Genomic DNA, 244,748 nt, shown 5'->3' on the forward strand with positions numbered 1-244,748 from the left:
TTACTGGGACTTGCTCCTTCCTTCCCTGCAACCAGGAGCTTCCACAGCCTGGATGAGAATATGCCTGGCCTTTCTCAGGAAAAAGATGGCCTTAGACTAATGTGTGAACTTTGTTTAGGAGAGATGGGAAAACAAAGAGCATGATGGAATCCATGACATCTGCAACTTCGCTATCCCCATTTCAGTAGAGTTGCTGTACAGACTTTTTAATGTTCTATATGAGTTAACCTGTCTCTTAAGTCCATTTTCTTCCCCTTTCACCTGCAGAACTTAATCTCTTGTATGACATCAGCTTTTAATAGAACTTATTTTATTCCAGCACAATTTTTGCAGCTTCTCTTTTATAGCCAGAATTAGAAATGAAATTACCTGGAAAGCAATATTCTGGCTACTCCAGAGAGAAACCAGGGTTTGAGCTATGCTTATGAGCAGAAAAATATAAATGTAACTTAAACAGGAAGTGAAAGACCCTCTGCTAACTTTTCCTCTTCAGATAGAAACAAAAAGCTAGTGCGTTTTAAAGTTTCAGCCTTCTCTGAATGTTTTCATCTAATGTTTTGGCCAAGTCAAGTGTTGAGTTTATATATAAATAGGGACAATGAATCATTACAATTCTGCTAGACAAAGTAAAGACTGCAGAAAGCCACGGATTATTGATTTTTTTGTGTGTTTGAGAAAAGGATATTATAATCTGAGCTTTAAATTGGAAAGCAGATAGTAGGTTTCTCTTTCTTTATAAACAAGCAATTGTCAGCCAAAATATTAAGGGATGTTTCAGGGGGATTTCTAGGGGTTTCTGGCAATAAGCTTAAAATTCTTAAATTTATTAAGGAGCTCAATGGTTGCAGAGATTTAGTAAGCACGATCCAAGGTTTCACTGAAAGGATAAGGTGATCTCTTTGTCAGATGTTTGATTCAGAGACTTTAGAAAATCCACAATGACAGGGGTTCAGAGTTCTGTAACTATACCTTTTCCACATGTAAGTACCAGTTTAAGGAAGTTTAATTCCTCTCCTTTACTCAAAAAAAAAAAAAAAGAAAAAAAAAAAGAAATTTACAGGTTTATCAGTGTTTTAGAAATGTTAACAGAAGCTCTCTGGATTTTCAGAAGTGTACAGATAATTAGACTAGTAGATTATCAAGGCTGATGTTAAATTCTGGTAGGATTTAGTTGTGCTTATGTAGTTTAGCTTTGATATAGTAGACTTAGTTTGTTCAGCTTTCTACCACAGCTAATATTCAGAAGGTTTCTGAAATGCACTGAAACCCGCAGTAGATCGTGTTTTGTTATTACACGGCTGACAGGAAATGTCCTGTTCTGTTACATTTATACTGAATTGCTACGAAACCTAAACAAATCAATCTCTTTCATCTTAAGTATATGCTTGTGAGACTAGGCAAGTGTATTATATGCCCCCCCCCCCAGCTGATAGCCAATAGTCCTTTCAGCATAATAGTTATAGGCTCCAGGGCTGCTAATGGTTGCTGTCTCTCATCATTTTTTCCCATTTTTTTCCCCATGAGATAAATGAGAGGGAAATGCTTGACATGACATGCTTACAGACATGAATCCTGACATGAGGTCTGTTTTGATCTTGGTTTTTTTTCCAAATTTGTAGCATTCATAGTTGTGGACTACCTGAATCTGGGAGACCTAAAGAAGGTTTCTACATTTTAAACTTTCCCTTATAACTACCCAAAGTGAGGTCTCAGATTGGGGGGGGGGGGGGGGGGGTTGAAAGCTCCTGACTCTAGCTTGGGCTGGCAGATGATCTAGTCAATCAATTGCTGGGCAGAAGTGCTCAGGTAGTTTAGCAGTAACTTCAGTTGATGGACCCCCCTGCCTATTAATTTCCTCTCTCAGTGAGTGTCTCTTGCTGCTTCTGAGCAATCAACACTGCTAAGCCTGACCATCTAGACCAAGAACGAGTTGGCCTGCTGGAAAAGGATTTGAGCAGAAGCATAGATCCCCATCCTTCACCATGGTGCTGGACACATTAGCATGGCCCTTCAATCCCACCTGGGACAGGCCAGCTTTTGTAATAGCCATTGATCATGTTTGTGACTCCTGACAAGCCTGTAAAGCGACTGCATTGGAAACAAATAGGCCCTTGCTGGTTCTTTCAGCTGAGATCAGTGCTGACTGTAATGCCAAAAACTACAGCATGACCGACAGCTGCTTTTCCTCTCGTTCCCCACACCATACCAATATTGCTTTCACTCCCCTTCCCTTTATTCTACTGTTTTGTCATCAACTGGGAAATAGCTTTATGATTCTGTATAATGAGGATGAGGAAGTGGTTTTCCCATGGTAAACACCATCCACATACTTTGTAAAGGTCAGCTTATACGGGGCTCCATTGCAGTGATCAAGAAAAATGGTGAGATAACAAAAGTCAACACAAAAACATTTTTTCCCTTTCCTCCCTTCTGTGCTTGATTCCCCCTTCAGGCTTGCTCAGCCTAAAATTAAACCCACAACTCTGTTTCCATGCAACCACTGCCACCACCTTCATACCAAGATGTGATATCAGGTTATGTCTCAGTTAAGCCACAGAATGTGCCACAGTAATCCCAAGGTTTTAACAAAGTGAAATGGGCTAGCAAATACTGGCACCTTAAAACAGTTATGTAGTTTAGTGGTCTTGAAGGGTCTTTTTTGGCTATTGAATTGTTCTCTGAAAACTGTAAGAATAAGCAAACACAAATTTTTCTGATTGGAAGATTGAGCAAGAACATGAAATCTGAGCAGTAAATTAAATATGCTTAGTTATCTTCTATGTATTAACACAGTGAACTCTGAGTCCTCCTCCTCCTGGGAGAAGCTTCAAGGACTCTACAGTGCTTTTTTTTTTTTTTTTTAATCTGTCTGCTGATCAGAATGGAGCAGTGATGGAACAGGTAAAGCTGAATAAAAATGGAAAAATCTTCCCACGAGAACACTTTTTTTCTCTTCTAGTGATCTCTGAAGCTGCTTATCAGTTATACTTTGTTACTCTTGGAAAGACGTAACGATAATTCAGGGAAGGAGGAATAGTTTATTGATTCTTTTTACCTTCTACGCATATGCTGCTAGCCACATCCTTTCTCAAAGCTCTGCCAGAAACAGTGTTGACTGCACTTCTGTGCTGCTATAAGATATTTGAGAATTTTCCAATACTGCTGGAATGTCCAGGTTTTCCAAAGATACAGTTCCTTGCCAAGAAAGCTGGATTTTTCTTTGTAAGTGTTTTTTTGCACATGTAGTAGGGTAAGATATTCTTTGTCTTGGCCTCTGTCCCTAGTCCAGCTCTGTAGAGTTATAAAGTCTTAAAAAGCACACTTATAAAAGTATTTAATGTTTCTAGCTGTCTGCGTTTGTCTTTCATTACTTTTTCTTGTAGAAATAGCGATACTTTCCTGTATCGACTTCCCTATGTTGCCATTGTATTCCCAATAACTTTCACTAGAAATAGAGCTATAGAAATAATCTTCCTATTGTAAAATTAGGTAGTGGTGATGCTCTGATAGTGTAATGTTGTATTTTGGGAATATCAACTCCTACAGTCTCATCAAAAGAAGATTGGTCTTATTATTCTAGGAAATGTGCAAAGTATAGCTTGTGTAGGTATTGTATGAGATGAGGTCACCAACATCAGTATTGTGAAAGTTCACTGACATATATGCAAAGGACTGGAGGTACAGAAGAGTATTACCCCCATTTAAGGCCCCTTGCAATATTAGCCAACAATATAGCTGGGGTTTTCTCTCTTTCTCATCATTTTCTTTCAGCTTCTCTTTCAACATCTAAGGAAGGTGCCTTGTATGTGCCTTCTCCTTTCTGTCACGTTTTGGGGGCTATGAGTGGTCCCATTCTCCTCTTGAGAGCCCTTTATTTCTCCTTCCTGGAGAGTCCATGCAGCCCTCATTCCTGGATATCACATTCTCCCAAAGCTGGAGGCTGCATGCCTGTTCCCTTTCTTCCTCTTCCCTTATTCATAATCTTTCTGGGAGAGAAGTCATTAAAAATACTTCTGTTAGGAGGAGAGACAGAGCTGAAAAGTGAGTATTGGTAGGCAGGAAATTGCTAATGGATGTCATCAGCTGGTTCTTTGTTTAATAGATAATTAGAGTGAAGGTTGCAGCAGTTGGACAGAAAATCCAAGAAGGAAGGATGAAGCTCGTTTCCCTCTTCTGGTTCTCCCATTGCTTACCCCTAAACCACTAGGGTTCTCTCTGAATGCTTTGGCCCAATAGGCTATCAAAAAGTCAGCCCACTGCAGAGAGAAAAATGCCATCACGTTGAGCCTAACGTGCTGTTTTGTTTTGTTCTCCTGGTCACTGAAAAGCTCTAGTCACTGTTGCCCCAGACATAGGCTATGGAAATTAAACTGCAGCAGGGCATGAAATAAATTAGGATGGGCATTTGTTCTGGGGTAGGTAGCAATGCAGGGGATCTAGGGTATTTTAGCAATTGTGTAAATTGGTGGGAGGAAGAGCATTTTAAGCTATTAGTGTTTAAAAAATTAAAGCTTCCTAAAGTAAGTGCATCTAGGAATCTCAACAAATTGAGATAGCCATTTCATTCTTTGTTTCTTAGAATATTGAGATCTTAACAATAGCTTTAAAAGTTGGAATCCTAGGATGCTTATTATTTCAGGTATGTTGCAAGCTAAAGATACGGTGTCTTTACTGATCAAAAGTTAGTAGATGACAGTAGACACTTCTGTAAGCAGTCTGCAAACACTCTCTTTCTGGGGGGAAATCTCAGGTGCTTGAAAGATTATGAAAAATACTTAAGTTCATTCAGTTCCGTGGCAAATCTAGATGAAAATGTAGTTGCTAATGGTGTAGCCAGCATCAGGCAGTAGGAAATTGCTGGGCTACCTAGAATAGATTAATTTATTGCTATGGATAAATTAGTCCCTTTTTTTCTAAATGGAGAGCAGAAGCGGGATTTAGGTACACAATCATAGATGCCAAGTGCTATTTTAGATGTGCTAGGCCAGCTGCCTGGCCTCCAACTGTGGCTCCGAAAAGACACACATCTCATATAGCTCCTGTGTCACATCCGCCAGCCTTTTACAGGCTTCTCAGATACCCTGGGGCATCTAAAATAGCACCAGACACCTCTATTTATACAACTAAGCCTGCTAAGGAGTTAATTGTGCAAACTGGAATTAGCTTAAAATCTGAAGTCCTAATTATACAGCATAGTCATTTAGCATTCAGAGTTGGGTTTCCTTCTGCTCTGTCTCAGGAGAGAAGAGGAATGGTTGACATTCGCCTCCTCGCTCTTTATTCAGCGCACTCTGTGCCACCTGCCAGTCTAGCTCTCAAAGGCATGATATCCTTCAGCATGCAAATACAATGCAAAAATAGGAAATATTATATGCTTCACTATAGAATTTTTATGCCGGTGTTTTGGGGGTTTTTTTGGTTTTGTTTTTCCTGCTGGTAGCGCAAGTTCCAAAGCATGCAAAGGACACTGTTATTGCAGCTTTTGGTCTTGCTTAGGACAGACTTCTAACCTCCTGGGTAACTTCCAGATGAGAAGGCTAGTATGATGCATGGAAAGGAGTTGCCTTCCCACTGCCTCTTTTTTCTTCATTCTTAAGCTAACAGGAACGGGAAGGGTAGGCAGTCTTTCTTCAAGAATATGGACTTCACGAGCTGGTTCACAGGCAAATGAAAATAAATTAACTAATTGCAAGATCTAATAGAACTGAGCAAGAGATATTTTTTTTGTCTTGGAAAGAAGAGCCAGAATTGTGGTAAAAATAAATAAATAAAATATTGGATTAGATTCATTGATATGTTTTGTTTTGACATTGGTCTTTTAAATAAAAGCTTGATATCTTTTGTTTCGGATAGCATATTTTCACAAAAAGAACCTGTGTTTAATCTGTAAAACCAAACCAAACTCCCCTGGTGTAACTATGCAGCGATGACAGCTATTTGTGGACAGGTAATACGGGAAATTTATACCAGATCTCCCCTGCCTCTGAACTTCCGCAACCTTTTGTCTCAAATCTCAGAATTCCCCTGTTTATCCCCTGACTTTGTTATGGTTAGCTGAAGATTTATTTTCGTATACTAGTCCTTTAAAAGAGATGGATACTTTTTTGCCTCTGTAATCCCTATACCAGTCACAGTTATTACAATTTTGAAAAAAAAAAAAAAAAACAGTTTCAATTAGAAAAATGTTAAAACAAACATTTCAGCAGTTTTAGTAAAAATGCATATTTTCCAAATGTGTTTATTCAGATCTGGTTTTTCCTACAAAAAGCCTGAGCTTTGATGATTGGGCACTTTCCGATGAGAAGCATTTCTGTAGATTTCTTAGCAGATTTGCTTTGTATTAAGGGAGCTAATTTATTTTCCTATGCAATAGGATAATATAATGCAAAACAATCACCTCTCATCAATCACATTTGATTCAAATTTTATAAAAGAGTAGCATTAGCATATGATAGTCATTTGTTTGGCAAAATACTGTAGTTCTTTACATATCCACTAAGTATATATGAAATAAAAAAAATAGCAATTAATTGAATGCAAATGTAAAGCAATCACAGCATATTGCAAATTATAATCCCAGTTTACCTGTAAGGTTCCCTCCTGCTCTGAGAACTGGAATGACTATGTGAATTGACCTAAAAACACAAGTGAAACATCTGAATGAAGTTAAGCTGTGTCCAATTTCACCCCAAGCATACTGTGCAAGTAAACTTGCAGTGAAATTTGAATCCAGTTCTGGACCAGCAGAAAAACTTCTACTGATTCCAGTGGTCCCTGGATCATTGATTTCACTACAAGGGGTTATTTGCAGGTTTTCTCATGCTGCTGTGGCGGGATTGGGTAAACAAATATGGGCCAAAAGCTCAAAAACAACCATCTGGGTGTGAGTAACAAGATTTGGAAATGACAGAATTAGGGTTGACAGTTATCTTTATTGTAAGAGTTTCTATGGCTTTTCTATTTGATTGGTCTGAAACGTGTATGTAAATACAAACTAAAATCAGGAAATAAAATCTGCAAAAAGATTTTGTCCAAGTCCAGAGTTCTCATCTCAATAAACAATGGCCATATCCTAATCTGTGACAGCTTAAACAAAAATAATATGTAGGCTTTTATCAGTAAGTCACTTGGTATGTTCATATTGCTTATGAAAATAAACACGAATGCTTCTTTCCTCTCCTATGCTAGTATATGTGGCAATATTTCAATACCTAATGTCTGAAGATTGCAAAGGGTATATCCTTCCACTAATTAACAAAGGCTCTGGTGGAGCTTTGTCACAGTTTCTTATTGCTGTAGACTCTGTGTAAAAATAAATAAAATGAAAAGTGCATTGCACCAGCTTTAAAATATTGTGATTACAGAGAAAGGTTGTCAAAAGCAAAAGGAAATATAAATATGGTGAGGTGTTTTTTTTTTAATGCACTGTTAATCTATCTCTGCTCTTCCTGAAGTCAGTGTCTCCCATATCAGTACTACTTGTTGAAACTCTTAAAAATATCAGCTTAATAACTGAAGAGTGCAGTCTCCATCTCAGGGAATACTACCTGATGTATTCCCTGTGTTGCAAAAAACCTGACCCTCTTGGCGATGTGGCACACTTTATTTGCCTTAATTTCCTATCCTATATCACCAAATATTGTTAAAATTAAAAGGTGAGTTCTACGGCTGGCAACTTCAAAATCACTGCAATCTACTTTTTAACCTCCTGATTCCAGTCCCAGTGTCTGGATTCAGTTAACTGAGGGATGTATCTGCCTTTGCTACCCTCAGAACACATGTCATACTGAATGTTTGTTAATGGCAGGCGGACACAATAGGATTTAAACGTACTGAAGAGTAAAGTAATAGAATTTACTCTGCGTTCTGTGCAATGTTAAAATAGAGACCGCTCCGTTAGCACTAAAACAGCTTCCTTGTTTCTTAGGAGACAGGCCAGCTGACTCATGCGAAGGGCACCACACGCATAACGCTGGGCCCTTCTTTGAGAATTGCTCTTGAACAAACGTCATGAATCTGCTTTGCTGAAGGTCTGACCTTCCCAAAGGTGCAAGGGTGAAACTGTGCATGTGCATGTGTTTAACTGTGGTGCTGCTTCCCTGAGGTGGGTCTGCTATAAGGGACCGCGTGAGTAGTGAAGGTAGCTTCGACCTGCAGGCACATGCTCCAAAAGCAGAAAAGCAATTTAGAAACAATTCATCAACACTTTTTTTTAATTAGAAGCACAATTTTGAGATGTTTGGTTGTTCTAGTGAAATACAGAAGGTTGTTACTAGACAAAGCACAGGAAGCACTGTCAGTGAAGGATGGCATTTGTGGCTGAAAGGCTGAGCAGTGTGGGCTTAAAAATATTGGCTGATCTGTAGCAAGGCGTCTCCCTGAGTTTAGCATAAATTATTTTGGCTAGCACAAAGAGAAGATCCCTTCACAGTCTTGGCACATTCTAGAGCTATTTGTGCATCATGACAAAATGCGTGATGTCTATGCTCTTTCCAGAGAAATTTAATTGGGGGAGGGGGCTTTTCTGAATATGTCTTGTATTTCCCCTTAATTAAATTCATTTGCAGGGTTCTCTGTGTATGTAGGAGCTCATCCAGAACTGTAAGACAGTCTCCAACACCTTGCTAATTCAAAGAAACATACGCACTTCAGCATATGTCTCCATAGATCTGATAACCTCCTCGCTGCTGCCATGAGGTTCAGGGTGGAGGAGATGTAGACAGTGTTGGCATTGTATTGCAACCTTTCCAGTCATGTTATAACTTGACCTGAAGGAAGATAGCGATCAGCTCCTTTATGGCAAGCCATCTGGAGGATGGCTACGCTCCCTTCTACCCCCGCGTCAAAGAGAGGAGAGTGGAGGAAACCACATGGTCACGGTTGGAATGAGCTAGAAATAGAGATGGACCCAAGCGAAGGCCGTGGGCCCAAATATGGGAAGCCCAGAAATAGACCGGGATGCAGCTATATTTCATGCGTTGGACCTGTCTCTACTTGCTACTCATATTTTTCACTTGTGCTAGATAAATTGGAAAGCTCCATTGGCTGAGCTGACAGCATCTCAGCATGTTACGGCAAAGCAGTAACAGCAAAACAGTTACAGCAAAGCATTGCAGAAAAATTACTTTTCCTTTTTGTCTAGGGATGAAGTAGGATTTTTCTTCTTCTAAACAGAAGACTGGTATGTATGTGGAAGCATGTTGAGGTGAGGAAGGCAGGAGGAGCAAGCAGAAGGTGGGGAGGAGGGTATAAATGAACTAAATTACTAATCCCTGGGAATTTTTTAGTGCCTTAGTGAAACTGCTGCTATGCTTGATTGGAAGCCATTCTGTTTTTTATCATTTGAGCCACATTAAAGTATCTCTTTATATGGGATTCCCTGCTTACAAAATACATATGTTAATACTTTAAAATTTCACTTTTATTAAGTAGCTAATATTACTTCAGTGTTGCAATTTTTCACTATATTTAGTAGGGATTATGCTTAACAAATTCAAACACTGATTTAATGTTGTTCCACCTTAGGTAAGGTTGTTAGGAGTGTACATAGGCAATTAAGGTTAACAACTATAGTAAATATTTGAAATGGTAACAAGTAGCAGTGTTTAAACATAGGGTGCTATATCAAAATTTAAGCTGAAATTTTTTACAAGAAGCCCCACAAGAAGCCTGGGTCTTGGGCTCTAGAAGTATGATTTGCTCACCGTTTGGGAAATTCAGTAGTGAATATCAGTATGAGGTTCTTTTAGGCCCTAGTTACCCCAAGGTTTTTATCTTGTCCATCTTGCTGAAGTTCACAACACCACAGTCTTGTATCTCTTTCAGTCTCCCAGTCACCACACCTTACAGTTGCCTCCTGTACACTGTCCTCCAAGTACATCTGACTAAATCTGCTGCCATACTGCAGCTTTTGTATACTGGGCAGGAAGGAGTTGTATCAAAATTCTAAAGTATGTGGTAGGGAAGGACAATGAAGAGATTGGGTGTCTGCCTACAGTGCCGCTGGTGCTTGGATTAAGTCTCATACTCAGATTGGCTGTGTTTGTGCTGTGGAATTTCTGAGCGACCTGGGATGGTCATCAGACACATCCATCCTTGACTATGTCAGGTGAATGCAGATGTTTTATTAAAAGAGTGATCTCTCTCAATTTAGTCCATGAAGCATTTTAGGTGGGGCCTTAGAAGTCTCTTCGGATAAACGCACATTTTAAATACATGAAGAGAAATCTGAACCTTGCTTTCTATGTGCTTTGTGGAAGAGTGGATGAGAACTAGTGTCTGATGAAAGGCTAGGAGAGCCATGTTGTATCCAAACTGGAGGAACCTACAAGCAGTTCAAGAAAAAGGACTTTATAAATGGGCTTGAAACACTTTTGGTGGGAAGACAAGCTCCCCACACAAAGTCCACAACCACTTAAAACCACTGCTGTAACCCTAAGGCTACTTGGTAGATGTTGGTTAATAAGGTTATGTTATTGCAAACTAGTCAGTCAAGCTCTTTAATTCCAATCTGCCTCTATCCAGCACAGTTCTGGAGAAAGTCTTTTAGTGCAAGTGCTGAGGAGGGACCCAGGCCTGCTGCTGCTGGTTTAAAGCAGTGTATGGATAACTGTCACATTCCTCTGCAGTCAGCCTAAGCCTATGAATCCATTTTCCTAGCTTTTTCTCCATCCAGAACTAGGATGAGGGGATGGCTACAAAGTGTAAGCCTTTAAGGAAACAGTCACTTATTTCAGTTAATAAAATACCAGTAATGTTTTTCAGCCTTGTATTTGTTGGTTTTGAATTATGAGTAGGTTAAAAATGTCAATATCAGTGAGACATTATTCTTCTTCAGTGTTTTATGGTTTAATCTAAATACAGGATACACATAGTCATAGTTCTGATCGGTATCCCTCTCTGGAGAGTTATCAGTCCTCTTTGGTAGGTCCGAATCCAATAAGATCTATTTTGCTACCTGCAAAGAAATGCAATACTAATTTTGCATAGACAGCAGTCAACTCTAAGCTAACTGTTTCCATGCAGGACAGGGATGATAGAGTTGTAGCAGCAGTCACAGGAAGTGACTGCTCAGTGACAATCAAAAAGCAAATTGACTGTCATAAGTTATTAGGAAACCAATAGAGACCAAAACAGCTCTCTATAAATTCATTGTGTCCTCACATCTTTAATACTAAAAGTAGTTCTGATTTTCCACCTCTCTATTTTGACAAGGATGTAGTATTCCTAGAAAAGATACAGGGAATGGGAAATGGTGATCAGCAGTATGATATGACTTCCATACAGGAGCATTGGGCTCAAGATGAACAAAAAGGTTGCACAAAAGCGGACTTTAAAGAAAAGCAAATGGAATCAAGTATGCAGGCTTTACTCCTGGAGTACCACTGCTGCTTTTTCAATAGTTTATAAAATGCCTTGATCTATATGCAGTTTTCTTTGTACATGCCTGTTATCATTTCCTCTAAAACCTTCTTTGTGATGGTTTCGGGTAGGCAAGAGCAATCCACAGTTTTCCTGTGTTGCTGGTATGTCTTCTAACCTGACACATCTCTCAGCCCAGATGACCTTCTAGAGTAACCCCACTGTCAAACTAGTTGTTCTCCTGTCACCCCTGAAATGGTGTTATCTTTTCTTCCTCTTTCTTCAGTGTTTCCTGTGCATCTTTCCTCTGACAGTCCTTTTCAAACTTTGTCACCTCACTTCACCTGGAGAATTTCAGAAGTGGATATAAAAAATTGGAAATAGTTCTTCCAACTATAACCAGTCTTCTTAGTTTATCAGCTGTTGGCTGTTATCTAATAGTAACTCAGAAATGCATAAGCCATATATAAATTTTACAAATCATTGTGGACCTGTATGAGTCACATTAGGTTAGCAGTTTTAGATCTGAGCAGAAGAACTGTGATATTTTTTCCTGCTACTTACAGGTCAAAGGACCTTAACCTGTGGTTACAATTTGTGCAGAGCTGCTTTTAAACTGTTGTGAATTTATTCTAGAAAGATTTTAGTGAAGTCCACTTCCACCCCAATCTATACATCAAGGTCTTTTTTTTTTTTACCCTGTAAAAGATTTAAGGATATTTGTGTTTTTCTGTTTCCAACATTTGTAATAGATTTGTTTTTGTTTTATATGGACCTATTTAGAAAGATGTCTGATTTCCTTCTGTTGTGCTCTAAAAATTACAGAAGTCTGGTTTTAGTTTCCTCATACTGCATCTCTATTAGAGAAATATTCTTTTCTAGACAGTTAACCTTTACTATCGCTTTTCTGACTGAATCATCAGCAATTATTTTGTCCCCGAGGAGTGTTTTTGTGGCTTCCCAGAGATTTATGGGTATCCATCCTGATGGTAACATATTCACAGAAAGGGTTTTATTTCTGCTTCTTTAAAATACTTAAGGTGTGTATCACCTATGAACCCCATGAGCTGGTATATGAGCTCGTCACTGTCTGCAGTTGTAAGTAGGGTGGTGTGGTTCACGAGAAAATGAAGGATGGCTTTTCAGTTTACTATTATTCTGTGGATCCTTTTTGGTAATTAGAAAGAAGCTGTTTTCAAGTATGTTCTGCATACAGATGAAAAACTGTTGTAATTCTTCCTTTTGGCTCTTGTGTCAGTATGACTTACTTCTTTCATGAAATTAAGCATCTATGAGCCCTATCTTGCGACTCCTTGGGGAACAACAACTCTGTGATGGAGCTGGGGGTGTAATTATAATCCTTTGTTTAGATGGGTTTTGAATTCTCATTCTGGTTTGTGAACCAGCTAGTTATAGGCATATAAAATTTGTGGGCTTTTTGTCAAGATGTATATCCCATAGTTAAGGGACAATAACTCTGGATCATAAGAGTATTTCATCCAGCTGAGTTAGAGAAGAATGGGACTTGCTGACATAAAAGTAGCACTCCCCTGTTTTCTGCCCTTAGATCCAGTGCAGAAAAAAGAGAGGAAAATAAGTGTTTCAGCTGAAGAGCTCTGGTAGATCTCGCTGTTGAGGTTTAAGATGTTACCTAGCTTTCTGTCCACTCTCATTGCCAGAGGTTACCAGCCCAATATCACAGCCTGCAAGGGAACCTGCACCTTTATCCATGATTTTTCAGAGCAAATTTCAATATTTTGTCTTAAACCAGTGAGTATGCACTAAGATACCAGGCTCTGAATAGGAGCAGCTGGTTCATTTCTGCTGACCAGAAGGGCTAGGCAGGCAGCTAGGACTCGTGCTACCTTCAGCTATTACAGGAAGATTTACCAGACCTCCCATGTCAGAGCTGTGTGCGTCATCCAGCTTCTTCCTGTGTTTCTCATACACACCCATAGCCTTGCAACCATGAAGAAATAGAGCAATATTGAAAAAGGATAGAAATGAAAAACCAAGGTTAAACACTTAGCAAAAGTTTAAGTTCTATCTAAAGACTTGGCAAAAATTCAGGAAATCTGTTTGAGCTAAGCAAGTTCACGTATTTCTAGTTGTGGTGCTTGTTGACTGTTCAATTTAAAAAAAAGCAACTTACTGCATTTTAAGGACAGTTTATCTTAACAGGGAGCAGAATTTGGCCCATTTGTGAGGTTTTGTTAATGTCAGTAGGTTATATAAGCAGAGCTGAAAGCGGAACATCGTACTTACGCAGCCATTAGGCACCGTAAGGATAAATATGCCACGTTATCTATTACTGGATGATGAGATAAAACCTGTGGTCATTTCAGGTCATTTGCTTTTGGTGGTGTTACTGTAGTTCTCTAAATGTGGTGAATGTGCTAGTTCTCAGCTTGTGGTAAACTGTTCTTTGGGTCTGTAACTTCTTCATAAACCTATGCAGTGACTTTCCTCCTTCACCCTTCCCAAAAGCAATAGGTACATATTTTGACATGCAGTGAGGAACCTGAGTCCCATTGGCTTTTAGTGAGGCTTAGTCACTTGAATGTCTAAGTCAATTATGAAATAAAATTTGGGATCCTGGTTCCTCAGCTGCTCATGGACATGTTTAGCTTAAAAAGCTTTATTTTTCAGGACTGTAAGTATTCAGTATCAGTTGAGGTTTTTGTAATCCTGGTGTGAATGTATATAAAATAATTCAAATACATTTTTAAATGAAGCCAAAAGCATACTTGAATAAAATTCAAGAGCCTGACCCAAAACCCAATGTAATTTCATTCATTTTGGAGGGTTTGGGGTCAGGACTCAAATAATACTGTCTGGTTTTGCTAGTTTCAAGAAATGTCATCTTGAAAACTGATGCATATTGAACATTCAAATGCTGTATGGTAACTTTCCTTCAGTATTTTCCTTTTTGTGGCATTAATATTTGTGACTTCAAAACCCAAATTTATTATAACATGTATAAAACAACCTGAGAGTAGATCAGTTTGAAAACAGCTTTACCTGATTATCAAGCTACATAGTTCTCAGGCTGAGGTAATTAAAATCAAATTTCACAGTTCATATATGGAAAAACATAGATATGATAAAGCAAAATAACCCATCTAACATTAATGAAGATAGATTAATGGCTAGGTAGATTATACGATAGAATTTTCAGAAACGTGGTTATATAACTTTTGTGCAGTTTCTCATCTCTTCCAACCCATTTGTTTAACAGTCTGCTTAAATTTAATAACAGACCCAAAATAGGCCATGTACGAATGTGCACTGCCATAAATAAGATAAACAACATAGCCACAAATTTATAACATCTTTAAGGGAACAACTGCCTTTTTTTGTCACATGTCTTTCTGGCACAGAGTGAGACTTCAGTCCATGGCTGGGTACCCTGGGCCCAACTTTGATATATAGAAAAATAACAGAAATTTGGGATAACCAGATAGTGAGGTGATATAGTAACTAAGATAGTCAAAATCTTCAGATTACAAATTTTAATTTATTATTTTTTACAAAATTTGAGTAGGGGGTGTCAGTTACCATAGAAATATTAGGATTTGCATTGAAGATTGTCAGCATGATTCGGTGGTGTCACCAAATGAAAATGCAAAACAAAAATAAAAAACAGTAATTGAATTCAGAGGCATCTTTACTCAATATTTTATTACTTTTCATTAAATGTTGTAATGGAATAGTGAGAGTAAATGGTTGGAATTCCCCATTGGTTTCAACAGTAAAATAAAACCGGGAATGAACAAAAATGAAACTCTTTCACCTTGGTTCTCTGAAATTGCTAGGATTTCTGCTGTTTCCAGTCTGCATGGCTAGTCTTAGCACATCTGCAACGTGTTATGTATAAAAACACAGAGCAAATTTGTTCCTAAAATATTATAAAGTAACAACACCTAATAAAGTAATAGTTTTAAGTACTAGGAAAACAACTGGTTTTAATGTTTAATGCAACATATTTTATGTAGTCTTGTTATTACTATTTACTTGACCTTCTTTCAGTCTGGTTCATCATGTATTTTTAAAAGCTTTTAACAAGATGTATACAATACTGACTATCTGCCCACTGTTTACACAAATAGCATACCCAGGAATAGACTACAAACTCTCTTTAACAGCACTGAAAATGTATATGTAGCAGAAGCAAGTTATGATTTAAATAGCTCTTAAGACCCTTACTGAAACCATGCTCTGCATACAAATTTAATCTCAATGCTAAAAGGAACATTTTACAAAACTCTAGTGCAACGTCGTTTCTACACACTGTTCCAAGTTGTTATTTCTCAAACTTGCTCAGCTAGTTGTCTCACTTGAGGTAATACTTCCATAAAGAGGGTCACTTGGGACTTTGAATGTCTTAGGTGACATAGTGCCACTATCCAGGAGCAGTGCAGAAAATAATTATGGGTAATGTTTTTTGTACTGCACCTTCCACCTACCATTCAACAGCAGCAAGCTGTATGAAACATGTGCAGGCTGCATCTGGACTATGAGCCAGGAGTTCCCCTTTTTCCATCCTAGAAGAAGGGCTAAGCAATGTAGCTGACAGGAACTACTAAATGTTTGTAACTGAGAATACAAAGAGCTTTTTAAAATAGCTGTAAAACATCCTGCCAGAAGCTTACAAAAGTGACCCTAATTCTGGAAGGACATTTAAACATGGAGTTAATATTGCAGCATAAATACTGAAGTTGTGCTTCAGTACTTTTGATGGAATCCTCTATTTATTTTTAAAAGAACTCTTCGTATTTTGATATGTTGTATTTGCTTTTCATTTATGACATGGTCCCTAAAGCAGCTCTGAGAGGATGGATAGTATTAAAGTACATTGGCCCAGCAAAGGAATGCTCATTTAAGTAGGATCGGGGCACGCTGTACTTTGTAGAGAGAGATTTCAATGGTCGAGCGGCTTTGACCCGCATAGTGAGCAGCGCACAGTGCTAACAACCCTCTTCTGGGATTGTGTCTTTTGGAGTCTGGCCCTTTGCCATGAAACCATGGGTTTCCTTGATAATGTACAAAAATAGTTAAAGAATCTGATAAATTGAGAGGGGATTATGAAACTTGCTGAGACCACCTATAGATGATGAAAAACTTGTAATGGAGGCAGGAAGTTGCCTGGAAGATAAATGCTGCTGCGTCAGGAAGATATGCTCTGGAGGAGCAGTGCAAAGAAAGTGTGGTGTCTCTCTGCCAAACATTTATAGGGGTAACTGTTCTGGTGGCCATAAATAGCTAGGAAACAACATGCGTACGAAAGGAATGCTTTCGGGCTTGTTACAGAGTACTTCTTGTGGTGCTTCTCCCCGTGCCCCCATCCCTTTGGTACTGAAAAAGCCCCATTTATGATAATGAAGTCACTCAGATGAGTGCCAGTTGATCACAAATTTAAGTATCTGGCTACCTTTAAACTGACAAAATGCATGTTTATGTAGTTTGTTAAGCAGGGAGGGACATAAGAGCACGCTTAATGTTAAATATGTAAATCCAGATGAGGTCTCCTGTGGTTGTTAAGGGATGACTTCAGGTGAGAGAAGCTTTGCCGATGCTTTTCTAGGTGCCTCCCACACACTTGAAACAGCATCTTAAGAATGTAGAACTGATATATTAGACCCTGTGAGGTGAAACTAGCCGCAACTTGTGATCTTGCTGGGTACTGCCTGCCTCACAGGGAACCTGGGTGACTGAGGGAAACCGCAAGCACTGGCATCCGGGCTCCAAAGAGCCCCAGCTGTCTCCGAGCGAGGGAGAAATGGCGTGCTTGCAAATCCACCCCAGGGAATTTTAGTCACAATTTATCATAACAGCAGCTAAAGGCCTTGGATCAGGTGCACGTCAGGAGCAGATGGGACAGCCCTGCCAGAGGATGGTCCAGCAGGATGGTGGTCGGCCAGGTGGACAATGGAAGCTCCAGCTCTGCAGGACCTCCTGCACCAGGGAGGCTCTGGGAGCACCTACACTTGGCCGCTCATTTGTTCATCCAAAGCAGGGCAATGGAAGGACCACATTAAATAAGGGTTATTGATTTAATGGCCAAGTGCTGTGGCCAGGCAGGGTGCTCTCCCAATTTGGAGCAGCTGATAGCTGGCAGGAGTAGAGCCTAAGACAGGACAGCTGCACAGCGCAGAAAGGTCCCCCTGGGCCTGGGATAAAGGAAATGATGGTCCCTGCAGTAATTTTACTGGAGATTAATGAATTGTATATTTAGAAACAGGCAGCCAAGAAAGAGACAAGTTTCTTCTTATAAGAAACTAAATTAAATTGTCAGAATAATGATACTGTACCAAAAAGGAAAAAACATCCATTGTCTCTCTCTCTCTACTGCATATATCCCAAAGATTATCTCTGTCTGTGAGAGAGAACTTATATTACTGCTTTATATTGGAAAGGTCCACCCCAAAGTTATGAGATCTTAAAATGTGATCTGTGTGATGAAACTGTGAGATTTACATTTATTTACTGTAAATGGGAAAACAATGTGAAGGGGATATAATAAAATACAAATATCTGAGAAGGGACAATTACGGGGAAGAAATCATTTCACTCTAGGGCGCAAGGATAAAAATGCATAGCAATGGCCAAATGACTATGACATTACATTTAGCACATTGGACTGTGACCCAGCAGATTTGGCTCAGTCCTTTCCTCTGCTACATATTTCTGCATGACCTTCGGTAAATCACTTTGGCCCAGATCCTTAAGATAACGCTTATATGGACATTTGCCTCCCACTGAAATCCACTCCTAGCTGAACAGAAATTTGATATGCACTTGGGGTTAATTTTCTGTGGGACTCACTTCCTGCTAAACAGAAGATGATACTACTACAGACCCTCCGTTACCTCAGCTATAAACCTTTGGTGCACAGCTCTCTCGTGCAGTGTGTCCCCATGAAGGGCCTGAACTAACAGGGGTCCACAGCCAGCCAGAACCTCCTACCACTGTTTTAGGATTGAAAACATTTTGCAGTGTTGTTACACAGCCTTTTCCTTCCATCGCCTTAATGCATTTTTTCATCTCAGCACCCTCACATGGCATCAGAATTGCCCCATGGAGGAAATTCTTCTGCCATGCAACTTAACCACATAATGTATGCCAAATACAAATCTTGTTAGCCTGTTGTTAGCAGCTTTAGCATTTCAAGTATCTATTTCAATTCTAAGAAAATATCCCATCTACATTTCAATAGTTCAGTGCCTTGGCTATTGCTATAATTTCCTCAATTGAATTTGCTATTTGTGCTGAATGGATTCCTCGTATCTCTACACTTCAGTATCAAATAAACAGGGTGATACATGCTTTATTCTTTTTAGTACCTACAGTTACGACATACATCTGTCACTACACACCAAAAAAAGCATAGCCGCTTTACGACTGGAAAAATTCCCTTAGCAGACTTGCTGGAATGTTTGTTGATTCATGAAGAAAGGGCCATGTTTTCCCCAGGCACGAATCAAGCTGGCCACCAGTAAAGTGGTTTCAACTTATACCAGCTGAGCAGCTATTCTAAAAATCATGAATCTGAGGAACAAAATCATTCTTATGGCAACACTGCATGAGAGAAAAAATTAAGTACCCGGCTCAGCTGGCCTCCTTCGAGCATATTGTCTTGAAAATACTTTCACCACCCAGAAGAAGCAGTTTTAAAAATAAAATAGTACTGATGCCAGGCTGAGACCTTTAAAAACTCACTGCTCAGGGCAGTTGTAAGAGGAGGAAGATTTCAATAAAAAGCAAAAAAACCCCAACCCTAAGCTCTTGAATAAGCAGTGAGATGCACCATTGTCGAGAAAGATGTATAGCTAGTAGCAAAGAAAGGAGGACAAGGAATACATTTCCCTGTATGTCATCTGTTTGCAATCTCTCTTCACTGCAGTGTTATGTACTTAACCCACCCAGCAGCTCCACCGCTATCCATGACCAGGTTCCGGAGAGCAACCTTGCTCTGCCCATAATATATATGCCATAATATAATATGTGCCTGCACAGGGCTGAGGGACTGTATGCATGGGGTGCCCCAGGTATTCTTGGAAATTCTGGTTGAAAAATTGGCTAAACAGACTACAGACACTGATGCAGGTCTCCAATAAATGCCATGTCTTCTGATTGTTCATAGCCTCATCAACCCTGTCAGCTCTAGATGTATTTTCTTGTGTCAGTACTAAAATACAAAAACTGGAGTATGTTTTGGAACCAAACTCAAAGACTCAGAATACCTTCCGTAACTTTGAAGCTTCCCTGAAGGCCAGTGAATTTTGCCATCAGGAAGTGCTTTTGAAAATTTGATACAACCCGTTTGCCAGATCTCATATGCCAATGTCTGAGTTTGCAAGTGCTAAATATCTAAAAACACTGCTATTGTTGCAGGATTGGACTGAAAATAAAGGACAAAGCCAGAGACAGTCTTAAGGAGAGCTGAGATTTGCAGGCAAATCAATGTCTAATCAATGTCAAATATGCCATTAATTTCTATAGCCAACGTCACTATATTTTACTTTCACTGTAAAGGTCTCATACAACCCCCCCCATCTACATAAAGTCATGGGAATATCTTTGTGATAACAGCGGTTTTGGATAAAGGAGATCAAACCAGAGCATTCCAGCATTTACCTGTACCTAAGTTCCTTGCTTAACAATCATTCAAAAATATATATGCTGAAATCATTTAGATATATTAGCAGCAGCTGCTCATTTTTGTGACGTTAAATTAATTTCTATATTGCAATCTTAATATGACAAGAAATGTAAAAGAACTAATCATAGGCTGTAGGTGCAATATATTGGTGGTAGTAATGTAGAACAGCAAAGATAAATGTAATAGTCTTAAAATGAGATTATGAAATATAATAATAGGTTTTCAGTGCATGATCATAAAATAGGAACAAAACTATCATGTAAATGAAATTAGTATATTTGAACGGTTACATGAACTTGTAAGTGGGTGATATAAGTAAAGAGTCTTTATTTTAATCATCCCTATATCTTAGGTAGGATGACGCTGACTGTAATCAGCTTCTTTGGGAGCCTGTTTCAGTACTAAGAATTTTTTTGATAACATGAGAAGTACTACAATAATATTCCTGAAGAAAGGATAACAGCTAATTATAATAGCTCTTTTGAAACTCAAGGGGATCAAAAAATCATGGAATTATATCCTGCAAAAAATGCAAGCTTTGGAAAAACAAAACAGTATTCTGGACTGAGGGAAGAGGTGTCAAAAATAGATTTTTTTCTTCAAGTGAAGGGATTCCCAGAAACATTAATTTCAGTTCATGAGCTGCTTACCTTTCACCAGGGCATTTGTTTTCAAATGTTTAGGGTTTTTTTTTTCCTAGTTGCAAAATTAAAATTCTCCCATTGAGACCTTCAGGCTTGCACAAAGAGCATTTGTAGGAGGAGAGTAAAAGGTGGACAATGCCTAACCAGCTCTAATTTGGTATACCTATTTACATCTGTGTTTTACTAATAACTATAGATTTAGAAAATAACACTGTAATGAGATATAATTTATTACAAGCATATCTACATGGAGAGTTCTGTTGAAGGATCATGGCTTCTTTGAGTGATCATATATGAATTTAAGAGAAAGTAAGCTGTGAAAAGCAACTTTTAATTTACTTTTTTCCCCTCACCCTTATTTAAGAAAGGCCAGAAAAAACATCTGTCGAATGCTGAAAAAAAAAAATCGCTGTAGCTGTTGTAAAGGCTATCCTATCTCTTACAAAATCCAAAGGAATAGAGTCTAACATAAAAGCAGGATATTAGTCTTGTTTTTCTTCTGTTAAGTTGCATCATTCTTTGTATGAATTTTGTAAAAGATCCAGGCTTTGACTGGTAGCTTTGTTTTTGGATAGGATGGCTGCTGCTTAGCACAAGAATAGTTAATTCACACCCAATTTAACTACCTCCCTAACATGTAACAGCTTTTCTTTTAGGAGTCTGTAAATGTTGACTTCACCAAAAATACCAAGACAGGTTTTCCTTCAGAAAGGGATCTTATACTTAAAAGCAACAGAAGCAGTGAATTATTAAACAGTGTATCTGACAATGAAATAGTTTTAAATACATGATGGGGACAAAAGAGGCCTGTAGTCTCATCACCTGCAACCCAAATCTCAGCATTTGTCATTATGTTACTTCTTATCCAAGGATGAGTGGATGTTAGGTACAGATACAAATGTGTTTTGGTTGTTGGGAGTTACAAATCGAGGCTACCACAGGTTGTTTGCTTGTTTTGAAAGAACAGGTGAAGAGGAATTCTACTAGCCTAAGACATCCTAGGGTAGTCTAATTTTTTTAGAGGATGAGTCTTGGAAAAATAAATTCTTTCAAGGTACCAGTAGGCAGATATCAAAAATCATCAGTTGCTTTGGGAAAGTGATAGCACAGACTTAAAAGTAATATGAAAAGTAACACTATAAAAACAATATGAAAAACCAGCCTTGTGTTCTGGTCTCTTTCTAATTGAAAAATACCCACAACAAAACGATGACATCAGTATCAATAAAGTGCAGAGTATCACACAAAGTAAATTGTAAGGACCAAGCCAAAAGATGAGAGAGCTCTTCTTTTTCCAAAGTTGATCCCTCCCAAAATAAGCACACACTTGCATTCTCTCCCTTGCAGCAGACAAGGAATAACATTTCCTAGAAGATGACAAGCTAGGAATCTCATTGTGGGTTTTTTTTCAGTAAAGTGACACAAACACACAGTTTATCCCAACCAAGCACCTATCACTTCAAACAAATAAACAAACACCCCCAAGGAACTGAGCAATCCCACAGTCCATCCACTGCCTAACAAAGCACTGTACCAAGCCATGGCTTGAATGCCATAAACACAGCTGGCTACAGTTAGCTTGGGAGCAGATGCTGCAGCTGCAAGATAATTTTCCACAGCTTGGCATGAGGGTGTTAAATTGTTACTGAAAGGCAGAAAAGGGTTGGTAAAGTACTGCAGGATGAGGGAAATGTAGGAATACATGTATTTAATTAGTATTTAGCATGATAGGGGATAGCATGTTAAACACCATCTAGCCTACCCATACCATACCAAACCAGCATTTAAAGCAATTTAATTGTCACCTGTCTGCAGTGCAGCAAGCATCTCCTTTCTTTCTTTTGTTCATAAATGCATACAGCCTTTTACAAAGTCAATATATTACTGCAGCTAGGATGGCTGTTTGGCTCATTTTGGAGACATTCAGCAGTAATCAGACTTACAGTGCTTTTGATAAATATACCTCTGTTAACCCTCAGAAGGAAAAAAAGAATTCCTAGTTGCTTAGAAAACAGAGACTGATTCATCAAACTCAATTCATTTGAGTGATAAATACTCATCTAGGAATTTACACCTGACAGCTACTGTCAGTGTAAGCAGATCTAGCACCCTGGTTTTTCCTCTGCCCTTGACTTTCCTTGGCATAGTTGGGAACTACGAATAGTAAACTGCTGTGGATATAGTTTGCTCCATGCTGAGGTGAGGAGCCCTTTGGAGAATGTCTTTATAGTGAATCCTGTATCTTGCAGCAAGAAACCTAACGCAACAGGACATCGCTTAGACAGTAGCTTTTAACCAAAACAACGATGAGATTTGGGCATTTTAAAATCCCTAAAGCAAAGTTCATCAGATCAGAAACATGAACTTTGAGTCTGATTATCATAAGCCGTGCCTTCTTTTTCCTATTTCTTCTCTTTTTGAATTATCTTTTTTTGCAGGCATATCTGTATGGTGAGATTCACAAGTGGATCAAGACTTGTGTGTAAAAGAAACCTCTTAGACCTTACGGCTCAGTCTGTTTTCTTAAGATGTTTCATTTGATACTGTTTTGCTGAATTAGAAATTCCCCTTGAGTAGCTGTGTTTATCAGGCTGAAGTAAAAGGAGATTTTGCCCTACCCATAGGTAGCTCTCCAAACTGAGTGCAAAGCTTATGGAAATCAAGGGGTTCCCTTTCCGCTGGTTTCAATGGGCTGTGACTTTCCCTCTCAGGGTGTGTGTTTAATGAACACCATTAGCATTTATATGTATCAAGAGAAGCTATGCCTCTCAAGCTTTCTGCAATTCCAGTATGTTAAATGACAGAATAAGCAGTATCCTTCTTAACAGTTTTTTTCCCTAAATTCATTCTTCTGACCTAATACAGATTTTTCTGTATGATGGCTATTTTATGGAGGACTACACTTAAATGGAGAATAAACTACCTAATGGATAGAAAGTCAAGTTTGACTTAAGAAGTGCACATTCTAATTCCTAGTTCTGGTGTTGTCTGCAAAATAGCTGGGTAAATAACTTCATCTCGCCAGGCACCCATTCTCCTGTCTGTAAAATGGAGACGTTTATGTTCTTCCTCTGCAGGGCGTGCTGAGACACCGGTGTGGGCACAGTGAACTTTGCTCACATGCACTAGGCCTTATTATCTAGTTAATATTGTATATCAGCAGTATGGTTAAATAATAACCTTATTTACATTACTCATATTCACTACCACTAAATCCTTCCATCTTTTTTCTGTTCTTTTCTTGGTGCTTTGTATTTGCAGGCACAGTGACTTTGTTGAAGGGGTGAGAGGTGATGTCCCAATAGCAACTGTTCAGGTATAGTTTAAAAGCCTTGCGTCATCTTTGACTAGTACCCTTCAAAAAGCTCCTCTGTGTCTATATGACAATGTCTATCCATCTGTCTTAGTTAAGAAGTCACTTGGGACAAACAGGCATGTCTTTTGCTTATACTTTGCTGGACTGAACAAAGTTTGAGAGCTCAATAAATATTACAGGACCATCAGCAAGGCACATTTAGGAGATTTTTTTTGACAGATCTGTATCTCATTTATGCCCTGGGTCTGTATCAGCGAGCTGAAAAGACTACAACAGACAGGTAACTTCCTGAAACTATGACTGAACTTGACATTTCTTTATTTCATCATGAAATCCTGTTAAAAGAAAGGACAAGAAGCCAAGCACTACAGCTGAGTGCTTGCTCCAGTCAGTACCTGGAAAAGTACCTTGGGCTTAGTGTACGTAGGAGCTATGAATGGCTTCACCTCGTTGTCCTGATGATAAATACTTTCTCTCCCTCCATGCAGTCCCCAAGGTGGTTTGTGTCAGCAGAATAAGCCTAGTTACTTAACCCAATAAATCACCATTATCTTTACAGTGGAACAGTAGCTGGTACCTTGCTCCTCTCTGGCCAGTTCAGTGTAGGGAGCAATTTTCTTCATGCTGGATGGGACCAGTGCACTGTGATAACCAGAAACATGAACTGCAGTTTCACCAGGTATCGTGCATCATGTTTTCCTCTTCTAATTCAGCAGCCCACATCTCTCATCACTGGAGGATCCTTGGGGGTCGTTGCCAGGATTGAAAGCAGGCTACCAACATTGTAACGGAGTAAATAGCACTCAACAAATTAATGAGCTGAATCTTGCATTTTTTTGCTCACTTTTCTGTTTTCAGGTCATAGAAATTTGCGTATTACTTCAATGAATAACTATTTGCAGTTCATAAATCAAAAAGACATTCCTTAACTACAGCTCATAACAAATTATAACTGCTTTTTAACTGAAATGTTCAATGGCATTTGATGGAAAGTTTTTTACCATTTTTCATTTTCCTACACATTTGTCACTTTGTGTGACAAATATAATTTTTCCTAGTTTGGGTTTTAATTTTCTTTATTTCCCCTGTTTTCTATACTTACTTTCTATACTTTTCTTGGTTAGTCTTGGCAAAAAAACATGTACAAATTATTCTTTTTTGGATATGACTTTTAAAAAATCAGTAAGTTTCATGGAAGAAATGATGAAACCCCAGATTAGCTAGAGCTCTGAGACCATGAACAACAGAAATTTTGAAATGGAGAAAACACAGACTGAAAGGGATGGGAAAAAAAAGACTTTGTGAACAGATATCCTCCTTTGCTCACTGTGTCCTGTCAAGTCAGGTCCTTTCCTCCTATCTTGCTCTCAGTCCATCAGCTTTCTGTGGCTTCCTAGACTGCAACAAACTTCTCATCTTGCCCCAATGACCCCCATGGGAATCCTCTTATGCTCTACATCACCTCCATGTCCTGGTCTCCTCACTGCTCTTCCAGCCTCAGCCCTGCCTGAGGGCAAAGCTCTGCACAATGGGTTGCTCTCCACAGAGAGGCCATCTCTCTTCCCTTTTCTCACCTCTCCCACCCCAGAGGGGTCCATCTGGCCCAGGATACAGCAGCCAGGACAAAGGCAGCTGGCAGCTTTCCTCACTGAGGTCCAGCCGTGCTCACAGAAGATAACATACGGTGTGTGTTAAGCTGCAATGACAGAGCCCACCACTCTTGCAGACGCTGGTTTGCCATTCAGGACCTGTCCTGTCCCTAACCACAAGACTAACCACACTTCTCATTGCAAGGCTCCATCCCACAGACTATAGCAAAGTCCACTCTCATGCAACCCTTTTTGTTTCCTTCAAAAAGAACCCTTTATTGAGAGATGATAATTAACACTTCTATGGGATCTGCTTCTAGGAGGAGTGTATTGTTTTGTAGTAGATCTCTCGCAACAGTTTTGGTGCAACACTAGAAGATAATCGCACAGTGTTCCTGTCACTGAAATGCTATTGCAGTGACCAATTCATGTTGACAAAAATATGAATTTACACCCATGCAATACTAAATGTCTAGGTTATATAGCAAATTAAACTAAAACCAAACTGTACTAAACCATAGCCAGTAGAACAAGGGAAATGAGGTGTTCGGAGGGAGCACAAGAGATAGTGGTTAGCAAATCAAAACAGGGGAGGTTCTGGCTGGCTATGCAGAAAAAGATTTTCACTGCGAAGATAATTATGCATTTAAACAGGTGCCCGGAGAGGGTCTGGGATCTTCATTCTTGGAGGTTTTCAAGACTGCGCTGGGCATGGCCCTGAGCAACCAGGTTTGATGACTTCCCAATGTCCCTTCCAAGCTGGATGATTCTCTGACTCCTTACACATCCTCTAGTAAACCAGGCCACATGGGTCAGGTAGTTTCTAGAATACCATGGAAAGGAAAGATAATGCTTTGGGAAGCTGAAATAGAAGATAAAAGTCTAGGAAACCTCACATATGGGAAAGGGACAAAAGAAGATGACAGGAGGGAGACAGAAGGGAGAACATGAGAGATTAAGTTCATCTTATCATTTAGTTTATTGTCTTGGTCATTTTTTTACATGATATTTTAGTGAAAAAGATTTTCTAAGTAATGTAGATATGCATTCTGTTATGACATTATTAGATTTTATAAATGCTTTGTTTTCCTTGTAGTTATAGTTTTCTTCCATATTTCAATTGTTACTCAAAATAAAGGAAAGTGAAAAGACTTGCCACATATATTATAGAGAGAATGATGGATTTAATTTCAATGAGAAGCTGCTTTTGTGTTGTAAGGGGAAGTGAGAAAATACTTCAGTCCAGTGACTTTGAAATTCCTTCACAACTTCAGGAAAGTTTTCAAAGTTTTCAACTAATTTATGGCCTGACTCCAAACCATCAGAGTTGCTGGGAGTCTTTCCATTGACTTTAAGGTACTCTGAGTCAGGATCTTGGGCCCCAAGACTGCAGCTCAGTTGTACCAGCATTGTGTGGTGGTTAATTGAATGGAGATGCTCAAATATACAGCAAGCCACCTGCAAGCTCCCAGGACAGCAACAAAGGTCTTAATATTCCAAAAGAAATAATATTTTCAGTGCCCAGCTTTCTCAAATGAACTCTTTAACAGTTGTCCCAGATATGGGAGGTATTTTGTCCCTCAAAGTGCTAGGTTTTGCTTCAGTCCAATGCTCACACACACACTCTATATATATGTAATTCTCAAGACTTTTATTTTATTTTGATCAAGGAGTCATGTATATCAGAAAGGGTAGAGAAGCAGAGGAAATGCTTCATTTAGGCTCTGTTATCCAGTATGTGTTACAAGGATACAGATTTTCCTCCACTATATAAAGACCTCATACCTAATATGAAAGAAAGTAGTCCCACTGAAATAAGTGAAACTAACTGCAGTGAGTAAATTTACATATGTCCAAAAAGTTTTTGCAAGAGGAGGGTTTTACAAGCCTCACTTGTCCTGTGGATTCACTCAGGCATTCACTTAAATGCTGTTCTGGAAACTCGAAAACAGTAAAGATGACATGAACCACTTGATCACTAGGAAGGTTTAAATATGGATCCCTGATTTTGAACTGTCCTCTATCCTTTCACATAGCGAAAAGATTCATTAAAATAAAACTAAGCTGTCACAAAAACTTTCAGTATGCTGCTCTGGCTTACACCAGAAACCAGAGAGCCTTGCCATTCAATGGCAGTGCGATATACAGCAGAATACAGGATTGATCACCTCTCTTAGCCGGGTATTTATGAGTATGCCTCCCTTCAAATCCATGAGTTGGACCGTCTCACAAACAAAACTAGATCTGCAAGATACATTAATAGCCACTGAGTATGTATGATCTTCTTGATAAAGTTCTATGTTCTTCATCATCATTACAGAAACCTGAATGGCTCGCATGAAGAACAGAATATATCCCCCTTTCTGCTATTTTCCTTTCCACATCTCCACATATACTATTATTTCTTCTTGATTACAAATGCCATTATTTTTACTGGAAAATACAGTCAGATTGCATTAATCATGGTCACTGCATATGCAAGATTGCCTTCCCATTTGCATATTAATAATTTTGCTAAGAAATAAGCCATTAGAGCCAACTCTAAATGAAAACATTTCAAATTTATAGGCAACATATTTTTCATTTCACTGATTCTGTGCAGTACTGCTTAGCGTGCACTGTTGGTAAACAAGGTATTGCCAGGAATAGCCTCACTGCTAACTCCCTCTGATCGCCCTCCTCCCGCCAGGAACACTGAACCAATGTAGTGAGTTAATTACCTCTTGACTGCAGACTGTTGTTTTGAACAGAAACTTTGGACTTGTCAACATTTTCCTGATTTTGTTTTCCAGCAACTGTTTTCCAGTAATTGTCAGTGACAGAGCTTAAGAAGCAAGCACACTTCACTGCTGAGCTTCCTAAAGAAGTAAATAAGTATGCAGTCCTTTTGATTTAAGTTCAGTCTGTCAAGGGGAAATATAAGCTGGAAGCCACAAAATGTTATGCAATGAGACAAAATGAGACAACTTATAACTGAAACATAAGTGGATTGAATAGTACTTAAAGCACAATTATACTCTGAGATGCAACTTTGGGAAAGGTCACCATCTGACTGAAGAGGTCTGCTATTCATCCTCATTCAGAGTCTTGTTCTGATTTAGACCAAACTTATGTGTATTTGTGTTGCTTTTACTATATCTTTTGTTCCTAACAGATAGAATTAAAGGAATACACTCCTTGTTTTAATTTGAACACATTTACTCTGCTAAAAATTGATAGAGAGTATAGCTGGCTAAGCAGCCTCAGTTATATACATATAAATTATTACAACTGAAGTAACATGAAAGCCCTGATCAAATCTGTATGGCTCTGAGAGAGAGGTATAGTTTTTATCCCATTATCAGCAGAAATACTGACTGAGTCTCACACCCATTCTGCTCTCAGCTATAGACAGGTCTTCATGCACTATTCAAGAAAATTAAAATGAAAGCAAAGGCACTGCAAGCAGCACAGTCAGTACTGCAAGCAGTGCTGCAGATTTCATTGCTGTTTGAGCCAGCAGAGAAATATCCAGCTCACACTTGTCCTCGAGCAGAGGAGCTAAATCATATGCCTGTTAAAACTGTGAGTACACAGTAGTTCCACTGAAATAGGTAGTTACTCACATTTCTATAACTAGATATATCCATAAGTATCTTCTAGAACTGGAATTTGAGTCTCAGTGAAGATAAAATTCATAGTACGGGTGAGTGGATGAGGTGCATATGTGTGTGGTGTATATTTTTGTATGTATAAGGCAGAGGCAGATGGATAATCATTATTTACAAACTGAGCACAATCACTTTGGAAGTCCTTTAAAAGTGAGGAACTGTGGACCTTCCAGCATGTTTGATCCTCATGATGTGTTCAAACTCTTATCTTCAATACAAATCACTATACTGTTATTTACATGCTTTTTAGTTACTTCAGAAAATTGCAAATCAAAAGTATTTAGCTGACTGTATACCTATACTTCAGTGAGCAAGAACCACCCTGGACTGTTTTCAGTAGTTGCTTTTGTCTGTCCTTGTAACACTTGCTCCAGATGTTCAGCTTATGTAGATCAGCAATGCCTTCTGCTGGACTTGGTTCATGCAGGTGAACTATTTGACTTATTTATCTAATAATAAACTAGTTGCCCCCTGTGGCACCAAAGAAAAATATCAGATGTGTCATCCTATGTTCCTAGTGCATTTGTGATGCCCGAGGGCATCTGAGACATCCATGTGGCAGCTGAGACAGGATCTGCAGGAGACCTGTGCTCTTCTAGTGGGGCAGGTGGTTGCCAGGGAGGATGCGCAAGGGCATTTCATGGGCACTGAAGACATGCATGTGGGCGACTGGGTTGAAGCTCCTGTATATGGATAATTTCAGTGTTAGACTGAATGAAGAGGAATACTCTCTAGTTCTCTTAACATGGTCTTCAACATAGGCTATCTATGCTTAGTCTCATCCTGCTTTGGACAGAGTTAATTGACATTGCTGAATCTGTCCAAGCAGATATACTTCAGTATGTCTTTTGAATTTAAATATCATCTCCTATTAGACCATTCGAAAATAGCTGATATCCCTGAACCCAAATAAAACTACAAGGTAAAATCTTGATCCTGTTGAATGTGCTAAACACACTGATAAAGCTCCCGCTGACATTAGCAGAGTAAAGTTTCGATTCATTGTTAGAATTTTTTGAAAGTACTTAAACCCAGTATGTGCAGGCCTCTAAATATCATTTTTAACCAACAACCCAACACAGATGTGTTGGCTAAACCTTAATTTAGATGTAACAGATTCATCTTGAGGAGTAGCTAAGGCAACCAACTAATTACAAATGCCAAGAGGCTGAATTAAACTTTACTTCCCAGAGATTCTCAAATGATTTCAGAATCTGAAGTACCAGCTAGCTAGGTAAATGTTTCATAAATAGTAGACATCTCTCATCACAGCCACTCAGCACATTTTTAACTTGGCATCAATATTTTTAACAATAATAATATAATAACTGCGGATTGTTTCACAGTAATTTCTATCTAAAATGTTCAGAGGACTCTAGTCAGGGATAGAAAGTGCTAAAGCATTGTTCTGATTTCTCAAAATACAAATAAATGAAGAGAAGTTGGGCTGAGATAATTGAGCCCTACTGTATAGAATTTGTTTTATTCTTTTCAAGAGGCAGTTTCAATCTGGCATGTATATGTGTGATACATTCTCTAGCTCTCTAGTCTTTTGAGTAGTATCAGTCTCCCGGTATTAAACCTTTTTTCTGTATCAGCTTCATAAAAGCTTTAATTATTATACCATCTTTGCTACAGTATGAAATTGAGTCTGGGAGTCTAGGAAGGAGCATCTGAGGTAGCTGAACCTGCCTTTCCACCCTCCAGAGCGGTATGGTAATGAGATAGGGGTGGGCAGTAACCGGCCCGTGCTAAGTGCTGGGCTATCGGGCCCTCACTCTCCAGGGAGCAGGAATGTCCTAGGCATCATCTCCGAGGGCACCTGGAGCTTCTGTTCAGAGATACCCTTAACACAGCAGCATTGCGATCTGCCAGCGCTCCCAGCCGTGCTCATCCCTCCCTCCCATCTGTTCCCATAGCTGCCAAATCTCAGATACAACACAGCGGCAAGCACTCTTACTGCCTTTTGCTGCACCATTAACGCAGCAGGGTGCACCTAGAGGGTATGAGTCATCACACAGCACATTTTGGCAGCAGCTCTTGAAGTCACAGTCATGCAGGCGAGGTACTCCCAGGGCAAATACAGGTGATACTACCTCTGGTAGCTGGAGAGTCTCCTTTTTCGTTCACGGTGGTTCTGGCAAAGGCTTTTGCTGTTACAGAGCCAGCCCTCCGTGGAAGGGCCCTTCAAGGGGACGATGTGGGGAGCTTTCCCCAGCAGTGTAGGCAGAGTTAATGTTGCCTGCAGGGAATTGCCAGAGTGCTTTAGGACTTCAGGTTTTGAATTGGCAAGCCATGGTAGTCCTCAGCCAGCCCGTTCTTCCCTCCCCTCATCCTTGTTCCACCCTTCCTCTTCTTCCTCAAGTCTATTACTTGTATCTCTCTGACATTGCCTCTATTTCATCCTTGTGTATTAGCTTTATTGGAAACAGTGACACCGCAGATTGCCTGAGCTCTCTGCAGGTGTAGAGCAGTTTGGAAATTCGATCTTTTGAGAGCGCTCTTACCTGGGCACAGTCCCACACAAATGGGGTGATACATGTATAGGACTGAGGTGATGCGTGCCCAGATGCTTGAACTGCACTGCAGAGAGATGCCCATAGTCATATGGGATACAGCATCAATGCTGGTACTGGCACGACAGGGTTATAAATCAAGCATGATGTAATCACGTGACTCAGATCAGTATTCAGGCTTGCTAAACTTGCAATCCCAGCTTAGAATAAGTTTATAGCAGCAAACACTGAAGTCCTAGCAAATAAATCACTAGTTGTATGCCCAACTTTCCCACTTCATTTCCTCCCCCTTTTTAAATAAAAGAAGGGGAGACAGGAGAAAGGAAATAGTTGAATTTCCACCCTCCAAATGAAAGACTACCTTGCAGCATGTGCCACCTTCCTTAACAGTAACTACATTAACCATGAGTAGGCTAAAGCTTCCCATTTATTTCTCAGCATAACAACACATGGTTACACAAACCGTTACACTGGTGACTCATCCAATTCGTAAACAGATATAACTTTCACCACCTTTTCCTTGCTTCTTTTGCAGACAGTTCCCACTACCATTCTTCCAGTTTAATTGTTGCTTTAACTGTCGGCCAGATCAGTGACAGAATCTGGGTTGAAAAAGAAAAGTTAGCACAATCACGGGTTTATTTGGCTCTGTTTCATGCTAAGGATCACCTAATCCCTTCTCTGTGCTTAGGTCCATCCACATAGGTTTATTCTGTCTTACTGGCAAATCTCCTACTTGCTCAAGTTGTGTGATCTTCTCCATGGACTTCTCTGTTTCTGCCCTTGAACATGCTCAGCTCTGCAGCATCCTTAGTTTTTCTCAAGATCCTGCATGGCTACATGATAAGATTCAGACCATTCTACCTCCAAAGTCCATGCAACACAAGGCAATTGTAGCTATTGTGATAGGTAATAATTTGTTACATCAACTCGTGAAGTGATTTTATCATGAAACTAGGCGCTAAGTACCGGCTATCACCACAATGATTGTACTGAGTCAGCAGAGCGATATTGTATTGTGAAATGTATGCGCGTGACCTGAAGGGCACCACGCACAACGCAGAGGAAGACGCCAGCTTTCATCCCGACCCCCCCCAGCAACAGCCGGCGCAACCACAGAAGTTACAGGCATATAAGGGGACTGTGAGCGGGGGATTGCGCGCGCCGTTGGTGGAGCAGGAGACTCCCCGGCCACCCAGCGCTGTTTTGCTTACTTGTGACTTGCTCAATTATTTTATTAAATTGGAGTTTATGCAACCCGGCCCGAGTGGTTGTCAATTTGTCGCGTTTACCTATAACAATTTGGTGCCGTGACTCGGATGCAGGCTTCCCTGGTTTCGGGACTCTGACTCAGGGGAGGCGCCCCATCCCGTCTTCGGATGGCCCCTGAGTGGGTAGTTCCCCTACCAGAACCTGTATTTCCGAACCCTAAATCAGGACAAGTAAGCAAAAGAACTGCAGTATCCCATAAACTTTGTGCACGAAGATCCGAACGAAGACTCAGGATTGAGTAAAGTATTGGTAAGTGGTTCCGTTCGGTTGGGGTGGGATCCCCGGAGCACGTCTAAGTGAGACGTCCCCAAGGGACGAAGCGAGAGCGGACCCTACAGTAGTGCGGTTCCCATTGTCCGCGAGGGCGTGGGCCACGACCTAGGGGAGCGATTGAGCGTGTGTGTGTGTGCTCCGGAAGATGGGACAGAAAAAGAGCAAGTCTTCTGATCCCATAGAGGGCTTTACAGTCGATAGCCCTTTAGGATTAATGATTAAGTATTGGAACGATTGGCCCTCCCGAAAAGGCAAAAGTCGAGAGAAAATGGTACATTACTGCATGCAAGTATGGGGTGGGAAGCAGATTAGAAGAGACCCCCTTTATTGGCCAATATACGGGTCTTTTGAAAATTGGATATGTCAGGCCCCAAATATATATGTGAATTCAAAGGAGCCCTTTAGTTTAGAAGAAAGTGAGTATGCTAGTTTATGAATAAGACCAGATACTCGGACCATGATATTTACCCTGAAAGAGAAGGGTTCGAGGAAGAAAAGCAAAATATTGGAGGAACTTCCCGTTTCTCCTCCCCCCTATATTCCCTCAGCTCCAGCTCAAAACCCAATACCAGCCCCTCCTCATAGCCCCCCCCCCAACGACCCCGGACTGGGATCTAGACCCTCCTAGTTCCCCAGAAGAAACCCGAAGGGTCACGAGGAGTCAAACGAGGGGAGGTGGGCGACCTGATCAGCTGTACCCCTTGCGAGAATTCCCCATGGGAGGACCGCAACCAGGGATGGGTTTTGTGTCCGTGCCCCTGAGTTCAGGGGATGTACGGGATTTTAAGAAGGAAATGGGGAATTTATTAGAAGACCCTTTAGGGGTGGCTGAAAAACTAGATCAGTTTTTGGGTCCTAGCCTTTATACATGGGAGGAATTACAATCCATCTTAAGCATATTATTTACAGTGGAAGAAAGGGAAATGATCCGTAGGGCTGGGATGCGGATTTGGGATCAACAGCACCAACAAGGTCCCACAGCAGATATCAAATGGCCCACCCAACGGCCGGACGGGGACAATCAGAATGCTGAGCATCAGACACATATGTCCGATCTAGGAACCATAATAGTTCAGGGAATCAGGGAATCTGTTCCCAGGGGGCAAAATATTAATAAGGCCTTCATGGAACAACAAAAAAGGGATGAGACACCAACAGAATGGCTTGAGAGACTTAGGAAAAACCTGCAACTTTATTCCAGGGTAGACCCCAGTACCCCTGTGGGACAGGCTCTATTGAAAACACAGTTTGTAGCAAAGGCCTTTCCAGATATCAGAAGGAAGTTAGAGAAGTTAGATGATTGGCAAGATAGAGGACTGGACGAATTGCTGAGGGAAGCTCAGAAAGTGCATGTGCGAAGGGAAGAGGAAACTCATCGGCGGCAGGCAAAGATTCTGGTGGCAGCAGTCCGAGAAGGACAGAGAGGGATCCAGGCGCAACCTCCTAGGCCGTATAACGGACCTAAAAGAAAGCCACCTCACCAAGAAAGACAACCCAGAGAAGTCGTGATGAGGGACTTGAGGCAGGTTGAGTGTTTTTATTGCCAGAAGAAAGGGCATCTGAAGAGGAATTGCAGGAAGCGAATGCAGGATGAGCAAATGTTCCAAGAAGATTGGGGGAGTCAGGGGCTCTATCTGCTGGGGACTCATAAAGGAACCGAGCCCTTGATAAAATTGAAATTGGGTCCCCAGCGACAAGAATTAGAATTCCTTGTGGATTCTGGGGCAGAAAGATCTACTGTCCAAACGGTACCCTGGGGGTGTAAACCATCCCCAGAGAAACTACAAGTGATAGGAGCTAAAGGAGAACCCTTTAAGGTCCCAGTAATTAAAAATGTGAAAATAGAATCAGACTCTCGATTAAGTGTGGGATCCTTTTTATTAGTTCCCGAAGCTGAACATAATTTACTGGGCCGAGATATGATGGTTAGTTAATAGAATCAGGGCCCCTAGACAAAACTTGGTCGGCCCAGGCTTGTGAATTGTATGCGGTTTTTAGAGCCTTAGAAATTTTAAAAGGCAAAATAGGGACTATATACACCGACTCTAAATACGCTTATGGAGTAGTACATACATTTGGGAAAATATGGGAAGAAAGAGGACTGATTAATTCGCAAGGGAAGAATTTAGTGCACGAAAAATTAATTAGAAAAACTTTAGAAGCTCTGAGGGGACCTCGGAGAATCGCGGTAGTACACGTTAGGGGCCATCAAAAGGGCACATCTTACCACATAAGGGGAAATAATCTAGCAGATGAAGAGGCAAGAAAGGCAGCTTTACACCTATTGTCTGAAGGAAAGGAGGGCCAAGACAAGCTAGATACCAGGATGAGTTTTACTAAACAGGAAACAGATAAATTACGACAGATAGGAGCCCTAGAAAAAGAAGGTAAATGGGTGTTGCCCGATGATAGAGAAATTGTATCCAAAGGCGTGGCTTGGAGAATCATGAAAGAATTCCACCGACAGACTCATTGGGGAGTGCAAGCATTAGTAGACCAGTTTGGAACCAAGTATATGTGCATTGGAATATATGACATCATAGCAAAAAGACTAGTGGGAGAATGTTTGACCTGTCAGAAGGTTAACAAGCAGCACCTCAGAGAAAAAGTCCCAGGGGGACGATCAATAGCCAAGAGGCCATTTGAGAAAATACAGGTTGACTTTACAGAACTCCCAAAAGTGGGCAGGTATAAACACCTATTAGTTATAGTAGATCATTTAACTTACTTTGTAGAAGCCTTTCCCATAGCCCGAGCAACTGCGAAATCGGTAGCTAAGATATTGTTAGAAAATATTATACCCCGGTATGGGAATGTAGTAGTCATAGACTCAGACAGGGGACCACATTTCACATCCAAAGTCATTAAAGAAACATTAGATCCTTTAGGAATCAAGTGGGAGTATCACACTCCTTGGCATCCTCAAAGTTCAGGACAGGTAGAGAGGATGAATGGGGAAATAAAAAAAAAACAGTTAACGAAGCTAATGATGGAAACCCAGATGAATTGGATTAAGTGTCTACCTTTAGCTTTGTTGAATATACGAACTCAGCCCAGAACTGACACAGGAGTCTCCCCTTTTGAAATGTTATATGGGATGCCATATGATTTAGAAATACCAAAAGAACATCCTAAAGCAGAAGAGATTATTACAGAAATATATTACAGAGCTTATAAAGAGAAGACAAGAATTGATAAAGAAAGGACTAATAGTACAGAGACCTCCACTAGATGTAGCCATTCACCGAGTTAACCCTGGAGACAAGGTTTTAATTAAAACCTGCAAAGACTGGTCCTTGACTCCCCACTGGGAGGGACCTTTTCTTGTCTTGCTTACCACAGACACTGCTATTCGCACCGCAGAGCGAGGATGGACACATGCCAGCAGAATTAAAGGGCCGATCTCAGAATCATCGTGGGAAGCCTTTGGAAACCCGGACAATTTAAAAGTAACCTTTAAGAAGAAACCTAGAAACCTCGATAAGTAAGACCACATTTTGTAAAACCTCACATTGTATTTGTTATCCCTTTGTGTGTTATAAATATAGGATTTGTAAAGAGAAGTAGTGGACTCATTGGTAGCACGGGTACCTCCCTAGCGGCAGTTGTCGCCTTTGTTATGGCAAATTGACCCATTTGACATTAAAAAGGGATCTCAAGAAAAGATCGGTGGAATGGTGGGAAGCTTTTGCTAAAGGGGTACAACCAGAGAAAGGTTGTACCTACGCCAACCACCCCGATCACATAAGGCCAAAATTGAAAACACCAATTGTAGGTGGACCATGCCGTATGTTGAGTGTCACTCTGGAGAACTGGGAAGCCTTTAAAAATCCAAAAAGCTCATACAGGAGGTTCCCCTGAAGAATACAGCTGCTGTCGAGAAGACGGTACACCCTGCTGCTCTGAGCAAAAGAGTAGGCAGAGGAGACAGAGACGTATGGAAACTGTGGGGATCGAGGCCGACAAGCCACCTCCTAAGCAGGGATACCCAAAATTGTAAGGCCCAGACTCTTTAAAGTCCCAGAGACACTTGGCATCACGGATCGCCCCTCCAAGGCATTAAGGGTTCGTAAAATATCTGTTAGCCCAGCCACGGGTCCACTACTCCTCTGGAAGATGATTGTGCTAGGCTTATTAGGAAGACGAATCAAAGGGGGAACATAATATACACCAACCCTTTAAGTGGTCATTAATAAGGTGGGAGGATCAAACAGTGATCCAAGTACGAAGTGTACCCGGGAGTCCTACATTCACAGCTACTTTATGTGAGTTGGTGCCTATTGAACCATGTCTAGATCATATGGGGTTTTACTTTTGTCCTAGTTCTAATCCTGGGCAAGGATACTGTAAACTCTTATTATTGTGCTTATTGGGGATGTGAAACTATAGCCTCTGATTGGACTCCAGGAGCAGGATCAGATAAGTTTTTATCAGTAAAATGGGGGCCTTCTGGGTGTATCCCCCCTAAAGAGGATTTCCAGCTGGGGTATCGGGGAAGTCCCCACTATACCCCCCTGGGAACTTGTAAATATTTAATGATAAATATCACCCATCCGGAAGATCCAGGATGGTTCTTGGGAAAGACCTGGGGAGTCTGGTACTGGGAGACCGGGACCGATAGGGGTGGATTAATTTTCATAAAGAAAGAAAGTGTGCGACCTACTCCTCAAGCAATAGGGCCGAATTTAGTTGTTAAGGGAGTAGAATCAAGAATCCAACCAACGGGTGCGATCATGAATTCGATAAGTATTCCTATGAATCACCCCACCTCGAAAGATACTGTTGTAATCTCAGAAAGTAAAGCCACAGAGAGGATAGACAATCCTCTGTGGAAGGTTGTGCAAGCAACCTACAAAGTATTAAATGCTACAACCCCTAGTATAACTACCCATTGCTGGTTATGCTACGACATAAGACCCCCTTTTTATGAAGCAATAGGAGTAAATATGACATATACCTTAAGCAATGATCCAGCTTCACAGTGTCAATGGGAAGATAAGAAGAAGGGATTGACTATGGAGCAAGTTACAGAAATAGGAATGTGTATTGGCAAAGTGCCAAAATCAAAGAAAAAGCTGTGTGGATCTATATCATTGCAAAACCACATCCCTAAAAATGGATGGGCTATTCCCACCAAAGGAACTAGATGGATATGCTCAAAAAACAGCCTGACTCCTTGTGTCTCCTTAAGGGTGCTTAATGAGTCCCGAGAATATTGTATACAAGTAGAAGTAGTCCCCAGGATCTTATACCATCCGGAAAAAGTGATGTACGATCATTGGGACACCCCTCATCCGGTCCGAGTAAAGAGGGAACCAATCACCGCGATTACTATAGCCACCTTACTGGGCCTCGGGGCAGTGGGAGCGGGAACCGGAATTTCCTCCTTAGTGATACAACAGCAGAGCCTTAGCACCCTACGGGCGGCTGTGGACGAGGACTTAGAACGAATAGAAAAATCCATCACCGCCTTAGAAAAGTCGTTAACATCACTATCAGAAGTGGTGTTACAGAACAGAAGAGGGATGGACCTTTTATTTTTACAACAGGGAGGATTGTGTGCAGCCCTAGGAGAAGAATGTTGCTTTTATGCAGATCATACAGGAGTTGTCAGGGATACTATGGCGAAACTGAGAGAAGGCCTTGAAAGACGTAAAAAGGAAAGAGAAGCCCAGCAAGGGTGGTATGAATCATGGTTCAGTCATTCTCCCTGGCTAACAACCCTATTGTCTACAATCGCGGGTCCATTGGCTTTATTAGTACTTGTGTTGACCTTTGGACCGTGTATAGTAAATAGAATAATTAACTTAGCTAAAAGCAGACTCGAAGCTGCCCACCTACTGTTGATAAGTCAATATGAACAACTAAATGAAGATGAGAGTAAGCATAACCCTATGCTCCTCCTGGCACAGGAGGCTGTTGTTCGATTTGATGAACAAATTAAAAAGGACCAAAACAAAAAGGGGGGATTGTGATAGGTAATAATTTGTTACATCAACTCGTGAAGTGATTTTATCATGAAACTAGGCGCTAAGTACCGGCTATCACCACAATGATTGTACTGAGTCAGCAGAGCGATATTATTGTGAAATAATTTGTATTGTGAAATGTATGCGCGTGACCTGAAGGGCACCACGCACAACGCAGAGGAAGACGCCAGCTTTCATCCTGACCCCCCCCAGCAACAGCCGGCGCAACCACAGAAGTTACAGGCATATAAGGGGACTGTGAGCGGGGGATTGCGCACGCCGTTGGTGGAGCAGGAGACTCCCCGGCCGCCCAGCACTGTTTTGCTTACTTGTGACTTGCTCAATTATTTTATTAAATTGGAGTTTATGCAACCCGGCCCGAGTGGTTGTCAATTTGTCGCGTTTACCTATAACACTACCAAGTCAAATTCCTCAGTGCTGGAGAAAAACTTGCTGTGTAGTCAGTTGACATCTTTTCTGAAGAAGCACCCTAGAGAATGTGATTTTCTCAGTGTTGAGTTTGTTGTACTTAATGAGTTTGGGCTAAAACTCTGGCTAGGCGTTTAGATGTTTCATAGCAAAGGCATCCAACATGACAAAAAAATTGTCAGTTCAGTGCTAGTCTGTATAAAGCTGCATAGTTGTAAAGTAGAATATTGTGGGAGAATGGTTAAGTGAAAAGGGGCATGATCTCTTAGAAGTGAGCAATCCTGTCTTCACAATAGAGGGAGGATCCCGCGGCTATGCGAACTGTCCTTGAGCATTCCTAGACCATTACAGAAGGGGAAGACAAGTACTGGTAAACAAGTAAAGGAGGGGGCTGACAAGCCCCTCCACGTGAACAGCAACTTTGCACCAATCATGTATTCGCTTTAGGTGCGTGAACAGAGACTGTAAACCAATCATACAGCTATTGCTAGCGCATGCTTATTGCTTGTCTATATATACTCTGTGTAAGCTCTAATAAAAGGAGAACGATCATACTCACATTGAGACTCATCGTTACTCCGGGTCCGTCTCCCGCTCCGACAGAATATGAATATAAAATGCTGCCAATACACTGCTATTATAGCTGTGGCTTTGTGTAGCTGGAAGAGACTGGTACAGGGAACAGAGTTATCTCTCTGACCAGCCAAGTGACAGAGCTTACTCCTGCCTCTCCCTCAGCAGGACTGCCCAGCTCCCTGCCTGTTCAGAAGTGTGTACTCAGAAGATATATACCTTTGTAATCCCCTATGTGGACATCCTCATTCTGCTGGAAGAATGCTTTTTCTTTTTTATTTTTATTTTTCAAATTTTTGTCACCATCACACTGTGTTCATGCTTGTGAGTCTATTATGTGTGCATACCATATCATTACATATAATGACAGCAGTGTAATTATAATGATGTAACAGAAAACATTTGCTGTGTAGACAAGTGCTTAATAGCACCCTGAATGCTGTGAGTTCCCCCACTCCATCTCCTCCACAAGCATGTCTGGGCCTTTTTTTGAGAGACAAAAGCCATGTCTTATCAGTCCTATTCACCCTTCCCCAAAGGCAAGCAATTAGCATCTCCTATTATAAGCATAACTAAATCAGACATTTAATTTAATTCAGAAATTTACCAACATAAAAATAATTCTAGCAAGATGGAGACTACTTTGTTCATCTCCATTATGAGATATGAATCTTTTGGATCATTCTTTTTATTTCAATTAAACACTGCGTGTTTTCTATAAACACCTGTGAGCCATGCTGGGCTCCAGAAGTTTGTGCAGCTATTACATTGCATACTTTCACATTGCCTTAGCCCCATTCATAAATGGAAGAGGCTACATATATATTAGTGACATGGCAGAGTTTAACAGTTATCAATCACAGCAGTCGCAGCCCCTCTGACTCTCTAAAGAGAGTTAACAGCTCTCGTTAGCAGCTGGTGGACTCTTACTGCAGTACTCATATTATCTAACAGAGGATTTTATGGCTATATTTAGTTTAATTGAAGAATGTCCTAGAAAAAGACTAATGAAAAGTTTCATTGTCAAAATACTAGTTCATATACTGACAAAATTTTAAAAAGGAGAGGGGGGAAAATTTTAACTGAAAACAGAACCAGAAATTATATCTGTCAGTAAAGAGTTTCTAGCATTTGTTGATATGTAGCTTGCCATCTAGTCACTGATTGATATGAACCATGAGTGGGTCTTTTTCTCCTAGTCATTTTGAAACTAAAAGCCAAAAATGCTCTTGCTCCCACTGGATAAGCATTTATTTATTTCAGTTATCCCACTGAAGTAAAGTGAATTCCTCATGGAGGCAACTTGTTTACGGTATTGTACCAAATCTGACTTTTAGATGAAAAAAATCGTTATTCTGCACCGTACCTGTGAAAGCAGCGTTCTCATGGAAAAACTGGCAGAAAACAGCACGTGGTTTTGCTGGTAGGAAGTCATTTCAGCCTTTCATTACCAGGTTCCATGATGGTGTGCTTCAGAGTATCATAAGGTAATTCAGGTAGAAGGGACCTCAGGAAGTCTCTAGTCAAACCTGCTGCTCAAAGCAGGGTCAGCTGTGTTGTGAGACTAGGTTGCTCAGGGTTTCATCCTGTCACATCTTGAAAATCTCCAGGGATGGAGATTGCACCTCTCTGGGCAGCCTGTTCCACTGCTTGGTAGTCCTCATCATGGAAAAGTTTCTCCTTTCACCCAGTCTGAACCCCTCTTGTTTAAATTTATGCCCATCACCTCTTGTGATGCATCGCTGTAAGGAGCGTGGCTCCATTTTCTCAGTAACCTCCTTGATGGCTTTAGGTCCCCCTGAAGCCATCTCTTCCCGAGACTGAAGGAGCCCTGTTCCCTCAGCCTCTCCTCACAGGAGAAGTGCTCCGACTCCAGCCATTCTGGGGGCCCCTATGCTGAACTTCCTCCAGTTCAGTGATGTCTTTCAGGTCTCAGGATACACCCCTGTGGTACTCCACTTTTTAGCAGTCTCCAGATAATGTGTGACCCATTAACCACTTGAGTTTCATTGCATGACTGTCTTTACATGGTATTCCTTCATATCTCCTGCTTGGGTAAGCCTACTCTGTATTCACAGGAAGACTGGATGCAGCTATCTGGGGCATTTCTTCATAGCATATTGAGGTGTCAGGCAGAGACAAAGCCAACCTGTGTGTTGGAAGCTGAATTAACATGGTACCCTGCCCATGTTCGTTAGCCCTGCTGAGAAGTATCATGTTAATGTAGCTATATTGCTTCTGATAGTAGAGCTAACTTAGGCATCCTGCACAGCACTGCATAGCACTGATGTGTAGGCATGCTCTAACTCATTTTCTAAAGCTGGCATCTGTGAAGAGGAATTCCCAAAAGATGCTAATGGAAGGTTGACTGAGCCAGGTGTGCTGAACAGGGTTTCTTCTCTATAACAAGTACCATACTTAATGCTATGGGTAAAAATATGTTACTGGACCTGTGAAGAAACATGCATTTGGGTGGGGAAGGATGGGCACAGGCTGATCTTTGCGGAACCTCCAAAGGTTTTGGTACTTTTTATAGCTTCACAAAGTCTGAATGCTTCTATGGATGGATGTCTATAAGACTTTCAGGCCTTTTTGATACTCTGTCATTGTTACTTTCACCTTTTTTGTTTGTTTTCCCTGAGCTGAGGCTAATTTTCCTGCATTTTGTAGGCTTTCTGAGCAACACACACTACTTGCTTCGGTAATAGCCAGGATTTAGCTCATGAACCCAATATATCTTAGGGAGGCTGTGTTAGCTGCCACAGAGTTTGTGCTGCAGGATCAGTTACATTGTCCTGCCGTTGTCAACTCATTTACGAACCTCATGAATACAGTTGCAGGCCCAGCGGATGTTGTACTGTTCCTGTTTCATATAAGGAGGCAGTTTTTTCCCCTGCTGATCTGACTTTGCAGGGAATGGATGAGAGCACAATGAAAACTGTTTGGACACTTAGTGATTGCAGAGACTGCTGGCTTGAGAATCGTGCTGAGAAAACGTCACATATCCTAATCCTTGAATCTCAGGCACCCACAGTGTAGCAACAAAGAAAGGAAGCACCACAGCTTTAGGTCTGGCTCCAGTGAGCTATGGATTGCCGTTAACAGTCTCATTGCTATGGGAGCTGTATTGCTTTATCTGTCTGCTTCCCTTTCCCAGTAGCACTAGGTAGCTTAACACCTCAGTCCTTCTTAAAGTCATTTCACAGGTACCAACATGCTATTCTTTCAGACTGTCTAAATGATTAATGTACCTAGTCTAACACAGAGAAATCCTGCTTACTTGTATTTACATTCATGTGTATTAAGCTTTAAAGGTTGTTGCTTCTACTTCTGAATTTAGGAAGAGCTTTTGGGCTCAAAAGCTCATCTACTTTTTTGTACCTCCATGAGTGCTGGAGGTTTTGATAGAGTGGAGTCCGTTTAACCTCACCTGAAACCAACTTTTCTTTGGCTCTGTGATATTATGTATTGCTTTTCCCTCACACCTTAAGGAAAAAAAAAAAAAAAAAGAACTGCTCTTTTAAGTGTTACTAGAGCTATTTTTACTACCAAAATCTAGAAAATGACTCTTTTAAGAATTTTTGTCATTATGTACTGAAATAGCTGTTCTGTCTTTACTGAAAAGGGCTAAGATATTTGAAACTGAAAAATTGTTGCCATTATCTGTGTGCCATCAGTGGGTCATGTACTTACCTCACACTGAAGCTTGACATCACTGATAGCTCTTATAGTAAATATATCTGCTAGCACATACACATACAGTGTTTACCAAAATATAACAAATAACCATAAACTATATGCATATGATCTTATACCAGGATACAATGTTTTTTCTTTGAAATCTTGAGGCATCTGAGAAGCAATTTTTCTGTGCTTCATTGGTATTCAGAGTCCCCATTTATCCTTTTTGATATCACTGAAGATATTATTTCAGATTACTTTTAGAGATGTCTTTGATGGAGTGATTTAGTATGGGCTTGTACACTTTGATGTTAGGGTATTCCCAACTCTGTGCTGGCCTTTACTGTACTTCAGAAGTTAACACTGTGTGGAAAAAAGCACCAGAATTTGTGCAAAAAATAATCGTATTCTCCATGCATCTTTGGCTTTCCACTGGTTGTTAAGCAGATGTCAATAAAATATGTTGTTTCAGGATGAGACAAAATTTCTAAGATTTAGCTTACCCAAAGATACACGCTGTATATCATCTGCTTACTGAAGGCTATCTAGATTCCCAAAAGAAGAGGGAAGAGATGGGGTTCAGTGGCATCTCTGTAGAGGCTATATGGATCAGCTGCCTTTAAAATCTTGAAGTGGTAAGAATCCTGTTATTCAGAATGCTTATCTAGCTACCTAAATATCAATACAAGCCCAATGCCTAGGTACAAATAACTTTATGTCTCTAGAGTGTTCTTTTATGCATTCTCAACTGGCAGTTAAATTATCCATGTATCTGTTTTGTGTTACTAGAGCAAAGCAAAACAGGGGATCGCGGAGATCAGAACGTGGACATAAATGGGCAAAATTCACACTTCTTGAAGGTTAATTGACTTCAGCTGAAGATTCACCAAGAATTAAATTAGTCCAATAAATGCAAGAATTTTTCTCATTCGTTTTACTGACCATGTCCCAGCTTTGCATCACAAGAGTTGGCTGTGAAGTTATCTTCCAGAAAGTACCCATAATATAAGGCTTCAGGCAGTTAAACTCTCTATTTCACCAAGCCTGTGCTCACAAAATAGGGAGCGTAAGTGTGAGAGTGGGTGGTAGGAAATGTTCAGGATGAGCTGTCAGGAACTTGGTATGAGCGAGCTGCCTTCATGTCCCTGAATTTTGCCTGGCCACAGGCAGCTTTATAGAAGCTGCAGTATGACACCAACCTTTGACAATTGGCAGTGGTCCTCAAGGGAGCAAGCTGAGCATAATGAGAGCAAGTACAGCAGTTTATTCTCTTCTTTTCCAACCTGCCCCTTACAGTGGAAGATAGTATTATATGGAAAACCTGTATATACTAAGATGATTAGTATAAAAAGATGATTAGGGGACTGGAGCATCTCTCTTATGAGGAAAGACTGAGAGAGCTGGGCCTGTTTAGCCTGGAGAAGAGAAGGCTAAGAGGAGATCTTATTAATGTGTACAAGTATCTGAAGGGAGGGTGTCAAGAGGATGGAGCCAGACTCTTTTCAGTGGTGCCCAGCAGTAGGACAAGAGGCAATGGGCACAAACTGAAACACAGACAATTCCATCTGAACATGAGGAGAAACTTCTTCACTGTGAAGATGAGAGAGCACTGGAACAGGTTGCCCAGAGAGGTTGTGGAGTCTCCTTCTCTGGAGATATTCAAAACATGCCTGGACACGATCCTGTGCAACGTACTCTAGGTGACCCTGCTTGAGCAGGGGTGTTGGACTAGATGATCTTCAGAGGTCCCTTCCAACATCAACCATTCTGTGATTCTGTGATTCTGCAATATAGGTCTTCTGGGGAATTATATAGGTCTTCTAGAAAATCTATGCTGGTGCAACCAGTCTCTGCCCCTTTTAAGGAATAGGTGGGGAGCATAGTCTGCCTCTAATTGTCCACGTGAAATCTCATTCTCAGGAGAGGACATTAGTACACACACAAATCACAAGTCTTCCTAATGGACAGCGGGCTTTTCACAGAACTGTCAGCAACACAAACTACTCTGCATACATTTCAGATGAGAAATGCAAACCATTAGATTAAATAACACTAAGCAAAGGCAAAGATGGATCATTTTAAAGTCATATGAATTGTTCTATAAATGTCTGTTATCCTCAGCAAGGCTTTTATGTCAATACAAAATGCCATACAGTGTAGCAGTGTTTGTTTCATTCTGTAAAGGCCAATTCTCAAGGCAGGACAAATGACAGATGAGCAGATCATTGTAGCCAAATATTTGCCAAAAGGAAAATCAATCTTTTTTGTTTCCTTTCCTTTTTTTTTCCTTGCCTGCAATACTTCACTTCGATACTAAGCAGAAGCCTGAAGTCATGTCCCTTTTTCCTGTCTCCATATTCAGACAGTGGTACCTGCTGCAATAGGTCAGACTCCTCAACTGTTCTAGAAAGTCTTGTTGATTTGTTTGGTCAATAACACAGGCGATAATAATCACTCCCCAAAACACTATTTTTGTACCATTATCAAAAGGTGAATCATAGAAATTATCCTGTCCCCAACTTTCCCTCAGAGGGAGAGTTTCTTCCTCAGAAAGAGCACTTCTTATCCCTTTGGCTTCTCCATCTGCTCTCTCACATAAAGCAGGATGTGATCCCAGATGCCTTCCTGCCAAATGGAAGGCTGGAGGCTGCACTGAGTTGGCTGTATTGCAAAGGGGAAGATGATTTAGGAAGTCTTCTTTTCTTTCTTTTTTTAGTGGTGTTGTAAGCCTTTTGCAGAAAGCAAAGCGTGATTTGTTTCGGCCTAAGCTCTCTGCTGTACGTATAACAAAGGTCTGGATGGTGGGTGACACCATGAAAAGAGAGAGAGCCCTCTTGCTAGCACACCAACTCATGTCACCAGAGCATGGAGTCCCAACCTGAAGCAAACTCACTAGGTTTGGCAAGTGCAAAGGGCAACGCTTGAGCCTTTATGTTGTTACTGTCTTTACAGCACAAAAACAGCCTAGCTCTCAGGATTAAGGCAACTGTTATGATCACCAGAAACTGGAAAAAGCATAGTTTTGTCCAGTTTCTGTGATTCTTGGAAAGGTAAGCTTACTTTCCTGTCTTGTTTAAAAGCTATCCAGTCCTATCTCAGAGGTTAACCTCACTGTCATTTTATTTGCGACATCTAAAGAATCTGTCGTTCTAAATTTCTTTTGGGAAGGAGGACAAGGACAGAGATGTGCTTGCCAGATGCAGATTAATTCAAGATATTAACAGTGCATCCAACCCATTTATAATGAAATGGCTTAATATTAATCCCATCATTACTAGTATAATTCTCTAAGAGAAGAGACAGTAAAAAATAGCAATGTTCCAGAGTGTGGAAGTGAATCTTATGAGCAGTGATAACCTTTAAAACTAGTGAAATTTAATTAGAAAGCTGCTGCTAATGCAAAACTAGCTGCAGAACCTGTGTATCTCTGTATGAGCTGAACATGGGTGGCAAATCCACTTGAGGCAAAATCGCCTCCATTGACATCTCTTTGGAAAAGTCTGTCTGGACACTTCCAGTGTTCCTTTGGATAGGGTTTTCTCATGTTTGAGTACTGGTGAACCTTCAGCAAGATGCCCCTTCCAGAAATACGTATAGAGGAGAAATACATATAAAGGAAGAGAGCATCCTCTGTGGTCCCTCTGTTTGGAAGGCCCTGAATGTTGTTAAGACTCAACTAGAATGAACTCTCTCACATGCAGGTCTGGGTATTATCTCTTGTTATCCCACCCAGATATGCAATATTTTGAAAAAGAAAGAGTGATAGCTTTTGACAAGGTATACTGAAAAATATCAACACACAATAAAGCATGTTTGTTAGGATGTAGCTCATTTGGGGAGGAATACAACATACATAGTAAAGGAAAGTCAGTTCAATACCAGATGGTCCTAATCTCAATAGGTGAATTAAGACCTGGATAGGTTGTATAGCAAAGCCAAGCTATATTTTTATTACTTTGAAGCATTCAGATCATGTAATGCATTCTTTTAGTATTTCAATATCAAGTTAAGTGTGAACTGAATTCCAGTTTTGCCACTTTGATGTCATATTTACATTTCTCAGTCATGACTGATGGAAAAGCTTCCCTTCCTCCCAGATCTGTGTCACATGATTCCATTCACTCCAAAAGGGAACACTGTGGGCTCTGAGACTGACTTCCCCTGTGGGTGTGTTGCAGAGAGGGAAGAGACTTTCTTAACAACTGTTACTTTGGTTTGATGGATCAGCCTTGCTTAACCTTTTGGTCACAGTGTCTTCTTCTGCAGGAGGAGATAATATTGATCCACTTAACTCTTAGTGGAGAGACATGGATTCAGATTAATTAACCAGTACCTGCCATGTGTATGGGACACAGGGAGTTCTGCATGCCTGCTAAGTTTTATTGCACTTATTTTTCTTACAGCCTCTCTTAATGCTATGTTCTAAAATAATCCATTGTCTTTAAATTGACTCAGAGCAATGAATAGCCATTGTGGTTCTTGTCACTACTGCTCTCGTTCTGGTTTTTTTTGAAGTATGGTTTTCAAATGTAAAAATGTGTCAGACATTAGAAATGATTACATTTTGTTATGTTTTGCATTTTGGAAAAGTTGCACAACATGAAAAAATGTAAATAACTGTAGAGATTAGTTGTTATTCTGATACAGGTTGACCAGGTAGCTGGGTAAGGTCATGATTTTTCGTCTGTATGATGATGCATCACTAAGTTAGCCACAAAACCAAAAATGATCACTTGGAGAGTATATTAGCATCTATTTCTCTCACCTCCTTTCCTTGCAGGAACTATGTCCAAATTAAGACATTCTAGAAAAAAAATAGGCTACCATAACCTCCCTTAGACGTCTTTTCTCATATCTCATCTGATCTGCAGCATTCAGATATGTTTATCCAGAAATATAATTGCCATTCAAATGAGGATGAGGAAAGGTTGTTTGTTCTTTAACCTCCCAATAGTGGCATTCATAAAATCCTTTTGCCTTTCAGCTGAAGGGAATCTCAAAAGGGCTGCATAAATTATCAGTATGGTAGGCAGGGATTGCTTCCTCCTGCTGCTAAAGCACATATGATTCTGTGGGAAGAAGGAGTAGCAAAGCATGACAGAAAAAGCAGCACCATGGAGCAGATTAGGACCATGGTGTAAGCCATGCCTGACTGAAAACATAGCAGTAGTGTTGATAGATTTACCTACCTGTAGATGTTAAAATCCTGCTGTGTTTTGTTTTTTGGGGTTTTTTTGCAAGCAGTTTAATTGCTTTAACAATGCCCTGTTCCATATTAAAATAATCATTCTCAAGACCATTGGTAATTGCCCTTATCTGTTTTGGTTCAGTAATTATTTATTACTGCAGTAAGAGGAGCGGGCTTGATTTTGTTAGACTTTATATACCCCATTGCAAGGCCCTGTCCCTACACCAGGAAGTCTACAAAAGCATTTTATTTCTTTTACACTAATGTCTCTTCACCACAGCTCTGACAACATATGAAAAGTAGGATATTGCTTTATGACTTTCGATTATTAAATTACCACAGCTTTGCAAATTTCTGGTTGCGACTGTGTTTGTGCTCTTAACATGTCTGAACTGAGAAGTAAAATTGGCTTAAAGGAGCTTTGAACTCATATTAGTTAGCATGTCGAAGGCTAGGAATTATCATGGCACCCAGCTGATGTGTGGTAACATAAATTCCATTAATTTCATTACTTTGGATTATACGACCATAGGCTTACACTTGTCTTAGCACAGTTTTCATGCTGGTGTAACTACTGCAGCTAAGGAGGGATTTTGTTTATGGTTATACTAATACAAACCTTAGTATGGATCTATTCAAATACTGACAATGCTTCTTCCTTTGCCCTATAGTAATAGTAATAATGAAATGAACATTTTCGTGTCCATGTAGCCGTGCTATAGGATGGATTTGCTTTATCTATCAGACTTTGTAGTGAAAGCAATTCAGTATGTGAACAAACACTTTAAATAGGTGCAGAAGAACTATGGCTGCAGAAGTAATGCTTTCTGAAGCAGAAGTTTAAGTGGCCATTGAAACTGAAATAGCTTGTTGGACCAGAGAGACCCTGAAGCTCTTCATAGGGGAGATCAGTGTGGTGCTGCCCGTTTCCCTGAGCAGGAAGTCAAGGCAGGGTCGAGTGGGGCTGATACCGAAGACAGTTGACAAACTAGTGACAAGGCTGGGGAGAAAATCTGGTCTCCCAAATCCCAGACTGATGCTCTTCACAATTTCTCACCATAGATCTTTGTGAAATCTATTTTTTGACTGTTTTTGTGGGCTTGAGGTCTCTGAAAATGGAGAGTGGTTACTATTCAGTTCTGTTCGGTGTTTACCCTCACACATATCTGTTATCACACATATCTGTAACATTGACATAACAAGTTGTGCAACTTTTCTATCTCCTAACAGTCTTCCTGACAGTTGAGGCTTGATTTTTTGTTTTCCATCTCTTTGCTGCGGAGCAAGGTGCTTTGTGGGGCAATTAGTTTTTATGAGGTCTGTAATTCTCTTTAGACTGATGAATCCCACAGAACAACCATTCACTTTAACAAATGGTATTACATTAACCACATCCATGCATAATATGTGCATAATATGGCAAAGCCAGCTTCATCCCTAGTTTCATACTCTCACCAGCTTTGACAGTTGCCGTCCCAGCAGTAAATCCTTTATTTGTATTCTGCAGCTGAAAGTGTCCAGAAACACACTCTTTGAGAGGTTCAGAAAGGGTTGCAAATACTTACCTCTGTAGGTAGGACCACAATCTCAACTTCTGCAGCAGAGCCTCTGAAATCTCTGTTCGCCTTTTTGAAAGGTTTTAGTCTCTCTGTAAGTTACTTTATTAATAATGCATAATTTAATTTTTCTATAAATGACTTAAAAGAAATAAAAATTTAAACACTGCATTAAAGTGTGACGTGTGAAGTGAAAGCTGCTCAGAGGAAATTCATTAAGACTCCCAGTTCATTTTCTACTTTTCCCTGGTGCCTCCATTTTGTATCCCTGATCGTACTTAATACTGATCAAACTTTGATTAGATTTTGTCATTGCAAACAGCGACAGGTACCATTGTCACCAGTGGCAGCAGCTGTGCACATGAGCAGAAGAAAACAAAACTCTGTCTTAACTTCTTCCACCTAAGCTTGGTGCTAGGAAATAGGTGGTCTTGTACATATCGCCCTGATCCACAGTACATCTTGCTCTTTCCAGGCCAGTGGGCATCTTTTGCAGGAACATTCAGCCTCACCAAACTGCCTGAGCACTTTTTTGTCTTTGCTCGTGATGCTAAATGACCTGGGATTCAATTCCCTGCTATCACAGCTGCAGTGCACTACAGGCATATCACTTTGAATGGTTTGTATGCCATAGCTCGAGAGCCCCTGACATAGAGCAAGATGAAGACAGAGGTGAAAGCCGCTTCAGAGACTGTACTGGTTCCTGGGTTTATTTTGCAAGAACTGGGCCTCGTGACTGTTGAGAGCAACATAAAAGAGCTTCTTCCACAGTAAAGCAGAGCCTGCTGTGTGAGGAGTCTGCCAAACTTACCAGTTTGGCCTGGCAGACCAAACACCTTCATTTGTGGGAGAGTAACATCATACGCTAGTACAGGTGGTATGAGCTTTTTTCCCTGTCTTGCCCATATGATGCAGTTCATACCCAAAGGGCATCATCTGCAGTGAGAATGAGTATTTTGCGTACATCTGAAATTGAGTCCTGAGTATTTCTGCTGAGTTAGAAAGGCCTAGAGAAAGTTCACTGTTTTCCTTAGTGTCATCTTTGGTTTCATTTTAATGGCATATGTTTGGGTTTCTTTCTTATAATTCAGTGTGATGTTGTATAATCCCTGAACTTCATCCTTTTACTCCCTTCCACCAAATATATAAAAAAATAGTTTTCCAGCTCCTAATCCTTTCAAAGCCTGAGAAGGGGTCTTCAGTCCTATGTCTTAGTAGGAGCTGATATTTAATTACATGCCTGCTAATCTGATTAGCAGAGGTGAAGAAGACTATTTAAAGATGTTTGGAGTATTTTTCATGAAGATCAACTGGTATAGACTGCAAACCATGTTGCAATAAAAAGCTGTACAAGGTGTACTTGGCAGCCATGGCGCACTCTCAGTGTGGTTGATGCTGACGAACAAAAGAGTTTCCTGTGTGCCACCTGCCAGCAAACTCATTAACACATATGCATCTTGTCTTCCTCCAGGAATATTTCTAGAAAAGTTACTTCTCACAAACATTCAATCTTTCCTTCAAAGAAAGAGATGTTCAGTGCTAGTGCCCTGCAGGTGACAGGTTTTTGTGCTGTATTTGTAACAAATGTATTGAAGATCCATCTGGTATAGCACAATGAAGGTGGCAGAGGGCTTCATGTTCTTTGATCCCATAACGACCTCATAGCAATTCACCAACTCACTGAATACTTGGGGTTGGAATGGGCCTCTGGAGGTCAACTAGTCCAACCCCCCTGCTCAGATCAGGGTCAACTACAGCAGGTTGTCTAGGACTGTGTCCAGCTGAGTTTCAGATATCTCCAAAGTTGGAGACTCTACAACTTCTCTGGGCAACCTGCTCCAATATTCAGTTGCCCTCAGAGTAAAAAAAGTTTTTTCTTAGGTTTAAACAGAATTTCTTGTATTTCAGTTTGTGCCCAGTATTGCCTCTTGTCCCCAGTCACCCCCAGTCAGGTATTTATACACATTGATAAGATCCCCTCTGAGCCTGCTCTTCTCCACACTGATCAGTCCCAGCTCTCTCAGCCTCTCCTTGTACGAGAAATGCTGTGGTCCCTTAATCATCCTTGCGGCTCTTCACTGGATTAAATCCCATATGTCCATGTCTCTCTTGTGCTAGGGAGCCCAGAACTGGAGCCAGCACTCCAGATGTGGCCTCACTAGTGCTGAGCAGAGGGTCACCTCGATCTTCTGGCAATGCTCTTTCTAATGCAGCCCAGGAGTCTGTTGGCCGCCTTTGCCACAAGGGCACATTGGTGGCTCATGTCCAACTTGTTGTTCACCAGGATCCCTAGGTCCTTTTCTGAAAAATGGCTTTCCAGGCACTTGGCCGCCAACCTGAACTGATGCATGGGGTTCTTCCTCCCCAGGTGCAGGACTTTGCATTTCCCTTTGTTGAACCTCATCACAGTCCTGTCTGCCCATTTCTCCAGCCTGTTGAGGTCCCTCTGAATGGCAATGAAACCATCTGGTGTAACAGCTACTCCTCCCAGTTGTGTATCATCTGCGAACTTGCTGAGGGTGCACTCTGCCCCATTATCCAGGTCATTAGTTAAACAATGTTGGCCCTATTATTGATCCCTGGAGTACACCACTAGTAACTGGACTCTGACTGCACTTTGTGCTGCTGATCACAATCCTTTCAGCCTGGCAGTTCAGCCAGCTTTCAGTCCACCTCATTGTCCATTTCTCTAGCCTGTACTTCATCAGTTTGTCTATGAGGATGTTATGGGAGACAGTGTCAAAAGCCTTGCTAAAGTCAAGATAAACAGTGCTCACTGCTCTCCCCTCATCCACCAAGGCAGACATGTCATTGTAGAAGGCTGTCAGGTTGGTCAAGCATGATTTCCCCTTCATACTCCCCCTTTCAATGTGAGCTGAAGAAGAACAGTTTATAGCATAGAGTTTGTGGTCAGCACAGACCAGCTGTTTTGATTATAGAAAATGTTCCAGATAGTTCTACAGATAACACAGTACAATTGAAAGCAAAGCTCATGCTTTAAAATATGTAATATAGCAGTTTTCTTGCTACTGGAACTTTTCTGTAAATGGGACAAGATGTTTTAAAATTGCAGTGGTACAATGTTCTCTATTACTTGTAGGTATAGTCAAATCTCAAACTGTAACACTGTGTTTATTGAGCTATGAGGAGACTGAGGAGCAGCTCATGGAAAGGTTGCTGAATTCAGACAAGTTTCCACCCCTAGATTTAATTTGGAAGTTGAGAAAATTTTAAATTCAAAGCAAAACGCAGCTGAACCTACAAAACTTTACATGATTTCCAATGAAACCGTGCAATTCCAGTGAGCTTATTCTGATCTCTTTCCCAAGCTATAATGTGGCTTCATGCTCATAAAATTCAGCCCAGTTTTGCTGAAAATTTTATGAACGTCATTCAACCTGGAAACTAACTCAATCTTCAGGCAGATAACATAATACCTAGATAGACAGTATGTGGGTGGGAAGATGGATATATGGCAATGGCACAGTTTTTCATATCTGTTTGAATTATATTTTAGAAAACAAGAATGTTAATAATAGCTGAAAAACTAACTTCAAAATCAGTTTTGTTCAACATAGGTTGGGTTGAGTATTTGCAGTCCAAAGCTTACGGGATTTTCTGTCTTTGATACCACTGCCTAGAAACAAAAAGTGAATATTCAAACTGCATATACAGAGGAAACTGCTTCCTGGCACTCCCACATATTCACTCACTCTTCTTCAGTGACTAAAATAACTGAAACTCCCACAAGAGAAATTATACATTTTTGGTCAATTTATTTCTGATTGATGATGAAACCTCGCTGTCAAAGATGGTGAAAAAAATCCAAAGATTTTTACCAGGCAAATAAAAAGCATAAAACTAAGAAATTGAATGCTGTGGGAGTTCTGTCAACCTGTTATTTGTCGGGAATAACTCCAGGTAGGCATGGTATTTCCAGTTTATGCCTTATTTCCCCTATCATAGTTGGTGATCTTTCAAATGGCTCTTTATTGATGTTTAGTGACTAGATTGATCCTAGTTAAGGGCTATATATTTTTCTCTCTCTCCCCCTATTCATGACGATAAGGACAGCGATAGTGCAAGTGCACTTGCCCAACTCCAACATGAGATAATTCTATTTCTCTCCTTCCTGTCCCCTGGTGTGTTTAAATTGCTATGCTCATGCCCTAAATTGCTGGATAGCATTGCTTTATGTTGTTGCAGGCAGTGACTGTGAAGTGAGAGCTGTTCGACCGCTAGGTAGCTGCCATGTAATCTCCGTAGTGGTCACTGTGAACAATAGTTGACATATTTGGGTAGAGCTCAGCGGGTGAAAAGGGCCATCGTTATGCATACTCAACCACTGAGTTAAATATAAGCTCACTGTGTAAATACACACTCTCCATACGGCATTTTCATGTGCCAGGTTATTTTCTTTCATTGGTGTGTCACTGGTACTGTTAAAAATCAGTTAATGTGTATAAAGTATATAAAATCCTTTATGCAATGAAATAATTTTCAAAATTATTTTCATTGTGGTTAGGGCAGTTTTTCTCCCTAAAATCATTTTTTGAACAGTATAACAATAAAATGTACATAATGAGTCAAATTCATGAAGTTAATTAAATTGTACCAAGATAAAACTTGACTCAATAGACAAAAAAAGCAGTTGCAGTAAAAAGATATTATTCTTGTTGCAACAGCTGACTGGAAAGTCTAAAGACAAGAGCTCTGTAATGTTTTTAACAATTGAATTTTGAATTGCAGAAAAGAATGTGGCTATGTTTGACTGCTATAAAGCAAGCAAGTTGGTTTTTTGAGGTGTATTATCAAATTCTTTCCACAGTTGATATGTAAAGTATATTAAAACTTCTACATCCTGAATGCAAGAGAACTGTAGCTTCCCAGTTAAGGGGAATTCCTGAAGGAAGAACAGTTCTTTGTCAGGGATTTTTTTTAAACCACAAAAACATAGAGTTCTAACATATTAAAATTCACTTCCAAGTTTTCCTTCACTGCATTATCATGCAAAGTTTTGGCTTTCAGAATTCTTAAGGGACAATATTGCAAGACCAGGAGAAGTGTTTTTTCTTTCTTATAAAAGATTTGGCACTGTTTGTTTGGGGGTTTTTTGTTTGCTTGTTTGTTTGTTTGTTTGTTTTGCCTATTTTAACAAGTTGTTTTGTTGTGGTAGGGGAAAAGGTAGAAATTCATAAATAATTCAGTTGTATGTGTTTACACAAAACCTTAAGAGAAATGAATCAGAATTTAGGACCTACCCAAACATTTCCATCACTGCTTCCACCTACACATTTCAGGGCAAAATAAATGTGCCAATCAAGTGCTGCAGGCACTTGGTATAAAAGACACAGATCTGCTGGTTTCTATCATCAGAAGCGCTCCCAAACGAGGGTATGCCTGCAACCTGCCTTTCCTCACCAGCTAAGGAAGTGAAAAGCTACTTTGAGCTTCTTTATTCCCTCTTTTTGTGCCAGCTGCCTTCATCTTCAGAGAATAATGGCGCAAGTGAGTGGAGCCCGAGCTCCCTGCAGAGCTCAGCGAGCTGGAAGGAATTAGTTGGGCCTGGGCTTGGAAACAGGTTACTTTCCCTGCGAAGCAAGAGAAGGGAAGCGCAAGAGGGAACTGTAATTGCTGCTCAACTCTGGAACAACCTGGTACCATTTTTAAGGAGAGAATGTAAATTTTATGGTCTCCTCATTTTCTTCATTCACTCTCAGTATGCCGGGACACTTTAATTCAAACTACTGCAAAACTAAGTGTGGTTTCAAATGAAGGCCCAAGGTAATATATAGCCCGTGAAACAAAATGGTTTCGTGGATGGGTGTACAGTTCAGATTAAGAAAGAGCTTTTCACACCTGAAAGGCATTTCAGATTCAAATATGAATGGAGAATGAACAAAAAAACCGTTTTGAAGCAATGCCCTATGTGGATGCTCTCGTTCCTTATCAAGTGTATGCATTTTGATATTGATTAATCCTTCTCAAAAGTAGATTATGTTTTCAGGGAAAGAATGAGGGTGTCCAGAAAAGGAACTAGATAAGGAACAGTTCTATGGCTTAAATCTTGATGCAGATGGGCACATATACAATTTTATTGCACTCCCTTCTGGAGGGCTATCTGTGCTGTCTTTTCCATTTCTGAATCAGGCAGCAGCGTGCACCCAGCGCACAAAAGAGTTAATTGCCAACATCATCCCTGGGAAGTTGCTTAGCAACGTCGCAGGGCCGGGCATCGCGCAGCCACCGGCCACTTCGGCTGCCATTCGATGCCCGTGGTCCAGCACCTGCTGCGCGCAGTGTGGGCGGAAGCTCTCTGCAAGCTCATCACGCTTCCTCTAAATCCTGTAGGTTAATTAATCTCACCTAAAATAATTGTTTTCTGATTTTCTTCCAGTTACTTGATAATTATTCCACGTGTAAAGATTGTCTGTACACTAAAAAAACAATTATTCGGTTAATATCCGTTCATCTTAGATATTTAAAACTGTAAATCTTGCTTGAGATGAACAGACTGGTTTTTATGATTTTAAAGTCTTAGTTGTAATAAATGAACATAAGTATTGACATCATGTAAATTCTAAAAGCAGGATAAAATCTATCCAGTAACTGCAATAACTATGGCTTACAGAATTGAGCCTGACATTTTCCAATAAATTGCCAGTTATTTTTTAACCTGGCTTTCTAAGCAAAAACAAGGTTTACCTGGGCACTTGCAACCTTTGGGTAAATCAGTGAGTACAGAAACCATTAGAAACACAGGACTGGGTACTCTGTCGCCCCAATTAGACTGCGGATCAAAGCTGTAGGTTGGATCACCTCCTGAAGACACTAGTCTGTGTGCACTGTGGATGTTGCCCTTTGCTTAGAGGGTTGAAGTCCTGAATCCCCCAGAGAGAGCAGCCAAATTCCTAATCAGTAATTAATTTGTTATATCCATTCTCAAAACAAGTCATTCTGCAAGTGCCGGAGGTAAGAAAAACTGCATTTTTATGGGTCAGTGTCTTGCAGTGATGATGAAGTCTGACTGAAGACAGTGTCATTTAGGAGGTCTGTTTCTTTTGTGACTTCTTTGATGTCAAAAGAGGTAAAATTCACATTGCAGCTTTTCCCCTTTGCCAAGGTACTTGTATTGTCTTGCTCCTTTTGCCTGCCAGCACCTACGAAATTTGTAGGAACTTAATTAGCAGTCAGGTTTGGCTGAAGCGGGATCATACAGAAGTTACTGGTGGAGAGATACATGCACAAGCACACAAAGACTGTAAGTAAATGTGTCTTTTCCTTAGAGAACCAGTCTAATATCTAAGTGACCAGATAGGAGCCATTCTCTAATAGCTTCCCTGTCTATTAGATGTACACTGATTTCAGCCAGAGGAAGGCAACACGGATGCATAGAATTGCATCCAAATTCAAATACCTTGTTAAAATGGCTTGTTGCTTTGTTTTTTTCTAGTAAATATTTTGTATAAATATTCATAATCCTCATGCTCTATGATTAGACAAGTGCAGTTATGACGCCGTGTTAGCTCGCAAGTTCAGCAGTATCAAACCTTTTAAAACAGTGATTCTTCAACTTTTTGAATTTTTGAATTCTTAAAAAATTCCAGGGGCAGTGCAGGCATCTGCAGAGTAAATTTATGTTTACTGACAGTATATTTCCTTCTCTTCATTGCCTTTTCTAGATTTTTAGAAATAGTTTGTGGTACCATAGCCATTTGCAGGCCACAGGTAGAAATGGCCACTCTAAATTCACGCTTGTGTTCATTTGATTGTATTGTATTTATATTCAGCCACATCTTAAAACTCAGCTAAAGTCTGAACAAAATTCTGTAATATTTTGGTAGAAACTTTTTTGTGTCTTTTCATTTTCAAGGAAATTTGTCCTGCCTGGGTCTGAATCGGTTAGTGTATGGACTCTTGTGGGAGGCGTAACTGCAACATCTCTGGAAATCAGATCAAAAGAGAGAAAGATAAGAGGAAAATATTTCCAGGATCAATCGCATTTTAATAATGGTTATAGCAGAGTATAAAATTGGCTGGCATAGTGTACAATGACAAGGTATTAGACTGTAATTTTGGTCTTACTTAATTAATGGAAATTTTACCACTGACTTCAATGGAGCTAGGATTTCTGTCTTTCTGAATATTTGTTTTTATATTTACCAAACACTAGAATATTCTCAGAAATCCAGCATCCTCCTGTCTCGCTGGTACTGCTGTTCTTCCTCTCTCTTTCTGCAAGGGTTTTCTGAAGTCCAATACAACATTTCTTTCCAGTGAGCTAACCTTTATTTCATTTCTTAACTTTATGGAAAACTCCATGCATCCCATCACCACTCACATACTAATTACTCACTTTTTTTTCCTTCTGAATAGACAAGAGATACATTGTTCTTTTCATGTTAGGTTGTCAAGTCTGGAGTAGCCCTAAGGTCATCCAAGGCACAGTAAGGAGCAGCAGTGGCTCTCTGCCTGGGCTGACAGCTAAAGGCTTGTCTCTGTTTGCCTTTTGTAAGAACATCAGCCTCTCTGGTGCAGAAGTGCTTAGTTCAGGGGACTGGGAATGAGACAAGGAGTCTTTTCCAGAAATGTGCTGGAAGGGGGCTCATGAGAACATCTTGCTACAATTCCACTTTCACAAGTGAGAAATTTCTTTGCCTCAAACAGAGATCTTTCCCTTTCCAGGTATCATTTAATCATGACTGTGAAAGAGGACTTATCCCTGGGGCTCATAAAAATGTTTTGCCTTCTGACATACATTACATTGTGCAAAAAGGCAGGACATGTGACGTATAAAAATTCCCAGGGAAAGGAATCCAATAGCATATTTCCCAGGAGCGTTCACATTCCTGGTTCCCTAGGTAAAGTCTCCCATCAATCATTTCTAATGTCACAAATTGATCCCTGAAGTACACCATCGAAACACTGAGTATTTTCACCCATAAAATGTTTGCTGATTTGTGGCGTTTTCTTCCTTGATTAAGGCAGGGTGATGACTTTTTTATTATTAAATAATTTTTTATTATTAAAGGGAACAAATGAGGAAATCACTACTACCACAGTCCTGCTCTCATCAAATAAATGAATCCCTTGTGTACTGATTGACTGCTGATGGCATACTGAGCATCAAGCTAAATATAGAGAAGATAGAGGGTGAACTCCTGGTCCCGCTGGAACCAATGTTAAAACTTCTATCGACTTCAGAGGTATAAAACATTAAGATTTCATTTGGATCTCTGCTCAGGGATTTTGTATCTTAGAGTCTAGCAGGCATGGCACTGAGAAATGTACGCTTGAAGTTAAGTTCCCAAGTGCACATTTAGGCCCTGAAATAAATGGACTAATTTTTGAAAGCATTGAGCACTTACCAGCTCCTGCTGATGAGACCATTCCAATGAATAGTCACTGCAGCTCATTCTCACATACACAGACAAGGGATTATTTAGCCCAAGTGAGCACTATTCACTTTTTTTTCTTGTCGCGTCTGTCAAACACATTAAAAAAAAATCTTTGAGTAAAAAAGTAACAAAAAAACTCATCTTACCAAAAATAAAAGTTGTAGGACTCACCTTTTCTCTTTGCTATTTTCTTCCCCATATGCTCAGGTATGAAATAAAATGACAATTAGCGACTCAGCTGCAGAATTACAAGCAAACGAGAATCAATGGTCTGTTCCCCACAGCACGGTCTAGATCTTCCACCAGGAACCCAACAAAAAACCTGACTCTGGAGCATGACTTTAACATACAGATGAGAAAAGGTATTCAGTATTGTATTGATTCTTTTTCTTTCTGTGCACTATAAGGAAACATTCTGATGATCAAAATTCATGTTTTTTAAGTGTCCTTCAGAGGCTAAGATGATCTTTGCTGCTAGAATACTGAATATGAGTTTTCCACAGGTATATACAAAAAGTCATTGGGGGGGATGGGGAGATGTCATACATATGTATAAGAAATAAGTAAATCAAGACAAAAAAGGATCAATGGAAGACATTAAATCCTTTTAAAAGAAGGGTTTGTTTATAATACAATGATCATAGGTCGATAAAGGAAACTTTCAAGTAAGCCTCTCACTTGATCCTTTGTAGTTTTTGCAAATAGACAAGCTCAGATCTGTCCCATAAAATTGAACTCAGATTGATTTGAATCTCCTGTTCTTTGAAAAGTGACTGTCACCTACAGTGTGCATGTGAGTGAGTGAGTGTGAGTGTGTGTGTGTGAGTGTGTGTGTGTGTGAGTTTATTTAATAATGCCTAACCTGCTGTTTAAACTGTTGCAAAAGTGGCTTAACTGAAGTCTCGTTTTAAGTCTACTTAAGTGAACCGGTGCAGTCTCCTGTAGACATATTTAAATCAATTTATAGCTGCCATATAAAATTCCACCCTTTGAATTAAGCTAAATCAACATAAGCCAGTTGTAAATCAATTTAACTATGTCCACATGTGGATTTGCTTCATGTTTAATGAAACTGATTTAAAGAAACAGTCCTAGTGAAACCACTGCCACTTTCTTTTGCAGGCAAAGCCTATATTATGTTGATTTATTTGGAACTAGATCTCTCCTGGCATATGTATTGAATAGCCAGCATAACTCTTCAGCTGCACTGTTGAATATCAACCTGAATTCTTGGTCTTGTTATGGATTTGGTTAATAAATTTTCTTGCATGAAATCAAGTTTCTCCCTCAGTGAGATTTTTCTTCCCAAATGTGCTGGGGTTTTCTGTGAGTAATCTGATTAATTTAATCCAAACAGCATTTCACCCTATGTTTTTGTCCTGCTAGAAGTAACATGGGATCCTCACATCAGCTGTTACAATCTTAATGCAATAGTCTAGCTTTACAGTTGATTTATGGACATACAAACAAGGAAAATTTTAAATTCAATCAGAACAAATGGTCATGAATTGTCTAGCCAGGATGTTCTCATAGGGTTTCCATTGTATCTAGGAAATTTATGCTTCCATGAATTTATGGCTTCAACTGACAGCAGTCTTTAGGTTGGTCCTGATTAAATAACAATATTAGTTCTAGGATTGTAGCTCCAACTATTTGTACTTTTGGAAATTGTTGAAAAAGATTAATTCATCTCCATGGCATATGTTTATCCTTTAGTGAACTGAGTTTTGTTTTCCTGTCTAGAAGTCATAATACATTTTTTATATATGCAATTCATTTTGGAAAACACCTTTAAAAAGCTGTAAGAAAGAAAAATCTCAGACCTGGGTGGGTATCCTAATGTCTTCTTTGAAAGTCACAGATTTACATCTGTGAGAGACATATTTAAAAAAAAAACAAACCCTGTGGGCACCTCTTATCTTGTCTAAGTTGGGGTGGGTTTTTTTCAGCTATGTCATTGATTCTAATAAAAACTATTACCACTCTCTACAGACTTTACCCGGCTGGTAGCTTTAGACAGTTGCAGCTACAGTAACCCTGCTGCTGCTGTTAACACTCATCATTGTCACACCTGCTGCATAGCAGCCAGTCAGAAATTCAGTAGGAGCACGGGGACACTAAACTATAGAAAAATTAGTAGTGCTGTGGCCTTTCACAGTCAGCTGATCTGAAGTGATTTATAAATCTAATAGCAGTCCATGTTGTATGTGCTCACTAGCTATTTCTCTACTGTACTGGTGTACAATGGTAGATTTCTTATGTCACAGTGTCAGATCTTAATGAATCTTGTCTGTAGAATAGAGTGTATTATTTTCCGGTTTTCCCAAAATAAGTTCATGAGCCTTCTTAGTAGCATACCTGGCATTTTTGTCTGTGATAGTTTTATCTTTGTTTTCTCCAACTGTAGTTTTTGGTGAGTACTCCAAGTGGAACTTCAGTAATAACACAGACCTGGAAAGGAGAAAATCTGTGGCAGGGACAGGACATGAGCCAGACCCTCAACTTGTGCTGGAGATATACTGAGTGCTAGCTATGTCTGTCAGCTGGTGCCCTCTCAGGGCTGTGATTCCGAGTCTAATGTGAGCGTAACAGTCTCAGCGTAACGCTAACACAAGCATCCCAATGCTTTGAGATTTTAGGAGGAAATTCAGAAAACTGTCCTGGATTTGCCATGAGTACTTTCTGAAAACCTACTTCGATAAAGATAACTTCAGTAAAAATATCCAAAAGAACATACTGAAAGATGTGACCAACAGAATAATGAAGATGTAGAGTTACTGACTCAACGTTTCATTACCAGAAATGGAAGTTCTCCATCGAGTTTGCTGTCTTGCACTACGTGAGCTAAGACAGCAACTGAAAGCGGTAGATGGTTAACCTCTACATAGACCAGTCCTAGAGGACACTTTGCCAGTGGATTGCACAAGACTGCTGGCATCAGTAAATTAAGGACATTTAGAATGCCATAGACTCTGGTGATAAACCCTCCTGTTCAGCTACCTCCATATTTGACCTGCTCCTGCCCCATCCTTTCCTACCTGTCTCTGGTCTAGTCCCAACTTTCCCCAACCCTTGTTCCTGGTCCCAAATCTACATTTTATATGTATCAGCCTGGTCTCTCAGATCTAAAATCCTCCTATCCTGCCTCCCTCTGCCATCCTCCCAGGGTTCTAGTGCCAGATTTTCCTCTTCCCTCCTGGCAGGCTACAGTCACTGTCTCCTTGCTCCTTCCTCCACCTCTTCCTTGAGTCTTATTCCCTCAGGACTCAAGCTTCTAACATTGTTTAACTCGCAAACTGCAGGTCTATGAGATAGTGGTGAATGGTCTAGAAAATCATTTCATTTTCAAATAAAGTATGTTTTCAATTCAGATGGTGGCCCATGAGGAATTCAGATGGTTGAGAGGTTTTGCTGGTCAGAAGGCTGAGGAACTGCTGTTCTAAAAGACATTTCCATGGTTAGTTTGACAAAACACTTTTTCTTGCTACGTATGTGACTTTAAATATGTAGAAAGATTTTTTTCAATCTCAGATTTATAATCCTTTGGGTTGGCAAAATCTCCTATGAATTCCTTCACTGTGCACTTTGGCCTGACTTCATCTCTCATCCAAAGTGTCAACTCTGTTTCTGTTCCACAGACTCATCTATTTTTATATCAAGGGCTTTGTGTGTTATCCTCGCTGTTGTGCGGGCCATCACACTCTCTCAGCTTTCCCCTCGTTCCCTCGCACAGCTTCCAGACTCCTCTGTGTTTCCAAAAACTTCTGTCCTCTGTGATTTTGTTTTCAAGCTCTCAGCTTCTCCTCTCAGTTCTTACTTACTCCAGAGCTGTTGTCTTTAGACTCAGGCCTCTACCTGGCACTAATCCCACTGCTTCCAGGCACATTTATCTTCTCCCTGCCTTCTCTTTCCCTTTTTAAACTCTTCTTTCTCTTGCTACTGTCAGATATGACTCTGTCCTTGTGTAGGGCCAGGAGACCTGCTCCTGCAGAAGCCAGGCTGTGCCTGCCTCTCTCCTTGTTCCGGCACCAGTCTTTGCCCTGTTGTGTGTTTATGCTGCTGTTCGCTGGTCACCGTCACGTTCAGCAGAAGCAAAGTGCTTCCTGGCAACGGCAGTGCAAAAAGAGACACCACTGATTTTAAAAAGACAAACAAGGTCTATCGCTCTGCCTTTGGAGAGACTGTATTCTAACCTACTTGGGGGGACCTTTGTAAATGTTTTTTTTGCTACAAAACCAGAAAACAAAGGTAGTGCACAGTGCCGTATATTTTGGTCTGTGTTCCCAAATCCTGCAGGCTTCACAGGATCTCGGCAAGAACTATGCAATTATGCAATTTTACAACATGTCAAAGCTGAAGACAATACAAGACCAGACAATATGGCACAGACATAACACATTAGAGCAAGTGTTAGAGTTATAAAATAAAAGGAGACATGCATAATAGGGGAAGGAGTGAATCGAGGGCAGCAGTCTCACTGGCTCTTCAACAATTGTATCTGGCTGCATGCTCCAAGTGGGTCTGAATTTGTCTCCTTGTGCTTGAGGGTGACAAGCTCGCCTGTCTTTGGCTGCTCCTTCAAAATGGCCAAATACCCTTGTGCTATTCTGGGCACAGGCTTATTTCTTTGTTTTCTGTAAACTCGTGCACTCAGCGCAGGCATGATCTTTGCAGCCGTTAAAAATCAAAGGCATTGTGGTGTGATTTAATACATTTCAGCAAATAAATATAGTGAATGTGATTTTTAGCAGAAGTTTGGCTCCTGAAGGCCATTTTAAGTCTTGGGTCTCTCTCTTCCTTCAGCTGCCTGACTGCTGGACGGTCCCAGGCAGCATTTACCCGTGTCCTAATTTTCTTTATCACAGCCCTAGCAGGGATTAGAGAAAAAGTTCTTATGTCCAGCTCAAACTAGTGACTGATACAGTTGATATTTATATTTTTGGATGAAGCAGTCTGCAAGCCATAAAAAAAATCTCTTATAATTGCACGGTACAGTCTGCCACTGGGACCCTTTTTAAGGGCTGTGACCTGTTTTCATAACGAACTTGAGGCTAGTGGAGTTCTTCATTAACAAAGTGCAGGGGAGGGAGATGGTGGGGCATTCTGGGAGCTGTGACAGTCCAGGAGTATCTGATCTAGTTTCTTAATTTTTATTTATTATCTTAATTATCAACGCACTAGTGAGGGCAACAATTCAGAACACTGTTTAACATTAGGAAAGGCAGAAGATCCTTACCACTTTGCCTCCAATAATTTGGATTTCTTTAAATGCGACATGAAGGCACTAACCAGAATCACACAGGAGACCTGTATAAATGCTATTAATTTTGGTTTAATAAGTTAGGAGGGTATATACAGAGAAGCAACAGAAGATATAGAGGTATTTATGTAGAATACTCATTTTTGTACTTAAATTCTTTCTGCAGTAGCTCAGGGAGAAATGATGTTCCCTGTTCCCTGTTCACCTCACTGGGGGAACTCGGGGTTTAAATAAGGCTTCTCAAGCTAGTTAAAATTTCTTGGCAGTTTATTACCTTGGTCCTTAATTGCATTCATTTCCCTGTGGAGATTCCTGAGACAGAGATTCTCCATTACATGGCTTCTGGGAGATTTCCAACAATTCACATTTTTCACAATTAATTTCAGATTCAAATATTGATTCATTTTTGGAATGAACTGATAATAGGACTGAATTTCTGATTCGGAGCACTGGATATATGTACCAAGGGGTATTATCAGCACATACTATTAATTTATGCCCTATTGGATGACTCAGTAATGTCTGCTGTGTAGATGAACCCACCAAGTTATGTCTTCAAAATCAAATCGAAAAGAATAACATGATGATGCCTTAATGACTCAGAAGATAATAGAGGTGTCAGAGGCTCTTTACCTCATGATGTGAGAAGCTGGTGAGGATACAGGGTCTGAACGCTGGAACTAACACAGGCTCAAATCCAAAAGTTTGTAGATGATAGAAGATAAACCTCATTTTCTCCAAGTAAGCCTAAAATAGCACATTGAGATCTCTGTATTTCATGCTATGGTACGAATAAGTTGTCAATGGCTGTCAGAGTTTTTAACAAATCCAGCTTGATTTGGATGCAAAACAGAGCCCAAAAGCATTTTCAAGCTCATTGCTAGAACTTTATTCTGTCTTTATCAGCTTTTAAACAGTCTTCTGACAGCGCTGTTAAAAAGAGATATCAGTCTGAGGTTAAAACATAGCATGGCCTCCCTGGTTTAGTCATGGAGCACAGTATTAGGACTTTCCCCACTGTCACTCTCCAAAAATGATTCATTAAATGGTCCAAGTACCTTTTGAGAAAAAAGTTCAAGGAATGGCGTGTGGATCTCTGTGACAAAGTCCTCCAAGGCACAGGCTTTCCCCACTTTCAAATTCTTCACATCCTGCTCTGTCATAGGGCGATAAAAGTTTCTGGGCTGGGCTGCCATAGCTCTTGGCAATTTTTGAATAAATAGCCCCAAAGTACCCGAGTGCTTACACCCAACTGGTCCCAGTGCTCTGAGAACTGAAAGATTCTTTCATTTCATCGGAAAGCTTTGGACGATATTAATAATCTACCATTTCTTATTATAAAAGACTACTGTTCTACACAAAAAGGCTACTTAAAGTAATCAGAACTTTCATCAGGCCTTAATCAGCTGAAAAATGCCTGCTTTTTCAACTAATTCCTGGAAATAATGCCTATGTCTATAAAGGAGAAATTCAGCCTGACCTGAGCATACTTTTTGGAATTCTTATTGCTATTTGTCAGAGATTGCTACCTATTTGGAAATAGAACCTACAATGTCAGTTAAATCAAAGTCTTTTTTTTTCTCTCAAGATCTCTTAAGATTTTTCCATAATAATAATTTGACTTTTCAATAGGGCATATCCAGTAGTAGATGTGCTGCAGGTTGAGGGTGTTTTTCTTCTTTATTTTCCACAAGCAAGTTCATTTTCCTCCATAAACTTTTTGAAATATGCATCTGTACAATCCCTTATGTGTCTATTGCTTGGATCTGTAAATGTTCAGAGCGTTACAGATGCACAATCAGAGAAAACAGTTGTAGAGATACGGGAGTCAGCAAGAAAATTAACAAGCCCTTGCAAATCAGCAAGAAATCTGCACAAGCAGAGAACCCAGATAATAGTGAAAGTATGAACAGTCTCCACCTATCGGAGATATAAACTGCCAGATATCACTTAGCTGTATGTCTTCAAAATGTAATTCCAGCACTGTTGTAGTTTTGGTTGGCTTATGATGAAAAAACAGCACTTGGCATCTCAAGCAAGCTAACCAACCTGTTTATTTGAGGTGGAGGCTGGTATGGGACACTCTGAGAAGATGTGACATGCTGGTCAGGGGGGTTGCCAACACTTAGTAGCTTCTCAGATGACTGTATTTCTCGTATGGCAGGATAGCAAGCACTTTGTAGGGACATGGAAAATGGAAACTTGATAAATTTAGTATGTTTTAACTGATGTCAAAATATTCCCGTGTATTATTGTTTCATTTTAATACATTTGCCAAATACAGCACATGAGTATTTGTATGGAGGCTAGGGCTTGAACTGAGACATTTGACACTGTAGTAGCTCTGTCTCCTTCTCTTCACAAAGGGACTTTACATGCAAAGATCATTTTCTTTCCTATATTAAAGACAGATAGAAATGAGTGAAGAAAAAAAAAGCCTATTGTCACAAATTGTAATCGTTTGTACTAAGGAACATACCAACCACTCTAAAGCAGCCAGTAACTCTTCCATACTCATTTCATACACCAGGTTGTTATATTCAGGGCCTGAGCTTTTGAGGAGCTCTGGCTAGAAAATAGGAGCAGGGAAGCTAAGACACTGGGTGAGAGGGGATGGGACGAGGGGGAAAGAGAGTGGACCTGTGGAAGAGAGGGGACTGGTGGCAGCACAGGGTAAACAGCTGAGAGGAACAAAATCCAAGCAGAGGTAAGGAAAGAAAGATGTAAAGAAAAGCTCTAGATCGATAGAAATCACTATAGTCTGACACTCAGAAGCTTTTATTACCTTTATTTCCTTTCAGCTGTCACATCAATGCATCGTACAGGTTATTTACATCATATCATCTCATTTTGCAAGAGCAGCTTCTTTCATGCTTTCAGCACATGGAGTAGCAAGCCACTGTGGACTCTGAGAAACCAGGCACAGAGGGGTTTTCTGTAGATGCTGCTTTTAAAAAGTGGAGTTAGTGCTTTCCTGCAGGGAAACCATCTCTTTGGCATACCTCAGTGCTGAGATAACATTGTACTATCTGCAAACAAATTGTCTGTATTGATCTGTCCAGTTAGATGTGTCTGCCAACATGTCATTAATTCCCTGGCATAGCTAAAGGAGACAAAGACACCTCATATAACTGATACACAATTTAAATGCATTCTTCCTACAGGTATTTCATTCCCCTGAGAGCCTTGTGGAATTAGATATTCCTTTTACCTCCTTCCTGGGCCATTTCACATTCAACCATTTAGTAAAACTTGCTATACCTATTCCAGGAGATAATAATGTATGTGCTTGGAGCTGAAACAGTAATCAGCCATGTTAGTCACAGCCACTGGATAAGTTTTTATAGATAAGTAGATTAGACAACTGTAACAACAAGAAAGAACTTGGCGTGAAACAAAAAAATTACTACAAATATTTTAACCTTTTTCCAGCTTCTGAAAAGGATGCACTTTCTCAACAACCTTGAACTAAAGCTGGGCTGATGATCTCCCCTACTTAGCATACTTGCTTGAAAAGCCTGATCTCTCTTCTTTCCTGCCTTTTGCCTAAATCTTGAAAAATTATTGTTTTAATACACTGTGTTCTCCGAAAGGGTTTCTTTTTTTAATCACAGGCTAGCTGCATTCTTTGTTTTTCTTTTAAGGGGAGTTTGAAAAATGTACCAATCAATTCCTGAGGTTTAGCATTCATTGGTGTTTTAGAAGCCAGTAACCTATCAAAACTAAATGCATTTTTATCCAACAGGGTAAAAACTTCTTCAAGGAGGAGGAGGGCATAGTTTCAGAGATGGCTTTTCTCTGTCCACTCAGGAACTCTTACAACTGCAGAATAACCTCCTTTGAAGTTCCCCCATTTAGATTTGACATGAGATATCTCTGAATGTTTCTCTTCAGCTGACTAAAAAGCTCTTGTTCTTGGTCCATCACCGCAATTCTCCCTTGACTTTACTCTTCCATGGTATTAGTGTTTACAAGACCTTTAACTTCTTTTGTGTTTTAACTACTTTTTCCAGCTGGGCAGAAGGGGAGGAAAAGGAGGCACTGTTGTTCATATCTTTCAGTCACTTGTGAGCTTGCAACAAATAGTTACTTACCTTTCAGAGATTTTGAAGGCGGGAAGGATTGCCAAGGGTTCCTCCTGTTGAATGGAAAGGAATATGGTACAGAAAACACCACACAGTCAAAAGAAACAAAGGAAAGTCTTATTATAATATGTAGTTAAGCAATGGAATTCCTTGCCCCAGGAAGCTGTAGGTGCCAAAAGCTTGCATAGTTTCAAGAGCACATTCGGCAGCTAATTATGAGAGAAATATAACTGAATGTTGTTAACTACAAAGATATCATCACTTCTGGTTCAGGACACCCCTGAACCACAAACTGTTAGAAAATGGAAGAATATTGCTGGAAAACGTCACACTGTGTTTGCTCCAATACTTATAGTCCTCCATTGACAGCTATTTCTGTCTACTGCTGGACACAGGAGACCGGCAGAGTCTTTGGTCTAACCCAGTATTGGAGTTCTTATGCCCTTGAGCAAGTAACCTTCTTAACCAAAGTGGTGGTCATATTTATTTTTGTCTTGGATTCTTTTCTGGGATGGAAGGTCAGAGGTCAAAATGGGACATAAAGGATGAGGGATAGAAGTTCTTCTGCAAGTTTTTTTTTTTTTCTTAGCAGAACGTCAAATATCAAAAGTGTTTGGGTTCTTTAAACTCAGCAAGTTTTCCCATTTCATCTTGCCTTTTTTCCCTATCTAATCTAAACTTACTTAACTACCTAGAGAGTCCTAGAGAATTCTTTTCACCTAACTTCAAGTATCCAGCTAAAGAATCTGTATTTGGATTAAGGTCACCATAGTGTCCTTCTGCAGTCAATGAAGAATGGTAGGCACCTCTAGTGGGTGATTCATATCGTAGGTGGGCTGAATCTCCCTTAGGAAGCATGAATTAACTGTGTAGGAAGCCTAACATGGCCTTGTTTCTAATTTAAGCACATCAGCTAAGTGTCTAACTTATCAAGGCTTCAAGATAGCTAGGAACAGAACTTATCATCCTCATACGTACATTTTAGAAATTTATTATATGCTTGTGAAGCAAAAAGACATTGACTCTTTCAAACTTCTAATCATAGACACCATGTTGCAACTGTTGTGACATGAATATAAAATCAAAATACACAATAAACAAAAATAAGAGCAGCTGCTTGGAATCCTCCATTTCCAGATAGTTTTCATATACAGACAAAGAACATTATCAGGAAAAAACAGAACAAGCTTAATAAGCAGGATACTTAATAAGCATTCTTTAATATCACATGAAATTAACATTTTTTAACTATACAGTCAACAACACAGGTTCTGCTGTAGTATGTGCCTAATCCTTCATTTTCTAAGTACAAGAAAAATGACCCATGAGGATTTTATTTGCCATACTATTGTTATATCTGTTTGTATTGGAATTCCTTTCTAATTTAGTAATCAAGCTAATTTTGTACACAATAAAATGTTGTCATGATAACTTAATTTTTCATTTTCCTAGGAAAGAAGAAGCAGATGCATAAATGAGTTTCCCATATGCAATTTAACAAAATCTTTGGGAATGTGTTTCTTAAAATGAACACTTACCAGTTTTTATTTGTAATACAGACACACGCAGTTACCGTAGCCTTCTTTTTATAAGCATATAAGAAATTACAATATTGCTTCAACCCCAAGCAGCAAACTCTAGAAACCATTACTATGAATTTTACTTTTTTTTTCCTGCAAGAAAGTCAGCAGATGAATAAGAGCAGTTTTGTGTTCTCAGTTTTTGGTAATATCCACACAAACCCCATATTTGCTAATAACATCCATTTAGTATGAGGTTTAAATGCTATTTCTCAAAATTTTACCAATTCAATTTTCACTGTATGAAGGGATGATTCATAAATACTTTGTGTACTGTTTTCATACGTTGTTTGTCTAAAAGTAATTTTCTTCAGTGGGGCTTTTAAATTTCGTTTGTCTGGCATGCTCAAGGATTGTCATTTTGAAGATGAGAAGACTCCTATTTGAGTATCCTCAGATTTATACAGAGGCTCATCTGGCTATTTCTCTTGAGATTGTCACAAAGCACTAGTTGGCACTTGTCTTCGTGTAAGTGTTAGTGGTCATGCTATAGCATTTATCTGGAAGACCATGTGAGGGTCCACTCCAGGCCGTCCATGGTAAACGTTTCAATGTGCACTAGAGACTTTTTGTCCCAGGAATAACCTCAGTCATGAAATGGGGCACAGTCTCAGTTTACCAGTGCACCCCACCACAAGACCAGTAGATCTCAACCTTGATTGTTCATTGCATAAGTTGATGTACATCAATGCAGTAGTATAAAGAGATACCTGAACTAATACTGAGCAAGCTGTGTCTGTTCTAAGAAGCAATACAGTTTCATCAGCCTGACACTTCTCTTGGGCTCTTTACCAGCTTACCTGTAGATAGCTGAGGCATGTCTACATGGTGTTGTGTGCTATGACTCCAAGTTATCAAAAGAAAAGTCCCCTGCCAATGAGTCATAAAGGCTGTGATTGCCTCAGAGCTGTTCACGGACCTTTCTTCCTGGCAGTCAGAAATCTATGTCCTGATCATGAAGCTGGGACAGCAAGAATGAACAAATTCTTTTATTCATTAAATCACAATGGGAGCTTAGGGATCAAGAAACGTTTGGCCAATTGTCAGTATGGCCAGGATATGGACATACTATCAGGCTAGTAGTGTGATATCCTGAAAAATAACCAGAAGTGCCTGGTACCTTGATGTCTCATACAAAAAACGAAAGTTCTGTCATTTTCCAGCTCTTCCACCATTCTCAACAACTTGGTGTTCTCCAAAGGTCTTCCATCCCAGCATTGACTCAGCCTGACCCAGCTTTTGCTGAAACACCTGAGAGCAGCTCAGCCACAGTCCTGGAATAATGTCACTTCCTCTGAGCATGACTTGGAATTGTGTGTGAACACCAAGAGACGAACAAGTTCTTGTATAGCTCCTAAAAAGAAGACTCATGTGCAAAGACGAATCATAGACCATAAAAATAAGGCTTCAAAAGACCTCAGGATGTCATTTAGTCTATCACTCTCCCAAGAAAGAATCAACTGTATCCACATCATTCAAAACAAATGGGAGTACAAACTGTTCTGAAAAAGTTCCAGTGATGGTTTCAAGCATACAACCTGTCTTTAAAGCCTTAACTACATTAAGAAAACTTTCTTTAAAAATCTCTTACCATTGCTAACACAGATTCAAAACCAGTGATTATTGCAATGTCGTGAATCAAGCACCGATGAGCTGCTGGCTCTTCTAGCATCTTCCTTAAAACGCTTTTCCTATAAAGGCAGACCAATGTTCATTCATATCAGTGGACTGAGAGTTTTATACTTGAGTAACTTTTATGTTTTAGAATAATCAAAATCAGGTATTTCAACAGAAGCTGAATAGGATATTTAAAGTATAACCCCTTCAATAGCCCTGTCTCTCTTTTCCGAGAACAACCAGCTGTCCTTCTTTCACTCCCTGGCTATTCTAAAGCGACCATCTCACCCACTTCCTTCTCCTCTTTAGAAACTTAAGTGCTCTGTTGCAATCAAATAGAGAAACTTCCCATGGGAAGGTAACCAGTCTTTGCTAGAGTAATGGGATGTGAAAGCTTCTTCCTGTCCATTTGCTTAAGATGCTACTGGCCTTTAATACCCTATTAGTAAGAAATTTACCACAGAGTATTTAAAGAAGCTGTAAACAAAGTTGGTCTGTGCTGCCAAATATTAATGATCTTTAAAGGGACAGTTGTTGGTCTGGTTTCTAGACTAGATTCTGCCCCCAGATCTCAAACTGATTATCACTCCAGTAATGTAAGGACAAATACATAAGAAGTGAAACATTACCTAGCATAACAGTATCTGCTTTTTTGAAACAGCTTTTCAACATGAGCAAAACTCTCTGTGTGACTCTGTATGTGATTTGGCTTAGCTCAAATTATTAACAGATGATAACAAATAAAACAAAGACAGTAAAAGTTAGTTTGCTTGAGAAAGAGCTAAGCAAATTCTAATATAAATTTAGTTATATACAATCCAGACTCTCAGCAACAATCGCAGAATTTCATCTTTTGGGGGTCCTTGGATTCAGACTCCAAAGAGCATTATCTTCCTAGATTATTTTTTGTTAAATAAAATGAATAGTAAGAATTTAGCTAAATCTTCTTTCCTTCATTTGGAGTCTTTATTTTTTGTCCTGTTTTTCTTTTGTTTCATAAATAGCTGGATTACATTTAGCAAATAAACATCCATAAAGACAACTATATCTGTTTTATTTGCATGCTAGTTAGAGGAAAAATAGCTATCCTTTCCCCCTTTCATATTTCCTGGTAATTTCTTTTTTATTTTTAATCCTCTTTTTTCCCTTTGTGTCCTTCTTACTGGAAATTTAATTGCAAATAAATATTTGAAATTTCCCACAGAACATAATATTCCTAATAGGAAAAGAAAGGAACTTTCTGTTATGATAAATGTCTTCCAAAGCTCTTTCTTTTTATGAGCATATGAACACAGAATCTTTCATCAGCATATTAAAACTCAAATCCTCATATGCCTCTAAGCCTGTCATTATTTATAAAAATATTGAGGCCTTACATATGTTGTGGCTGTACACTCCTGTTTTCATTTGCAGTCATAATCACTTCAGGTACTGCAGATACCCGCAGTGCTTAGACTATGAGCTCTTTGAGAGAGTGCTATTTTATTTGGTCTGTGATTGTGCTGTGCCTACCACAGTCTTATCTGGATCTATGGCTTAGACTCAAAGACAATATACTAATACACATAACAAATAATAATGAGGAAACCACTCAGTCCACCCGAGACTGAAGACTCTTGCCCTGTTCTGCACCAGTAGCTGAGTGGTTAGTATCACACTCATGGAGACAGAGATGATCCTTGGCCACATTTGGAGCTTGGCAAATAATGAAATAATAAGTGTGGCTTGTCTTTTCTTTCCAGCAAGGATTGTCTTGTAGTTGTAACACACCACAGTGGGCCTCAAGAGATGCTGGTTCAGTTTCTAATCTCCTCTACAGATTTCCTGCAAAACTTGAGAAAAATCATTTTCTCTGTCTGTGCCTCAGCACTAAACTCCTAAAAAGCAGATTATGGTGCTTTCTTCTACGCTGATCTTTTTAAGCCCTTGTATTATGAATGCTTCTAAGGAAGGAGATTAACTGTGTGTGCTCACAGTCTAACCCAGTGGGAGTCCAATATTGGTGGGGCTGTACCCATTGGGCTAACCCAATGGGAGTCCTATATTGGTGGGCAATATTGATGGGACTCTACTTAGTACAAATTATGAAAGTCAGTGATCATCCACCAATCAAATGACATAATTCAAGGTTAGATATACACTCAGTGTTTTACAAATAGATCAAAATGAGGCATATTTCTTTCCAATGAATGATCTTAGAAAATTATGACGTATAGTCTCTGGAATGGAGTGACTCTAGACCCATATATTTTACTAACGATTTGTTTACCAAAAATCCACATGTTCAATAGTCACAATTCTTTGCTGATTTGGCTGATAGCTTAAAAATGGAAAAAGTATTGGAAGAATAAAAATGTTGCAATTCGATGTTTTCAAACAAGATGTTTCCATTTTTGCTTTCAGAATTATTTTAAAGTTGCTAACATTCAATTAAAAAAAAGTATTAAAGGATGAAAGATAACACTTCAGTTCTGGTCAGCCAAAATATTTAGTAATTCTGAATAATTTCTTTCACAATCTGTGTTATTAAAAAAGAAATTATTTTGAGTTCAGCCAGTAAAAATGTAATGTAGCAGACACTCAGCTGGTCTGACTTAAAACAGGCAATTAGCAGTGAAGTTGGCATATGTTGTTGGTTGGACTATCTGGCTGGTTGGATATTCTTGGATTTTCTTTTAAGCTAAACTATTAAGAAATTGCCTCTACAGATTTCCAGAGCTTTATTGCCACGAATGTAAGAGCAATTGCCAAGAATAGAATCATCTTTCTCAACTAAACAAGAGTGTCTCAAAATGTATAAAGAGCTGTGCTATTGTCCATACATACAATTCAACTTTTTTTTCAGTATTCATCAGATCTGAAAAGATCTACTTAATGTCAAGGATGAACTGGTATATTATTTAATATGGTGTCATGGTCCTTATAAAAGACAACCTGGTAATAACATGATATTGCAATTTATTTTAGTATTCCACTCTAGAGTACTAGCTTTTCTGTTTCTGACTCACTAATCATATTTGACATGCCTAGTGCATCAAATAATGCTGCCATTCAAGCAAAATAAAAGTCTTGGTTAACTTTGACCAAATAACAAGCTCCTTCTATTGCCAAAATGCGGCCCCACACATTTTAATGAGCTCTCATTCATCTTAGTGGCAGAAGACATTACTGAACACAAGTCAGCAGGAATTACGGAAATGTTGTGTAAACTCCATGGTCAAGGACAATACCGCATGGTCAGGGAGATGACTCTGCCAGTGCATCCTTTTGGTGTCTGATCACCTGGGCAACCACAAAGGCTTCCTTGGCTATTTCTTAAAGTAATGGCCTCCTCTGCACTCTGTTAGGGGCACCAGTGAGAACAGCCAGAGATAGTCTCTCAGCGCAAATCATCCAGTTTCTGCCAAAGGCTGAGATAACGTGCACATAACACTTTACACAAATGAAAGGGAATAAAGATACTCATATTATTCTGTCTCTGCAACTGAGAGAAATGTTCAATTCCTTCAGACTGAAGCATCACCAACCTAGCCTAACTTCTTCCTCTTTCTTCTCTCTAACTGTTCTTCTACATGGAGCATTAAAAATGCAAAGTTGTTTAAATACTCCATGCTCACCTTGTGCCTCAAAAAAACCTGCATGCTTTCCCCTCTCTCCTTCTTAACTCACACTGAGGTTTGTGTCTGCCTGTCAGTGCAATGTGCATTGTGCGTAGAGCACTACGCTCTTACTACAGTCTCAGGTGGAAATAGTAAGCTGACATTCTGGCAAAGCATTTTTTCAAAAAACACTTTGTCTTCTGAAGGAAGGAATTGGACATCTTAGCAGCTTTTTGTCCACAGACCAGTCGGGGTGTGCTATAAGCTTGAATTTAAAATGAACAATGCATACACTCTTGAGGAAGAAAAAGTGCTAACACCAGACATGATTATTTCTTGAATTCACAGCTCAGTTTTCATTGTGATTCCAATTTAAGCTACTTCAGGAGCAAAAAGAATGAGATCAGGAGCTAGATTTGCCTGTAGATGAAGTATCTGGGGTGAGTTACTCCCAGAGGTAAACCATCATACTCACTGGACTATGACTTACCAAAGTAATGCTTTTGTATAGCCCAAAGGTCCCCCTGTTAACTCTACATTAGTAATTGTATCTTTCCAAATGAAAATAGTATTTTAGTTGTTGCTGCTCCAAAATAGCTTTATGTATGTGTCTACTATAAAAAAGTAAGAAATTCACCTTAAAAATACATCTGTTAATAAACAATAGAAGCTTCCTTTGGTCTGGTAGCATTGGAAATGTAGTTGGGAGACTTATATTGAGGGGCAAATAGGGGCATCATTTAGGGGAGACAAAGAAAGAAAAAAATCGTGTTAATAGGACAATATAATATATCACAGCAACGCCAAAATTAAAACATCTATCATTAATTAGCCTGAAAGTAACACTTAAAATACTGATTTCAATCTATGAATGCAGTAAGACAGTAGGAGAATGGGGCATCCTGCTGGTGAAATAACATTTGTCAGGAAATTGAAGACACTTGGAATCTTCTTTGGCTTCATGATCCATGCACTGCCATGCCATATTGCTTAAGTAAGGCCAGTTAATTATGAGTTGCCATGTGGTATGTGCTGCATGCATCGACTTTGTTGAAAGTAAAATCCTTGATTCACTTTTATCTCTAGCTCTTCTCTTTCTGCATCATTGTCAAGTTTCAAAGAACATTTAACCTAACTTAGCATTTAGTATTCTACTGTTTTACAGTGCAGCACAATGCTATTTAATTAATAGGGCAGTCTATCACACAAACAATGTAAAATGCTGTGATCTTTAAAAACCAGTATGCACAAGCCCATTTGACAGCAACATAAATGTTGCCTGCAGAACATACGCCTGGTGCTTGCAGTCTCTGTAGCTAGTGTGCTATAGCTGTGAACGGGTGGGAACAGCCTATTTGCCTATTCAGCAAATGACCCACGCAAAGCGTTTGTGACCTGATACCGTAGGGCCAGCATTTCTGATCCTTCTCCATTTCAACTGAGGCCAATGGGAAAAGCTGGAGCTCAGAATTTCTGAAAATCAGACTCTGCAAACCCTACATCCTGCAACCGTTCAAACCAGTGTCAGTCTTCCCGTGGATTTCAGTGGAAGGAGCACAATCTTTTGGATCTGAAATAGAAAGTCCTTTTTCAAAGACACTAGATGAAAGCAATGAATCTATGGTGATTTATATCACCTGAAGACATGGAGCTAGGCACCTTAGGAAAAAAGTCTGGATTCTCCGTGCACTTGCCTCCTAGGTGATTATTTACAGTTATACAGATCAACCATAAAGCACCTAATTTGGCAGCGTTCTACCAGCTTATTTAAGAAAAAAATATGGAGCCTCTTGTTTACCAAAGGAATAGAGGGACGATACAGAGATGGAGAGAAATCAAGAGGTCTTCTTCTAATCTCATTTATGCTGGTGTATGTCATAAGTAGCTTCACAGAAACCAGTGAGATAAACTGATAGTAACAAAGGATGAAGGAGGTTCACAGAGCAGAGAAGGCTAGCTAGTTAGTTCAGGATCTTTGCATGCCCTCTGTTTCATGGTGTACTTCTGTATGAAAATGGTCTGTGGCTTCAGATGGTTTCACAGTCCAGCCATGTCACAGGCAATGCCACCATCATCACTAATCTCAGCAAGTGACAAAGGTCCTGAGTTCATACCAGCTCTATGCTTCTACAACTGACTTCCATGAAAGAGAACCCTATTGACAGACACAAATTGTTACACTACTGCTGTATTACCTTAAGAATTGTTTCTACTACCAACATCTAAAAAGCATATTCTGGCTTCCAAAAGAAATAAAAAGCATATTCTGGCTTCCAAAAGAAATAATAACCTGCAAGCAGCAAATATAAGTTGTTTTGAAATGATGATCATAATGCTGAACAGAAAGCTAAGACCATTAGTCTTATTTCTATAACACAACGTTCCATTATGATCAGGGGACCATGTTTTTCTCTCTCTTTTTTTTTTTTTTTTTTTTGTATCTGCACAGCCACACAGACTTCTCCAACTTCAGCCCAGGGTAGTGAAAATCAAACGTGGCCTTTATTCCTTTCCAGGAAAAGTTAACAGTGTCCCTGAAAGTGGGAATATACTTCAGCTTCTCCCTGGGAGGAACTTGGGAAGAAGTTTTTCTCCCAGGGGGAAATTACCAGTTTTGCCTTTATCAATGGCGTGTGTGTTTGTTCTGCTGTGTGTTAGGTTTTTTTAATTCCTCTTGTGCTGTTTCCATGAGGCTAGTTAGCATACTGGAGGAAATACATTACATTCTGGGGTTCAGGGATTTAGATGACACCATCATGGTGTTCATGGCCATGTGCTGACATGTTTCATATTTATGGTACAGGTACTTTCTTGTTTGTTTTGGTGTACAATGGACCACAGTGAGCTTGCTCCTGATTTTGAACTCAGTAAGCTGAGAGAGGAGGACACAGCCAGAAAAATTGGAAAGGATGTAATTTCATTATAGGACCTTCTTTTTTAATTCATTTAATCATTTGAATTGCATAGGTGTCAGACAAGGTGGTACTGAATGTCTAGTCAATGAGAGTTTTCTCTGTGCATTGAAGTTCTTGCACAATATTCAGATGGTTCTTTCAAAAGCTGTGATTAAAGTTTCCTGAGAAAGTACATTAAATGTACTGTTCCTTCCTTCTTCCTCCCTTACAGATATCAGAGCTAGTTAAAAGCTGCCTGCTAGAGGACAGCTAGAATAAACGTTCATAGTAACTGAAAACAATAGGAAGATATAGATGCATATATACATAAAATTCCAAAGGAAATGACTATTTTTAATAAATATTTTTTACAGTATTTGCAATTCAAATGTATGGATGTGAGAGTGCTAGAAAGCCCTAAAATGAAAATGACTGGAAAGTAACTATTTTTATTGCAAGCAGAAAGAAATGTACAAGGTAATCAAACAGCATATACAATGAAGAGTAAATTAGATTTCTGAAACTCTTCCTGGTTTTAGTTGCTCCCACGCGGCACTTGCAACACAAGCAAGGCAACTTGTTTATTTTATAAATAGCAGGCCAGATCCTCACATCCTCCTCATTGCCCTCCTGCTACCCTAGTGTCATAGGTGATGGCAAGCTGCTTTAACAGCTGTCTTCCCAGCTAGCTTGTGAAGGGACATCAGTGCCCTTCAGCTGCATCCAGTGTAGAGGGTGAGCTAGAGGAAAGAGGGGAGTTGGTCACAGCCGGAGTCTGTGCTGGGCAAGCAGCAAAGTCAGACACAGCCAGCTGCATGTGAAAGACAATCATCTCTGGACTGCTTTGAGCTGTCGCAGGGATTTGAAATATAATATATATGAAGAAAGCAGAGATCTAGCCCACCTGACATGTTAAGACATAATTCCATTCCGTTACAAATTATACTATATACTATAGATACTCTCACTTTTTAATAATACCTGACTACATATCAGAGAGATTATAAATATTGTCAGAAAGCAGAACAATATACCTCAATAGCAATATATATGCAAATTGATCACAATGAACTGATTGCCTGGGAGCCAGTTTACCTAATGGCTAGCATTTCTCACTATTTTTCAGCATTTTTCACTATTTTTCAGCATTTTTACATTTTCAATTTATTTTTGACTCTGTAATATCAAGGAAAGTAGGCAGTGACTCATGTAATCTCACATCCCCTCCTGCCTCTCCCTCATTTCCCTGGGTGATCCTGAACAAGTTACTTCATTAATTTTAGTTGGATGCTGTCATGAGAAAAGGCTTGTAGGGCTGGGCTGCAAGTCTGCAGTCATTCAATCCTTGTTCGGGCAAATTCCTGTTAATTCTAATGGGAATTTTCTCTGTATCAAAGCTGCAAGATTTGCCTCAACTGCATGTGTTTAAAAGGCTGCAACAGTTGGATATTGTTTCTGATCCTGTGACAATTTATTAGAGTCTGTCATTACTGCTTATCTTCTTGTCTGCCACTTGAACATATTCAAAAAGGCTATTCCTCAGTCCTCACTGGCTGATTCCAGTCATGGCAGACACTGCCAGGTGAATATGCGTTTCTTTTAGCAGCTCTTCCTAATCCATTCAGACTCAGGGCAAGTCTTGGCAATGCAGGAAAAAGTACAAAATAATGTGCATTTTTTCCCCCACTGTTGTGCAGCAAAAATGAACAGATAGACACTGTTTCCCAGAAAAGCTTACATTCTTGTTCCCATCTCTAACTGGGCTGTGAACAGCCCAAAAGAGACTCAGGAGAAGGCCAGGCTGGCTTCAATTGAGGGAGAAATCTAGCCAAAAGTGATTCTTCACGAGAGGAGACCAGAATCAGTATAAATAGTGCTTATAAGGCGCTTAAGAGTATTGCAAACAAATAGAATGTGGAAATCTATTAATTAGAATGTGAAAGTGTCTGATTTCCATAGCTTTGTAGGGAGAATATTGCTATTATAATTAAAGCAGTAACAGACACTGATTAAACAAAATCCTTTTAAATGCGTAGAAGAGTACTATAAAAACATGTGAAGAGTCAGAAAAAAATATTGGAACTGCGTAAGATAAAGATGAAAAATAAAAACCAGCATTATGTTCTACTTGAATTCTCTGCAGTTCCTCTCACATCCGGTTCTGGTCTTTACTAGACTGGAACAAGCACTTGACATGTGGGAGGGATGAGGGGGAAGTATTTGTGAATGTTTGCCTTGAAAACTGAGAAATAGCTCTGAAAATATTTGTGACTTCTTTTTATTTGCTTATTTGTACATTTTTCTTTGCAAGTGTTTTTGCCTCAAGAGGGTGTCAGGAATTTCAATGTGTATGACCAGTCGTGTTGGTAGCATTCCCTGGCTATCTTGAAAAAGCTTTAGTATGAGAGTCAATGCAACAGGATTCAGAAACCCTGACATGTGAACACCACCGTGCCTTTGGGTAACAACCAACCATGGTCACTGCCACCCTGATTAGCATTTAAGACATCCAGCCCTCTAACTCTGCACACACATTGTACAGGAGCCCTTAGACCCCTGTAGTAAACTGCTTTCTGTTGCAGCCCTTACTCTTCCTTGAGCATTTTCTCCTGGGTCGCTTCTCTTCCTCATTCTTTGATTCTCCCTGTATTTCTACATTTCCTCCCTTTTCTTCTGCAACTCCTTCTTATCTGCTTCTCTTTTGAGGCTCTGCCACTCATTATCCTTCCAACCTCTATTGTCCACTAGCCCCAAAGCCTGACTTACTTCCCATTTCCCCTTTCCCTGAGCTCCTCAGTCTCTCTCTTGCCCCACCACATACTGCCCCAATGCCCAGGTTGCTCTCCCTGTGCAATGACACAATGCAATGGACATTACTCGGTGAGCTGGGCAACCTGAGCATGACTGAACACTGACTGACATGTTTTCTAGAAAAATATAGAGTTTCTTCTGTGAGAAGGAAAGAGAAACATTTTAGCTAAGATAAAGCAAAACAGTCCTCTATTCCTAGGACAAATAAGGAAAAATGAGCTTAGAGTTTTGACATCTAATTGCTCATAATTACTACTTATAGACATTGATATCATCTAACATATTTCATCCTGAAAAAATCCTATCAGTCAGTGCTCACAGAGCAACATGGATACACAGCCAGCATTGAGCAAAGGACAGTAAAACCACAACATCTATTAGGTCTGTGCTGAACAGAAAAGGACCTTAGTTTTTAGAAGATTCACTCATAATCCCTTTCTATAGGAAGGCACACAGAGGAGTATTTATCTAGCTCAGACAGAAGTGGCCGAGCTTCAACCTATGCTTCCAGAAAGAGCAAGAATTTTAAACATATTCAGACAGGTCACTTCTACTTGCTTTCTCAATGGATTTTACTCTCAGCACATCAGTGAAAATGGTTTCTTCTACCTTCTGTCAGTGAAGTGTAGTGTCTTAATGTAAGTAAGTCTCCCACAAAAAGATTCCTTTTTTTTTCCCCCTCAAGATAAATACAGTGCCCCAAGAATGGGAAGTCAAGGGACTGAAGTACAAGGTAACTGATTTGTTTCTTTTCACTAACAAAAAGATATCTGGTAAAAATAAGCAAGAAAGGAGGCAGCAGCATGAAACAAGCAAATTTGTATTGAATTTGCACTTCAAAGTGAAGATAACATTTTCTAGTACATCTGTGATCCAGATCCTCAAGGATATGTAGATGCTTCACTCCGATGCCTAAATAATTATAAGGATATGGGCCCAGATGACTGAGAAGGACACCTAAAAGGCTGTCCTCCAAATTATTTGTGGTAGGTTCATTTGTTCATTTTTGCAAAGGTTTTTGAGGACTGAAAATACTGAAGAGAGTATAAATACAGCGCTTAACAGAAAAATGAAAACATTGTATGAGCTCCTGAGAATTTCTAGGAAATACCTGGACTCTGGTGAAAGTACTGGTGCAGTTTGGCTCATTTGCTCTTCACACATATTTCTATGAATGGTTACAGTAAGTTAACTGTAGAAGGGATGATGCAGAGGTACCATGAGGGAGAACAGTTCCTTCACAGCTAAGGTAATCATCCCAGTTTCCCTTCTGGGCTGGAGAAAAATTTTACCATGGGGTTAAAGCAATCTCTGTATCCTTTTGCAGTTTGTTGGTAAGAAGTCCTAACCAGGAGGATGCAATACTGTTCCTGATTTAATCAGTTATTATTGCACAAGGGATTTGTATTATGAGTCACTCCCATTAATAGTAAAGACAGATATTTGTTGTATGCTAATCCTAGCCCAGGGATGGCAATCTAAACCCTCTGAACATGGAATATTGTGCAAGAGAAACCTATTTACATGATGGTTTTATTATTTATTTTTTCTGTGTGTCTGCTTTGCACTGATAGATGCCATGGAGATTGAATATAAAGGAAAACATAAGTGATTCTGCAAAATATGCTTCAGTCTTTGGGTTTAACTCATATTAAAAGCTCCTTGACCCAGCTTTTTTCAGTTTATTACCATATAATAGAAAAACCCCTTTGCTGGCATAGCTCAGTGCTATACTGCATGTTTCTCATTCAAATACATTTTTTTTCCCCTGAATACCAATTTCAAGGAATATTTCCAGTGAAATGCTAAGAAATCAAAAATGTAAATCTTTATTATAGCAGAAAAAGTAAGGAGATTGAACAGCTTGGCCTTTTCTGTTGAGCAGTAGGTATTGACACTCTCGATGTTTTAGGTTCTCTCTGTAATAACAGGGATTAGTATGATGTGCCTACAAAGAGACTATGTGAATGAACTACACAGGAGATTAGGGGAAAATCTCATTTTGCACACCCATCAAAATAAAACCTTTTCGAACTCAAAGAAAAACAGCCCTTCTTTTCTCTCTCATTGGATGAGATTCTTAAATGTAGTAGAGCATGACTAAAAGAAACAGGCAAACCCAAAGCTAACCTATATAACCCAACAAAATTCTAAATAATCTATCCTGCAGAAGTCATTTACACCAGCTAAGAAATACGGACATGCTGTCAGCCTCATCTGTCTGTAGTCCCTCTCACTTGTACCATACCTGTCTAACACCCTCCAAACCCCATAAAGTGAGCAGGCAGCCAGGGGGTTAGCTGGAGAAGAGCTCCTACCACATCGTAGCAAGCAAAGTACAACAATGCAAATTCTTTCTCACTCGGAGAATCTTAAAATACTTTACAAACAATATGTCCCCCAGCACATCTGGGAGACCAGATATTTTTGTGTTTGTGTTATGGATAGCTAAGCTAAAATGTAGTCTGCTTGCCAAGGGTACCCAGAGAAGCGGAGACAAGGCCTGGAAAAGAACAATTCCTGAGCTTGTGCAGTAACCACAAGAAAACCCACCCTATTTGCTATACTCCCTGCTTTGGTGTAGTATTTCCTAGTAAAATATAGTCATCATACATCTATGTAGCTCTTTCTTTGTCAAAGATCTCAGACTCCTTTAAAATTTTTAAAAGATATAGTTCAGCAATAACAATTCCAATGCTTAAGTGCAGCCATATTTGGAATGAAATGTAGCCACTGTTTAGCAGTTGAACTCTGTATAATAATTTCTGACAGGAAGTGAACAGTGACAAAACTAAGCTTCTGGAAAAACTATTAGTTGATACACATTGTCCAATCATTTAAACTGTAAATTGTGTGGGATATATAACTTGTCCCAGCTTTCTTTTCTCTTCACACTTCCCCCAGCTTCTTTTTTTGCATAACTCTACTTACATTGTAATTGTTCTACATCACTTTTTTTTCTCTTTCTTATTAAGGATTCCACATCCCAGTCGAAATACTGTATCTTTCTGCATCTCTTTTTTTTTTCAGAACTGGATAGTTTGGCTGACTCCTGTGGCCACAAAGACCTACTTGGATTTTGTAGAGCCAACCCCTTTTTCTTTCTTCCCAGCTCCTCTCTCTTCTCTTCATTAACACAGGCAAAGTTATGAAGTCCCATCCAATTCTGACTCCTTTGGAGCCTCTAACTTCTCTGCACCTGGAAGCTCATGGGCCATAGACAGAGGTTTCAGAAGGGTGGGTTATCTTTGAAAAATGTATGGCCTTACAGAAAACTATAAAGATACCTTTGCTCCTAATGTCAGATAGGAATGATGTTCCAGCTCTCTAGCACAGATCTATTATCTTTTCTGAATCAACGGAAATCACACATTTTCTTCTAGGCAATCAGTAGAAGGAGAAAGAGCAAAAAGTATCTAAAAGATCAAGGAGTTACAGCTAGGCTGGGTATAGCCTCACATAGCTACTGAGGCATAATCAACCCATTGAGTAAGATTTCCATGACGAGTATTAACAGGTTTTAAATGTCAAGTGTTGTAGCCTAACCCACTATCTACACAAAGATGTAACCAATCTTTTTTTATTTGCTTACACAAAAATAGTTACCCTCCTGCCTCTTCTCCCTTCTGAACAGCAGCTGGCTGGGGTGCATGCGAGTGGGAGAGAGGTGCTGCAGCCTGACTTGCTTAGTAATCGAAGGGAGGAGAGAGCATCCTGAATTCACAGTAGGTGGCTCTGGGGGTGGAAGAGTGAATGTCCTTCCCTCCTTTATAACAAGATTCATGCCAACCCCACATATTCATGTGTATTCTGAGGTGGATTTATCAGCACAAGCGCTTAAAACGAGTTAGCATCACAGGAACATCCACAGGTATAATGTAGCTACCCATTCGGTGTCCTTAGATGGGGGCATGAAAGTAGAACTGTGTATTTGTGTACATGTGCATATGTATGCAGAGGTAAAACACGCAGCTATATGTGCTTGTATTACTATCATTACCTGTTTTTTTTTTAACCTATATTATTTTCCCCTAAATGCTAGCATTTCTTTTTCTTTGTTTTTTTGTTTGTTTTTTTTTTCCCCAGGGGAAAGGGGAGACCCAAGCTAATTAAAAAACTAACAAAACATTTCTGCTGTAACTATTCCTTTCCAAAGTCATGGCTCCAGTAATGTCTACAGTAATATATGCCAGAGTTGTTGGTTCTCATCCACTTTTTAGATATCATGGTTTCTTCTTGCAAATGATATATATGTATGTAATGTATGCATGTATATGTAGATATATAGCCTGGCCAGCAAGCGTAAGACCTGTCCCTTACTCATTTCCTTGACATTTGGTTTTGAAAACCTTCTTTGGCAACCTTTCAGGACCATGTGGTAGCCAGAGCTATGTCCAAACCACCTGAGTTTGGACTTCGCTGTTCATAGTCAGCACTTTGATTGTTAATTCACTGCAGATGTCAGCGCTGCTAGTCTGGTAGGGTCTAATGTCTTGGATGTACCTGGTTAGCATGCGAGTCTCTCACAAAAAAGTTTCATGGAAGTTCCCCCTAGATAGTATTTAAAGATGAGTTATGAAAAATAGCTTAAACAATACTTGAAAACTCTCCCTTTTCCAAATACTGTGTGGAAACAGTGCGCGTTTCATAATAGTCCAATGAAAAGTACTTAAAATACTAGCAAAGGTGAATCAGCTATTTCAGAAAAGAACTGATACTGGCACATGCTGTTCTTCTGCATTCATAACGCATTATTAGGATTTTATAAGGTGGCGTAGGAAAAAAACTGTTAACAGTTATATAGTGGGTGAAAAAGCTCAGAATTCCTAGGCTTGAACAGTACAGAGTTGTTGGCTTTGGCAAACTATAATCTGTAGTGATGAAAATCTAAGAATTTTGGGGTGAGTCCCACCAATGCTTACACATACGCTTATCTTCCATGCAAATCATTACAAGATTTGGCCACCGACATGTCTGCTTCAGCACCAAGTTCTCTACTGTAAAGCCTAAGGTGTGATCTTGCCCTTATTGAAGTCAGCAGGACTTTTCACCTGAGCAGTTATTCATGTGGGCCTGCAGAACTGGCCCATAAGTGGTTAAAATAGTAATTTAGCTACTCAGATGCTGTGAACTTTAAACTAGTGCTTTGTTCTAAATTTAGGGAAAAAAAGGCATGAAAAATATTTGAGTAGTGCCTCTATGCTATTTCTTATTTACTGTGGTATCAGCGCAAGGTCCAAATGAGGTTCACATTCAAGGCTTCTTTATCCCACAAATGAGCAAGCAATCCCTGCCTGGATTCTAACCATCTTTTGTATTTTTTATGGAATTTAAAATTTGGAAACCTTGAAGTAGTATAGGTTTAACTGGGAGCACTGTCATCTAACTCAGGAGACCTTATCTTAATACCAGTTCCACCACTGGTTTAGGCGGGGTGATTGATAAATCACTCACTTCTCTTGCCTCCTGTTCAGTGTTACTCTCCATACCAAAGTACATACTTTAAGTCTACACAGTGATAGAAGTAGTGATTTAAAACAGCATTTACTACATGGGAGTTTAATTTGGTGCTAGAGGAGGAAGACCTGTACTTTTTAACAAATAGAATGTCTGTTCTAACTACCTAAAATATGAGATCGGTTTAATTTAATATTTACTGCAGAAGAGCCATACATCATCAAGAAGACAATGATGAGGCTGTTGGGACACAAGCATTTGGTTGCTGCATCTGGCATTAGCATGGGATAGCAGAACCACTGATCAGGATTTAATTCTCATTTCCTGTCCTAATTTGCATCTCCTATTACTTTTTGTAGCATTTCAGCCTGTATGTTTAAGATCTGACCAAAAAGCCCATCAAAGGCTCAGACCAGTAAAAGTCCAGCATCCCTTTCTCTCCTCCAAAAAGCCTGGAACAAAAATATACACCTTCCCTGCTGCTCTTTCCCCTTACACATACACACACTCAAAATGTCTGTTCCTCAGGAAATAGACTTGAGTAATATAGATTAATCTGTGATTTATTTAAAGGAGACTCTGGCCATAGCTTTTCCTTTGGTCACCCACAATAATGAAACGGATGAGAATGAGAGTATCACTCTAGTTAAAGTAATAAGCACTCTAATTAAAAAAATAAAGCCCAGAAAAACAGAGTGGCTGAAGCCCCAGTACCTCACAAGAATGGTTTTAAATCTTTGTATCCAGTTGAGGAGAGCTTCCTTGACACCATCTCCTTACAAAAGGAAACATGGAAAAAACAGGAAATGGAGTGTCTCATCGCGCTTCTCCCTTCACCTTTTAGGTTTAGTTTAGTTGAGGAATCAGCGATAGCATGGAATTGTAAGGAAAACAAAGTGGATGAACTGGTGGTCCACCTTTTCTGTGCTTTGTAATTATTTTATGAAAAAATAACAGCAGCCCACCTAGTCCTAAGGAGTTTTATTAGGTGTCTGTAAAAGAATTAGTCCCAGTGGGACAGTATAGCCTAGTTTTATATGACTGTGTAATGAGAGATCCTACAGTAAGAAATTGGCACAAGCTGAGAGGGGACCTTGATTTCTGTTTGAAACCATCCAGCATTTACAGCTTTTAAACAACTGACTAAATTTGCTAGCGTGAAGAAAGTTAGAGTTTATATTCTTGCCTGATATGGGAAATACATCTGCAATCACTCCTTTCCATGTGCAACAACTGTGCAAAAAGTATATTTCACCTGCTTGAATATTCTGTAGCCAAAGCATGTACTTTCACACAAGACCATCACTTGAAACATGTTAGGGAGAGAGACTGGGGTTAAGAAATCATACTTCACTTCCTCCACATCATAATTATAGGGAAACAGTTTAGAACATGTAGATTATGTTATCAAGCAGCCTAATTTAAACATAACTCTATCCCCAAAAGTAAATAATGTACATGTGGTGGGCATGAGTCATCACTTTTGCAACTGTCTGTGGAGCTCCCTGCTTTGCACAGTTTATTCATTAAAATATAAATTAAAAATAGTTTTTATTACAATTTGAATTTACATGAGAAAGATCATTTACAGACATTGGTTTAAGGCAGTCCTTTGCTCTGAGAGGTCATGACAGACTGTAAAGACTATGGAGCTGTGGGGTAAGGAAAGGAGGCAGGTAGGAGGAAGCCTTAGCTATTTTTGGAAAAGTGAGCCCATAAATTACTGTACATCTTCCTCATCAGCATCTTCCTAAGGTTGCTTTAGGCTTTCTCTTAGAGAGGTAGCTTCTGCCATTGTGAGCAGCAAAGGCATATTATGTGTGTAGATGTGCTTTAAAATCACCTCTTGGTATGGAGCCACGAGAGCTCACATTGCTGTGCATGTGCATCTGTCGAGTCCCATCTTAAAAAATCAGGCTTTGAGCACTGTAAGATGTCCACTTACTCCAGTGCCTAAACTCCTGCTGAACAAAGTAGGGACAGTATTGTCAGACTATTATTCAGACCCTGCCTAACCTCAGCTATTTTAATTTGTAGCAAAACGTAGGAATCAAACTATTATACTGTTACTAAGCAGAGACTCCGGCTTGCCAGCAGTGGTACCAGGCTATTACTTGCGTCACTCTGCTCCTAGGAGATGCTATTCCAGTGCCTTCACATATCCTCGTAGCAAACTCTATTTGCACTTGCCATGGTGCGTAGCAGCTCTGATTGATGCTCGGTTGTACCCTATACAAACACACACGTCCTTTACCATAGTAACCACGTCTTCGACAGCAATGCGTTTCACTCCTGCTGGGAGGTACACATAAGTATAGAGGACAGGCCCGCCAGCGGGCTAGTCCTGGCCTTCCTGACCCCAGTCCTGCCCGGGTGCACTCAGCCCAGCCAGAATACCCAGCAGCTCTTTTATAATGTATTTTCTTAAGGAATCGGAGGAAGTGGAGATTTGGTGAAGCCTACTGGAGTTAAAACTGAAGCTATCCAAATCCCTGAACAAGCCACCAACCAACCACAGTGAAAACGCACGAGATAAACGCACTCCGGTCAGGAGGGACGCTGGAAAAACGTAACGTCCGGGATTTATCGCAGCGATTAAAACCTCCTCGGGGAGGACTGCTTCTTAAAAGGTTGCTAAATGCTCCCAGAGTAATTTAAAATCGCCGAATCACTATTTATAACATGATGCTCTTAAAACTGAAATTACACTTAATCCCAGAAGCCTTCATAAAGAGCTGGGGGGGGGGGGAGGGTCAGCGCGGGGCGGCCGTTACCCCGCGCACCGGCCGTTACGCGGCGCCGCGCTCCCTCAGCCCCAGTGCGGGCGGCGCACCTCGGCGCCGAGCTCCCCTCCCCGCGGGCTCGCTGCTCGCCGGCAGCGTGGCGGACCGTCACCAGCCGGGCGGTAAGGCGCCCCGCTCCGCTGAGGCTGGCCCGCCGCAGGGACGGTTTAGCGCCCCTGCCGGCGAGCGGGCTGCCTCTCTGCCCTGAGGTGCCGGCGCGCACCTCGGAGCCCCGCGCTGAGGACGGAGCCTGGGGGCGCCCCTGGGGAAGGAGCCCCAGAAGCGGAGCGACCGCACTCTCGCCTCCTGTGTGCCCCCGAGAGGGGCCGAGCCGCCCGCTCGCTAGTGGCGAACACCAACAATTTCACGGAGGGACGCTGCCCACGGGCACGGCGAGCAGCACCGCACGCCTGCCCCAGCGCGGGGCCGCACCTGACCTGCTAATCCCTCCCCCGTCCCCCAGCGCGCTGCCTCCCGCAGGAGGGCAGCCGCGGGGAGCCGCAGAGGCGCCGTGGCGGCCCGGCTGCTCGGCGGGGTCGCTGGTGGCCGAGCGAGAGGGGCTGTCCGCTCGGCTGCGCAGGCGGAGGACACGGGGTGCGCCCCGCGGCCCCGCTAGGCTTTACCTCCCTCGGCGATGCCGCGGCGGCTGCCGACGCTGCCTCCCCTCCCGCCCCTGGAGGACGCCACCGGGCTTTCCTAAGGTGAGTGACCACCTCCGGCGGGGCAGGGCTCCGTGCAGCGCTGCCCGCACCCCCGGCAATACCGCTAGCGCGGCACTGACCCACATTTCCCCAGGTGACCCGTCCGCTCCGTGTTCCGCCACTCCCAGCCCCACAGGGAAAGGAGAAGAAGGGGTGCCGCTCCGAGCAGGGAAGTTTGCGTGCGGGACAGCAGAGCCAGCACCCGAGTTGGGAGTGGCGGAGCGCCTGTTTCTGCGCTACATCTGTTATATAGGGGACGTGCGTGGGAGGAGGGAGGCACCTGGAGAGCCGGCCCCAGGTGGAGGGAGAGCATCTGGTTGGAGCAGAGGCTGGGCGAGGCGGAGGGGGGAAGCAAAAGGGGGGGGGGGGAAAGCAGGCGGAGGGAGGAGGGGATGGGGGGGGCTGTGGAGGAAGGTGGTGACTCCTGAACACCGGCGTTTCGCCCTGAGGATCGTGCGCTGATCGGTGCCTTGTCCACGTCTCGGGAGCGCCGGGCGCTCTCCTCGCGGCCCTGCCGAGGCTGGCGGTGCCCGGCCGTCCCGGGGCTACCAGCGCTGCCTTTGCGCTGGGGCAGCCCTCTCCAGCGACGCGGTGCTAGCCGCGGGTCTCCCTTTGCGGCTCCGTGGAGCGACTGTTGGAAAAAGTGGCTGTGCCCTGAGAGACACTTAGCGTAAGGTTAGTCTTTTGGGGGAGCGGGGGAGGAAGGGTGAGGATCGCTCTTGTCTGTTAGCGACTCCTGGGCGCTCCCTGCTAAGAGGAGACCTGCGGGCGCCGTGCCCCGGTTCGCGGCAGCATTGCTGCGGCGTCGGGGCTCGGGCAGCGGGGCTGGCACGGGCATTGGCCCGGGCTCGGCCGGGCTGGGCAGCCGCCTCCCTTCCCCTGCAGCGCGCCGGCAGCTCGCGTTCAGGAAACTTTGTGTGCCTCCCCGTGTGAAAGGCAGCCAGCACGGTATGTAAACAGTGCAGCTCAGGCACCCGATGGAGAGCACTAACTGCGGGATGGCTATTTTGTTTGTTTGCCCATTATCTGGACTGCTGGCACTAGGTTTATTATGTGTGCGTTTGCGCTGTGAATCGATATTTATTTACAGGGCTCGGGTATTAATCACTCATGTCTCAGAAAGCTCATTAGTGGTGACCTGTTTCCATGACAACAAGACCCCTCTGAGTCTTCGGGATTATCTGTTTGCCCGATTTCTTTCTTCTTTTTCTATTCACGAAGAGAAATGTATCTGTGCTGGTGTCATGTTTTGCCAACAAGAAGAACAAGCAAACAAAACCTGAGTGATCCGGTGGTCCCTATCCAGTGTTCCTCTATCGCCTAGCTATTTTGCCTGCTGTAATTATTGATACACGGATGGGACTAAGCAGAAGTATGAGAGTTGTACAAGATTTCTTAATGCTTGTTTTACAAGATTATTTCTTTTAGCCATAAAGCTCAGACTAAAATGTGATTTGGGTTGTCACTTGTTCAAAGTACTCCTTAGACATGATCATACCGAACAATGCAATGTTTGTCAGCTTTTTGTTCGTGTATCATTTAGGAGTATGGAAAACTGTACCTTTGCGAGGCTTTATGTTTCAGGGAATCAGGAGTGACTTATTGGGTAACTTTGTCACCTTCTTGTGGTGTGACCTTGGCAGGGATCTTAACTTCTCTATATCCCGTTGTGTCTCAACAAAAGAAAATGCTGCCCACTCACACCTGTGAAGTGCTCTGAGCTAATCAAGCAAAACACCATTTCGAAGTAAAATGGACCACTGTTAAAACTGAATATATTGTTTTCTGTAACTAGTGGTAAACAGTCTATGTTAATAGAGAAGAGGGACATATAATGTAAAATTCCCTTTTAACTTTGGTCTTTACTTAATATAGCACAGTTGTGCTTGCTCTTCAAATTATGTGCACAGATATCACCTAGCTGAAATCAATGTTCTAATCCCATTCATATTAATTAACCATCACTGCTTTCCTGGGTTAGCTTCATCAGATTCAGATAAAAATATGACTCTAGCAGTTTTAAATTTATAGGAATGAGAAATAACATACATCCAGCAAGATACAATAGGAGAGAAAGAAAGGGCTGTAAAACTGAATGATGGTTTTGATTGCTTGCCTTAGCATTGCAACCTGAGAGGGACTTAAACACTTTTCTTTGGGAGAGAGAGAGTAAGCAAATGCTCATACACTTTTAACTTGGCTATATGTCAAGTTAAACAGCTGAAGCTATGTACTCTACCATTTTCATAGCTTGTCAGGAAACACTTTAATATTTGGTGTTCTGTACAGAAATACAGAAAGGGAATGTTTAATAAATGTTTTAGAATGTACAGTTAAGAACCAAAATACTGCCTTATGTTCAGTTATAACTCTTAGGTGACAATAGTAGTAAGTCTTCATAGTAGGGAAATTTAAGTAAGAAGTGTACGTATTTTTGTTGTTGTTTTTGAAAAGCTCTCTTTATATGAATAAACTACTTCTATAATAAAATAAGAATGTCTTTCATACCCTGAGGAAGAGTCTATCCCCAGCTCAGTTCAGCAAAGTGCTAAAACATATGCCTTGTTCCAAATGCATTAGTGCTTTCTAATATCAGTAGGCAACTCGCGCTTCAAGCATTTACTTAAATTTTCTGAAGAATCAAGGCCCATGACCTTGATTTTTATACTCTATTCCTTTCAGCAGCTTAGCAGTAAGACACCTGCCTCTAAAATATTTCTTGAGAATTGATGACCGTCTGACCATTACCAGCCCTGGTGAAGTATGACAATCCCATAAAGAGAAAGAAAGGAAAAGAAATGATATCTTAGTCAGCATCTCATCTCCTTTAGATGTCATTGAATTATATTTCCATACTGAGCCATTAATTTTTTACTACTCTATTGCTGCATAGTCACTACATGTAGAGAGAAGATGAGTTTGATTTTATTTTGCTCTATACATTCTCAGCAAAGTTCAGCACTCTTTTTTTTTTTCCTCTCCCTCCCTAGCAATAGCAAGAAGAACAGATATTCCAGTTCAGTTTTCAGACTCCAGTTCAAAGTTCACTATTGTCATGAGAGAATAGTTTGTGGGGGAGTTTTGAGAGCAAGGCAGCAAGAAAAATAATTCATAAAGGCTGTATTAATTTATGCTTAATTCTCAGAAGGATGATCACTTAAGATTGTAGGAAGACATCTGAGTGTATGAGCTGTCATTGATAAAGTTGTTCTGTTTCAGTGAGGAAAAAGCATATAGATGTGAAGGCTAAATCCACAGGATGATATTGATTTACATAATATTTTACCCTGTGTTATACCAAAGCTCCTTGGATATAATGTACACCTTCATAAACAAAAATGCTTCTAATGCTTCTACACAAGCTACCAACTATTTAAGCTTTGCTGGCATGTGGAAATAAACTTAACCGTTGGTTTGTTTTTTTTTTTTCTGGTGTTGGAAGTCCCTCAACTGATTTGATGAGTAAGGTACTGGATTGGTATTTAGTGGAGGTGGCTGAGCACCTTTGTAATTAACCTGCTTTGGACAAGTCACTTTACCCCTCTTTTTCATCTCTTCCCTATTCATCCTCCATCTGTCTTGTTTATTTGAAGAGTAGGATCTTCAGTGTAGAGTCTTGTTTGGTGCCCATGTTGTACTCAGAGAAATCTCTGTTGGAGCAGCAAAATATTACTGCAGTGCAACAACAAGGAATGGTAGTCAACTTTTTTCCTGAATCAGTCACTGTGGTCTTTGCATGATCACTAGTCATTGTCTGAGAGGCACTAAGATTGTTACAGATCAGTGTGGTTCCTTCACTGTGTTTGTAGGTTGGGAAAAAGGGAGATGAGTTTCCAAGAACCCTTTTTGAGCTTATAAAACACCCAGCTTCATTTGACAGGAGTGAATAAAGACATTAGGAAGGTATGAGAGCTGTTTCTGTATATTCCAGTTGGGGGCTTAATTATGCTCTTGATGAAAGTGTAAACATTTTTACAACAGTTTAAGTATGATGTATTTGGTGGTAAATCCAGCTATGTTCTTTTGTTTGGTCTTACTTTTCAAAACCGCTGTATTGGAGAATACAGATGCTTTCTGATAAACTAAGGCTTTTAGACTGAGGCAGGGTTGTTTTCCGTGAAAGGTTTACAGCTGAAAAACTGACTTTTAAGGTGATCTCTCTTCTGCTATAAGTTTTATATGTCTTTCATCAGAATTTAGCTGCTGAAATAATATAAAGCAAAGAATGTATTTTAACATCTTGATAGAAGGTAAAGTAAAGCTCTGATGCTTTGGTCATTTCATTCCTCTAAAAGATAAGATCTCTTACATATGGAGAACTAGAAAAGTTTTTCCATCCTTTTATTGATTTGCTGTATTTTTAAGGAGGTCTATATAATGATTTCAAAATGACTTAGCCTTTTAAGGGCCAAATTTGAAACAACCCAAATAAATCTGGTTTTTGTTTTTCTTTTTTAATAATGTGCTCTGGAGGAAAAAATGTCTAAAATGTCTAAAGTTACACACTTGCCAGCTGACATGCACAAACCCACCAGTTGCTATGGAAGTTTTGGACCTGGGTTCCTTTTCTACTTGGAAAAAAGATGAAAAGAGAGATCAACTTGATTTTGTTACTCTCAAATCTCTTTATTGTTCAAACCAATAATAAACAAAGTTCAGAAGTTATAGGGCTCAGCCAGCCAATTACTACATCACTGCAATATAATCTATAGGAAATCTGAAGGGCACAATATTTTTTTTCCTCAAAGTTGCACTGAATACAGCCTGGCCTTTTACATGAAGGTATAGAATGCATGCAAGTTTCTATGGACCTCAAAATTCAGGCAAAAATAATGGTACTTAATGAAAATAGACACTACAGAAGTCATCCAGAAACTGGTGAACTGGGTAGTAATAGTTTGTGGTGTTACTAGAGTCACCAGAAACCTGGTAAGAGCAGAAGTCAAATAACATGTTAGAGTAGATGAGATCTGAGGGTGAGCACACCAGAGTGCCTTATTGCTTCAGAAACGCCAAACAAAAGGATTGGTTTCAGAGGCCCCGAAAACAAAGACAGAGCTGTGTGCTGGCCTCTGTAGGTTCTGCGGCAGGAAGGCATCGTTATCTCTGTTGCTTCCTTAGCCTCAGTTGTAGAGAGTTTATCTGCTGGTGATTGGCAATATGTCTGTGATGTAATTCTCATTCTAGGAAGCTGGGTATTGGCCAGAGATAGATCCAAAAACATGTGGTAAACAGTTTAACTTTGCCATATTGTATCTTTGCTCCAACATCTATTATCCTGTAGCCTTCAGAAGGTCCTGCTTTCAGGAGAATCCTTTAAAAGCTAAGAAAAGCAAAGTGCAACCTTTGGAACAGTTCAAACAGTGGAGGAAATAAGTATGTATTTATAATTCCAGGGAAAATGTAGGCGAATTTATTTCCTAGCAGTTCATACAGCAGAAGCTAGATTATTTGCTAGCAATTCATACAGTAGAAAGTAGACTTTTTGCTTTGATTTGTAGCCCAGAGGCACATACACGCTGCTCGCCCTGAGGAATCTTAACAGTCCAAGCGTAAACAAGAAGAAGGAACAAACCCCCCAAAGTCAATACAGAGCTAGCAAAACAGATAGCACATTCCTTGTTTACAGCTAGTACCCTTTGTCAATATATAATGCCTACAAAGAGGAGCCATTGTGTAGTTATGTGAATTCAGGTGGCGTCTCAACGTTTTGATGCTGATGCAGTATCTGAACTGCCTGTTATCTTCAGCTGGCATAATATAATGTTGCTTTTGTGGTAGGACTGATCTGCCTAGGCGTTTTCACTTGCAAGAGGCACGCTAGTGGTGGGTCTGCCTGGCTGCCTGTGTAGCGTGGAAACCAAGATGCTGATTTGCGGTGTTGTCTGGTGTAAGCCAGCGAGAGACCTAGCGTCTGCGTGTGTAGTAAGCAAGCTGTTGCTGGAGCTGCTTCTCCATTTGAGTCCCTTGATTTGTGGGCTGACCGTTTCACACTGGTGAAGCTTAGCAGGCCCACCCAACTTTGTCACTTTCTGCTGGCATGCCTGATGTTGCAGACAGGGAGCCTGTGTCTGCTCTATTTGGAGTCAAGGTCAGAATTCTCGCCAATTTCCATAGGAACAAGATGTGTTCCTAAACATACTTCAGTAGCTAGAAAGAAGCTTCCTAATAAAGAACCAGATGACAGCATTACACAAAACATCAAGCGTTGTTTTAGGCCTCAAACCTCCCAGCAGTAACACACTTGTAGATGAAGCACTGCAAACAAAAATCCCAGGGCATTCCTGGCAGGACTGTGGAGGATTATGAGCTCTTTCTGCTGTGAGAAACAACTGAGGCTTGATCATGTTACTGATAAAATCGTATTTATTCTAATGACACTAGATCAGGCCCTTAGAATTCCATTCCTGACACAATCTAGAGGCAGTGAAGTGTGACATGGTGGATGTTATACAAAGGATTTACTACATCAAGCAGAAAAGGTAGAGTGATTTCAATTTACTTGAAGAAGCAAAAAGCCCTTTCCCATACTGATATGGAGACTATTGGAAGTTACCGGGGAAAACTTTGAATTGCAAACTGCTACTTGGAGTTGTGATACTTTAGAATGACTTTTTTTTAACCCAAACAATTGATTTTCCTTTTGATATTGGGGTTTCTTTTGGTGTTTTGGTTTGGTTTGGTTTTTTGCTCCTTCTTAAAAATCTCGCCCTCGGTGGTCACCTCACTGATGTCCCTAGGCTGTGTTTAACAAAGCAACTTCTTCAGTTTGTTTCCTAATGCATGTAGCTGATGTGCTTTCCTGTCATGTCACTTCTCAGAATTAGGTAGTTGATATTTTATCATTCAAAAACATAAGCAAAAATCTACAGAGAGAAACTTTTTTTCCGCAGAGGTGTTTTGTGTCCACCACAGACATTTCATCTTGAGTGGCAAATGTAAATGTTCAATACACACTCAAACCCAAAGTACTGGCATTGTCTTGCACAGTTAGGGTTGGATTTTTTTTGTTGTCTTGGGTTTTTTTGAGTATAGCCATGGCACACAACTTGGGCAAAAAGCTGCCAGAATAGACCAAACAAAAATCATTCATATGAAATTTCTTAAAACACAGAACTTTAATACAAAGCTGTTTGCCTGGTTTACTAGAGAGCTATAAAAGATACCATAGGCAGAAGTGGTGTTAGCCCAGACAATGAGACTTTTATGGTCATGGAGAACTTGCACTATTCAAAGATAAGGAAAAGTCAGGCATTTGTGAATAGAAACTGAACAACATCTTTACAGGACTGTCTTCATTGATAACTTTGTGGAAAAAGTGGTAAGATCTTCATTCTGCTAAATATAATAGTCAGTTGCACCAGGAGTTAAATTCCCCTTTTACATATATGAGTCTAGGAGCCCTGACTTTAATACAACACTAGTGGCATAACTTGTTTTTTTGGAAGAGTTGCTCACAGACAGATTTGGCTAGAATTGAAAAGACATAAGAGAAATCAATCTGTGGCTGTTTCCAGTATTGGAGCCATGTTTATAGAGTAAGTTCAATATAATCATGCTTGTTATCCCTTTTGATTGTGTGATGTTTAAGAGTAATTCATTGTGATACTTCAGCATTTCCCCGATTAAGATATTGATGATTTTTCATATTCAGAAATACCATTGGCAGGGATTTAGAAGCCTGGATTCTGGCCAGAAAATAAACAATCACTGAAGCCAACTATGCAAGGAGATTCTGTACATACAAGTCAAACTTAATTATTACTTTGTGTTGCAGACTCTCTGCTGTGTTTGGGCTGATCTATGAATTCCCTTATGAAGTAACTCAGTAGCCATGTAGCCAGCCACAGAAGGATCATTCTAGTGCAGGGACATTAGCAAGTGCAATGGTTGCTGAGCTGCATCCTGTCCTACAGCCTTGTGGCAGATGGAGAGGGATCTTTGAGTTCAGTGCTCTTCTGCTTCTAACCTGTAATTTGGGACAGCCTTTTTTAAGTTGCTGTACTGCTAGAAAAGCAGCAGAGCATACAGATCATTATGCTGTGAGCATCTTCACTGCAGACAAGGATCAGGCCAGTCACTCTTCTTCCCATTTCTGTTTCCTCCTTCTTTTATTTGTACGTGAACCTTATTGTTCAGCTCTGACTAGTGTCAGTCAGGAGCAGCTCCCCTGAAACTCTAGAGGGGTATAATTTGCATAAGAAACTAGCCCATGTCATATGTTGCTAATGTCATTTACTCAGTCTCACACATAGAACTGTATTTAAAAATAAAAGCCCATCTTGCAGCACAGAAACAACTCATCTTTATTTCAGAGTGGAAGAACACAAATGAGAAGTTATCATTCAATAGAGCTCAAACTTTTTTTTTTTAAATATGAAATAACGGTGTTCAAGACATGGATCCTACGTTTAGAAGTCCGTGGACAAAATCCCGTTTATTTGAATAGAAGCAGGGTTAAGCCCTACGTGTCTAAGGGATGCTATTGTGAAAGCAATCTCTTGCTGAGTCCCCTCGGCAGGAATCAGAACGCACTCCTGGTCAGTAATCTAAATATAACAATGAGGAATTCATGAGGAAGGGAATTGGCAGTAATACTTCTTTTAGCCTTTCTACCCTTTATCATTAGCTTCCCACACTTTTGGGTCATTCTCAGCAGAGTCCTATTCAGTCCATTAATTGTCTTTGTTAGACTGTCTGCATGTTCCTTCTTATAGTAACATATTCATAGCAAGGAGAAAGTTCTATCCATCATTAGCCATTTAAACCCTAAGGCCATAGACTGAAGCCTACTTACTTTTTTTTTTCCCTTGAATCTATTATATAAGAGAAATTAGTATGTACCCATTTGTGCATGCATGGCATACATGCACAGCTTTCATTAATACAAATGTGCATAATGTGCACTCATTTTATAGTTTTATAATTGCTCTAACCTCTCAGTGATAGCATGAGGGGTGCAGCAAGGTTACTGCTTATGAGAAATTTTCATCCAGAATTTATGCAAACCTTAGCTTTATATATATATATATAATATATATATATATATTCCACCTAGGCCCTCCCTAAATCTTTTGAGTTTGGACTGCAGTGGAAGATTGGCAGTCACATGAACATGAGTCCATATGATTGAGAACTGTCAGTGAAGAACAAAATTTATTACTTCACCTATTGAATATGAGTAACAGCTTTGTAAACTCATTGCAGTCATGGAAGTGAAATGTGGAATAAGCACCTTCACAAGAGTTCACTGAGTTTTAAATGTTAAATAGATTATTTTTCTCCTTTTCTTTATCTATCTCTGAAGTATGAAATTTAGTCTAGTAGTCTTAAACCACTGTTTATTTATAATCCACCCTTAAAACATCATGCAAGAGCCCCAATGGTGTGGGCATGCTTTTCAGACTGTATCTGTCTTGCAGTAAACCCTAGTCAGAACTCTTAGTGCTAGGTGCTTTTAAATGCAAGAAAAGAGGAGCAATATTCTCAAGAAAGTCAACACCTTTCTTTCAGGCTGTGTTTATATCGGTGTCTCATGATTTTTAAGCTTTGCAAAAAGGCTGCCCATTTTTAACGTTCTGTACAATATTTATATTTATCTACAACAACCAATTAAAGCAGTATATAACATAAATTATGTCAATGAAAATGTTGTGCTTTCTCACTCTTTGTGATCAAAGTGGATGCCTCTTTCCTTTAGCTTCTGAACTTGCTGCTCTTTTCTGTTTCATCTAACCTTTCAGTCATGTGCCCCTCTCTAGGTTGGCATAGGCAGGCACACAGTGGAGAGTAATACTCTCCACTCTTGTCATTTGTTTCAATTACCAAAGGCAGATCTAGATGTATTCTGCAATGTACTGATGGCTTGGGCTGGGCAAAGGATGTTTGGGTGTCTAGAAGCTACCTACAAACTTACCCAATTTGCCTGACTTCTGGCTCAAAAATATTTATTTTGCCTTCTTTGGATCTAGCCTTGGAAGTAGTAGTAGGAACAGTGGCAGAGGTTTTGTTTCATGTAATGCTGATCAGAACAGGGAAAATCCTCCTGTCCTATTAGTCCCTATTTCCTTTGCTTTTCCTCTTTGTTTGGTATGAAATAATGTTCTGGTATCTCAGTTTCAGCAGTAAAACCAAATGTTAATCCCATTTCAACACGAATATGTCTTTTCTTAATTTTTCCATCTCAGCTGCCAAAACAATCAGTTGGTTTGCACAGCCTTATTGGAGAACTTGTATGTGACACAGAATGCCCCCTGAAAAGAACACAGGTTTCCCTGTGAATTGAGATTTTGAGCACATAATACTATCAGTCTGTTTCCAAAATCATCATCACAACAAGTCCTGTTTTCTGTGAGGGGGGTATTCTCTTTTTGCACTAGAGCAGTTTCTATGATTGAACAGCCAGAGAGGCTTACAGTTTGTGAAGAATTCGGAATTTAGGAAACCCACTAAAAAGAGCAAAGCTTATTCTAAGGAAATAATTTACCCATGTTCTGTTCTTGGTTGGGTGGAGGGGACAGTTAAGACATGGTCTTTAAGTAACTTGGTAACTTAAATTTTTATACCCATACTGGCTATGCTTATCATAGAATCCCAAGCTTCCTGTTATGCAGATGCAGAAAAAGAACTGTTAATATTAAATGTAAAAATATTTTTTGATAAATACATGTTGGGTTATATGGTGGCATTATCTCACATGTAGTTTCTACATCCGTGCTGGATACAGTCCATCAGTATCAGGGTTTCCTTTTTTTAAAGGGGGGAAGAAGATGTCATAGATGTCATCTGAATTAAATTGCCTAGCTATTAGCAACAAAGCAGACCTAATAAAGCAAGCCATCTGTTGTGTGGCTTGCTACTGCTAACAAATGTAATGATATAACAAATATGGAGCCTGAATTTTGAAAACACTAAGTGATAATGGATGTAATAGAAATTCATTGAGGTGGCAGTCTCAGGCCTTTGCACCTTCCCCCATTAAAGGAATCCAGATTTTTGAAGTAAGAATGAGCAGAAGTGTCAGTGTTTAACAATATATAAACAAATATACACCCAAGCAATACTGAAGCTCATTCCATCACAACAGTGAAGGATCTCTGAAAATGTAATGGTTTGAGTAATTAGCAGTAGATCTCCCCCATCAAAAGAATGAAATTATGTCTGAAAATGTATTTCTTGAAGCCAGAAGTGGTAAAGTCCCACTTAGGTTTTTTTCTAAGTTTACATTTACTTAACACACACAACCCAACAAAACAAACGAAAAAACCCCCGCTAACCTGAGCGTGTCTTCCTTCTGTAGGGTCTGTTTTCTTGGCAGCGTGCTCTCTGACTTTTTGGTCAAAACTGAAGATCACCAGGACATGAACCCTTTCTTGTTGTTCACCATATAAAGCGTATTGCAAGAGAAAGCAGAACCCTCAAGCCATGCAAAAGATCAGCAGGGCACAAATGAGGCACTAATATGTAAGATTAGGCTGCGACCAACAAAAGACCCCAGGGGAGATCTTTTTTTCTGTCCCCTTATGACTAACAAAAGGGACCAGCTAAGTAACTCAATAACTGCATGAGTCTGATTTCTCTGAAGACCTTATTCTACAGTGGCCCACATCTAAGCAGAGTGCAGGATGACTGCTTTGCAAAGAGTCTGCTGAAGTTTTTGCCTGCTGTATGCCCTGAGCAGACTCCAGAGCAATTTTAAGTTGAACTACAACTACACAGTAGTTGTCCGTATACAGTAATAGCTGTGCATCAATACGGTGGCTTTGTCCTTTAACAGGAGTTTACTTTCAAGATATGTAAGTTTGTTTGAAAAGTTCTCTTGCCTGTTCTGATTCTGAGTTGTGACTTCATAATATTCTGTGGTCATAGAGGAACCAAGGCTTGGTCAGCTCTTCAGTAAGACATAGTGAAGGGTAGGTTATAAGTATCAAATTGTGAAGTTTTGGTTCCTGTATCTGAACATTAGAACTTGAGTCTGTGCTAGTTTCTATTTGCCCAGAAGCAGACTTTCAGGCAGCATGGAGAAGGGCATCTTGCATCAGATAGTTTCAGAAAACTATGATCCCTGGGGGCATCAAAAGGTGACTTTGAACTGATGATCTGTTGTTGTAGAATAATGTTTTTTCTATACAGGCATCCTGCAGGGGCTTGGGGGGCAGGACAAGGAGACTGGAATTTTTCTAGGTTCTTTTGGATTGGGCAGATGGTACAGAAGAGGGATATAAGAATAGATGTTTTGGGTCAGATTAAACATCCGTCTAGTTCAGTGTCGTGTCTCTGATGCTGGTTGGGGTAGATACCCTATGGTATAAGTATAGGGCAAACATACTTCCCTAGATATACCCTCCCAGCTTTTGGTCATCTGTATCATGCGTGTTTTCTGAGTTAGAAGTCATAGCTTTGTGTTTAAGAGCTTTTGATGGATTTTTTTTTTTTTAAATCCATGAAATTTGATTGTTTTTAGAATACAAGTAAGCTTTTGTCATTAACAAAATCCAGTTAAACTGCAGGCTATGTGGAAAAAATACCTCATCTTGTTTGTTTTAAAACTGCTGTCTGATAATACTGTTTGGCCTGTAATTCTTGTATTATGAGAAGCAGTGAATGATTGTTGCCTAGTCAGTTTGTCAATGCCACTTATAGATTCTGTCAGACCTTTATCAGATCTCTTCCCAGCTGAATCTTCCTGGTCCATTTAATTGCTTTAATACAGAAAACAGCCTATGCCTTTTACTATCCTTCTCATCCTCCCATGTTCCCTTTTCAGCTCTACTATATCTACTTTTAAGAAAGGGAGACCCAGAAGAGTATTATCCAAGATGGAGAAGAACTATAAATTTATACCATGACACAATGAATTTTTCCTGGCTTGTTCTTTTTCCCCAGTAGCTTGTAAAATTCTATCTGCTTTTTGATTGCTACAGAGTACTGAACCACTATTTGCATAAATTATTTATTATAGCTTTAAGATCTCTTTTCTAAGACGCAGTAGCTATGTCAGAGCCTGCCACTGTGCATGCAGAGCTAGTGTGGGGAGGGGGGGTTCCTCCATGCATTACATGGCAAATGCAGTTCATGTTGGTAAATGCAATTTTATCCCCCAGTTGCTCAGTATCATGAGTGAGGGATTCTACTTCACTGATGTCTGGGGGAGTGCAAGCGTTCTGCCAAGCCATGGATGCTTTGAAGAGCGAGTCAGCTCAAAATAAGGGAAGGTCTCAGGCTTGCTATAGTTGCTATATAGTGTTATGGAGCTGGAATTCCTAAGTTCTGTAAAATAAATTCAGTCAAGAAATTCTCCTGCTGAGCCTTTGTTTCTTGCCCTTCTGCCACAGTCTTTGAAGGGCTTAATGGGCAAGACCTGAGAAGCAAAGGAGGTTATGGAGGAGTAGTGACAGCAGGAATATGGGAGGTCTGCCTCACTAGTTTCGGGATCAAGGGCAGCAGCAGGAAGAGGAGGACACAATCCCAGGACATAAGTTGATGAGAGGGAGATGAAAAGAGACCTAGAGACACAAAGACAAGGACAAAGGTTGGATTCTAGATAGGAATTTGTTAGCTTAGAAACACAGCATATTGATAGCATGGTGACAGTACAGCCAGGTGCTTGCTTGATTGATGGCAGACACATCCAAGGAATCTGTGAACTATGGCCCTAGTGGTTCTTTACATACTAATTTTCTCTCAACTGGGAGCAGTGAAGTGGTTCTCCATCATGGCTTTATGCTATGTTTCTTGTAGAGATTAAATTTTCTGAGACAGAAGTGGTATTTGGTTTTTGCTCACTATGCAGTGTTTTGATCAGTAGTAGGAATTGGACTTCTTAATGTTGAAAGAAAGGACCTCCCAAATGATTGAAATACCACGTACTTATTCAGACTGTCTTAAAACTGACTATGTCTCCTTGGGGGTGCAGTACTTGGGTTTCATGTGCAAGGGAATCTTAAGATGTGGCTCCTCACAAAATAAATGCTAACAAGAAAAACCTTTTTTAAGGTTGGCAGATCTCATTCTATTAAATCATAAGGTTTTGCCTGTGTGGAGAATAAGCACCTCTTCAGTTGGTCACCAGATATTTGGGGTTCTCCCCCCCCACCACCATGTCTTTGCTTTGGCTAGGTCATAGGCTGTTGTTACTCCTTCAGGAAAGCAAAATTCAGTTACTGGTGTTGCAAATGAACTTGGTTCAGTGTGTATTCACATAGTGTGTGCCGAACCAGAATACTTAAGGAGGCTACTAACTGGCTTGTTTCTATATGAGTTTGTCTCAAGGAGAAAGAACAATCATTGAACCTCATCAACAGCAAACAATATCATTTCAGGTCAGATATGGAAGAAAGAAGAAAATGAAGTGATGTTTATAGTAGTCCTTTGTTCTGGCATCCTTGCTGGTAATAGATTTTAGCTCAGCAAGGTCACTTGAACACTTTGAGGTAACTTCATTTCCAAGTATGATATTTCCTTTCTGGGAATTCACTTTTTTTTTTTGAGGGGGGGGGGGAGGGGGCTTTGCTTTAGTCTGTCAATTCTAATTCTTTCCAGAGCTGCTTAGACCCTCTAGCCATGTTCTTTTGCTATTTCTTTTAGATTAGAGCATCAACATTGTCTATTTGTCTATGTTAACCTTTTGTATCATCAAAAAAAAAAAATCTATGATTTTCCTTTAATTACTTTCTTTGCTGTGTCTAAAGGAAAGTAATCTACAGAAAAGTTCCCTTATGGGGGGGGGTATCAAAAAGGTGTAAAGGTGCTCTGCTTTTCTAAGAGCTTTAGGCGTAACCTTACGCTGCCTGAAGTATAGGAAATATTTGGAACAATCTGTTTCTTCATCTTTTCTTTTTTTTTCCCCCTTGTCTTTTTATATATTTAATTGCTTCTTTTTGGCCATTGCCTAAGTTTCACCTTCTTTTATACTGTAGAGGCATTCACTCTTCGGTTTTCCATCTGTTATTCTGTTAACCATATGACAAGAGACTCCTCTTGTAGCCTGCATCTTAAGGTACAGACTGTGGAATGCTTGAACCCTTTAAATTCTGCTCTGTGCCTTCCTCTGTCGCATTAACAATTGTCCTTGGATTCTTCAGTAACAGTTTTGGATACACAGGAATGGGTCATTTAGTGAGTATATGCTTTTAACCAGACCAAGTGCTGAACATGGTTAAACCCAGTGATGGGTAATTCCTTCTCCACTGTATATTGTTACCAGTTGTAACTTTCTCAGTTTATGTACTTAAGGAATTTGTTCTATATTCTCCCACTGTGAAAATGAAGTACTCTTGGACCTCAATTTAACCTATTTCCATGACATTTTTCTTTCAGTGTTGATAGCATTATTTGGCTAACCACGTCAATTTTTACATGTGCCAAATTTAAAAGTAATAAATGGCCCATTTGCTTTCAGGCTGATATTCGTGTTTATCTTCTGCTAAAACCTAGTCCATAACTCTTTGATAGAATGCTTCTGAATTAATTGTTACTGTCCTCATTTTCATTCATGTTATGCAAGCCCTGGTGCTTAATCACTCTACAAAGTGGCCTAAATCCCTGCAGTCAATGCGTTGTTTTTTCATATGGCAGGAAGTTATCTTGCTATCAGTTTTCTTAGGTCCATGGGCACCTTTCTGTGTCCTACTTTGCTTGCTTGTATCAGCTTGGGTTCTTCGCAATTTCTGTAGTGGCTATCCACCATAAACTTGGATTTGCTTCACTTGATAAATCCTCATTTCTTTGCAAAAGTTCAAGTTTAAGTTTTCCAGTGTTTTTTCTCTGTTTATTATTGTTGCAGATTCTAGTTACAGCCTGATTTTTAGTCAGTGCAGTATTCCTCACTTATGGCTAACTATGGAACATCCTTACAGATCTCTGCTGGATTTGACTACAAATATTTAAAAGACAATTAACTACTGTCAGAAATAAATTTTCTTCAAACTGTCTTACACTTTGCTAGTACTTAGTGCTAGCAGATAGCGTGGTATTTGTTAAATGTATTTATGTATAATGGAATTCTCTCTATCTGTCATCATTCAGTGGAGTCAACAGTGCAGTTCTTATTTTCCGAACAGAGATGTTCATATTGATCCGAACCCTCAAAGTGATTCCTTCTCCACTGAAATGAGTATGATAGACCTGTAGGCTGCAGAAAGCTTTAAAGACAGGCAGGATGAATCCCAGCAGTGTTTAAATATCTGCCAGGGGAATTTCTGCTTAGGGACTTAGGGACTCCTAACTTACCCCTCTTCTACTAGAGGCAATGAATGCCTTCCCCCCCCCCCCCCCCCCCCCCAGGAATACCATTCTGTCCTTGAATTTAGAAATGAGGCATGGGGCATAGCAGTCCCTTCCACAAGAGCTACAGTCATGGAAATTTGGACATTCGCAGGGTCGTATCTAGAGATGGGAAGCAAGAGCAGTGATCACAGCCAGTCCATCCATAATCATGGCCAGTGGTCAGTCCCTCCTTCAGATCATGTTAGCTTACCCAGTAAGCTTGCTTCCAGTATCCCTCTCTTCTTAATCTCTAACTGGATAAGAAGTACTCAGTCCATCCTTTTGATGAAAAGTATCCTGGAAAAGCAAAACAAGCTGAGATTAGAGGGCTCTAGCACATAGAAAACCCAAGCCTTGCATATCCATTACTGCCTGGCAGTTGCAGGGCTGACTTTTCAATGACCCTTTGTAGGTATGTGCAACATTGTATTGCTAGTTAATCTAATAAGTAATATTTTGTTTGTTGCTTTTAAGTGTCTTAAATTTTACATCTTGTTGATGTTGATTGGTAATGGTAATTATTATTCTATTTCTTTGGAGATGGGAGACTGGGGTAATGGGCCGTGAGTGAAAATCATATAAAAGTGCATGTTGCATGATACTGATTAAGCAGATGTGGGCTAAAGTAAAGCAGATGCTAGCAAAGTCATTTGGAGAGGAGATACCAGGCAACAAAACTGTCAGCATTTCAAGTGCTGATGAGTTGTTCTTTTTAGGGAGTTTGTATAGTGACGTAAAATATTGCTTAATGGTGAGGTATATTATGAAGATGATTATGGAAATGTATTTCTGTTGTTATCACTTATGTCCTGCTTCAGCTGCATTAATTATTATAAACATTGAAACAGGCTTTGAGTTTTCATTCTGCAAAACTGCTCTTAGAAGAGTTTTCTTCCTTAAATACCCTTTGAAACTAACTGTTACAGTGTTCAAAAAATACTTTCCCTGTACCTGGTAGTTCAGTTATCAGTAGTAATTGCTAACCTTATTAACTATGCTAACATATTAACTGTGTACATTTTCCTTCACATCTGATAGGAATGTACTTTCCTTTCCTGAAAATAGATACTTACACAGTTGGAATCTAGCCTGAGTATATTTTGCCTTGTATGTGCAGCATCATTTTCATCCTGTATCTTGTTGATGAGAGATTTTCTCTACAGTCGGTTCATCTTTTCACTCCTCATTTTTTTAATATCATCTCTCACATCACTGTCTTTTTTCTACTTGTGTAGTGCAACTTTGTTTCAGCATAATTAATAGGTGATACTATTGAAAAACAGTAAGAAGGCTTTTGGAGTAGATTTTAAAACATTTTTAATTGGTTTGAAAAATGTAGTTTCTTACATTTAGTGGTTTAAGACAATGTACCATGGTTCCTAGCTTAATTCAGACAGATTCCAAAAGCTCGAGCTATTAAGCGGGAACATCATCTTGAACTCACCAATATTTAAATTTTTTATTAGGCTGAATATGTACTATGCATTTAATAATGTAAATCATTTCCTTGCTGATCATTCAAGATTCAGGACTGCTCAGTGTTGTGACTGTCTCCTGTTTTGCTGAGCCTGCCCTGTACCCCTCTCAAAATATAGAAAAAGACCAGATTCTGGAAGAGGTTACTCTGGTGGTACATGACTAATCTCATGAGGTTCTATGAAAAAAACAATGTCCCTTATATCAAATCATGCAGGACAGTACGTCTCCTGCTTTGGCCATTGACAGGAAGTAGCTGGAGTATTGCTCCTGGGCACCTGTACAGCATTTTCAGTGCAGGTGTGGCCCTGCTCAGAAGGGAAGTATGAGTTCCCTGCATTATGGCTTGCTCAAAGCAGTAGTATTTAAGAAAAATGGGTAACTTCGGTTTGGAATCATTTTAGTACAAACAACTGAGGACAAATACTAAAGCAGACAAACCTGAAATGCCATTGCCGTTCCATTGTGATGTATATGTGACAAACTTTTAGAGGCAAGTTTTCGGTAAGTAACTTAAAAAAATGTTGCCTAACTTTTGGCATTCTTTCCTGCTCTTGTGTGTTGCTTAGATTAAGCATTTTGACTTTGTCCAGTGTAGAGTCCTCGTCAGTGACCAAAGGACTAGCATGAAGTCCAAAGGGTGAAAGTTGAGCTGCTACACAAAGATGAGAACTTTTTTTGTTTAGGCAATATGAATAATACATGTCAGATTTTAAAAGCCTTCAGAGATACTTTAGAAAAAAGAACATCAAGATCCAAGAACATTCCTTTTCCCGTAAGGTGAATGCCTGAAAATACATCGTGCTAAAATGCTACAAAGATCTTCCAAATAACAGGAAGAAAAATCACTTTCACATCACCCACTTGTTCTCCATATGTAAAATCTCCTAGTATTTGCACGGAAATGGTGCTACTTATAATTAATGGCTGAACCAATTTTATCTTTAAAACAACTTATTCTTAAAAGGCGAGACATCAAAAAGGTCCAAATCCTTTAAGGGAAGTAGGATCTTTGATTTTTTTTTTTTTTTTTATCCAACTGTTATTTACTCTGCAAATCTTGAATGAAGAAGATTGCATTGATATTCTGATATTGCAATACTGTGACAGAACTGTACTTACACAGGGGGAGAGGAGGTGTACTTACAATGACTTGCCAACTGTTTTAGTGGCTATATATTTCTGTTATGCTTGATTTTTATATTAGAGACCTAAGTTTTCAATTGGTTGTGGAGTGCTGAAGCAGCTGGACAAATTTTTAGCCTCTGCTTAGCTAAAAAAATAGATACAGAGTACCACCTGAGGCTGTTAGCACAGTCTGCAGGCAGTACCTTAAATATTTGGAAATTATCTGTACACACACTTTCAAATTGAATCAAGTTTGAAACAGTGGAGAAAATATTAATGTGTTTGCACAAGCAGTCATTATGTGTTGTAATGCTGCTGATTTTCCTGATGAAAAACAGCCTTCCTTAATTATCCAATTATCTTTTTACAGTAAGGAAGTTTCTGAAGGAGTGAACTATTCATTTTTCGACTTATATTTTGGGTAGGTGTACAGTAAGTCCATTGACTCAATGCTATGAGAAAATAAACATGTTTATCTTCCTATGAGCAAACAATATGAATGATGTATTTGCATGACAACAACAGGAATTATACAGAAAATACAAAGAGTTTTTGTTTTCAAGAATAAATTGTATTAAAAGCAAACAAGCTTGCAGGCTGGCTTTTAGTAGTAGAAATAGGTAACAAATATATGATGTGTGATATAAATACTTAAGGTTCATGATTTTTTTCTTACATACAGTGAACTTTTCCAGAATATTTTTCATGCTCCAGCTACAAAAGCAGATTGAAATATGATGCAAAGTGGATAAAAGTAGCAAGCTAATTAGGTGCTGTGTTGTAGTGTTGACAGGTTGATGGATCTATTATAGTGGAAATGCCTTTGCTGTAATGCCCACTATGTAACTGCTTGTAATGAAACCAAATGACTTTTGGGCTTAAAAAAAAAAAAAAAAAAACCTTAAATACACAGACACACTTGCAAACTTTCCTTTGTCTACCCTCTGCTCATGCTTTGCCAGGCACTTCCCTGCATGCTGGAAGAGCAGCCTTTGTAGCCAGGAGACATGTTGCAGGGGGCAATGATGTTCAAGGATTGTGTGGTTTCATGTAACATGCATCTCACAGCTGGCTCTCTATTCTGTTTTTCTGCTGCTTCATGAACATATTGCTTTCTTGCTATTTAGTAGCTTAATTATACAAGGAGAGGCCTGACTGTGGAGAAATCATAGTTAATTGGGATGCTTTTCCTTTTTATAAGACAGAAATTTTCACTGCTTTTCATGGTGATACAGATGTTTGCTCTACGTGAGTAGTTTCAGATATCCACTAACATGCTAGTATGCTGAATAATAATAATTCAGTTGGCTCTTGTTTTCCTCCACCTGTAAGACAAACAGAACTTGAACACTTGCCTCAGGTTAACTGACAACACTTTCGGTCACTGATATACTCCAAAACCTTGTGCATGTTCTTCTGCAGGAGTTCTGCCTTTTTAATAGTAATGCTGCTTTTGGAAGAAACAGGCTGATCGCTTTGTTCCCATGAACAGTTTAAAAATGTCTGTGGCAGTCATACCAACATGACCACCAATTTTTAAATACGACTTTAATTACAAATGCAGTCTTAGCCCTTTGTATGGGTATTCTTCTGGACTAGTTGTATCTAATGCTGCAGTTGAGACAGTGCTTTAACAGCTTTGTTTCAAGAGGATTGAGCTGATATCCCTACAAGTATCATCTTTAATGCATCTATTTGTTTTGTATTGCAAACATTTAGCAGTCAATCAGAGATCTGTAGTTTAGAAGTCTATATATTGTGATCACATATGTTGCTGCTTTGGCTCTTCTCATTGCCTGTTGGGTTATAAACATTAATAGTCATATTTCTCTTCATTCCCAGCCAATTTTCCTTTCTGCTTACTTTAACAAACAGTGCCTTCTGGATTTCTTTGACTTTTTTCATCCACTTTAAGATCCAAAGTATTTTTCTACTAGATAACCAAATAGACTTAATCTTTCATATGCATCAGTGATTCTTTTTGCAACTTTTATTTTTGTTAATTATCAAATGACTGTGCCCTACAAAGAAGCAAACTGATGTTTAAGTTCTGATTGCTACCTCTTGACTTTCCTGAAAAAGAGATTACTACTACTTCAGATGAACTTGGGTCTTGTCTCTGAGCATATTTTGCAGGAGCTTTCATTTGAAGAGGCCCTTTGTGACAAGGTTTATGAGATTGGAAGGCAGTTACAGTGCAAATGCCTAGCCTGATTATGAACCTTTCTGTGAAGGATTAAGTGGAACTTGGTGCCCACATTGTTGCAATTTCAAGCTGCAAGCCTGATTAACTGAGAAATGTTTTCCTAAGAGTGATATTTTTAAAATAAATTCTTCTTTAACCAATGTGGTACTTAAGGTTGGTTTTCTTTTCAGGCTGAAAGAGTTTTCTGATTTGTATAAGTTACAATGGCATTCTCAATTGTTATAAAATACCTAGCAATATGAGGGAGATAAGTGCATGACCTTGGAAATTCATCTATATAAAATCACCTTCAGAAGCCACTATGCTTAGAGTTTATAAGCAAGATGAAATTGCAGTTTTACCCCTTTTCTTTGGCATTTTCAGTCTACGATTAGTTTAAAGACAGTAGTGGAAAAAAGGATACAAGCTAAAATTATCCAGAGGGACTAAATAACTCCTAGCTAGAAGTGTATCAGGTAAAAATAACAGGACCTCCTATAAACTGACTTTTTGCTATTCACTGGATGGTGTTCCTAATTGATGGCGTTTCTGAACTACTTGTGACTCTGTAGATATATCTTCTTGAAGAAAAAACAATTTTTTAAGCTAGGTAAATATCAGTCTAATCTAAAATATTTTGAAACTACTTCTTTCCTTTTTCAGATTACTTGATGTTTCAATGCACTTTGATTTTTCTGAATGCATCTTTGAGATAAATACTATGGTCCAAGTCTTATTAAAAACAAGTTCTAGCTTCCTAGTCGGGGGCTCTGAGTTTCCCCTGTGTTTCTCATGTGACAAGTGACACACAACTTGCACCAAAGAGAACACTGAAAACATTGAAACTGTTTACTGGGAGGCGAGTTACAAAAGGGCATATAAAATAACATACAGCAAAGGGAGCCCAGCCTTTTTGTAATGCAAGATAAGAGAATGTTCAACTGATCAAATACCATGAACTATTTATTTACAACTAATCAATAGATGTCATCAAGATAAACGGTATCTATGTGGATAAGAGCTTCAGAGAAGGTCAGACACTTTTAGAAACAATGAAATACTTCACTGTGACAATAATTAGAGTTTTCAGGAGTAAACTTTTTCTTGGAGACATTGAGAGTCTCTAAATTAAAGGGTAAGGAAGAAGTTTACCTCTAAGACAAACTATTCAGCTGATGTCCACTCTTGAATGTCTAAAGTCTTTTTGGAAAAAGGAAAACTGGATTTGACCTATGACTGGTATGACAGCCAAATTTTCTGCGGGAATTTCACTGTAGCTTCTTATTCTTGGCTACTGAAACACTTCTAGATTTTTTTTTTTTTTTTTTACTGTTAAAAACAAAAATTTTCGTTTTGTGTTCTTGTATTAAAACTCCTGTCACTGCATTCAATGAAATGAAGTTGATGTAGAAGGAGATTTCTGAGTTAGTGGCCATACGAAATTATTAAAGCATATTGTATGGGGACCAGAGCTAAATTAAATAGGTTTAAAGAGAAATGGTTTGCCCTATCAAGGAAAAAAAAAAAAGTTAACTCAATATTTTATTTGACCCAGAAAAGCATTTCTCTTGCTCTATAAATTAAAGAGAAATAAAATAAGCATTTTGATATTTCCAGAACAAAATCTTTGGGATTTTGTTGTTGTTCTTAAATATCTAAATTTAAAATGTGGAACACTTCTTATTTAAAAAAAGTAATCATTTTTACCTGACTTTATGAATGTGTCTTGTTATAAAGCTTAATTTTTGGTGCATGAAATATAGACAGTTTTCATTTACACTGTAAACAAGTAGGGAATCAGCCTTTTTTTCTAAAGAAGGCTTCTTGTTCTTAAGAACTTGTGTAGATTTTTGAGTTAAATTACAAACAAAAGAAATCTAGACAACTGGCTTAAAAGAATAGAGCTGAACTTAACTATCTGGATTATTTCACACAGCTGCCATTCTGACAGTGCTACCAGCCTGGCTGGTAAGCAGAAAAACATCATGATTAAAGTCCTGGCAGTTGTAGCGATCTATACCACTACCTGGAAGAAAAAAATTAAACTAGTTCTAGTGACTGGTTTAATGTTTCACTTCTGCTATGTTTAACTCTGTCGTGAATACACATTGCTCTCATATATCCCACTTTAAGATCAGGGCAACAGGATTAATAATTTCTTAATGTGAAGAAGAGGCAGAAAAAAATCAGAATCCACATAGATGGAATAAGGAATTATTCTGGCTTTTGAGAACCATGCAAACCATTTTATAGGCAACCGATTTCCTGCAATCAGTGGGATTTGAGCGCTTAGAATTTTTTCAGCATTTTGGCCCTTTAGTCTTCCGATTTCTATTGAGGACAGTTTCCACTTTTCCATGGATTTTAGTGTAGGATTGATAAGACCCAAAATAAGAGTAAAATATTTTATCTTCAGGTGGAAGACTTTGGATTCCCTGAGCCTTCTTGGGAAGATTGTCTTCATTTGATATACTTTGCTATAACTATAAAACTACCTTATTAAAGCAAAAATTCTTGACAGCATATTTAAAAGTTTTTCCCTTATGGTGACAATTAAAACCTGCAGTAGCTACAGCAGTCGGTGCACTGACTGTTCAAACCCCCTTGGAAAAGGCTGAAAAGGGTAAGGATAACCAGGAAAGGACAGACTAATATATGGGCTTTGCTCAAATTTCACAAACAAGAGCAATGTGTTGGCTAGAAAAGATCATTCATTACTGAACTTAGATGACAGAGAGGTAGAACAGATTTTGCAGAGGCAACCAGAATGCAGAATAAAATTAAAGAAAAGAACTGGAAGGGTTCTTCAGAAGTCATCTAGTCATTTCCATTGCCATCATTTTGGCTGGGGGAATTAAAGAATGATTTAAGCAGCTGAAGGGGGTAGAAGGTGAGAGGGATAGGACAGGAGTAGGCAAGAGGGGAGAAGTTAACCTCCACTCTGGCTCCTATTTCTCTACCTGGGAGACCCCATTTTACATGACACTGTTACTCTATCTCATCCCCTCCTCTGCCTCTTAAAATATGACCCATCTCTTTGGAGTTTTCCAGTGATATCCCTCTGAGTTGACATTCCAGCTAAAATTAGGAAGGCAGATTTCATTCCTTTTTTCTGAATCTCAGACCTCTTTATAAAAGTGCAGTACTTTTTCCTTTCCATTTGGGGAAGGTTCTGGAACCTGTAGCCGGAGTGAGTTAATCCTGAATAAAAAGCCCACTGCTCTTCACAGACCTCATTAGATGAATCTAATAAACTTGATTTTTAAGGGTTGCATAATTCAGTATATTTTGGGTGTAATCTGCTGTCCCAAGATACAATTGATTGTCTGGGGTATATGACTTCATACATATTGATAAATGTATTATGTAGTGGGCATAAAGAACATTATGGTTAATGAAAAGAAAAGCACTGCAGAATGAGCATCTGTGACGCTGCCAAAAGGATTATATTTTTATTAGACAAGAGTGACAGTAGATATCATGTTTTGGAACAGACTTTGAAAAACCATTGAGAAATTAGGGTTGAAGTAATATTCTGCGTATACAATTTGTATGCACACACTCAGCTTTAGGAGCTGTAGCACTAGCTTATTTTGTCATTTGCTAGGTTTTATGTTCTGTTCTCTCTCTGTGTTCCCTGTTCAAGCAAAATAGCTAAAACTGTCTTTATTGTAGGATAATCAAATTGTCAGTTAAAAATGAAACTAGTTACATTTGTTCTAAAGTGCCCAAAAGAATGGTTCGTTAGGACCACTTTAGGAGAACCAAGAGTAAGGCTCTGTGCTGGTACGAGATTCTTCACCTAGATGTTGATGAGGTAATGCGTATGATGTATGATTACAGAGAGGAAATGAAGTTATTCAGCCAAAATTTCCAGAAACAAAGCATCTCACTTTTCAAATCATTCCTGTAATTTAAAACTCTAAACTCTTATTTGGCTTCTTTAAGGTGTCTAAATTGTGTCCTGTTTGTCACTGTCTCTGAATTTGGAGGTTAAGTGTGGATCTCCTAAGATATCTAACTATAATAAAAAATATGAACTTGTTTTGTGTGAGGATGGTTTAAACTGATACTGGCATCTTTTCATCAGTCTTTCAACAAATTGTGGATATTTAATTATACCTAGGTTAAATCACTCTCCTTAAGTTCTTTGGGTCAGGGGCTTTGTAGAGTATCCCGAAGATGCAATGGCCATCATCTAGTTCACATCAAAAGGTCATGAGTTAGACTTTTAACTCTCACTTTCCCCCTTTACTAGTGCAGAAAGCATCACTGTGGCTTATAATGATTTCAAAATTGAGCTTTATTAAGTAGGGTAAGCAGAACTATATAACTGTGCTCTTTCATCTGTAAATTATACAAAAATTATTATTTAAATATCAAAATGAGTTTATATCCTCATAGGAAGTATGTGTACTTTATTTTATTCCCTCTTCCCCCCCCCCCTTTTTTTTAACCTGCTTGGTTTTCACAGCAGCATGATACTTTCAGTCAGTGTTTCCTGTTTAGGGCATCAGATCTAGAAACTTGGTATGTAGTTCCTAAATCTGATATATTCTTCCTTTATGGCCCTAACTGCTCTGTGCATCAGTTTCTCATCTTTAAAGCAGAAATAGTACCACCTCTCTGGGTTTTTTTTGTTTGTTTGGTTGGTTTTTTGGCTCTAAAGTATCTGGGAGAAGAAACAGACTACATGGCTGCAATACAGCTTGTCAGTAATATCTTTGCTGCGTGACATATAATGAATGCCGTACTTATCAATTTTAAATAATTCATACATAAGGAAGTAGATATGTTCTATGTATGACATTGTACATACTGGTCTACAAGATAAAGAGGAAATAAATATGCCACTTCAAAAGAGACCATTTCAGAAAGTTTTATCAAATGAAACTACTGGCTACTGCAACCTGAAGACAAGTAGTAGTTTTGTTACTACAGATGTGAATGGCTGATGCAAAATCTGATCCTATTGACTTCAAGGCAAAACTCCCACTAACTTCAATAAAGCCAGCATTTCACCCTGAAACTTAATTATAAGTTACCTAAGGAGCTAATCAAAACACCATGATAAAGTTACTTTGCACAATATGCAGAAATAAATGCCCCTCTCCGTGTGGAGGAAACTTACGTAGCATAAAGCAATTGAGACGAATAAAATACATGGTTGGGTCATGTTTATTTTATGCATGACTCAGTGCCCTTTCCATCTGCAAGTCATAAGGTGCTTACAGTCAGTGCATGCTAATGTGAGCAGGGTTTAGAAGGATGATAAAACTGGAAATAAAATACTGTCTTAAAAAACAATGGGTAAATGTTATTTTTAGAAACATTTTGTTTCCCAGCAGAGAGCACAATTGTCAGCTCATGGCACCCTCATCCACTGTTGCAGGGGCAATTCCTCAGTCAGTTGCTTTGTAGTCATGAGCCTGTGTTCTTAGGGTGACTTACTGTTGATCGGGGTAGGCGATGTTGGTTTTATGGTATACAGTGTGAGCCCATCCGATTCCTACCAGAGACTTGCACTTGTACCAAGCAAAGGTGAAATTGTGGCCCCACTGTAGTTGATAACAAAACTTGATTTCAGTACTGATGTAACTTTGCACCCAGCTGAATCCAATGGGACTTGATTCCATAATTAAAACTAAGTATATTCATCTGTCTTCATACTGGCACTTAGTGCAGTAATATTCTTGGGGCATTTAATTTTTGTGTTTAAGTTTCATTGTGTTTAAAAATGCAAAACTAGTCCCTGACAGTTCTGGAGGTTTTCACAAAGTAAACTGTTTTAATAGATAGGCACAGAAAAGTGTACATTATAGGTCACATGTAATCGATGCTAGCTTTGCACTGGAATAAGCCAGAAGAGCATGCCAGAACCTGTTTCAGGCATCAGCTGAGCTGCAGTCCCTCCCCAGCCTATATATGAGGCTTCAGTACCTCTTTCCAGCATCTCTTCCATACAAATTGATCTTTCTGTATTACTGTAACTATAGACACATGAATGGCAAGTAATTCAGGTAGAAGCCCTTAGGTATGTGGCTCTGTGGGGCATGGTACAACATTGACATCTGTGTCTGATGACTAGGATCCACAGATAAGGCTGTAGTACTTGAACACCAAGGAGTGCACTGTGTATGTAGTGTATACATGCCCACTGAACATACACAAATGCTGTACAAAGGAAGTCACTTCTTTGATTGTGGCTTCAATCTGCAGTTAACACTTGTTGTAGATCCTTGTATTTTTGCCCATCTCCTAAGGTTTCAATGGAGGGGATCAGTGCAGGATCCATGTGGGATCAAGAAACAGCATCTTCATGGAATTCTGTGCAAGTCTTTTTAAGTAGCTGCTGCCACACCTACTTCTGTGCACAGCAAAAAATCTGCAGAAACCCCAAGCTATACATAAGTACTTCTTGCATCCTCTAAAACAAAGGATGTGAAACAAAGGTTGAGGCCTGTGATGTCACCAGCAGCAACACAGCTTTGTTTTACCTGGTCTTTTATTTCCAAAAATGCACACTCTGAGATGGGGAGCAGGCGGAGGGGGAAAGAGATAAAATTGTTAAAAGCTGCTCTTCTGTTGCTCTGCTTCCCTTTTTTCCTCCTGCTTGGCAACCTCCACACCTGCTGTTCTGACTACTAAAAATTGTCCTTTCTTTTGTCCTGAGCATGTTTCTGCCTCAGAGGAGAGGATAAAGGATTCACTAGCATCTTCTTCTTGTTCTTCTGCCTTGTAACTTTCAAAATCAAGTTCTTGTTAACAATTCAATGTCCTTGGGGTTCCAAAATTTAGTTTTTCAATTAGAACAGCTATGACCTAGTTCAGTTGCAGTGGTACAGGCTCTTAAAGCTCTTAAAACTAGCTTTTTAAAGTATTCCTTAAATGTATGGCAGTCAAAAAGTCCATTGCCTGCTGCAGTGTAAAGCTGGCACAGTTTATCAGGAATGAAGCAAAAGAACAGGTGAAAGGAAGCTCCTCCACTCTTCTGCCATGCAGTTTTCTTCTCTCCAACATTTGTTGATTCAAGGCTCCCACACGATCCCTTTTCCTTAGCTGGTGCAGTGACAGCTCCCTATGCTGTCTCAGTCAGCTTGAAAAACTGCTTTCATGTGTGATGTTACCGAGAGGAATATATGGAACACTTGAATATACCATCACCACTATCTTAAGGAAAAAGGCCAATTCTTTCTCACTCAGTTCTGACGAGTATTTTCCATCATTTTAATTAATGAAAAGGGTGAGCAAGTCTTGACTGAAATGTTTCCTAGAATTCAAAGTTATTTGACTCCAAGGGAAGACTAATGGCCAGGTTCAGACTTCAGAAGTGGAAAAGGCTTGCCCTTTGAATGAATTCTTACAAAAGCTACCCCCTCCCAAAACCAACATACACATACACACCCCAATAGATTAAGTGCAGAATTTTGACAGTTCACACCAGGCAACCAGCTGGGCTATTTTATTTCTCAAAGCCATATTCCTGCCAGCACTAAGGGTGTACCAACACTACCATGTAGTATAGAGATAGCCAAGCTGGTTCTAAATGAACCAGCTTAAATACTGGAAGCCACCCACCCTTCTCCATAGTGTAGACAAGCCTGCACAGAGCTCTGTGCTAGCACAGCTAGGATGCTTTCAGTTCCCACGTTAGAACTGGCTCAGATACTGCCCTAGCCTGCAGCGTACTGTTGAGATGTTTTCCTTAGGAGGGCTGGAATAATACTGGCAAAATGCTTGTAATGCAGACCCATCTATGCCAGATAAACTATACATTGCATTGGCATAGTAAAACAATACTCGCAAGAAAAAAAGTATTTTTGCTAGTTTAACCGCAACTGGCAGTTTCTTCTAGTGCTGTAATGTTAGTGAGGAGTTGCACCCTTTCCTGACTGAGCTAACTGTGCCAGCAATATTAGGTAGTTTTCCCATTATGAGGCATTCTTTTCTTAAAATGTGTTAAATAACACAATAACATCTTTGAGCAGGAACACCACTTTCCACTTTGACAGCCTTTTGGAAAGCACTAGGTACAGCACTGCTGTAAGATATGGATGGCATGCTTAAGGTGATAACTTTGTAGGGGTTGGTGCTTGGTAGTTAACCAAAGCTTAAATATGACTTGCTGCCCATACAGGGGTTTGTATACATAAATAAGTAATACATACTCACAGAACAAAAAAGCTGGGTTTTGTTCCCTTCCTCCCCCCTACAGTGAAGGGAAAGTCTGATGTATGTGTGTAACTGTGCTTGCAAATGTAGTGGCATTAACTGTTTGTTTAAATAAAGTTAAATACATGATTCCAGGATCTAGGCAAAACCTAAAAGACTCTCTCTCTTTTCATCTTTGACTCAAGATTTCTATGCTTCTTAGTATTTTTTTTTTTTAATTGGACTGTAAAGAAATGGAACAGTGTTCATATTTGTAAAAGCAAGCATCCTTTTTACGGTTGGTGGAAGGAATGAAAAGTTTCTCTGAGAATTTTGAATCCCTTTGAATCTTGCATATCTAAATTGAGCCTTTTTGCTGGGTCCGCTTTAACTTTTGCTCAGTTTATTCCCCACATTTTTTCAGCATTGAGCATAATGATTTTTAAAATTTTTGTACAAACCCAGATTAACAGAAAATTAGAAACAAATCTGTTTAGATACACATAATGATTAAAAATGCTCAAGAACATCAAGCAAAGTAAATCTTAGATGTCAACACGTTTTTCACAGAAAGCTTTATTTTTTGGAAGGAAAATACACTAGCCAGCTTCACTGTCATGTGTACATATACATGCTCTCAGGCTCCAGAGCAATGCAGTAATATACAGATTGGCAATATTTGTCTTATGACTATTAGACTTGAGAGGTTTTAACATGTCTGCAATACAACCTGTAGTCTTACCTTCATAACTTTTTTTTAATTCTCAATAACCTCATTAAAATTACATTAAATACTGTTCCTGCTAAACTAGTGGAATTCATATTATTAATTTGAGAGTTGGAATAGTGTAATATTTTAAATTAAAATATATTTGCTCTGGATCTGTACTGAACGTAGTTCAAAACACAAGCTTAAGCTTCCCTAGGGAAGAGCTTTGCATTTTTTTAAAAGCTGAAATGATATCTTGATTAACAGTAGAGATTTATAAACATTTTCAAATGAATCCTGTCCTGCTGTCAAGCTCCTTTAGAAACTTACTACAAAACTGCAAGTGTTTCTATATCACACCTGCCTCATGGGACACCAAGAGGGTCATTCAGGACTTCAGAGTCAAAATTGTGTTGTTTTAGATCACTTCATTCCATGAATAGGCCAGACTTAACTGTTCTGTCTTATTGTATTTATTTATTTATTTATTCAGTTAATGAAGCAGTCAGAATAGCCAGTCATGAGAGTTGAAACTAGCAGCTGGTTGCACAAAATCACTCAGCAGCTTTGTCTGATTCTATAATCTAGATATATATCTGAGCTGAGGTTTGTCTTCAGAAGACTGGTTTAGTTCATTAAAAATAAGGATTTTGGATGACCATAATAAGTCTTTGTTAGCTACCTGTGCTTATGCTGATGTAGTACACATAAATGAGAATGTACACATAATTCAGTCTTTCAAAAAAACTGAGTGCAGTTCAGAGCATTAAGAGGGGTTGCAGCTGTTGGCTGCAGAAGGAATTTTGCTTTCAAGAAGTAAAAAAGTTGCCAGTAACTTGTAGCTGATGTTAATTATTGACATCAGTAAATCATCACAATAACCATTTTGATATTACTTTTATACAGCTGACCATCTCCAAAAAGTAATTTAGGTATTTTTTCCCAAAATGAGATCTAATATTTACAGTGAAGGGACAGTTATAGGACAGACAAAAATCCTAAATTTTCTGACTTTCATCAGTAATAAATGCAATAAAACATACTTATCCTACTAAATATAAATATGTAATGAATTGCAACAAGAAATTAATCACCTAAACTTTGTCTGGAATGCTGCAATACTTATGTTATAGTAATATCTGTAGTATTGCTTTTGAGACAGTGAGGAATTGGGTTGCTAATACAGATTCATGCTAATTTAGCGAAGTTTCTCATCAGTTTAATTTTGTGATGGGAAGGTCTGAACATACCAGTGATTCTCTAAAATTAGTTATACTCTTGTATCAACGAATCTTTGACTTCTAGATCAGTCTTCTGTGCAATATACTGTGCAGTCAGGGTAGGCACTGTTAAAATCCTTTTCCAATTTGCATGCTCATGATATGTGCCTCAGGCTGTGTTGGTGTAGGATGGGTTACAATGGTTGACTAAACATATCGGTGAAAATGAAAGGGGTAAAAGAGAAGATAAATGAGTGACTTTTGTGGAGTAGTTGACAGTTGTAGCATGTATAAGTTTCTTGGCCTTATCTTATTAATAACAGCTATCACCTGCATGAAGTTTACAACACAGTCTCCAGGCTACCCTTAATTAATAGCTTGTTTTTAGGACCCCTGTCTGTTGTCCTTTCATGGCTATTTGGAGAACAGGAGGACAGTGTTTGAAATAACGCAAACTAGTTCATATTTTCAATTTTAAAATTTATTTAAAATTATAAAAATAAAAATTATAAAAATATGAAAAAATAAATTTATAATAAATTATTAAAAGAGGAGGAAGAGTTTTGTAACTAATGTAATCTAAATTTGTTCATCTTTAGCAATACTGAAAAAATAACTGCATGCATTTCCCTCAGTTGTGTAGAGACTTGCACATGCTTAACTTCAAGCATATGCACTAAGATGTTTTTGGGGAAGAGACACTGAACAACTTTAATGCTGCCCTCTATTCTAAAGGGTTTTCTACCAGTAATTCCTTTGCATAGGTCTGTTTTAATCATTTCAAATAAGACAACTGTTAACTTAAAACTAGGATCTGTTTTTCATAAACATTTCTTTTGAGGTTATTGTAGTGTGAAACCACGTTTTCTTAGTAATCAGGTTTCCCTTCATGCCAGTTATGTTGCTGCCTTTGTTATAAGACTCTGATTTTATTGCAGTAGCATACATTAACTCATACTAGATGCATTTTTCAGCCTGTTTTAATATGTGAGAGAGAACAGAGCTGGACTACAAGTTAGGTTCAGATCACAGCCTCCTGTTTTCCACCTAATTTTAAGCAGCTTTCTCAAACACTGTGTCTGCCTTGGCCACGTTACTCAGCCCCTTACCGATGGCACACTCCAACCTGTTGTCATCTGTTGGCTTCAAGTGAGAAAACAGGTTGAGAGGAGGCCATTTCCCTGCTCGTGATGCTCCCTCTCCAAGCAGTGTATGGGGGGAGCAAAGCTCCAAGCACATGTCTGAGGCTAGTAAGGGTGTGCCCAGGAGGAGAGTGGAGAATAAGAAGGGGTTATGGAGATCAGAGCCTTTTTAGGTATTGTTTAATCATGGCTATGGAAAATGACTTCCATGCCTCAAGAGAACACAGGAGGAAGTGGAGGGAAGCCTATCACTACAACTGCCACCCTGGCATGATTTCCCAGAGCCAGGACACTGGCACTTGCTGAGATTTGAAGGCCTGCAGGAGATGAGTGTGAAAAGAGAGAGACATCTTTAGTTATGTCACATGCAGTGGAACATTTTTACCTGTATAGTTATGTCTGTGTGTAGGTGTACCTGTCTCAGTATAACAGTGGCACACCAACATACCTTTTAATTAACATTATGAGAATTAGTGGAAGCTGTATGGCTCTTTGCACCTTTGCAGTGTTATAATTTTATTTACCTTGGAAGAATTGGTAGCTATTAGGATATTTATTAGGACCTTCTGGGCACTAACAAAATACAGAATTATATCACAACCTTTCCAAAAATTATGGAGCCAGAAGTAAGAGGAGGTATAGAAAATATATTCTTAAAGGAAGGATTATAAGACCTGGAAGTTGTTAGTCTAAGAAAAGACTGAGTGAAGATATGACAGCACTTTCTGTATGTATTAATTAAGGCTGATAGAGAGGTGTAACTGATGTATCTGCAGGCAAATGGTTCTCCAGCTCTATTGAGGATATGATGGGCTTGAATCGTAGCAAGGGAACTACAAGTTAGACATGAGATTAGAGAAACACTGGAAGTGGATTGCTCAAGGAGGCTGAAAAAAACTCTCCAGTGATGGAGGTTCTGAGAACTTCTTCTAAGAATGGTTTAGATGTACTTAATTCTGTGATAGAAAGGTGGATTAAATGACTTCTTGAATCCTTACTGGCCTATTCTTTTATTCTATGCAGAGAACTAACTTGAGAGAGAGTGCTGATGTATTTAATAAATTCTCTTGCTAGCACCTTTTGTTCTTTCTAATAACAAAAAATGCAAAATGTGTAATGTCTCTGAAACATCTGTCTTCTAAACATAGCTTTTCTTTTTCTTTGAAGTAAGGGAAAAATTATTTCTACATAAAATCTCCTTGCCACATGAAATGGCAGCTTTTCTTTCCAGTGATTCACTGATTCCCTTCTAGAAAACAGCTAGATAAAACCATAAGGGTAACCAAAGTAGTGTACATAGCAGCAAAGAAAGAGCTAAAATGTCACAGGGTGTGACTAAAAAGGAAAATATGGCGTAGTGATCTGATGCATAGATTTGATCATTGCACCTAGAGTACATGGTGAGGAGGGAGGTTAAAGGCAAACAAGTTCAGCTTCTGTAGTGGTGGTGAGGTTAGAAGCTACAGCACAACCAAAGACTTGGTCAGTAGAAACAAAAAGCTACCCACCTGTTGTAGCTCACTTTGATGTCTGTTCTCCCTGATTACAATATCACAGCAGCATTCTTTTGAATTTTGTTCTCTTTAAATAATTCATCATCACATCTTCTGATAGGGAAAGCAGTATTCCTAACGTAAGCCTTATTCCATGACGAGATAGCAAAGCACTTTGAAAAAAGCTGAGTAAGGACCATTATTTCCATTTCACATTAGAGATGTTGAAACAAAGCAAAAAAAAAAAAATCCTCTCATGCTGTGATTCCTCAACTATTTTTTTAGCCTAATTTATGATGACATAGTTGCACAGATACTTGTGATTGCTAGCAGAGGGAGAAGGTGTTGTGAGGCTAGAAATAGGCAGTCAAGGGATATGGAAGAGGATTCTCCTTCCCACCACAGAGACTGCAAATGAGGAATTGGTGCCTTAGACCACCCATCTAATCATTGATTTAAAGAAAGGAAGAAAACCTAGTCTCTTAGCTTCCAGGCCCTTCATCTTCTCCACTGGATTTGTCATACTTTGTTCAAATTTTATTAAAAAAAAAAAAAAAGAAAAAGAAACACTTTCCTCTTTCCTTCAAATATTATTCTCTAATTTTCAAGCCCCCAGTCAGTTTTGATTAATACTAACCATAACAAATTATTCAGCTATGTCACTGCTAAATACCATGTTCCTATCTCGTTTCCATTTTGTTGGCCTAACATTAGGAAATATTTTGTGTGATTTAAGCACTTTCTTTTACCGTGCCACCTGTTCTCCTGCCTGTCAGTTCCACCTGGCTGATTCAGTTCTAAATAGCTCAGAGACCTCCTCAGTGACGATGCGCTAACTATGACAGTGTTAACTGGACAACAGCATGCTTAAAAAAAGAAAATATAAGTCAAGTAGTGAATGGTTAGAGTTGTGTCTCTCTCTTCCTATGAATGATCATATTCTGTTTAATGATCACTGAATCAGTAGTTATAAAAGTTATAAGAGCATCTCCATATCATCACAAATATATATATGTGTATATATATCTACACACACATATATGTTTCCTGGCTCTGATCTTGCAAGCTGGCACATAATAAAACACAAGCATCACAAGACTTGGATTAAAATGCCAAGTTCATTGTTGCCATTTCTATTGAACCTAATTGAATAAATCTTTCCTTCCCCTCCCTGAAAAGCTTCTAGATTTCTACATACAGTAGTGATTAAAAAATTACCAGTAAGACTCTACTTTCAAAAACAGGCATCTTATTTCCAGTCTGATTCAGTCTTTCGTGATTGATACGCTATATTGTTTTCTCACTGTGCTTGTTGCCTGGTCAAATTGCATGCTACTAAGTAAAATATTTTACAAAAATCTACCATGCTAATATCTTATTAAACAACCTTCATCAACAACAATATCAAGAGAGATGAAATTTACTTTCTGTAGGCCCACAATGATATGCATCAATTATATTATTCTCCTTAATTATTTATTAATTGGGTTCTATATTAACCGTTCCATTAATGTTCTCTAGATCCATTTCAGGCTCACAAGCCTGTAATTACCTGGATTATCCCATTTACTGCTAAAAATGTCATTAGTTTTCTTCAAGTGCTCTGAAAGCTGCCATAGTTTCACCCCAAAAATAACTGAAAAAAGAATATATATGCTCCTCAAACAGCTCTTCTAAAATAACTGGATACAAATTACTCAGATTTGCAGATTTAAAATTATGAATGTTAATATCAGCTCATTAATGTCCTGCTAAATTATTCTTGAAATGGAAATATTTAAGTCTCAGCTATACCAAACATCTGTCTCTTCCCAGATGCACAACAGAAGTGCTTATTGATCGGTTCTCTTTTTCATGAACTATTACTGAATCTAACATTTTCCTGCAGTAACGGATCACTATCAGAATTTCTACAGCTTCAGTTTACCCAGGGGAAAAAAAAATCTTACTCATTTTATTCGAAACAATATTGGCAATACTTAGCTCTTTTTATCTTTTTGCTTTCTTGATTGAACTTGTAAATTCTTAACCTCTTGCTTATATTCAGTAGCATTCTTTTTTTTCCTTTTTATGAAACTTTAACTTTGAATCTGCTTGATATTTTAATTACAGAATCACAGAATCACAGAATCGCTGAGGTTGGAAGGGACCTCTGGAGATCATCTAGTCCAACCCCCCTGCTCAAGCAGGGTCACCTAGAGCACATTGCACAGGATTGCATCCAGGCGCGTGATATTAAAGTGATATTCCTTCTGAAAAAAGAGTGGCTTCTTTTGATGCTTAGTGAAATATTCCTAATGTATTCCTAGTTAGCATTCATAGTTTTCTGTACAATTATTTTTTCTTCCAAGTGTTGTGGTATCTAATTGTTTTCCCCTTAAAGGAACTGACTTACTTTAGACCTACAAATATTATAGTGGTTTGGATTTCACTCGTGTTTGCAGATAACAAATGTAATTTATCATAATTTCTTGTACAAAAGTTACCACTAATTTTTAGCTTTGTGATCATCTTGTCTTCATCCGCTAAGATGATTTGTTGCAGAATCTGCTTGTGCTGGACGCAGTATTTCTTGTTAGTGAGCAATCTGTTGTCTATAAAAGTTTTGTAGGTAGCTTTATGTCTTCCCTCCCATGCCCACATATGTTACTCAGAATTTAGTTATTCATGATAATGCTGATTTTTCTTTTCCCTCTTTGTTACATACAGGTGCAATTGTCTTGGGGTTTTAATTTGATTCAGTAGCCTGTAGTAGACACCAATTAGTAAACTACTTTGTAGTTATCTATTATAGCACTGATTTTAGAGCATTTGGCATCATATTGCTCTTGAGCTGTCAGTGTCTTAGAAACAAGCAATATAATTTTTGATATAAATTGCCATTTTTCTTTAATTTTTCTATGTTGCTCCTTTATAAACACCTTAAATTGTTGTCGTTGTTGTTTTTAACAATCCAAGAATGTGACTCACCCCCGGCAGCCTTCAGTGTACCAGCTAGGTGGAATTTCTTCTCCCAAATGAGCAATTCCAGGCTTTCTGGTTTATAGCCCAAGCTCCCAGGATTGCTGTGCAGGCCATTGAAGTACCTCTTTATTATCCTCTGCTGTCAATGTGAGTTCAGGATGCTGAAGAGCTTATACGTCCATTGTTAGTCTGTGTAGCAATGACAGCAGGACAGGGTACTAAGACATTGCTATTGATGCTGATGGTAATGTTTGTATTGGGACAGAACCACTGCTACGCTTACAGAGCATGCAGCTGGTGAAGTTGAATCAATGTGCATATAGAAACATTCTGAATCTCCCAGCTGTGGGGCTGTTCTGCAAAAAACTAGGATAGCCTTTGTATGACTACTGCCAGCCAAACTGCGAGGAAGCCAGACGAGGAAGCAGACAGGGGAAGCAGATGGCAACATATAAGTATGCATCACATCTCACCCTCATTTCCAGGAACACAAGAAATAACAATAATCCCATGAAATGCTTCAATTATAATGAAAAAAAATTTTTTTGAGATATTTCCAACCAGCTTAGTTGCTCGACCCGCTTTCTGAACGACTGCACCCTCTAATGGGGTAAAACAGAGTGACTTTCAAAGCAGACTTTATTTTTATTTTGTTTGTATTCTTCCAGTTCTTACAGGCATAATACAGCAGCCCATTCATGTTAACAATAAAACAAGCATGCTTTTGCTGAGTTTAGATTACAGGGGAAGTGTGAATATCAAAGAACTTCATATGATTCATCTCTACTCATTGTTAATGAAAGGTGTGTAAATAGTTGTTTACATTCATGGTGAAATAAAAAGGAATTTTAACAAAATCCTTGAAAGGAGAATTTATTTCACTTATAAAATCCAGTCCAGAAGAAAAGTATGTTTTTTTTCTTGTTTTATGAAGTAGTTTCAGCTTACCAAAGCTTTTTGTGGAAGCAAAACTTTGAACAAATGAAGGTGAGATGAAACAGACACTTAACCATGATGTCGTGTCTTGTCCAACAGGTAATTCTCTAATGGACCAATGAAAGCCAACGATGACAAGTTGTGGTCAACAGTCCTTGAATGTGCTGATGGTTCTGCTTTCATTACTCTTGTCAGCAGGTAACTTTTATGCCAAAAATTTATCTTTCAGTGATGCGTGTCACAGGGAAAAAGTAGTTCCAATTTAATCCTGGATTACTTCAAAACTAACAAGATCAAATGGATTGTTCATTGAGTAATGAATAAATAAATAAATCAGCTACGCATTTAGTAATTGGAAGCTGGAATTTGAAATGCAATTCAAAATTCAGTTTAAGAAGGCAAAGTAATGGGACACTGACAAGGACACTGTTTTGATGCTTTAGCTTTTCAGCTCATCGTTTAAAAAAAAAAAATAAATGTCTGCATCACTATACAATCCAACCATTTTGCTAAATGACCATGTATTGAAAACAGAGCAAAAGACTGTCTATTGAAAACAGACCAAGTAGGGTTCCAAATGTATATTTTTATGCATGCACACAGGAGTATGTGAGCATGCGAAGGACTGAACTTGGAACTTCAACTGTTCTTGTAATAAGTACATGTCAGAGGTGATGTAAGTTATCTTACATATATGTAAAGAAAAATGCATGACATCGTGTTACACAGATAGTATGTCATTTTCCTGATCAGTATTATTCTATGTAAATGTACAATTTTACCTGAAGAATTCACTGGACCAGGGAGTGCGCCCGGGGTTTTCCCACTAGATGTTTGCTAGATCTGCCCTGGGTGTTTCCTATTAGTGCACAGAAAGGATTTGTGCAGAAATCTGTCAGTTGTTACACTGAGAATTAATGGAGCCCTATGATTATTAGTTGCATTCTTTTCTTCAAGAGATGTCTATGACATTAAGGTTTTCTGTAATGATGGGATAATTTTATTTTTAAAAAATTAAAAGGATCTCAGTCCAAATAATTTGGTGCTAGGAATTTTAAACTTCTAGCACAACCTCTTCTACCCTCCATTCTTGAGGTGTTTTTAATTCAAAGAGATTTTGTTTTATCCACCATTACTCCTTATTCATATCCCCAAACACTACTTAAAACTTTAACGAGCATTATATATCTTCATGCTCCAGTAACAATTGTTACTGTACTGTGTCTGCGTTATCCTTATAACACTCAGTATTATATCCTCATCCATTAGTTCAGTGTGCATTTTGTTGCCTGCAGTCTTGTTACTCATTTGCAAGCATTCTAGTTGATTTTTACTATCGACAGTTCATTTTCTAGCTGTAATTGACACAGTCCTCCTGTTAGTAAAATTATAATATTAGCAATTGACCACTGCTCTGCCTAATCTTAAAAGGTTCTCTTGCTTTACAGTCCTTCCACTGATATCCCTATGTATGGCGCTGCATCCCTAGTTATGTAACTACCCTTCTTCTGTGTACTAGAATCAGGGATAGGGGTTATAGCAGCCTCTTCGTCAGAAAGCTGTTTTCCTGGTACATAAATGAAGCCAATTATTCAAGAAGAATTCGGTGCACGTAATCCAGGAATCAAACAGCACAAAACTTTTCCAGCAGCTCCAGTCTTTCTGTTCATTTTTATTATGTTTTCAAACCCTTACCATTCTTTTCAGGGAACTTCTAGTAGAGATCTCCTGAGATTCCACTTCTGCAAGCATTTTCCTCAAGATAATATAATTGTCTATGTTCCAATTGAATGGGACACTAGTATTACACTGTGTGTGCAAACAGAAGTAGTCAGCCACTGGTATATATACACTTACTCTCTCAAACCCAAGCATACAGCAACTGTTCTGACTTGTTTTTCTCTTAGGAGAAGAAATACGCTGCCTCTGAAGTACAACTTCTTTATTTGAGACTAATTACATAGAGTTTTTACATAGTTTGTCTATAAATGCCAGAAACTTGTCTTTGTAAATATGTGCCTTATCTTCTCACTGATCTTCAGTTATTAGTATTCTATTATCTGACATTCATTACTAGCATGTAGCGTGCAGGCTTAATCTGGAATGATCAAAAGTCTTTATGCCAGCCTAACTCTGCTCCTTGGGGAGTTTCATTACTGACATCTGTAGGCGTGGGTTTAGACCCTTGCTAACTTATACCCACATTTTTACAAGACTTGAATGAAATTTATTATATATTATTTTGGAGGCAGCACAAATATAAAATACTTGTCCAAGATGCATCAGCTTCCAAAAAGGAAAACTATTGGCTTTATGCAGTGAGAATGGCAGAACTAAAGGATGCTGCTCTTTTTTAAATGATACAAACATCATTTTTAAACTGAGCTGAAATGAAAACCTAATGGCAAGACTCTTTTTGACTTCACTAGATTTACAGACTTCTATCTGTAAGATCATGCCTCACTTTCAAGTTCTTGATCTACTAAGATGTGCAGACTTAAATTTTTAAAAACTTTATGTATGGTTGAAAACTGCACTTAACTGGAAGCATAACTATCATTAGCTCCACAAGGCACAGTGAAAGTTAGGACACAAGTAACAGACAAGTTCCCAGAGCAGCAGTTTTCAGGGCCTGGTTTTCATTGCATCAGTGGCAGCAGCAGCAGAGCAAAGGTGTGCGTTCGGACACCAAGCTGGTGGCTCAAAACGAGGATAAAGTTTGGCAGCTTTAGCTGTGTGTCTAGGAAGGAGATGTAATTGCCCAAAATGAGCAAAATTCTCTCATGGTAGGGAGAAACAACTCTGAAAAGGAAGGCCTGGGTTCAGAGTGGGTAGGCTGTGGCTCTATTAAAAAAAGGGTGAAATCAGATTGAGAATACAGAAACTCTTTAGGCTGATTTTATTTTAATGTGAAAACATCAAGAGCACAAGGCCACACAGTTTTAGGATATGTGGACACACTAATTGTACTGACAGCACAGCGAATGAGTAATAAAGGAAGGAGCAGCACGCAGTCATGCTAGAAGAATATCAGTCTGTCCATTTTAACTCTTAAATATATACTTTGCAATAATGCTGATATTTAAGTTCCCTTAATGGGTTGAAACACATTTATAAAATCAGTGATGGCAGAAAGACTCGTATTAGCATGCAAAATTTTACAGATTATTTGCACGTTACAGTAATTTTCCTTTGGAGTAGAAAATGAATGTTCATATAGCAGAATTATCAGAGGATCTCAAATGATTGGGTTGTGCCAAGTAAAATGTATACATGTGAATATTTCTATGAATACATATAGAAAGCTTATAATGACCAGCCACCTCTGAAAACTTTTGGACTTTACAAACTTGGTAGCTCAATTAAAAATATAATCAGTATTACACAGATCTAACTAGAAGCAGATAGGAAAGTAACATCAGAGTTTAATGTACACTGTCTGTTTATTTTTCAGGTAGAGTAGATAAATCTTAAGATGAGCTGAAATCAGTCATTTGAAGCATGACAGGCTTCTCTAGAAATGTGTATGAACACCTTCTCAGTAATACATTTCAAAGATAGTGTGAGAATTTACACAGGCAATTCCACTTCAAAAACATCTGCTATCTTTGCAACAGGCAAATTAGAGCCTTTCAGTCACACTACTTTTATCTAAAGAATTTCTGTAGCAATAAGGCTTTCTAATATTCAGATTGGCTTCATACACATGCAAGATTGAAGTGTGCTTATTTTCAGAAAATATACCTAGTGAAAAAATGTGCTCTGTTTACTAGATCTCTGATTCCCAGAACAAACACAGGCAGCAAGTAAAATTAGACAGATTACAATAAATCGATTTTTTTTTCACTGACTGGCAAATTCTGACCAAAATTCAAACATCATGGTATACATTTTCTTGTGTATGTATTTTAATCACTGACACACATTTTAATATTTAAGTCTTTGCTTAGCAATACATCTTTATTACAGACTTAATTCATGCTCTGACCTGACATTATCTTCCATTCTCCCTCTCTTCTGTAGCCACCCTTCCCCCAGCTTTCACCCCAAACAAGTTTGACTTTAATTTTGCTTTTAAAATGGGCAAAGGATCTGTGTAGGGCTGTAGACTAGGAATATGGGCTGGTAAGAAAACCATTTTGCAGTGAGGAGTAAGCTAAACCCCTCGAGATCCTATAGCCCTCCAGTGCATTCTCACAGTTCGCAACATGCTCAAGAAAGAGCAATTTCTCTCTCTGAGTGCTGGGCCAGAATAATGTCAGAAACATGGAAATATTCATTAGTTTATGAAACATAAAGAACTAGTTTTGATTCTCACAACATGAGCTAGATACATATACAAGTCAGGTATAGCTTGGCAGGGCTGCTGTTCTTTTGGTGTTCTCTAATCTGGGTGTAATTCACCTAAGCTAAGTTTGTAGTAGACATATGAAAAATGATGGGGTTTTTTACTATCCTATTCACAAAGCTTTTTCCCTTAAAAGGTCCCAAACTTGAAACCCCATCTATACTAGATTACTATACTAAATTACTGTTATGTAAATGATAGTAGTAATGTTAGTTTTTAAAGGAAAAGTAAGTTAACATATCTTCAGCCATAAAAGCCATTAGACCTGCATTTTGAAAAAAAGTTGATGATTCCACTGATAACGCATGAAAAACAAAATCTGTGTTGCATGCCAGGGCTTTGCACATAACAAAGAAGACGGGGAAACTCTGATTCTTAGAATAGCTAATATAACCAAAGTACAGATATTCCAAGTAAGAAGGAGCAGGTCAAAATCACTAAAAAATGACAACTGCCAAATTGATCAGTTTAGACCTGTTATATTTTCTTTACAGATACAGCAGATGTAGTACATACTTTAATCCACAAAAATCACTGCTGCAACATCTTATTCTGATAAGAGATTTGTAATTTCAAAAAACATTATCCTTCTGGATAGGGAGAACACTGCACAAGACAGAGGAAAACAAAACCCGGAAACTGAAAGACAGGCATGTTTCAGGATATAACCCATAAAGGAGAAAAGTGGAAAGAAATTTTCCTTACTAGAGGGTTTATTGGACAACTTTTCCACTGTATAGCACGGTTGTGTCTTCCTTTGAAGCATCTGAAACTGGCCATTTTCACAGAAGGATTAGATGGATACTCTACTGCTAGATAGTGTTAATAAAAATACCATGGATAAACATCACCACTGAAGCGCAGTGTGAAGGTTGTCACCTCACTTGTATTTATTAGGTCCAATAATATAACTTAAAAGCCAGCTTCTTGATCTTGAAGAAACTTACAGTAGAACATTAGGCAGGTGTTACCTTGACCCGTCAATTTGTATGACTGTACAAATTGAGGTCAATTTACTATATTTGTTGACATCAGGCATAGACTCACCTTTTTCCTAGTAATGATGACTAGTGGGACTATGCGTACTGTTTAAGATAAGCATGTAATGCATCCTTGTAAACTGGCAGCAAACATTTGCGAAACACTTGGGGCCTTTAAGTGCTTAACCACGTGCATCTAAATGCCATTTGACTTGCCCTCGAACTTCCACGTGTGGACAGGACCTGAAAGCTGGAGGCCAGGCAGAACAGGTTGGGGAATCCCAGCTGGCACTGGAGTCCTGTATTTAAGCAACTGAATCAAGCTCCTGTTCTTGTTAGAAGTCAGATACCTATCTCTAATAGCTCTACTTGGTTTAGGAATTTCTCCCGTGCCAGGTTTTGCATTCCCTATTTGTTTTAGGTCAGCTTCTCAAAATACAATAGATACATAGATAAAACTAAAATTTTCAGAACTTGGGACCTTAATTCTGATCCCCCTTAATCCTAATTGCTATGTTAATTAGGAGCGATGTAGGAAATTACTTTTTCAAATAAATACATACTTGTGTAATTATCTGCTTTGTGGATTTTGTGCCACAATTTCAACATGCACTTTTATTGCAAAACTTAGGGGGTCCCAATTCTGAAAACCTAAGTCTAAAGAAAGAAGATTTCATTACCAGTTATAGAATCCTGAGATTTGAACACAGATTTTTTCCTAGGCAGAGCAAGAACAGTTATGTAATTAGTTTTCTGAAAATCTATGTTCCTTTGGAAGTAGAATTTTTATAGCACTTTAGTTCCTGACTCAATTCATCTACAAAGGGATTTTGTCCTCTGTTAAAGCAGTGATGACAGGTATATGTACATGTGTGTGTCTTTTCTGAAAAAACACTGATATGAACAACAGTTGCATTATCATATCACTCCTTAGCCAAGATTACTTTCTCCTCTGGTATACTGTGCTTTCCTGATACTAGATGCTGGTTCATCTATAATTTTAGGAACAGAGCTGAGGTATGGGAAAGGAGCATAGCTGCCACAGGATCTATAATCCACAGAAATAGAGGCAGGTAGTAACAGGAGCTTCTAGAGGGTGATTTGGATTGTTGTGTAGTGATTGGCACACAACAATCAGCCTCGAGTCTGCATTTGGAGGATATATATGGAGAGCATTTAATTTTTTTCAGGAAAACTGATAGTGAAATCAATGTGACATACTCCTGGAAAAAATGTTTTGAAAGATGCAATAACATGAGAATTAAATAAAGAAGAAAAGCAGGAATGCTCAAGAATAGCTGTGTTTCTGTTAGTTCTAGATACTTGCAAATTCAGAGTTATTCAGATCTGGTATACTGTTTTGTACTTTTTATTTCTAGCACAGTGATCCTTATCAAAGAATGACGTTTACAATGGAGCAGATATTTTTGACACAATAAGAGTGACTATAAATCATGTACTGCCAAACTTTTACTGCAGTTTTTATATAGGCTTTTAGCTATAATGAAGCAATTCCAGGAAGATCTAATATGAACATTGTTTGGTCTTTGTGAGTATCTATATATTTAAACCAGCAGTGCAAAACTGTTTCCCTAAATATTTTTGTGTTCCTTGGCATGGAGGATATTTCTTCTCTTCCTTTAAAAAAGTAATAATAATCAGAAACACAATAATAGTAAAAGTAAAAATATTGCAAAACGCTAGATATTTTAAGCTTTTAGTGCTAAATATTATTATGTCGAAATCCTGAAGTATCTTATTAGTGTTTTCCAGAAATCAAAGAGCAATTGTTTAAGCTTAATCAAAGAAAAATTACAGTTCACAACATACAGATAACACAAGTGACTCACTAAGCCAATATCATTCTTTGTTTTACAGCATTGTGTGCACATTTTCGGGTCTGCGAGCCATATACGGACTACAAAGGTCGCTACCACTTTGGTTTTCACTGCCCACGTCTTTCTGACAATAAATCTTACATCTTTTGCTGTCACCATAACAACACAGTATTTAAATATTGCTGCAATGAGACAGAATTTCAGACTGTTATGCAGATGAACCTAACAGGGAACGCAGATGGATATATGCATAAGTAAGTAAATGAGTTTTAAAGTACTCTTCACTGAACTGTTTTTGATCTAATAACATAGTCTGACATGTTCTTAATGATGGAAGCAATTAGAATAATTGTACATACATAGAAACATTGCCAAAAGGTTTTTGCTGTTACAGAACTTTTCTAAAGGACAGGATATTTTACCTTTGCTTTTATTGCTTTGATACCCCCTATAGACATTGCTAGGAGAGCATAGATGTAAAAGTTATATTAAAATTTCTCTCCCTCAACCCAAACTAATCCGAACTATGTTGAAATGTGTATCAGTCAAAATACACCCCAAAACTGTCAGTAGGGGAGAGAGGGAGGGCGTTGATATTGTCCATACCAACCTAAATGTTTTGCATGGCTACTGCTATTTTGAATCTCTGCACATTTTGCATATAAATCTCTTGTAATCACTGACCTTGGGGAATAGGACATACTTGCTTATATACCCAGGTTGTATGGTCTCCTTGCCTGCTACTTGAGATACTTTGCTATGTATGTATATCTTCCGTGCAATTCTGGGGCCTGTCCTCAAAGATAAATATCAGTAGCTTTTTTTCCAAAGAGCTAATAAGTAGCAAGTAGATCTTCATTACTGTTTACATATTTATGATGACAAAATCTCCCCTTGTGATATGTGTCCTTTTTACTGTTTGATGTTCTGGCCACACTAATCCACTGTAATTTCTCTGGTGGAGAGGACAACTTTCACCTGGTGTAAACCCCCAGGGTCCATTTCTGATCTCTCTGTTCTCCCCTGCCATTTTATTCCAGTATCCAGGCACTCCAGGGCAAGGAAAGGACAGATTAAAGACAACTGGAATTCCAGTCTATTCATTTCTGGCTACTACAGGGTTTTTGGTGCTTTCTTCTGCCGTGCAAAAGTCAGTTGGAGTTTTGTCATTCTTTTCTATGGAAGCAGATGTGAGGCAGCTAGGAGACTATAGTGCTGGAATACTAATGTCAGCTATTTTAAGTCACAGTGTGGAGCCGCGTCCAGCAACAGCCAGCTCACAGTTAGCTGTTGTCTTCCTTAACAATCTTCTCTCTTACAGCTCTGCCTAGAAAAGCTTGAGTCTTGTGTAGATAAAGAAGTTGCATGCTGTAACTTCTTCTACAGTTGCAGAAGTGACAATCACTCAGTTAAATTGGTATGAAGAAGCTTTTATGCTATGTAGTGTAAAAGAAAGATAAAAATAGACTCTACCCATATAAGATACCTTTAAATCGAGTTGATTCTACACTGTCTTGTTACAGCACGCTCAGCTATGCACTTGAGGTCAAATTTCCTGCCTTGGCCTTGTGGTGCCTTTGGGAACATCACGGGAACTTACCATATGGAACACTGGGGAGATGCTTCAGGTCCAACAGGCCCATTAAAGGCCATCCATTTTTTCCCACTCTTTGTGCACTCTGGACATTCCGGAAATTGGTAGCACTCTCATCTGGGGCTACCCAGCTCTGCCAAAGCATATCCCTCAAGGTAACCTGGCAGAGTCTATACCACTGCCTCATAATATGCCCCAATGCAAGATATGCTCTATATACATTCTGTAGTAAAAGTAGGACGTGCTTTCCCATTGTTCACTGGGATGACCATGCTGCCACAACAGCAATTAGGTGCCTGGCTGAAGGGAGGTCCACACAGTACTCTCAGTACAGAAGGGTTATGCACATTGTCACAAACGGAGGCAGAAACTGCTTCACACTCAGAATCAGAAAAAAGAGAGTCCCAAGAATGGACTAGTGTGGCAGTAGCCCCCACACTTTTCCCACTCTTTGGTTTGTACACGAGAAGTTTGCTTTGTTTCTTCCCTTCTTGGTCCCTGTGTCAGAGTCCAGTACTCTCTGACCACGTTCTTTTAGATATTCCACACGTGGAGAGTGCAATGTTTAATATAAAAGTTTACTTTGAAGATATTTGATGTTACATGGGCTTTTGATTTAGCAGAGTGATCCAGCAATATACTGAAATCACAATACAAGTGTATACTTATACAGTTCAATCACAATACCAATGTGATTGCCATTACCTGTCTCCATAATATGCTCACCATCACAACGCTGGGCGTCCCCAATCTCTGGGAAGGAATAGGTGGGTAGAAGCCAGCTCAAGCCCATTGCTCTCTTCAAAATTCCTTTGTTAGTTGTTCAGGTTTTATACTCCTATGTTGGGCTGAGCCACGTATACACTTCCCCCATGCTGATCTGGCTAATTCAGGGAAACATTCACATTATTTTGATAAACTCAGGAAGAAATATTTACATCTGGTCCAGTTAACAGCTCTGGCTGCTTATCTAAAACAAAGGCCACCCTCCAGTCCCCTTTGTGTTGAGATAAAGTCGGTTCTTTGTGCAACAGCAAGGATTAATGAGCCGCATCCTACCCTGTTCCTGGACTTCATGGGGCACCTTGCCCTCTGAGTCTTCTCCCACTGTAGGGGTTATTGGTCGGTCACACCCTGTAAACCCTGCACCAGCACTACCAGGCAACCAAGTCTGCCTAACTAGCCAAGCTGTCTAAAGGCAGCTTTATCACAGAGTTTGGGATGTTAACTGGCCAATCATAGTACTGCCAAGTAGAAAGCCAGTGCCTCATGCTTTTCTAATATCTCAGCAGCTACTCAATGTGGCCATGGCCAGAAGTTACTAAGGTTGGCCACGCTGCCCGCCTTTCACCAACACCCTGAAATGGCCAGGGCAATCAGCCACTTCCCAAAACAGACATGCACAGAGGAACAGGTATGGTCTTTGACTGTGAAATACACCCTGGGATGTACAACCTTTCTCTGCCTCCAACCTCCCCTGTGTGCATGCCCACACACACAGAAATAAATGTACCTTGCCATGTGAAACTGCAGGATAGCTGTCATAGCCAAAAGGCCTTTACGTAGTGCATGGCATGAACAGGTCTGGAGCAGCCTGAAGGAACTGTGGGAATCTAAAGTGTGGATGCAGACTGACTGCTTCAGCACATGGTGATTCAGTAGGTGGATCTGCTTGCAGTAGCAGGGCATAGGGAATACATGGTGTTTTTGGCAATAAAAATAGCTTATATATCAGTCTCACTATGAAAGACAAAAGTGAGTCTGTCTTTGAGTGATGTAGTTATAGTGATACAACAAATATGCAGAGAAAAGGCCTTGGATTTAGTAAGAAATCCAACACTATTTTTTATGAGACCCTCAGATTTTAGCTTTTTATGATAGCTTTGCAGGCTGTTGTCGGGGGCTCAGTTCATGGCTTGGCTACTCTCATTATGGCACAAACTTCTTATGTGTTCAGTGTATGTTGGATTATTTGGACAATTAGCAAATGCAGTCCTGTCTCCACACAAGTTCAAACTGCATTAGTCAGAGGCTGTGTTTACTTGTGTCTTTTGATATGAGGTTTTAAACGACATCTCACCACTTAGTATGGACAGAGGAAAGTGTAAATTATACTCTCAGCTGTTGTGTGTGAACAGTTTCAGAGGGAAAGGAGATAATTTGGTATTCTCTGGACTATGCTATCTTCTTTTAGTGAACATATATAGGCCCTAGTTGTAAGCATTATTTTAGTTTTAGCATTTTTTTTTTCTTTAAAGTACCTCATTCAGTTTTGGTGGGGAAAGATCTCTATATTCTTTGTGGGTAAGATTCACCTCTTGGTTGAGAACAGCTCACAGACTATATACCACATGCGTCTTCCATCCAGAATTTCTTTGTGAGCATTAGCTACACGCTGATCTTTTGCCAAGGTAGGTGAAAACATGCTAAATACAGGAAAATGCTTTTGGAGGTGCAGCTTAGAGAGGTGCAGGATTGGAACTAGTATTCCCTTCTTGTAACTTCCTGAAACATCAGTTTTTGATAAATCGGTCAGGGTCAGGAAAATGAAGAGAAGCTAACTTCCAGCATAAAACTCTACCAGTATAGTGAGAGAGAGGGAGAGAGCTCTCCTCACCCTGAGATTGGTAAGAGATTTCCCAGGAATTTCAGCAGACTTTGGAGAGGCAGGAAGAAGTGAAGCCTAGATGCCTGCACAAAGACTGTGGTAATAAGCATCTTATTTAACACACTGACTTTATTTAACGCATATTATTATTTAACTTTATTTGGATTCTAATATGTCCAGGGTTCACTTTATAGTAACATCTCCAGTGTCCTTTATGAAACAAAGTCAGCTATTTATTTAGATCTAATTTCACACACCACTGAAAAAAAGATTCTGATGAAACATTTTGCATTGTACCTGTGGTGAATGATTTAGGATGTGGGAATAGCAATGAACTGAAGAAAAAGATTATAGCTTTAATGGAAGAGTGATTCAATGTTGTTATCTGGTTTATTTTTCCCCCTAGCTATTCTTATGATCATCAGAACACATTTCTTGTTTTGTTGTACAGCTGAGGGAAAAAATTAATGAAGTGACTTGTAACTTCTTTGTCATGGCGTAGCTGAAAGAGCACATTTATCTTCTGCAGTTGCATAATATATCTATAGCCAGATTTATTTACATTTTTTCCATTACCATAACTAAAGATTCCTGTGTTTTGGTAAGTGCGGATACTGGACTGTATCTATCTATCTATATAAGATATATCTATATATATATCTATCTTTGTGATCAAGCAGATAAATCAGTTTACAATGTTTGTGAATGTGAACAGTTCATGTAGTAATAAATATAGAAATACTAGTGATGTCTAACAGCCAAGAAAAGTTCTGCCATCCAACGTATATTTGCCTGAAACTGTGTCTAATAAGTTTTTTTTTTTTAAACAGTATTCACTTGAATCTACTATTTACACTCTCTCAGATTTTCTATTATGCATGTTCTGATGGGTTTCAGCAATAATTCTGTGTTAGGAGTCCTTAATCTGATACTGGGACAGCATTATGGCAGCCTGTAATGCATCCATTTTTTTTCCTTATCTCTTATTCTAGATTTTCAGGGTTGAATGGCTTTTGCACACCACACTACAACTTTGCAGTGAAAGCAATGTGAGAACAGAATAGCACTATCTTCTCCATGTACAGCATGTCCCCTGCAGAACTGGCATTTGTTTGAATATCTCCCAGAAAGTCTTCTCTATAAGAAAGGGAAAAAAAAATCTATTAAATCCACTAGCGTCTGTCCCCAAAAGATATAATTTAACTGGGAAGCGCTCTTAGGTATACAATGATGGTTTCTCCAGGAAAAACGTTAGGTTAGACAGAGGCCTTTACATAATTAAAAAAAAAAAAATCACAGATAAAGTTTATATGTAAAAACTGTATAGGGCTCCTCAGCAATACAAGTACCAAGGTATTTGCTAGGCATGAGACTGCGCATTTGCTTGGGACATCTGATGTGTGTTACTATAGCAAGTAGCAGCAATATTTAAGGAGAATAGGGAAAGAAGCAGCTTCCATGACCATCTGCCTACATATAAACTCTGCAGCTGTAGAATTCTGTTCACAAGTGTTTTGATTTGTTTTTTTAAACCCAGATTCCCAAATGAATTATTTTCTATTCATGTACAACACACAAAAATCAACAAATCCTTCTAAAAAATAGCCTAGGCCAAACCTGCTTGTTGTCTGTCTCAAAAAGTTGATGAAATAGATGGAAGGAATTACATGGGTAAGAATAATAATAAAAGAAACTGTCTATTTTCATTTGTGTGTAGGGTCGACAGAGAAATCTAAGTAGGATTCTGTAAATGGAATAGGATGAGATGGGTAAGAAAAATATTTCCTGTTCTCAAAGGGCCCAATTCAAGGCTCCCTGAAGTCGGAGCAAATCCTTCCATTTACACAAGTGCACTTTGTAGCAAGTCTATAGCATATCTACACCATATTGCTACCAAAGCCAAAGTATCTTAAAATAATGGTGTTTTCTGGCAGGTAATAAGCTAATGAACTTTTCTAAGAGGTCCATGAATTATCCTGTTTTACACAGAGGCTAAAAGGAAATTGTCATGTAATGTTTACCCCAGATTTAGCTTTTGTGTTTGTGTGCCAGCAGGAGCAGAGGACTTTGAAGGTAGTTTCTTACACTGCTAAAAGTTATGTTGAACCTAAACAGAAACCTCCAAAATGATAGATTAGGAGGGTGGGAGAGTTATGAAGAGAGAGCAAGTTTTCCAGTTGGGGATGCGGAGAGAAGATGCAACCACATCAAAACAGCTTTTCATACTTGATTCTCTCCATGAAGGACTAAACCCCAGAAATTTGAATCTCAATAGATTTGGAGTCTATTCATGCTTTATTTTTAGCTGAAATGAAACTTCTGTGCAAAAGTATGGGAGAATCAGGCAGTGAGATGAAACACTTACAATTAAATCATTCAGCTAAATGACCTGAGAGCAAGTCCTAGGTTTTTGGATTCCTACTTCTTTGCCAGGTCCTACTGTCATTCAGTGTTCATTTTCTACTTAAGGTATTTTCTTAATTTATAGGGAAGTTTTAATTTTTAATATTATTAGTAACCATCAGCAAAATTAGTATTTTGTACCATGTTAATAGTTTGAGTAACAAAATAGATCAAAGTATGGAATTTTTCTCTGTGTACAAAACATACCATTTATTAATTTTGCTTGTGATTTTTCACAAGGCCCTTTTGATATTGCTGTTGTCCCACTGTCTGTTAATTAAAATAGAGCAATCTTTCATCTTTGTACTTGTAAGAAACAGATGTTATTTAGAAGGAGCAGATGGAGAACTCACATATGGCATGATTAATAAATTGTTGCTTTAAATTGGAACACTCAAAATAGCTCTAATTTTCACTTTGCAAAATTTTGATGGGTAAAACTAAATGCCTAAAATACAAACAAATTCTTCTGAGGTAACTGTCAGAAATGTTCCTGGCTCTCAAATTGTTGCCAAAACAAAAATAATATGATTTCTGATATTTCCATTCTCACTATGGATCAAATACAGCTCACCTATTCTTAAAATGGATCCTATTGGCATTGGTGATGAAGATGAACAGGATTTGTCACAGTGGATTTCTTCCCAAGTTCTCTGGTCCTCACTGCCCTGTTATTTACATTAGGAACAGATAAAGAATTTACTCCAAATAAGAATAAATTCAGTGAAAATCCAGAGTAACACTACAGAGAAGCCTGGTGCAACCTGGTTATGTTATACTTCTGAGTGCCAGGGCTGCAAAGATTTTAATGCATTACCAAGATCTACTCACTGTTGCGGGAAGTTAGGCACACGTGTGCCTAACTATACCTGAGTCAAGTCCCTTTAGGTAAGGGTTTTCAGAAGTACTATACTTTGTCTGTCTACTTCCAATCCTCCTGGAAATTTACTGAAAGTTCTTGAAAATTTAGGCTTGCATAATCCTAAAGTTACACAGGAAGGACCCGTTAGCAGGTCAGATATTCCTCTCGTTACTCCCAGTCGTTTGCCATGGAACTTTCATTTAAGTTGATGGAGTCGTGTCTGTGCAGTGAAAGGAGATTCACAGGAGAGGAGAATCAGTCTCATTAAGTGTTGACAGGCAGTAACACAGAAATTAAATTTCTGATTTCTTATCTGATTTCTTGTTTTAAATCCTGATTTTTTTTAACTGTAAGTGAAAGAGTTGTACAAAACGTCAAACTGAACTGAAGAGTCGAGGTAAAGTCTTGAAAAGTTTTAGGTCTGAAAAGGTTTGGGACATATTTTTAAATTGCCAAAATATCTTTCTGGCTTGCATCTATAATATGTGATCTCAACCTTTCTTCTCTCAAAGCCCTTCAATGTTGATCATGTTCTGATAAAATACAATTCCCTCAAAGCTTCTTCAAATGTCTGTTAAAAAGAGCATGGCTGACTATGTGTTCAGTTTTATTTATGTAAGTTCAGGTTCACACAGATGGGGGATGCCCACCTATTAATTGGTATCATCTTTCCCCTAGACTATTTTCCTAATGACATTGTTGTTACTATCCCGTCTTCTTGTTTTTCTTTTTATAGTCTCTGCTACACATATTTCCATATAAGCTCTTAGGCCTAGATTAGCCTTCCTCTCTGTATACCTAACAACTTCATTCTTGCACTTTTCTTTCCTTCTCTGTTCTGGCCTCCTCTTTCCCACTCATGCAGTTTCCAGTTCAAAATACATTTACACCTGACAGTCATTTTTATTTTAATTATATTGTGTCCCCAGCAGAGCTGTAGCATTTTTTCCCTTTTTGGTCTCCAAATTCTTGACCCCTTATTCCTTTTCTCACCCTTTTTTTCCCCCCGTCTTTTAATATTTTTAGTCACCTGTCTTAGTTTTAAAGCTCTGTGAGCCACTCCAGTGGACAATAGCTGATAATTTTCATGGTCTTTCCCCTTAAATATATTATAGCTACACCAGCATGTACATATAAGCATAGTACATATTTTTCTTCCTGTTGAATTCATTCTATAATACAATCTTGTCAATGTTCTTCCTTCCTGAATTTATTACCAACAAATTAAGGGATCTTCAGCAATTGCTTGTGAAAGCTTACACTTCTGATAATATGTATTTCTTCTGCATCTAGTAGTGATTAATCATTAAATTCAGAGCAGAGTTTAAAAGAGCAGAGAAAAAGGTTTAACACCTTTTAAGAAAAGTTGCTTATAATACCTGTCAGCAATGAGTGCTTTCATTGGTATAGACACACCCCCAGGACTCAGTTATTACAGCATATTTTCATATTGCTACTCATGTTAATCCTTACTCATGTAAATGCCCTGTCACTTTCAGTAGGGTGACTCTGAGAGCGAGAGCTTGCAGAATAAAAGCCATCGGGCCCATCAAGTATGTGCATATCAGGCCTCACTTAAAGCGTTGAAACTAATCATATACCAAATCTATGCACTAGTGTATATATAAAAAAACTATTTACAGCAAAAGGGGGCCTTTGTTTCTAAAAATGTCCCATGTCATGCATACAGGAGTGTATAGATGGATTAAAATAACAAATAATTTTTAATAAAACACTCTTTAAAACAAAATGTTGGTTATGTCCATCTGTTTGTGTATATATATACGTGTATATATATGTGTGTTATATACACACACACGTAAAAAAAAAAATTACATGAAGCAAATAACCTTGACAAACTAATGTGATGACTATTGTTGATGTATTAGATGACTTTTTTGTTTTCCCTTTTTCTTTCATAGCAACTACAGTGCACTGTTAGGAGTATGGATCTATGGCTTTTTTGTGGTGATCTTGCTGGTACTGGACCTTTTATATTACTCTTCAATGAACTATGATATTTGCAAATTTTACCTGGCACAGTGGGGAATCCAGGGAAAGTGGATGACACATGGACAGAGCCAATGGATTAACCCTGCTCAGGATCCAAGCCAAGTACAGACACAGCCTCAGTCAGAGATGCAGCCTCAGCCTCAAGCTCAGTCTCAGCCACAGCCTCAAACATCACAGACAGTACATACTTTAAAAGGAGATGCTTTAAGCCCACCCTTGATGTCTTTTCAGAGTACATCTGCCTGGTAAGTAAGTTAAGCCATATTGTGATATATTTTTTAATCTATCATTTTGCAGTGTGAACAGTCACCTGTATTTGGAAACATGACCGCAAATTCAGCTGTGCCAAATGGCACCATTTGAGTAGCTGGCCCATGATTCTTTATATCATTAATTGTCTTACAGAATTAGGATTGATTCCTTATTCTGAAATACTTTATGTCATATTTCACTACTGGTGTCTCGGAGAAATAGGTGCTGCTATTTTTCAGTGGTAAGTAGTTTTGCTATACTGTAATACAAATAAACGCAGAAAGTCTTTGTTTCTACATTGACCATTATAAAGTTAATTTTAATCTGGTGTCAAGGACTAATTGTCAAATGTATTCGTGTATCTGTTGGTTCAAAGACTATATAAATAATAGCACTGAAATAGTTTCAGTGTCAGAAATCCACAGTATTTGTAGCATCAGACACAGAAACAACATGAAAACCAGGTTAATTTTTTTATTTGCATAGCCAAAGAAGCATGGTTTAATCTTATTTGACAGGATGACACAAGTAGGCTATTGTAAGGTTAAGTAAGTGCCACAAAAAAAAGCATGACAGATAGTTCAGTAGCAGGCAGACCATACTGCACGAATGGGAGAAACTAAAGGCGGATAATCAGGGGACAAAATGGCATTGGCGGATGTTGGACTGTTTCTACCAAAGAAAAAGGAAAGCAAAGGGAAGAGCTGAATAAAAGAATGCTCTGAATAAGGTGTCAAGAAAAGAGGGTGCTTTCTTCTTAGCAAGAACAGTTTTATAGAGAGCATAAAGATGGAGGGGAAGCACATAGTCACCAGCGTATTTTAGAAGCATTTCAAATGGCCTAGTGCTAAGTTTTGGCAAAATAAAGTGATCAAAGAATGAGTAGGGTGAAAAATATGACAGCAGTTCCTGATGTTGTACAGCATGTAAAGCCACTATATTAATCTAAAGATCTGAAACCTTTCAATAGCATTCTGTTGCAATAGGATGATGATAGTAGTAGTCCTTTTACTTTATAACTTGCTTTTAATTTTAAATATAAATCTAGAGCAGAAAAGGTTTTTCGTAATAGAAAAGGTGGTGACAGTATGACCGGGGACTAGGATCAGTGAAAGATTTGGTCATTTGGCATTGTACTACTGGATGTATTTAGTCAGTGCTGCCTTGAACATTATAGCAGGCCTTGTCTGAACAACTGAAGAGTACTGGTAATGGTACTTTAGGCAGACTTGCTTGTGTTTAGTTATAAGCATGGGTAATCTCATGATAGCTTGTACTTTATGTCAGTTTACTTTTTTACTTGAAATCCTAGAATTTTGCATGACCAAAATGGATCCAGTCCTGAATCTGCTAAGCAGCTTCCATTTTCTAAAGGGTTTCAGTAGAACTCCAGCACTGATGATTGTTGAGCCTTTAGGTTCTTTAAATCACAGAATGGCTGAGGTTGGAAGGGACCTCTGGAGATCATCTAAGCCCAACCCCCTTGCTCAAGCAGGGTCACCTAGAGCACGTTGTACAGGATCGTGTCCAGGCATCCCGGTTTTTGAGCCAAATCTACATCTTAGCCCTACTTTTTGGCCTTTGTGCCCCCTCTGGTTTCCAGCAGTTTTATCTGATTGATGAGATAGTGCAGTAGTCAGAATAAAGATCGATAGTTTCTATCCCCATCTAAAATAAATGTTCTGCTTCCTTTAAAAGCAGCTTTCAGTGCACTAGAGCAACAGGATGGATCTAATTACAAAGCAAAGCTTGGTTGTCTGCAAAACTGCTCAGAAAAACAATAAAAATGAAGAAAAACAAATGGGGGTGGTTATTATTATTTCATATATGCTTGATATTTGCTTTTATTTTGAGCTCTTTTCTATTTATCCTGCAGTTTCATTTAGGTACAGCTGTGTTCTGTTCTCAACTATTCTGTGGTGTATATAGAAATAAAAGGCTCCTCTTCTGGACTTGAAGTGCTTTCTCCCTATGTACATGCACATAGTTGATGCGAAAGTCCTTGTGCCCGTTCTGGTTTGCATTCAATGAAATGTTTAGGTCACAGTGTCAGGATCACAGATAGGAAAAATTTAAGTGCTTGAAAACTGAATATACTTCTCAGTAACTAAGTTAATGACAGAAGAATAGTGCTACACTGAACTAGACTCTGCGTAAAAATGACAGAAAGTCCAAATAAAAGGTGTTGAAAATGCTTTTTTTCATAACGTGTGTGTGCGTGTACGCACACGTGCACACAATTATGCTTTTTAAACTGTTACTTCTGTGTGATATTAGCTTGGACTTTTATTTAGTTTTCCATATTTTTAAAGAAAACAATCTATGTGGGAATAGTATTTATGCTTAAGCACTTGGCATTTGCATTTATGGTCATGTTTAAAGTAAATACAACTATCAATATATGGACACTGAGAAAATGAAATAATACAACCGTTGGCCAACTTGGTGTGACTGGGCCAAGAATTGTTTCATTTCTACCACTCCAGTCTTGATCCATGCCAAAACCTTCCAAACACTTTAGTATTATGATTAATTAAAACACTGACTTAAAGTAGAATGGCTGTAACTGTAAAATAAAATCGTAGCCCTTTACCTGCTTTTGCTCCTCCTATTCTGCTGCTCCCCTTCCTTGTCCTCCCCTCCTTGCCTATTCTTCCCCTCTTCTTCCTTTCTCTTCCTCCTCTTCATCTTCCTTCCTCCTTTCTCCTCTTCTCATCATCCGTTCTTCTTCCTCTTTTTCTTCTTCCTCTCTCCTCTGCCCCCTCTTTCTTTCCCCCTTCTTCCCTTTTCCTTGTCTCTCGTCTATTCCCCTTCATCTCCCCTTTTTTTCTGTTCTTTCATAGTTCTCATTCTCTTCCTCCTGCTTTTCTTCATCTCCACTTTACTTATTTTTCTCCTCTGCTTTTTCTCACATCTTTCTTCCCCTTCTATTACTTTTTTCCTTTTTATTTTTCCTTCTCTCCTCATTTTTCTTATTCTTCTCTTTTCTTCATCATGTTATTTTCTTCTCCTCTTTTTTTTCTTGTATTTTTTCACCCTTTTTTGTCATCTTTCCTGGTCCACTCTTATTTCTCTTCTTCTTCATTTCTTCTCTTTGCCTATTCTTCTTTTCTCTTCTTTTTCCTCTTCCTTTTTCTTTCTTCTCCCAATCCCTGCAGCTTTTTGCACACTGAATTCCCAGTCTTCAGTCAGAATTGCCGTACGGGCTAGGACCAACATTCGCAATAGAATAATTGTATTCTAGCTTAATATATGAGTGTGTATGCATGCGTGTATATATAGAAATGTAATGGCTGCATATAGATAGATAAATAGAATTAAAATATTAGGCCTTGTTTTACTGGTTGGTAGCCTTGCTATATACCATTACAAATTAAAGGAATATTCAATAATTTTTAAAGGATTCTCAATCACTGACTTTTTTTTGTTCTGTTTCTTTGCATTTTTTCTGAAGCATTAAGCGAGGATTATATGTTAGGATCAGGTGAGCATATCCAGTATGCTCTTTTTCCTGTGATAGCAGGAGATGAGCATTGATAAGTCACTCCAGTAACCCTCATTCCCTTCCACACTGTCCTGTCTGTGCTTCCCTCAGTTCCCATAAAGTTATTTATTTTCTTCTAATGACTTTTACTGCTCAATGGTAGAAACAAGTAGGTGTTTCCCTTAGCAAATCCATATTTATCCCTTGTATTTCATGTAAGACACTGCAAGAGATGCCATATTTTCAAGCTTATAATCTGCAGCTTCAGGAATTTACAGCCCTTTAAGTGCATAGATAACTCAAAATCTGAGCTGGACACAGAAAAAATACAGAGAAAAAAACAGCAGGCATTGGTGATCACAGACAAGGTGTTTAATGTGTGGAAAAGGTTTTTGAGTAAATAGTTCCCTCAGAATTATCAGACTTAGGTACTACAGCAAGTGCTAAGTCACTAAGGAGTAAGAGGAGGTTGCCTGGCTATTTATTTCTCTATTAAGATAATCTGCAGGTTATATACAAGAAAATATGGTAATTTTGCCATATAAAAGTTAAGCCCAGTTTCAGAGTCTGTTTCTGCAGCAGCCTGTATTTGTTGAATGACCTCAGTATTGTCGTCTTAAAATCTAATCATGCTATCAGTGAAGAAGTGCAACGAACTTAACAGATTTATCATTTCCATCACTAGTTTTAAAAAAGTTCTTTGCTCAAATTATTAATATCTTTTCTTTTTGTATTTTATACTTGAATGTTCATTATTCCAGATGATGACACCAATGTCTTGAGATGCTTTGGTAATAGCAAGATTCCAGCCTGTAAACTAAGCTTTTCAGTTTGTGTTGGCATTTATAGAGTATCCGAAGTTTATCCCTGCTTTCCCTTCCATAGAGAAAATAAGCATTTTTATTTAAACACACACACACTCTCATGTATACATATAGGTGGTATCTTACCAGGAGTATAGTTTCTGTTTGTTTATAGATGAGTTTTCTTTCAACTCAGCAATAATAAAATATTATATGAAAATACAAAATAGATTTTGTAATCCTGAGAGACATGCATATAAACCTAGGCACAAAAACTTGAGCACTGATGAAAACGTTTTCCAAAAAAGTTCAGAAATTTTCATGATGACAGAAATGCTGCCTTCACAGATCCCTCACCTCCAGTTTCGTAGGTCCTATTTTCTGTATACAACCTAAAAATTAATGGTCAGTCTGTGAACAGTCATAAGATGCAACAGTGACTTTAAAATAACAAACTGTGTGCCCTGCAAAGCATAAATCGACTTTATGCAAGTACTCCAGCAATATCACAGACCAGGAGGAAGAGAGGTCATTTGGAAGGGGTTTTTTGACCACAGTAATGCAACGATCAAGGAACAATTTTCTTTTTATTGATAGCTGTAGTGTCTGACTTGGAGTCAGGATTTTTATCACACTCAAAATAATAGAAACAAAAAACAAGCTTACTACAAGACTTGATTAAGTTTATGGAGCACAGAAATGGGGTTCCCCCATTTCCTTTTGTCCATTTTATGATGTGATTGTTTGGCATATATGTAATTGTTTTTTTCAGAAGAAACACACAAAGATATGAGAAAAGACACTTTTAACATACTACAAAATAAGATATGTGGGATACATTGTCTACTTACTTATCCCTACTTCTAGTCAATGTAATCAGCAGAAAACTGAGGCTATTCAACTTTATTGATTGCTGAAGAGTTATTAATATTATATAATCATATTCTAAAATGTCTCCTCAAATACTTTGAAATATTTGTTGTAAGAAATCACCCTATGTTGATTTTCTAGTGTGAAGGAGGGAGCATTATTGGTAAATGTCAAGAACACTGGACATGATGCTCTAAAAACTGTCATTGGATTTCTATTCTCTTTTCAAATTAGTAGTGATTTATCACAAGAGTAATCATACAGAAGCTACCATAACTCAACTGGTACAGAAAAGCCAAGCAAACCCACAGCCATAATATGCAAGTCAGCTATCCATTCACATCACTTTTAAATTTGACACTTGAGTTTTTATGCCTCCTAATTTTCTTTGCTTCTTTCACTTACTGAAATCGTTAGCTTCCTGTACTACATTTATACTATTGCAGTTAAAAACCATGCCCATTCTAGAAGAAGCTACACTATGATAATAGCAAAGTGATTTTTTTGCATATCAGAGTCTCTGCAATACCACACACTTTCTGCCTCATTAATGCAGAGAGCTCACAGTGTAAGAAACTGTCCCAAGAATAACAGCAGGATTAGCCTATAGTTTGTAAAGCAGTTTGGGATCTTCCTGTATTAAAAATTTTATGTAAGTGTGTATTATTTTATGATTTCCTTTTTTTTTCCCCAGTTAAAATGCTGTGAATCACCTATGAAACCAATGACTGAAACAGAGATGTCAGAGATCATGGTATTGAGTGGGTAGAATCATCCCCAAGGTGTTTAAACATTTTGTCTTACCAGACCACTTTTTCACTTGAGACAAAGAGGGCCATGTATAGTCATAATATTATTATAACTAAAGGAGTCTGGAATCCATTATACACATCTTGCTGACTGCTCTGCAGAGGGCTTCCAGTGTTGTATAAGGACAGGAAGGAAAATCATTACTCTTAGAAACATTGAGTCTGATTTAGAACAATATTTCTTCGTCAAGTAGTCTATGGATCGTATGGCCCAACTAATGTTGATTTCTTCTTTAGTATGGAAACCATCTGAGACTGTCCAAAGGCCTGCGTGGTCTGAATCCAGGTCCTGGTGGATGTACCTTCCGCAACCCAAACACCGTCACAGATTCAGAAATGAGGCCTGCAAGTGAATGAGCTTAAACTGTTCTGGCTTGCCTCACAGTGCTTCTTCCAGGTCATTGCTGTGGTGCATGAGCTGGGCCCTTCCACTCTTATTGATTCTTATAAGAACCTGCAGTCTGTAGCCTGAGCAAGCTTCTTTAACATCTGGAGATCAAACAACAACAAGCAGCAGGCAAATCATTACGGCTGCTCAACAAAGTACAAGCCAGGGAAGCAATAAAATGAAATATTGTAAGTTAAGTGGAGGAATCAAAATCCTAACTAACTACTGAAGAAAACTTGTTCTCATAGTCACAGGAATAGTGCTAATTAATAGCAACTAAAAAGTTTAAACTAGCAAGGAAGATCACATAAGATCAAATGGGGCTAGGTCAGCCTGGCTGAGGTAGTTTCTCCAGGGCTGTGCTGTGTTTCAGCTGTGAGAGTGGAACAGATGACTGTGATTGCTCTGCCTTGCTCTGTAGCACAACATGGTGATGTTAAAACTCCATTCCACTGCTGCCAGGGATGCAAATTACAGGGAATATTGTCTTGAAGGCTAACTTTTGCCTCTGTAGTCCCTGCCTTTCTGCACAACAGCACACAGAGACAATGTCTGCACTGTATGTGCTCGTATATGGTTTGCCACATGACTCGAGGTTTCAAAAAACCTGCTGCTTGTCCAAGACCACAAAAAGTATCAGCCCAGCAGGGTAAGCTTGTACCTATTTCCTTTGTACAGTCAGAAGGGGGTAGACAAAGGCAAGTCTATTTTAATTCCCCTTATTAGATGTTGCAATATGCTTTTGCTGTGAATTCCTCTCCATCACAGTGTGTCCTGGGCAACAAATAGCTTTCAGCCCACCACTATTCACCTACTACTTCACACCATTTCAAAGGACTACCAGAGCACTTTTAAAAACAAACTGGGGGGGGGGGGTGCATAAAATTATTGGCAGAGTTTGAAAGCTGTCAGGTAACTGAGCATGCCCACAGCAGCTGTGCAAAATGCATAGGGAATAAATACTTTGCAGGTGGCTAAAAAGGCTATGTGAAACTATTCTCTTTGATACCAGATATTTTGAAACAGGATACAGCATTATCACTGTACCTAAATATCCTCATTGAATAAATCCTAGGGTTCAGTAATTTCTTTTTTGAGCAGCTACCCATGCAGTCTGGCTTCTGTCATCTAGTTCGGGCCACTGGCTTTGAAGTGGGTCAGATGTGCAGTGTGAACATGGCCACAGTCCACCAAAAGCATGTTTCTACCACAGGGTATTAGGTATTGATGGTGGTGGTGTTTCTATGCAGAGACTGCTCTAGATAGAAGATATTTCAGTAACAAAAATCTGCCCCATTCTATTTTAGGCAGTGTTTTGAAAATAAGAAAGAATTCAAATTTACATTTGCAAAATATCAAAACACTAAACAGGAACATGACAATAGTTTTAAAGATGCAAAATTTTATGTCACAGGGTCAGAGCATTGTTTTTATTTACATCCCCAACTACATTGTTATGTTAGACTAAGCATGGCAAACCAGAGCACCAATAGTTTTTTAAAAAAGGGGAAAGAAATAACAAAATGGAATACTCTTGTAAGCCTTTTGAAAGAACTGCCTGGACATGATTATCATCAGGAATATCTGTCTAGTACCAGCTGTTAGGTATATAAGATCATACGCTGTTACAGGCATCTCCATTCCCTTCAAAATATATTGGCTTAGAGTAACAACAGATATTGTTATTCTCCTCTAAATATTCTTGTCTGTTTGCAAGGAACTGCATAACTGTAAGACTAGCCTTGCTTTTATTTTTAAGCAGTTCCTAAGGAAAGCACTTTTTTGCTCCTAAAAAAGCCAGATGCTAAAACTGGTTCTACATTGCAAATTCCTGCTCCTGCTTGGGCTCCTACTTAATGTGAAGGCAGGAGACCAACAGTACCAACAAATTGTAGGCTTAGAACTTAAAACCTAAAATTCTGCAAGATGCTGAGTCTTTTTTACTTGCTTCAGTACTATAATAATGCAAACAAATGGAAAGATTTAGTTTTGAATTGCATCATTTGTATTTAATTCAAGATTTTATATATATATATATATATATATAGTTACTGAGTGGGTTCATTCTTATATTTAGAAATTCACTATTAGCACATGAAATTAAGCCAATATGCAAGGTTTTCACCCACATCATTGCTGTGATTACAGACAATCCTCATATCTTTTGACAGACACTGTCTCTTTTGTTGGTGTATAAATACATATTATTCATTTCATGTTGTATTCTTCTCCTTTTGCCCTGTAAATTACAGACCCTATATCACAACTTTTATTTCTATATGTTCTTGTCAACTGCAGATTCATGGGATAGGGGATGATCAATGATATTCCTTATTTTAGCTCTTTCTCAGCCTCTCCATCAAACTGAGACTGTCACATTCATCAGTTTTGTGAGTCTTTTAAATGAACTGTACAGCTGAAGTGATTAAACTAAACCTGAATATGGTGATGAATTGTCAGAAAATAGCGATTAGAAGAAAAGTGAGTAGTTAGAAGGTCATTTGAAGACTATTGCTAAATGAACGTTGCACACTGAGAAAAGTTTTCTCATATAGTTTGTGTAGATTTTCTTGTAACCAGCTCCTTAGCTCATTTACATTAGAACAAATCCAGAGTAACAGCACTGAAATAGCAGAGTGATTGTAGAGTAAAATTGGTGTGAAACCAGAAGAATCTAACTGAGCTGCAGTTGCACTGCATAGTGCCACAACTCTAGTGTTGTGCACAAGAATGGTGACAGCGACATCACGGGTTTTATCAACCAATCCCATTCTCTCCATCATAATAAAAGTCACAATTTTAAAGACCCTATAATTATTTTAGTAGTTCTTTCTCCTACCCCTTACATCCCCTTAGAAGCCAGATACTCAACAGTATCCTAATAGCACAAAGTACTTTTTACACATTTTATATATGCACTGAGAAACAAAATAAAAAAGTTGTTATTCTGAAGAGCCTCAGTTTGATTCTGAAGTATCACAAAGAAACAAAGAAACAAAGAAAATAGCCCCAGCCACTCTCCAAGTACAGCTGAGAACAGTAGCTGAGTTTGAAAGAAAAAGACCCGCATACCTCGTACAGTCTGGCCATTTCTCTCAGTAGCACTTCAAAAGTGTCCAAGCTGGCTGATTTCAGTTTCTTTTTTTGCATTTAAAAAGCTAAGTCAGGAGCTCACAACTACTCCTGAATTAGCTTTGTAAATATAAATGTAACTGAAAATCAGCCTATCTGTCTCTAACATGTCCTTAAGAATAGTTGGCTCTAGAGTATCAAAGGCAAAGGTATGAGGCACTGTTGCTCCCACCTTGTATGGCATTGTGCAGCCTCAGCTGAATTAAGTTTAAATAATTGGCAGGGACCAAAACTTGCTACATCATTAATAAAATTCAATTAATTGCTTAGAGGTTATTATTTTAGACTATAGTAAAGCAGATGATAGACAAGCAGGTGGCAGGGAGGATAAACAGCTTTAGCCAAAGAAATGGTAGAGAGGCTGGAGGTCAGGAGCTGGAGTTACTGACCAAAACAGGCAAGCCTTCCTGCATTTATGCAAAGTTGCAACAGGATTGCTGGGTGGGATATTCAGGAGAACTTATCAATGAGTTCTGAATGGAAATAAAACAATTTTTCCAAAAAAGGGGACAGAAGGAAATATATATTTTTATATATTTATATATTTTTATATTTTATATATATATGTATTTTATATATTTAAATGTTGTTTATTTATATATATTTAATAGCATATATTTCTACATGAAATAGTGGCATGCTATGGAATACCAGAAAGATAATCAAATAATCAAAAGCTTATGTAATAATGCTGAATGTATGACTATAAATGGTAACAAGATCAGACAATTATTTGTAGTGAGAGCTGAGGTCAAGTATCTACTACACTATTACTTTTATTGACACTAGCCCCTGATTAGATCATGAGGAAGACAACCACAGTGAGCAATTTGGCATTTCGTGCAGAAATGATAAAACATATTTGTATGGCCTTGGTCTTGTAATGATGTTTCCCTGAACAGTTCAAGAAAAGGCCAGCAATTAGACACAGTCAGTTTGTTCATCATTAGGAAAATATCAGCAGTATGGCTATTTAAGTCTCTAAAAACAAAACAAAACAAAAAACACAGAATAGATGAAAAAGCATTAGAGTTTGGGAAACATTAGAGTCATTTTATCTGTTCATTAAGTCATGAGAGAACAACATGATAGATGCCAATCAACAAACAATTTTCAAGAACTAAAAAAAAGTTTTGGAGAAGTTATATGATCAAAACTGTCATAAATTCATATCTTTCACACTAGCATCATGTCTGATTTCTTTGGGGATAGAGCCACAGATATCTATAACCATAATTGTAAAAAAAAAATCTATTCGCTGCAGAAGGAATGCTTCTGGAAAGACTTCAAAGTTGACTATAAAGTTTCTTGGCAATCAGAAACACTGAAGAGATTAAACCAGTTTAAAACTTTAAATGGCAGGAAGATGACATAGCTAGAACACAATTAAAAATGCTACTAATTTTAGTTCCATGTCATATATGATCCCAAGACAGAACAAGTAGGCAATCCTGAGACACTTTAAAGATCAAAGAAAACAGTTTAATCAGTACAACACTATGTAGCCCTAACAAAGTAGCATCAAAGTAATAAATGATGGAAACTGGACTCCCATCTGAAAATACAAGAGGATAAAAATAACTATAAAAAGTAGTTACATGTGAAATAAGCTACCACACTTTACTTCCCAGTAGGGTAATCTATTTCCTGGTGCTGGCATTTATTGGTAACCTTTGCTCAAAGATGGAGTGATTGTGGAGACATAAAAATAACCATTTTGGTAAGTGTTAAAAGCAGCAATGGAAAGAAGCTTGCACAGAGGTTCATGTGATCACCTCGCAGAACAATGACTGATGGACTCTAATCTAAAAAGGGACAAGATCCATCTGCAATTTTTCTTCTTGAAGGACTCGTGCTGTAGTACACAGTTGAGCAGCATTTGCACAAAGAACCTTCACATTTAAGGGAATTTTGTGTAATAACTAGCTAATCATACCACTGAGTTGAATCCTGTATAAGAGTAATTCCTTGCAGTCATTAAAGTGATGCTGCTCTGATAGCTGAAACACACTCACTACGCAGTCTGCCTTCCTGTTTAAAACCATTACTATCATGTTGCACAATTTGGAAAAGTAATTGCAGGGAGTTTCATCAAAAACTATAGTAAATTAATTAAACAGTCATTAACTATATTCTGTGTTGATTAGTGATACAGTTTTTAATCACTCAGATGAGGAAGGAAAGCAATTTTCCATGCATTCCCATCTCTTAAAAATGATGAATCATAGGAAGCTGCCAAACACAGTACATTCTAGCGTTCTTATGCTAACAGCACATCACAATCACAGTTTCACCTAAAAAATTCTGAAGAAAGGATGATTGGAAAGCACCTAGAGTTCACTCTTTTCTACCACCAAAATCTCTAGAATTCCTCTACTGCAACTGGAATTAACAACAAGGCTAGAAAAATGCCTGCTTAATTTGTGTTTTCAGGACATTTTAAAGAAAATTACACAAGGGTTGGGGGAGGTTCTTGGTTCTTTTTTACTATGCAGTGAAATCTCTCAAAGCTCACAACAAGAATGGTGTATCCCAACTTAAAAGAACCCCAGTTTCCATACCAAACTGAAAGAAAAATATAAGATGAAAACATGGATGAGTTTTTTGTGTTAAAAATACAGCCTAACTGTGATACTATTTTAAACAAAAATAAATTTGGTCCAGCATTTGCAAACTCTTGCTCAAGTTGACTGTTCCTCTGTTTTCCCTGGGAATACATAAAGTAAAAGGAACCAAGAAGTAAAAACACCTGAAGCAGTCCAACAACTATTCCAAAGACTTAACAAGAGTAAATCCGCAAGATAATGCTAGCCGTGATGGACCAGGTTTTGAACAGGTTAAACACAAGTGCAACAGACATGAGCTTGTAAAGATTTAGAATGGTGACACAAGTAATGCAAGTCTTCCTGTTATAAATCCTCATCTTCCAGTGTTCATTACTCAGGTAAATTTCACTGACTTGGGCAATTGCTGCCTTTTTTTTTTTTTTTTTTTTTTTTTTTTTTCTCTCATTTATTCCATTTAGATGAGAGCAAACACAGTCTGGAAAATTCAGAAACAAAATCAGTGAAAAAATGAAGGGATTCACTAATATTTCCCTACCTTTTCTAAAGTCAGTTCTCACAACCACTGGTTATGCCTGGAATTACATGCTGTTCCTACATGCTACAGAAGTAAATGAGTGCTTAGTAGTCTGTGTTGCATTTATCCCTACAGGATTCATCTGAGATAGTAAGTTCTGTTATTTCCATTTGACAGATGAGACACAGAAAAGCTTTTACAGTTACTGAGGGTCACACTGGAAGTATCTAAAAAGGCAAAAACTGTAACTCTCACTCGCGTGCATGCTCGCTCTCTCTCTCTCTCTCTCTCGCGCACACACTCTCTCTCTCTCTCTCTCTCACGCGCACACACTCACACTCACTCTCTCTCTCTCTCTCTCTCTCTCTCTCTCTCTCCCTCTCTCTCATATTCCCAGTTACCAGGGTTTCATACCTCCTATATCTAGGAGGCAATAATCCTGAGATTATGGAGGTACATTGAAATCATAGGCTCCAGCAGTCCCAGGTTCAACATGCTCTACACATATATGTGAACACTGACTTTTCAAGGTGTGTTTTGCACCTTAGCTGACATGGTATGAGGAAACCACATGGCATAGTGGCATCCAAATAAATGCATTTGCTAGCATGGCACGGGATGTAATCTAGTGCTTTAGCAAGGGTCTAGTAGCTTGTCAAAGAGAAGATGAAGCAGTCATTAAGGATTCACAAATTGTTGGCACTGCATACAGTTTCTATACAACTCGCTTCTATAAAAATTTGCAAATGCATTACAAAAGTTATATATACAACAGGTATCTAGCACTCAGAGACAGATTATAGTGCTCTCTGATTTGATATCTGAAACTTAGAATCCCTACCTGTGCAACAAAGTTCCTGCTACATAACCCTCAGATTGCACATTTTACATTATGTAGTAGAAACAGAGACATAAGGTTCAAGGGTAACAGCACAACTCACTTTCTACTGCTGTGTTGTAGGCATCATCGATGAAGCACATCCTGGAACCATTATGGAGAGCAGGGAAAGAAAATACTCAGGGATACAATAGGTAACACCCCCACCAACAGCTACCTGTATAATCTGATGGCTAAGCAAGCTAATGACTTTCTTGAGTATATAGAGAGGGAGATACCAGTTAGAAGTAGGGAGCTGTTACCTCAGTAGCAGTGCTGCGATTGCTGGAGGGAAACACTACTTTCACTAGTGCAGTAATGGCAGATGGGAAACCATTCAGAAAAGAGCTGCAGAGTTTATTTGACTTTTGGAAAGTCGGTCCAAGTGAGAAACTAAGAAACTCAAGACTAAAGGAACATAAAAGCTATTTGATCCCAGTCTGAAAATTCTTTGTGGGAGGGAGATTTCAGATAATGGAGGACTCTAGCAAACAAAGACAGAAAAGGTTCCAATGCCTGGAAGATCAATTTACACAAATCTGGACTGGAGATAGGGAGTGGGATTAACCTCGGTCAATTTAGCCACCTAAAAGTCAAGCATCTACTCCAAGCTAGTCATTTAGGTCTTATCTGTAATATATTGAGAGAGGTATTTCCAGGGGGCCAGTCTTGCCACCTCTCTTAGAATGGACTGAATCACTTGGAAGCTTCTCTTTATTGTTTTTTATCACTATGTTCAGTGATGAGCTTTGACAAGTCACTAACCATTTAAGCAGCTAAAGTTTGGAGAGTGGGATTCATTTCACCTAGGAGGTGAATTTCAAGGATGGTAGTTCACCAAGGGAATATTTGAAATGCACCACAATACCCAGTGCTTGTGATTTTAAAACTAGGCAAGATGCCTTGTGAAATGCATGCAAGACTCACTGGATGGGATTCTAGGTTTGCACAGGAGGCTGAACTGACGACCTAAGCAGAGTGGTTCCTTAAAAATCTACTGATTTAGCTGGGAACGGGTCAGGTTGGCTTCCCAGAAGATTCATACCAGCATCAGCTTTTCTAGGCCTGCTGCACTGCATTCTCATCAGCTTCACAGAGCAATGGGAAAACACGGGCCACCAGCTGCACATCAGAACCACACAATGCTTTTTCCAATTGTTTCATCCTCTACCATTTGTGAACACAGGGGACAAACATGTGTCCTTCTTCCTCCCCACCTCACTCCAATATAGGCCTGATTATGCAGCTGCTGCATAATAGCTACTGATGTCAATGGGACTATGCAGTGATTGCATAATCAGAGCAAAGAATATAAATCTCTGGGCAAATTCTCGTCGCAGCACCACCTGCCAAATCCTCATCGCTGATGTTCTGCAGGCACAGAAAGCCAGGGGTGGTAAGACAGCTGAAGAGGTGAAGATACTATTTCTGTATGTAAGTAATTGGCTTCCAATTTTTTATTTAGAAATGCTGTAAAGATTATAGTGGACACAAACATTGACGTAGCACAGCAGGTTTCTCCATTACAATGCACATGTGATATCTGTTGTTGAATTATTCATTCTGAATTGTTACTTTCTTTCTGCCTCTCATCTGATATTAAGCTTCACACCTGAAAACTGCAGTCATCAGTGGGCAAGTGCAAAAAGCCTAAAATCCCTGTCATGAAAAAAATGAGCATACAATGGATCCACAATACAAAATGCGCACGCGCACACACACACACACGCGCGCGCGCGCACACGCACGCACACACACACACACACAGTGAATAAATAATAAAGAATAACAAGGAACAAATGCAGAATAACCACCAGCTGGCAGTCTTAATTGTTCAAAACAAAAATTTCCGTGTTTCATAAATTATCATTCAAACCAAGCTAGACCAAGAAGAATACCTCAGCCAGATGACACCAAGCAGGGACTCTTTTTCTTTCTCTTTACTTATATTGCGACTCAAGAAGAGCTATTCAGCAGGGGTCATATACTGCCATTGATCCATGCACAAGGATACTACTGTGCCCGGAGGAGGTTTTACGCCCCAGCAGATCAATATCTGGATATGGCTCTGAGACAATTTAAAAATTATAAACCAGTCACAGCTCCAGAACTGGAGTCAGAGGGTATTTCTTTGTAAAACCAGCAAAATAGCTGAGGTAACCACAAAAAAAAAAACAAAAAACTTGCTTTCTGTCATCCTTCACTCTGCTAAAATCACCCAGGATCCTTGACTGCTGCTTTTTCTACCCCACACCTCAATTTCTCCCATGCCTGTTTATATGGGGAAGGCAGGAAGGAAGAGGGAAGAAATGTCCCTGCATAAGACTGTCTTTCTAATATCTCTTCCAGTAGGTAGTGCTGTTTCCAGTGATGGTGTTGTGGGTACAACTCTTCTGCTCCTGACTACTAATGAAAAAAAGTTTAAAAATGCTTATTCCCTGGATAGTTACGTGCAAATAAACATATACTGGAACTACAACAGGAAGTCAAACACAGTAACCAGATTAAACTGCAATAGCTTTGCTCCTGTTTTTTAATTGTTGCCAAGATAATTTTGTTAATGTTAAAAGACTGTCCTGTGCTCTTATTTGAAGCATCTTCTGACATTTATTTTAAAAGGAAGAGTTTTAGATTTCATACTGCTAGCAAAGCTACACAAATTCAGCTAAAGAAAAAAAATCATACACAAAGAACAGTAATAGGAAACACAATGACTGTTTCATCCTACATTGAAATCTAGCTCTCAACACAGTAATTATTATATATTTTTTCTTAAGCTCTGACTCAGAATACTAGACCTCTTAATACTGAAAAGTAAAAGTGGAAAAATAAGGCTCTTTGGTGTTAAAAAAAAAAAAAAGCATTTTTTTCCATGTGCCATTAATAGGCATTTTATTTCCAGAAATGAAAGAATTTCCAGTATTGTTCTGAGATAATAGAAAAGCTGGCTGTACTGAAAGTAAATATAAGACACTGGGCTAAACCACAAGCTTGGGGATCAAAATTCAAGTGCTGAAAGAGATTCCTCCCTCCTTAATTGACCATTCTGCAATTGGAGCAAGTTCAGCTGCTGGCTAGGCTAAGAGAAGCAACACATGCCTATTGCTTCAGCTATCCCAGAGGAAAGCAGCTATTACGTTAGGTCTTTAATGTGCAGGTGAGAAAATGGAAATGACAAGAGGAAAGGAGAGTAATTTAGTAACTGAAAAGAAATACAGAGGCTAGGTGGGGACTGAGGAGCAGCATGCAGTGGGATCCGCTGCTTATCTCGGTGCTGCACAGTTGTTGAATACCAAGACAGGAACAGGCCACCCTTCCTACCAAGGCCACTGCACAACCCTCTCTGCCCAGGGGTTACCCAGAACTCACCTGGCTGCCACCAAAACAAAGAGCCTGAAGTATTTTGTGATGTTATTAGGAACTGCTGCCAATCCAACTGGGATCCGGTTCAAGCAATATGTTAATCTGATTTACTTTGCTACTTTCTTTCAAATGGAATCCAGAGAAAATTCTTCTGCTGCTGCCATTTCCTCTGAAATTTCCATGTCTTTAGGTTTTATTGACTTCCAAGGGACTTGAAAGAAGTCAGCACCTTAAAGCACTACGCTCTGCAAACGATGCCTGCAAACTCAAATCTAACATTTGGATCACCCTCCACCCACTGCAGCATATTCCAGCAGTTCCATTTCCATGAGGGGATTTGTTTTTATGCTCTGTTGGTTTCAGGACATGCTAGACAGCAATTTTAATAGACTGAATTTGGCTGAAGCCAGGGTGGCAAAGAGAGCTAGAGCAAAAAGAGATGGTCTAAAAGGGGCAGGATATCAACCTGATGCAGGTTAGCCCAGTTTCACTTACCCCAGTAGGACAACCTTGTACTTCACAAAGAAACTAACCCTACAGTTTCTAAACTTCCTGTATATGTATATTTACATACAGAATCTGGCCAGATTATACACAGAAATTGGGCTAGAGAAATAAATAGAAATTATAAATAATAGACAAAAATTTTAAGTGGTATGTGCATGTGTACACATACACATGCATGTGTACTCACATCCCTATATGCACACCCATGTATTTACACATGGCCACATTTCCCCCTCCCCTTCACTACAGCTCAGTTAACTTCAAGGCACAAACCATATACATAGTCCTGCATAATAAACCCTGCATTTGACCTCATTTCTAAATTGCAACATGTAGAATTGACAATCCACCTGCGTAAAAATACACTGCACTGAGTATAGCTTATAAAAACATCCCTTTGAATTGTGTCCTTCATGTATGAATAAATTACTAGCCATTTTATAGTGAATGAATTACAAAAAATAAGTTACTACACTTAATAAAAGAATACACCCTATAACAGCTCTTCTTTCTGAATCAAGCACCACTAAAGTTTTGGTATTTTGGGGGGTGGGAGGTGGGGGGATTGTTTTAAAATATGCCCAGTAAAGCTTTTGGGGTACACTAAGAGGTCATGTAAGCAGGGAATGGCAGTAAAGCAGCAAGCTACATGACATCAAATGGCAAGTTTTACTGCCTGCTTTTTTTGCATCTACAGCAAAGTAGTATCTTACAAATAATATGGATCTGTTAAATTTGAATTGCCAGCCAGCATGAAAGGAGGCCTTTTTCTCATATCATGTACTTGAATTTTACATAGAAAGGCAGGCTCTTTTAAAGCCTCTTTACTTTTCATTGTGCTCTCTTGGATTTCAGATGTATGGGCTGACGCTACTGTATAAGAGCTTAGCAAATGTGAAGACTACTTGAATATCTTATGTGTGTCAAAGCCTCTTTGTGGCAACAGCTTTTGAAAGCCCCTAACACCAGCTTTGGGGAAAAATTGGCATGAGCTGGAATCAGAGACACTCTCATAATTCAGTCCTTACCACTGATGTAGAAATATCCAGAGGTTCACAGATCTTTTTTAAAGGTGTTATAGCAGTACCAAGAGCTTTCACTGTGCACAAATCAAGTGTCAATCTGTGCCCCAAAGACTGCCCAGCTATGGCCCACACACAGGAGCACGTGGCACCTGAAATGTAACTGTTCTTGGGGGACTACCATCACCTGCCTCAGGGATGCACCTTTCCTGCCATTAAGCTGCTGGAAATTCATGAGGGGAAAAAAATCATTGGGACTGCATATGTAGTGTAAGAAGCTGCTTTTCTTTCCAGAGGTAGCTGTATGTGAGGAAATTCCTACAAGCCTTGGGTTTTCCATCAAAATCTTTCAGCTTGTTATAGCTCTTAAATACATGGATCACATCTGTTCATGAACAAGCCTAGGGAAGTAAGGTTTCTAACCAGAACATGGAGACTGCAGAACAACTTCCACTTAGTAATACTGGATTGTAAATAGCACAGAGCTGGATATATTTACATAGAAAATTATATATTTGCCTGTGACAGTAAGAGACTGAACGTCATGATACAGAAAGTTTGTCCTAGTATTATATACAATTTTATAATTCAGGGTTGGGGGGGGGGGCTGGGAGAAGAAAGGAGGATACTGATGCCCTAAGTCAGGCATCAGACTTCTAGGCACCTGCATCTGAAGTCACCATCACTTTCTTTTGGAGCCGGTAAGATCAGTAAAGAGAAGGAAGAAAACATTTCCGATCATTAAAAGTGATACTGCTATGCTTCAGTGATGGAAGACACATAGCTTTTCAGTGATCATCTTTCAGTTTGTGTCCTCAAACCTTTATCTGTTTCTCTATTCAGTACTCATAAATTAAAAGTTTGAATGTTTTATGTTTCTTTTTAAAAAAATCTCAGGATTTTTCCAAGAGCAGTTTGAACTGGAGCTTTTTGCTCCTTAGAACTGTGTTCAGGACTATTAACCAATTCAGGAACTATCAAATGAAAAGCCATTGCTATTAATTAAATATACTTGACTTCCAGAAGCATAGAGTTACTTCTGAAACCTTTATTCACCATGAGTAATATTTATGTTAGCAGTTCTCTTGGTTTCACATCACTACTCTTTGTGAGTGAGAATTGTAAAATATGGCCCTTCTTACTAAAAAATGGAGAAAATTGTATCCTGTGTGGTTTCATCCCTCTCCCACCCAACCCAGCTGATGGGACAAAAGATGTATTTAATTTGTACAATTATAGCTATTCCAGAAACTCTACTGGAAGTCTCCTTTCCCTTTTAGCTTTGGTCTGGTAGCCAGGCAGCCATATTCATAACAAAAGTTAAGCCAGCTGCCGCTTGAATGCACATGGTTCTGGTGGAGGAGCTGGGGGAGGCAGCAGCTATCTAGTCCCACGTCGAGAGCCAAATCCCCTCCCGCATTCATCTGTGAGACAGAGCTGGGATCTGAACAGCTCCACTTACTGAGAAAACGGCCAGAGCAGTTGTGCTGAGAACATACCCCAGGCCAAAAACAGCACCAGGGCAGGGCCTCCCTGCGGAGCCGGGGGGACTTGGGAGCTCATTCCCAGCTCCTTGCAGTTCCCCAACTCTCACTCTCGGCTCAGAGCCTGAAGCAATGGTCGCCACCAGCACCAAGCCCAAAAGGCTGTTACAGATACAGATATTCCTCTTAAATGCCATCTTTGAACTCAAGATTAGCAAAAGGACATCTTGGGATCAAACTGAAAAGTAACTTAAAGAGGTAAACAAAGATCTTCCACTGGTGTAAATCTCTTCTCCTCATGTATGATTTCACATCAGTGGAGGGCTTTGCTGTCATTACTTAGCAGGTCTTAGCACTAGATTCAGATTTATCTAGGAAATAACCAGCAGTAGAGTGTAGGAAAACCTGACAAGTCCCAGTTTGTTGCTGTATGTCCCCCTGGCATTGAGAGCCCCTGCACCTCTTCCTACCCACCGTGCTCTGCAGAAGAGGCAGCAAAGCCAACCAGCCGGTACCGACCCTGCACCAGCAGCTCGCCCTGTGCGAATGCCTGAGCCAGCCTCCTCCAGGAACACAGCATCTTCCCAAAGTTTCCACAGCTCCTTTAAAGCCAATGAGCATCTCTCAGCAGTGACACAAGCTGCACTTTATTTTGTATCCCACAGTCTTCATGGGAAGTGAATCCCACATTAATGAAAGTTAACCAAGCTTAATCCAGGCTAAAAAAACTAACATTCTTAAGAAATGGAGAGAGCCATTTAAAAGCCAGATTTACCAACTCTCATTGCTAAAAAGGAGATTTCTTAACCATCAAGCTTCAAAATTCATGAACTTTTTAACTTTTTCAGGTAACCCTTTCTCAGGCATTGTAAACAGTCATTTCTACTCCTGAATATATTAGTATGATGCTGCAATATCCAAGACAGTTGGCACAACGTTCACTTTTATAACATATTAAAGCCTTTATAGGACAATTAGTTTATTTAACACAGACCAGCAATTCTACTCTGAAAGTGTACAATTTTAACATGTAAAATAAGGAAATTAAAAAAAAGACTAGTAAATACTTTCTAAACATCTGTCCTGGTGGGTCAGTTTAATTTACAAAAACAACTGTTTAACGATTATTTGATGCATCCTGTAGCTACAGAAAATGAAAAGCTTCTAGCTTCAATGCTTTCCTGACTAGGGAATAAGAATTTTCTACAAGAATGTTAAGGAAAAAAAAAAAAAGTATGTATCATCTATTCATCTTGGCATTTCCTCTTCCCTGTATGCAGCAAACAAGTCTCAAATTTTAAGCCATCGTCTCTTAGGAGATGTTCTGCACACAAAAAATGCTAACTTCATTTTTCATGAGACCTGCATGCCCCCAAGATATAAAACCATATTGTTTTAAGTACTCTAAAATAATTCACGACTAGTAAATTTATTGTGTATGCAAAGAGAAATCTTGGTTACCAAACTCCTAGGTTTGGGCTCTTATATGCCAATACTCTACAGATTCCTTTGTATTAATCCTTCTTATTCTAGCTGTGCAGATTCTGAAAAATGCAATTATTATTTCTTAAAGCCACCCTATAACAGCATTGCAGCATTTGAAAATGAGGATGATAGACTGACTAGGACTCTTATTTTTGAAATATAGAGACTCTATTGCCAGCACTTTCTCCCCACAGCAAAATATTACATATATGTACTTAGGTACATATATGTTTCTACACAGCCTCAGTTGCCAAGATGTAGAATTCAGAGTTTGATTTTTGCTTCAGCCTGTATTCCCACCCACAGCCTGTGTTCCCACCCACTGACTTTGCGGGTTAAAGGAGGTTCAGTGCAGATTTCAGGTGCTGAATACCTTTCAGTGTCTGTATTCTCCTGCTTTTCTACCCATTTCATTCTTCAGTACTGGGAATGGTGTGTACACATACATTCACACACAGTTTTATACAAAGACAGCGTTTCCTGTGCCAGGCCTGGCTGAGCTCTGCCTAGCACTCAGAGCAGTGCTTCAACAGAGATTTCATCTGGTAGTTCCCCAGCTCACTTCTTGCTGGCCAAAGCTCATATCTAGGTTGTGTTGGCTGTCTGGTAAAAATCAGCAAAAAGTCCATGATTTGAAGTAAAATGTGCTATCATCTACTACTGATCATCACTTCCATAAGGCTATATCCTAAGGCTAGACTAAGCAGATGGCAGTCTGATTCAGGACAACAACAAAAACAAAACTGAAGAGCTTATAAAAGGAAAGACATTAGTTGAAGTTGGAGTACTCTAGAGGGAAACGCTAGAGAGGATGGTGGCAGAGTCCTTGACGTACAAGAGGACACTGACAATAACTGAGTACTCTTCAGGGACTCTTTCTGTGTTACCATCTGCACTAGACACTGGACAATTCAGGGCTGAGAAATGACCCCATCATTGCACCCTGGAGCAGAGGTAAGCATGAGCCAGTGTGTCCTGCTCACCTGTTTCTGCTCAGGTAGAAGGGAAGAGAACAGATCGACAAAGGTGACCATTCAACCCCATTTTCAGTGAAAAACACTGATAGATGGGACCTATTGCACATGCACTTTTGAGTTAGTCCCATTCGTGCCTTCTAACTTGTTACTCACTGAGTACTCAGTTGTACAGTGCATTGCGGTGTGAGCAAATACACTGCTGTAAGCATAATCCAAGGGAAACTCACAAAACCCATACCTTTTTCCCACCTGCAAAGCAACAACATCAGCACACAATGTCTCATATGATCATGACTTTCCCAGCATCAGTTGCAGAAAGCATGCTTTCTTGTTGTTTCGATAGGACTGCAATAAATAGCAGGATCTTTAACCCACCCCAGCAAAAACTTTGTCTCCTGATGGCCTTGTATATGGTGTGAAGTACATAGCACATCCCAGTGCTGCTCAGGGCACATTGCAGAAGACCTGTAAGGAGAGCACATTGCAAAAGACCTGTGTCATGGATGAGTGTAAGGAGGCCTGTCTTTCCAGCATGCACCAGTTAATTGCACGTTCTTCCACTCTGCAGCAGCTCACTGTTTCAACTGACTTATCTTTTGCTTGATGCTCTTAAATTAGGATTCATGAGCTATGATAGCAAAAGGTATTCATGAGCTCTGATAGCAAATAAGGTCCTCCAAAAGAGCATCAGGGCTGAGAAATCCTGCAAGGAAAGTCTTGTCCTGAACCAACAGGGAGCTGCTAAATCTCCTGAGTATTCCCAAACTGCAAATTCTACAAGTGGGGCTTCACAGTTCTCCATCTATGCTTAATCCAGAGCATGTAATAACCTTTCTAGTTGCCATTTGCACACGCATGGGGTCACTGATGAGGTCCCAGCTCAGTATGGTTGGCAGCTGTCCTCAAATAGGAATGCTTCCAAAAGGTCCCTGTAGAATATGAGCAAAATTCAACAAACCTGTTCATCTCATGCCTCTCCAGGACTTAGGGGTCTGCTGTTAAGTCCCATGGCATTTCTTAACAACTATTGAAGAGAAGTCTCCCAGACATTTCTGACTACTTATTAGAAGGACTCTCATTAGGCTCGTTTATGTGTTCAAGTGCCAATAGCATACCCACCACAGCAGGAGCTTCTGTTTTCATTCTTAACACATCCCAGATATTTCCACCTTCTTTTCTTAGCTCTGCAGCTAAGGAACTTCTTAACTCTCTGATGAATCTTGGCATTTGTTGCACATTCATTCTGTTTGTTTAATACCTAACACTTTCCTGAGGTATTTGCTTTCAAAAATATTTTGACATTTCTAGACCTTTGAAGAATTGTCAGCTTTCATAGCTAAGGTACAAATAGCACAAGTTGAAAATTCAGACTTTGTTTTTTCAAGTTGAAAATTACCAGTGCCCAGGGTTTTGTCTTAACTGGCAAGTAGCAGATGTCCATCTTCCCTGAACCAACTATTATTTTAGAAACATTAGCAGCGGCTACCAGTGATGGTGGAAACTTTACATAATGATTGTCAGAAACCTGATTTGTCACTATTAAGGCAGCCCCCTCATTTGACCACATGCAGGTGCCATGATACATGGTTAGACCAGAGGAAAATTTGTGCTGCATCAGAGGTGATATAACCCAGTAAAAGATCACACAAGCTGGAGATGAAAATAGGGGTCAAAACTACTCCTTTATGGCAAAATAGCAGCATCTAATGTCACTGCTTAATCTTGAAGTGTTCATAGTCAAAATATGGAAATATTCTACCTCTTTAGGACTGAGCCAACCTGAAGCAAATTTTAATTGTGGTTGATGTGTTTCCCCTGCATTTGAAAAATCTGAAATATTTAGCTATTTGGAAGTTTTCCCAATACAAGTTTTCCCAAAGAAGAAGGAAGAAAAGCCTTATCTAAAAGCCCTATCTTGTTTGCCCTTCCACGCAAACAAGGGGGCCAAATTAAGATTGCATGGGCAGCATCCATTCTGGCATTTCATAACTTTTAAGAATGAGAACTGGTAACCTCAGCAGTGCTTTAGCATACATTTTGCATGTAATGTTATATACTATGTATAATATAGCAGTTTGAGAGCACAGATGCCAAGCTCTGAATATTATTTTCCTGCTCTTTGGCAGACTCCACAGGCAGAGGGATTAGATTATGTTCTATTTCTTTCTGGTTTGTAATATATTTAGACAACTGAATGGCTTTTCATTTGGTAGTTGTCCTGCAATTCATTTCCCATATCCTTTCCTTTCAATCTTATGAAGCTCCTTTTTTCAATATCTAGTGCATTGTCCTCCCTTGTCTCCCTCCATTTATGGTGAAAGAGGACATCCCTATTGCCTGTAATAATCATTGTATCCACCAAGGTCTTCTCTTTACAGAAAGCTGTCTGTTAGCATTGTATCCAAGCTCTTTCTATGAAAAGAGAGAACAAAAGTCTTCTTTCACTCCTGACATAAACAGATTTAAAGGTATTGCACCAGAATCTCAACAGACATAGAACAGTGTAGATCTGCTTAGATCAGTGGATTACAATTTTATACCAGAGAGAAATGTGGACATTTGCAGAGATTGTTTTGTTATCTCAGGTCTGAAGGGGCTGCTGTGGTTGATAGCACTCTTATATCTACACTAACTTAGCAAGAGGCCTTGAGACTGTGAATGTGGCAACTGTTTACTTCATTTGTCAGAAAAATGACAAAAGTTCCTGAAAAAACCTTGTCTCCAGACAAACTGAATCATTCCTTCGTCATTAACAGATGTCATTCTTTTCCAGTGGAACTAAGCTGTCGTGCAAAGTCATTACTGTGGAAGAAGAGGCAATCTTTTAGTTAGCTACTTCCTTGCTGGGCAATGAAAATTAATGTAACTTGACTGGATGCTGTTCACTGCACAGTCAGGTAGAGTGATGCTGACAATCTGGGGTGCTACATTTATGGTAACTTTTGCCAGTGAGTGGGAGTAATCTGGGCCAGCTCCAGAGCCCTGCACTTCAGGCATATATATACAGAAAAATCCAGTAGAAGTGACCAAGGGTGACAAATATGGGGTTTCTGTTTCCAAGCACACTGCATTGGGAGGATGGGATGCAATACTCTGCACCTGGAAATTAGCATTTCCTTTTCCTTACACTGGCATTTTCAATGACCCCAATGCTGCAAAACAATCTAAGACAGTTTCTCTAAACTTTATCAGCTCATGTTTCACTTTGATCAATCAAATCCCCCCTTACTTCTCACTACAGGATGTGGTTCAAGCTGGGAGGAAGGAGAACATGCAGAAAGTGGGCTTCTTTGGGTCTTATTTGCCATTCATTAACAGCTTGTAAGGGGAGGTTTGTTCATTTAGTTAAGCACTTCTCTCCACCTTCTTTATCCTGGCTTTAATCCTGCCAGGGTTGAGTTTCAGTCAAAAGCTATAGATTGAACACCAGCTTCAGTCAAGCATGCAGAAAGTGCAGGGATGAATACTATATACTTGATGTAAGAGACATTCGGAGCTGAGCGTGGTCTATGTTTTGCTGGCTCTGCTGTTCACATCCACCCACTCATTCTCCCATAGCTTTATACACACATTAATGGAAGTGGGAGAGAACTGAAGCTCTGATACAAATATGAGTATGATTTTATCTGCTGCACTGCATGCGAAAAATCATAAACTGCCTTATAATCTTTGGACCCGGTTCCCCTCATTTTACACCACTTGCAGACACTCTTGATTTTACAGTACCACTGGAAGAAGGATCTGCCCAAGAGCCTCCCCGGGGCTCTCACGTACAGGAAAAGAGTAACTGGCTGATGGGTCTGACATGTTTATATTGCAGTCTGTCCTGGCACACACAAATGGCTGCTGTACCTATTCTGTCTCTAACAATTTTTTTTAAAAAAAATCAAAGAAACACCATCTAGTGATTTAAATAATGCAGACTGTAGATTATTAAAACATTTCCTCTGAGTGAAAGCATGCATGGCACTGTGCAGAAGAGCGCAAAGAAACAACTGCCCCTGCTCTGAAGGACACAGGTAGCTCCAAGCCATGACAGCAGCTTTTACTCTTCATTTCTCTCTCTCCAGGTATTTTTTTAAATTAGTTAAACTAGGTCTCAGGAGGCTATCTGCTAGATACAAACAAACTTGTTTTAAACTTCCCATCTGCAGCCCTCACAAGAGGCATGTTTGCTTGTTTCATTAGCGTCCATTTCTGCCAAAGTCAAAAAAGCACAGTGGAAGAACAAAACGATCCAAAGTAATTTTGCCTCATTTCTAATCTGAATCAGGCTGTCCAGGATATTTGGTCATTTGAAAGCAATCAACTCTCAAACCTTGACATAGGTTTCATTTTACTGAGTTTTGGGTGAAGGCTTAAATCCCCAGAGCTAGCTAGAGAGGCTTGCATGTTTCTGTCCAGAGCTCCACCCTAACTGAGTCCCAGTAGTTGGAGAAATGCCTAAATCTGAATTAACATAATGCAATACAGCTAGGGCTCAGGTGGCCACCTATCTGACCTTATACTGGTAAGCAGATTCACCACTGCAGTTTCAATGGAGTTGTGCTGACACAAAAACTGAGAGTCAAGCCTCATGAACTGAATAGATTTGATGGCTAAACACTAGATAACCTCAAACATGCTGATTCCCACAGATATTCTGCTGTCTAAACCAGATGGTTCTCCATACTTTATACATTAATAGAACACAGTATGTATAATTTAGCAGATAGACTTGGGAATACCTACTATGTAAAGAACTCTGTCTAGTGGAAGAAGTTAATTATGTGTTGTTACTACTAGAATACCAAATTGTACCTCCAACAGCTTGTATTCATACCATTATGCTTGCCTACTTGAGCAAAAAAGTGCATTGCTTTAATTTTTCATCGTTATTATTATTAATCCTGATCTATCTCAAAATTTTACCTAGTTAGGTTTTTGTCCTGTTTACCTGCGTGCTACATATCTACCACGGTTCATATACGAATGAATCACAGCCTATTATACACACACACACACTCTCTGCACAAGGTGAATGTTGGCAGATTTATAGCATTTGTTATGTTCAGGATGCATTGCAAGCAAAAAGTAATTCATCCTCTCTAAGAAAAACACATGAGTATAATACTACTTTACATATGTGGAAATAGGGATTCATTTTTTCATTATATGAAAGGAATTGGGGTTAGAGGAAGCAGTCTGCACTCAGTCTGATAGGTACCTTGTTAACAACTGCAATAAGAAAATTCCATGGCATTTGATACAGGCAGTTACCATACAGTCACAGGAATAAACTTTACTCATATAAACAGTTCCTCTGAGATTGTCCTAGCAAGTAAGATGTATTTAGAAGTAAGCTTATTGTTGCAGAAAGCAACCCGCTGCACTTTGTACTTTCAGGGGCATGCTACAAGCAGTAGAAATGAAGAGTTCGGCAGTTCTTTGCATTTCCTCTTTCACCTTTCCAGGCAAATATTTCACCTTTTAAAAACAAATTCTCACAGTGCAACAGTGAGGAATGTTATACTGGCATGCATACAAAAAAAGGAACTTGGGATAGGAATCTGATTTGTATCTCTATCTCAGATTCCAGCTATGTCTGAAAGGTCAATTGCTGTCAGCATCTCTGTGGGATGGGGGCACTCTGCAGTGTACACCTCAGCCCCACCATCTCCAGCAGCCAAGGCTGAACAACCTGCAGGGAAGCATCACTTCTCCTTTCCCACAAAATTTCCAAAGTTCCCTTTTCGTGCTGCTCACCCAGGTCTGCCTCACCCTGGTGCACCCTCGGCAATTAAGACATGAACCCAGGCCCAGGAGTGAGGCATCACCCCACTTTCCTCCAGGTTACATGTAAGAATAAGCAACTTACTTACACACCCAACATTAAACGTCATTAATATTTTGCAAGACTAGGACAAGTTTAATATAAACCAGGGGAAACAGGGTCAGCCTCCCACCCTGACTATGGAGGGAGAAAGAGAAGGGGAATGCAACCATTCATATCACACAAGGTCACACTGGGTCAGCTAATGAGGGAGGGTAAAGGCCTCCTGACACCTCTGCTTTCTTTCTTGCCCTCTTCCTTCCTCTTTCCTTCCCCCCACAATTAAACCCACAACTGAAAAAAAAGACAGGTTTATCCATACCGAAAGTACTTTGATGTTGCATGGTCATGAAACTTAATGGGAACATTTGCCTTTTTTTGTCTTCCAGAAAACTATATTGATGTGCCTCAAGATGGGAGAGGTAAGATCAGACTCCAAGGAGCAGCTTTCAAGAAAACTAACTAAATGACAGAGCAGAAAAAAAGGTGGATAAGCAGGAGAGAGAGAAAGACTACAGGATGGAGATTGATCAAGTCACCTAAAGAGAATCACCATTCAGACAACTTCTAAAGGCAAATGACCTAGAAAGTTTCCAGAAGGAAGTAGCCTGTAAGCAATATTTTAATTCTAGACTGATAATATTATCTCTGAAAGGAAGCATCATATCTGAGGAAATGCTCAGCAGAAAGAAAATCAAGTTGCTCTGGCGAATCCACACAAAGGTAGAAAAAGGTCACCAGACAAACCTTCGATAGATAACCTTTCTTTGCCTCCCCATCCAGCTATTGCCATTTGAGCCTAATCCGAGTGTCTGAATAGTGAATGTGAGTTTTGCCAAAGCTCTCTGGTGGATATGCTGCCACAACAGGGCAGATGCTGCCAATCCCAGTCACTGGTGCCCATGCTGTCACACGTTACCAATAAGTAAAGCCCTTTCATCCAATCCAAGTTGTTACCAATTCAGGGTAGCAACTGTTTCAACCTTACTACGCATTTTAAGACCACCGATAATATTTCCGCTAAGACACCAAATGTCTGAGTGCGCCAACTGGCTCCAGCTTCACAGGTCCTCCTGAAAGGGGGACCTTTATTCAGGAGCAGAACAGGTGCCCCGCTCCACCCCTCATACCACTTGAAGCAGAAAGAAAATTAGAAGAAAAACAACAAACTGCACTGCAAAAGCAATAACACCATTGTCCCTCTGGTTTACATGGCAATAATCCAATTCCCGCAGCCACTGACTGGCTTCAGAGTTTGTCCCCCAAATCAAAGGGTTCCTTCGTAAGCCAGAGCGGCAATGATGCTGCCGCAGAAGGGCAGAGAGTACTCAGTCACCAAGTTACAATAGCTTGACTTAACTTGCCACAGGACAGGTTTATTTTGAACTCATACACTATGATTTACAGGAACAACTCCTGTGCAGTTCAATCATATATGAAGAACCTGGCAGTGACAAGCAAATAGAGCAGTTCATCTGGAAATCACAATACAAAGCCATGCTAATGCTAAATTATTTCTTCGTCCCTTGCATTTTGTCCTACAAATCTGAATAATTTTATAATAACCACATATTTTATTGTAAAACCAATTTCAGGAACACCTTGTCAGTGAAGTAGCATCAAGTTTTCTTTTTGTACCTCTTTGATTTGTGCACATTTTAGTCTTCTCCTGAACTCCTAAGGGATAGATTATTAACTAACTGAGTGATTTGAGCTAATTCATGGCTTCCTTAGTGCATGGTGGTACCTGACTAAACCCACCCAGGGAAAAATAGTGCTGGGGGAGCCAACGAGGTTGGAGACCACAGAGGGGGAGGCCAGTCGTGTTAGCCTAGAGCTGCTCGGTCTTCAAAGAAGGCCCAGTCTGAGTAGGGTAAGGATATGCTCATGCCCCTTTTCTTTGCAAACCGTCCAGTAAATAAAAACAGAGTATCACTGAGGGAGGAAGGGCCGGCAACAGCTATTAAGTGTTCAGATGTCACCGATAAGCGTGCAACCATGCAGGCATTAGACTCCATCTTATAAGCATAAGGCCTGACCCGTTCTCACTCTTCACCGAGGCTCCTGCATACACATCTCTGCACGCAGCTCAGCTTGCTGCAGAGCCAGGACAGAGCCACTGCGGTGCAGCTGGAGTGTTTATGTGGTGAGAAATGTAGCACTTCAAATAAAAGGGAGCCAGTGTTTTTTTAAAACCTCGATTTCACTTTAAACCTAAGAGATTTTAGTTTTCTAAGAAAAACACTTCATTAGAGCATTGCAGAAGCAGTCAAAGCACTTTAGCTGGAGTTGGGAACTAGAAGGATCTCCAGCAAAGAAACGCAGTATGGAGCTGTTTCAGACGTGCTCCCTGCCAGGGGGTCAGAGCTGCAGCCAGGATGGGGCCTGGCTCCAGGCGGGGGAGGCCGACCGAGTGAGGGTCTAAGCTGGTGTGATTAGTGCCAGCTTGCAAGAAAAGCAGAGAAAAACACGTAGCTGGAAACCATCTTGTCCCAGGCCTCTGTGGGCATCATGTCTTCCCCCTACTCCCACCCTGGTTCTGAGACCTCTCACCCCTGCAGACACCCACCAAAGCACATATCCACAGTTACCAGAGTCTTCTCACACCGGCACTCTGCAGTACCCATTTGCTCCTTTTACCTGCTGTCAGCACCTGCTTTTGTTGTGAGGTTACAACCACCACAGAGATCTTTGTAAAAAGCTTATGTTCATGAAGGAATTTGTATTAGATACTGGTTTGTGTGACTTACTGTATTTTGTAAGGGTTTTTTTCCCTTTGGGAATTGTGCGTTATTAATGAGCAGTTTTATGCTTTACTTCTAGTACGTGTATACCTTGTAATTGATGTGCATATTTTTTTTTGAATCTCTATACAGAGCCAGTTAACATAAGGTAGATACTCTCTGGCTGAAATTCTGATTTTGCCTACTAATTAATTTATGGATGTATCCATGTCATAGCTGATGAACAACTTTTCATCAATTATATAACTGTAATCATCTGATAGCCTATCTAGTTTAGCAGAATATAAGATCCTGATTAAGACTAATACTAGCTGGGCCTTAAGCTAAAGGGAAATAGTGCACCATGTATCGCTTCCCTACCACCATCACCATCGGCCCCCCTCTCGTATTGTTTGAGACACTGTAGTAGAGCGCTGGCGAGACAAACAACCACCTGAACATCTCAATCATCTCTAAAGTGGTGCTCTGCGATCCCTGTACATTCAACTCATGAAAAATAATTGTGGCAACCCAGGTAAACCACACTGAATTCTTCAATTAATTCTGCAGAAAGAGACTGGTTCAAACACAATCTCTCTTTAAAAAAAAGATTTTTGAACTAAAATAAATACGCTTTCTCTATGTCCATCCTAATATAATTGGAAAAAAATTGGATATAGAATTACCCTTTACAGAAGTGTATAATGCCATTTTGTACACCCTATTTAGCGAAGGCAACAGCCCATTTCAGTGGCTATTACAATATTCATGCTCCAGCAAGCCTCTTTCCTTGCCCAACATGTTTTCTCTCTTATGTTTTACTAGGAATTGAGTGTCCAACTTCCTAATGATTGCTGTGTATAACATAGGACATAAAAAATATGTTATAAAGCTTGTGCAGGAATCAGTGTTGTAATTAACCATCATTTGTGCCTGGTATCAATCTTACAAACAAAGTGAAAACAATCTGGCCTCTTAATGTATACTTCAGCATATTGTAGCAGCTGTTTTAGATAACTGTTTTTGATAGTTTTATTATGGCTGTAATTTCTGTATGAGGACTGTCCACATGAAGAAGTTATGAAGTAACATGTCACAGTGATTTTTAAAGTCAGTTCTATTTAACCACCAGTAATGGTCTCTGAAAAGTAGGGTTAAAAAAAAACCCAAACCCACCCACTCATCAGAAAGAAACATGTTTTCCAGCCTTGAAAACTCTCATGTGTAAGACAGGCATTTCTCTAGTTCTCCTCTTACATAAATGGTAAATTACTAGGAATATAAGATACATGGTACAAAAGTATATTTTAATAGTCTGCAGTCAAATTTTAGGTTAATTAAGCTAACTAGAAATTCTAGGGTTACAGCAGTTACTCACTCTTTATTAATACATTGACAATAATACTGTTTACATAACACTTGATGTTTGAATTCAGTACGTGCCTGTGTCCAGTGATTTGCTAATCTAGTTTTTTGATCTAATCCTGTCCTATTTTTTGCAGTATACTCTAACTTCATATTATGAATCATGTTGTCTTTCTACAGTGATTGCCAGGTAAACCAAAAATGTGTTTTACACTGCTATTGCACTGCTCTTGTCTTTATATACAGTAGTTTTTATAAAGATGTCCTTAGGTTTTAATAAATGAGTGTAATGTAAACTAATCTCTATAATAAAACTTGCTTTAATGTTTCAAGACTGTCTGAATGGCTTTAGGGACTTGAGTTTCCACTTCTTCCAATAGCTTCATATTTCATGTTTTCCTTTTCCATGTGCAGGGAAGTCCCCAAATATCATTACTCTGTAGTTCATACAAGTGGAAATGAAGAGTGTGTGTTTAATGCAAAAATGATGCTTGGATTCAAGAAAAAATGAAAAGCTAAGGCAATTGCATCCGTCTCACAGGTAGGTTTTGAATTTGCCAAATCGGTACAAACACACAGTCTATTTAATCTGCATCCTATTTCCAGCAGTTGCTAATACCAGATACTTCAGAGGGAAATGTGGGAAATTTTACTATTAAAGAATAAATACTGTAAGTAATAAACATCACTAGCACAGAGTAGCCAAGAAGACCAAATGTGAAACGGAGCAGAAAAGAAGAATGCAACATTTCTATTTCCATGCCCAAAGTCCTCTGCCCCGTATGTATTTTTCTGGTAGCTCCTTCTTCCTAGCTAAGGCAAGAGTGAACCCAGGTTAACTTGCTCTGTGCAAACAGGCAGGATGAACAATTCACAGAGGCAAGGGTTTCACGTCCCTTTTCTGCCAGACTGAAGGACTGCGAGAGTTTTCCAGAAAGGTTTAGACCCCCTAAACATACTGTGCTCTCCCAGGCCCTTTTGTCACGCCTCATGTAAGAAGCATCATGCTGACACTATGAAATATTGAGTGTTTTGAGCTGAAATTTCAGCTTTCAGACTGTTAAGAGGGTGCATTTTTGACAATTGGATTACACACAGACACACACAAACTGAAAAACTATTGCTGCTTTCTGTTGGTAGCTTTTGATTGAAAGTTTTTCCTCCACCCAGGCTTTCTCACCTCTCAGTGAAAGGCTGGATTTTATAAATGCAGAATGCACATTTCCACATTAGAAATTATGCTGGTGATATCAGATAACTAACCTCAGATTAGAGACTATCTTGCAAGAATACACCTAAATGGGCAAAATGCTACAGGAACTTGAAAGCAAAATTTTAAAGAAAATAGGAGATATTCTTTGCAATCTCAGTTACTTCGTGTAGTACAGATCATTTCTGTACATCAGCTCAAAAACAGAAAAGGATCATTTAAATTAAAGTAACACTTCCACAATTCCTAGCTTATATGCAACTGTAAATGACTCCAATCAGATACCACTGTGCTAAGACTTACGCAGACATATTGCAGAAAGAAAGTGAGGAGAAAAGATGGTTTTAAAAATAGTTACAAACAAACACAGCCCACTTCCCTTCTCGGACTCTGTTTGCAGTGATGAAAACAGATGAAGTTTCAAAGCCAGACACAAGAAGGGAAATGACAGAGCATGGGTAAATCGACACTTTGGGTGTGTTACAGCTCTTTTACCAAGTTTCAACAATTTTTTCAGCACTTTTCTAAGTAACTGAGCAAGAATTATATTCCACACATTATGCTCAGCAGGAACAGCTTTTATACACCAAGTAAACAAATTAAATATGTCTGAAATTTCCACAGAAGACGGTAGTATTTTGATACTGATTTACAGGCTGCCACTACCAAGCCATTATCACTGAATCATAAACAAACAGCAGCATCAAAGCCAGCTCCTTTTAATTAAGGGCTCCTTTCATTTTTACTAGAAAGGGAAGATTATGTTGATCTGCTTGTCATTCACACATACAGAAGGACAAAGAGAGAAAAGTTATCTCAGTATTGATATTTATTTCCAAGGAAAACCTGGCCATCTCACCCAAGACAATCTCACCAGTTAATTTAATCCAGGCAGAAATGGAGAGTATGGGGGAAAACCACAGCAATATATTAGGTAGGTGTGGGTGTGCACGCGTAAATGTAAATTGGCTTGGATTTCAGGACCAGAATTTTAACTCCTTTTGTTGGAAAACCAAGTTTGATGCTGAGCTATACAGAGCCTTGGGCTCCTTTAAAATTTCAGATTATCATTTCATCTTTATGTGCAATTCCATCATTTGTGTTTATTTGTAAGGAAAATAAGGAATCAGTGGGATTTTATAAAGAACTCAAAAGTAATCTAAAGAGAGGGAAATTCTGCTGCCCTTCTATACTCACTACATTTTCATCAGCTAGCCTTTTCACCTTTCCTTTTATATCCTTTTCTAACCACATACACAGTGACTTGCTCTGCTGGAAATGAAGCATCCTGTTAGAGGTGCTTGTACTTCTCCCTTTTGCCTCCACACTGCACAGGACGGGGCTCTCAGGAGTGAACCTTTCCTGAAGCCCATGCTCTCCCAGCTCCCCAGGGCTCATCCATACCTCTCCAGTGGCTTGTGTTCGGCATGAAAAACTAAAACGACATCCTCGTTTTTGTGCGAGGGCTGCGCCTCCATCCTTACCTCTGTTATTGTGCAAACCTGGATCATTTCTCAAACAATTTTAGCTACGAAATATTAATGTAACATTTCTCGGCCATCTCTGTGCCTCCTTATCCTTTACAATGCTGTCCCACTGGAACCAGCTATTCCTCTAGCTGTTGAATCTTTCACGATCAAAAAAAAAAAAACAAAGGCGATTACGGGAGGCAGACTTAAAATGGACAGGAGCTTTGAAAAACAAAAGGAAAAAAAAAGAAAAAAAAGCTTGATCTAGATAATATTTGACAATATTCTCCTGCTGGCCAGCTAAATTGCAGTTTTAATTTAAAGCTTTCTCCCAAATGACTTGTTTATTAGTTTTGTTTTTTACTGCTTTGTAGCTACTACTGAAAATAATAGTCCACGCCTTTTTTCATATAAGACCATTGAAAAAATTAAATCATACAAACATCTAAAAAGCCACATCATTGCACTTGACTTCAAGTTTTTCTCCCCAGGGGAGGACCTACCAGCTTCTTTCTCCAATGTCTGTTGGCCCAGAATTTAAATGCATTAGATTTTTGGTAATTATATTACGTAATATCAAACTGTTCATTGCAAGCTCACTGTTCCCCAGCTTCACCTGGTTTCATTAGCAAATTCTGTGCTGCAAAATGCTGCTCGAGTAGGTGGTAGCCTAGTGGGAAGCAGCACCTCTACTGGGTGAGGGGTAGCTAGGGTTTGCTGCATAAACTCTGCTTTCATTTTAACTACGCGATATACCTTCGCTTCCCTGAATGAACATGCCCTAAGCAAGCACCAGGAAAAGTCAATCTGGAACATATCTAGCAAAGAGGCAGAGCGATCCCAGTGCGATATCTGCTATTATTATGCAGCTATAGGAACTTCAGAGACATTTGACTTCCTTTCCCTTTTCTTTTTTTGCTCACCACATGGACAGGTCTAAAAGCAACTTAGCTCTAACCAAAAAAAAGAAAAAAATTTAAAAAAGCAAATTCTAGGAAAAGCAGCCACAAAACACTGTCAGTCTAATAGACTTTACAATCTGCTGTACTCATGCAAACTCTGTGTGAATAAAAAGCACCACTTCAGCCTACAGTCAACTTTATATTACATTCCTGGGCTGTAGCCAAGCTGCACAGTAGGTGACTTTTGTCGTTCATGCTATGTAGTCATTATACCTCTATTTAATATCGTCTTCCAGTTGCCTGTATACGGGGAGCTGCTGCTCTAACCGTAGCGCCAAGTGCTTTTTCATGCACCTGCAGATGCGTCCACCCTCCCCCAGCCCTGCGTGGCAAGGCAGAGCCATGCTCCGCGTCCGCGCAAACACACACGTAGCTGTAAGGACCATGCCCTTCGCCTTCTCAAACATTTCCCTTCCTAGTCATCATGCAAGTGCTTTGCTTTTCAGCACAGACGTTAGTCAGCTGGTGGCTTTTGCTGAGGGCCTGCTGCTTTTTCCGAGGCCCTTCAGCCTCATGGTGACAGAGCAGATCCCACAGACGCCCCAAAGAAATACTTGAAACTGGAACTGATTCAGCACTGAAATAAAATAGAAACACTTGGACTGCCTGAACATTGCATCTTCCTTTCTTAACACCTTCTCCCTTTCCCCAATGCTCAGACAACAGGCAACTAGGCCATACTATTGATTAGATTTAAGGGAGAATCACCAATATTAAGAAATCTCCTTTTCTCATTGTCCCTGTCTCCTCGCCTGTGACACACATCAAGTTGCACAGGAAAGCGTCTGGATTCAAGCTTCCCAAACCAATGTGCACAGACACACAATCCTTGCTGGCAGGAATAGACAAATTGGACAAATTAAATTTCCACTTCACCTCTCCTCCCCAACATTTATGCAGAAAGGATATTGTGGCTGGATCACGGTCTTCACTCCCCACCTCTCTCCAGGTGGCGCAAGGGGCCCCTTCGCCTCTGCAGCCCTTGCAGGCCCACCTTTCTTGTCACTTGAGCCACCAATGCCCTAGGGAGATGCTGTGCCTGGGGCCCAGCACGGCCCGGACCAAGTGTTGCTCTCTGGAGAGCACATAAACCGCTTGCCGCCGCTTCATAAGGGCCCACCTCCTCAAACACTGCAGTTATCACTGCCAAGCCTCCATGTTGCCAGAGGTCTCATCTCCAATCCTCCCTCGCCCCACCACGGCTTCCGCACCCCGCCGCAGCACCAGGCAGCCAGGGTTTCCCTGTTTGGCACGTCGTGCCAGAAACACAGGAGCGCACACCGCAAGGAAGTGGCTGTCAAAATCAAACACGCTGTCAAGCATGTGCGTGCCTTGCATTTGCAATTTAAAACTGCACCATCCTGCCCAAGCGTTAGCCGGTTTGTAGCGAGATGCTGAGCCTCGAGGTCTTTGCTGCGCAGGCTCTGCTGAGGTGAATCGAGGAGACAAATGGCAGCAAGCTGGCAGCTGGCAGAGCAGCTTTGGAGAAGAGCTGAGTGAAAACAGCAGTCTGAAGGAAGGCCAAACTGCACGCCTGCTGACTGCGAACTGGGACCTCTTCAAGCCAGAGGGAACCCAACCTCTTCTTGTTACCACTGCTACTTAGGTGTATCCAAGTAGCACCTACATACCTCTTTTTCCCACTGTACAGACAAACATCAAGAGGCTGTTCCAGATCAACAGAAATAGCCACTAACCCTTCCCTAGGGTGAGCACGTACCTGTGAAAGTATTAAGAGCGTCTGTGATCGGATCCCAGATCTGCAGAGGGTGCAGAAAAACTTACTCCAGCTAACCCCAAGGCTTTGGCTTTCCCTGAACTGCCCACGGGTCTCTGTACAAGAAATCTCCAAGTCAAGTCATGTGCACCACAAAATGGCAAATTCAAGGTCCCTAATGGAGTGCTCTGAAAACTGCTGTGGCTAATGTATTTGCAGTGTCCGCTGCATAAACTCTGCTGGGTGGAGAAAGAGAGGAACTCTATAAAGAGATGCTAATGAATTCTCCAAGCAATATTCAATAAGGAAGAGCTTGGTTTCAATAAACAAAATGGAACTACTGATTTAACACAAACACATTCAGTTAGAAGAGCAGGACATCTCGCAGACATTGATATCAGAAGCAAGAACAAAACAATAATAACCACTTTCTACAGGAAGCATTGCTTGCTTTCTGGCAATTAATAAACACCGGCAAAGAATAAAACATTGTCTAAGATTTTTCTTCCCTGTTTCCCCCAAATTGAAAAGCACAAGAGAGATAAATGCCTATTGTGAAAGGGAAGCCAGAATTTCATTATGAGCCTACAGTATTATAGAAATATATTGAGCCTCCCTTCCCCGAGACGCTCAGATAATCTCGTATAATGATGATAAATAAACAATAGGGAAGGCTTATTTCAACGGCTGCATTGCTTTCATGCAAATTCAATCAGGAGTTTAGTTTGCTCTGCCAGCAGCACCAAGGGCGGCCAAACAGCAGAGCGAAAACCCTCCGGCTGCCTCAGAAGTGGCCAAAATGAGCCGTAGGGCACGTAAACATTGTATCCGTCTGTCTCATGGTTATTCACCTCTGGAATAATGGAGAACTCTGTGTTTTTATGAATTGCCTGCCAAGCGTGGGAGCTTCCCCGCCACGAGCTGCAGCCGCTGCAGCTCCTGTGGACTAAGCAGCGGGAGCCCCAGCACCTGTGCTTGCGGTCAGGAACAACCACCAATACCTAGCAAAACAATGCAAAAGAATAAACTGAAATCTAATTGCAACATTTTCTTATCCAGACCCTTAGCTCAATTGGAAAACTGGCTGTCATAAAGGCATTAAGAGTGTTCGATTTTTTGAATATCCTTTGGTTTTCCACAAAACTGCAGCAAAAAATTACAGATTAGCAACGGCTTGTCAAAAGTTTCCCCTGAATGTTTGCATCAGAATACTCCTTAGTGTCACTTTCTTCCAAAATATCCTCTCAAAACCTGCCCTGTAACATTTTCCTGGAATTTAATCTGCTGTCGTGAACATCACAGACAGGTTTTAAGGCTCCAGCACCAGAGCACGAGCAGGGGTTGGGGGTCAGGTTTTGGCTGCGAGAAGCTCTCCAGCAGCCCTGGGGCTGCTCGGCTAACCTCGCTCCCCCTTGCGGGTCTCCTAACAAAACAGGCGCAGTAAAACTTGCGTATCTGCATGAAGTCCAGCATTGCAAGGGAACAATCTGGAAATCTTCATGATGTTTTTAGACACTGCAAAGAGTGGGCAGAGAGAGAGACACCAACTGTCTGGAGGGAGGGCAGGTGTCCTTTGCAGGCAGGCATCCTTGTAGCCCTCCAGGAATTTCCCCTGTAATTTAAGTTAAAGTGCGTTTGTCCCAACCTCTTTTCCCCACGAGGGATACTGAATCCTTTCCGTGCAACATATCAGGGAGTTGCTATGTGAAAGATGACGTTGTCCCTGTAAATGCTGTGCCCTTTTCAAGTGCCCTGCTTCCTCCCCCCTTGGAACCTGCCCCACGGTGAATTGCCACACTCAAGTTGCAGCGCTGCGGCCATCATTCATTGCAAAAATACACTCTGCAGGTCACGCAGCATTAAAGCCACGTTTGGCGCTTTTGTTTGCATCTTACCACAGGCCAGCATTGTTAGCCGATGCTTGAAAATTGTCCTTTAAGGACAAATTGAATTGCTGTAACGGCCTTCTCCACAACGAGGTGTTTTAGGAACCAGCCAAAACAGAGCAGACACTATGGGGCAAAGAGCAAGTGGTGCAGGAATCAAACCCTTCTCTTTTTAAATGTCTGTGTGTGATGACATGTATTTATGTACATATTGCAACACCTGGGAGTGAAAGGTCTCATTCTGAGTCAAAGATACAGGTTTTGTTTAAATTCTGCACTCCCTTCCTCCTTCCCATTTTTAGTTTCTGCCTCCCAAATGACGCGCTGAAGTTTCTTTCCTGACTCTGTGTTTGGGTGGTGGTGGATGCCTAGCGGCTAAACCTCGTACCCCGATGGGGCTTCTGGCTGCGCTCCAGGTCAAAACGATAAAAGATGCGCTTTTTAGGAAATCACAGGGCACCAAAGGCAAATCACTACGGTTGAGCAATGCAAGCATCAAGCTATGCGTATGCCCTGCAAATCTGGATTTTAGCGTTACATCCAGTGGATTCCCGGTAAATCACCATACATAAACAAAATCCCTAAGAAATCTTACCTATTGCTAATAGTTTAAAAGAGGGCTTGACAGGATTCTAGCAAACTTTCAACAGCTCTATAAAAATAAACATATACAGTAAGTCACTCTCAGGACATTTGTAAAGGGAAGCCTGAAGGAAGGCAAAAAGAGATAACTTTGTAATGCTCAGTGTGAATCCCCCAGATAAAGAGCTTTATGGATATTCCTTTGAAATAAAGAAGTCATTCACTCCAGCTGTGTTCGCATCCTTTTTGCCTTTCAGGGTTAATCAGCTGAGAAGTTTTTAGCTAAAGGATTAATGTATATCCAGCAGTCTCTGCGCTTTTCATTTTTATCCGAAAATTAAAACACACCAAACAAACAAACAACTATTGGCAATAGTAAATGAGCAAAAAAGGTACCATTTTGGTTCTGACGCTTCCCATGGCATTGCCCTTTGCTCGCCGGCCCTGCACAGCACAGGGGGCCTGGCCCCGCTGCAGGTCACTGCCACCCCTCTGAAAGTAGGTGCTGTTTTATCAAATCAGGGGGCTAGAGAATCAAGACAACTTGCCAAAATCCCACAGCAACTTAAAAAAAAAAATTAACATGATCCCCATTGCATGCCCCAGCAAGGCCAACTGCTAAGCATATAAAACAGAAACAGCAGGAAAGCCTTATGTCCCCCCACGCAGCCAAGACACAAAGGGAAATTCAGGGGGTGCCCTGCTCTGATTATGGGTATGGGAGACCAGGAGCCCTGCTGCGAGTGCCAGGAAACACGGGAGCACTATTTTCCATCCCTCGAACTGTACTGCAGAAAGGGGGACCTTACAGAGAGGTAGCTGGCGACAAAATACAGAAAAAAGCATAACTGGTTTGGGGAAACAATTCTTCCCCATTAAAAAAAAAAAAAAAGGAAAAACAAATAAACACGTGAATGTGCATATCCCAAGCTGAAATGTTAAGAAGGAACATCCTCAACCAGAACAGAAAAACAAAAGAAAAAAAACCACCAAGATGTCACCAAGTAGCATACTTCAATCTCACCTGAACACATCAGTTTTCAAAGTATCTTCTTGGGTTTCTTGATACTCTCTGCCATATGTAACTTGGCTGTATGTAACTTGACGTTTATACCTACAACCTTCATTTATGTCCTTCTCTCTGTGGATTTTTCTCAGTGCAAATGGAAAGCTACTATCATTTGATAATACACAGCCAGACTCTGGCAACTGTAAGCATCACTCTTCACTTTGAGAAATATATTTTTAAAAGCAGAGTTACTGTCTCTCTGCATTTAATCAACCACCAGCAACAACTTTTCTATTGACTTTAGTTATCACAACTTCTGTGTAGGCGCCCGCGATGAAAATATTTCTCCTTTTGACATTGTGAGGAACCTGTTTCCAACGCCATGGAAGAAAATACAAATATAGGCTAGGGTAACCTTCCCAAGCAGCACCAAAGAGTTACAGAGAAAGCCTGCAGCATGTGGTGTGGCAGGCAGTTAACTGAAGGTAGGTTGCATTTGTCACAGTAACCGGAAGGTCTGCATGTAGGCAGCTACAGACAGGAGGGGGCCACAAACCAGAAAGGCTTTCACTGACAGTTTTTGAGGGGAAAGTGCCACTTCAATTATACCAAAATCTGTAGAAAACATAGGAAAAGAATCTCATGAAAATTAAGTCAGACCTTATTCTGTCACAAATGTTTCAGAAAGAAGTATTTCAACACAGGATTTCTTTTCTTTCCTTTTTTTTGTTCTCCTCCAAAATGACAGTTTCAAACCCTATTACATCTTCTTCCAAAGCTTAAAATGGAAATAAAATGAATTCTTGCAGAGAGTATTTGGAAAGGCTCATTTTGGAGTGAGGATGGGGAGCTCTCCCAAAATCTCAACTTTTTTTCCAGGATAAAACAATCTGTTCTCTGACCAGAACTCCTAGAGAATATATATCCTTAGCTGCTACTCTGGTCCTTCTTTGCGCTGGTCCATAGAAAATGCACATCCATAGCAACTAAAGGAAAGTTTAATTCGAGCTGGAGAAGTACATGCTTTCAGGTTGGGAGTTCCCTCTTTTAGTAAGTAGCACATGAGCCAAGCCGAAGTGCCATTTTCCATTTCCTTGCTTTTGTTGCAAAGAGTTCAGCCTTAAATGTTGTAACACGTGATGCTTTTGTTTATTAACTCATTTTTTAAAGGATAACGAGGAAAAAATTTTCCAGCATCAAGTTCCTAGGAAAGTTCCTCAGGATGATCAGAAACATCTGAAGAGGTTGAAGTGCTGACAAGGAAAGGGAAATTCCTGGTTATGGGATCAGTTCCCCCAACATGTGCAAAACCAATTATCGGAGAAACCTTAAAACATGAATTTCAGGATTGGTTGAGTGTTCTGGCAGGGTGGCAGTGAGAGCACAAGCCCAACCAGACTCCCCTGAGGAGCTACGCAAAAGGCTGCACGAGTAGGGGGACACGTGCCCACATGGGTCAGCACACTGCAATAGCCAAGCACCTCATCGGCACACAGACCGCTACATAACCGCAGGATATATAAGTCACAACAGACATGCTTTTGATTTTGCCCTCCCCCCCCCCCCCAAAAAAAAAATCCAAAGCAACCCCAGGGAGCGCAAGACCTTCAGCTGGGAATGGCATGGACAAAACAGCACATCAGCAAGGTTAAAACTAGCAACGACATGACATGAGGAGGTTGTGAAGAAGCTCACATACTAGTGTAAAAGCACTATTGCGGGATTGTGGCTACCGTCCCACTTCTGCCTCCTGCTTTTTTGCTTATTAATAGCCTGTGCTGTGGTCATCTGGGAAAAAGAGTCTTTCAGCCTCGTATTGGAGACACATATCCATAAAGCCAAAAGGTTTAGTATGGACCAAGTAATCTGTCATCTTCTCAGTGAAGCCAAAGTACGGGTTGTACGTCAGTAGACCACTGAGAAAAGGAGCATTACGCCTCTCCTGGCCTTCCTCAAAACCTGTTCCCAAGTCTGTCCAGGCAGCTCTGCAGGCCTCCTCTACCAAACTGAGGAAGTATCACAGCCCGATGTTGTTCTCCTCTTTTTTACCCCCAGGGAGCTGCAGCAGCCCCAAGGCAGCGGGGTTATTCCAGAGTCCCTCCAGCTCTCCTACCCCTTGCAGCATCTTCCACCATTTTATCTTGACAGGTTCCTCTGAATTCAAACCTTATATGCCTCAAATATCTTTTTTCGCCAGCTCCTGTGAAAAGCCAGGATACACAATGTGCCAAAGTCAAGGTATCTTTGAAAAATTCAGCTGGTTTTACAGCACAGGGCCTGTATCCCTTCCAAGCACAGGAGGCCTCTCTGCAACAAGCACATATGACTGAGGCGTCGTTAACTTTACCTAAAGCATGTCAAACCTGCCGAATTCTAAGTAAAACCCATAAAATTCAATGTACGTTGCATGAAATATTTTGCTTCTCTTCAGGGGCAGCTCTACTTAACAGATTTTCTGCTTTATTTTTAATGACAACATCTGCTTATTTTATTGGGCTGTTTTCCAGCAACATATAGGGCCGTCTGTGGCATTCGCTCTCAAGTCTGAAGTGGTGTTCAGTTAAACATTAAAAAAAAAACGAATCATGAAAATAAGATGCCGGCACAAAAGCAAACCATGGAGCACATCCATGCGGCCGAAGCTGGTGGCAATAACTGCTCCGGCCTCCCCCTCGCCTGCAGGATTAGCCGTGCTGCTCGGAGATGGCACCGCACTGGCGCCACTGTCAGATCCCAGGGCCAGCTAAAACCAGGCATCTCAGATAATTAGGATTTCCCATGCTATTAGGGATGCAGAAACATGAGAATGCTTTGGGATCACAGGAGCCTTTGCTCCCTGCTGCCCAGCATCTCCCACATTATCCCAGGGTTTACCTTTGCTGTGGTGTCACAACCCTCTTCCCTGACTTCCCGTAACAGCGTTGACTGTCCTGCAAAATGGTCATCATTTTTTCTTTCCTCTCTCCTTTTTTCCCCCTTTATTCACTCTTTTTTCTTTACCGTGCCTTATTTTTTTTCTTTATTGCCTTCTTTTCTCAAGGACATAATTACATCAACATTCAAAGCTTTTTAAGGATTACATTACATTTTTAAAGAGAAGGCAGGCATCAGGCTAGAGATATATCAATTGCTATTGTGCTGGAATAAAACTAAGTGGCACAACACAGACCAACTGCAGCTTCTAAAATGCTATCTGAAAAAGAATGGATTTGTCCTCTCTTAACATTAAAGAATAATTATACGCACCCTGTTGTGGCCTATTTGCTTTGTTGTGTTTCCACCGTAACACAGTTAGGCTCCAACAAGCTTACGTGCCCAAAGATCTGCAAAGAAACCCCATTCTGTCTATCTGCCTCATCCTTTGTGCATACCCGGATTAACTGGAACATTAATGAACTATCAAGTCATGCATCACTGTGATAGTAAATCTTAATGATACCTAATGAGCCATTAATTAAAAGCGATTCAAATCTAGAACACACTTCTGCCCATATTACAGGATTCTTGATGCCCATATTACAGGATTCTTGATGCATAGACTGTACACTTGGAGGGCAGCAGGTCACCTTTAACAGCACCTCACCTCTGCAGGGGAAAAAAAAAAAAAAAAAACTTTTTTACTGCCAGTTTTCTGCCAGCTTATCTAAAGCAAAACGGAGGCAAATAAACCCAGCTCCCTGGAATGAGATGTGTCTCCCACGGCCAAGAAGCAAAGTCTCAGCACAATCAGTCCCATAACCGCAGAAAGCGGAAGCTGTGGTGGTTCGCGGGACTGCAGTCCCGCTGCCTTCCACTTTACCGCAGTACGAACAGCCATGTTTTAGCTTAGAGCAGAGACAAATCTGTTACAGAAAGGAAAGAGAACTGGTCTTCAATATATTAACTTTGGCTCTTTAAATATTCTCATTGCTTAAATGTTACTGGGAAACATTCAGCTACAACTCTCCTTTCAAAAAGTAAAATCCTGCCAAGTATGATCTTCCTAAGCCACGTATGTGCTTTAATCCCTCTGTCTGGGCAAAGTGAACAAAACTGTCTGGTGATGTTTATCAGCCCATCTCCAACAGAAATGAAAAGCTGAGCACGCACGGAAGATTTCCCCCTTGCAGACCCAGAGCGATAACACTTGGGAGAGTCCAGCTAAGCCAGCAGGATGGCTGGCAAAGGTAGCAAACCAGCCTGCCTGGGGCAAAACACCATGGCACCGCAATTACCAAAATTCTGCCCATTCAGGGGTCAGTTTGGTTTTTCTTTAAAAAGTAAAAATAAAAAATAGTTCTTTCTAGATTTGTAAAAATCAAAAGGTTCGGTATATACATGCTTTTGGTTAGGAGGGATTTGAAGTAAGTTTAAGGAGAAGGAGTTCTTACGGCTAAAGCAGAGGACGGGAAGCTGCAATGTAAAACCTAATCGTTACCTAGTCACAGACATTGCTGCATACCAAACAATAAGCAAGTAAAAACACAGCATCTGTATATCACCAACTCTGATCAGGCTGGCTTGCAAGCTCACAGGAGATCAGTGGGATGCCTTGGTCACCACAGCCTGGAGGCCAGATCTGAACCAGGGATTTAAAGTGAAAAGGCACAGCAGCCTCTTTCAGGCTCTTGGCACAGCGCAGTACGTACGTGTCCAGACTATCCTGTCCATGCTGGGTAAATCTGTCCCATAAAGGGGAAAAATGCATTAACTGCAGCATAAGAATAATATAATGTGGAACACTCCTTATTATCTTGCATAAACAGGGCAAAGTTAATTTAAAAAAAAATAAACCACAAAACAGGTTAGCATAGGATTGATCAGGCTTAAAATCATACCAGCCAGGATTATTTGTATTGGGATAAGTTTTTTAGTGGAGACAAGTATTGTCAGCCTGCAGTACTCTAAAACCAAAAAGCTAATCCAACAAGTTAGGAGATCCAGCTTAAAGATAATTATTTGTAAGCTAACAATGCTGGGTTCTTCTTAATCTCCTTATCTTCCTGGATCCTTTAGTTAACATATGGGCTAATTTTCAAAACATCCATCTATGATTACAGAAGCTGAAAATTTTTTTAAAAAAAATGAAGGCTGAAGTTTTCAAGACTGCAGAGGATGGGACTTTAAGGGGGCAGTGGGAAGGGGAGAAAAACCCACCAACGAATCAATCGAACAAATTTGGGGATAAAAATTTCAGGAGTTCATGACAGATTTGCACCTTCATGCCTTTCAGGAGGTTTGCAAAAACATGTTATTACTTTCTACAGTATTTTACAAAGGGAAATCAGAAAAATCCTCTGAATGCATGGAAATACACTTTGGCATCACAATGGCTCTGAAGTGTGCACAGAGCCTTTCTTTCCTTCCCACCGAAGGGGAGGAAAGGAGCACAAATAGAGATGAGAGATTAAAATAATAAAAAAAACAAAACCCAAACCAGCAAACTCAGGCAGGAACGGCTCTGTAACACCTTATTCTTTACACTCAGAGCAGCCATGTGTCAAATGCCATCATTTTGGCTCCATAGTTTTACTCTTCTTGACTTCTGGGCTTCACGAGGGAAACATTTAACCTCTTTCCCTAAACTCCAAGTGAAAAGAAACTACCAACTGCAGTCTTAAGATTTCCAGAGATCCCGAGAAGAAAGGCACTGAATTCCCCAGTCCTCCTGGGGATTTGCTGCTGAAAACTTATGGTTTGCACATTTGTGGGACTGACCTGCACTCTAGCACACCGAACCATAAGGAGTCAAGTGCACGAGGAATTCTCTGCAGACAGTGCCAGATGGACGCTGGACTGACGTCTCGTGTTACCGTCCAGCAGCACTGCTAAGTTTTTGCATCCCGGTCGAACCTCCATGGCATCCAACACAAGCAATTTACTAGCTGGAGAGATGCATCTTGCCAGTGCCAATTCAGGTCTCAAGTTTGCTTGTTCTGCTCACATAGCACAACTGGCAAGAATAACAGCGCAAGATCAAAAGGAAAAGAAACGAGATGAGAAAAGATGAGCTATGAAATAGGACTGCTAACAGGCAAGCTGCAATTCATGATCAAAGGAACAAATCTGGCCCCAACTTAAAAAATACATATAAATAGAAAAAAAGTACTTTCCCCCATTTCTGAAAGCAAGATTTTGCTCTTTGCCCTTATGTCATGCAATCCTTTCAAGTGTAGTTATACTTCGGTAGCAGAAAGAAAAAAAACAAAGTGATGGGACACCTCAAATTTTATTTATTTGCTTTAGACATTTTGAAAGCAGGCTCTTCGGAGGTCTCAGTGCTTTCCCCTCCCTGCTGCACATCATCTACAAAACCACAATGCCCAAATCCCAGAGCAACTTCCACACCAGCTCATCTAGGAGGGCACCAAAATGAGGGTTCTTGACCACTACCTGCCCCAAGAGAAGGTCCTCAGCAGCCCAGGAAGACTTATGTACTACAGACCAGCAGAGTTTCTGCAACACCTCCCAGACTTGGATGAGGTTTTTCCCTCTATCCCACACTAGAAACGTGTCCAAATCCAGTTCCCCACACTAGGAGAGGTTGGTGCCAGCAGCAGCGCCAGCACTGCCTCCCTGAGCACGCAGATGTCTTCTGCACCAACCTTCTGCATCAGGGTCAGAAAAACACATATACGTGCATCAGCCCGACACCAGCAGTCACAAGAGAGCCCTGACTCAACCTGAGTTTTAGAAGGCTCTGCGTTCCTGTGGGAAGAACAGGGTTTTGCAAGATCTGGCCTCCTGCTTCTGTGATTTACCAACAACCAGATGTGCAGACAACTTGGTCCACCCAACAGAAAAAGCCAAAGGTTTGAGAGTCTGTTTGGGTTTCTTTGAAATACACAAAATGTTCTCGTAGGTCAGAAATTTTGGCGTAATTTGATGTTTGCATACCAAAATTTTTCAGTACAATCATATCCAAACAGAAAGCGAACATTAGTAAATACCTCAAAGGGGAAACATGCCGCTATCACTGGAATTAATTCTTCGGTTCCTTCTGACAAAAGCTGACACATCCCCGTGAAATTTTGAACTTCACAAAACTGCCTGTTCTGACAGAAAATCATTCCTTTGACACTATCACTGCTGTGATACCATGTCAAACAGTCTGTTTTATCTCTCCCCTCCCTCTTCTCTGATCTACTTAAATTGTGAAACCCCAGGACATCTTTCTTGCTTTCTTGTGCTTTTGTGTTGCATCTGACTTAGGGGAGCTCTCACCTCAGTCCTAGCCCCTCGCTAACTATCATAATCACGATCATTTCTGCATTAATTTTTACTGGATGCACTTTCAAAACCTCTTCGCTTGTGTACATCAGTCACCTAATAAACAATCGGCAAACAAGAAGCGGCTCCTGGCTTGGCGAAGGGGCAGGGTGCCGTAAGGAGTAATAACAGCAACATCCCTCAGCCCATGCTGTTTTGCGGGCGAACGGTAACTGCTGTGGCTTTTTGGTCATGCAGGGTAGCAAGTGATGGAAGCTGCATGGCAACAGCAAAAGATAAGGAGGTTTTTTTGGCTTTGGGCGTAAACCGGAGATTATCTCCACGTTCAGTTGTCATCTGACTTGGGTTCAAAGCGTTTCAGGGGTATCTGGTTAAAGCGGCAACGTGGGGCTCCTCCCCAGGCTTTTCCCTGGGTGTGTGACCCAGAGCTGTGCTGTCATCCCCCGCTGCTATTTAACAACTTGGGGTTTTCATTCCCTCAGATATGGAGTTGCCCAGCTCTGCATGGGGGAGGCGTCGAGAGCCCTTTCTGCGCAAGCACAGACCGACCTCTATAAGACCAGGTCAAGGCTGCAAAGTACCTTTTCCACCTTGCTGTTGCCATGAGCAGAGTTAGGGCTAAAGAATCCTCTTTCTTCCTTTAATAACTAAGGGGAATACTTAATGTAAGGTGTCCTTGTACCAGTTTAGATTTTTAAATGAAAAGTCCTGATCAATTCAAAAGCTTTTTCCTATCTAGACTTTTTGCTGTTGGATAGTTTCTCTTTAAAACTGAGAAATCCTATCTAACACAAATCTCTAGGGGAAAATGTCTTTCAACGCTTGATTACTGCTGTCCTTCAGTTACAATAGCATTTGCACACTTCGGTAAATCCCTCCCAGCTAAATATGTAAGATAGCAGCGCTGTACTTTATTATGGAGTCAAGTTTATTTTTCATTCTATTCAGCACAAGTTAAAAGTGCCTTCTCTAGACAGGAGCAAAAAGAAGCAGTTCTATTTGTACTCTTGCCTCTTTACCCACATCCATTAAAAGCCCACGAGGGTGTCAATGTTAGAGAATCTGTTTGTTTTATATTAGAAAAAAAAAAAGAAAGAAAAGACATGAAAAACTACCAGAAAATCCCTACAGCCAAACCTGACAAATATTGAGCCATATTCTGTTGTGGACAAAAACTGGAGTAGAGCTGTAGACCCCTCAAGCAGCCTCTTTTACCTACACACTGAGCTCTTAGGAAATCAAGATATGTGTCCTTCTGAACTGCCACCCTTTTTCTTAGCTCAGAGTTTGGTGGCATTAGCAAAAACATTCATAATTCATCAGCTTTATATCTATCTGCCTGCAGTAAGAGCTCAGAGATATAATATTAAAATCTTTGTAGCAGAACTGAACTCATCAGAACTTCCTGCGTCAAAAAAGCCCAGCCTCTATTAATAATTCATCCACCCAAGAAAGGAACAATATTTGCTGTACAGTGTGAGTTTGAGGGCTGACTTTTATGGCCTAGAATGTCCAAAGAAGTATTTATAAAATAATGAAATGTAAGATACACCCTGCCAGGCTATTTTTAGAAAACTAAATCATCAAACTGGAACCATAAAGCTAAGCTCTAGCACTGCAGGATTAACCAGAAAGAAACATAATAATGTCACCGTTTTTGCATTTATTAAATATTTGCTCTCTTAAGTAAAATTGTACTTTTGTGATCTCTCCATTTAGAGAAGAGTTTGGGGAAATATTCACGCACTTGGTCTGACAGCTGAATCACCTCCATTTGCTGTGCATTCCCATTTGCTTATTCTGTACTATTCACTACCACAGAGACATGGTGATTTAACATTAATTTAATTTACATATATTAAATATGCTCAGAATATTTGCACAGCTTGACTAGAACTGTGGAAATAGCTTTCCAAATCCAGCTAACTCTATGGCAAAGCCCATGAGATGCAGTTATTTTGCTAAGCTGGTTGAGGAACACAGTCACCTCTTAACTCCCTAAATTTAACTATCCATGAAGAGTTAATTACTTCCATTCTGCATATTGGCAACAACGTGACAAGCCTCGTGCATTGGCATCTTCATCCTTTCTCAGACCCTTGCTCTGCATCTGTGTTTGCCTCAAAGCTTTTCAGAAAGTCTCTATGTTAATCAATACAGTTTTCCTTCTGGAAATTGTACAATTTGTCCAGAGTAAAAAGACTGTCGTCATCTGGAGCACAGAGGGAATCTGGACCGTCACACTGACCCTTCTGCTCCTCACAGCAGTCTAAGCCTCGGTCAGCAGCGCCAGCTATTCCAGGTCTTGGGTTAAATCATCCTCCTTTGGCCCATTATCTCAGAAGGATCTTTATTTTGTCAAGTTATGTAGAAACCCATCTACAGCTGCATTCCACAACCAGTAAAAAAAAAAAAAATAATTAAATAAATAAATAAGGCAGCCACTATGCTAGCTGATGGAAATATTTGGAATCCAGTTTGCTGTTTTTGAATATGGAAGATAAATTAAGGAGAAACCTAAGCCTTAACCCACAGGTCTTGATCTAAATTTCTAAAAGGTCTGTGAATGTTCAGTGCCAGGGGTTTGACAAACCCATGACAGAGAATGACATCTGCGTGACCAAGGTCACAGCTGCCCTGGCATCCCAGGTTTGGAGATCAGACCTTTTCCTATAGAAGGTAGAAATTTGTTTTAGTTGTAAAGAGAAACTTGTACCTGAGATCAGCTGAGGAGATCAGTAAGAGTGCAGGGGACATATGGCCCGGCACAGCTCAGTGGTGCTGGTCTACACAAACCAGACTGTCTTAAAGTCTGCATTTAACAACATGCCTCGCAGAAAATCATAAAAGTCAAAGAGATGAAGGCATCCAAGAATATACAGCTTTTAACTCCCCAAAGATGCATGCAGCTCACACATTCCCAAGTCTCAGCTCCAGCCTCCCAAAGCCCCCTGTCGCCATAAGAAGACAACGCCGTAAGAAGTTTGCTCCTACAAACTAGTCACCACTGCTTACAGCTGAGATGGATTTTTTTTTTTTTAACTTAGAACTTGGAAACTGAAGAAATGGGTTAATGAAACTCCTCCACATTCTTAAGTTTTTATCAGATTCCATTTGAAACATGCCATTTCCTGTCCTCAAAAGAATAGTGAGTGGCTGTAAGTGCAATATGAAACTAAACATTAAGATGGCTCTACAGTAAACAGCTCCTATAATAAATAGTACAGTACAGTAATATCAATAGGACTCCTCTGCTGGCATCATGAAGCCTTCCTATCCAAAGACAGTCTGTTCTCCTGTATACAAAACCCCAAGTATTTAATGCCTAAAAGGTTTTGTGAAGGGAAATACAGAGGCAATGGTCTGAATGTGAAAAGAGTAACAAAGAACGCTGTAAACTCAGCTATGGAAGTGCAGAGAATAAAGAGAGAAAACCACAGCATGAGGACGTCAGAAGAGCATTAGACTAGAAAGGACCATTTGGCACCACTTGCAGCAGGCATCTACTCCAAAAGCCACAAAACAACCCCCAATATCCGTTAATAAATTTAAGGCTTGTTGCAAAGGATTGCAACAGCCAACTATAGGGAACAGATGCAAAAGAGATTAGAAGAGCTCGAGAGCATTACAGATGTCCTAAGTGTCTGCAATGGCAGCAATGTGTTAGGTTTAGCTCTCAGGAGATTAACCACACTCCATTTTAGAAGGGAGAGCTAAAAAGAAAGCTGTGTAGTCCTTGCCAATCTCACCTGAGGAAAAATCCTTTCTCTTTCCAAATGCGGTGAGGAATTTCACTCTGAGTCACTGAGCAAGACGTACAAGCATCACTATCTCCTGTGTCTAGTTATAGCCAAAGGAGAAATAAATTCCTTTTCAGTCTCAGCAAGCAGCCAGTGGAAGCCCTAAAGCATGGGATTAGTACAATATCAGCATGATGCAAACAGCAACCCAGTCTCCTTTCAAAGCCCCTTAGAGGTACCTATATGTGAATCACAAGCCGTATTTTTTTTACCTGCGTGAATTCCCCTGTTGTGTTATAAAATCCCTCCTATAAGTTTACAAAGCTCTAGCTTAGATTTCAGGTCCTTGTTCTCAGGGATTTTCAGGGCTTTTCCAGAACTCAATTTCCCAGATGGCTGGAAGCCTTCTTTAAGTCTGTAAATTGGTCAGCTATGAACTTAAGCAGTTCATTTTGCATCAGTATTACTCTTCCACTTGTTTCAAGACGCTCCTTTAATTCGATGTTCTTTCAAATGCAGGATGTAGCACCCTTAAAAATTACACAAGGGCAGTGGCCAACCTCTTGCATCTCTTAAAATAGGTGACGAGCAAGTTTTCCTGTCCCACCACTCCATTGGAAGCGGGGAGAGGGGCTTCTTCACCTGCCAGGGCCAGGCAGTAATCCTCTGCAAAGGATTTAAATGTTTCATTGCTTATTATTGCTGATCTAAAATGCACTCAACTGCCTTATCTGAAAATTTATTTCAGCTCTTAAACGTTGCTGCTAGGCTGTAACAACTTAAATAGCTCTTCACCACTTGCAATGCTCGCAGCGTGTTTGAATGCCTTGCCAGCACACGTCACAACCCTTTGCAACCTTTTCTTGGCCAAGCTAAATAAATAATGCCTTTTGTTAGGCTAAGACAGACACCTTGTTCCCTGTTCACCTTAGTATTTTTTTTTCTTTGCACTTGCACCAGCTCAAGCATATCTTTTGGGAACATCAGCAACCAGGACTGCACACACAGTGCCAAGTAACTCTGCAAGACCTTGAAGGAGAAGAGCAATATTTCCCTGTTCCCTGGGTAAATTAGGCAGGGTCTTTTTAGTAGAATCAGCTACATCAACCTCTGGTTAACCAGTATATCCAGATCTGCCTTCTCTGTTCTCCCATTGATGTGTCCCCCCTTTTACAACAAAAATTCTTGGTACTGATTCACCCCACCTCTCTCAGCTTCAGTTAAAAACAACATTCAACGCTTCTTCAGCACTACCACCAGAAGCCATCCCACCTGAGTCTCATCCCCATTTGCTAAGAAATATGTTGAACAGGAACCAACCACTCACCCTCCTAATAATCATCTTTTTGAAGGAAACAAGATTCATAAAGCAAGCAGAGTGATGCTGTATATTAGACAAGCATCCTCTTGCGGGGTGGCTGAGGAGATGGACTTTTTTACGTTGTGGCCCTCCCTCCTCCAGAGAAATGGCACATACAGGGGTGCAGTGATACCCAGCGCATTATTGCTGCACGTGGCTCCTATGCACGACGGGAAGCTTTTTCAGGGGAGACGCTGGGGCAAATTCAGCTCTTCTATTCATTTGAGGACGGGGGTATTTGTGCAAAATCTGAGGAGTGGTGTATGTTAAAAGGAAATTGTGAGAGCCGGTCAGAAAGCAACTGGCTAGCAGACGCACCGCCAACGGGATTTGCTAATCAGCTGCCGGCCGCGGCGAAGGCAGGTGGAGAGGGACGGCGCTGCTGTGCCGCGGCAGCGAGCCGCCACTGCCGGCGGGCCGCGACTCGCTTCTCCCGAGTGCCTTTTCCCCCTCCCCTCTTGCGAAAGGCAGGGGCCCCCGGGGCAAAACGCGCCCTTGCCTTCCTTTGCCTCAGCGAGAGCTGCGGAGGCACCACAAATAACACATCTTCTGTTTGTTAAACCGAATATAAAATTACTACCTCGCACGGGTGCCGTGTGTGCGAGCAGCGGCGTGTACCAAAAGCAAACGGTGAAAGAATGAAATTCGCATCGCGCTGTAATGACAGTTTGAGCTAAATAATACTCCGTGGTAAAGGTGTTATAACGATCAAAAAGTGACGGGAAAATCGGGTGCTAAGGCAGCTGGCAAAGTTTTATTTAAGTACCAATTAAAAATTAGGAAATGAAATTCTGATTTAAAAAAATACTTATAACTTTTTTTTTTTTTTATCTTTACTTTCCACCTAGCCCACACATGGGAGGGTAACCTTACTCTTGTTGAAATTGAAGTTGAAATTATTAACTAAAAGCAATGCTCTCAGAAGTTTTCTATAAGCATTTTTTTTTTTAGGCCTGAGTTATTGGGGTTTTTTTTAACAAAATGGATCTAGTTTCCCATTCACAATTCCTAATCTCTCCTCGACTGTCAGTCCAGATTTTGCAGCATTGCACTAATTCATGAGAAGCAGGGAGATAAACCAGCTAGAAACAAAAGGAAAATGGTCCATTTTGTTTCACTGTGTAAGGAGAAGGAAACACAAGGAATTAACCCACAGGAGAAATGGGGAGGGGGGGGGAAGGGAAGGGATTATAAAAAGAGATTTTTCACCACTTTTAAATGGCTGAAAATAGCTCCTCCCTTTTTCTATGGAAAAACACCATTTAATTGGAAAGAGACCTATGCCCTGACTCCACAAGACAGTAATCCTGTGTCGAGTCACCGCCTTCAGCTCTGGTTCTCCAACCGCATCGATCCGAATGGTTTCCCTGCCCGGCATCCAGCCCAGGCCGCAGGACCCCCAAAGCAGAGCCGCGGCCTTTCCGCCAACCCCCTCCGTTAGCCTCCACTTGTTTGGGCAGGCAGAGTCACACCTGACCAAGGGGGCTCTAGTTTCTCACTTAATCGCTTTCCAAAAAATAGTCTGAACACAAAAATTTCATAACCACAGCCACTCTTACTCTTGCAAACGGTAGAGTAGCATGGCTCTTCTCTCTCTCTTTTTTTTTTTTTTTAGCACATTATAAAAAATGCAATTTCCCAGAGGCCAGTCTTAGTTTTCTGCCACCCTTGAACTGGCCAGCAGTCTCAGAGCCAAAAGCCCTCCCTGCTTTCTCTCTTTCCAACATTTTTCTAGTGACAACATGACCATCTCCTGCTTCTTCAGTCAGGGAAGCAACTGTTTTCAAAAACCAGGTCTTTTCTACCCATCTTTTGCACCAGGGGGGTTTCCAGACACCTTCTCCCTCCCTCCCGAACATCCTCTACCTGGAAGTCAGCAAAAAAATCAACAGTCCCCTGGCAGAGAACACTGATGTTCTGCAAACAGTTCTTCCTGGCCAAAATGCACTGTGCAATGGAGCACCCCACTGGGCATTGCCAGAGATGCCCTTTTCAATTAGTAACATAATATCGGGTGCAAACAGTGCTTTTTGGACAGAGCCAGAAAAAAAATGGTGCTTCCCTCTAGCCAAAATTTAGGACTTCAGGTCTGCAAGGAGAAATGCAGCGCTGCCTTGCTGCAGCTACCACCTTCCCAGTCCCTAACTCAGGAACATCTGCCTCGCTTTGCACTGTGCAGGCACAGTCATTTCTTACAGCCCAAAATGCATCAAAATCCCTGCTGTGGAGAGATGCTCTAAAGAAACAGAAAAAAAGCTGAACTGCCAAAGAGCAGCCAGCAGATAAGATGAACGCTCCTGCAGCGCGGAGGAGGTCAGCAATAAGCATGGAAGTCAGTTCGGCGCAGGCAGATCCCAAAACTGCCACAAGGACAATTGAAGAACGCAGAAGTGAGGAAAAAAAATTATCATTCTTAACCCAAACGTGCTTTAAATTTAAAACGGGAAGGGCATATATTATAATGCGCATATGTATTGTTTTTCTATAAAAACGGTCAAAAGTCACGTCACCATTAACACTATAAGTAGGAAGTGTGGAAATATATTAAAGCTTATGCAAAGCAACCTGCTCAGAGCATCTTTGTTCAGAAGTTACTCCACAGACCTTTTATCTTAAGCCAAATAATCAGCTTTACAAATGAAAAACACTTTCACTGCTTCTCTGAAGTAAAAAGTTTTCAGATTCAGTCTTGGGTGGGTGTCAGTGGGAGAGGACAGTCCATTTACTTATTTACTTCAAGTTAGCATTTCTGCCCGTGTTACAGTCTCTTTGTGACAGAAGTGGAGCACAAGTGTCAGTGGGGAGCTCCACTAACAGCTGAAATCTAGCCCAAGCTGTTACTCTTTAGGGAGTGGTTTGTGACACTTATAACACTGTCTTGCCCTTTCTTCCTTCCAGATGCACAGCTTTTGGTAAAACCCAGTTGCCTGTTGTGCCAGAGAGTCAGATCAGGGCTGTGGCCCAGACAAGAAGGTGGAATGGAAAATAAACACTATCAGCTCACCAAGTGAGGATATTACCTGACCTGTATTCAGCTGTATTTCAGTATTTTCGGCTTTCCTCTCACGTGCCTACCCCATAAAACGCAAGCAAGCAGGATTTTCCTCTTTCACAAAAAATGCTGCATTAGAAGCTGAGCAAATTCCAGCTTGGCAGAGCTTGGACCAGAAACCTGGTCTTGCCTTAGGTATTCACTTGCACAAGCTGCCCCAACTGCATGTGCCAAATCTCTGGCATTTATTGAAAATGCAAAGATTATTGTTACTATCAAACTATTGTTACTACCAAACGGCAGCAGTGCATCATCATGCCTGTCTGGTGTCACTCACCTCTGCCTTGTTGTCTCATTTTCTCTCAGAGAAACTTCAGATGTTCATGCCAAGAGATGGAAAGCACAGACTTAGAGAAGGAATATTCCAAGAATTTAATGGAAAATATTTGCAACTGAGATAAAATAAGTGTACTTTTTAATATCAGATGTCCAGAGAGAGATCACTTAAGACAGAGTAACAGAGCAGGAGGGAGGGAAGGGGTAGGATCATATCTTCAACAAAAATACACCTTTGTTTTAGTGTGGAAGAAGTTCCAGAAAAGCCTGCCACCTTGCCAGGAAAAAAAAATAGTCTACATTATGCAATTATACAGCCTTATTAAGAACCATTCTCTACTGCCAAAGACATTGTGAGAGGGGAATTTGAAAGACAGCATTGCTATGGCAGAAAGCAAAAAGCTACATTGCAGCCTGCAATTAAAAGTATTGAGAAGAAACTTACAGCTTGGTGTAATGAAGCTTCTGCAGAGGAAAAAAAAATTTTTGAATTTTACTTTAATCACTATTACACCATCTTTCCCTGAGGAAAAAAAATAGCAAGATTTGTGTCCCCTGCTTAATATCACACTTGATGCAGCCCACACACCCTGCCGGAAGGCCAGCAGGCTGTGAAAACCCATCTTTGTTTCTACAGATACATGTCAAGTTTCAGCTAGCTTAACCATGCAAGTGTTTAAATGCACCCAGACAGAGAATTCAAGAGCACTGTTTTCTGCCAGTGCTTTTGTGGCCTTTAGAAGTCTACGGGCAGGGATGGGATGGGATGGGATGACTTCATGAGTCTGTTCTGCATTCCTCGCTCTGGAGATGGGACCTGGAGTGCTCCTCTGGGAAAGCGGGGTCAGGCGGTCCAGCCCTTTCCTGGACTGCCATCACACAGCCTGATGGTGTCCCACACTGTCTTTGGGTAAAACATGTAACAATATCTAACATACCTTCAACAGCTGTGCTAGAACCTGGCTTTGCATTTGCAAGGCTTAAACCAGTTGCATCCCATACTGCCTGCAGAAAAAAAAAGCAAAGTTTCCTCACCTGGAAATCTAGCTGGCTCAGCACAGGCTGGAGCACGAGGCCACGGGGAAGCAGCACAGCCTGGCAGTCTGGGTTGAGTCCAGAGGACTGGACAGTTGCAGCCTAAAATTTCCTTCAGCTGGACACAGGCAACCACAAACCTTGTTTTCACCATTGGGCAAGAGCCACATTCCCTTTCCCAGACCCACTAAATTTTGAAATGCTTTCTGAATTTGGGGCACAGCTTCCACAGGAAGAGGACAATAGCACACAGCCTGGTGATACTCCTGTGCTCAGCACTGGTCTACCAGCTAAATGTAATGGATGGGGTGAATGCAGAGACAGCTAAAGCTCTTCCTCCTGCACAGCCAGGTGCCCACCCAGGGGTTTGTACTCCTTATGGAGGCTACACGCCCAAGAACTACACTGAGGTACCAGTAGTCAGAGTGTTGCCAAATCCCTTTTTTTTGTTGTTGTTTTTTTGAACCATAAAGGTTGAAAGTTGCCTCAATATCTTGCATCATTTTAGGTGCCATGGGGCTCCCCACCTCATCTTCAGCTGCCATTCCAGAAAGATACACATCACCCTTAAATCCCATCCTTCTGTAAGATTTGCCATGAGGGTGCAAATATCTCAGACTACTAAAAACATCTCAAGCAGCACCAGGAGTCTAGGTTTAGGCAAATCAAATTCCACCATAAGTGGCCTACCCAAATAATTACATGTGTAGCTTGTGGCAGAGCTAATACTTTGGCCGCAGTATTTTTCCTCTGCTTTTACCTAATTGTCTTGCTACTGGTGGTGGTTCACTGAGACCGTGAATGCACTTTAGGATGCTTTTTCCGGTACAGGAAGCAAGAGCCACATACTAAGACATGAAGAATAAAGACCAGCAAGGCATTGCTCTTTCCAGATAAGTTTGTATAAATATTCAGTGAATAAATTCTGAAACCTAAAGGGTATTCTCTCTCACAGATGAACAGTAATTGCCGTGAATGCAAGTAGATGAAACAGCACAAGTGGTTTTTGTTTAACTGGAGGCAGTTAGGAAAACTCCTCATAACCCTTTCAAACCAAAGCTTTCAAAGCAGAAGATACATATTAGAGCTCAGCTGTTGTTATTTAGCATGCTTTGCTTATCTTCTGGCCTTGCAATGATCATGAATGGATTGAATTTCCACAGGTACATTTATGACACTGATATACAGTTAAATCTGGATGTCTTACCAGGTTTTGAGCATTCTCTTCTTCCACAGACTATAAGACATTTGAGGTTTCATTAACTTGATGAGTTAATCAGGAGAAGCTTCCTCTTAATGCTCCATGTCTCAGATACAAACGCAAGTGATTCTGATTGCTCAGAATCAGTCACATCCGATCACAGAAAGGAGTAGGTCTGAACATTACACAGACACTTCAAATCTCTCCTGGAAAAATAGCAGTCTAGGGTTTTTTCAAAGTACCAGAAAGAGACAGAAATATGAGATCCTTTCAAGGAGTTTTACAGTCTCTGAAGTTACAAAGCGCTCTCTCTAACCTATTCTGGGATCCGTTCCTTAAAAGGCTCTTGTAGAGTTAGTCTGCTTTCAAACACCACTGCAATGACAGAACTGAAATACAAGAGATGTTATGTATGATCCAAAGACCGTTCCAAAAGCTTATTATGTGGTTTCACCTGAGTTACTTTGTTTTCCAAAACTATTAGAAGGAGAACTATATGTTATCTCACAGTTAGACAGAAGGGTTCAATGAAGTTGGGGATTAATTTTAGCAAAATAATATCAGATCACTAAGTGCTAGTAGATGAGTACCAGGAAAGTGTGATGTAGCGGTAGAGCACTGTGTTGTCATGGAAAGAACCAGATGACCTGAATAGGTTCTCTCCATTTATAATTCCTATATTACCTCATAAGGAAAGTATCTGTTAGGATGTCAATGACAGTGCTGTCCAGTTACAGCTTTCTCAGACCCATTTTATCATGTAACATAATTTCCAGGCATGTTTTGCTCTATACTTCCCCAACCTCAGACTGAAAAGGTCCATAATGTACCCATTCAACATCTCTCTAGCTACAGCAGCTAGATCAGTGACTTTACTCACAAAAAATTTGTACTGTCTTTAGTATAAAATTAATCTGTTGGAGGTTTGAGTGCTTACACTCAAGAAATTACTATGCCACCAAGCACCACTTCACAAGCTCTTCTGTTCCCCATAACCTCATTTGACACCATCAGCCCCAGATGAGAGGCTGAGGCCAAGTAACCAAACAATGCTAACACATCTCTTCCTGCAGAGCATTTGGTGGAGTGGCAGTCAAGAGCAAAGCAAGACAACACATTTTCCAGAGCAGGTAAGAAACTGCAGAGAGTACCTTTACGGCTTCAAAATGAGAACAGTCTGCATGTGCAGGTAAGAGGCATCAAATGGGACAAGGGGATCCAAGAAACATCTTGAACTTTGTCTCTTAAGCCTTCAGGGGCAGCCATGCCGTGTGGATGGCAACAGAACATCTTGCCTTGCTTTCAAAGTGATAGCTTCTCTATGGTAGGGTCTGGATTTTATCATAGCACTCCACATTTCCACCTTGGTTCCTAAAAAAACGACCAACTCCTCAGATGTCCCACCCGAACCAAGCACGTCACTCCCATCTGGCCAGGGCAGGTGCCCTCTCAGGGCACTGCTGGCTCTGCGCTGAGGAGTAGCATTTTTTATCATCTATCTGGTGAAGCTTGAGAAAATCCTTTTCTTTCTGGATTATACAATAATTCTGTGAAATGAGGCAATACCAGGACTTTCTCACACCCAACACCAAACAGAATGGAAAAAAGCCTCTCCTGAGGGCCGCGGACCACAGTAAGCTTATTCTGGTTCTTCGCTTCCTCACCCTTCCCAAACACTGTAGCTTTGCAATAGCCTTTTATTCTTTCATTGGGGTTCCTAGCAGAAACTTGCTTTTCTCCTTCATAGGGCCCCTCTCAGCAAACTAAGCCTTTCTGTAAGTACTCCTTACTTCTGTAAGACTCAGCTACTAAAATCCCTTTCCTTTATCCCTTCTTGGCTCTCCAGCCGATGGCAGACCCTGTGGCTCATTTCAGCCACTATACAAATGAGCAAACTTTTCATGCAGAAACTTTTCTTTTGTAGTGGGAGCTGAATACTCTGCTATCCAAGTGTGCTGGATGCACGTCATTTCTTTTTAAAGCTTCGGTGTAACCTTCATAGAAGAGGGGGAAAGAAGACCAATAAATAAAATAAATAAACCATAAAAGCATCTTTTTCAGAGCCAAAGGATGAAGTGGAAATAGTACCATAGAGCTCAGGAGGTTATTTCTGCACCTTGTATTTATCAGTCTACCAGCATTCCTAAAACATGCATCGAAATTATGGAGGATGGAAATGTTGTATCACAGGATGCAGAGGTCTGGCACATTCCTCAAAGCCTCTGCTCCAGGAATCATAGGTGTAAGCTGGAATTGCACACGAAAAAGTGTAGAAAGCTTGGGAGTAAAAGCTCAGGAGCTCTGTCTCCCAAACAACTAAAACACAGCAGGTCCATACAGGTATTTTTTTCTTGTAAAAATAGCAGTCTAATGCTATCAGCAGTAATTTGGAGTGGCATAAGGAAATGGCTCACCATGATCACACATAAAGGACATACATATCATTCACACTGGTGGGGTCTACAGCTGTGAGGAGTCCAGTCACAGGTGTCAGATGCATGACAGCATGGGTAGCACTGGAAAACAAATCTAACTTGGCTTTGAAGTTAGTTGGCTTAAAGTCATTGTCATTCTGAAGTGGCAAAGACATTTAGGAGTGGACAATCAAGGGAACTGAACGTGAGAGAAGATCACTTGGGTGAAATTGCTTTGTAGTCAGGGACTGAAAATAGAAAGTGGGGGGGGAAGGCAGTGCAGGTGCAGAGGCTGTCAAGCAGCAGGATTCATGTACACACAGAAAATAGCCAGCTGTCTCTATGGAGAAGTGCTGGCTATCATCAGGAAGACAAATGGTGCAGTTATTTACCTAAAAAGATCACCAGTGTCTGAGAAAATATCATCACCTTAGCTTTCTATCTTAATATTGTTATTTTTAAATTACCATTCTCCCAGCATTCCTCTGAAGCAGATGGACAAATCTTAAGAGGAGAGACCAGATCTTCCCAACACCACTTAAGCAGAGGAGGTATCCTTTGAAGTTATGTTGTAGAATGCCAACTAAAAACTTGCCCACGACATTGGATGGTTAACAGTTTTCTCTTTCAAATATGTCTTTATATATAAAATATGTTTGACCTTGAAAATCAGTTTGTACTCCCCCAATTTTTTTCCTTATGTGTTGCGTATTTGAACAAATTACTCCCTATAATTCCTATATTATCTCACACCATGCTTTTTCCAACAAGTACGAGCCATCCTCTGCTTTGACCTTGTCAAATCATATAAGCTAGGCAGGGGTGGAACAGATAATTACTTGGATAGGATACCTACAGCAAATCCCAAGATGCTACAAAAATGGAGGTGCTTATGAATAAGTATGTGGCATCCTTCCCTTGAGTGGGACATAAGCCAATGTTCCCAGGAAAATGGGACTGGAATTATGATTGGTCCAAATTCTGGGACAGGCTGTGTTCAGGTTGGCTCAAAGTCAACATTAACATCTTTAGATGAAGAAACAGTAGCACTTGAAAGGCTTAATATCTGAGGAAACCTCAGATCTATAAAAAAGTATAGTTAAACTGGCTCACCACTTTTTCAAAAGAGATATATAGATATAGATATATTTTCCAGCTCTGGCATCCTAAAAAATATTAGACCTTAAAAATGTAATTGTAATTACATTCTGGCCTTTCTAACCACTCTGCTATAAAATATTTAGGATTTAGGATTTCCCACATCTAGAAAATTAAGGCTTTGTTCCTTATGAAAATATATGGAGTGCCAGTTCTCAGAAAAATGTACAGGATAAGTTTCCAACTCCAGCAGCCCATGAGAAACCAGATGATCTGGTGAGTGCATGTATGAATGATGCAAAACAGCTTATATTTGACAGACCCCTATAAAGGCTTTCAGAAACGGTCAACATTTCCAAATCCTGGTCTTAGATCGGTGATCGCAAAACAAAAATCCCTCTGGTGCAGTGCTGATAGGGGGTACTGTTTTTCAGATGAGACAGAAAAATCAAAATCCCATACTCTTATGGTGATTAAAGATCCCTTGGCGATCTTTCTAAAACAGGGCTGACCAGCTTCCTGGTTTACTTCTAATTTGGCTATTCCCTCCCTCCTCTGCCCATTTAAAACATTTCATATGATTTCAGTTTGAAAAGGTGTCTTTACTTCGCAGCATTAATTTTATGCAGCCTTGCGGTTAATTGGCACATAGCGCATTTATTCAAACACGGTTTTCAAGTGCAACACTTTCAGACTTTAAGATCTTTGGATCCTGTGGAAGAAATGCACTGAAAGCCACCGTGATTCAAACAAGTTAAACCGCAGATCCAGGCTCATTTCAGCAACAACACAAAAGGATCCATTTGTTGTACTGCTTTGATATTGAAGAACACATTTTTCAAAGGGCATCTAAATTTATGCCTGCTAATTATAAGCACAATTATTTGATACAAACAGGATACTTCAGCAGCCAGCTAACTGGTCGGCACACAGCGCTGCTTATAGATGCAGAGTTCACAAAGGGGAAAACGTATTCCCGGTGCTGATACCTCTTTGAAAATGTCAAGGTACTGCCCTAAAGCCTTGGGGACAAAGCCTCAGCCAGCACAGTGTCAGCTCCTAAAAGGAGGCTGTAAAAAAAATTTTTTTAAAAAAAAATTAGGATTCACATCAATTATTTCCAGTTTAAAATCACAAGTCACAAAATAAAGACAAGGTTTTAAACTACAATGCTTTCAGTTCAAAAAAGCCATAATAATACACATTTAAGGATCTTCCCCTTCCCACCCACCTCCTTTTTCTTAATTCAGTTCAAAAACATCAAAAACCTGTGAAGAACTCCAGTGTACATTGCTCTAGTCTTTCTCTACAGAACATAATTTTCCCTGTTGTTATTCTTCATTCTAGTCCTGAATTATTAGGGTCAGTTTCTTCTATCAAAGTTGATAGTATTTCATTGTCTTCCTAAAAGATTTTGCAATTTATAACAGCAGAAAACAGCCATTCATAAAGGCCAAATTAGAAAAAGAGTTATTGAAAATCCCTTTAAGTCCAAATCCTAGTGAATCATATTTGTATGACAAAATACTATAGAAGGTAATATCTCTTCTCATGACCTCATAAATTTCCACGGCACCCTATAAAATAATTCCACAACAGAATTATTGTCATGGGCAAGCCAGCTTCTATAGTGGGGGAAAGCAGATGGGATTCAGTCAGCCACAAAACATTGAAATCATTTTTTAGGTGTAGGAAGATATGACTTATCAGAAGAGCATGGGCAGAGGCAGCTACCCTCACTTTCACTAGGAGGGACTTGATGCTATAAAATGTTAAACACTTTGATTCCTGTTAACAGGTCAGAAATCAAGAATGCTCCATACCTCCCTCCTAAGGCTAGGACCTATCTTCTTAGTCATGCGCCAGTTAGAGCATGACCAATTACCTGGCTGTACTTCAGCCTACATTGCAACGTGGGCTGCCATCGTGACCTAGTGTTTGAGGCAGCTTCGCCATTCTCACAAAGGAGAATTGCCACCTGTAATGTATAAGGGCATTGAATAAATGTTTAAGCATTTGAGCAAGTAAGGGAGCTGTGAAGTGTTAGTTACACAGAAACTAGGGGTGTACATGTTTTCTATGGTTGCGTAAAGAGAGTGGGCCAATTAAAAAGCATATCCACTGAAAGATTTATTGGGGGGAAACATCACTTAAGTGATTAGTAAGAGAAAAACATTGAAATGGATGCAGACATGTAATTGCTACTTAATTAAAACCAAGTTTGGAAAGTGCTAGGTGCACCATTTAGAATGAGCCCTACAGGTTCCTACCAAATAACTAGCTTAATAGGAGCGCGCTTGTGCATAAATCTAGTCTCTAAAGAGCACTTTTACACCGGAGGCAACAGAAGCTTTTTTTCCTTTCTCTCTTTTTAAAGATTAAGCCAGATAATAAGCGTATTGAAAACGGTTATGAAGCTGAATAACATAAAACTCTGAGCGCCCTTTGTGATGCTCCTCTGCCCCTCCACAAGAGGCGTCACTGCTGAGTGAGCTCACGCTGAGCCACATTTCAGGGGCTGCAGCCTGTCCCAAACTCACTCAAAGGTCACTCTTGGACTCTGCAAGGATGCGATTTAAAACTTAACTGAGCTCTGAAAATAACCTTTCATCTTTAATGATGTGTTACAATCTTCCCACAAACATTACACTGCACAATACTAATAATTCGTAAGCCTTGCTGAGGTATTTGTATTTACCCATATCCATAAGCCTGCAGTATTGAAGTGCTGGATTTTAGAGACTGGTGAGCAAGTTCATTTTCTTTAACTTCATATTGATTTTTTTTTCCTCTTCATACATCTTCCCTTGTCTTTTAGAGTCAAGGAAGAGAGAAAATAAAAAGCTACTTCTGCCAGCCTTCTTCCCTCTTTAGCCTTACTCCCCTCTCTCTTCTTCCAGAAAAGGTCTCCTGCGAAGGATCATATCAGCTCAGCATGACAGAAAATAGCAGCTGCAGACAAACTCAAACAGCAGAAAGGCTATGACAGTGGTGGTGCATTAAGAGAGTCATTCTGTTGCTGAGAATTTACCATACCAATTACGTATCTCCTTGCATACCTATGATTAAGACACTCAGCATGTACAGTATAAATCCTGGCATCTATAACTGCCATCTGCACCTAAGAAAAAACTAAATGCAATAGAGCTTTGTTGAAAGGGGCTGGGTGGCCAGATCCCAGAGAGTGGCTGTGGGATGGCGCGAACCTGCTTCTTCATGTAGCTCTCACAGACATCTGGTGTCTTTTCTAAATACCATCTCTTACATTTGCATTACTTCAAAGGAATATTGACATTCAGCTTGCATTCACCAAAAAAGAAAAAAAAAAACCCTAATAATAGTTTCTGAGAAGAAAACTTTAGGATAACTCAAGTGCTCAAAAAGCTCAGAGGAAAAAATCTAAAACCCATAATAATTATTTTTAATCTCTCAGATTTTAAGCATCCAGCATGTTATAGATGCTCAAGGCTGAACATTGCATTTATTTTGCCACTCTTCTGCTTCATGTGCAGATAAGCAGCAGTTATCTAGAAACACATTGAACAGATGAGTTGTTTTGTATGTAAAGCAATAGATTACAGAAGGTTACAGAGAGCACTAAAAAGGTGCATCAGAGTCACATCATCAGGAACCAATATAGCATGGCATGTACAAGTGGAAATGAGGAACTGGAACTTTTGCTATTATTTCTGTAGTGTTGTGCCATCGTAAATGAGATTAAAAAGGATAGCGGCAGTGTGAATGGGGAGGAAAAACAGCTGGAAGGTAATCTTTCCTGTAAAACAGCATCCAGGTTAAAAAAGGAATTAAAGGATTTCCTTTTTCATTTCCAGGCAGAGAAAGGGCAGCCAGAGGACCCTCAGGCTGGTGGAGGAGAAGGCAAGGTGTGATTCTTCTCATTCAGCATCAACATCCAGACCTACCCTCCTGTCCCACTTAATTGAGAGAAATCAGTGCTTGCAGCCCAGTGGGGTGCACTGATCTCATTTTAGATGCCTGCCTTGAGTTGAGATGCATCGAACCACAGAAACCTTCACTCCTTCCTTCACTATAAAGCGAGTCTGAGCAGTTCCTAGGCTAGATACTCTGCGTTAGCTGAGAACAAATCCCACCAGGGTCCTGTGGACATTTCGAGCGCCTGGAGACTAGAGTCATCCAGCACCTAGAAGGCTCCTCCACAGACTGTGCATTTTCAGGAGAGGGACACCAAGCCTATCTGAAAAACTGGCATCCCCAACACACGGACTATTTCATCAAATCATCATTCCCTTCACAGAAAATACACAATACGTAATCTGGATTGTTTCTGGTAAGAATCTTCCTCAAAGTGCCCCAGAAGAGTTATCGATACAGCAAGAGATCACTGATGACCATCAGGATTTGCTTTGTCCAGAATTTTTTTACAAGCTCTGGTAAGCAGCAGTGTAAAAAGTTCAGATCATTGCATTCTGGGGACGACCCTGACCTTAGCTGAAAGAGCTCCCTTGACTTCTGGAAATGATATGACCACCTCACATCTTCAAGCATATTTGCTGTTTAAAGTCTGCCAAACTTTTCTGAAATTTTCCAACAAGATGTAACAATTTAAGATGGAGTGGAGGGGGGAGACTGTAATGAAAATAAGGCAGATGCTCCTTGCAGGATATTCCATCTCTCTTCACTAAGTTACTATATAAAATCTAATCACATCGTGCAGTTGCTGCAGTATGCACATTTATCAGTAAAGTTTTCATTAGTTAAAATTCATTCTCATCAGTAAAAACACAGATGGCTCCTAAAAGCAGCTTCTATACCAAACTGTCTATCCATCTTCATCACACTCTTTGCAGGAACTTAACAGAACACTTAAAAAAAATCTGGGCTCCTTTGTGGCGCAATGCTGAACATTTTAAAGTATATGCTGTCATCTAATTAACAGCATGACTGCTGCTAGTCCAATTAAAGGGAGGGGTGTCAAAGGGATTTTTTAAGAACTTTGACATCAGAGTAGTGTATCTAAAAGCTGTTAGTAATCTTTGTAAATCAATTCACCAACATTTATCATATCTGTCAATGTATAACAGATAGTCATTGGCTCAGTCGGGCTGCCAAAGCTGAAATGTTATTAAATTTCATTAAATGCCTTTAAATATTGTGGTTAGGGTGCACTGAGCCTGTCAGCTTGCACAACTCTGCACTCTGCTACCATTGCTTTCTCTGCAAACTAAATTTGACATGATACTGCTGGCAGAGAAAGAGTTTTCCTCACCTGCTTGGGTTGAATTCGTGCTCTGGGGCTGCTGCAGCAGGCTTTGAATGAGGTGCAAGCATAAGAGCTCCACAATTACCTGTTTAGTGGGGTTTTCTTTGCAAATGCACTCTCTGTTTTTCCGGAGCTGTCTAGTAAGGGGTTAAGCAGTCAGAAGACCAGCAGCTGGATGACTGGTGGCCAAGTGACACATCTGCTAATGAAACACTTGGAGACTCCATTATTCTTACAGAACTGATGAGAATTAAAGTGGAAAACTGAGACTGAATCATTCATGCACGATGTATGGATATTATATTTATACAAATGAGTCACATGGCTGCAGATCTGCCTATCCAGTCTGCCTCTACCAGCTGCTTCATTAAAGGTGGCTTGGGAACCAGATTGAAAGATCGTCTCAGAGTGAGAAGCGATGTACAGAATAATTCATCCTTTTTTCCTCACTTGCTTACAAAACATGTTCACATACACAAGTGCTCTTTCCCTTTTCTTTATATGCATGCACACTCTCATTGTTCTTTCTTTTTGAGGAAATATTTATTTCCTCAAGAACTTCTAGTTATAAAACATGAGGCTGACATCCATCACAAGTTATCAAAAGAACTACTGATCAGCCAAAATCATTCCCGATAGCATCCAAATTAGCATCAGACTGAAAAAACAGGTGTCAGCCTGAAATTGCTGGCCCTGCAAGCATGAATGGCTCAAAGGTATTAACTTGGCATCACCTGGACTGCCACCATATGTCGTGGCACATCAGCAATGGTCAGGATGCCATCCACTCCTTAGGAGTCAATAGTTAGTACAATCAGAAGGGCAAAGGACTAGGCTTTGGAAGCATATGACCTTTCCAGTCAAAAAAAAAAAACTTTGTCTTTTTGACTCATAAGAAAGAAAATTCTAATAAAGAAAGGGCACTTTCTAATCTTTAATTTGGGGGAAAAGTGTCTCAACAAAATTCTGCATTACAAGATAGGGATAGAGGAGAATTTAATTATTGAACTTGTTATTGAAAACATGTTAGCTTTACAATTCCCTCTCCTCCTCCCATACTTATCTACTAAGGGTTTTGGAGCAGAATGAAAACCTTGCAGACCAGGTACTCTAATGAAAATGGCAGCTTATGAATATAATATAAGTCACTGAACATACTGCAAGCAACAAACCTTTTTAAAATCTTCCTTTATCTTCGTGACAGCTTATTTCTACCTAAAATTGCACTAATATGCTAAATACGCTGCTAAGCATAATATGTGGTGCATACAGCACTGTGACTTATCTTTGGGTCTGGGCTTAAGAGGATGGAACTTCACTGATTTCAAAGAAATTTTATCAAGTTTGCCTTTCATCCTTGCACCAAAACTAAGTTGTAAACTACATTTTTTTCACCTTGTTGTAAAAAACTATCACCTTCAAAAATGTATTACCACTACTATGCATATTCTCTTTCAGTTATTTGCTATTCATGCTACATAACTGATCACTGTATTCATTGAATATTATTTCTGCTCCCAGAGAGCTTTCAAAATGGCTGATTAGCATTTGTAAGAGAAATATTTTGGGAAACACTCTGTTGTCTGGATATTTGCTGGTAAATACATTTTTTTTGCACAAACACAAATCCTTTCTACAAACTCTAGAAAGCAAAAGAAGGAAAAAAGGTAAGAGAATGGTTTCAAATCTAGCCAGTCACTGTGTCTTCATTTGACTTCAAGCAATAATAATAATAATAATAATAATCTATGAATAACATTTTAATTAGTAACAACACCAAGAACAGCAAATGTAAGGATCTTGGAAATGAATATAGTAGTTGTAGGGCAATGAGAAACAAAACTGGGAAGAGATTGTGCACTGCAAAATTGCTGTTTTAAGAAGAATGTTTGCTATGTCATTTTACACCGCTAATGCAAAAATTCTCTCTATTTTTCCTTGCTTTTCTTTTCCTCTGCAAGTCCAAAAATGATTTCCTTAGTTTGAATATTAATTTCATCCAAAGAGATGCTGTGTTTTAACCAAAGATGATCAAAGGGATTAAGCTGTATTGGGCTTTATGAAGTCAGAGAAAAAAAAACATTAAAGATTAAATTCTGCTAGCAATCCATCATGCTGCCTTCGAGGTAATTTTGAATTAAGGCATTCACACAGCATCATTTTTTGGCTTTCATTTAGAAGTTATCCAACATCTATGCTGCTTCTAGTAGAAGGGAGGCCACTATTGCAGGTACAGGGGTGCCACGGTCGAAATCCATCCTCCTTGTTCAGGTGCAAACCAGCATGTGATCTCCAACACCTTCCCTTGATTACAGAAGGAACAAGGTGCCCAGAAACCTTATGAAGCACCTTTCATTCACTTTGGGAATAAAATCTCTTTAAAAATCATGACTTTGGCTGTCTCACCGCTTCAGCTCTCTCACTGTAAAATGGGACCCGCTGCGCATTGTTCAAGACAGTATCTAAATAGATAAAAAAGAAAGCAGAAGAAAGATGATATCAAAAACCCCAACTGAAAATGATGCAAAAAAAAAAAAAAAGAGCAGAATGTGTAATTCACCCCATCTCAGAAGGAATGAACAGCAGAGCTGAGAGACAAAAGCAGATCTTCTGGCCTTAATTGTGGGAATATCTGTCTTCAGCACTACCTTTCCCAAATGAGAACTGATAGAAAAGCAACTGCTTGGTCTTCTTCTTCCTAAGGAAAATCTCACAGTAAACAAGATAATAAAAGCAAGGCAGAATCTAATCAGGACCAGGATGATGTCTGGCAGGGGTATCAGTCTTGATGCACCAAGAGCCCTTGAAGGACTCAAGGGAAGGTATTTGCCCCTCAGTTCATGAGTCTGCCTCAAAGGCCAGCTTTACCCAATAGCTGCGGTGACTGGATAAAATAAATCCCTAAGGGAGCTAGGAAGGGGTGTCTGAGTGTGGGTGGCAGGGAACGATTTAGCTTCAGTAATAACTGATATAGCTGGGCTTCAAAAGCCCTGCTGATCTTCACAGAAAAGATAAAAAAAACTTTGATGAAAAAGCAACTTTAGGTTTAAAAAAGCCACGGAAAGGATGTCCACAATCAGTCTAAGACGATCTGATGGGTGATGAGGTTAGAGCCTTCCTGCAGCTTAGGACAGCAAAGAGCCTCGATAACAAAAGTCCTTAACTCTTTTCATGTGTCAGCACAACTGCAAAGGCAGCAATGTTATGATCTCACTATAACAAAACTGTAACAGTGGGATTTCCACATAAGTGTCCAAGAGGCTGGAATAAACCAAGGTGTAGTCTTGCTCTGTTTGCACTGAAAACGGTATATAATGGGGAGATGCTCTGCTATGTAACCACCTATGACAGCTATTGAGAACAGCCCGTACATCCACATTGCTTTGGTGTCCAGACTGATTTTTAAAATGCTTCTAGCCCTTCTGCAGGAGCCTGGTAACCTACAGATTTAGATCCAATAGATTTGAATCCTCCTAGTATGCTTCAAATTAACCACCACAGTAGGACAGAAGCACCTCAGTGTGGAAAGGCAGATAACAAAGAGGGCAGAGATTTCATGGGCAGCTACATATTGTGATATAATATATAAATAGATTCGAATACTTTAGAGAGGAAGAAAATGCCAGGTCCCACATAGAGGTGGATTGGGATGTTCCTAGACAAGCAGAAGTGAAAGTGTTACAGTTAAAGCTAAAGCAAAGACTAGAAAGATTGAACTGCACTCAATGAGAGATAATAAGATGCTATTTCTAGTACATAAGATGAGAGAGGTCAGCTGAAAGAGTCAGTAAAAATTCAGAGATGGTAGAGGCAAACTGGTGACAGCAGAGGTAGTGATAACAGAAAATGTAAATTAATTTTCTTGCTTTCCTGATCATGTGGGGAGATGAGGGACTGGTGTCAAAGTAACTGAGTTTTATATTTTAGGAAGAGATGGTAGGCATTAGGACAAACCAGGCTAGTAACAAAAAAAAAGAAAAAAGAAAAAAGAAATACCCTAAATACTACGTCACTCCAAACTGCACCACAGATGCTGGCAGAGGCCTCAGTGGAAATACTAATAGCCAGGAAATAATCTGAGTACACAAAGAAAATTCCTACTACATGGCATTGAGTGAAGGATCTAGAGATCATTAAAGGAGTAAAATCTGAAAGCTCTAGCTGCGGAGAGAATATCAATTAGAGCAACAAGCTAGACCCAAATACACAAATTTGTCCGAAAAAATATATATTCTAAATGGATTTATGGAAGAAAAAATGTCAAAACTGAATCTGGCAATGTTTACAAGGCAAGAAAACAAAGCGTAAATTAAGGACACTGGAGAGTCTGTGTCTTGGCACCCTGGGCTGGAGGCCAGAAAACTCAGGCTGTGATCCCAGCTGGGTCTCCGACCTACAAGCAGTCACGTGCACCAAACCTCCACTCTTTGGTTTTGCTTCATTTATTAACCAGTAAACTCTTTGGTGTCAGCGCAGCCCCTCACACTCCGCAGAGAGCACACCTCCGTCAAGGATGCAGGACATACTTTACTCAGCTGTGTGGCATAAAAGCAGTGAAATGCAAAGACAAAAGGCAATAAAGGAGAGCGGCAGGTGACACTTTCTACTGAAGAGCGAGGACAAGGGCAAGCACTCTGGAAGGAGAAACGGGCAGGCAAGCAGCAAAGGTGCTTGCTACCACTGTGCACACCGTCTCAACAGCCAGCAATAGTAAATAACCAGCATGGCGTAAAGGAACGGAGAGGGGAATCGAATTGAGAGCAGCATGGAAAGACGAGGAGCGCCAGCACATGGGGGCTGTGTAACGTACAGCCTGATGCGTATGAAAATTCCCAAGTCCCAGTTGGAGGAAATGCCAGACATCCTTGAGGCTATACGTTTGCTTTCCGTTATTTCTGGAAAAAATTCTCTGAATCTTGTCCCGGATAAGTATTTCATTGCAAACATCCTACCTTATTGTACTACTGGATGCAAAGCCTGCATAGAAGGTTTCTCTCTTCTAACCAGATGAGCATAGCCCTTAAAACCAGGCTTCTGCTATCCACAGATATCCCCCCCAATTTTTTTTAAATTATCAACTTTTTTCAGTTACATTCCTCCTCGTAGTCTTCTTGGCAGAGAAAAATGAACATAGCATGTGCAAACAATGCAAAAGAACATGTGAGTATGAATATTAGTAAAATAGGGGAAAAGGGGCAGTTAGAGGACAAACATTTTCTGTATTTATGTTGCAGACTGTGGCACTGGATAGAGAGATGGCAGCTAACTTCAAGGGAGTTACCTGCGGCCCTGCAAGCGCTCTGGCAGCCTGGAGCACGGCGCGGGCGAATCTGCCAAGCTGGTAGCAGAGGTGAAGCTGGACCTGCTCAGAGGTCCCACTGGCCTCTTTCAGCCTGCAGGCAATAAACCACTTTAGCTGCTGGTGCTCCGAGCTTACGCTGGGATTAACTCAGTGGTCACGGGATGTTTTGCTTTTAGTGGGAATGACTTTAGGTAAGCCATTGAGTGAGCGATGACATAACCCAGGGAGTCGGTGGATGCAAGAGTCTGGCAATCTCCATCTGTGTTTAGGAGAAACTTTCTGGCTTTTTTTTATGGGCGGTGGGGAAAAACTTTTCTCCTAGCTCTGCATCAGCTGGATGGGGAATGGCGATCTCCTGCTCCCTCTCTTTTCTGTTGCACCAGGCGCTTACCGGGATTTTCCCCTTCCTGATGCAGGTGGCCCTGGCTGAAGCAACAACCTGGCCCATAAGGGACACGTGGAGGCCAAGCTGCACTTCCTGCAAGGCACCTTCACAGAATTTCTCATCTGGCCTGAACTACTCAAGTTTTCTTTTTCTCACAGAAATTGTAATGGTAATTTGTTTTCTTTTCTGAGTAACTTTAAAAGCTCTGTATTCCTCAGCAGGACTCGAGGCATATTCAGTCATCGCTGGCATACTTTAACCAGTATATCCACAACAGAATAATGCTCTACTTAAAATTAAAAAAAAACAAAAACAAAAACACAAAACAAAAAAAGAACAAAAAACATGGCCATAGCCTGCAGATACAGCTCATAAAAAATAAAAATAATCCCACAACAATAGTTGCAGCACAACATGCTAGCTAATGCTATAAAACACTGTTGTCACATTTTGAAGTGTTTGCTCATTCCTGGTTGTCCTATTAAGAACAAAAAATTAAGAAGTTTGAGAAAAACAGAGCTAATGAAACCTTTTGATTTAGAAAGCTTAGCTATAGAGAAAGTCGTAACGGCCCTAGCCCTATATCATCTCCTTGTGAAGAAGCAAAAAGGTGACCTTGTAGAGATGTGCAGTGCTCTGAAAAGAGCAGAAAAGACCTTACATACACAAATTTATATCATGAATTAGAGACGAACTAAAGAAAGGGTCAGGTCTTCAAGGAATTTAAGTAAAGTGTCCTTTTGCAGAGACCAGCTCATTTCCTGCACTGGCAAATTCAGTTAGGTAATTTTGGTGAGCAAGGACGAAGAGGGTACATGACTGCTGAAACAAAGACTGGAGGCCTTAACTGGTGTTTGGACCTCTTCTGTCTTTTACCATTATTATGATTTGAGATCCCATGTGTCTTGTTCAGAGAAGCTGAAGGATTAATGTCTCTCTTTTTTTTTCTTCCATTTCCACCCAGGTGCAACTGGTTCTAATACCATGATCAGATATTAAGTCCTTCAGTGAGAATTGCCTGTATTTAACAAGCTAGTCAAATATTAAAATGAGGGAGCACAGAAAAGCAGTTTTTGGAGCTCATATGTAAGAAGCTTGATGGACTACACTTTTGGTTATTATCTCTACCCAATTATTCAACAAAATGACTTTTTTTTTTTTCCTCCACAGAAACAGTTTCCTTTCCACACTGACTGTATGAGAATTCTACATCATCACCCCCATAAATACTGGATCATCACAGAAATTATGAGAATATTGTAGTACAATGGCACTTAGAAATCATAGCTTAAACTGAGGCCTCATTTTAATCAGCCAAGCTCATTCACATAGTAAGAAATATTCCCTGTTTTAGTCTAAATATAGGAAAGAAAAAAAAGGAGAAATAAAACATCTCATTTTGCAACCAAGGAACCAAAGCTCCAGAAGATTCAGAAACACTCTCCTAGAGCAGATTAACATTTTTAACAATCTTCACACAAGATTCAATCATGTGTGACAAAATACCCAAAAACTGCAGCTCGGTTTTTTAAACATTTCTACGACACCTAAGCCAAAGCCACTTACAGAGTCACTGTGCTGAACACTGCATTATACATCCTTTCCCGCCCCCAGCCCTATCCACTACCTTATTCACTAAGGGGTTTTCCCAGTATTTGCTATAGCTGACATTACTGGGAGTTAGTTAACCTTCACGAAATGAAGAATACATCCCATACATGACAGTGGCCTCTGGTTTGCCATGGGAAACTAGAAGAAGAAATACACACACACACACACACATATATATTAGCCTCATAAAATTAGATTTTCAACAGATTTGTTAGCTTGCCCAGGTTCCTCTATCAATCCTTTGATTCTCGAATCAGTAAAATATCCAAATTTGTCTCTAGATCTGCCTCTGTTCAACCAAACACAGAGACATACTTTTCACGTTAATGGCTTGCTGAAACCCCACAGGTGTCAATAGCTTTAGGATGTGTAAGACAAGCAGTAAGAGATTAATTTTTTTTTCCTCATTAATGACAGATAGTTGATACAAGATGATTGCTAATAAGTGAATGCATGACCAAAATTCCTTATCTTTTTATGGACGGTAGAAGGGATGATACCTGAGCCATTAAAATGATGGAGACCAATTAAAAGTCTTTTCCCTGGCTTACAAATTCACTGAACCTAAAGCACTGCAGAGGAAGTTTCTGGACTGTTTTTTGAAAATAGCAGGAAAAAGAGGGGAAAAAGCATTGCTTTGCGATTTCAAACTCCAAAACCCATGTTAATGAAAAATCACTGAGATTCCTTGATATACCCCATGGTCTGAGGGATGATACTATGAATTTGCCAGGAATCTTCCAGTCTCTGGCTGTGCCTTTTCCCCCTCTGGCAAAGCTTCATATAAACTTGGCTAATAATACATCTGTCAAGACAGTTACTTAGACATGCTGAGCAGAGCATTTGGCAGCTACATTCCCCAAATACGCTATCTGCTCTGAGCTTACACCATTATAGGCCTGCAGAGGAAAATATGACTTTCCTGCCTGCGTTCTTTCTCGCAAGCACAAAGCATCGTGGAGTCAGACAAGGAGCTGGGAAGGGCGCGAGGAACACACGCATTAAAACTGGAAGGGTTTCCTGTGGCATTAAGGCTATTGGTGCCAAGCAATTGTATTTTTATAGCTCATCAAGCTCACTCTCCAGAATGATTTTTTCCTCCACTATTCTTACAGGAAGGCTACTTCAAAATCTTATTGCTCTGGCAGCTGGATGCCTTCTAATTTTCAACCCAAATGTATGTATAGCCAACGAATACCTATTACTTGTTGAATTACCCTTCTATTAGCGCTAACAGCCCTTTCCATCCTGCTGTCTACTACTCCTCCATCCCCAGATAGATAAATGTTCCTAAGTTTGTGCCAGCAGCAGATTCCATTAATGCAGTCTTACTTTCTCTGCCTATGTCACTAAAGAAAATATTAAATAAAAATAATTACAAAAGCAACTCATTATGTCCGGCTGACACGTTTTGCTTTCTGTACGCTCTGTTTCTTCCACAACCCTGTTCTCCCCAGGACAATAACACAGAAACACACCAGATTGCCTGTGCAGTTCAAGTTTGCCCTCCCCCTTACATCTGTGCATCAATCTTTAATACTCATTTGCATCCTAGGGTTTCCCCTCAGCAATGAAATTACAGAACATTGAGCAATGTTATACAAGTGTTTTGGGCAACCACTGACTCCATCACACAATTTTGCTGAAATACTGTAATGACTTTGGCAAGCAATCTACTTTTGGCATTGCAAAAATGTCTTTTTCTCAAGCCCAAAGCATTTCTTAGAAATAAATAGATGCATGTGTCTGCATACATTCTTCTACAGTCTCAGGAGTCGGAGACTCCTGCACCTTTCACTGATTATGTACACTTCCATTGGTCAGAGATTTATTCATCATATTATATTTATAGTTTCAGGAATGTCATCAGCTAGCCACCCACCAACTGTGAAAATCACAGGGCTAGATAATTTGTGCTGATCAGACACCCAATCAGTTGATTAGCTCCAACTGATTTGGAGTTTGATTTCTTAATTTTTCAGCCACCTGTTCCCAGGGAGATTTCAACCTTTCTCCTGTTCATCACTAAGAAACAGCTCAGCTAATATCAGTGAATTTTGCATAAATATCTTCCTCTCAGGACTTAAGATCTGTACTGCTTGTTATATGTATAGGAGGAAGAGAAGAAAATCCATGTGCAAGAGTCCCTGGAAGCAGCAAACCCTCTTGGAGGAACAGCAGTGTGATGAATGTTGCAGCACACTGAGTAGAAATCACTCAACGGTACATTTTTTTCATCTGCAAGTTTTCATCCCCCTGCACTTCACCAATTAGAAAAAAAACAAAGCACCCTATTTCCAAGTTTACCCAAACTGCTGTTTTGCCATGCATTGCATTCAGAAACAAACCCTGTTTTAATTTTGTTTGAACTTTCCTTATCCTTGCCTGTCTTCCCAGCAAGTTTCAAAGGTATGAGAGAGAACTAAAAACAGGTGGAGATGCCAGAGAAGCATTAAAAGGTTGACATCCTTTGTCCTCTTCTTAAAAGATTTGAAATCAATTCAGACTCCGCATTTCCAGTAAGCTGCCAACAAATGAATGGTCACAAACTCCCACAGTTACAATTCCACATTTGTGCTCAATTCCCTCTCTATTTAGATCCTATAGCAAAAAGAAATCATATAGGAGAGATTCAGTTTTGGCTCATGTCTACATAGGTTTCATAAGATCGCTACACTGAAAGAACTAAAGATTTTTCAGGCATGTATACGGATGCCATATATCAATTCTAGACAGCACTGCTCATTTTTGCAGAGGAAAAAGATCATGTAAACTCATTTTAAAGATCCAGCAAGTTTTAGATACTATCATAGAGAAAGCAAACAATAATTCATAGGTCATTATAGAGAAATGCTCTTGAATGCAACGGGGTATGAGGAATATAAGGTAAATGGAAATGTACATTTAACTGGGATACAGTTGTTTGTCTGTTAGGACTGAACTGTGGTTCCTTGACTCTCAGTGGTGAAGAACTGCTTGCACAAATATATCCAATGAGTTCGGTGTTGCCATTTTGCCCCAAGTCACATGAATGAGGAAGGAGAGGAGCTTCGTTGAACTGAATTCACTGAGGACTCAGGGAATTCAGCTGCCAAACTGCAATGAGCCTCTACTGATAACATGCAAATTGCACCAGAGCCAGGACAAGCTCAGACCACACCCTTGGTTTGCAAGTGTCTCACCGTTAAAAGTTAAATCATTGCTTCACGAAGAGAGGGGCTGAACATCTTGCGTAGACAGATGTAAGAGTCTTACCGTGGGCAAAAGCACATATTTTCCTCTTACCTCATTCTTGAAAACAGTAAAACTCTCTTTAGTGAAACTTTCCCATAGGATTCAGAGAGGGGCTAATACCAGGCTCAGGAAATTTGCAGTTGAAGCCTAGAGAGGTTATGACCAACTTGAAATAGAGCCTTACACAGAGACACACTGATAACTTCCACGTACAGTAGCACTGTCTGATCTAGTCATTTCATGCATCTAATAGTTAATTAAAATAGTGTACAATAAAGTGAATATACTGTGAAAGAGGCTTTGCCAATGCAGCTCTGATGGTGGAAGTTTCTAAGATACATTAAGTTTCCAGGTCATGAGTCTCCGAGTTGGGCTCAAGTTGGTCATGAGTGCAACCTGCTTGTTGCCTTTTGTGAAAGCAACCCGGTTTTAACACGTAGCTTTCCACATCACAGAAACCACTGCCCTCCAGTTGGTCACCCAGCATGGAAGCATCTTAAGGGGCTTAATTCACCCTTCAGCTTTCCAGTTCCCACCAGAGAAGTCAAAGGGTGACCACGAATCCCACAAGAAGAAACACAAGAAGAAGAGTGCAAAAATTATACACGTTACTGTCAATGTTGCCCCTCTTCTGTGGAGAAACCGCAATCACAGCTTCTGCTACTTGCAATCAAACAAGTTGTTTTTAAAAGTTATATGGGGAAATGGATTGACATTTATATCATTCTCACAGTGGCAGAAGCAGGGGTATATGATGATTCCCTGTAAAAGGCATAGATATTAAGGGAATATAAAGGTTTGAATATCATATAGAAAATAAATATTCATGTATCTATATAAAAAGCATTATTTTTTATGATTTTGTTTTGGGTTCCAGGTCCTTCTCAATTCAGAGTTTGGCAGAGGCTGGGACCCATCATCTCTCACAGATGCAAGATGCCACCCATTCCCTGACTGACCATGGTGAGCTTCATCACTCTGGCTACGTTGGAGCTTTTTCCCCGAAATGATCACCATATTCTGATGTTCACAGCATACCTCCACGGGGCATTGCATTTTAAACTGTGTGTGCAAATACAGAGGCAGGTAGAAATAATTCAGGAGGGGACAGTGAGGAAACATTTCCTTAAACAGATTCCACTGATAGCTTTTTTCTTTAATGACTCAACATACAACATTTGTACAGCACAGCTTGAGTGCCTTAGTCATAAGGCATGTACCCCAAAACATGACTTATGCATGAAGACCCCTGGCAGCATGCTCCTAACAAACCTTTGATAATCAGCGTATACCTCTGAAAACTAAGGGCTTGATCCCACTAGGAGCTCAGGGGCAAAAAAACCCCACAGTTGAGCCACATGCCAGGGTACCTCTGCGGAGCCGGCCCCATGTTATTCCCATCATATTGATTCTTTCCTGCTTGCTTCTGATACGAGACCTGCCAATGCTCCCACCGCACCATGTGTTCGACTGTACCACGTATAATAAGGATCATGCACGACCTGCTCTGTGCAGCAAATGTTGTCCTAATTAATGTATAAAACTCTCCCATTATTTTAAATAATATTTGAATAGGGCATTCTTGATTTTTAAGATACGTTAATGCTTTTGATCTCCAAGTACTGACTTCTTCCAGTAAGTGATGAACGTACACATGAAGGTCTGCATTTTCAATGCCTTTGGAACAAAGTACACCAGACCTTGAAACAGCTATGGTATTTGCACAGAAAGAAAGAAAAGGATATACAGTTTTAAAAGGGTCTGTCGTTTGACCCAGAAAGAAATTATGCACTCAGAAAAACACACTACACAAGCTCCCGAATCTAAGGGCTTTTCTATGAAAAAATAATGAGACACCAATTTTTTCTTCAAATATCCATCCAGCCGCACAAGGGCTTAGTGGCCGGGGCTGCTCGAGCGCCACAGTTACAGGCAGTACAGATCAGTTTATGCAAACAGAGCGCTAAGCTGGGACCTCGGAGAAACAAGTCATACTTCAAAATGCCTGTTCACGCAGCTAGCTGGGAGGAAAAAGCATTCAAATCCCCTGTTACAAAAACACCAAGCTTCACTTCAAGTTAGATGGCCAAAATTAGTTTTTATGTGTCCATAAGAGAGGTACATTTTCAGAGACCTGCCGCGCTCTCCGGCTCTTTCTTGCCCTTTCCCTCCTGTTCAGACTAGCAAGGCGCACTGCAGCAAGCCATAGACTTAGTTAGGTTGAAAGTGACCCCTGGCTGTCATCTGGCCAAGCCACATGCCTTGGATATGTCCAAGGATGGAGGTACCACCACCGCTTTGGGCAACCTCCAGCCTGTTTGCGCTTTCATTGGAAGGGAGGTTAGGAAAGGAGCGTATAAATATGCTCTGACTTTCTGCCAATCAAGAGCAGGAGGACATTTCAGATAAATTTTTGGAAGAAAACTCCTGTAATATTGTGGGAGGACTTGAAGCAAGATGACTGCTACCCTTGATTTCATTTCAGAAAAACATATGCTAAATTGTAGGAATTAATTTGCCTGGCTAATATTTTGACATTTCTACAATATGATCAAATTAAAATGATAAATAACTGTATTTGGCTGGTTTCTCCTGTACAATGGCTGAGCAGGGGGAGGTTGTATGTTAATTAGCACTAATTAGCCTGAGATTAAAGCATCTTTTGTATAGAAGTGGTGAGACGCAGCTTAGAATCTTTTACAAGGGTGATTTTTAATTCATTCAGATTAACTAAATCATTGCATGTATTACTAGGATACTGAGTTAAAGCATGACAACTCCGGTTCAGTACAGAGTTGTGTGAAGTTAGCTTGGTGTTGATGCACATAAACATGCATCTGAGAAAGAAAACGGAGCCGCACTCCGACAGCACCTAAAGTTCAATAAAGGGAACTAAACCTTAGAGGGAGGCTCTGCTCCAAAGACGTGGCCCTTTCATCCCCGTGCGCAGCAATACCCGCATCACTTCACAAAAGGAAGTGTATTTGCTGCTAATTACCAGGCCTGCACATCCAGACTGGGGCATGAAAATCAAACAGCGTTCCTTCCCTTCTGAGATTGTTTAGGCAGTAGCATGTGCGCTACATTAGAGACTTTTGTATGCATGCAACCACCAGGCTAAAACTTTAGGCTTCAACCCAAGTGCAATGGTGCAACTGCTCCTGGCCAGTGTTCAGGTTAGTACTGATGCTGGTCTTTCCTGAAGGTTTGTTTCAACTAATTTTTTCTGGATGTTTTTCCTTCCCTGATTTATTGGTTCAGAAGGCTGCACCTCTGCTAAGAATATACTCTGGCATTTTTAGTCATGAAAATAATGCAAGATTCCAGTGGTTTAAATAAAAATAAGATCACAGATAAAAAAGAGGAAAATCATAACTAAACAAAACACCTCTATCAACATAAGTACCAGTCCAGCTCCTTTTGAAGCCCATAGAAATGCTACCAACAATTTCAGCACGAGCAAGCTAACATGTACATCCAAAGATAATTCAAACATTACAGAAAAATAATGTTGTGTTATGCACCTTAGTTCTCTCTGATCCATTTGGTTTCTCTAGAAGGTGCTCACTCTCCCTGCCCTCTGCCCAAGTGGCACACGTTTGACTTTGGATCCTCTGAACCTGACCGGTATTAAGTGGTGTCAGCTGTCTCCCATGCAGAAAACCGCACCTCTTCCCAAGGAGGTTATCACCATTTCTGAGGAGACTGTCAGGAGGAAACCGTGGGATTTCTTTACTGACCACTTTTTAAAAATTATTTTAAAAAGAAAGGTACATGACTGAATTCCCCCCAACACCTTCTGTCTTCCAGAAGAGCAGCCCTGGCCCTGGCTGTCATAGTCCATTTGCTGCCTATTCTTACCCAAGAACCAAGCTTTTGCATATTAGTAATACTGGATAAAGGTTATAATCTGAAGCCCACTCAGTTTTCTTTTCAAGGTTACACCCTTCATAAAACTAATTCTACCCTATATCCACTACCAGTTAGGCAGAGATTAAACCTAATAAATACCTTGTGTAATTTGCTTTCCTCAACTGATTTGGACCCACAAAGCTCAAAGCAGTAGTGACAAAAATGAGTTTTTGTCCTCGACATCGGAAGACACCTCCGACAACATGACATAAATTGACTACGGGAATGTCGTATCCTGCAATTCAGTTTGCAGACCCTTTAAATCGTTACGCAGTTGCCAACCTAAACTGGAAGAAGCAGCAGAAATTAAATTGTGTGCGTACTGAGTTATGCCTCTTGGCTGCCAGCCAGCTGTTGCTTATTTTCAGATTAATAGGCAATATGGCAACGTTTGGGATCCAGCCGCACGCTAAAACCAAAGGAAACAAGGTAGCAGTTTGTCCAGCAGGTGACTAGAAGGGATTGTGCATGTTGGGACTTTCAGTTAATTTTTTTCCAAGTGACTTAAAGACACTGTATTCTTCATTCCTGAATTAAAAAGACACAAAAGAGGCGTGCATTTTCAGCCTTCATCCCGTACCCATTCAGACTGCAAGAACAGCTGCAGCACGTTACAATCGCTATTTAAGTTAAATATACACTGAGAAACACTGAATAGTTCAGATTGTGACAGCACGTTGCAAATAAGATTTTAAACTTGCAACTGGCAATTAACAATTCACATAACACATTTTAATATATAATTTTCTCCATCTAAACGATTCACGAGGACCTTGAAGTGTGCTAACTTCAATGCTTTTATTGCATGTGATTTTAAATATGCCCCATTTTTCTAATTTAGCTGCAACCCTTTTTTTAAAAAAAAAAAATTACAAAACACCACATGAGGGCCTGAACATTGACAGGTGCATGCCAACGTTTATTGTTTCAAAATTTCTGTGAACAGTGCTTCTGGGGGGGGAATGGCAAACATTTCATTCTTTTGGAGGCCATTTAGCAATATCCTAGTGCAGAACTAACTATACCCAAGACAGTAATTTATCATTTTTTGCATCCCATAAATTAAAAAAATAAATTTATTAAGTCCAGGACACTTCTTTGAAAGATATGTTTTAAGTACAGAACCACTTCCGACATGGTGCCTCAGGTAGACTCTCCCTGATCATACAAAGTCTGAGCTCATTTTCCTAAAAAATTATTTCAAATATTTTCCACACTTCCCTGAGCTAACACTTTGCTGTCTTAATGACGTTCTTATGGCTAGTGCACGAAAAAAATATCAGGAAATACCCCCCCTCTCCCTCTTTGTCTTCGGTAGTGTGACTTTTAAATGACACCAACCAGTTTTAAAAGCAGCACTATCTAGAGGCAGCCAGGGTGAAGGAGGCTTTTAAACTTGGTCAGAGTCATTTAAATGTCATTATCTCCAATCACTGCAGAACTGACGGAAACACACTATAAGCCGGTGCCTTAATGCTACAACTCCTGCCAGAATTCATGAAAAGATTTACTCTAAGTTACGTATTTTAGATCCCAAGCGCCAAACCAGCGAACTCCAGCCAAGCTCGGTGTTTCCAAGGGGCCAGCACCCCCTCACCTCCGTGGCCAGGTGCTTCCCGGGGCTGGTTTCCTCTGGCAGCTCAGCCGGGACCCCTGCCCACGTCGGCACTAATGTCTAAAGCATATTCTTTTTTTATTACCAGATGCAGAATGAACAGTAGTTAACTAATGCCATTTGTTTTAAAACCAGTAGCAAAAAAGAGCAGATTCTGCTACCCTCAGCTCAGCTGAGTTAGTACTTTTGTCCATGTAGTCCCAGTGAAATTAATTATTCTTCTCCGAGAGCAAGACATTTCTTTATATGAGAAAGGCAGAATCAAAACCTCAATAATTTTGAGACACTAAACATGGACAGCCACCATCTGCACTGGGATTAAAAGCAAAACAAACCAAAGAAACAGATTAGCAATGAGATTAATGGGGAAAAAACATTCACTACGAACAACGTAATCAGAGGAGAAGGAAGATGGCAACCACTAACTCTTAGTAACTGCATTACAAGGTAAAAAATACCTGGCAGTAGAATAAGCAATATTTCTCTTTGTCTAAGCCCCAGGAAAAAAAAATCCATTTGACCTACACACTGCAGCAAACAGGGAAAATGATGATAGGATAATGATAAGGGGAGAGTTATTGGGAAGGCAGAACAACCTGCAGACAGAGTTAACACTGTGGCTCTAATAGAAAGGCTGCAGAATACCAGAGAGTCACGAATCCCTATAATTTACGTAAAGGTGCACATTGTGAATGTTATCTGATACAAACTGTTGACCAAGGGGCAGCAGAGGTTCACAGAAGCAAAAACTTTCCCTGTATTTGGTGCCTTTCAACATGGAAAATTAGATGAGTCAATATCTAATTTAGCATTTAATATAGCATTTGAACATTATAAATGTAAGTGAATGTTGCCATTCAGTGATGATAGTGGCAAATGAAAGCAAAAATTACTTGTAGTAGAATGCTGCTAATTTGCACATCATTAATCTTCATGCCCCATAATTCAAACACATAATAACAGTAGTCTCTCCTCAAGTCTCAGCAACAGCTGAATAACAGCGCTGTACCATAATCTCACATTATTTGTTCAACTCTATCAGAGGCAGAGCTGATAATACCACCTATTATTGAAATTGCTTAGTATTTCCTGTACCTGCTTATAGAGCTGAGCCTCCCTTCAGATGAATGCTGGGTGTCTTCCTTAAGGAGTTGTGTTTTATTTTTTTTTAAGCTTGAGACAAGATAATTTACTTGCTTCTGAAAACATGGCTCGTGAATGGGAAAGATTTTTTTCTGGCGATCTTTCTGGAAAATGGCTGCTTTCTGTTGCGGGGTAGAAGCTTGATCATTGCAGTAGGTAGATCTTCATTATCCCACCTTGTTCTTGCAATCAGCAGAGCTGCTGAGATTTAAAAGCTCAAAAACCACCAAAGATGCTGCCCCATCAAGTCTCCCAGAGCTTCCCAGGCCCGTAGAGAGAAGGCACGAATGGCCAGGCTGGTGCAGCCCAGCACCTTCCCACTTCTGAAGGGCTTTACGCTTCTGGGCAGAGGGCAATCGGCCCAGCCCCACCAAGGCCTTCTGGCACCACAACCCCGTGGGCAGCCTAAATTTACTGTGCAAAGAGACCTGGACTGGAAGTTTGAGCTCTGGAGATCGGGATGGGCTTGGGAAGCAGGAGATCACATCTGCGGAAGGGTGCAGACAGGCCAAAAATGGGGCGAGTGGGAGGGAACGGGGGAAGAAAGTCAAGCACAGGGGAAAACAGAAGACCCTGTGCACCTTGGACCATGTTTCCCTCCAGAGCCAGAGACATCAGCGTACACGCTAGGCTCTATTTTCCCCTGAGCATAAATATCTCATCCCTCACTAGTTTTGCTTCACACAGAGCATAGCAACCTACTGCGGCTCTCATTTGCATCATCAGCCCTGGAGGTCTCTGTGGTGAATGGACCTGCCAATTGCCGTCCTGCTGCTGATCCGTGTCAGCATCACGCTGACACTGCACCAAAGCTGTTTTCTTTTCCACAAGAGAGGAAAATGCACGCACACACAGTATAAAGACTATTATAAAAGTCAAAAATGCAGGCAGTTTGAAGCTAGGATGTGCAAAATTTAAGGCATTGAGTAGAATCTGGATTCATCCCTCTTGCACATATATACAGAGAGACCATCTTTAAAGACCTGAACACATGCAGTTTCTCCACAAGTCTCTTTCGCCTTTGCACACAGGCTGCCCAAATGGACAGCCTACTTTCCCTGTCACTGACCCCCGGCTCCATTAACTACCTGCTGGTCACAGTTTTTCTGAAACTAGAACAATTAGTTTTTACAGTTCTCCTTGACATTACTGCAAATGGTACTGGATTCACTCTTAAATACATAGCTTCTACTCGGTGCACGAATACTGTAGTCTGACACCCACTGGGCTCCATATTTCTGCAAATCTGGGTTCCAGAGTCTCAAATGAGCACACAATCAGCAGCCACCTCTGAAAAAGCTGGCTTTGCATGACCAAGTATGAGATAGATGTAAACCTGAGCAAGGAAAGTATTTTTATTATTATTATTATTTTGGTGGTCAGAGCTAAGAGTCATATATAAAAGATTTATGTTATTTGGTTCATCTGATAAAGATTTGCAAACATTTTAATCAGAAACAATTAACTTCAGGTCAGCCTAAGATATTTCTTTCAGACAGAAAAAAAACACCATTTCTGTCAGGATAATTATTTTCAGACCTTTTTTTATGTGATTTAGTGTATGTCAATTTTTAAATGAAAAATACCATTTCACACTAAAAAGTCAGAAAGTTTCACCTTAAAACCACGGAAACAAAGCTCCTGAGTGTTTTGCCATTTTCTAATTCCCTCTCTCCCCCAGTTACAATGACTTCCTGTTTAACCCAAACTCAGGCTCTCCAAAATGCCATTTTTTCTGAGAATTTAGAAAAAAGATTAAGGTCCAGTGTCACACGAAAATTTTATACCATAGGAAAGGACAGAATCCAGACCTGCAGGGCAGGAAAAACTATCATGACTAGGCAATCATCTCCTGCACTCACTACGTAACAAATGCACAAGGGTTATATGCACGACAACTTCTTTCAGTTAAGTTCTACAGCAGGGAAGAAAAAATGCTTATGTGATCATGATAGCCTCCTCCATATACACAGAAAAGCATGTTAAATTGGACAAGCATTCTAAATAATGCTATTTCCTGACTTTGAAACTTTGAAAGTTTTTACTTTTAAACGGTTTGGTGTGTATGTTGCTTTCTGACAAATTCTGCTATTTCTCAAGAGAGTCTTCACTAGTTCTCTTTTGAAGCAATTTCTCATGCTATGGGTATAATTTAATGTGAAACACTTATGATGGGAGGAAAAAAAAAAAAAAGGAAAGGATGATCACAGTTCCCCAAAAAAACCCACGATACAAGAACACAACGTATTTGCTTGTCTCCATCAGAGAATGCTCCACATCCTTCAGCAGAGATTTCCAATACTCAGGCCCTCCTATACGCCTCCGCCAGCCACAGGCTCAATGTGAAGGGGGCCAGGGAAGAGAACAGGTAGATGCATCTATAAAAACTGAAGACGAAAGATCCTTGCATTCCTACCAAGTTGAATATCACTGACTTTCCTTGAATCTCTATAACCACCCAACCATTCCAAGATTTCAACTGGCTTTGCAGGAAAAAAAATATATAAAATCAATATCATCATATATATCATCAATGTTTTAGCCCCATACAAACTGCATGAAGGTCATACCTGGGTTAACTCCTAAACTCTAGATTAAAGATGTGGTCAGCTGAATGATCATCAGGAATCACCAAAAGACTGTCACCCTGACCACAAACTCTTAAAATTTCTACTGACTATCACAGGGGTTAGGAGAGCTTGACAATTTAGGGGTGGGGGTGAGGGGGTAGATCCTGCAGCCATCTTCTGATGCTGGTGCTATGGGGCTCCCAAACTAGTTTCTGAGGTTGCAAAGATATCTGTCAGTATCTGAAGAATTTCATGCCTTCTTCCAAGCCATTACTATACAAAACTGAGTTTAGAATACAGAGCTAAGCCAAGATATTATTTCTGCAGCACATTTATAAATACTTAATTCAATAAGACAGCAGATTCAGAAAGCACTCCAAAGGTTTGTCCTCATTAAGACATAAGACATCATCTTGGAAATATGCCTTTTTCTGCTGAAGTGATTTCCCTTGGTTATAACTCAGTATATGCCAACAAGTTGGAAGTGTTCCCATAGTATGGGAGTGAAGTGTCTGAGGTATGCAGTTATGCTTTAGTGCATGCTCCTACTTTTATATACTCAAAGTGCGTCCTAGAGATGGAGAGATATCATTACTGATAGTGCTGCAGTGAAAATAAGTAATCATCATTTGTTGAATACCAGCAATACCATTCACTCCTAGCCAAGTCATATGAAAATTAGAGACCTACAAGCAAAAAAACGCAATTTGAATGTAAATAGTTTCTGATGTTACCTGAAAATCTCAGAAAAAGTCAGAAATAGTAACTCAAACTGCTAATACCACTCTGAAGGCCTATTAGCACACCCATTTTACAAGACAAGAGAACTGAAGTACTTGGGTTTTTCATAATTTATTGCAAATTAGCAAGGAAACTGGACATGACTCAGTCCCTAAGCCCTGAACCTGAACAGGCTTTGAGGAAAGTCTTTCATTATCTCTCTCTCTATCCCAGCTGAGCACCAGAGAAAAAAGGAGCAGAATCCTCAGAGAATTCGCTTTGATTATGTTTGGATCCATTTTACTTTCACCTCTGCTAATACTGTAGTCAATGAATGTAGGAGTCTGTTTTAAACAGATACTGGTGAATATATCCATTTGCATGAGAAAGCTGATGAAGTGTCATGATCAACTCAGGTATAATAAGTAATTGTGATTCTAGGCACATTTCTGCCTCACTCCCAGGGTGATTTTTCTCTAGAGAATAGATTTATTCTTCTGTTGCAATAACAAAAAAATAGAAGAGAAATGAAAAAAGGGTTAAGCCACTGTAGAGTCTTCAGGTGTCTTGTAGCAATCCACCCCAAAATCCCATTTCCAGATAAATTATCAGTAGCTTCATAATTAAATACTCAGTCACAAATTATCATTAAAAAGAAACATTCCCCTAACACTTCTTTTTTTATATATATTATTTTTAACACTTTTAGTTATTTCTCTTTCCTTTATGTGTTCTTCTGAATCGGTTAGCAGGTGACAGTAACACATGCAGAATTCTAATTTCTTTCCTGCTGCACCACGTCAGTGTGCAAATCCCACTTGCCAATGGGCTTGTGCACCACAAGGGGCTATATGTCTTCCATTACACAACCCATGGCATTTCTGAATCGCTTTAGGAGCCTCAGGAAAATGGGATTTGTCATGTAAAGTACCCATGTTTGGGAATTACTAAACAAGTACAAATGATGATACGGAGCTTGGCAGTGGTTAACCCCTCTGGGGAGTCCTTCACACTCGCCATTTGGACACTGAAAACAAGGACTGTGAATGGGGGCAAAGGAACACGCTTGTAATAGAAGAGGAAAATGCATACGGTAACGAGCAATCAAAGCCTCAGCAAAGTCAACGGGAGCAGCACTGTGCCAAAACAACACGTTCTGTAATCCCTTACTAGGAGTAACTCACTCTCTGGGGTTTTCCCCCCCTCTATTCAGCAAGTTAATGAGCCCTATCCCATGTCCCTTCTCAGGGGACCTGACCCTCAGATGGGTTCACAGGCTGAACTTGCATTTTCTGCTGCACTTAATAAGGTAAGCCAAACCAACACAAGGAAGGCCAATGCAAGCACACAAGAACAAGGGGCAGCCAGATGGACTTCAGCATCCTCTCCTTTACCTAATGCTGTTCCTCCCTAGCATCAGTGGTCCTGCAGCTTCACAGGCAAGCTGTGGCCCACCACATCATTTCTATTTGCCTAGGCTGGTCACCCTGGCTGACCACCCTCGTTGCCACAGAGAAAGCGCCAGCCTTCCCAGGATGCGCGACCTTTCTGGCCATTCCCTACTATCAAAAACCACGTCCACTTGGAAAGCACTGCCCTGGACATATGGCTTCAACAAGCAGAAGGGAGCAAGTAAAAATGATAGTTTCCAGAATACAATCTGATAGTGCACTACTCACTGGATATCGGCCGCTCATCCCCCAGGTTTCTGCCCATGCAGGCATATCAGCAGCTAGCCCACAGACGCTACCAGAGATGGAGGCACTGCGACTGGGCCCAGCAAGCTGCTTGGTACCATCAGCTCTGACACCTCAGTCCTGTGTGGGAATAAGGAAATAAGAGCAGCATTAGCAGGCAAAACGCTGCGGAGGTCTCGGCGGTCTAGCATATGACACTAGCTACTGTCCCTCCTCCAAACCAAAGTCCTTCATCTGGGACATATCTAGCGTTAATTCATCTAGAAGATAGTCCACCTTTCCTAGCACAGAGGAGGGCCAGCAGAAATGCCCTAGTGTCCAACCTTCAACATTGATAGGGATCATGGACACATACAGGGGAAAATAAGGGCTCCACATGGTAGCCCAGGTGCCCCAGCAGCTTTTCTGTGCCGCCTGTGCCACCATGGGGCCTGGGCTTCACATGCACAGCCAAGCAAGTGGGTGCCTCCACCACACAGCACTCTTTCCTGGAAATGTCAGATTTTTTTTTCTTTTTTTTTTTTTTAATGAACTGCCACAACCAAGCTGCATTCTTCTCCTAACATCTTTCTCTTCCAGAATACTAGGTTTTTATATTGCCAAATGAGGAAAGCATGAAAGTATAATAGAAACAAGAAGTCCCCATGCAAACCAAATCCTCCATCTCACCTCCCTCCTTCGAAGCATCGTCCGGCAATCCTTGTGTTCCCCCCACAGCGCCCTTCCCAAATGCGAAAAGATAAAAATATTTTGCATTACTTTATCTTAATTTCCTTTTAATAGGGGAAACAAAGCATTTCAAAGCAACTTTTTTCCCAAAGGCCTCCTTTAAAAACAATCAAATTTCTGTGACAAAACTTGTAAATACTGCTCTTCCTTTTCCAATGATTTATAGCTACTGTATTTTTTTTTATTTGTGATAGAGCAGTTTAATTTGTTATGCTCAATTAAACTGGTCTATGGCTTTGCTCTTTTGTTTTTTATAGCTGTAGCATCAACTGATCTAGAAAGCACTTTGCAAAGGAGCGCAGAAGAAGCAAGTTACAGACTAAAGGAAAAAAAAGAGGAATGCAAGCAAACCGTTTAATATCCAGCCAGGAATATCCTTCTTTTCCCCACCCCCATTACAAAACTATCAGCTATTGACCATACAAGGTACATTTTAGGTTCAGGCTTCCTGCTTTTTGAAGTATTAGTATGACAGCATCTCTTTGTTCCATCACATCCACTCACAACACGAGACCTCTGGCAGAGCACTCATTTTCTGTTCAGAAACAATTTTCCAGTATAACTACAAGCTGTTCCCTACTAGAAAGGTGCACATTTATGACCATCTCCAGATATATTGGCTTTTTCCTTTTATGTGTAAACAAGCATGACCATACAAATGTCAAAGATAAATACCCCTGCGGCTGGCCACCCTCTGCAGCTCGCTGCACGAAGCTCTGCTCACCACCACTTTCCAAAGAGCCTGAGGCAGAGGTTTTAGGCTTTGGCCAGCTTGAAAAAAAACTGAAGTCGCACACAGTGGGTGACACTTAACACATGTTAGGTTTCTTTTGTTGCGATGGAAGTTTGTCATATTTATTTCTTTCTTTTGCAGAGAGACTCTGGCGCTTTTCTGCCATGACATTTTATTGCCTTATTGATCCATTTTTCTATCTCTTGTAGGTGTTTAATTCTGTAGTGCAATGCTATGATCCGAGTGCCCCTTGCAAAGAGATCAGCAGGCATAAGCAAGGCCTCTGGTGGGGTCTCTGAAGCCTCAGACGCTGCTCCCACATCTGTGTGTGGACAGTTTGCAGGACTGGAGTAAGGGAAACAGCCTTAATATGTGTTTCCTTTCCGAAAACACTGCTTCATTTTAAGATACCTTTATCTATTTTTAGTTTATTAGAATTTTGCAGAGGAAAGCAATATCAGTGCTGATGTCATTTTGACTTCACAGCGTAGAGGTCAGCAAGCACACTCAAACTTTCCATCCATTTAATGCAGTGGAAACATTCCTGTAGGATTTGGAGCAAGTGAGAAAGTTATTGTGCTTTGGCAACCCCTGCCTAACATGGTTAAATCCTTTTTTAATGAAATAGTTGTTTACTGAAAACAGGGTACACCTCAAGGCAGTCAATACCATTAACAGTCTTTGAATAAGGCAATGACTCCATTAAATCACAAGTGCCTTTGTCCTTCCTGGGTAATAAAGTGCAAACCTTTTTCAGCTGGATCTTCTCTCTCCTTCAAATCTAGGGAAGGAGAGGGAAGCTTCCAGGGCACCTTCGAGCAATTTGAAGGAGCAAAATATTTTGAGGTAAAAAAACAAACAAACAAACAAACACACTAAAATTAAGTGAGAGTCTAAGAAAGGACAGCTGTACTTGTACTCAAACTACTTTCTGTTGACCTAAGGCATACAAAAACCATAGGCTGCCCCATTCCTCGCTGCACATCTGCTTCCTCACTTCAGGTAAATAGCACCACAACAGTTCAGCATTCAAGCGACCCAGGCCGGGACGAATTCATCTGGCGTTCAATATACTACACAGACAAGTTTTCACTAGACCGCAGCAACCGAAGCTGCACGTAGGCACAGCTTGAGGGCTGAGCTCGATCATCTGAGGTAGGATCCTCTGTCTAATGCAGATATCAACACAACTAAGCCCTTCCATCAAATTATTTTATGTATCATAAAATAGCTTTTTCCCACCTTCTCTGGATCATTGCTCATCCACCTCCTAGCACCTATCACACACCGTGGTTTCCTACACCAGGATCTTGAATCAGGATATTAAGTCTAGCATCTATCTCTTGCACTGAGTGTATCAAGCCGGGTTGTCAGCCTACAAAAAGTTAACTCAACATTTATCAGTGCTTTTCTTGATTTATGGATTATTTTTAATGTTAATTCACTCCCCAATGCCAGTGCTAAATCATGGTGTTTTGTTTCGCTGTTTTAAATCTTAGCTGCTCAGTACTGACAAGACATAAATCTTCACCCTTGCATCTATAAAGACTTAGAAAAACTGCAAGTTGCTGTTGTCTGTCTTAGCCATTCCCTTGCATATTTTTTGGATGATCAACTATTCTCAGATTATTTATAAAGCCATTTTGTTTATCAAGTCCATTTCCCCCAAGCAAAGAAAAGTAAAGAGAGGGCTAGGATGAAAGCAAAGGAATAGAGGAGGGACGAGGGGGAAAGAAAGCAAGCATCTGAAGTAGGGTTTGTTTTGGATTTGGGCTTTTTTGGAATAAAGGAGAATACAAAAGGTAACACCCTGCCAGTGGTTCTCCCCATGGTACCTCAAACACTGGAATCTAGAAAGCAGAGCAAAGGCAGGAAGTGTGACCACTATGCCTTTAAAAAAAATTTTTTTTCATTTATTAACTGTCTCAGTCAGCTTGCTTAGACTTCACAATATTTCCAGCCTTATGAATTTGTCAGGCTTGAAAACATTTATCTCAGCAGGCTGCAGAGCTTTCCGTGCCTGTCTTGATTACATGTAGCTGGGCCGTCTTCATAGGCAACCAGCGTTTGTTTTGAAAGATTCTTGATCTTTCATGCGCCAGTGTACAAGCCATTTTCTCACCGCTGAATTTTACCCAAATATAGCTGTCCCATGAGTGTCTAACACGGAGTTGCTTTTACCATCCTCCCTGCTATCTAAGGCAGGGAAACTTATCTTTATTAGTTAAAAACTTTGTCTTGCATTAGTGCCTTTTTTTTTTTTTTAATAAAAAGGGTAGATATTTTTTGACTTGTACGCATGAAGCTATGTGGTTTTACAACTAAATATAATCTTCACTGTAAACTTGGTGTCTCTTCCCCACCCGCCAGAAATAGTCTATAATTTAGCATGCATTTGTTTGGATTCTCACCTCTCACAGCAGAACACGATTGTTGAAATTTCTTCTTTACTTGATTATTCCCAGTTTAGTCATGATTTCCATTTAGATACTGGGGAATGGAATTTTATGTAGAATTTAAGATGCAGAAAGCCAGATCTTTCACATCCCCTCCCTTACAAAGTCAGATGCTACAGCTGCCTAAGAAAAGTGTTTTTAAATGAAAAATAACAGAATTTAATAAAAAAAATAGGTAAAGGAAGTGATTTGACCTGTTTCTGCATCAAGACTCCAGAATTAGTGGATTCCAGCTTTTTACACACAGCGTACTAAGAAAACTCCCATCCTGTCCAGATAAACCCTACGATGCCAGGTCCCCACGATCGTGTGGGAAACGCGCCTGCTCCGAGCGTAGGCTAGAGGTGCCTGTAGGAGAGCTTATCATGTTTGGAAACGGCTTTGCGTTCAATGCGTGCTGGGGATGTCCTAAAGAGGTTATGGCAGACAGGTGAGCCCGTGTCCATCTGTCCTTCTGGGGTCTCCTACCGGAAAACACAGCGCGCTCACCTGCCTGCCACAGGCAGCAACGTTTTCAAAAGTCAAAAAAAAAAAACCAAAAAAAACCCCCACCAAATTGAAAAAAACAGAAAACATGAAGTAACAGCTTCAGAAATAGCTCCAATAGAGCTGCTGAAGCTGGAGGGGGAGGGATTCGCAGGGCTTTTTTATTTTAGGTTTCTGAAGCCGCAAGGCAGCTCCTGCGGCGTGGGCAGGTGTTGGCGCGTGGGGGGCCGAGCGCAGCATTTTCCCGGCGAGCAGACCCAACAAAGTGACTCACCCTCCTCCATCAACAAGCGCTCCCCAGCAGCAGCAAAGCTGCTTACGTGAAGCAGCTAGCGGCAGCGGGCGCGGTTTGGAAGCCCTGGGTATAAAACTACTCATTTTTGAGAGGCACCCCAAGGAAGAGAATCACTCCCCAAACCATGCGGCGCAGGACTGTGAGCGGACACATGCGCTCTGTTTCCACATTGCCACACTCTCCTCCGGGTGCGGGAAAAGCTTTGCCCACCCAGCGTCACTGACAGGGCAGGCTTGGCCTCACCCCGAAAAACCCTCTTCCCCCATCCCCTGCGCCCACCCAACATCTCAGCAACCTCCCTCAGCTGCCGGCAGCTCGGCCTCTTGCCAAAAAACTCACCATCACAGAGCTTTTACCTGGTTTCTGGCATCACGGGTGACAGCACCTGTTATAGGCAAACACAACCACTCCAATTGGTTTGCATAAAATCCAATTTAATGGAATAATTGAGCAAGTTACAAGTAAGCAAAACAGCGCTGGGCGGCCGGGGAGTCTCCTGCTCCACCAACGGCGTGCCCAACCCCCCCGTCACAGTCTCCTTATATGCAATTCCAGCTCCGGGTATATGTGGCACTTCCTGTAACTTCTGCGGTTGCGCCGGCTGTTGCTAGGTGGTCTTCTTCAGCCCTCTGCATTGTGAGTGGTGACCCTCAGGTCACGCATATATTTTACAGCTTTCGAGGTCGTGCTATATTTCACAGTTGTGTGACATCGCCATCACCATATTAGGTTATCTAAACTAACATTGCCGCTTTGCTAGCTCAACTCCCTTATCTCAGGCGGGGTACATGCCCCCACCACAGGATGTAGGATGTTCCCACAGATGTTCCCAAGGCTGTTTCTTACTTTGATGTAACAAATTAGCACACATCACAGTCCAGGATGTTTCAAGGCTGTTTCTCACTTTGATGTAACAAATTAGCACATATCACAGCACCTGAGCACAGCCTGCCCCACGGCAGCTGCCCTCTGGCCACCCTGTCCCGAACACCGGAGCCCCACAGTGGGATGAGACCACCCCACCCCACCTCACCTCACCCCACCTCACCTCACGCAGGTGCCACACCAGCAAGCTCTCCCAGTCCCCAGCTGCTGCCTGGATTGGAAACACCTGCTGCTGCTTGCACTCCCAGCTGCGGAGGGCCAAAGCAAAGAGCAAGGCTGCTCCTCACACTCCAGCTCTCCCCACCGCCCGCGAGGACAGCAGACACAACACAGGTGTTCCCCCTCAGCTGCAAAGAACCAAAGCAGCGGGGTTGCGTCAATGCATTTTTGTGCAGGCATCAACTAACCTTATGTACCCTCCGCACCTCCCGGTGCCAGGCATCTCCCTGCTTCCCTTCATGGGGCTCAGCATAAGGAATGGCGTGGCGAACCTGGTCTGGAAACATGAGGTTTCTGCTTCAGTGTGTTCTTCGCTGTGAAATAAATCTAGTTTGCCTTCGTTAAAAAAGAAAAAAGAAAAAAAAATCATTAGAGGTTAGCAGGACAAAGCAACCATTAAAATACATCATCACGGAAAGATAAATATGAAATTAAACTAACAGCAATTGGCTTACTAGAGCTATCAAATCACAGAAAGAAGAATTTTAGGGAGCAACACACTTTCCGCTATTAGAGAATTTTCCAGTACATTAAGTAAGGTTATTTGCAGATGAATTTTGCCATGGTTGATTATCAATCGATCAAAAACCAATCCACTTTCTTTGGAAGTACTGGTTGTCTGCAGTTATTTCCTCAAAGATTAAGCAAACAGGATTGCCATAAACTGTTTGTTTCAGCTCCCTGATATACTATTAATTCTTAAACCACTAATGCTGGATTTGCTTCTACACTTGGATGAGAAGAAATTTGAGATAGCAGAAAGTAATAAGGAAATATCTTTGTTCATGCCCAATACCCTTTGTTCACATGCAAATATGGCTAAGTATGCAAATAGGCTGCAGCTGAAAAGTCAGTACAAACATCTGAAGTTAATCAAAAATAGATTATGCGCAAAATTGAAGTGAACATTTCACACTGCTACTAGGACTGCAAATGAATGTTTCTAGATTTGACCAACTCCAGGCCAGCAACAAATGGACTTTCTAGGGCAGCAAAGTCTATAAAAGCTTTTGTTCCAGAGAAAAGTTGTGAGTAGGAGGTAGGACGACCTTCAGTAGTAGCGTCAGTGGTTCCTGTTGTAGCAGGTAAGCATCCAGGTTTGCCACACTCATCCTACATTTGCTTCCTTTGCATCTAACTGATGGAGTCTGTCACTCTTAAAAGCATTCGGAGATGATCCTGTTTGGCCCGAGAGCTGCTCTGGAAGGCTTCCAGACAACATGCCCATGAATGGCAGATTACATATTTTGAAAAGACTTTTCCACAGTGCTCCAATTTGGCTTAACTCCCACTGAATTCACAGTTAAGTCAATGGTGGGTGTCCTGAAAAAAAACATCCATAGGACCCAGAAAGTACAAATTTTGGACTAGGTCAGTTCTTCCTCCAGGGCAACAGGAGGAGGGTGATACACTGCACGTTCCAGTGTGCAGCCCACCTCATCTTGCACACAGTCAGATCTGAGCGATTTTCTTCTCTTCTGCCCTGAATATTGTGTAGTCACTTACTCCTGTGCAAAACTGACTGTAAATTACCACCATTACGTGCTGGCAGCATTTCATACCCAGTTTCTGCAGGAATAAACTCACACAGAGTAAGGTAGTGAGAAATCAGTCTGATGTTGTGACCACAGTACTTAAGTGTCAGCTGTACAGCAAGGTAGGCCCCCAGCAAAGACTCAGATCCGAGCCCACCTTTCTGAGGCTCTGTACCAGCAGAAGCAGTACAAGATTAGTAGTATGTGTAAGTTGATATTAAAGCAGACCGTGCTCTGACTGCTGGACACTAAACACATTGCTCTATAGGACCCAGCCTTGACAGTTCTTAGGCACCTAGCTTGCTTCTGCTGGGTTGAGGTTGGGGCAGGTGTCTTGCCTGTGTTACTGTGTCCTCCTGCACAGTCACCATCTCCTTTGAAAATAAGATATGAAGAACCCTGACTGAGAAAATGTGAAACTTCTTTTTTTTGTTTATGCCTAAAAAAGGGATTTAAAAAAATATATTAAGCTGTACTTTGAGTGCTTTTGAACTTAGGGTAATTTCTTCAACGCGTTTTGTCTCACAAGTTTGTCAGGTTCCTGGTGGCTCAATCTTTGCATTAGAGACCCTCTGCCACCATGCTCCCCATTCCCAAATGCTGAAGATAATGAAGAAGGGAGTTATCACTGGAGGGGCTGAGGCTCTGGACTCAGCAGCACATTTTCTCTCTTCTCTCATGACTTTCCAGCTGAATCTTTTCCTCCTCCAGACTATCTGTGCCCCTAGGCCTCTTCCAAGTGCCACGTTCCCCTGCATTGTCCTGCAGCCCTTAAATCACTTCCCTCGTCATCCTCCCATGACTCATACCTTTCATGGGGTCTTTGCTGCTTCTCACAGGTCATATGCTTACCCAGGGGTACTGACTACCTCCCCAAATCCACACAACAGTAGGCATTTAGTCTCTGGGCAGGTTTCGGTGGAAATCCTGGGAGATGGCAACTACCATGGTAAAGAGATAGCGAAAATGACAGCCCCCTTGCTAACTTCAGTCCCACTGCTGATAATGGGAAATGGCAGTCAGGCTGAGCTAGGGAAAACTGGCAAATCATGATAAATAACAAAGACATAATAAAAATCATACCAGCTGGCAATGGCATAGTCTGTCAGCTGGCTGGGTTCGCTGGGAAGAACCTGCTTTCATCTGCTTCTTGAAAAACTCCAAGGCCTATAGGAATTGCATACAGTGAGGATGTCAGCACACCTCCTCCTTTCTCCATTCTTATCCTTGCCAGCATAAGTCATACCTTGCACCTACAGATGTGTCACATGGCAGTACACAGCATCTGACAGTGCGATAGCCACCATTTTGGCCAAGGTGGTCACTAGTGGTCTACAGCACAAAAAAATATGAGTTTTTAGGGTTCACAGCAAAGAACCAGGCTCCTCAGTAACACCACTGACTCTCATCCTCTGATGAAAACGTTAATCGTACCTTGACAAATGGATTTTACATACTGGATGTGTGACAAGTGAATGAAATGTGAAACATGTGCAGTGATTTGCACTATCAGCTACAGATTATGATACTTTTAAAGAAAAAAAATTTCATTTTCAAGACAAGTTATCACCACTTGGGACCACATACAGCCACAGTCTGTAGGACTTCAAGATCCTCAGGCATCATTTGTAAACACTATATTGTGACCTAGTCTTTGGCATGTCCAATATATTGTCAGCTCAGCTTCACAGTAAGCAGTTTCCAATTGACACCCATCTGACAAAGCTAAAAGAACATGGGAAGAGCAAGTCACTTTGATGTAATGCCCTGGCCCACTTGCTAACCATACCAGACAAGACCAGGTGAGAGCCAACTCAGCTAAGTACTTTTGCCTGGCTTGCAGCACAGTGTTTTTGAGGAACTATTTCAGAGAAGAGAATAACATGCAATGGCACACACACAGAGGGACCCAAAGAAGCTAGTGCATCCTAGGATCCCTTTACCGTATGATCATGCTTAATAGGATCATGCTTAATATGATCAAGTTGTACACATAGACTTCTTTATTATTAGTTTAACATTCATGTTCATGTATGCTTTGTTCTTACTGTTAAGATTAAATAGTACTTTGGTTTCCTAAATCTGTCTGGTCTTCTCTGGAGCATCTAACAGAACTTCCTTTGTTGTTGTTGACATTAGAGCTTT

At 40.1% G+C, this 244,748-nt stretch overlaps 1 protein-coding gene and 2 long non-coding RNA genes across 7 annotated transcripts; 1 reads left to right on the forward strand and 2 right to left on the reverse strand.

Moving 5' to 3' along the window:
• Positions 1-68,128: 68,128 nt before the first annotated feature.
• On the reverse strand, positions 68,129-241,538 carry LOC106488765 (uncharacterized). Of its 5 annotated transcripts, none has more exons than XR_010883184.1 (5): positions 240,304-241,538; positions 235,248-235,385; positions 107,342-107,427; positions 69,432-69,475; positions 68,129-68,281 (listed from the first exon to the last, which is right to left on the reverse strand). It is a non-coding gene; the product is annotated as an uncharacterized lncRNA (long non-coding RNA). The 5 variants fall into 5 exon arrangements; XR_010883185.1 differs by lacking the exon at positions 107,342-107,427 and having other exon boundaries at positions 240,304-240,593; positions 241,257-241,272; XR_010883186.1 differs by lacking the exon at positions 107,342-107,427 and having other exon boundaries at positions 240,321-241,538.
• On the reverse strand, positions 99,147-101,575 carry LOC136991145 (uncharacterized). The gene is made up of 2 exons (XR_010883181.1): positions 101,531-101,575; positions 99,147-99,413 (listed from the first exon to the last, which is right to left on the reverse strand). It is a non-coding gene; the product is annotated as an uncharacterized lncRNA (long non-coding RNA).
• On the forward strand, positions 128,643-145,495 carry SHISAL1 (shisa like 1). Its single transcript, XM_013947795.1, has 3 exons — positions 128,643-128,732; positions 135,741-135,954; positions 145,090-145,495. Exons 1-3 carry the CDS (start codon positions 128,666-128,668, stop codon positions 145,427-145,429), a joined length of 621 nt encoding a protein of 206 aa, XP_013803249.1. The 5' UTR covers positions 128,643-128,665; the 3' UTR covers positions 145,430-145,495.
• Positions 241,539-244,748: the final 3,210 nt, after the last annotated feature.

Source organism: Apteryx mantelli, chromosome 1 (genome assembly GCF_036417845.1).
Source record: "Apteryx mantelli isolate bAptMan1 chromosome 1, bAptMan1.hap1, whole genome shotgun sequence".
Lineage (NCBI taxonomy): Eukaryota > Metazoa > Chordata > Aves > Apterygiformes > Apterygidae > Apteryx > Apteryx mantelli.

Bases quoted from the DNA above. Each gene is read 5' to 3' on its own strand.
- SHISAL1 (XM_013947795.1), top strand. From the start codon at position 128,666: ATGACAAGTTGTGGTCAACAGTCCTTGAATGTGCTGATGGTTCTGCTT. The intron at 128,733-135,740 runs GTAACTTTTATG...TTTGTTTTACAG, and splicing joins TTCATTACTCTTGTCAGCAG to CATTGTGTGCACATTTTCGG. The intron at 135,955-145,089 runs GTAAGTAAATGA...TTTCTTTCATAG, and splicing joins GCAGATGGATATATGCATAA to CAACTACAGTGCACTGTTAG.